General features: G+C 41.2%; 9 protein-coding genes, 1 long non-coding RNA gene and 1 pseudogene across 20 annotated transcripts; 4 read left to right on the plus strand and 7 right to left on the minus strand.

Moving 5' to 3' along the window:
- Positions 1–1,588: 1,588 nt before the first annotated feature.
- Positions 1,589–29,544, minus strand: cep104 (centrosomal protein 104). Of its 3 annotated transcripts, none has more exons than XM_044038778.1 (23): positions 29,351–29,544; positions 28,785–28,911; positions 27,848–27,974; positions 27,563–27,736; positions 27,183–27,321; positions 26,116–26,178; positions 24,608–24,684; positions 23,948–24,116; positions 21,856–22,011; positions 21,515–21,742; positions 20,229–20,444; positions 19,334–19,501; positions 18,516–18,689; positions 16,567–16,743; positions 11,391–11,591; positions 7,328–7,432; positions 7,078–7,165; positions 6,308–6,368; positions 5,990–6,098; positions 5,735–5,873; positions 4,943–5,010; positions 3,155–3,242; positions 1,589–2,055 (listed from the first exon to the last, which is right to left on the minus strand). In XM_044038778.1, exons 3-23 carry the CDS (start codon positions 27,958–27,960, stop codon positions 1,925–1,927), a joined length of 2,844 nt encoding a protein of 947 aa, XP_043894713.1. In that variant the 5' UTR covers positions 27,961–27,974; positions 28,785–28,911; positions 29,351–29,544; the 3' UTR covers positions 1,589–1,924. The 3 variants fall into 3 exon arrangements, with proteins under 3 accessions (XP_043894713.1, XP_043894712.1, XP_043894711.1); XM_044038777.1 differs by having other exon boundaries at positions 28,785–28,916; XM_044038776.1 differs by lacking the exon at positions 28,785–28,911.
- Positions 29,545–29,943: 399 nt separating this feature from the next.
- On the plus strand, positions 29,944–34,330 carry lrrc47 (leucine rich repeat containing 47). Its single transcript, XM_044038789.1, has 7 exons — positions 29,944–30,569; positions 31,133–31,591; positions 31,670–31,786; positions 31,917–32,032; positions 32,412–32,514; positions 32,634–32,723; positions 33,656–34,330. The coding sequence occupies exons 1-7, from the start codon at positions 30,000–30,002 to the stop codon at positions 33,875–33,877; spliced, it is 1,677 nt and encodes a 558-aa protein (XP_043894724.1). The 5' UTR covers positions 29,944–29,999; the 3' UTR covers positions 33,878–34,330.
- A 720-nt stretch (positions 34,331–35,050) lies between these two features.
- On the minus strand, positions 35,051–51,646 carry LOC122776842 (rhamnose-binding lectin-like). The gene is made up of 17 exons (XM_044037588.1): positions 51,466–51,646; positions 50,630–50,662; positions 50,474–50,533; positions 49,955–50,090; positions 49,445–49,554; positions 49,315–49,359; positions 49,054–49,186; positions 46,709–46,812; positions 44,851–44,904; positions 43,973–44,005; positions 43,659–43,718; positions 36,876–37,011; positions 36,425–36,534; positions 36,295–36,339; positions 36,033–36,165; positions 35,182–35,285; positions 35,051–35,108 (listed from the first exon to the last, which is right to left on the minus strand). The coding sequence occupies exons 1-17, from the start codon at positions 51,494–51,496 to the stop codon at positions 35,098–35,100; spliced, it is 1,338 nt and encodes a 445-aa protein (XP_043893523.1). The 5' UTR covers positions 51,497–51,646; the 3' UTR covers positions 35,051–35,097.
- Positions 51,647–53,671: 2,025 nt separating this feature from the next.
- On the minus strand, positions 53,672–58,415 carry LOC122776843 (serine/threonine-protein kinase pim-2-like). The gene is made up of 9 exons (XM_044037590.1): positions 58,394–58,415; positions 57,647–57,868; positions 55,947–56,162; positions 55,461–55,555; positions 55,330–55,377; positions 55,013–55,231; positions 54,451–54,634; positions 54,177–54,347; positions 53,672–53,833 (listed from the first exon to the last, which is right to left on the minus strand). The coding sequence occupies exons 1-9, from the start codon at positions 58,413–58,415 to the stop codon at positions 53,742–53,744; spliced, it is 1,269 nt and encodes a 422-aa protein (XP_043893525.1). The 3' UTR covers positions 53,672–53,741.
- Positions 58,416–58,680: 265 nt separating this feature from the next.
- Positions 58,681–63,782, minus strand: casp9 (caspase 9, apoptosis-related cysteine peptidase). The gene is made up of 10 exons (XM_044038982.1): positions 63,326–63,782; positions 62,407–62,611; positions 62,223–62,306; positions 61,662–61,723; positions 61,390–61,566; positions 61,219–61,308; positions 60,940–61,087; positions 60,667–60,855; positions 59,482–59,591; positions 58,681–59,399 (listed from the first exon to the last, which is right to left on the minus strand). Exons 1-10 carry the CDS (start codon positions 63,455–63,457, stop codon positions 59,295–59,297), a joined length of 1,302 nt encoding a protein of 433 aa, XP_043894917.1. The 5' UTR covers positions 63,458–63,782; the 3' UTR covers positions 58,681–59,294.
- Positions 63,783–63,858: 76 nt separating this feature from the next.
- dnajc16 (DnaJ (Hsp40) homolog, subfamily C, member 16) lies at positions 63,859–71,081 on the plus strand. Of its 2 annotated transcripts, none has more exons than XM_044038980.1 (15): positions 63,859–64,120; positions 65,030–65,211; positions 65,289–65,355; positions 65,461–65,785; positions 65,885–66,069; positions 66,158–66,262; positions 66,380–66,538; positions 66,648–66,778; positions 66,938–67,121; positions 68,312–68,491; positions 68,570–68,646; positions 69,019–69,099; positions 69,177–69,263; positions 69,353–69,523; positions 69,608–71,081. In XM_044038980.1, the coding sequence occupies exons 1-15, from the start codon at positions 64,118–64,120 to the stop codon at positions 70,053–70,055; spliced, it is 2,385 nt and encodes a 794-aa protein (XP_043894915.1). In that variant the 5' UTR covers positions 63,859–64,117; the 3' UTR covers positions 70,056–71,081. The 2 variants fall into 2 exon arrangements, with proteins under 2 accessions (XP_043894915.1, XP_043894916.1); XM_044038981.1 differs by having other exon boundaries at positions 63,859–64,006.
- A 1,993-nt stretch (positions 71,082–73,074) lies between these two features.
- On the minus strand, positions 73,075–76,935 carry LOC122777637. The gene is made up of 2 exons (XR_006361351.1): positions 76,876–76,935; positions 73,075–73,798 (listed from the first exon to the last, which is right to left on the minus strand). It is a non-coding gene; the product is annotated as an uncharacterized LOC122777637 (long non-coding RNA).
- On the plus strand, positions 76,681–147,147 carry soga1 (suppressor of glucose, autophagy associated 1). Of its 4 annotated transcripts, none has more exons than XM_044038976.1 (24): positions 76,681–78,286; positions 83,143–83,244; positions 83,501–83,623; positions 93,501–93,650; positions 123,431–123,493; positions 127,778–127,945; positions 128,095–128,248; positions 128,969–129,539; positions 129,927–130,233; positions 131,187–131,420; positions 133,400–133,537; positions 135,078–135,200; positions 135,814–136,044; positions 136,294–136,410; positions 136,495–136,662; positions 140,108–140,272; positions 140,539–140,655; positions 142,306–142,373; positions 142,516–142,657; positions 143,568–144,161; positions 144,287–144,554; positions 144,666–144,905; positions 145,771–146,225; positions 146,780–147,147. In XM_044038976.1, exons 1-24 carry the CDS (start codon positions 77,303–77,305, stop codon positions 146,927–146,929), a joined length of 5,832 nt encoding a protein of 1,943 aa, XP_043894911.1. In that variant the 5' UTR covers positions 76,681–77,302; the 3' UTR covers positions 146,930–147,147. The 4 variants fall into 4 exon arrangements, with proteins under 4 accessions (XP_043894911.1, XP_043894913.1, XP_043894912.1 ...); XM_044038978.1 differs by having other exon boundaries at positions 145,771–146,210; XM_044038977.1 differs by having other exon boundaries at positions 133,403–133,537.
- Positions 147,148–153,852: 6,705 nt separating this feature from the next.
- Positions 153,853–166,009, plus strand: zgc:171775 (STKc_p38 domain-containing protein). 2 transcript variants are annotated; one of them, XM_044039355.1, is made up of 12 exons: positions 153,855–154,260; positions 156,159–156,288; positions 157,698–157,756; positions 158,096–158,207; positions 159,044–159,073; positions 159,706–159,753; positions 159,881–159,995; positions 160,959–161,030; positions 161,196–161,275; positions 161,380–161,458; positions 165,092–165,265; positions 165,458–166,009. In XM_044039355.1, exons 1-12 carry the CDS (start codon positions 154,127–154,129, stop codon positions 165,517–165,519), a joined length of 1,095 nt encoding a protein of 364 aa, XP_043895290.1. In that variant the 5' UTR covers positions 153,855–154,126; the 3' UTR covers positions 165,520–166,009. The 2 variants fall into 2 exon arrangements, with proteins under 2 accessions (XP_043895291.1, XP_043895290.1); XM_044039356.1 differs by lacking the exons at positions 160,959–161,030; positions 161,196–161,275; positions 161,380–161,458 and having other exon boundaries at positions 153,853–154,260.
- Positions 166,010–168,313: 2,304 nt separating this feature from the next.
- On the minus strand, positions 168,314–172,881 carry LOC122777685 (annotated as a pseudogene). The gene is made up of 9 exons (XR_006361356.1): positions 172,280–172,881; positions 170,714–170,922; positions 170,544–170,604; positions 170,340–170,435; positions 170,013–170,177; positions 169,789–169,914; positions 169,442–169,662; positions 169,290–169,348; positions 168,314–169,151 (listed from the first exon to the last, which is right to left on the minus strand). The product of XR_006361356.1 is annotated as a keratin, type II cytoskeletal cochleal-like (transcript).
- A 17,588-nt stretch (positions 172,882–190,469) lies between these two features.
- On the minus strand, positions 190,470–271,962 carry bsna (bassoon presynaptic cytomatrix protein a). 3 transcript variants are annotated; one of them, XR_006361321.1, is made up of 16 exons: positions 271,471–271,962; positions 250,627–251,674; positions 250,115–250,530; positions 220,745–221,191; positions 212,550–217,889; positions 211,141–211,308; positions 210,268–210,524; positions 208,043–208,979; positions 203,289–204,948; positions 201,149–201,646; positions 199,077–199,411; positions 197,828–197,921; positions 196,606–196,737; positions 195,793–195,848; positions 194,974–195,122; positions 190,470–191,414 (listed from the first exon to the last, which is right to left on the minus strand). XR_006361321.1 is itself a non-coding variant. In XM_044038594.1 (15 exons), the coding sequence occupies exons 1-14, from the start codon at positions 271,954–271,956 to the stop codon at positions 195,808–195,810; spliced, it is 12,699 nt and encodes a 4,232-aa protein (XP_043894529.1). In that variant the 5' UTR covers positions 271,957–271,962; the 3' UTR covers positions 190,470–191,414; positions 195,793–195,807. The 3 variants fall into 3 exon arrangements, 1 of the variants encoding a protein (XP_043894529.1); XR_006361320.1 differs by having other exon boundaries at positions 201,149–201,709; XM_044038594.1 differs by lacking the exon at positions 194,974–195,122 and having other exon boundaries at positions 202,449–204,948.
- Positions 271,963–275,459: the final 3,497 nt, after the last annotated feature.

Genomic DNA, 275,459 nt, shown 5'->3' on the forward strand with positions numbered 1-275,459 from the left:
TCATCTTATTTCTGAGACATGGGTTTGACAACAGGTAACTAAACACTCTGGCATCAGCTTAATGATGCTTTATTTTGCAGAATAAAGCAGAAAGCCGAAAACACTATTAGCAATAAACATATGCACTGTTGTTACAGAGCTCAGCCAATAAGCACATTAAAGCCAATGGGGGTGATCTGGAAAATCCAATATTCTCTTCTCTGTATTGGCTACAGTGAAATAGTTTTAATATTAGTTTTTATTGAAGTTTTTAATAAAATGTAATAGTTTTTTATTGAAAAGTCAGGGACGGCCTCAAAATGGTTTTAAAGATGTTTCTGTTGGTTCAGAGATTCTCATAAGACATCAGGTCATAACAAGAGGGGGAAAAAAGTACATTCATTCACAACCTGGTTTTTATTTACATATACTTACATATTTACACTGGACCACATTCACTTTGTGTCCCTCACTGCACCATAACATTTAAAGACATTCAGAGGAAGAATACATGAAGTCTAATCTCTGCTTTAATTCAGCAGCAAAACATCATCCCTTTGGCAAACTGCTGCTTTATTCTTGAATAAACTGAATAGAGAGAAAAAAGAAAAGACAACGTGTGGAAGTGACAGCAGGTCAATGACCAAACAGCGTCTGCTAGAATTTCACAGAGGGAAGAAAGTCTTCTGCTTGTAACCAGAGCTCAGCCTCATTCCTCCTCTTCTCTCGTTTCCACTTCAACAAGGAGAGGAGTGTTTGCACTTATCAGTCTTGAGTCATTATTGTCTTCACCATCAAGACTCTGTGATTGATTAGCAAGTCACTCAAGCATTGGTTGGTTCGACGCTGGTTGTCTATGGGAAGCTCTTACACCTACAACCTTGACAAAGATGCAACATGGTGATGATGAGTGTGACGTCCCGGACTGCACGGCAAAAGTTGTCGGTACGTCACGAGTGCTTGGGCCCAGCACCGATACTACTCTTGCTGTCACGAGTCATATCGGCAGTTCTTGGTGAGTTTGCCGATATCTGTGCTAATACTTTCTAAAGCCAATATCTGTGGATATCTAATCTCAGCTTGAGTTCTGAGTATATATTTGGCATTTGACGGACAGCAAAAAACAAAAACATCAAGATCACACCGTGCCACAGGAAACACACTCAGATATCCTGCTGGGAGTTAAATGTCAAGTCAGTTTGTTTAGCAGACACTGACAAGTTGGGGTTTTAAAAAAAAAAAAAGACAGCGCTGAGACCAACCGTGTCTTCTCTTCATCGACCGCTATGGTACAGTCAGTCAGTCATCATCTAACCGCTTTATCCTCCACCAGAGGGTCGCGGGGGGTGCTGTGCCAATCTCAGCTACATTGGGCGATAGGCGGGGTACACCCTGGACAGTTCGCCAGTCCATCGCAGGGCCACACACACAGCTAGAGACAAACAACCATTCACTCTCACACTCACTCCTACGGTCAATTTAGAGTGTCCAATTCACCTAATCCTCACATTGCATGTTTCTGGACTGTGGGTGGAAGCCGGAGAACCCGGAGAGAACCCACGCACACACGGGGAGAACATGCAAACTCCATGCAGAAAGGCCCTTGTTCCAACCGGGGCTCGAACCCGTGTCTTCTCGCTGCAAGGCGAGAGTGCTAACCACCGTCACCGTGTGACCCGCTATGGTACATTTAATTCAATTTGAAAAAAGGACAGTGTAAACACGTATATAAATACGTCACTATGACACTGATAAGAATAATGTGTATTCCTCTTTCTGGGATGTGGAACATAATATAGCATATTGATGGCTTTGAACAAAAAAATTAAAAATCCTATTGCATATGTCAGTGAATATGTTATAATCTAATGTGTTTGCAAAAAGTGCCTATATGCAGGAACACGGGGAGGAGGGAGAAGGGAGTTTGGTGGAGTTACTTCAGGGATCACCTCTTCCCTGGAATATGTCCTCTGTTCACAGGTGCCAGTGCTGGGATTCGACTGCCTCTGCCTGTAGATCTGCCTCTCAGTCCAACTGGCCAGCCCCGCTGCAGCTTAGCTGCACCAACAGCCCTGCCTGGACACACGGGAACACACACGCACACACACACTAGTGAGGAAATTCACTAGTGAGGACAATTCTGTTTTGTGACATACAAACTGAGGTAAGCACTGCAGCCTACACTTGCCTATTACATTACATTACATTACATGTCATTTAGCAGACGCTTTTATCCAAAGCGACTTACAAAAGTGCATTTAAACATTTGGGTACAAATAAGAGCTAGAAGTAAGTAAGAGCTTCAAGTAGAACAAACTATGAAGTGCTAGTCATAAGTGCAATATATATATATATTTTTTTTTTATTTTTTTTTTGTCGTCTTAGTCGAGGTAGAGTCGGAACAAATGTGTTTTTAGTCGGCGTCGGAAGATGTGGAGGCTTTCAGCTGTCCGGATGTCGATGGGGAGATCGTTCCACCATTTGGGAGCGAGGACAGTGAACAGTCTCGCCTATGATGCGACTATAAACAGTTTCATATCAGTCGTATCAGTAGATTGTTTACAGTTGGTTGTATTTTTATAGCATATTCTTTGTTCTTTTCTCGTACAACAAACAACGTAGCAGAGCTGTGTCTTTTTCACTGGGCTCAAGATTGGATTAGATTGCGACGTGGCGAGTTTTAAATGTGTGAATGTGAAGAGTCGGAACTTCGAGCTGGAAAATCATTCTGGTGAGGTCACTGTATTGACAACAATCATTTTCAGCAACCATACATGACAAATGAATGTTTATGTAATAAAACATACATTCAGTGTCAGTGTAAAGAAGAATAAACATTGTACTGGAAGAACTCATCATGCCATGCTGAAACACATGGGATTTTAAAGACAGATTCTACCAGGAACAACGAAAAAAATGTAAAACACCAAGACACTGTTGACTGTAACGTGTTTCAGTTTGGAACGTCCTAATAACAACTACTATCATCACTGTCAAGCCTGCACCTTTTATCAGTTTTATCACTATTATCACATGCCTCCTTCTGCGCTCTGAGAAACCATAGTGGAAAATCAGCAACGTAAAATAACACCAACAAGCACGGGCACTTTCTACAGTGCTCACACATCTAGCATTGGGGAGGTAGGTGTCAGCAGAGAGGGTATGAATGCTTTACCTTGTGCAGGCTGAGTTCTCTGGGACACCACAGTTCTGCGTGAGTTTTGTTTACAGCCGTCCCTGCCCATGAGGTGAGCCTTCCAGGCCTGGAACAGGGACAAAGTAGCTCAGTGAGTTCATTCCTCTCGCCGTTTCCCTCTCCACTGAGACAGCCACGGGTGACTGTAGGCCCAGTCAATGCCCACGCGACTGCCCTCCCTCCCACTAACACTGCACTCTTTCATTGGGTCCACGCTCAGAGCACTGTGTGACTCTCTGCTCGTTTCTTCTCCACTGGATTTTTAAGGATGTGTGCGGCGACAGGACTGCATGTTGTGAATTTGAGTCCGAAAAAGAACACAGAGGGACGACATCCAACACATTGCACAGCATATAAGTCGACTGGTGAAAATCTATGACTGAAAGGTTCAGCCTGAACGATCAATAATGGGATGTGAAAGATCTGCCGCAACAGTGAAACCAGTTTAAAGCATGTCCAGCATGTAAGAACTAGTCACAACTATTTTTTAAGTGATTATACACATATACAAACCTGCTTACAGCTAGTATATTCAATCTCTGCCATTAAAACCCCAACTAAATATTACACAATGGACCATAAAGTTGTGCCTATGTACTTCTCATATGTGATTAGTGATAAGGAAATCAGTAAAAACTGTTGTAAAACAATGTTGTAAATGATCTGTCGGTCTGTCTATGATTTAACATTAAAATGGGAATGGGCGATGTTTTTGTTGCTACTTGTGACTCAACGCTTTCTAATATGGCAGACATCTGACCACAGCTTAGTCACAGGTGATGTCACAGGTGTTCGTGTATCAAATGGCAGAAGGAAAGCACCTGCTGTGACATCACTGCTTGGCCATTCGATGTTTTAGTAAATACCACTTCTATATTTTAGTACTTTAGCACGCACACACACAGAGAAAGAAAGTCCACGTTCATTTTTTAATTCTCTGTCAGACAAAAAGACTCAAAGAGGATTAGTAATGAATGAACAGACTGGGGTGAGCTGAAATGTGAGCACTGGTATGCAACATAAGAATTCAGCTTTTCTTCCCATTACATTGTTACGTTGTACATAAACATGTAACATTAGAATATGATTAAATTCACTGAAACTTCTTATTCTGATGTGTTGTGTTTTTTATGTTGATTAATAACACGACTGATTAGAGCAGATGGACAGATTAAAATCTGCCACTACAGCTGGAAGTAAAGGAAAAACCCAAGAATGGCTTATTTTAGTCCAGTGCTTATCATTTGTATTAAAAGAAGTGTTTTACACTGAATGTCCATTTTCTACACACATGATTAAGGGATAACATGACTATGTTTGACTTATTTATAGCTAAACGGATAGTTGTTGTTGTTGTTGTTGTTGCTCCTTACACTAATAGGAATGTGAAGAATGCAATGGCATTGGCCATCTTGAGACGAATGAAACAGCTCATTAAGAACAAAGGCTTCTTCTCCTTTCCTTCTTTGAAGTCTGTAAGAGAGAGCAACAATGGCGGTGTTTTACCTCAACACCTGTTTGCTCCTCAAGTCTAACATTAGGGGCTTTTCAGCTCCTGCGTTGATATAAAAGAGCGAAACAGAAAACAGAAAACGGACAGTGGGTGAAGCTTCGCTTTGTCTTTGGGGTTAAATTAAGCGAGGCAATTAACACAATATTACTCCAGATTTGTTCTCTCTGTTTGCATACAACCACAGCTTCATGTGGAAACACAGGCATGAGGGTGACAAAACTGGAAAGTCTGGACATTCTATATTGTCATCTTACCTCTTCTCCAGGAGCGAAGTTGTTGTGACACAAAGGACAGTGGTTGGAGCCACTACTGGAGTTGGAAGCTGAAACAGAAACAGGACACCTTTAAGCTGCTTAATATATACCATGCAGGGGAAAAAACAAACAAAACACTCTACACAAGTGAAGGAGAGTATCATTTAATATAGCTGCTTCTAGGTATATAATGAAGAACTATCTCAACTTACAATTCAAGTTTAAGGTAATGCCATAGGTTCACTAGTGTTTATTATTGGTGTAAACATTACATAAGGCCAGTGACAGAGATATGGTGTGAAAGAAGCATTATCTGGATTTGTATTATGAGACGAGTGAAAACAGCTCGATGAAGCGGAAGAGTTTCTCCCTCTGGTGAGTTGGTCCAATGAGAGCAAAGTGCAAAAAGACCCAAAACAAAAGAAACCGAAGTCAGCATCGAGACAGTAAATAGTGGTAACAGCAGCCGACCAACAAGAGAACAGAAAAATACTGTGGACAAGGTTCCATAAACTGGTGGAGATTATTTTCTTTTCTGTTCATATTTTCCATATTTTATAAAAGGTTTTAGTTGCTGCCACATTTGTACAATTGTACGTATACAGTACACTTTTCAAAGACGAAGTTTTCAAATAAACACCATTAAAATTGTTTTTAACAAATTGTGCAGTTATGTTGTGAATCGAATCTTCTTGCTGTGAGGCAACACTGCTAACCACAAAGCTGCCGTGCCGCCGGAATTTCTGTTTGCTTCAAACACTTCAGAAATGCACCACAAAGAGAGAAACTCACGACTGCAGGAAGGACCCTGAACATGTCGAGCCAGACCCTCTGTGGCCACGGCCTCCGAACAGTGTGGACACGCGCTGAACTTTGAACTGCTTTCACAGTCGCCCAGTAGGTGCTCTGTGAGGCTGGCTATCTCGACGATCTGCGAACACAGAAGAACGACAGAGCTGTACATGATATCCACATGCTCTTTCATTGAGGGTGGTGGTGGTCAAAGCTAGCCAAATGCACTTTACTCCTTAAGAGGATTCCGTCTACCTGTCTACATTCACCGCAGTGTCGCAGCATGGGGCAGTGCTTCCAGTAATGAAGGTCCAGTCCGTCTTCTGTGAACGACTCGTCCTTTTTACCACAGAATATACACAAGCTGAAACATACGATTATAAATGCCGTGAGATCATTTCCTGTCAATAAATAGTCCTGGAGTCACAATGAAAGACGCGAATATGATACAGTTAATGAAAGTTTAATAAACACATGAGCTGGGAAATTAGCAGACACACAAATAAAACACACACACAAGTAAGTCAAGGCTATTTTAGTAACGCGTCATATCACATCTTTTGAGTTACTCACTTGTCCTGATAGCTGACAGACTGCTGGACAGCTACTGTGTTCTGGGGAAGTTGACTGACAGCTGGAAATGACAGAAATGGAAATTAGTCACCAGCATGTAAATAACCAACCAAACAATTGACATTACAGTTCAGTAACAACATATTAATAGTATTGCAATAATGTCTTCATAGGGAGGTCATTTTAGGGTACCACTGTCTTATTTCTAATGTCATTTCCACTTTGGTATCAAAAAACAATATTACAGTATTGCCATGTTATTTTCAAAGTTATATATATATGTACATATATAATTGTGTGTGTGTGTGTGTACCCCGCCTTTTGTGGAATTTTGTCTCGAGTGACCCACAAACCCTGGAGGAACGGTAGACAATGGACAGTTGAACAGAATCACATAAACATGTTTGTGAACCTAAAATAGTGAAACCCTATTATAAAGTTGAAATGCATCCTTATGCCCCTTGGAGTGCAGAGGGTGTTTGTCTGCTTGTGAATCCGACACTGAGTTTCGGACGAGTGGAAAATCCCCACTGCTAAGAGGTGTTTCAGTGAGTCTCTCGGTCACTCACACCATGCTTGCAGCAGTGGCGAGACAAAGGTAAAGATGCTCCCGCTCTGGCATTTATAAAAAGGGGAGGAGTCTGGGACAACAAGCCTCACACTGGTTGAACAACAAGGTGATGCAAGTGGTTTGCATTCTATATGATGTTTTACTGTGCTAAAGAATATAATGATTCTGCCTACTTGTTCCTATTTACACATGTACATACTTGCTTTGGCAGCTCTTTGGGACTGTGTCCCATCTTTAGGGGCATCCTTCTTGGCCATTTGTCCTTTGGTGCATTCGCTGTCTCTCTCCTTCACAGACAAACAGAGACTTATAAAAACAAAGTGTCATACAGGGAATCTGACTTCAGACCTTCAGTCATTTTGATTAAAAGTGAACTCATGTCACTAAAATGAATTAGTAATCTGTTTCTAGACGTGATGTAATCGCAGTGTGATGACAACTGCACCTACTGTGATCTCTTTCAAGGCAGCCAGCTGCTCCTGAAGAGAGTGGATCTCCTCCTTCTCCTTTTGGCCCTGGTGCTGCTGACCACCTCCCTTCTTCAAAGTCTGTGTCTGTGTGAGAACAAACAGGATGTTAGCCGCTTGTAATGAATTTAACTTTTTTTCCCCTCAAACTATCATGCTGCAGTGATGTGATGTGGTTGTGTTGGCTGCAACATTCACAGATGAGGGCTGACTATTACGCACTGGGAAATGAAGGTCTCTAATAACTCCAGGAAATTAAGCTCCGTAAGTGCATGAGTCAAAAACATTTTTAAAAAAAAACAACAAAAAAAACCAGTAACATAATATTTGAAAAACGGGCTGTTGCGTTGTTATTACACATGCTCAACTTGACCATATTTTGCCTTTGTTTCCAGTGCACATTCACAAAATAAGTCAAGTCAACGCACTTTTAACACAGTGCTGTTTATGATCATAACAACATGGCAGCAGAAACTAGGATTACCATATTGCACCACTTGCTATACACAACATACTGTAAGTAAACACACACAAATGGAGAGGAAAAAGTCGGGATTTAAAGAAGATTTTAAACTCTCATGAGTCCGGGCACATCTGATGTGCTAGGGCAGTCTATTTCAAAGCCGAGGGGCTGCAACCACAAACGCTCAGTCACCTCTGGTCTTCAGTTTGGTTTTAGGGACTTCCAGCAACAGCTGGTTGGACCGTGTACATGTGCAGCAGTTCAGCAAGATACTGAGGTGCTGGGTAGCCAGTGGAGCGAGGCCAGTATTTGAGTGATATGATCATGTCCACACGTACAGGTGAGGAGATGTGCTGCAGGCTTAATCATTGATCAGTTCCAAAACGGAGTTACAGTAAAGTGCCGTGAAGGTAGAAAACATGGATTACTCTTTTCAAATATTTTGGAGGGAGGTAGCCTTTGATTTTTCAGCTGATTTGTTTGTCATATTCATAAGCACAGTCAAAGGTCATGGCGAGATTTTTGACAGATGAATAGATGTTAAGGGGAAATTGGCCGAGAAGACCAGTGGGACAGTTAGGGGGCGTTTGTCCAAAAACAATTATCTCAGCCTTGTCAAGAAGTTCCTGTTTATCCAGGAGTTGACATCTTTTAAGAAGTCTAGCAAAGGCTGAATGGAATCCTTACTATTTAGCTTTAATGACAGGTAAATCTGTGCATCATCAGCTAAGCAGTGGAAGGTGGTGTTATGCTTCTTAAAATGGCAGGATATATATAAAATAAGAACAGGACAGGGCCCAAAATGGACAGTAGAGTTGGTTATGGTATGATGGTTTTGAAGGAAACGCAACACTAACCAGGTGTTCACCACCCACAGGCACATGACATGGATCTGGCAGAGGTCATCTGTTTAAGATAACCCGTGTGGTCGAGCACCCGGTCGGAACAAGGGCTGCATGGAATTTGCATGTTCTCCCTGTGAGTGTGTGGGTGTTCTCTGGTTTCCTCCCACAGTCCAAAAACATGCAGATTTGGGGAATAGGTAAATTGGACACTTTAAATTAACCGTAGTTGACCGTCAGTGTGGATGATTGTTTGTCTCTATGTGGCCCTGTGATGGACTGGTGACCTATCCATGGTGTACCCCACCTTTCACCTTTCTGGAGGATAAAGCGGTAGAAGATGGATGGAAGACTGTGCTGGTTTTGGCAAATGAGGCAGAGGAGATGATTATCCGTCTGTGCAACATAAAACCCCTCCTCCTCTTCCTTGTTACTGTCAGTTATAATAAAGACATGATGTCACATACTCTCATCTGAACTCTTTTCAGCAAGAGAATCATCCCATCTGCTATATCTGACAGTGTCTCCGTCCATCGACCAGATGCTCCTCTCAGACTACAGTCTGTTTGAATAAAAATAAGTTGATGTACAGTAATAACCATCTGCCGCTCTTCTACTAGCTTCTGTTACAATTCCCGCTCTTTTCTAAATTTTACATTTCTGTATTTATGTGTTTCCACTTTGTAAATTTGATGCTTTGTTTGTAGTCTGTTGAACTTGTTTCTGCACATGTGACACCTACTGCACGTCTGTCTGTCCTGGGAGAGGGATCGCTCCTCTGTGGTCTCTTCCTGAAGTTTATCCCGTTTTTTTTTTTCTGGTTGATTATATACCAGGGGGACCTGGTGCGACGGCAAGCAGGAAAGAAGTCACGTAAAAGAGGCAGGAGGGGCGGCATTCAGTACTGACTCTGACGGCGGCGTGATAAGTTACCCCTGCCTTCAATGATCTTCAGTAACGCTCGATCTTTGAGGAATAAGTTGGATGAGCTTCGTTTGCACACACAGGTCTGCCACGAGTCCTGGTTTCAGGAGGACTTCCCGGACCCCGGGAAGTCAGGTGCAGGGGTTCTCGAATGTCCGTATGCACAGGGGCGGTAACTCTGTGTGTGTTTTCATGAGGACTCTCGGTGTAAAAACAATGTAGTGAAAGACAAGGTGTGTACACCTGATCTCAAACTCAAATGTTTATGGTTAAAATCGTTTTATTTACGGAGGAAGTATGGGCACACATTGGGAGGGACCGCGCCTAAGCTGCTTCAAGAATCGCAGACTGTGTCCATCAGCAACTACAACACAAACCAGACACACCGATATTTGTACTTGGTGACTTCAACAACTGTTTGTAAGAGCGACAGTGCATATACTGCTAAAATTAGACTTCCTCTCTCAAACTCTGACCACAACACCACTGACTTTATCCCCACATACAAGTGCGCACGAAAAAAAGTAAACCCATCTCAAAGACTGTCAGTATTTGGCAGGACATGTACAAGGAGGAGTTGAGTAGTTGTTTCCTAGCAACAGAATTGGACATCTTTTATCAAGACAACGACATCAACAGCATCGGAGATTTTATTGCGGATTACATTAAGTTTTGCGTGGATACTGTTATCCATGCAAAACTTCTAAACTTTGGATACCATCCAAACAAAAAAGCATGGGAACAACAGAGTCAATGGGTTAAAGATGTTTTTTCAACTAAGGTCACAAAGAGAATGTGGGACTGTGTCAAAGCCATGACCAACTTGAATACTGCAAAGAGGGGAATGATTGAATGTAACAAACTGGAGAGAGCAAATGACCTTCTCTCTTTCTACTCACGTTTTGATAGGCCTTCTGAGGGGGAGCAGGGGTGTTTCAGTCACTGTAACATGTGACCCAAGTCCAGATAGTATACTAATAGATCCTGTCATGGTTACAAGGGTGTTCAGGGCCTTGCAGATTAGGAAAGCCGATGGGGCCAAATGGGATCTCCCCACTCCCTCTACACACATTTGCCCATGAACTTGCACCAGCCTGGTGTCCCTTATTTCAGCTTTCAGTAAACACACACACAGTATAACTTCCCTATAAAGAAAAGTAACGATAATTCCTGTTCCAAAGAAGGCAACATCAGTAGTTATGAAGTCACGCGAACGTGTTATGATAGGGATCCTACGTAAACGGGTTCAACATCTCCTTGACCCCTACCAATTTGCCTATAGTGACAGAAGCACTGATGACACCCTAAGCACAATATAACACCTCATTTTGAAGCACTTAGAAAACTCGAAGGCATATACCATATTACTCTTTATGGATTTTAGTTCAGCATTTAATACTATATTGCCACAAACTCTATTAGTTTCTTACAGTCAGAACACAACAAATTAAGGTTAATTCCATACTCTCTGACATGCTAACTACACCTCAAGGCTGTGTAAGCTCCCCTCTCCTTTTTACACTCTACACAAATGAGTGTAGGAGTCACTATGCAAACAACTATATCATGATATAGGGCTGTAGGCTGTTGGGCTGTGTGCAATATAAGGTGAACACTTGTGACTAAGTGATGCAGATTTGTGGACCGTGTGGAGTATTTTATATGATATGGATTTGGCGGGGTTCTCTCTGTAGCAAACTGTACCAAAACTCTTCCTTGCCCAAAATGAATTTCTCCACTCTGGAGACAATAAAGGCTTATCTTATCTTCTATAAAAGATACATTTGCAGGAGAGGTGGAAAAAAACCCTTCTTGCCTGAGTCTCTACCAGCTTTCCGTCAATCTTGGCAAAGCCATCAAAGAGGGTTTTGTAGAGGAAGTTCTTCCGTGTGGCCGAGTCGTTAGGCGGAAGGTAGCTGAGAGCAGCACTCCCGTGCTGCTTGTACATGGACAAGATAATGCGCACCGCCGGCTCTCGGACCTCTGCTGCACTGTGCTCCAGCGCTGCTGTACAGAACTGAAAGGGGAAAACATGTTTTCTATTAATGCGTGAATATATGCCAGGATTTTCAGACTGACTCCAGTCTAACTTTATGGTCAGAGACACCAAAAAAGGGAACACACATTTCACCAAATACTCAACCATGTCACTGGCTACTAGTCCATTTTTGATTACATTTTAAAATCTTGATGATTTCTTTTAAGGCTCGTAAGAGGCGAGCACCAGAATACTGAATTCCTGACCCCAACAAGCCCAACTGCAACCTGAGACCCCCCAATAGGTCGTTACTTGCCCTTCCTAGGTCAAACTTTAAAAAGGACCTGTTGAAAGAGATGAGGGAAGCAAATACAATGTCTTCTTTGAAGTCACCATTTTAGGCAATTTTATTGAACTAAGAATAATAACTAGGAGGGGATAAAGGCTTCTCTGTAGTGTCTCCTAAGCTGTGGAACAGCCGACATCTTCATGTGAGAGCTGCCCAGACCCTCGATATTTCTCCTCGCTACAGTTCAACTCCAGTTGGTGCATGCATTTCTGTATCATTTGCAGTTTGCATTTGTCGTTCAGTCCACTGAGGTTGTAGTCAAATGTGCTATAGAAATGTATTGATTTTACAGTTTGTGTTCATAGATTTTTTTTTCTTTCATCTTTTGTTTTGACTTTTTTTTTGGTCGTTGCTACTATTATACATACTATTGTGCTAATTTTATTCTCCGTTAAACCCACAGTATGTCATTTCTGCCGCTACGGGTCTCTCAATCAAAACAATAACAAAAGACCTGGTTTGATGATGCAGCATGGGATCATGGGAATTGTTGTTTTGTAGTCTCGTTTGGTGGATAAAGCTTAGGACGTAATTTAAAAGGCGACCGCAATCAAACGATCCATTACCTTGTATAGAAATATGCATTTCTGTGGATTTAGAGCGCGTTGGAATCGTTTTGCCTAATGAAAGCACACTACTTAACAAAACATATAACAGTAGTCATTTTTAGATGTTTGAATGTAGAAATGTTGTTACATATTATATCTTTAAATGTTACATATAACAACAGCACATTGGAGAAACATGGCAGTTCTGGAGAACAACCTTCAGTGCATGGTTTTTGACAAACAAGCTAATATATTTAAGTTTAGTAAAGCACAATTTAGTAGTTAAAGTTATTTATGCAGTTTAATTTCACATGCCCTACACTGTTGAGGAGGTCCTTACATTGAAGTGCATATCATGACTTAAAAAGAGCTCATTACCCAACCCTGAAAAGAGTCACAATACAATGGCAATCAGCCGGTAGAGAACATTTATATTCAGAGGTAAACTGTGGACAAAGTCCACCCATCTCTGGTTTAACAGTCCCTGAGAAAGCTTTCTATTATTCTCTGTTCTTTGTCAAACAATTCTCATTGCAATTACAAGAAATTCAATCAGCCCCCTTTTTTTTTACTCTAGCTTCTGCTTCAGAGTGGATCACCCAGGCAACTGAGGAAGAAACAGGAAAAATGTTCAACCCAACACGACAGAGCTGTCAACACGAGCTAAAACAGATTCTCATAATTATTTTAGTTTACATGGTTCTTGTGTGTATTAATAGATTAGCATAGAATAGATTTATAAGATTTAAATGAATTTAAAAATGAATTATCAGGGTCAGCACCAGACCAAAGCCATATTGATAAATGATAATAACCGATAAGCACATTTATGCACAATCTTATCTTATCTTATCTTTGACCATCATGCAACCTTTACAAAAATATATTGTTTTTAAAAAACACAAAATATGCAATATTTCTAATATATTACACAATAATAACATTTCCTTTGGAGGTATAACATAGCCTGGGATATTTCCCAGATTACTAACAATATTGTTTATTTATTTTGTGTTTGTGCAGTGACTTTTACTCCCTCTCACCACCTTAAGTCCCATAAATGTACACAGCAATTAAACATCTGCCGTCTGGGTCTCCACTGGTCATTTAATACGCAACAAATATAAATTTGAGAATAATATGGAATGCCAAATGTTATGGTCTAATGACAAAAAGGGTTTATACTGGGTTTCAATGACAACACATGATGTATGCAAGATGAGGGACGTAACTATTTGTTGTACACAGTGTATTATTGAACTAGGGTTAGACGAACAACTCCAAGGTTCTTAAAATGTTTTGGATCCTTGGTTGTTGTCACTGTGGCTGATAAAGGCTGAGTGATATGTGAAGCGGGTGAAACTAACAAATAATAAAAGTTAAAGCAATGACCCTCAGTGAGCACTTGCTATGCTATTACTGGTCGGGGAGCAGAATCCATGGAGTTCACCAAAAATTGGAGTCATTTGTTTTTGTTTCTTCTCCATGTTGACATTACTGAATCACATCATTTCTGCAGAATTTCTATAGTTACTGTTTAGTGTTATGGGGCCCAGGTGCCAGGAAAACATATCCCACACCATTACACCACCACCACCACCACCAGCTTGCCCTGCTGCTGACGCAATGAAGGTAGGGTCCATAAACATATGCAGTTTGAGAATCAGACCAGACTAGATTTCTCTCATCTTCAGCTGTCCAGATCTGTGAGTCTGTGTCCACTGCAGCCTCAGGCTTCTGTTCTTTGCTGCCGTAGCTGATGTGGTTGTCTGAGTTACCATAGCCCTCCTAGATAAAAACCACTCTGGCCATTTTCCACTGATTTCATCAACAAAATGTTGCAACTGCTGCATGCTCTCTTGCGTGCAGCAGCTGTGTGGAAGTGCTATTTGCTCTGCAGCTAACAGAGACTGCGGTGTGTGTGAGTGACCGACACACAATAGACACACATCCATACCTGCAGCACTCTGCACAGAGGCACAATGTTAGTCTGAACATCCACAATTATCATTTAAGCTTTCTATAACTCTATTCTGACAAGTTAAAGACTCTGAATCAAATTGCTTGTGTCAATCATGTGCGATGGATTTATGTAAGTGTATTTTAAATTATAAATATCTGCACTCCAGTTGGAACACGACTATTGTTAATAGAAGAAAGAAAATAATATCACAATATATATGTTGCTATTGAATTATTGCCTCGTCTTTAATTGGGGTTTTTGATCAATAGCGTTAGGAAAGCTGCACAGCATCGGCACAAGAGAGCGCATCTTCAGCTGCATCATTACATGGGACCTTGGGCAAGAAGCCTGTTGGAGATTTACATATGAACAGGTGTGTCAAGCTGTCTTTTTTCCAGTGTTTGTGTAAGTTTGACAGTTGATATTTTACAAGACAATGTCAGCTGAATTGAAATAATGTGACCTCTGCAGTCCTGCAGTACAGTCAGGCCCCACACACACACACTCTTCTATCACATTACATAACTGAGTTCACATTTTGCCATATTTTGATATTTGATGAGCATAAACTGCAGCTGTATGCTTTCTGTGTATTGCACTGCTGCCACACGACTGGCTGACTGGATAAATGCATGAATGCACATGTGTAAAGTTGTTGCCAAGAATGTTTACTATATTTCTGGTGAAAACCATGTGTCGTCCGTGTTTCCCATCAAACTGTTTTTAAATGTGTAATTCAGGGCAGGAGAGGAGGGAAGCTATGTGTAGCAGAGTGCAGCCGTCCTGTCACATCTCAATCTCGATGCTGTGTTTCCCAAGCAAACATGGGTAGGCCGTCACCACAAAAGGAGGCGGCCTCTGAGCAAGCAAGCACAAACAGGACACCCAGGGCCACCTGTGTGACTGTGGCTTCAGAGGTTAGAGAAAACCCAGAGGACAAACCTAACAATTCCCATGGATAAGAGCCATGCAGAGTGAAGAGGAGGGCTGAGTGGAGGGGGATGGGTGGAGGAGAGGGAAGGACGGGGGCTGTGTGTTGTCCTGCCCAGCATGGTCAACAGTTGGATAGTTTACACGTAAATATTAGCTCACTGTTGGGAACCCGAGCAGAACGGGGGACATTAAGTGGATGCAAATGGTGACAGCATTGACTCAGCTGACTCAAAGCTTACTGACTGCCCGTTTGGGTGAGCTGAACACTCACAGTATGTCAGCGAGAGATTGCTCCCCTTACAGGTTGTCACGTCATGACTACTAGGCTGAATGTAATGGAAAATCAAATAAATGGATGCCGACTTCCAAACTGAAATAAAATTGGCTTAATGTAGTACGTGTCCTGTGTGGTACATGTGCGATCATGTTGTAGATGGTATCTTAAAGTGGTTATTTCCTGATGGATAAAGTGGAAAGTTGACACACTGCCAAAACCAGTTGTTGCTTTCATGAGGAAATGTTTGACAACCAGTTAAATTTTGTGATATCAATACACAGCTAGAAAATTCTCTTAAGTGGTCAGTATATGTCAAATGACAAATTTAGTCAATGAATCACGTGAAACTTCAACTCGAGTTTCATATCTCAATTATCTCTAATTATCTTAAAGGTGCAGTGTGAAGAATTTACCAATAACAATAACTGGTTGCATGTTGCAGCTGAATAGCGGTCCAAAATGGTGGCCTCTATAGTGCTGACCTGCCTGATATAAATATAAAAGGCTCATTCTGGGGTAATGTAAAACAACTATTCATACAATCAGGTGATTGGTGATCAGTGATAAAAAAAAATGAAGTTAAATTATTTTATGTAATGTTACACACTGGACCTTTAAGTTAAAAAACAACTCAGAGAGCACAGACCTCAAACACAGGCCGCTCAGTTTCCCACAGTGTAAATACACTCCCCATCTTGGAAATTTTTTAAAAAAAATCTGAATCTGTGTCTGTATAATAGAATTATTTTTATTTTATTTTTTTAAAAAAGGCTGCTCTTGACTTTTGTAGAGAGAGTGTAAACTTAGTTTCTGGAGGAAAATTCTGATAATTCATTTGAATACCTAAGGTAACTGAGACTATGGGCAAACACTATTAAATTAAACTAGCACTGCCAACATCACCAAAAATGGATAGAAGTATTCAGCCACTTTAGGCCATTTACCATCATGACATTGTCCAGGGTGAAGCCAGAGTTGTGAGCACCCAGTTCAGCGAGCAGCATCTCGAGCAGCTCAGCCCGACTTTGAGCCAGACGGGAGGGGAAGTTGGATTTGAAGGGCTTCGCTAGCTCACCAGGGATTAGTTGCAGGGCCCGTACCTCCTTCAAAACAGCAATTTCCTAAAAGGGTGACATGACAGAGAGGACACTGACTTAAAAATCTACACTGATAAAAATCATGCAGCATCGCTACAGAGCTACACCTTTAAATGAAACACTTGTGCTGAGAGGCACTGACAAACCATATCTATGTGATAATACACGCAGTGATTTGTCAGTCAACACAAGCATCTGGCAGAGAAACAAGTCATGACAGAGAACACAAGTGTGCAATTACAGTGTCAAAGACGAGAGCTCATGGAGGAACTTCTCTCAGTTGCTTGCTATGTTAGGGTCTTCAGGTGAGTGGAATATATGACAGAGAAATGTCACACACACACCACTCCCACCCGTTACAGCATTCGACTCATTTTATCATGAGCACTGCACGTCAGAATCAGTGTACAGAATGATGCTTTTGCGCTTTATCAGATAAAGAGGGGAAAAAAAGACAAAGACAAAAAGACAAACATTGGCTTCTGAACAGAATCAGTGAATCGCAGTGCAAACCTTGCATATGCAAAACTAGGCCATACTGTAAAGACGAGTTTTGCATCAGTCTGGACCACCCCCAAACACACATCACTATATCCACCCTCCCAGTAAGACAGACAAACTAACAACATGGAGCTTGTTTAATATAAAGCCAGGGGCACATTATGACAACACCTTGTGACTCATCATGTATGTGAAGCGGCAGCTCAGCACATTGCAGCATGCAGGCACTGAGGTTTGCACTATATAATCCATTTTATGTTGGAAAGAACAACGTAACCAAAATCACACAACTGGAACTGGAGCTAATCACAGCTGACATAGAATGAGAGGTTGGTTTCCATCCTGAACAGCAGTCACAGTGATCACAGATCAATTCATCTTTGAGTCCAAGTGAACATTTGTTCCAGATTTAATTTTCCATCAGGTCATGTCTGTGATATGTCCATGAGAATGGACAGATTGTCACTGGGGTCTTGCAGACAAGACATTTTTTTATCTCATTTTGAATAATAGTTAAAGCGTGGGATTATCCAATTCATACAAATAGATTGACATAAGCAAAGCATTTGTTCTACAAATACTTACATTATTTAACCTTTATGAGAGTACATCCAAAGTCATGTCAAATATCATGTACAGTGCATACATACCTAATTTAAAATTTCCATATTTACAGATAAGTTTGACACAGAAGTAAGCCTTTCTGCAAACATCAGCTCATCTGTGTAGGTCTTTAAGCACACTGGAAAATGGTAAACTGTACTGTAATCATAACTTTCAATTGGAAAAGCATGTTATAATGTAAATGCAGCACTTTTTTTTATCATACACTATTTACACCCAGCCAGCAGCTATTTGGGATTATGTGTCTTGCCCAGGGACACATCAGCATGTTCATGAGTGCAGTCAGAGATGAACCCTAGACCTTAGTAGCCACTAGTGGGATAGTATTGATCACCCCCTAGTGGCTGGCTGCAGTACAGGTTATAAACCATTCTGTGGTAATCTAAAAGTCAAACTATTAAATTGTTTTCAAAGAGGATTTCTGATAGTTTATGTGGACATTTTAATGTAGATGTCCATACAAGTGTGCATTTTACTGATTAATTAAGTTTTTATTAGTTATTTAATGCTATAAGGAAATGGTGAAACATCAGCACTTGTAATCGGTCGGACCCTGATACCAGAGCTCCACTGAAAGATCACTTGTTTGCAGACCCTGACTCTAAATGATGTTGGTAGCTCAAGAGAAGTGACGAATACCTCAAAGATTATGACCAAAGGTGTTACAATACCTTTATGAAGGCAGTGGCCGTAACTCGGAGGCGGCTGGCTGAGTCTCCAGTTCTGGCCAGCAAGTTGGGCCATGTTTGCTCAAAGCAGTGGATCACCTCGGACCGACCCAAGCCCAGAACTGGGATCAGCTGGCCCAGCATTAGCCTTAGCAGCTTCAAGGCTGTCTGGAAAACCTGAGGAGAGCATCAATGAAAAATTATCTCAAACCTTATAACCTGCTTATTTCAGGTAAATTTAAAAACCAGGGCATTTTTTTGTGAAGATTAGACATACAGTACATGTATAGCAAACACCATGGACTATATTTAGGCTGTAACTACATGCTCTGCAGTTTGGAGCACAGAGTTGCCAGAGAACAGTGCATTTAACATGACTGAGGCACTTTTGTGAAGCAGCAAATTAAGCAGCTCACATCTTAATGGAGCTTTCTGTTTATCAGTGTGGCTAAGAAAATAAGTTAATAAATTATTGCCGCACTGCTCATTTTACACAGGCTGTAGATAACCTCCAGAGATGTTACAAGGCCATCCTTGTCAAAACTGTTTGTTTAAGGAAGCCAGCTCTGGGAGAGAACTGGGTCCTGCACATGGTACAGGGGGGACATTGTAAAGTCTTTGCATGTGTGATTGTGCGCACTTATGTTTTCACAACATGAACGTTAGTTGCTGTTTGTAATAGGAATCCAGAGAACATGACTCATAGAAAATGTTGACACTGACAAACTAAATATCCAGTTCTCTTTCATGGGACTGTTTTTCTGTTCTGTTGACTTGACCATTCACAGCTTTCACAGTTTTCGTGTAAGGAAAAGTCTCACCGATGATACTTTATCCGAGAGGGCCTTCTTCACCAAGAAGACAGCAGATCTCATCATGTTTCTCAGTTCTTCCTTGGGGGTGGTGGGGGATACATCCGAAAGCTTCTTGTACACAGCCAGAAGTGCATCCTCTCTGTAGGACCAGGTTTTAGAATATACCCCTGCCACCTGGAACAAGATAAAGTACTGTGCATCACACATATCTCACCCACCGGCCATTTTATTAGCTTCATCTAATGGGGAACAAATGTGATTTAAGTGACTTTGAACATTACATTGTTTTTGATGCCGGAGAGATTGGTCTGAGTACCACTGAAACTGCTGACCTCCTGGAATTTTCATGCATAGCCATCTCTAGAGTTTATAATGAAGAAAATATCCAGTTTGCTGGGCATTGGCAATGCCTCATTGGTTCCATAGGTCAGGTGAAAATGGCCTGATTGGTTTGAGATTATTCACAGACTTAGTTCAAAATAACCACAGGTTGCAACCAGTTTATGCAGAGAACCATCTCTGAACACAATGAAGACCACACCAGATGACACTCCTGTCAAGAATCAGATGATATTTTTTAAACTTAAATTACAACATTTATCATAGTATGGGCAGCTCATCGGGGGGCCAACCCAAAGAGAAAAAGACCCCTCAGCTCTACAGAGAATTTTATCCTTTGTTAGTTGATTGCTTTGGTTTTACAGGCCACAAATTCCACTCTCAGGGACCCAGTTTCCAGTAGCTGCAGACAACTGATAAAAAAAAAACAGCTCTAGGTACGGCAAGGTTGTAGTTGCACAAAATTAACACATTTACGAACCACAAATAGAAAATGAAGAGAAGAATTAAATCACCTTTATGAAAGAAAATCTCAGTTGGACGAGCTAGCCATTTCTCTTACCAGGCTTTCTCCATAGACATCTATCGGAAGTGCAGCCTCTCTCTGGGCTTTCTCTGTCAGTTGTTCTGGCTCTCCGTTAATCTCAGTATTGGGTAGGCTTCTCATGGTGTAAAGTTGTGGGGCATGCTGCTTTGGTGGGCTCTGAAGAGCCTCCGCCTGATTGTCTTTCCTCTGAAGGGCGGGAAGTGGCCTCTCGTCATAAGGCCCAATGGTTAACTGTTGTAACAAAACACACCATTGGTCATTAACACATGGAATACAATATTCATACTTCCCAGCTTCACTGGACTTCCTGCCAGTGTGTCCCTGGGCAAGACTCTTCACACTGAGTTGTTCCTGATGTGTCAGCTGTGTGTGACTGGAAATGATCAATGTGTGACAGAAAAAGTGCTGCACATAGATTGGTGAACAGCAAAACTGTCATGTAGAGCAGCTTTGAGAAAAGTGCTGTACAGAGAGATGCTAGTATTAGCAGGCTACACACCTGATGCATCCCACCACCTCCCATCATCCCTGTCATCAACGATACACCCTCAAAACACTGGAAGTTGTTGTCTCTGTTTCAATTTAGGAAACCTTACCCTCCATCCTCCCTATGTCACCTAATGGATATGTTTATATGTTTAGTGAGTGGGGTATTTATCCACCGACTAACAGCCCTCACTTCTAAGCAGAGAGAGGGCAGCACTTTGTGGAGTTTGGGCTCCTGATTGCATCAAGTGTTGTGGGATACTAGAAACCCAAGCTTTTGAATAATGCATCACCTTTACCCCTGGTATTTTCACATACTCTCACCACCAGTGAATAGTCCGATCATGCAACATCATGATTAAAATGAATGTTGAATCCCCTCTATGCAAACACAAGCTCCATCCATTCAACACCATGTCCCGTGCCACTGGGATCCCACTGGCACCCTGTTACATTGCAGAAAGCTCAAAGCTCTGCCTTCAAGCCAGGTTGGCAGCCACTGGAGTCAGCCAACTGTTGCACACTTTTAATTAAATGGTGAAACCTGACCCTGTAGTAGAGCCGGAGTCAGTAGGTGGGGAGTAAAGCATAAAAGGCCCCGCCGGTAACAGTCCTCTTGTAGGCTCCATGCTTCAGCAATACAGAGGCTTACGGCTGGACGTGTGTTCCCTGAAGTGCTGTAGTGGGTCAGGTTATAATCCATTTTCACTAGTGTCTGGGACAAGTATTACTCTTTTTAGACATGCCTCACACAGTGTTTAAATGTGGTGATGTGTTTGGTGCATCGTCAGCACTGTAGATAAAGTTACACGTACATCTATCTTGGGTAGAGCAGCAGGGGTGCAGGGGTTTTCAGGTTGGCTGTTCGGTTTGGCCACAATAGTTTCAGTGGCTGACTGTTGATTCGGAGGTGCGTTTGTTTTTTTCCCCTTTCTGAATGAGTCTGTGGACACAGGGGGCTCGGTGGGGGCTGAACAGTGACCTGGAGAAGGCAGGAGTGGGGGAGGATCCTGCAGTGGGGATGGATCTGTTTCCCTTGTGACCTAGAGACATAGCAGTAAAGAAGAAGAAAAAAACCTAATTATTACAGCTGTATTTGACAGTATAGTATATGTATTTCCCCTCAAGAGTTTCTAATGTATAGCTGGTAACTGACCGTTGTCATGTCCAACAGGTTGTGGACCTCCAGCTGCTTATACACACTCCTCCTGTAGTTCTCCATCAGCTCTTTCTTCTTCTTGGCCAGATCATAGTCCTCTTTTTCTATGGCACATCGCTTCTCCACATCATATCGTGCCAAACGCTCCCCCACCTGGAAGAGTCCAGGACAAGAAGAGGTCAATCAAGTAAACACATGTTTGGACAGGTAAACATGGGGGGAGAACTGATGTTTGCCCATGGCCTCAGGAACTCTTGGAATAATGTCAGTTTGTTTCTACACAGTTGAAAAGTCTACATATACAGCAAATGGTCTGTATTTATAAAGTGATTTTCTTGTGTTGATGACCAATCAAAGCTTAAGGTTAAGTGTCTTGCCCAAGGACACAATGGCATGTAGACTCGTGTAGCTGGGAATCAAACTCACAACCTTCGAGTTGAATGATGACTTGCTTTAACAGTGAGTTATCGTCCGTACCGTATGTAGCACAAACAAAAAAAAAGGCTGTAAACAAACCCTTAGTTAAATAGAGAAAGCAAACATCAACAGTTAAATCAGCTAAACACAATGTCAACAAAAATACAACAACCCAGGTTGATACATGTTCAAAATAACCAGATTTGACTTACAAACCACAAGGGAGCTGTTTCCTGGTAATAACTTAAACATGACATGGTCATTTGTGTCCCACACAGTAATTTGTCTCTGGAGTAAAATAACAGCAAGTGTGCCACATGATGAATCATTGAGATTTACAGAGAGGAAATTTGACAACAGCTTCCAGTAAGTCAAACTCGTAATTCCTTTGTGAGGAAATTCCATCGAGCTGAATTAAGTTGCTAACCAGGTGCCAGGCAACACAGTCTCAGTTGAAATGCCTTGTGATTCCTCTTGTTTGGACAAAACATTTGGTGAAATTATTTAAAATTGGACAGTGTAAATGAAGAGAGGCACAGCAGGACCAATACTCTCCGCCGTCTGTCCTGTCTCCTCTCTGCCATGTGTTAACAGATATCATGTAACACCATAAACCATCTCCTGACATCCTGATGGGTGCAATAACAAGGGATTTTCAGCATGACCACCTTGGCAACTGCTTTGTCCACGACGCTAATACAACATGCTAACAAGGTGTTGATGTATGTGTGTCATCTAGTTACAAAAAGGCCTCTGGTTAGTTTGGGAGATACACTACTCAAGGACCATCAGCTGTCGAGCTTATTAAGAATTCATGTTCACCATGGTAACCCTGTACACAAAGAAAGTCAGCAACAGGTATATGAACAATGTTTAACAAGTACTGTTAAAAAAGGAAAAGGAGGAATATAGGAGGAATATAACAATCCAGATTTCCAAGTGAAAAATTATTAGATGATGATGAATGGATCTGAACTATTCATAATCATTTACAAAAACAGTTCTCACAGTTTTTGTAGCCACAGTTTATTATCCACAGTCTACATGTGGACTTAAACCTGTGGACTTAAAACCTGCTTGTTCTAAATTTCACTTAAAGGCATCGTATATGGTTTGAAAAAACTAAGCTAACAAATAGTGCATGTAAAAGTGAAGTCATTTTTGCTACCAATATGCTATTTACCGACTTATAATAACGTATTAGTGGGTAAAAAAAATGGCTTCCAGAGTAGAGAATGATGTTGGATGGAAAGATCCCTATTTCTTAGAAAAATCCACTGTGTGAGTCTAAAAACAAAAAACAGTTTGTGTGTCTCTGCCTTTGTGTTAACATAGGTTACCACTTGTTTGTACTAAAACGTTCTCTAAACTCATCCCATTAATGTTACGAAGCAGCTGCTGTAGTTAAATACTTAATCTCATCTTTACAAACCTGTTGCACAGACGTCAAACTTTGTGAAAGACTCTAACTTATCATGACAACAACAAAAAACGTAATCACATCTCTAAAGTGCACTGGTGAACGCAGTATTTCAAAGACTTTCTCAGACTAATTCACAAAGACACTAAAATACTCTCACCACAGCAAGAACACACCCTTGTGTTTGTGGGGTATTTTGCTTAGCCATGTGAGTAAATATATAGTGACAGTGTCACCCAGTAGCTACGGTACCTTTTGCAGGTCAGCGATGGCCTGCTTCAGATTCTTGGCCAGCTCGTATTTCTCTTGCTGGACCATTTCCTGCTTCTTTTGATCCATGAGGCGAATGATGTGAGCAACTTCAGGGTCCTGGTACATTTCAAAGGCCAGATCATCAAAGGGGGAGAAGGACTCACATTTGCTAGGCACAAGACAGAGACACACAGAGACAACAAAGCGTTAGATAAACCTCAAAATTGACACATATCTTTCAAATCAATAACACTCCTGATCAATGGGTAGTGGCGTAATGGTTATTCCAAATCATATTTGATCTTGTTATACATTTAACTTCTTTTACACTATTTGTTACCGGTTGTAAGTGTTGTTAAATGTTGTTGGTTTTTTTTTAAATGATTGTGTACAGCACTTTGAATCGGTCTTTTGGTATGAAAAGTAGATTGCCTTGACTTGACCCCCCCTGAAGGGAGATACTAGGGTGGATATTCCTTGGGGGGTTGATATATTAAAGAAAAATTATTTTGAAATGTGTTTTCCTCTTTGCCACCACCTGCATTGCCTTCAAATTTGAGTGACCTTGGATGCCTCACTTGGCTTCAAGACTAAATGGCTTTGTTTAACAATGTTATTGTCACAAGACAAAGAAACCAGGGTTCAATGGCCTGGCCTCACCCCATGAAGGTTGTGTCCAAGGCTGTGTCCAGCTGAGTACTATTGAGGTAGTGTTCGATCAGCTGCTCTCTGCTTGGCTGGGGGTAAACAGATGGACAAGTTACTCACATGTGCACATATACTACAGCTTGTCTGTGCCACGATAGACCTGGCTGTTGTCTAATCTGATTTATTTTAAGGTGACCCTCAAACTCACCTCTTACCTTTACCTGACCCTAGCTATACGACTGTTTTTGTGAAAATAAGGCAGAATAATTAAATGACTAAAATCATTTATGGACCTCACAATAACAGAAAGTAAGGCAAGTTCTGTCACCCTTTAGCTGATGTCACAGATTAAATTCAGTATTGTTGCAGTGGCCATAAGCCCTGCTAACACATTTTCTCACTAGTGTCTATGTTTATGACTAAAACGTTTCTGCTTTCAATCAACCATCATACATGTTTAATGCAGGAGAGGTGATGGAAGACACCAAGACAGACAACTCTGTGTGACGGCATGGTTAGATTTCTCAAGACAAGAGGATGTAGTCATAGAACATGTGCCATTTGTCATAATATGAGTAAACTGACCCATTACGGCAGAAAATAATAATGCCCCCCGCCCCCTCTACTTTGGCTCAGGAGGCAGAGCTGGTCATCCACGTAATAAAGTATTTACTCTGTATCCTCATTGCAGTGTCCCTCCCCTGAACTAACACGGAGACGGCTATAGGAGTCGTATATCTGCTGCGAGGGTGAAAGTGTAAGGCAAATAGAAGAGAACAAGATCTCGCCGAACCTCCAGGCAAGATCCTTGATGGTGGTGCTCAGAGTCAGATTAATGGGGCAACAATGCACAGCCTGTTCACAAGAATCTGAGTGTGTGTCTCTGTCTTCCCGTATCTCTGTCTTTGTTTCTGTGTGAGTGTTTTAAGGTGTGCTCTCTCTCTCTCTCGCTCTCTCTCGCTCTCTCTCAGGAGCTGTCCATCTGCACGCCTATCTCATTACACTGGCTAACTAAAGGCCTCCTGTGTGATTACATACTGCACTCCCTTTGCATCTCATTAGTACATTCCTGACACATGTACACACACACAAACATACTATTTATAAAAACAAAGCATGTATGCATAGACTGTAAATACACAGTATACACACACAGTGCTGTTATGCAATGCATCCTCTTTATGGTATTATCTGCCCTACAGGTATATGGAGTATAGGAGTCAACAGCACAATTATATGGTCTCATCAAACAAATAATTCATGGACTGACATTATTTTTTTACTGCATTTATATGATTTCACTCTTATGCTGCTTGCTCTGGTTTTTACAAAAATATAAGAGGAGTAATACTTATTTTAGTGGCTGTGGGTGTGAAAGGATGATGAAAACCTCTATGAAGCGCTTCTGAATGACCTATGATGACAGCGCAATGTTTCACAACACAACACCGCCACCTACTGCTGCTAAGCAGTGTTGCGTTCAGTTGTGCGCCAGCCAGGTGAAGAGAGAGCTCACTTACAATTGTGTTAAAAGCATTGCCATCCAAAGAATCTCCCAGAACATTAATGGCAACCAAAGCAACCTGAAATCATAAACAAAGTTTGGTGAGGTGGCTGTGAAAAAAAAAATTAAAAATTAACAACGAAAGTCAATTAAAAATCAATGATCGAGATGAATGCCTGTGATCGATGGCTGAAATGGGAGGTTCATAGTGACTGCAATGACAATGGTTCTTCTTTTTTTCTACATATCAACAACTCTTATGAAAATATCAAAACCATCAAAGAACTAGCGCCACTATGTTAAAACCTGACATAACTTATTCCTTTGTGTCCTGTAGACCTCCATTATCAGTATGACTTCATTACAATAAACATGCAACCCAGTTTTAGAAGCAACATTCAACAGTGCATTTGGTAGCTGCTTCAGCAAAATGATTAAGCCTGGTTTAAAAATTGATATATAAATATTAATTTAAAAAATAAATAAATAAATAAATCTTCAACATATCAAACAGACATCAGTGGTGAGAGATAGACTAGTATACACTGTTGGTTTAGGTCTTTTCATCGGAGTTGTTGACACTGAATCAGAAAAAAACACACAGGTCAATTAAAAAAAAACATTAAAAACAAAACCTTAGGAAATCAGTTTACAACAATATAAAATGGAGAAAACTAAATCAATCACTGTATCTTAAAAACTGCATCCTCAAAATATCTGGTGTTTTTATGCCATAAAAAATGTTTTATTTATTAAAAACTGTACTGTTTTATTATTAGCTAATTGGCTTATCATTTATCATCAACACTAGAAACACTAGAAAAGTCAAATTAGAGTTGCGATTTTGATTATTGGCCAAATGTTGGGATACTGTCAGGAAACGGATCATATCTAATAATGCAGTCATTCTATACACAATGCTGTTACACGTGAAGACTACCAACAGAACATACAGTATACTGTAATCCTCCTCAAATAACCATGTAATGGTTTATTTTCTATCATACTCAATCTTCTATATGAGACATAAGTTAGTGGCAGTGGATGTTGGTGTGAGTGCACTGCTACCATTTACCAAAATACCTGATTGTGATGATTGTAACCATTGATGTGGTTCTTATGAAATGTTATTCTCAGGTATGTTCCGATGGCATCAACATGGACAGACTTCAGTTCCCGAGCTTTGAAACCCGTCTTCTCATTGTCAGACAGAGACACATACCTGTGGTGAGAATACAGAGTCAATTTCCAGTGAAACTCCTCTGTTGTAGCATGACAGGGCTTGAATGTATTTCTATACAGCACAGCACAGCAACAGTCTAAGTCCACAGAAGATGACATGGGACACTTAATCACTCAAATTATGACCTTAGTTTGTGTTTGTCTACCCCAATCCCCTACACTATTTATTATTAACCTTGCAAACTTATCTAAACTGAGCCGAGCTCAGTTGGAAGACGCACCCAAGTCTGCGAAGCTGCCCTGGAAACCCTGGAGAGCTGGTTTCAGGGATGGTGTCTCCAATGTGGAACTCCACCTTAGATGGGATCAGGTACTGATGGGCCAGCAGCTGCAGCTTCCTCACCCGACTTCTCTCCACCAGCTGGAGAGTGATGTGTTGAGGGTAAGAGCACAGCCTGCAACATATCACATTCACCTAATGCTGAGTTTCACTTTTTCTTTTACTTGTGTTAGTGTAATCTAATAAAATTAACATTCATTGAGAGTCAAGCACTGTGTTTAAGTACCTGCTGGATCTCCACCCATTGGCTGTGGGTGCATGGACCATGAGCTCTTTGGCAACAAATTTGTCCTCATGACTTGAAGAGTTGGCCACAATGAATCCTATCTTTCTGGGCATCCCTCTGATGAACACTGAGAGAACACAAAAAAGAAACCAAAATGTACCCACATCTCTAACTCTTTGTTCATCCTTGTGCATTAAGACAGGGTCAAGACTAGGGTTGGGAATCGTGGGGCACCTTACAATACAATATACGATACATGGTCCACAATGCCAATAATATCACGATTCTGTGATCATCAATATATTGCAAGATAATAATATAGCAATACACCATGATATCTGTCTAACTGAAGAAAACAAAATATTCTGTGAAAAGTTAAAAGTGCAGGATTTCTCTATTATTGCCTAAAGTCTATGTAATAAACATGGATTGGGCATCTCTTAATGTAACTTTCTGCACCATTATCCCAATGTAAACTGCCTCTTCTGGCCTCATCGGAGTAATTTTCCCTTCATTCATTTGAGCAGCGCCATCGGAAAAAGATATGAAGTAGCAACACCCGGCGAGTGAAACAGGCAGGGACTGTTAACATTAGAACGCCTAAGATATTCATCAGGATGAGGAAGGAATGTGATTTAAGTGACTTTGAATGTGGCATAGTTGTCATTGCCAAATAGGCTGGTCTGATTATCTCAGAATCTGCTGATCTACTGGGATTTTCACTCATAACCATCTCCATGGTGGGAAAAAGGGAAAATATCAAGTGAGCGACTGGCTCAAAGACAAGGGTAAGACTGGACATAGACATAGACAACAGTAACTCAAAATAACATCTCCTCACAACCAAAGTATGTAGAAGATCATCTTTGAACACATAACCTGTTGAACCTTGATGCAACAGAAAACAACACTGGGTGCCACTCTGTGCCCTGTGTACCTAATTAAGTGGCTGGTGGTCAGTACTGGCAGATTAGTTAATAATCTCCTTCTTCTTTCCCTTCAGCCACAGTGGATCATCTGCCTCCATCTTGCCCTGTCCCTTGTGTCCTCTTCTGTTACACCAACTGTCCTAATCACAGGATTAGCTGTTAATAATAATAACCACAACGATAATCATAATAATAAATCATCATTTATTGTCCTAGATGTGTATATATTTTTTTACTATATACAAAAATAATGTAAATTACACACTAGATTTACATTTTTAAAAAGTAACTTCAGTATGGTGGTAAGGTAGTACTCGAAGTTTGTCAGTAGCTGTACATTTGACGAGAGGTTTAAATGCACAGAAGACAGAGATTTTTGAGTCGTCAATGAATATTAACTTGTGTTGATAGTCTGTAGATAAGACACCCCCTGTGAAAGCACAGAGACGTGAGCCTTTAGGGCGGACATGGGCATTAGCTAACAGTTACATAGCTACTCTTACGCTTTATTCTGGTGGTTAGACTGGCCAAAATCTGACAAATGCCTTAATATCTCTCATTTGCCATGTCCTACCTTTTGTTGGTAAACAGTTGAAACTAAAACCAAGTTTCCTTTTGAGTATTTCATTGCTATCTTAACACCAACACCACGGTAAAGCTGACAGCTGGCCTCTCTGTCTCATCTCCATAACCACCGCGGACAACAACCCTGACGAGCATGCGCAGAGGCAGGATTTTCCCCATCAACCGTGAGGGATTGTGGGTGGTGTAGTTGTCTCAGCGGTTTTCGACACTAGATGATTGTAATAATAATAATAATAATGACTTAGATGTTTTTCTTTATGCGGCGATACGTCTCTGATTAAAAATGTTTCTGCGTATACCACTATGAACATATCCATAAACATCCAATAAACAATTACAATACGTTTTCAGAACTTATTCCGGGTCTGTATCAAACAAGTCATATGTTTTCAAAATAAAAGCACGTGGTAGTATCTTCAAAAACAGTTTATTGTTTCATATTCCTATGGTTCCTGTTTTTGTCATCAAATCAAAAAGCGGCTAATATGAAGAATATAAAACATATTGTGGTTTGTTTGTGAGACTATAATCACAATAATAATCATCAGAATAAGAATTTATTTTGAAAACATAAAACAGAAGTCGTATACTCAAATGTTCCTTCTAGCTTGACGGAAAGTAGAATCGCCGGAGTCAGCATGGATGACATGGAGAAATGGCCAGAAATAGAGAAAGTCGCAAAGGAGAAGAGACGTGAGCTGGTCTTACAGGGTCCTGGTGTGGACACGCGGATAAACTCTCACGGAGGACTCACCTCGTCCATCTATTCCCTCACACTGCTGAATTATCTGGAGGTTAGCCAGTGTCCGAGTCTGACTCAGATCCACGAGGACATTCAACGCTTGACGAACCTCCAGAGCCTCATCCTCTGTAGGAACAAACTCTCCTCCTTCCCGAGTGTCATCGGGAAGCTGAAGTCCCTGAAGGTCCTGGACCTGTCGGTGAACAACCTCACGGTTTTGCCGGAGGGCATCGAACACCTGGGAGAGCTGAACACTTTGAACGTGAGCTGCAACAGCCTGGATGTGCTTCCGGAGGGGCTGAGCCAGTGCACCAAGCTCTCCACCATCAACATCTCCAAGAACAACATCAGCGCTTTCCCCGCGAGCTTCTACTCCGAGCGGCTGGATCTCCTCAGCAGCCTGGAGGCCTCCGACAACTGCATCCAAGAGCTGAGCGAAGATGTCCACAAGCTAGCTGCTCTGAAGGTGGGGGACAGGAAACATGCCTTTTACCTTTTAATTCATTTATAGATCTGTCCGTCCATCTGTGTGCTCCCTCATGAGAAAATAATACAGCTCCCCTTCTTCATATATTTCCGTGTTCTGCTTTTACGACGGATTTTAAGGTAATTAAAGGTACAGTGTCGTGTCGTGTGTTCAAAATCATACGGGTAGGATGATCTGATGATGAAAACTACCTCATCAGAATATGGTTCCATATAGACTTATGCAGGTAGGATGATCTGATAGTCAAACTAACCCCATACGGATGGCTTGCTTGATCCCAAAAGAAAATGTCAGATTTAAAAGAAGATAGACAGAGAAAATAGATTTACACCCTTTAATAGGGGGTTACAGATTTTACAGAACTTCAGGGACAAGAAAGGTAAACAGAGGCTTGAATGTGTGTACTCTGTTGTTACAGATGTGATTTTCACATATCAGAAATTCATCCAAAATGAAAGACATCTGGCAATGGACATGTTAAGTAGAGTACATTAAAAATGACTTGAATTTTGACTCTTACACTCTTTCTGCCTGACGCCCAGATGCTGGATCTCTCTAACAACAAGCTGAGGGAGATCCCCTCGGGTCTGAGCAACTGCCCCAAGCTTAAGGAGATCAACTTCAAAGGAAACAAGCTGAGCGACAAACGGCTGGAAAAAATGGTCAATGGTTGCCAGACCAAGTCCATCCTGGAGTATCTCAGAGGAAAAGGGAGACAGGGAGAGGACGGGGGCGACGCGGACGGTGGACGCAACGCTGACAAAAAGAAGAGGCAGCAACAGAGGAAGAAGAAGAATGAGAAGACGGCAGATGAAGCAGAAGAGGTGGAAGAAGTGAATAAGATGGTGGTGAGGATTCTCCACATTTCAGACGCCTCCACAGCACTCACTGTCAAAGTCACTCCAGAGGTTAAGGATGTTCGGCCCTACTTGGTGTGCTGCGTGGTCCGGGGCATGCACCTAAAGCCTGGGAATTCTCTCAAACGCTTCCTCATGGCTCAGGTAAGATGGAAACCTTCACCTGGGGTCAGACATCACAACGTAACTGTGTGTAAACACCCCTGTTGTTGTTTTTTTCAGACCAAGCTTCACGATGATTTGTGCGGTAAAAGGACCACGGCGACCATTGCAGTTCACGATGTGCAGCTTCTCAAGGCTCCACTCGTTTATGACGTCAAGCCACCTACACAGCTGAAGGTACGCTGACATGGAATGATTGCTTTGTTGTTCTCAGCAATTTATTTAGGTGTGAGGCTAGCTAGACCTTTTGATGTGCGTGCGAGTGTTTTGATTCACACACTTCATGAATACACTCACTTTCTGTTAGATTGTTCCACTCGGTCGGAAGGAGATGACAGCGGTGGAGCTGGTGAGACACCTTCACCTTGAGGCTGAGGAACTGAGGAGACAGAAGAAAAGGCAGAACGTTACTGGCCTCCACAAGTCAGTACAAGCTACTCTTCATACAGCATGAGTTTGCCTTTTTGAGGTTAAAATCAAGTCAAGGGAGGATTTTGTGTGGTGATTTATTTTTTTTAAAGGGGGGGAGACTCTTATCAAACTGGATTGTGAAGTTTTAAACTGTTATTTGATTGCACTTTCCTTACTTGGTTCCACTGTTCCACAGTCACTCTGTGTCAGAATTATGAAGCAACTGTTTGATTTTCGGTGAAGCTTGAATGCAGAAATCAGTGTGTGTACATTTTCCACGTAAATACAAGTGAGGAGGACAAACGTTAACCGTTACATATACTAAATGAAACCAAGCAAAGAGTTATCACAGTGAGCTTTAGTTTAGTTTATTTTTTAATTTTTTTTACAGATACCTGCAGCTTTTGCAAGGAAAAACTCTTTACCCCTGCCTTGTTGATGCTGAGGGACATGTGATCTCCTTTCCACCCATTACCAACAGTGAGAAAACCAAGGTGTGTGACTATATGTCGAATTACAGGGGCAAGCTCTGAAGTTGTGCGTAACATTTAAACAATTTCTTTGTCTTTTTCAGTGATGAATAATAATCAGCTGATTTAATTGTTTTGTACAGATTAAGAAGACGACCAAAGAGTTGTTTCTGGAGGTGACGAGTGCAGCCAGCCTGCAGACCTGTAAAGATGTTATGGACGCTCTGATTGTAGTAAGCTCCTCTTTTTTTTTTCTAGCTGTAAAGATTAATTTCAGTTCATGACAAGTTATATTGCATTTTCAGGAAGATTTTGAGCAAAATGACTGACCTTAAAGTGTTAAAGCCCTGCTGAATGTAAAGCAAAACAAATGGCACTTTTCCACTACTCAGTTCCAGCATGACTCGACTCGGCACAGCTCAACCTACCTGGTACCTGGTACTTTTTTAGTACCTGGTCTGACAAGCGAGCCGAGCCGATACTAAAACGTGAATGATGAAAACAATGATGAACGGTAGATCCGTTCAAAACAGTCGAGTCGTGCTGGAACTGTTTAGCGGAAAAGCGCCTGAGTGTGGACGTGTGTGAAAGAGGATGTGATGCAGATGACTCTCTGTAGAAAAGAACATCACCGATTCACTGTTTGTCCAAGGAAAACTACCCAGCTGCCCATTAGGAATGCAACTGTTCACTTTCACAATTTCCAATTAGTTAAAAGTGTCCAATATAACCATAAAGGCTCCGCTACAATGATTGTTTCTGGTCTCTTGAAACTGAGATTTTAGCACAGTGTTTTTCTATGAACATTAGCAGCACAGTGAGGAAAATTTTATTTTATTTTTAAAGTTACTGCAGGTAAAGAATAGTCGTGGCAAGTAGAGGTCAACTGATATGGAATTTCTTTTGTGTGGCTAATGCTGATTTTTAGAAATCAGGGCAGCCAATGGCAGACAATTTTTTGTATGTGTTTAGCCATTGTTCTTTTTAACCTCAGCTGATGAAATATAGCTGCTTAATGAAACCTCTGGAGTTTTTCATCTGTGAGAGATATATGAATGAAATGCATGTGAAAGACAAAGAATTCATATGTTGAAGTATAGTGGTGAAATAAAGAAGAACCAAACCACATACAAGCATTTAGAGGCCGTTTCCTGTTTCATCACAGAAAATGGCAGAGTTGAACAAATTCACGGCGGAGCATCAGGAGGAGGCGGGGTCAGATGGAGAAGGGAATGGGCCAACAGAGCCGGTAACCAGCAGCGACACCTCCAGTGAACTGATCGTCGAGCAGGTCCGAACCGTTGACCAAGACGGGAACCTGAAAGTCGTCTACCCGTCAAAGACCGACCTCTCCACAGACGCCAGCAACGTGACCGTCGTTTGGTAGTCGAGCTGTAGACGACCGCGCGACGGTTACACTTACTCACACAAGTGTTTGCCAGATTTATTTATGGGGACGAAAATATCACCACACAGTTCACAGTAATTGTCGAGTAAACGTGTGCATCAAAGTTTGGGACTGTTTTTACTGCCATTTCTCTAACACCTCATACTACATTAAAAAAATAAGCCGGCCATTTCCAAGTGATAACCCGTGTGTTTGATGATTAATTAAAAGGTGTTAATGTCTTAAAAAATCGATTTAAACAATTTAACACTTGAGATGAAACATACTGCACACTGCATTGTCTACTGATGAATTTAAACATTGTATGGATGAATTAAGCTTATGCAATAATGTCACCACCTTAAATTATGTTCACGGCAAAACGGTCCAAATATTTTTGTATCACTTGCACACTAAAGACAATACGTTGGTATAAATAAATCTTGGTTCTTGTCTGGTCTGTGGACTGTAGTTTGCTGATGCACTTGTGTGGAGGAGTCCTGTGTTACAGTCTCACCATGAGGTGTCACTTGTGAATCACTATAACACTTGAATTTCTGGTGGATAGAATTTCTTCCATGGAGGTTTTGCGTTTGTTTTTTGATTAGGAATGAAGAAATTACATTGATCTGCAACAAACTTTGTAGTTGGACAATGGGAAGAAGCACCCATTTACATCACTTTAATATCAGAAAATGGATATTCTGTTAAGGATCTTAGCTGCTCATTAAAACCCATGTGTTCTAGTATATGCCTGTGGCATTTTCTTTCTGTCCCTGCAATGTCCCTGTCAGGTAGATCTTGAGTGACTGTTATAACTGTTATAAAAGAGTGGCTCTGCAATGGACCCATTAGAATCATGTTTCTTTGTGAGATGAGGCGTTTTTGTCATTTAATCAGGAAATAATGAATGTTCTGCACCTGGTCACCAACAATCCAAACAACCTTTAACTGCCTAAAAACAGGATTTTTAGCTCATTCAGGCCCATAATATATGTTGTATATGCTATTTAACGCCTGTGGGTTGGGGCTAGGGGTTATAACCCTAGAGTAATGCATCCGACAGACTGACAGGCCAAATGACCATCATGAGTTTCTAATATACAGTTTGTTATATATCTTATATAAGTATTCTGATATAATCGCTCACCAATGGACAAAATCACAAACAGACATATTTTGTTCACTGTATGTTTGTTTGTTGTGACAAGACTTCAGAATCACATACGATCTGCAAAAGAAAAGAAAATATTCTATATCCTCTCTTTTTTCTGTTGAATTACATATGAGACACAGGTACTTACAATCACACACGTAAGCCACCTCCAGGTACTTGTAGGTGCCGCCACAGGGATCTGTAAACACCGAGTTTGATGCTTCGACAGTACAGCTGTTTTTCCCGTCACATCTGTAAATGCAGAGTAACCGGAGTGTAAATGTAAGAGAAAAAAGTGGTATTCAGGCCTTCTTTAAATGAGCAACTCACATTCCTAAAAGCACAAGCCTACCAAACTCAGATCAAAGACAGCTGTAACTTTGTAGACAAATTATAGGTGCCAGGCTCATTCTATCTTTGTTGAACCAAACCTAACGGACAGAGGACCGATATCTCAACTATGCAGTCCTTCCCAAGGTCGACTCTGTATCAGCAGAGGAAGGCGGTAGACATCTTGACCTGACATCTCTCCCCTCTCCCCCTTTTCTCATAAACCTTAGAAATACCAGAACTCTGGGATTCACAGGCAGAATGACAGAGGACGCCTGACTGTTAGCATCTCCTTGTTCATGTTTGGCATCGTCTCAGTTCTCCTCAGATCAGAGCTGTTTCCAATAAATCTTTTCAACGTAACTTATCACTCACTCCAGAAACGCCATCCTTGGTCGTCTCCCCTGAAAATCAAATCTCCACAACAGTAAACGGGTTTGTAATGGAGGCGATGTTCATACATGCTATGAATGCCTTCCCTTCTGCAATGTGATGCCGTGGAAAGTCACCACAATCACCTTGAATTAAGTCCAAAGATGAACTTCATTGATTTCAGTGCAGTGCAGACGTGCAGTTCAAGACCAAAACTTTGAAGTCATCTTATCTACCCCCCCGCCAACAAGTCTTCGTTCATCACACTGTATTATTATATTATATAATGTGTGTTACCTCGTAGCAACAATGTTAGTGGGGTTGGAGCAGTCAACGTTTAAAATTTTAGATTCAGGTCGTTTGTAAGAGCAGGTTGTCTGGTCACGACGTCCATAGTCAGCTCCATACACAGTTATTACTTGTCCTTTATCTGACAAAAAGGGGAACAAAGGAAATAAAATTAAGAAAAAAAAACAGTTCATTTTATAAAGGTCAGTTATGTTGAAAATATAACTGCTTTTGATGAAATGAACCCAACATGAAGGCACCACTGTCTTACCACAGTACAAATGTGCTGAAGAGCCCTCACATGCGACAACATGATCTGTCAAAGTAACGGGAATCCCGTTAGACAACACCATCACAACACATTTGTATCTACAGTTCTTGATGGCAGGAGTGTGACTGACTTGCTGGGAAGCAGGTGTATTTGGTCTGCAGATACTTGAAGATTCCATCGCAGGGATCAGAGGTACGGATAAAATCCGTGTTTATCTCGCACACCTTCTTGCCGTTACACCTTTGAGAACGACACCAGGCAAAATCACATGAAATAAAGAAATCATACATGTTACAAACACTAAAATCAAACGTCACCCTTTTTTTTTATTTTAAATGACTGATAGTTATTTTGTAGTGGAGTGATGCTTTTTTTATGTGTGTGAGTGAGAGAGTGGATGGTTGTTTGTCTCAAAGGATGGAAATCTATACTGAAAAACTTAACTGACACCAGACAAGGGAATATTGTATACTATTTAATCATGAGCTAGGGGAACACAGGTGAAACCAATGAAGGGCAGGGTTAGCAATCTCAATGGAGGGAAAAATCACACAAAGGCATAACATAAACATAATGTATACCTGGTCTTGAGGGCATCTACTGTGCCCTCTTGAGCGCATGCTGTGTTGGCAAGCTGTTGTGGAGGAATCTCCTCACTGCAGGTCACCTCATCTGCACGTCCGTACAGTGCTGTCTGCACTGCGATCACCCCGACGTCTGTTATCACACCAGAGGAGACAATAAGGACCAGGATCTCATAAAGAAGTGTTTTCATTTAGATCATCAATTGAAGTTCATTGCAATCCCACTCAACGGGTACATAAAAAAAATGATGTGATCTCTACAGCTGTATGTTGTATGTAGTTGTTGATTATTATTCTGTCTCTGGTCTTCGTCAAGAGAAATGATGTTACATTAGTTATGTGCTGCATGACTGTGGCGACCCCTGGTGTCACCAAGTGTCTGGTGTTTGTTTTGTGCCTGGGGTTTCATTGGTGTCAACTGGGAACACCTGGGTCGGTGCTCCCAGGCCTATATAATCAAGGCCCTGTGGCCCATTCGGCCCTTCCCTCTGCTGCTTCTGGTTGGTATGGTTTGAGTTGTCCTGAGTTGTTGGGTTTGGTGTAATTTGTTGTTTTTTCCTTTGCAGGCACGCTGCCAGTGTGACGAGATCAGCAGCATGGCCTTATGTATATTGTTTTGTACACTTTACAACATACACACACCTTTCCCCTCATGCACACCTTACACTACTGATTATACTGATATTCATACTCTATATTATTAGTATTTCATTGGCCTTTACATAATTTGATTTCTGTTCAATAAATTACTCTTTGTTATTCCTTCAAGGGGTGTATTTCTCATATTTGTCAGGTCTCAAGAGTCGGAGCGTGACAAATTGGGGGCTCGTCCATTAGTTTGTTTGGTTAAACCTCATTCAGGTTGCTGATTTGGTGTTTAGTTTACAAGCTGTTCTAGTTTATTTTTGGGAGATACACCTTGTGTTTTAGTAGTTATTGTGGAAGTGTTTTTGGCTTAAGGTCAGACTTCAGGGTGCTGAACAGAAGGTACGTGTTACTGACTGGATTTGGTGTGTGAGTTTTCCCCGTTAGGCTGTATGGCGTTTCCCCTTTGGGACTCGTCAGTTTTTTGTTTTTTTTCTGTAGTGTTGTGGGCAAACGGGGTTGAGAGCAGTTGTCTCGGGAGCACAGCTTTGGTCCCGGAGAGGTTGCCTATTACGGGCAGCCTTATCCGCGCTAAGGTATTCAGTGTCATAAGTACCCGCCGCGGTCCCCACATGAAGACTAGGGTTGAGTTTAGCAAGCTTGGGTTAGGCAGTTAGGGGGAAATACTTCATGGGTAACTTTTACCTCACACTTATTTAATTGGTTAACACGTTGCATTCTGTTGAGTACCTGTAAACCGCTATGGCTTCAGTTGAAGAGTTTGTGAAGGCACCTACGGAGGAGTTTGTGAAAAGCTGTAAGAAGGAGCAGTTAATTCAGATCGCTGACCACTATGGTTTTAGTATTGATAGTAAAAAAAAAAAGGGGGAGATTTTAGCTGCGGTGTTGTCTTCATTGTATGAAGAAGGGGTTTTGGTTAAAGGAGAGTTGGGCCTAGACTTTGTAGGATCAGCACTGGGGCCAATTGGTATATCTGCGACTGGGTTGACATTCGAGCAGCAGAAAGAGTTGTTGAAGATACGGTTACAAGCAGACATGGAGAAGCAACTTGAGTTGGAGAAAATTCGGCAACACACTGAGAGATTGAAACTGGAACTAGAACACTCTAAATTAACGATGATCAGGGATGGAAAGATTTCCCTAGCTGAGTCGGGTATGGGGGACCAGTTTTCCACCACTTCATCTTGTGGTATTGATATTGGGGCTAATTTGCGGTTGTTACCGAAGTTTAATGAGCGTAACCCCGATACTTTCTTCATTTTATTTGAACGGGTAGCAGATGCTAAAGAATGGCCAGATTCAGATAGGGTACTGATGCTGCAGTGTGTTCTTACAGGAAGGGCTCAAGATGCATATTCGGCGTTATGTGATTCTGACAATTTGGACTATGCTATGGTAAAATCGGCTGTCTTAAAAGCGTATGAGTTGGTTCCCGAGGCATATCGCCAAAAGTTTCGTAGTTGGGTCAAGGGGGATACGCAAACAAATGTAGAGTTTGTCCGTGATTTGCTGTCTCATTTTAACCGGTGGTGTTCTTCTGCAGGAGTGGATTCGTTTGACAGGCTTTGTGAGTTGGTTGTCTTGGAACAATTTAAAAATGCAATCCCTCAACGTGTTGCAACATATATTAATGAGCAGAAGCCCACCACTGCGCTTAAAGCGGCTGAGTTGGCTGACGATTTTGTGTTGACACATAAAGGTAGTTATGCGCGCTCTGGAGTTGAATGGAAAAGTGGAGATAACGGTGGTAATTCTCGCGCTGGTAACAAGTTTCCGAAATCTGGTCCATCACGTACTGGTACGTCCTCCTATACAGGAACTGATGATGCCAGGGTTTGTAATTACTGCCAGGGTGTGGGTCATTGGAAAGGACAGTGTCCGTTGTTGAAGTCGCGGGGTTACTTTGAACAGCACTCCTCCTTGCATGCTCCAACTATGTTGTGCTCTACTATTTCAGACCAGAGGCCTGTAAGTGTAGGGTCAAGCAGCTCCAGTGGTTCTGGTTTTGAGCCATTTATTATCGATGCGCGTGTGTCCTTGGTGGGTGGTGAAGAGCGTGTGCCCATTAAAGTGTTGCGTGACACAGGTGCTAAACACTCATTTATTGTTGAATCTGCACTACCCTTTTCACCGGTCACTGAAACGGGGGATTTTGTTCTAATGCATGGTATGGAGTTAGGCTTGATTCCCGTGCCACGCCATAATATGGTGTTGGAGTGTGACCTGGTAAAGGGCGTTGTGCCAGTCGGGGTGCGCCCTGCATTGCCAATAGATGAGGTTGTTATGATTTTGGGTAACGACTTGGCTGGTAGCACGGTGTGGGCTGACGTGCCGCCGCCTCCAGTGGTTATTTCTAAGCCAATTGTGGCTAAGAAACAAGATAATGGTGGGAGTGATCCAGAGGTTTTTCCAGTCTGTGCCGTGACACGTGCCCAGAAAAGCAAAGTTAAAGTGTTAGACCCGACTGTTTCAGGGTGTTCTGACGGTATGTGTCCTGCAGAGCCTGTAGTCTCTTTGCCTGTTCTTCCTTCGGTTTCAAGGGATGAATGGGTTAGAAGCCAAAGGGCTGATTCTTCCTTGTCTTCTTTGTGGAATGAGGTCTTGTCAATGGGAAAAGTAAGAGACGTTGCTCATGGTTACTTCCTTAAGGAAAACTTGCTGGTGAGAAAGTGGGTGCCTTGTGATGGAGAGTTTGTTGGTGAAGCGATTTACCAAGTTGTTGTGCCAAGCAATTTACGCGAGGTGGTGTTGGAAACAGCACATGATGGTTGTGGACACTTAGGTGTACGAAAAACTTATGACCGTGTCCTACGCTATTTCTTTTGGCCTCGATTGAAGCGTGACGTCTCTAAATATGTTAAGACGTGCCATACATGTCAGCTCACTGGGAAGCCTAGTCAGGTGATTAGGCCTGCTCCTCTTTCTCCGATCCCAGTTGTTTGTCAGCCATTTGAACATTTGATAATAGACTGTGTGGGGCCCTTACCCCCATCCAAATCTGGCTGTGTATATTTGTTGACAGTTATGTGCCAAACGACGAGATATCCCGCTGCATATCCTCTGCGTTCTATCTCCGTTAAATCCGTTGTCAAGGTTTTGACCCAGTTCATTTCAGTTTTTGGCATTCCACGAGTCATTCAAAGTGATCAAGGTTCTAATTTCACATCACATTTGTTCAAGGAAATCCTGAAGCAGTTGCGTGTGAAGCATAACCGGGCTTCGGCGTATCATGCGCAGAGCCAGGGGGCACTTGAACGATTCCATCAGACATTAAAATCAATGTTGCGTTCTTATTGTATGGAGATGGGGAGAGACTGGGAGGAGGGACTACCCTGGCTTATGTTATCTGCAAGGGAAGTGGTGCAGGAAAGCACAGGGTTTAGCACAAATGACTTAGTTTTTGGACATATGGTGCGTGGTCCTTTAGCTATCCTCCAAGATGACTTGACTGACAGAGAACCGCCCAAGAATCTGGTGGACTATGTAAATGGTTTTCGACATCGACTGTTCACGGCGGTGGAAATGGCACGGAAAAACTTGGGGGGAACACAGGCTAATATGAAAAAACTGTATGACCGCAGGTCGGAGAGCCGTCAGTTTAGTCCTGGTGACCAAGTTTTAGCGCTTATGCCGCTTGTAGTCTCGCCGTTTCAAGCTAAATTCACAGGCCCATACACTGTCGAAAAGCACATATCAGAACATAACTATCTGATTGCCACTCCAAACCGGAGGAAGAAGTCTCAGTTGTGCCATGTCAATTTGCTTAAACCATACTATGATCGTGGAACTTGTGATGTTGATTCTATGGCCCAGAGAGAAAATGTTAGTCCTGTACTCATGGTTGATTCTGTGTCCTCAGGTCCTAGCATTCCCGACATGAGACTGATCGATGAGCTAGATGTTAATGTACCTGATGATCCAGTCGTATGTGGTAGGCTTAAAAACTCAGAGACTTTGCGCAATTTGCATAGTTTACTGGTCCATTTACCTGAGTTGCATAGAGTTGAGCTAATGGGACTGATTGAAGAATTTCCAATGTTGTTTAGTGACACGCCCTCACGCACAAATCTTATTGAGCATGATATTGACGTTGGTGACTGTCCTCCAGTCAAACAACGGTTCTACCGTTGTGCGTCGGGCAAATGTAAGATATTGGAGTCGGAGGTAAAATATATGTTGGATAACCAAATTGCAGTGCCGTCATCCTCCAGTTGGGCGTCGCCGAGTTTGCTGGTGGGAAAATCGGATGGGTCGCCTAGATTTTGTAATGACTATCGGAAAGTCAATAAAATCACTAAGGCTGATTCCTATCCTTTACCTCGAATGGAGGATTGTATTGACCAGGTTGGTTCGGCCACATTTGTTAGTAAATTTGATTTGTTAAAAGGATACTGGCAAGTTCCTCTGACAGCGCGTGCTCGTGAAATTTCTGCATTTGTAACACCTTTCGGACTGTACGAATATACAGTAATGAGTTTTGGCCTGCGTAATGCGCCCGCAACATTTCAACGCCTTATGAATATGGTTGTATCCGGTCTTGAGGGGTGTGCTGTTTATCTTGATGATGTTGTTATTTTTAGTAACACCTGGAATGATCACATTCAACGTATTGGTGCTCTGTTTGGTCGCCTGGCTGAGGCACACTTGACAATAAATCTTGCGAAGTGTGAGTTCGCTAAAGCGACGGTGACATACTTAGGTCGGGTGGTTGGCCAGGGACAGGTTTGTCCAATAGGGGCTAAAGTTGATGCCGTCATGCAGTACCCCGCGCCCACTACCAAGAAGGAGTTGATGCGATTCCTGGGTCTTGTAGGTTATTATCGAGCGTTCTGTAAGAATTTCTCAACAGTTGTTGCACCTTTGACAAATTTGTTAAAGGGCAAGGCTAAATTTGTGTGGTCTTCTCTATGTCAGATTGCATTTGACAATGTGAAGACTCTTCTCTGTGCTGCTCCCGTGTTGGCTGCTCCACGCTTGGATGAATCATTCAAGCTGGAAGTTGATGCCAGTCTGGTTGGAGCAGGTGCCGTGTTGTTGCAGGAGAGGGAAGGGGTTGATAGACCCGTCAGTTACTTCTCTAAAAAGTTTAATTCGTATCAGCTTAATTATTCCACAATAGAGAAGGAAGCGCTGGCTCTTATCTGGGCCCTTCAACATTTCGAAGTCTATGTCGGTTCTGGAAATGGATCATTGGTAGTGTATACGGACCATAACCCTTTGACCTTTCTTGGTTCGATACAGTGTCCAAATCGTAGGTTAATGCGATGGATGCTATTTCTTCAGTCTTACACCTTAGATGTTAGACACATTAAGGGGAGAGATAATATAGTAGCAGATGCTCTATCTCGTGCTCCTGTGGTATAAGATGTTTTTTTTTTGTTATGCTCCATCTTGAACTGTTTTTCAGGTACCTGGTTGCAGAGGTGGGTCCTAGGATCAGAGGAGTGGGTATTGCAAAACGTAAGGTGGATATATTTTTTTTTTTGTGATCCTTTGGGACCCTGTCTTAAGGGGGGGGGTGTGGCGACCCCTGGTGTCACCAAGTGTCTGGTGTTTGTTTTGTGCCTGGGGTTTCATTGGTGTCAACTGGGAACACCTGGGTCGGTGCTCCCAGGCCTATATAATCAAGGCCCTGTGGCCCATTCGGCCCTTCCCTCTGCTGCTTCTGGTTGGTATGGTTTGAGTTGTCCTGAGTTGTTGGGTTTGGTGTAATTTGTTGTTTTTTCCTTTGCAGGCACGCTGCCAGTGTGACGAGATCAGCAGCATGGCCTTATGTATATTGTTTTGTACACTTTACAACATACACACACCTTTCCCCTCATGCACACCTTACACTACTGATTATACTGATATTCATACTCTATATTATTAGTATTTCATTGGCCTTTACATAATTTGATTTCTGTTCAATAAATTACTCTTTGTTATTCCTTCAAGGGGTGTATTTCTCATATTTGTCAGGTCTCAAGAGTCGGAGCGTGACAATGACTGTTATGGATTTTAATCACTCCACTGTCTTTGTTTCTGTGAGTCAAAACATTAGTGTATGAAAGAATCTGCAGACTTCAGGCAAATCATGGGCTGAAGTAGGAAAATGCCAAAATAGTAATTGTAAAATATAAACACTAATACTGACTTAATGAGGACACAATGATTGCGCAAGTTCAGTCATACCACAGCTGAGGCGCTGGACATTGTCGTCGTTGTCACAGGTGGTAACCATCTCCATGGAAACTATTGGAAATAAGATATGAAAATGAAGAATGCATACATCCAGTTTCTACAAATATAGCTTTTTTTTCTAATGATCCAGTGGCATTTTCTTTCTGTCGCTACAGTTTACAGTCAGCCAGGTCTTGAGTGAGCTTTTAAAAGTTTCAACACAGCCATTATAAAAGAGCAATGGACCCATTAGAATCATTTTTCTTTGTGAGATGGTGTTTCTGTATCTGGAGTTACAACAAATGCAAACAGCCTCAGATGTTTACCTGCTGTCCAGAGCACACATGATGTTGCCAGCACTGGAAAAGAAACAAGAATCATTAAAACGCCACCATTTAAATCGCACATATTTAAATGATAACATTAACAATAACTTTTCTTTGAGTGTCTCAGTAGCAGATATTACTCCTGTAAATGACATGCAGCTGAAACGAAAGTGGTGGAATTGCTGCTGGTTTCTGTACAAGATTTAACTAAACTGAAGCATTGGTTCACAAGTTCAATGTTATAATAGTTTTAGGGGATTTTTTGAAAAAATAAGCACATTTTCACGACAATTTCAGTTAGTTTTATTTAAATATATATACACACATACATATACACACACACACATATATATATATATATATATATATATAATAAATATATTTCAGTTAAATTTATTTCAATTTCAAATTTGCAATATTTCATTAGTTTTCTTTAACTATAATAACCTTGGTTAAGTTTAAAGCATCTAAAATAATAAGTCAAAGCATTACAAATCGATTAAGGGTCAAGGTCCAGGGTCGTGACACACATAAGATACAATTAAAATGTTAACAACTGCATTCTCCAATGTGATGATGAGAGTTTTAAAATATAAATTCCAACACCTGTATTACATGGACCTCCATTACATGGAGTTTACAGTTAGGCAGGTCTAGAGTGAGCTTTTAAAAGTTCCAACACTCTGTTCCACAGTCGTGGGCCGTTATAGAAGAGTGACACCTCACTGTGGATCTTTGTTCTCAATTTTGGAATCATGAAAGAAGACCTGAGTGTTCTCTAGAGCCGATTGTTTAAAAGCAAATCAGACAGAGAAAGACCAAGACCATTAAGGGCTTTTAAAAAGTGTCAGAAGTTGCTTTTCTAGCTGTGTACTCACGCAGAGCGGTGCTGAGTCTGATGTGCAGCATGGTTTCAGAAGATCCTGTCTTAGCTTACTGCTGGGTGCTGACGGAGGTTGGGGCTGTCACCCCTCTATTTATTGTGCTTGTTCAGGGACTGCCTCAAACCTAATCATGTGCCTCTGTGAACTTTACGTGTTCAAGGCGTTTTCTGGCATCTAGAAGGAAGAAGTGCCTCGTCTTTTTTAAATTTGCTTAGCTCAGGATGATCAGGTTTAATTTTTTTGCCCCTCAACGTCCTGACAGCCACAATGTAGTGAAGCCAGTCAGGGGGTTTTGAGGACACAAGATATTTGGATCAATTTATTTTCCACTACATATGTAAAAAAGGCCTGCATTCATGATCCAGCTCTCAAACTCTCCCATGATCTTATCATCATCATCATCATCATCATTATCATTATCTCACCCCACTGAAGAGTGAGTTTCTCCTCCTGCTGATGTATCCGAGTTCCCTGCAGCTGGAGAGCACTTCGAATGGGGGTCAGAGTCTGAGTCCATGTTTGGCCAGTTCTTACTATCAGGCTGAACAAACACTGGATGTGGACTTAAAAGCCCGACTCGACAACAGTCTCAGTTTGAACAGAGAAATACCTTTTACTGGTCTTGAACAAAACAGGTTTCCTAAAAAGCAGAAAGCAACAGAAGATACAAAAATACAAAACAGTCAAAAGGCTACTCGAAAAAACATCCAAAATACGGGCAAGGGCGCTTGCTGGTCGGCAGACAAGACGTACTGGCAACAGACACAGGAAACTAAATACACAGGTGGAGGGATGATGATAAGCAGGTGAAACACATCAGGGCGGGGAAGGTAATCACAGAGGAGGGAAACTTTACAGGAAGAAGACTTTAAAACGAGAGGCAACGGTATATATACTGTAAATGTATATATATTTATCAGTCATCAGTCATCATCTAACGCTTTATCCTCCATCAGAGCGTCGCGGGGGGTGCTGTGCCAATCTCAGCTACATCGGGCGATAGGCAGGGTACACTCTAGACAGTTCGCCTGTCCATCGCAGGGCCACACACAACTAGAGACAAACAACCTTTCACTTATTTTATTTTATTTTGAAATATTTATTTTATTTTATTTTGAAATATTTACCAAAGCCTTTACCACATACTTTAAAGCCTGTCAGGTTGATGAGTGTTTAATCCTTTTCTGAAAATGGGCGAGCATAATTACGGTACATTTGTTATAATGTAGGACTATTGGAAGAGTGCAATGAAGCCATTGCAATGAAGCCACATGGACACATGTCCATGTACAGCAATGAAAAGGAAGAATGCATATACACAATTTCTATAAACATAGCTTTTTTTTAATGATCCATTGGCATTTTCTTTCTGTCTCTAGAGTTTACCGTCAGGCAGGTCTTGTGTGAGCTTTTTAAAGTTTCACCACAGCCGTTATAAAAGAGTGTCTCTGCGATGGACCCATTAGAATCCTGTTTCTTTGTGAGATGAGGCGTTTCTGTCATTTAATCAGGAAATAATGTATGAATATTCTGCACCTGGTCACCAACAATCCAAACAGTCTAAGAATGGAGCTGTCAGTGGTAAGTCATGCATCTGACAGACTGCACATGAATGACCGTCATGAGTTTCCAATCTATGTTATATGTGTTCTGATATAATGTCTCACCAACGGACAAAATCACAAACAGACATATTTCGTTCACCGTGTTTATTGTCACAAGACTTCAGAATGTTGACACTAGAATGACACAGGATCTGCAAGAGAAAAAAACAAAAATGATTCTGTCTTCTCTTCTCCACACAATTCTTTTTTTTTCTCTGTTGAATTACATATGAGACACAGGTACTTACATTCACACACGTAAGCCACCTCCAGGTACTTGTAGGTGCCGCCACAGGGATCAGTAAACACCGAGTTTGATGCTTCGACAGTACAGCTGTTTTTCCCATTACATCTGTAAATGCAGAGTAAGAGTGTAAATGTAAGAGAAAAACATGTTCTTTGTGTAGTGTTTACAGTATATATGTTTGTACGTTACCTCTGAACTAAGTGCAGTAAATGTGGCTACTGGCCTTGACTAGACTCAATGCGTCTCTTTGCTATATAGAACAAACACAACAGTGGCGACGAGGATAAAAAGGAATATGATAAAGCGTTGAACTACTTAACACAATCGGACATTCTGTAACGTTTGGGAGGATTTTACACACGGACAATTTGGAAGAGAATATAATTCGAAGCCCCTGGCGTGAGGAAGGCTGGATGCATTCGATAGCTCCACGGAGGATTGGAACACTTATATTGAACGAATTGAACCATTTTTTGCTGCTAACGGAGTAGAGGATGACAAATTTGTTCCTGTTCTGCTGAGTGCTATGGGTGGAAAGAATATGAAGTATGACGACATTGTGGAGGTAATGCAGTCACATCTATCGCCAAAACCGCTTGTAATAGTGGAACACTTTGAGGCACTGAGCGAGGCACTACAAGATCGATTAGTCTGTGGTCTTAGACATGAAGGAATCCAGAGGAGGCTCTTAACGGAGGCAGTGGAACTGCAAGATGGAGTGAAAACCAAAAGTGTTAATCAACTGACCATGAGAACAACACACAGGCAGTCGGAACAGGAGAAATGCGACAGGTGTGGTGGCTATCATTTATCATCTCAGTCTAGGTTCAGGAATGAAGAGTGTAGGAAATGTGGAAAAACTGGACACATGGCTGCGGAAGCTAAAGCTTGATTAGCACGCCATAAAGAGCCTGCATGTTTTGTCCAAAGCGTCAGATTCAACTGAGGCCAAGCTGAATCAGATCCTGGATGAAGCGGTGATGGTGTTCAAGGATGGAATCGGCAAACTTAAGTACATCAAGGGAAAAATTACACTCAAAGAAGGTGTTCAACTGAACTGTCTCGAAGCCGATGGAATACTTTCCAAAGTCAACTGGAGTCCCTGGGCTACCCCAGTGGTCCCAGTCATGAAAAGAAATAGCACAGTTGAGCTTTGTGGCGACTTTAAAGTCTCTGTTAACCCAGTACTTCTGATTGAGCAATATCCGCTGCCGAGAATTGAAGATATTTTTGCTAAATTGTCTGGCGGGCAACGTTTTTCAAAGGTGGATTTAGCAGAAGCATACCTCCAGATGGAAATGGAAGAAGACTCAAAGATGTTTTTGACCATCAATACCATCAAGGGTTTGTACCAATACAATAGGCTTGTGTTCGGCAACAAGCCAAGGACCAGGTGTTACAAGGGGTACCAGGCACACAATGCTACCTCGATGACATCATAGTGACGGGAGACACTGATATCGCTCACCTCGAGAACTTGAGACAGGTCCTGAAGAGACTTGAAGAATATCGCCTCCGAGTGAGGAGGGACAAATGTGAGTTCAAAGGAGTTCTAATAGGCTCAAAGTTTTTTCATTGCCTTCAGCAGTATTAGAATAGTGTTAAATACAATGGTTTACGATTACAATCTAAACATGATGTCAAATACAATATTTTTCTCTTCCAGATACCTGTGACTAAATGTTTGTGCCATTTTAGATCCAGTATGATGTGTAAATAGTACATTTAGGTACGATATTGTTGAAATTGCACTTATATTTCTCAAGAAATATCATGTTTTGTAAAAATATCCTTCATTAAATGTAAAACAAAGGAGAAAAAAAGCAAGCAGTTGTTGTTGTTCATAGGTTATTATGCTATTATTTTACTATTTTTACTGGTCCGGCCCACTTGAGATAAAATTGTGCTGTATGTGGCCCATGAACAAAAATGAGTTTGACACCCCTGGTTTAACACATAACATATAATCTGATGAATCAAATAAATATCTCTTCAACTACAAACAAAAATCACACGTTGTCCCCTTCAGTGGACATGTGAAGAACTCCATGAAAAATACACGTTTAAAAAAAGTTCAGATCTTTTTCTGAACCAAAGGTTATAAGTGTTATTAGCTGCTTAGATTTAGGTGGTCAAACATGACAGACTGAATCTGCATTGGTCAGCAGAGGCATACAACCACACAGTGTGTACATTTTTGGACATAATGTGAGTGTGGAATTCATTTCTTATATGATAAAAAAAAAAAAAACTTTGAAGTCATCTTATCGACCCCCCACCAACAACAAAGTCGCTTCAAGTCTTCGTTCATCACACTGTATTATTATATTATATAATGTGTGTTACCTCGTAGCAACAATGTTAGTGGGGTTGGAGCAGTCGACGTTTAAAATTTGAGCTTCCGGTCGTTTGTAAGAGCAGGTTGTCTGGTCACGACGTCCATAGTCAGCTCCATACACAGTTATTACTTGTCCTTCATCTGACAAAAAGGGGAACAAAGGAAATAAAATTAAGAAAAAAAACAGTTCATTTAATAAAGGTCAGTTATGTTGAAAATATAACTGCTTTTGATGAAATGAACCCAACATGAAGGCACCACTGTCTTACCACAGTACAAATGTGCTGAAGAGCCCTCACATGCGACAACATGATCTGTCAAAGTAAAGGGAATCCCGTTAGACAACACCATCACAACACATTTTCATCTACAGTTCTTGATGGCAGGAGTGTGACTGACTTGCTGGGAAGCAGGTGTATTTGGTCTGCAGATACTTGAAGATTCCATAGCAGGGATCAGAGGTACGGACAAAATCCGTGTTTATCTCGCACACCTTCTTGCCGTTACACCTTTGAGAATGACAGCAGGCAAAATCACATGAAATAAAGAAATCAAATATGTTACAAAAACTAAAATCAAACGTCACGTTTTTTCTTTTCGTTTTTTTTTAAATGACTGATAATGTCACTGTGTGCGAGTTGTTTTTTTTTCTTCTGACCAACACAAGTGGGGTGATGTGTTTTTGTGTGTGTGAGTGGGAGAGTGGATGGTTGTTTGTCTATATGTTGAAGATGTGACCCCACCTTTCGCCCTATGACAGCTGCAATTACCTCCATCAGCACCATGACCCTCATGTGGAGGATAGAATAATAAACAATGGATGAATGGATTGTTGTGTGTCGCTGGTTGTAGGGATGAGACACACGTGAGTAATTAGGTTGTTTAAACATGTATAAACATAATGTATACCTCGTCTTGAGGGCATCTACTGTGCCTGCTTGAGCGCATTCTGTGTTGGCAAGCTGTTGTGGAGGTTTGCCCGCACTGCAGGTCACCTTATCCTCACGGCCATACAGTGCTTTTTGCACTGCGATCACCCCAAGGTCTGTTATCACACCAGAGAAGAAAATAAGCACCAGGATCTCATAAAGAAGTGTTTTCATAAAGATCATCAATTGACATTCATTGCAATCAAACTCAACGGATACATAAAAAAAATGATGTGATCTTTAAAGCTGTATGTTGTATGTAGTTGTTTATTATTATTCTGTCTCTGGTCTTTGTCGAGAGAAACAATTCAACATTAGTTATGTACTGCATGACTGATTTTAATCACTCCACTGTCTGTGTTTCTGTCAGAGTCAAAACATTAGTGTATGAAAGAATCTGCAGACTTCAGGCAAATCATGGGCTGGGCCAAAATAGTAATTTTAAAATATAAACACTAATACTAACTAAGACACAATGATTGTGCAAGTTCAGTCATACCACAGCTGAGGCGCTGAACATTGTCGCCGTTGTCACAGGTGGTAACCATCTCCATGGAAACTATTAAAATAAGATATGAAAGAACAAAATGATGTGTATCCAAGGTACAAACTGCCTCTGGAGTTACAACAAATGCAAACAGCCTCAGATGTTTACCTGCTGTCCAGAGCGCACATGATGTTGCCAGCACTGGAAAAGAAACAAGAATCATTAAAACGCCACCATTTAAATCGCACATATTTAAATGATAACATTAACAATAACTTTTCTTTGAGTGTCTCAGTAGCAGATATTACTCCTGTAAATGACATGCAGCTGAAACGAAGGTGGTGGAATTGCTGCTGGTTTCTGTACAAGATTTAACTAAACTGAAGCACTGGCTTAAGTTCAATGTTATAATAGTTTGGGATTTTTTGAAAAAAATAAGCAAATTTTCACAACAATTTTAGTTAGTTTTATAAACACAATTATTTTAAAGTTTTTATTTCAATTTTTATTTTATTTCAACTATAATATAATAAGTCAAAGCATTACAAATCGATTAAGGGTCAAGGTCCAGGGTCGTGACACACATGAGATACAATTAAAACGTTAAAAACCTCATTTTCTAATGTGATGATGAGAGTTTTAAAATATAAATTCCAACACCTGTATTACATGGACCTCTGTGTTCATCATATACACATTCACAAAGCACAGTAATGAATTACTCTTCCTGCCCTAGCATTTTTTAAATGATTGTCTCTACAGTTTACAGTTAGGCAGGTCTAGAGTGAGCTTTTAAAAGTTTCAACTCTCTGTTCCACAGTCGTGGGCCGTTATAGAAGAGTGACACCTCACTGTGGATCTTTGTTCTCAATTTTGGAATCATGAAAGAAGACCTGAGGGTTCTCTAGAGCCGATTGTTTAAAAGCAAATCAGACAGAGAAAGACCAAGACCATTAAGGGCTTATAAAAAGTGTCAGAAGTTGCTTTTCTAGCTGTGTACTCACGCAGAGCGGTGCTGAGTCTGATGTGCAGCATGGTTTCAGAAGATCCTGTCTTAGCTTACTGCTGGGTGCTGATGGAGGTCAGGGCTGTCACCCCTCTATTTATTGTGCTTGTGCCGGAACTGCCTCAAACCTAATCGTGTGAACTATATGTGTTCAAGGCGTTTTCCAGCATAACTTCTTCCTAGAAGGAAGAAGTACCTTTTAAAAAAAAAACAAAAAAAAAAACGTTTGCTTATCTCTGGATTTGAACAGTGTCAATCTTCATTTTTTGCCCCTCAACTTCCTGGTAGATCAATATCAATCACTGACAGCCACAATGCAGTTAAGTCAGATAAGGAACTTCGTGTCAAGCTTTTTCTTTAGACACACTTTATTCTACAAATGAAAGGAAACAAATAAGAGGAGAAATGTAATATATGCAATGTCTTTTATTTTATTTATTTATCCACAGGGATGTAGAAACACAAAGTAGGCCTTGATGATTCTTACTTTGTGACAAGGGGAAAAGATCTGAGTAATGTTCCTGGAACACTCTGAGCATCTATTGTCCTTATTTATTGCGCCTCGACTTCCTTGTAGATGAATATCAATCATTGACAGCCACAATGCAGTGAATCCTGTCAGACTGTCTAATGACTCTGTGGGTTGAACAGAGCACCTTAAAAATGGTTCTTAAAATTTTTTATGTAAATATCTCAATGGTTAATACGTTTAACAGTAATACAATGTATTTTTTTTACAAAAGAAAAACACAAAAGATACAGGTTTGACTTTCATAAATATTTTGGGATATTTAAGATTATTTAACAGTAGTTTAATGTAATTTTAACAGGAAAAAAATTACTGTTTCAGCAGATATATATATTTACGGTATTTCACTGTTACAAAAACTGAATTAAACTCTTTTTACGTTTGCGGTCTTTTTCTGTCATGGTTTGACAGTTTTTCATCGTAAAATCTATGGACATATTTTACAGTGTAGATTACATTACATGTCATTTAGCAGACAATTTTATCCAAAGCAACTTACAATGGAATTGAGTACAATCAGCCAGGAGTGGAGTCGACTTGCGACCATGATGTCTTTCGCAACACAGGGCACCAGTCTTAACCACCGAGCCACTCCACCCCTAGATGAACATCAATCATTGACAGCCACAATGCAGTGAATCCTGTCAGACTGTAAGAGGCACGGAGTAGGCCCTAAATGCAACACAATCTAACATACCGGAATAATGTGCTTCATAGTCTGATTACTCCTGCATGTATACACTTAGTTGGACTGGAGTTGGACTTGGCGTTCTGCACATGCACCAACATTTAGGAGACGACATATAAACTTCAGTACTGTTGCCGGAAAAGGACAAACAACACGATGGCGTGGACGAGCACGAAAGCTACGGAGAAGACACACTTTTGGACTGATGTGCAGCAGGTACCAAACATACAGAACCACAGAACGATCCATGTCACCATACGCTGTTTGTTTTTCTGGGATGTAAAGGTCAACAGGAAAGTGATTCAATACACACTAGCCTGTAGAGATACAGTGCCAGAATAAATGGATTTTCTCCTCTGCATGTATACTCTGACTCTGCAAGTTGTCTGATTGCCAGTCTTAGTCTGACTACAGCCTTAGCTCCATTAAACTGTGCATATCAACGCTCTGAGTGTGTGAATTATACTGTATGTGAGAAAGAGGATGATGATGAGAGATCAAATTATCTTCTGTACATCTGACTTTGCTCAGCCACAATACACCACTGTATTGTAACTGTGATAATGGTGTTACCATCAGGTGGTACTTGTTATAAAAGATTTGCGAACCACTGGTCGAGATTACTGGTTTAAGAGAAAGAAAGCAATACTTTTCTGCTGGTGTTGGCAATGACTGTGTTTAATTCTTCAATTATATGAGGATACTGGAAATGGGGTTTGTATTCAATTTCATGTTTTTTTAATTTCAACAACAAAAACAAGGTTTTCAAATGATATTAATAACTTTTTAAACAATAAAAAGTGGTCTTCTTTGCCCTGAGAAGCCTTGTACAATTTTTTGCTTCTTTTTTAAAAAATAATAAATATTTATTTTATTTTATTTTATTTTATTTTATTTTATTTTATTTTATTTTATTTTATTTTTCAGTTTCAGTCCTTCAGGCCCATTTTTCATTTTAAATGCTGGCAAGCACAGCATGTGTGTGTGTGTGTGTGTGTGTGTGTGTGTGTGTGTGTGTGTGTGTATTTTCATGATGTGAAGGTGTGCGTGTCCAGAATCATGAGAGCCAGGGATGTTGCAGCATTTGCTTTAGAGTGGCTCGATCGCCAGGCTCCAAAGCTAAACACGCTTTAAAAAAATCCAGGCAATCTGTGAAAAGAGACGGCAAAAGACAAAGAGACTGTAAGGCTGGGGTCTGCATTGAATGTAACATAGCTTTGGTCCACAAGTTGGTTAAAAATCTGTATGTGTGAAAACTACACTTTTACTTCAGTAATCCACTCACCTAACAAATGACCAAATCATGGAAAATGAGAGCAATTAACTAATTTATAGAAGGTTGGAGGACTAATTCCCACAAATATGACACTATGGTAGCTCCATGTCGAAGAAATGGTAAAACATAACTAATAATGATAATGACCCTTTCATGATTAAAACACATTAATTGATCCAAATCAGAAAAATAAAATATACACCAACATGGTCTTACCAGTGGACAGGTCACTTCTGATTTTACATTTGGTGGTCACGAAACTAAAGGTGTTGAACCACACTCCATGCAGCACTTCATACAACACAGCACCCAACTGCCAGACAGTGGTGGGTCCAGCCTGGTATATCCCATATTTCATAAACTCTGGAGGAATATACAAAGGGGTTCCTATGTGAGACAGTAGGAGGCAGAAAAAGAGGGTGAGGAGCAGGTTAAGATTTTGATAATACACATCACAACCAGGGATAAACCGGCCAGACACACATCTCACCTCTGAACCTACGGTAATTGTAATGTCTTTTCCTCAAAATGGAGCCACATCCAAAGTCGATGACTCGCATTCGGAAGATACCAGGTGTGGACTGGACAAGGATGTTCGAAGTTTTTATGTCCCGGTGGAAGATTTTTACTGCCTCCATCTTTACAGCTGCTTCCACCAGCTGTTTTGTGACTTTCTGAAACACAGGAAGAGACACTTTAGACATTTAGAGATCTTTCCTTGGAGCATGTTATAAAATTTTGAAGCCGTCATGATATTGTAGATGGTTTCTATGTCACTATGGTTTCTTGAACATGAAACTGCTAAAACGTGTTTATTTTTTTAGTTGTGATAAAAAATACACATAAAATCAAGACCTTTTCAAAAAGTGGCCCCAGTCTAACCCCCCCGTTTTTAAACATTCCACACGTATTATCATATTAAATAAATGTAGATCTCTTTAGATTTATAGTGTTATATATCTAATATATGTATATATATATATATATAGAGAGAGAGAGAGAGAGAGAGCTTAGGGCCCCATAAAGGCTTAGGCCGGCCCTGGCTTTAGTACCTTTGCAATTTTCTCGTTCACTGGACCACAACTTTGCAAGTAGCTGTTCAGGGTCACAGAGGGTTGTGGCCTCTCCATGACCAGGATGACCCTGTCTTTCAGATCGTACCAGTCTAACAGTGACACGGCTGCTGATTTACCCACAGACTCTGGTTCACCTGCTGCTTTGTGCAAGAGGATCACCTCCAGGGGGATCATGCATTTTATCCCATTTAACATCTAACAAAAGGGAAAAACAAATGTTTTAATCATCGGCAACAAAGTACCACCAACAAAAACAGTGTCAGTTGTTGATAGTGAGAGATCAGGACACTCACCATTGATCCCCTCCTCACACAGGATGAGCGGATGTGTTTGATCGCCACCTACAGACCAGAATAACTTAGTACAGGGGATGATGACCACGTGTGTATGTGTGATGGATGAGCATGGACACGTTCATACTTACATGTAATTTGTCAGATGTTCTTATACCATCATAAACTGAACCAAAGCCTCCTTGTCCGATCTTACCCAGTTGCTGGTATTTGTCATGGAAGTGATCTAGACGAGTCAAACACATGGACACGTTTTATTATCATGATTGAGCTCTAGATGTAGCTCTAATGTAATATTAAACACAAACAATATATAACACAACCTGTAAAAAGGTGTATTAACACATCATGCTGCTCTATTTTAACACAGTGATTTTAAGTAGGATTTTATTTTCCCCGTTTTATGCCAAGTTTTACATGCAATGACAATAAAACTGTCTGTGACCACAATAAGAGTCCACTGAAAGTTTTACAACCTGATTCTACACTGATCCAGATTTGACACTCCCACCCTAAAAATAGCTTCACTTGTATATAGTTGCCACGCTGTAGCAGTTTGTGGGGACTGTGTTATTTAATAAGTTGATAAATGTGACAGTGAAAGTTGCACATGAGACCTCTGCAGGTGTGGCCCAAGAGGCAGCTGTTGTTCTGTGTGACATCATCACTCTTCTTCTTTTTCCTGGGTGTCTCTCTTTCAGCGGAAGCTTTTCTTTTTGTGGCCTTCACCACTGGCACCTCAGAAGGTCTGCTGTCATCTCTCTGCAGTTTTCTGAACGACTCCAAGTTCCTGGTGTCCTGCTTTTTCTCTTGTATGAAGCTCCATGTCAACCCTACAATCAGACAAGACGTTAGTATTAAACTGCAACGTCCACGGTCAATGCGAGTATTCGCTTGTGACCCATTGCTGACCTTCATTCATTGTACATTCATTGGCCACGTTTTATGACAGCTGTTCAACTGCTTGTTAACACAACTATGTATTCAGACCAAAACATGGCAGCAATGCAATGCATTTAGACACATAGACATGTACAGACACAATGAGCTCCTGAAGCCCAAACCAAGCATCAGAATTGGGCAGAGATATATAGTAACAAAGCAGATCTACTTCACTACTGTACATAAGTACTAAAATGCTGTATCTGTACTTTACTGGAGTACCTTTTCTCTCCTACTTCCACTTGTACACTACATATTTTCGATGAGAATTACGAAATTGTTACGAATCATTCCAAACCCACGTTATCACTGCCAGAGCTGTAGATGGCTCTGTCACCAGGTTTGATGAAGCTGGCTCATCATTGAGCCAATCAAGCAATCAAGCTGTCTATAAGAAGAAGACAGCGCGTGCTTCCGTTCCGCCTTCCACTCTGCTGCCTGCCCGCATGGAGAACACTTCAGTTGCCTGTTAGTTTGTTTTCAACATGAAACAGAAACGCCACGTTTAACACCTTCAACTTCCTCGAGTGATCGTGGTGTGGAGGAAGGAGACCACCCCTGGCCCTACTTAGAGTCTTTGTTTTCATTTGTGGGCGTAAAAGACCATTCATATCAAACGAAAGCCTACTCTCATGAAAGATTGTGAAATAATAGCCTTCAAAAATTCGCCTTCAAATTTGAGGAAACATATGAAGGTAAGTTACAAATATAATACACAAATGGCACGCCAACTTGAGCTAACAGTAAGCGCTAGCTAAGTAGCTAGCTAGCCACGGTTTCTGACATGCTGCAACACAATACTTCTACTTTTACTTTCAATACTAGTACATTTTAAAATAAACTACTTGCAATACTTAGGCTAAGTACAGAACATTTTAATACTTTAGCACTTCCAATTAAGTGCTTAAAGAACACTTCAACTTCTACTGAGGTACTTGTACTTTTACTCAAGTTTTGGTCTCAAGTACTTTATACATCTCTACAATTGGGGAGAATGGTGAATTAAGTGACCCTAGTATAAGTATTGGTGCCAGTCAGGTTTAATTTATACACAAAATCGTCCAGATGGTTCACAGTGATGGCTGCACACACAAGTCAGATCCTGAAGGAGAAGAAGAAGCAGACACAGACGGTGGTTATTAGGTGTCCTCTATGTGTAATAAAGAGGCCAGTGGGTGTATATTGTATATTATGTCAAATAAAAACAGGTTGTAAATAGTAGTGTATCTTCATGGGCTGCTGTGGGACTGACAGTGAGTAACTGCATCTGGCCATGAAGGGCTAGAGGCAGATCTCTGAAGGTCACCTGACAACCACAAGGTGAAGACAGGACACTTCACTGCTGCTGATATTGTTATCATGCAAATTAGCTCACCTGTGCAGGTGTTGCCGAAGACGCAGCTTCTTCGATCATCCGGTTTGGAGGCTGTGGGGCTTTTGCAGCTCTGGGGAACAAAAGTGCTGTAAACCTTCTTCTTTCTTGTGGGTGGTTTCCTCTTCACTACTAGCTCCTCAGCAGGTTTGCTGTCCTCTCTCAGCCTTTTATTGGGTGACTCCAAGGCCGTCCTCTCCTTGGATGCCGAGATCAAATTTAATCCTATGATTAGATATGATGTTAATTTTGGTATTCTTATTTTTTTTCCAATTGGCTGAACAACACCCATGGTCAACATTAGAGAAAGTATGGTTACTATTTAACAACTCACACCTAAACTAGAGATAATAAAAACAAAATTGAATCACTATTTATTACTAGATGTCTTATTTCTCCTGGAAGGTGACACATTCCACTGTGTTACGAACAAAATGACAAATATAACAGATAGATTTTAGGTATCATAATTAAATCAATTAAAATACAATGAAAAATATCAAAAATATACACAGTATAATTGACAGCATTCAGTGATAAAACAGGACAGTGTGGTTCAGTTAAAAGCTCTACAGATGTATGTATTCATGTGAAAAACCTCCTGTGAGACCAGCTTTTTAAGACTGAGTTGTTTTTGGAAATTAATAAACAAAAACTCCCCTATTTCCAAGTTCAGTGTGGATCTTTGGAACATTTAATAAAAATAAGTCCTGTGAACACAACATTTAGGAATAACATAGGGACACTCACCTGAATTGAGCTCTGAAAACATTATGTTGTTAAGGTCGAATTACTGCCTCCATGAACCCTTACCTTAACCTTAACGCACTGCAAATAACCTCAGCAAACTTTGTCTACCTACCTACTGTCTGCCAATCACCTACTGAGTGTAGATTCCAGTTTCCTGTAATGTGTCCTTTGATGACAAATAGAGACAGCAAAGATATATCCTTTTAAGTTTATGACTGCCTAACTGGCATGTCACACTCACATACAGCAGTTACACACCAATAACAACAATAATGGTCATATAGTAGTAAGTAGTAGTAAGGCAATTTTTATTGTTTCTCTGAATTCATCCTTATACATCATTATTATAGAGTAAGAAAAAAAAGCCAACTGTACTGGCTGTACTGTAACTTTTCTTTGATAAAAGCTCATTTGTTTTAATTTGTACCGTGGAATCAGAAACATCACAGTAATAATACAATAGTACTATAATGTGTTGCAGGGTTTATCAGAGGAATGTCAGTGTTCACAATTCAAATGACTGAATCCCACTTGAGTTGCTGTGCTTGCTGTCTGTATAAATTATAATACTCATACAGTAGATGACGGATGGTGTTGAATGTCAGCTAACTGTTGCATTGTGTGTGTGTTGGATTATGAACCCATCAGCTGTAGAAAAACAGTGTTTAATTAATCAAAGAATGTGGAAGATTTCCGGGATCATTATTAGACTGTCGTTTTCGCAGATCACACACAACACATTTTGTCGATTGTCTGTCAGCATATGGCATCGACATTAAAAAAGAAATAACATTTACAATTTCCAAGTTTTCACTGTAAATGTGGGATTTGTCTAAAAATTTAATTTAGAAAAAAGATGAAGGTCAAAACAAGAAGCGAGGCATGTTGAATTTAGCCAGTGCTATACTTGGGTTTGAAAGTGGAGAAGTTTGCGGAGAAAGTTAAAGGAACCAGGCATTTGCTTGTAGAGCCCCTTCGCAGAGTTTTGGGAAACTTCATGATTAACCTGGGAAATAAAGACACAGGTAATAATCAGAAGGAAGATTAATAAAGCTGCACTTTAATTTGGAGGCATGAGAGAAGCTCACCATCATCAACATGGTAACCAGGTCATCAGTAGCAGCGTTTTCCTCAAGAATACGGTCTAGTGTCTCAACGTACCAGGATCCTGACTGGGTGTCTCTCCAAGAAACATAACCTGTACATATCAAACGGTTAGAGAAACATTAGGACAAACTGTACATACATAGCAAATCAAGTCCTAACTATAACACTGCACCTGTCTGACTGGTCATAATCCAACATGTGCGTGCTTGTCAAACAATTCATTTTTTTGCTTAAATGCTGTTAATCAAACAATTGCACTCTTGTACTTTGCAATTCACAGCAGTTCTTAAGTCCATATTAACAATGTAACAATGACTCTTACCAAAGTATCTTTGGTTAATTCTAAATCAAATGAATGCAACTGAACTGAATGCGAACGGACTTGACTTACTTTGATTATTTCATTCAACAGAATGAGATGAGACAACGTCTGCTCAGTTAGCATCAAAACCCAAAAGATGCTGCCTCCATAGAGCTGACCTACCTCCAGATTTAAATATCAAGCTCATTCCGGGTCTAATGAAAAAGAATATTTCGTACAAGGAGGTGATCGTACACCTATAAAAAGGTCAGTATGATTATTTTATCTTCAATTTCTTGAGTTCCAGGTTAGTTGCTGATTTGAAGTGATGATTTAGGTGACGAGTAATCACGTCACAATGTGAGGTCTCCATTGTGATGACACCTCACACATGCTATAAAATACGTAATTATGTTTCACAGTCTGTGGATCTCCTCTGCTCTCTGCCTCAACTTTCTGCAGCATCAACATATACAAAGTAAAATAGGTCTGCCGGTATATAAAATGATACAGGCAGAGTGACTCAGCGTCTCTCAGCAGCTGCACCTTCATTCATTTATTCATTTCATTTCCCGATTAAGTGATTGAGCCGTGATCTTGTATTCCAGTTTTTTTTAGTTGCATATGGTACACAATGATCATCAGCTGTTTTTAAAGGTGTGACTCCTCTTCCCCTCCCTCATTCCCTCTATCTCTCTCTCTCTCACAGCAACAGACATGCTCTGTCTGTGTATGAACAACATGGTGTGCGAGATGCCACACATGACTAATATAATTAAGAACAAAAACATGTTATGCTTGGCTTTGAAGTAATCGTGATTTAAGCCGACACCCCTAACATCATCACATTCAGACACAAACACACCAGGAAAAGTGGAGTAGGACACCAAAATGTCACTTGGGGTGGGGAGAGTGGTTCTGGCATCTGGCTCATCAGACATGCTCAGGGAGTCACTGCTGGATGACATCGGGATGGCATCTGTCTGGTCATCTATTCCACCGATGGATCGCTCAAATTCATCTGGGGACACCTCAACGCCTGTATCTCTTTCATCTCAAATATAAAAAGCATTTACCCTGTGAGACCACGTAATAGTACATGTAATGTATATATAGCAGCAGTGGCAGTCTTAGGTACCTCCTCCACATGCCTGGATGAAGAACAGTTTGGGTTTTCCCTGTAATGACGGGCAATGCTGACCGTTGAGGTAGTTTGTGATATGCTGAACTGGGACAAACTGTCCATCTACACCATACACAGCACCAGGGAAGCGGCTGTGGCTCACCTGTAAGCATATGCACACAGCACTTCCTACATGTCATCTTGATCTGAACGTGATCAAAAAAAGTTGTAGTGGGATACAGCTGGTGTAATCAGTATTGATTGGTTTGGTGAAAAATATGGGACATGTCTTACCTCAGTTCCATGGGATAGCATGATAACCACACAGCAGTCATACTGTGAGTGGTCTCTCTTAGACAGAGCCGATAGGTCGTGTTTGATTTGCTGAAATGTGGAGAGTGCAGTTAGCCACACAAACATGACCTCAAGGTTTCACACGTGCTTACGGACACGAAAACGTCTCACTCTTTGTTTTAGGTTCGTCTTCACTTCCACAATGAAGTTGAGTGACTTGAATCTGCTCTCCAGCTTGTCACAGTCAATGTTGGAGCCCTTGCGATTGCTGAGCTCGCTCTGAGAGTCAAACTCCACATTGTTAATGATGAGGCAGTGACCACATGGGCTGGCATCCATTTTATAGCTCTGTCATGGAGGTAAACAAAAAGAATGCAGGGGATTAACAGTCTAACTTGTCTTTCTGTTGTACAGAGCATAAGAAACAAATAAAATGTGTTTACCTGAATACTGCCCCGCCGTATTCTGCCTTGTGGCCTTGATATTAGAGACTCCCCTTCAGGTGCTGTGACAGCATTGATAGGTGTAAAACACGCAGAAAACTTGTTACCAATATGATGACTGAAGGTACAGTAGGCAGTTTATTGGTAATATTTATCAATAATTAAGTAATTTCCTCTCAGTTTAATGTTAATCAAGTGACCTGAGAGAGAACAACATCGGCACTTACTCACAAAAAGCTAAAGCTTGCTCCTCACAGAAAGCTTTTGACAGGACGATATTGACCAGTGACAGGGTAGTTAAGAGAGAGTGGGCATTCTTAGTGGCAGCTCCACTTTTTGGATCATAGTCTAGGTCATGTTAAAAAGAGGATGTAGTCTTCTAAGTCCATTCTGAGGCCAACAAGAAAATGAGAGTAATCCGATGAGAGGAGCCCAGGTCAGAGAGCAGCAATCCCCAAAAAAATTGCATTTTTATAACCTGCAAATGATACTATATCAACTATTTTCCCAGTGACCCTGCCAACTGTACCACACAACTTACCACATAACCACATAACTTACATGGAGTGATAGTGGAACTGGGTTTTTGTATTGGATAAACAGGGACCCTGTCTTTTCTTTGCCTATCTACATCCATCGGGGAAGCTGTTAAAGGAAACAAAGAGCACACGTATGAGCAACCAAGAAGAGCTATTGCAAGCATTTCCACACCAACACATTTACTGAAGCAATATCATACACTTACAAATGGGGAGAGGCTGAACAACAGGGCGAGTAACCTGAGTGGGTGTTGCAGGTTTTAGATGAACTGTTGCACTCTGCAGGAGCTCTGCCAGATTTTGCTGACCTGTCTCCTGAAGACACTCCAGAAATAATGGAAAGGCTCGACTCCCGCGGGTCTCTAAGTCCCGTACCAACTGTCTGGCCTGGTCACGTCTGGTCCCAGCGGACTGAAAGGAGGACACTTTATTATGTCACGGGCAGCAAATACGCAAATTATTTGGCTGCATAATTCAAGGTCCAGTGTATAAGAATTAAAAACATCTAATTTTAACAGGGAACACAGAGGTTGTAAACACTCTTTCACAACTCTCTCCACTCTCCTAGTCTCTCTGCAGTTTCTTCCATCTTCTTTGTTGGATCATGGGGGTTTATGTGGGTAAAGCTATCCTTCATTTGCCAAATAAGACACAATCCCTAATCTTAGGTGCCTTATGTACATATATAAGGCTTATACTTGGGCTTTAAAAACTAAAGATTGTATCACTAGTTTGCATGTTCTCCCCGTGTGTGGGTTTTCACAGGGTTCTCCGGCTTCCTCCCACAGTCCAAAGACATGCAGATTTGGGGATCAGGCAAACTGGACACTCTAAATTCACTGTAGGTGTGAGTGTGAGAGTGAATGGTTGTTTGTCTCTATGTGGCCCTGTGACGGACTGGCGATCTGTCCAGGGTGTGACCCCGCCTATCGCCCTATGTCAGCTGAGATTGGCACAGCGCCCCCTATGACTCTCATGTGGAGGATAAAGCGGTAGAAGACGGATGGATGGACTAACTACAATCACAATATCACTCTTAAAATCACAATGGGGATTTTTCCTACCATATCGTGCACCTATAACCCATCACCACACAGATCTGACCACATACTGTAGCTGTACTACCTTAATCTCATCGATCATGTCGTGGGTGAAAACCCTCTTTTCAATCAGGCCATCGTAGAGGTCTTTGGGGTTCATGTCTGTGACCAGATAGATCCTGTTCCGCTGAAGAATCTGCTTGTGTTTTTCTTCCATTCTCCACCTGTGACACTAACGTGACGAAGGAGCTTCAACATAAATAAAACATATATAAATCACGAGGCTGTTTCAGCGTCGAAATAAATGCTCCAACTCGTTTGTATGAGGAGAAAATTATAGTTAGACAGTGTAAAAATGTTTAAAGGTTTGTCGCGTTCGATTACACTCGCCACTTCCTTGTTTACATCACCGCAGCCTGTGATTGGTCCACTGAGAAATAAAAAGGTGCGTTTGATTTTAAACGCCTCAGCTCTCTGCTGAGCGGCTAAGGCACATCGATGCATTCACTGTGAAAACCGCGGCGCGACGAACACAAAAGCGAAAACAAACCAAACAAACTCATATGAAAATGACACCGCCCTCCCCCTCCGCTGCTCCGCCGCAGCAGGTTGTCCGCTTGTCCTGAAACAACCGTGGGATGCCGCTGATCCTGAACACACCCGGTGCGTCTTGTCGGCTTCGTTGAATCATCACACGCCGCGAAGGAGCATCCAAACGTGCGCCAAAGATGCGGCGTAGTAGCGGCTGACGCTGCGTCTGCTGCAGGTGACAGAGGATGATCGAGCTGCTGTTGCGCTGTGACAACTTACGCTATTAACGTTTATCTCAAGATGGAGGCGTTTTAATGTCACAGCCCAGTAACATGTCAATACTATAATGGTACGGAAACGTATCACCTAGCCTGTCTAGCTTCTGATTAGCATGCCATCATTTTAATACTAGCAAGCAGGGCGGCTGTAAAGGGGGGCGGTTAGGACAATTTCCTGGGCCTCAAACCGAATGGGGCCCCCTGAGATTGTTATTATGGTGATCAAACGGAATATATGATAAATGTTTTATTATAATATATATTATAATTACACTTGAATCAAGGCATGTTGTTTATGCAATATTTTTTTTTTTGCCAAACTGTAAGGATAGTATTTGCACCCCTCTGCACTCATTACATGGTTCAGTCATAGTATGCTAGTGTTCAAGTGGTGTGAGGTGTTTATACAGCGATTAACGTGAATTATTCATTTGGTGTCATATTAGCTTCAAAAAACATATATGTGATAAGATAAGATAAACCGCAAAAGTGAGAAAAATGGCTGTCAGCTGGTTACCCTGTCATGTGGAAAGACTACACTTTGGTGCCTTATTTACTGTATACCAAGCTAACCACTAGCATAGCTTTGACCATGTGTATTAATGATGGTAATAATAACAATAATAATAATAATAATAATAATAGTAATAATTATAAAAATGGAAGTAGCCCTCTGATTTGAAAAATGAAGCCCTGGAAGCAGAATGGAAGTAGCACTTACCCAACCAGGCATGATTCTGTAGGTTACAAAAAGAACTCAATTAGAATGAAAAGTCTATGGAAAACATTATACAATAGCTGCCTGGTTGCAGGTGACATCTGTAAATTAACAATAACATTTGCAGCAGCACCCCTGCTAGCCTTATCTTTGTAGTTGTCACAATGGTATTTGCATCTATGTGATACTAACATCAGATTGATTGAAAGGCAGTTGACATGGATTTGTGATGGTGATTACAGCTCCTTATTGTATGTTTAAGGTAACTGTAATGTCAGGGTCAAAGATGTCTCTGCTGCTGGCTGTGGTGTTGGTACTCTCAGTGCTGCCAGGAGTAACAACCCAGGCCGGGCCTGAGATGGACCCTTACAAAATCCTCGGAGTCACCAGGAGTGCGAGCCAGGCGGAGATAAAGAAGGTCTACAAGCGTCTCGCAAAAGAATGGTAATCATTTTCTCATCATGGTGACTTATTGATAACCAGTTTCAAGTTTTTAACTTAATGAGCATCCTACTCCCAAGGCATCCTGACAAAAACAAAAATCCAGGCGCTGAGGACATGTTCATCAAGATCACCAAGTCTTATGAGGTTAGTTCCAATCACAGTTAATTAAGTGTATATCAGCTGTGATGAAAGCCATTAATTGACAGTATGCAGCACTGGATGATGATATTTGCTGTACCCAACATATAGATTCTGTCCAGTGAAGAGAAACGGGCCAATTATGACCGTTATGGGCAGACTGATGACACTCAGCCATACGGCAGCAGTCGATATGGTCCTCGCCATGACAGCTTTTACTTTGACGAGTCCTTCTTCAACTTTCCCTTCAATAGCAAGAACCACAGAGACTTTGCTGACAGCAAATACACACTGCACTTTAACCAGTATGTCAACAATGTGGTGCCTGACAGCTACAAGAGACCATACCTAATAAAGATCACCTCTGACTGGTGCTTCAGCTGCATCCACATCGAGCCCGTCTGGAAAGAAGTGGTGCAAGAGATGGAGTCTCTAGGTCTGGACACATCCTCCAAACAATGCTTACATTCTCTGCTCTCTGACAAATTTCAGGGTGAGTTGACAAGGTTGATGTGTGCTTGCTTGTTTTTCACAGGCGTTGGAGTTGGTGTGGTGGATGTTGGGTATGAGAGACGGTTAGCCAATCACCTTGGTGCTCATCGCACGCCATCAATTCTTGGAGTCATCAATGGCAAAGTGACGTTTTTCCATTACGCTGTTGCAAAGGAGCATCTGCGGCAGTTTGTAGAAGACCTTCTTCCTCAGAGACTTGTGGAGCGGGTAAATATCTGCCAGTTGTTTGTGATAAGACTGTACTTATATTATATATATTTTGAAATATGAGTGAATATTATTTTTTGAATTGCAGGTCACTGACCAGAATGAGCTGCAGTTCTTGAACAGCTGGCACGAGCACAACAAGCCACATGTGCTTCTGTTTGACCAAGTGCCCGTAGTTCCTCTTCTATACAAAGTAGGCTCTTGTCTTCCAGTTTTCTCCACCTGTGAAACATACCTCATGTGCCACTGACTTAGTAAATTCATTACAAAGCAAACACGATTAGCATTAGCTTTCTCTGCATCTCCACAGCTGACGGCTTTTGCTTATAAGGACTACTTGCAGTTTGGCTATGTGGACCAGGGCCTTTCAGAGACTGCCAATCTGCAGAAACAGTTCAACATCAACACTTACGCTCCAACCATGCTGGTCATTAAAGAGAATACTGACAAGCCTGCTGACATTATACAGGTAAACATGCAGGAAAATGGAAGTTGGGCAGATAAAGTAGTTCCCCTTTATTTTGATTTGTTCCTTCACTGCTTCACATGTTTTTGTGTGGGTGTTTTATTCTTTGCAGGCGAAGGGAATGAAAAAGCAAATAATAGATGAGTTCATGTCAAACAACAAATTCCTTCTTGCACCACGGCTCGTCAGTCAGAGGCTCTTTGATGAGCTCTGTCCTGTCAAACAGTTCCACAGACGCAGGAAGTAAGCAGCAAGAAGCTGTCATTTTCTCTTTTTTAACATTTGTCCACACCTGGTAATTGGAGAAGTATGAAAGCAATTAAAACCAGTAACTTACATTGTCACATTTTAGATATTCTTGTATTTACCGACATACGACAATGTCTATCCTCGCCTCACCAGATTCTGTGTCCTGCTGATCACACATGATGAAGAGTCCTTTTCTTTTGGGAACCAGGCATTCCTCTTGTTTGCTTCCACCAATGCCAAGGAAGTGGTGAGATTTGCCTATGTGTACCAGCAGCTGCAACAACCACTGTGTGAAATCCTCATGCAGAGCAAGGACAGTGCACAGTCACTACCACAGGTACAGCCACACAATGTCCAACAATACAACTTTTTAGCGCACATTACTGTTGCTTGTCTTTAATATCACACCAGACTGGCCATTCTTCTCTGACCTCTGTTGTTAACTGCTGCTCACTATTCATCTTCTCTTTCTTGGACCTTTGTCTGTAAACCCTAAAGATGATTGTGCATGAAAATCTCAGGGGTTCAGTCGTTTCTGAAATACTCAGAGCAGCCTATCTTCAGCAGATCTGCATGAATAAATGTTGCTGCCATGTGATTGGCTGATTCAATATCTGCATTAACGAGCAGCTGAACATGAAGGTCATACCAGGGGGTGAATCACAGGATACAGGGTTCACAATAGAGTATGATTCTGGGAAGTAAATCATATAGCGACACATCACGATATCTGTCTGACTGAAGAAAACAAAACGTCAGTGAAAGGTCGAAAGTGCAGGATTTCTCTTGTTTGTTAACAACATGGAGATCAAAGGTCATAAAGTCTATGTATTGAACGTGGATGGAGCATCTCATAACGTAGCTTTCTCATCTATTACCCCGCTGTAAAGTCCCTCTTCTTCAGCCAGGTAACTTCTGCACAAGTTTTCCTAATTTTTCCTCATTCATTTGGGCAGCGCCACCGTAAGGAGACATGAAATAGTGACGCCTGGTGAGTGAAACAGAGACTGTTTACTTTAGAGCGCCTTCATTTTTGGATTAAAATATCGATATTTGCCATAGTGTATTGATTATCGTATTGCACGAGGAAGGACGACGATACAGCCCACAGTTCAAATGTCAAGTCGTACATGTGTAGGCACCAGAGGACACGTTTCCATGATTACCAACCTTGCTGTCTCCTTTGACCCCAAAAAGTGCATGCCACCAACTGGACAGGAAACTTTTGTGCTACAGGCCATTCACCCACTCACATGTATTCACACAGCAAATTAATGTACAGTGCTTTTTTTGTTTCCCATATGTATCTTATCCATTCACACACTGCCAGCACAGCTGTCTGGAGTGTCTTGCCCAGGGACACATAAAGACTGTCTGTTGAAAGACAGCCCTCTGTACCACTGAGCCACAGCCCTCATACAGTTTTCATGGAGACATGTTGGCAGACCTCTGGGCACATGCGCACCTGATGAATATGACCTGGTCCTAATGCATCTTAAAGTGTGTCCGCTGTGTGTCTGTGTGCAGGTGGTGATTCTGGAGAGGCGTAACGCTGCTGGGAAGGCCTTGTTTAAGCCTGTGACCACGTGGAACGGCAGTGAAGAAGACAAGCAGTGTCTTGTGGAAGAGCTGGAGCGACTTCAGAAGGACCCGTCCATCCTCGTCCATGATGCTATGCTGCCTGAGCTCAACAATGAGTTTGCTTCTGTATGTTCTCTCACATCCATTGCTGAACATCAACCACAACCAGCACTGTTACTAAATATAAATACTGTCACTCTCTAGATGTTTGTAATCCGATGGATCTATACGTCGTATGATTACCTCTCTGAGGTCATCGATGATATTCTGCATAATAACTGGTAGGTAAAATCTTTTAGCCTTCAAACTGATTTTCTCTTTCCATGTATACCAGGTTTAAAATGCTCTTACCTTAAAGACACAGATCCTGATTTTAGTCAGAAGGAACCGTGGCTGTGTATGCACAAGCAGACACACTCTCTGCAGACACAGAATGTGAAAGTTCAGAGGGGCTCTTACCTCATAAGCTGAGGGGATCCAGCCTGATTGGATAGGTCACTGACCAAACAATCTGGATCAGTGATAGTGTATCATAATACAGAACTATTTAACACATATTTCATTGTGTGCACTTTTGAATTTTCAAGCAAGTTTTACAGTAGCTTTTAATGGAAGAACTCACTGCCATGTGTTTCATCTGGGTTGACTTGCAGGCGTGAGATGATGCCCCTTCTGTCCCTCATCTTCTCTGCCTTGTTTATCTTGTTTGGAACTGTGGTCATCCAGGCCTTCAGGTTGGTTGTACTGTATTTTTACTTTGTTAAGCCTAAACTTGCCCTTCAAGAGAAACCCTTTTTTGTGTGTGTTTCAGTGACTCAAGTGAAGATAAGCAGACCAAACCAAAGACAAAAGATGGAACACAAGCTGAAAATGGGTCACCTGGGATTGGCGCTTCAAGGCAGGGATACATTAGATATTTTCTCACTTTGTCCAGTGCAGGATTTGCTGTTGTGTATTCAAGCTCATTATTTTTATTGTTAACTTTAGTCGGCCTCCGAAGAAGAATTTTGTGGAGGTGACCGAGCTGACAGACATCACTTATGTGAGCAACCTTGTGAAGCTGAGGCCAGGACACATGAATATAGTCCTGGTGCTCACTGATGCCTCCAAGAACATCCTGCTGAGCAAGTTTGCCAAAGAGGTCTACTCCTTCACAGGGTAAACACTCTGTCCTTGGGCAAATTATTGTAATTGTTTTAAAACTATAGATTCCTAATCTCATCTCATTCTACTCTCTCCAAGGAGCCTGACGCTGCATTTCTCCTTCCTGAATATTGACAAGCACAGTGAGTGGATAAACACACTGATGGAGTATGCCCATGATGCAATGCAGACTGATACAGATGAGGACGACGGTGGAAACCACAAGGTGGACTACACTGGCTATGTGCTGGCACTCAATGGCCACAAAAAGTACATTTGTCTATTTAAGCCCATCTACACTGGGGAAGACCATGACAACAAGTCATCTGAGGATGAGGGGGGCACGTCCGGGGGGAGACCCAGGTCCAGTTCCCGTGATGACCACCTTCCACGCAAATCCAACAGATCTCGTAGCATATCTACTCTGCAGATCCACCACAAACTGGACCGCCTGGGTTTGTGGATGGAAAGGCTCATGGAGGGCACTTTGCCTCGCTTCTACATCCCTGCCTGGCCTGGACTGGACAAAATCACCCCCTGTAAATAGGGGAAGTGGAGTTCAGAAGGACTTAATGTTTGTCTACTGTCATAAAGAAACGGTTTCCCTTTGTGTTCTGCATAGGTTAAGCTAGTGCTGCTGTTTTCTTTCACTTCAGATATTTATTGTTAAATATGTCTTTTAAAGTTGGGTAAACATTACAAACCTGGCTTGTGGATAACGTGGATAGCATGCTGTTTTCAACTGTTATTTTATTCATGCTGCCATTACAGCTTTGTGAACAGAAAACAAAACCACTGTGGCCACATGTTATTTCACTTTCATCTAGGCTGGACCAAACTGTGAATAGAGATGCATGTCTCTAACATTAAATATTGTTGCCTATTATGTCCAATTCCTTTTCGACTGCTGATTTGCTTGTGCAATATATAACAACCTGCTGTAATGTTCATCGCCTTTTAAACGGAACCACAGGGGTTTCTCCATGTTCTGATCATATGATTGCAGAGGAATTAAAGATGTGTGTTTTTGATATAGAAACGGTCAAAATGTTCTCTAAAAACAAGAATTATTCAGCAGTCTCTTTTTACAACCTCAGAACGCCAGTAGCTGTATGTAGCAAACTTAGCAAACAGGCTCTGTTTCATGTTCTGAATGTTTTCCAAATGGTCAAGACTGACATGACACTTTATCAACAACAACAACAACAACAAAAAACAAGAGGGCGAGGTCTAACTCGGTGTGTGCTTGCTTGGTTTGCTAATTTGTTCTGTTCCCATTAAGTGTAAAAATGTCATTTCGTTGTATGTGTGTATAGATATTTTGCGTACTCACGTTATCTGTACTATGTTTACAGTAAAGAGTGTGTGACTTAAAAGTTTACATATTTATAATGGCTTTTTCCCCCCATAGTTTTCACTGAGGTTTGTTTTTGTCACTGTAAAAAAAAAACAAGTCTATGTCACCATCAAGATGTTTCAGTTGGTCTTCAACTGTGTATTTATCCTCTTGGTTAGTTGGTTGTAATAAATGATGTTTTATGTTTGTTAATTAAAATATAAGATGATTATGTAAGTTTGTCATCCTCAGTCAGCAGACGATCATTGTTGTTGTCATTAAGGAGAAGATACGTTAACCAGTCCACACCTGCTGAGAAGATACTAGAAACTCTAGGTTTCATGAAGAGAAGACCTTCAATCGGGATTGGAGAGTGGGTGTTGTCAAGAAAAGGTACCTAAATTTGACTTTTTATAACCTAAAACGGTGGACTTCAGGAGAAAACAGCGCCATAGGTTCCTAGGAATCACCTTCTCGCAGCATCTAAGATGATCCTCACATGTTGTTGACACTGTCCAGAAGAAGACCCTCCGGCAGAGCCTGTACTTCCTGCGGCAACTCCAGTTCAACCTGCCACAGGAGCTGTCATCTTCTACACTGCTATTGTTCAGTCTGTCCTGTGCACTTCCATCACTGTGTGGTTTGGCTCAGCCACAAAGCAGGACAGGGCCATCAGGTCTGCAGAGAAGATCATCAGTGCTGACCTTCCCTCCATCCAGGACCTGTGCAGGTCCAGGGTCAGGAAACATCTCTGTACACCCCTCGCATGGGGGTGGAGTGGCTCAGTGGTTAAGACCGTCTGTGGTTAAGACCCTGTGTGCAAAGACTTCATGGTCGCAAGTTCAACTCCACCCCTGGGAGATTGTACTCAATTCCCTTGTAAGTCGCTTTGGATAAAAAGCGTCTGCTAAATGACATGTAAAGTAATGTAATAATGTAATGCATCCTGGATAAAAACTGGTTAGACTTATCCTGAGCGTTGTTTGCAAAAACCAGCTGCCACAGTTTCTTCCCTAAGGGTGGCTCTGTCATCCCATTCACTCCATTACACATGCACATCAAGCTCAGTTGTGTACAATTCCTTCTTATTATCTTGATATATTACTAATATTTTTATAATTTACTACACTTAAACTGCTTCTGTTTTATATATCCATTGTGTGAACAAAGAGAGCAAAGCGGAACCGAGTCAAATTCCTTTATAACAAAGCTATAATAAAACATTTTTTCATGTAAAAACCTGTGTTTCAATGGTTGAATATGGTTGAATCTGGTTGAGCTGTTTCAGTTTCTGGCTTTTTTTTCCTCTCGGGTGACACTTGTATGTATTTTCTGATTTCTGTCCCCTTAGGAAAACTACCATAAGCCTCTTTCATGGCGGCCATCTTGACAGCTCAAGTTAGTAAAGTCTAAATAGTCAAATGAATCATGGCTGAGTTCCATTTAGCTGGCTCAGTTCACACTACTTGAACGGTTGAGGTTATGTTTCTAACTGCAGGCTCCACTTTTCTGCACTAGATGGAGGCAAAATATAGAAATACACACACACACACACACAAACTGCACTATGTGTTGCATCAGGTGACATCCAGCAGCAGGAGGGAGAATCTTATTATTTTTATTTCACAAAGATTCATTTTGAGACAGACAACACTGACGTAAAACCCCTAATAATGATGACAACATTTGATTAAAATGACATGTTTTTTGACAATAAAAATATTCCTGTACAATATTTTCTGTAAATAATTCAGGAAATGTCTTCATACACACAAAACCCCCCTAAATGGCCAAGCACATACAGTATGTGGTTCCGTAACGCTGCCACAGAAATGCTTAAAGAAAACTGGAGTGAGCATAAACAGCGATCAATCATCACCAAATTTCTCATGGACACGCTCCAAAAATCGAAACACCAATCCCTATAGTATGGATGCTGTATGCGTTAAGCTTTTTCCCTCTCCACTGGCTCTCATTATAGAGAACGTAGCTTAAAGGAATACTTCACGGATTTGCATTTAGCTTTGTATCACTAAAATAGGGGTAGTAACCTCAGTTTCCCCTGATTTGAGAAATATCTTCATTCTTTTCTTTGTTCCGTGCCCAACGGTGACACCGGTGGGCACGTGATTCCCTCAAGTGGTGGATAAAGCAGTAGAAAATGGATGGATGGATGGAAAAAGATGAACCACTTCTTTAAAAACTGGCAGTCAAAAAATACCAAAAAAAAAACATTTTTAATGTTATTTAATGTTTGACAATTAAATACAACTATATAACATCTAATTTCAGGCAGCAGCATCAACAGTGATGAGATATGGAGCACGGTGTCAGGCTCCTTGTGTCAGCAGACAGATGTAGAAGTGGCACTGCTGATGCAGCTCGCCTTCATACCAACACACACACACACACACACACACCAGCTCTCCAATTATTAGGCTGAGGATAACTGGCAAGGACAGCATGTTTCTATGACGGTATTCAGACTGGAAATGATGCGGTCTATTATTCAGACCGGTCTGCAATGAAAGGCACCTCAGTGTGTTTTTTTCCACAGATAATTGCCAAAATATGCTCATTGTTAACAAGCACTTGCTGGTTGGTCCTGACTGTGTTTCCTCTGAGCAACAAGCGCTTCATGTCCACAATAACTGTCACATTATGACTGAATCTAACAGTGACTGCATCAAAGGAGCAAGTACCAGGCACAGAATTAACTTCATAATCATAACTTTGTTTGTGTGATTAATACAAAAATCAAATCAATCTTTATTTTATATTTATACTGTGAAGGGGAACATGGCGATACAGTGGCTAGCATTGTTGCCTCACAGCAAGGAGGTCAGCGGTTCAGATCCCAGGTCGACAGAGGGCCGAGTTTGTACGTTCTGCTGTGTGCATGTGGGTTCTTTGCGGGTTCTCCTCTGGTGTTACCAGAAGCTTGGGTCTTCTTGCTGCAAAGGGAAAAATACTACTATCATGTTTAGTTTGATCCAAACTATTTCAGAATATAGTGTTCAAATAAGAAATGACTGGTGAATGTTAGCATATACTCGACCCTCTGTGTTAAATGTGGCCCCTTTATGCCTCCTGTCAAAAGAAAATTCTACATCTGCCAGTAGTTGTATAGTCACTCCCCGCCGTGTTACGGTATCATGGATTGTTTGCTGTCAGATTTAGAAAAAGGGCCATAATATATGAAACTGCTGTGCTTTACCAACACAGGGCAGGTCTTTCATCATTCAGAGAGGAGGAGGTGATCGTTTGTTTCCTTATTATATCACTTCTTGGTTGTTGACGGTTATTGCTCACTGACGTTGCTGTTAGTGTGGACGGCTGCTGAGTCGTCGTATATAATGATTATTTTTTTTTATCATGCTTTCAGATCTGTGCTGTCAGTGCAGTTCTGTCACCATGCATGCAGCCAACCCTGACTAGAAATAGAGCCTATATATGTATAGATTGTATATATTATGTGTATACAGTATATATGCATGTATATATACAGATATATATATATATCTATCTATCTATATATATAGATAGACATATAGATAGATATATATAGATCATATCCTTTGAGACTCATTGATAGATTAAATATATTATAATAGGTTAAATTATCAAAGTGAATAATAACGATCATGGTTACATCTAATCTGTGTCTTACATGAAACACACTGCAAGGACTTTGTGGCAGACGTTCAAAATTGTTGACATGAGCGGAGGAGATGTACAGTGAGATGTCATTCTGTGGTGATCATTGGTCATGAATGATTTAAATATTTTAAATGCACGGCCGCTCCTACACATATGCGCCGTTTTATGAATGCAGGAGGATTTGAAGAAATACCGCTTTGTGAGATTTAGTGGAAGAAAATGAAAAAAAAGCTGAATTCATGCAGCTTGAAACAAACAGTTAAAGCTGGCAATGATATGAGTGCTTGGACAAAAAGAGTATAATGGCATCACAATATCAGCATTGTACAGATTCATCGATGACAAAGTCTAATCTAACTGCTCTAATTCTGTTTTTGCTCATCTCGGGTTTCAGGTCATAAATCATTCACAGCGTGCGGTTCCACAGAATGAATCGACTTCTTGCACTGGATTGGATCTGTGATGATGAGACATTTTGATGATGGTCACAGTTTCACAAACAGCCACACAGCAGACACTAAAGGTCAGGATCAGTGAAGACAAACGCCACTGCATTAACACTGAGATACAGAACATTGTGTGACATTTCAATTTCGTTTGCAAAAGCACAATAGCTTATGTATTCTAATGTGCTTTTATGGGTGTTTTTGTGTACTATATAGTGTTTACTATGTAGTCATTTGTGCAATAATTGTAGCACTATGAGATTTGTTAATCAAATGTAAAGTGCGATTATTATTACTGACATTTATGATTATACACCTGCAACACTAGTGAATTTCCAGCAGCCACAGCTGCACATTTTGTCCACTGCGGTTTATAAACCACTTGTTTTCCTGCACCAAAGTCCATAGAGAAAATCAGTGATTTTAAGCTTGCTGGCACACAGGAGCAGTTGGTCTACTGCGACCTCGCCTATAGTAAGTTTGTGTCATTTATGTAAATCTGAACAAAGGATTTCAAATGCCTAAGTCTCAAAAACAACACACTTGAACTTACTGATGGAGGCAGCAGTGAGTCATGATATAAAAAACAACAACATTATTTTCTCTATGGACTTTGGTGTGGCGAGTGAGTGGTTGTGAAAGTAAATGAAATTAAAATACTCTTGTTTAATTGTGTTAAATAACACATCCATGGCGTGATCCTCTACTTCTGTCTGTTAACTGCACAAAGTGTGTTTATAATAATATAACAGTTATGGTTCCACTGAGATGAACAAATGAACTTGTTATGTTGTGTTTTCTCCTCTTTCTAATTGATATCTGATCACTGTGTCCCTCTGAGTGAGAGGGAGACACAGCTGAAACATGAGACCGACTGCACGGTCATCTTCATGAATTTGAATTAATCATGCTTTTGTCTGCACACATACATACATTAAGAGCAAAGTGTGTTGCATTTGTTTGTTCATGCAATGGTACCACAAGTACCAACTATTTTATTTAATTTGTGTGCAAAATACTGCATGCAACTTCACATACAGGAATAAATAAAGTTGTATTTATTGAATTGAATTCCGTGTACTATGCAGAAAGAGAACGCCAACAAATGTCTTAAACCTCTAGCAAAGCTCCTCTAATGATTTTGTTTGCACTTATGCTGCGACCGAAGGCTACAAAAGCCATAAATATCCATCTATCCACACAGATAAGCATAAATAATAAATGTGGCTAGTGTACAGATAACAGCAGATGGTTGCATGAGCACTATCAGTAAATAGAGTAATGGGAGAAGCTGTGTGATGTGCTTTCTGCAGAGGCATTTTCAAGAAGTCTGGGGGCCAAGGGTGTGGGGATGGGCTGTGGGGGCCACATGACACCAAAGCAACGCCCCACCCCATTAAAGTGACAGCCTAATATCTGACATAGAGCATTTAATTCACACGGTCTCCACGGTTGATGACTTGAAAATTATGTTGACTGTCATTTGCATCGACTATATCGGAAGATCTGAGAAAAATATAACTTGCATAATACTAACGAGGTGTACATTTCTGTCCAGGTGGATGATCATGTACCTGAAGCTATGGTTTTTAATGGTTATACTGCAATTTAAAGTGCAATCACAAAATATAACAACGTTTTATATATATATATATATATATATATATATATATATATATATATATATATATATATATATGTATATGTATATATAAATATATAAACATTCAAGGCGGCTTTTCTTCATCAATAATGTTTCCTGCTCAGTGTGTTTTTCTGTTATCCTGCAGTGGTGGCGACAGAGAGCTACAGGAATGACTCTCTGTAGCTGCATCCCGTTATCTGGGCGGAGACAGACACAGAGAGACAGACAGACAGACAGAGAGAGGTTGATCAAATCCACCACACTATCTCTCTGTTCTCACCCACAACTGCCATGACCAGGAGCCGGCCGCTGTGACGGAGCCTGAAAGGAGAAGAAGACACATGAGAACAAAGCGGAATCATTTGCAGTGGACACGAGTGTTTTCTCAGGCGTGTTTTGGACCCTGCTCCCTCCTTCCTGGTCCTGGGTGAGGGTTAGACCCGGCTTGGTCGTGTGTTTGGACCCTGCTCCTTCTTTCCTCGTCCTGGCTGAGGGCTGGACCCGGGTTAGCTGTGTGTTTTGACTGTGCCTCCTCCTTCCTGGTCCTGGGTGAGGGTTAGACCCGGGTTAGTTGCGGCAGTCTTGGTCGAGCGGAGGACGGTCACCTCCTTTTGTGTCGCTCTGCACTTGTTTATTCAACTTGTGCCTCATTCCCTTCTCAGGAGGTTTCGTTTCTGTTTTTTCTTGTTTCGTTTTAAACGGAATGAATGACAAAAACAAAGGAGGTTGATGTCCATAACTCCCCGGGTAACCTCGTCTTCGCCTCGCCCAAGGAAAGGAGACTCCATCTCCGGCAGAAGATGGACAGCGGAGGCGGGACTGAGGGCTCGGACAGCGGGCAGACGCTGCACGCGGTGCCCGGCTCTCACGCCGCGGAGCTCTCTGCGGTTATCCCCGCACAGCCTCCGGGTGGTAAGAAGAAGATGATAAACCGGGCTCCCTCACCGGCCAGACCGAAGGATGTTCCCGGGTGGTCCCTCACGAAGATTCGCGGAGGGATTGGGACGCCGACTCTGAGCGTCAAACCTGGAGGCATCCACCTGGGAAGCCGCATTTCTCGGCGCAGCCCGGTGGGAAGTCTCTCTGGGAGGGACGGGAAAGCAGAGAAGAGTGGTGGCGGTAAACCACCAGGTAAATCCTCCTCCTCCCACGCCGCAATGTCCAAATCCTCGTCGACTAAATCAGCCAAAAGCAGCGGAGGACGAAGAAAGGTGTCGGACGCCAGTATTGGATCTGATGATTTATCCAAGGACTCGGGCTGCGCCGCGGGGAAACTCTCCCCCACAGATAGCAGCTCCGAGCTGTCGGACTGCGCCTCAGAGGAAAACAAGCTCTCCACGGATGCAGTGAGCAGCGACGCCGAGTCGAGGAGCAGCCGGGGCGGCGGGCCGGACGGAGACAAGCCTCTCAGGAATGGCGTGTTGTCGGACAGAGCCGGCCAACAACAAAGCGTGAAGGCCGGCTGCTCCTCCGAGGACAGAGACGACAAGGACCGCCTGTCGCTCGGTGTGGAGACGGGGGAAGGGAGCATATCCCCCGGCGAGGAGCGCTCCGTCACGTCGTTCGACAGCAGGGTTCCAGCGAGCACATCACTGGCCTTCTCAGACCTCACAGAGGAGTTCATGGACGGGATGCATGAGGAGTTCGTGAGGGAGATCGAAGAGCTGAGATCTGAGAACGATTACCTCAAAGTAAGTCCCTGTCTCTCTGAGCTGAAAGGTTCTGCAGGATTAGCAACACCTACTGTAAAAAAGTTTTTCACCAAGGGAACGTTTTCATTCACTGACACATTATTTAAACGGTAATTGTACGAGTTGCCTTGTTTTCCAAACAGGGTGTGGAGGATATTTTACAGCAAACCACGACTTTGCATGAATCAACAACGTGTGAAACACATGTGACATAATATAATAAAATATAAAATAAAGGGATAGATCTTTTTTTTGTATGATGTATTTCCAACACTGACTGAACTAGCTTGAATCTGCTACTCTGGCTCACAACATGGCTGCCAATGGGAACCTACTAAACAACAGATTTAAGTCACTTATCAAAAGACTCACCTATTATAATCCACACCTGCTTTAATGCCCTTTTCCAACTGGAAACCAAAGTTTGACCACGGCTCACTCCCTGCACTAAAGTCAGTAGTTGTAAATCTTTGTTAATACCCTGCTGCCCTCCATGTGTTATTTTGTGACCTTGGTGTTTGATACCTGTTGTTCAGATTTATGTTATTGAAACACATTTACCAAATGAAACAGCAGTAGACCAGCAGCTCCCTGCACCTAAAATCTCTTGTTTTATTATTAGGATTTGGTGCTGGATAGTGAGTGGTATAAAAACGTCCGCCTCCAGGTCTAAAAGGCTGATTTAACAGTGACATAAAGCAGTGAACATATTCTTAGCTCTGTATTACTAGAATAGGGGTAGTATTTTTAATCTCAGTTTCCCCTGAGTCGAGAAATATCTTCATTCTTTTTTTTGTTACATGCCCACCAGTGACACTTAGTCTGAGGCTTGAAACTGCAATGCTAATTCCACAATTTTTAGACCCACTCGTTGGGGCACAGGACCTCATTCCCAGAATGTAAACAGTGTCTGCCATCTTTGCTAACAGTTACGCTAACAGGACCAGGTGTCACTGGTGGGCACGTAACAAAGAAAAGAATGAAGATATTTCTCAAGTCAGAGGAAACTGAGGTTGGGAAGCACAATTCTTCAGAAATACTACCCCTGTTCTAGTAATACAAAGCTAAATAAATATCGGTGAAGTGTTCCTGTAAGTGAGAGGCTAAGTCTGTTTTTCCATGACATTATCAGTGAGAACAAGTGTGTGAGTACCAGGCCGGTGTGCTCAGTGAATGTGTGTCAGTACCTCATACAACTACACTCGACTGTCCCTTTAATAATATGTAGTGTTATGCACAGACAGCAGCTCTCCATTGTTGTTGTTTGTGTTATTTTCCTCCAGCTCACATGACGATGGAGAGGGGCGGTGCTATTTTATTCAGCATCTCGAGGGCTTGTCAGTGCAAAGTGCCTCATTCTGCCTCGTTGCTAATTTACCTAAGTGTTTGACTGACATTGTTGAACAGGCCATTTTCCTCAGTGCCCCGTGTTTCTATTGCTTCGCGGCCTTTTCAATGCTTACAAGAGTAAAATACTTAAGCGTCTCGTCTATTTCTTTGACATATATATATCAGTAACAAAAACAACAACTCTACGACCCCCGCTGCGTCATAACTAGTGCCTGCAATCTCTGTGGGATTGTATGTCATCAGGTTTCAATACTATAGGTGTCTCAGTGTTCTCAGGTCTGCAGGCAGTGTCATGTAATATATAAGGGTCCACCAGTGAAGCAGACCCATTCTGCCTTGAGAGCGATTGATTAGCTGTGGGATCAATTACATTAGCATGTACCTAAGCACTAACTGGCAGTGACCAGACAAGCCAATAATTGTCAGAGATTGATTAGGGGAGGAGATTGATTGATTAACAGTACTAAAAGAAAGGACCACCCAATTTCTTCCCAGGGATTCTGCAACAGTGTTGAGAGACTTGTTTAACTGTGTCTTTTATCTTTACTCTGCAGATTATAGTCACACAGTTGATGTGTTTTTTATTGATCGCTGTGCTGATATGACAAGTGTCAACAACACCCACTGTCCTGCTGTTCATGTGAAAACAAACAGTAGACGTGATTTTAACACGGTAGTTAAGTCTTTACATGAGCAGTGTTTATCTAATGCTCTTTTATAGTTTGCATAAACGAGTCAGATAACTGTTTTATATTTGAGCTGAAATCAATCAACTGATGAATTCATCAACTACAAAGAACAGTCAGTTTTGATGTCCAGTCATTGGAATGCTTGTTAAACAGTACAAGACTGTTTTTTTTTTTTTTAATCTACAGAAATTTCACCACGGCTGGGAATATTTGTTGATTATTCAAATAAGTCAGTGTAGTGGCAAGTAATATGATAATCAATCTACTAATTTTTCATGATTTGAACATGTTAGACCTCTAAATGTAGGAAGCATCTTAACAGTCTCATTTAAGACATAGAGTGATTTCACCTCAGGCTGTAGTTAGTACTGTAAAGACCAAACTATTGAACTATTGAATCAGTAAAATCAAGCTGATATTTGTTTCTCTTTGCTCAAAAGTGAATTGTTTGGATGAAAACAATGTAATCACTACTATAAACTTGTTTTGTCTTGTTTGGTCCAGTACTGATATTGAATATACAGTAGCACACCTTTCAGCAGAGCAGCAGAACTTATGAAACCACCCACAGCCTGATGGGAGGCCCTGCAGTGCACTGGGCCTGCTTGTGTCTGTTGTTGCAGCTGTGAGGAACACCTGGTTAGTGATCAGGAGATCAAAACAACACGCTGCTGCTGCAACCGTGTTAAATTGTAACTTGTAAAAACAAAAATTGTAACTTGTAAAAACAAAGTAAAAAGACCTTCAGCAACAACAACACACTGCTGCTGCTGCTGCTGCTGAAGTGTCGCTCTCTCAGTTTCTTCCTCACAAGTCTTTGAGTCCAAATCTCAGTGTAATCCCCTCAGCCTGTCCTTATTTCACTATATATACATGGGAAATAATAGTAGTAGTCTGGTACACAGAAGAACAAGTTTGAGAAGTTATTCCACTATACAGTTGCAGTGCGGCTCGACTTTGCTGTTTTTTGGTACCTGCTCTGATGAAGTTCCAAGCGAGCTGAGCCGGTACTAAAATGTGACGTCACTGGAAAAGTCCGACACGGGAATCAAACTGAACAATGATGAACTGTAGATCAGTTAAGAAAGACTTAAAAATCCCCAAAACACGTGTCAATCTCTGACATGAGTTTGAAGTTGAAGTTATAGGTTGTTAACAATCATGATGTTTTAACTTTTATACCTGCAGTCCCTTTCTACTTCAGGTGACGTGCATGAAGTTCAGTAATGAAATGACCAATCAAGAATACTTGTAGCACATAAAAACAGGATCTGGATCTGACACAAACTCCCAAAGATAAGACTCTGTCTGGGCTTAATTTGCCAGGAATGACTGTCCTGTGACGACTATTGAAGATAACTGTTGAGCATCTGTGCAGCTTGTACTGATGAATGTAACTGCCAGCTCAATGCTTTACCCCAGTGTTCCGTTGGATTTACACAGCACAGTTAAAAGCGACCGACAATGAAATCATCACCACAGAATGTCTTCTGTGGGCCAGTAAATAAACACGTGTGGAAAGTTTGCGTTTTGTTGTTACCTCTGAATCAGTAACACCATGTTTCTTAGTAAGACTGGGCAATATGGTCAATATGCAATATGTCTATACTGAAGATTATTAGATATTGCTTTCATAGCCCCAAAAATGTGATGTCAAATATTCTCCCTCTCCGCTGAGCACGGTTACCACAGCAGATCATTTCTGACCTGAACTCTGACATGTGGTGGATTCCCTGCCCTGACTGCCTGGTGCTTGCTCACATGATACAAACCATCATGAAATTCAGTCACCAGGGCCGGTCTGCCTTTGGCACTGACATGTGTTAGTGTGTGAGGGGTAAAGAAGAAAATTAGCAAGTGTGTGAGGGGAACAGACCTGACCTGACCTCAGTCTGTGCACACCACTACACCCACTAACCCGCCGTCATCACTTTAACACGTGCAGAGGTTTGTGGCTGCTTCAGTGGGCTGCTGCAGAAGGTGACCCACATTTCCCACCGTAGTAAATCCTGACAGCACTCATGCAAAATACTACAGATACTCCTTCTCCCTCATGCACACACACAACAAATTAACACAAAACTCTGTGAGTTTGGCCAACGCGCACACTGTTGTTGTAGCCTGTCTCTTACTGTCCCGTAAAGCCCAGCGACCCTGTATTCTTCATGCAGCGTAACGTTAATTTTACTGCTGATACGCTCTCTTTTTCAATTAGGATTCACACAGTTGATGCAATCCCTGAAATGAACAACTTATCTAAGTCTAACACAGCCGAAGATAACGACTCCTCTTGCAAGTAATCATGTGGACTGGCTTACCTTTAGTATCGGAATGTCTTTTAATGCTTGCCTCTGAAAAGGACTGCATCTCCCTGTGGGGACGGTCCGTTTCCTCTCCGGTAATCTAATCTATTCTATTAGTCCAACCTTTGACCTTCATTGTACTTCCCCTGAGAAAAAGGGTGAATCAATACAGCGTCATATTATCTCCCTGAATAAACTGTTAGGCGGTTGGTTACAACATGTAGCTTTACATCTCTTAATATTAAATAGCAGTTAATTTTAGGAGCACACTCATCGTTATAATGCTTATCCTGATAATGCGCTTATGATGGTGAGCGAGCGGGGATTTTAATGGAAAATTGTTTCGATGATGATGGTGATACTGAAAGGGATAGTAACTTTCATTAAACATTAAGGAATTCCCTTGACGATCCTGCATGAACTCTGTGCACCAAATATGCACAATTTGCTCCTCTTTATTTTCTGTATCATGAAAAAGTCTTCTTTAACACTCTTCTCTCTCCACCGTGTCTAGGATGAGATGGAAGAGTTGCGGTCTGAGATGCTGGAGATGAGGGACATGTACATGGAAGATGACGTCTACCAGCTGCAGGAGCTACGGCAACAGCTAGAGCAGGTGTGTGTGTGTGTGAGATTGACTGGTTTAAACATATAAAAGAGGAATAAACTGTGGGTAATCGATAATCTTCCAAAGACCATTTAAAGAAACTGTTCTGTCTTCAGTTGAGCTGCTGAGAGTAGCTGCTGTCTCACGTGTTTGAGTACTGCATGTGTTCAGTTGTGTTTTAATGGCGGCTGATCGAGTAAGACAAAGTAACAGAGGAAGTTACTTGGACGTAATATGGTAGATGACTGGTGCCTTTGATTTTCAGGCAAATAAGACCTGCCGCATCCTGCAGTACCGGCTCAGGAAGGCAGAGCGGCGCTCTCTCCGCGTGGCCCAAACGGGGCAGGTGGACGGTGAACTGATACGGACGCTGGAGCAAGACGTCAAAGTAAGTGTCTTTGCTCTCCGTCAAACAATGTAGGTGCGGATGCTCTTAAGGTGTGTGACAGCTGGATATTTGTATAATACGCCATATTTATCTGCTTCTTATTAAATCAAATGTTATACGTGGTCGATCATGGATTTTACGTCCCTTGGCATCCATCGACTTCTGTACCGGTCGAAGTCGCCTGAGTTTAGTTTCTCTCCTGGTGAGCCGAGGTGCGATTACATTTTTTTAGCAGGATAGCTCACCAGTGGAAATAAGCTTAATAATAAAAATAAATCCAATGTGTTGGTGGTGACGAGCAGACTCGAAAAGATATAGTCGACCTTAAAGGAAATGAAACGCTGGCTGGCCACGCTCTCTTGAGTTTATACAAGGATGTTTGTTTATACATTTCGTCATGACCCAGTTTCTTCATCATGTTGAAGTCATGAGACCGTGGAGAGGTCAGGCGTCCTCTGTTTACGGAATTCCCCGGTTTAAAATATGTAGTGTGGACTAATTGTCATGGTGACTTTGAGAGACTGAGCGCCACATTAGTTGTGTCATTTGAACTCATGCTATTTCAGCCGCTCTAGAAACATACACAGAAGTTACGTATATATATACATATATAAATATATATATATATATGTGTATATATATGTGTGTGTATGTATATATGTATGTATATATATATATGTGTATATATGTGTATATATATGTATGTATATATGTATATATGTATATATATATATATATATATGTGTGTGTGTATATATATATATGTCTATATATACATACATATATATCTATATAGATTTATATGTATATATATGTATATATATGTATATATATATATATATATATATATATATATATATATATATATATATATATATATACATATATATATATATATATATATGTGTATGTATATACACACAGTTTACGGATACAGCAAATGGACTTAAACAAACCCTAACCTTACCCGAACACAACTAAATCCCTTAAAGCCAAACCCAGTTCTAACCCTAGCCCTAAAACCAAGCGTCTTTCCTGTCCCCTCAGGAATCCCCATTTATAAACCCATGCACTGTATTCAGGGTAAAGCCTCTGTGTATCTGTTTCTTTTTGTGGTTTTGTCACACTGACCCTGGATTGTGGATCCACTCTGTCAAATTCACTACGATCTTCCAACATTTTCCATGTGATGGTCGACACAATGAGGCCTTTATACCGAGTGGGAGTGTGTGTGAGAGGGAGACCGTGATGTCACTCTCTGAGGGCTCTCTGCCTGCTGTTGCTGCCTGTCTCTTGACCGCTGTCTCACCATCTGGTTGTTTTGGAAGGAAGGGGAGGAAGGAAGGATGGAAGGATGGAAGAAGGGGGGAAACATCAACGGCTGAGACGGATAGGGGGGAAAAAAAACGAGGGTGTGGTCACTGTTTGAAAATTCAAAAAAAGCCAATCAGAGCAGGAGGATGAGGGGAAAAAAACTAATTCTGAAGAATCTGGGAAGAATTAGCTGGATTTAATGGAGTAGATTTGAATGGAGGTCTGATTTGAATTTAAATATTAAACGGTCGGCCAGGGACGAGGAGTGGAAGAGTTAAGTCAAGGATGACACAGGAGGTGGAAATATTCAGCCTGCGTTTGCTGCATTAGCAAAGACAAACTGAAAGAAATAAACCCGAGCCTCCCTCTCTCCCACAACACATGGCTCATTGTGTCTGCTCTTCGACAGGGTCAAGTAACTCAAGTTACTGACTCTGTGTGTGTGTGTGTGTGTGTGTGTGTGTGTGTGTGTGTGTGTGTGTGTGTGTTTGGGCATTAAACTCATGCAAAGCCTCTCTCTCTCTGTTTATTTTGGTAGATCCATCATTTAGTTTAATAAAAAACCAACACCCACTCTTGACTATGACTCATCAGCCCTAGTGGAAAATCGGCACAATAGCTGTTAAACACGACGGAAACACCTCAGCAATGTAGGATGTGCTCTTGGGCTCCCCCCACAGTTGGTAAACGGGATTGTTGGTTCCAAGTAGAACGTTGTAGTTCTTTTTGTGGAACGGAACCGAAACCGGAGGTTACATTGTGCCTTCTCCAGGCAATGCAGACCTGCTCAGGCTTCGACAGACGTGACATTCAGCCTGTTTTCAGAATTATGGTGTCTGAAAATTCTACATTGTGTGTGTGAGGTTTAGTGAGATGAATCTAGAACAGGGGAATCTGTATCATACAGTACATGAAGGGTAAAATCTGAATATTTAGAAGGCTGAAATGATTATTTTCAGCTCGTGTCAATTGTTATATGTAATCTAACTACAGAAAAAACAAAGCTTTTCAAAAGGAACAGATTTATTTAAATGCAGTTACGCTTTATCTCCCCTAAATGATTGTTTCACTGCTGCCTAAAGCCACAGACTGCCAGACTTTACAGTAAATTAGCTCCTTCTGCAGTGTGCACAAAGAAGGAACTGTTTCATGTGACAGTGAGATGAATCGCCACTAGTTTGCAAAGAATCATCTTGAAGGAAATGTGAATGTGCTTTTTTTTGGCTCTTAACAAAGTTCATCAGGGATTTTACTTGACTGTTGGAAGGTGACGCGTCGCTGTTGGGACGCGGTCAGTGAGGGTTACCCTGTACTGTCCAACTTGACTTCGACTTGCTGCTCTTCTTTCAACTGAGCAGCTTTTCTAAAGTCGCTGGCTTAACTGGAGTTGATGCTTTAAGGCTCTGATTGAATGACTCACTCGCATGCAAATGCACACACATTTGAAGATGTGAACACGTGTGTGTGAGTGTGAATCCCTTCTGTGTTTCTGTGTCCTCTGCTGCTCCTTCAGAAAAGACAAAATCTGCAATGAAAATGAGTGTGAAACGGAGTCTTTGTGAAAATAAATTAGAGTGACATAAAAATCCCCCTCTTTTAAATCACATGCTCTTTTTTTGTTTGTTCTGTGTGTGTGCGCGCGCGTGTGTGAGTGATTTCACAGGGTGTATATCCATCAGAATCTCCATGAGAATTTATGACATCATTTCCTGTCCCACTCACACGCTGCTCTCATTCCCACAGGCTACAGACATCTGGACACACACACACACACACACACACACCATAAACTGTGTGACACGTCTGAACTTTTTAACTATTTAGAACAAGTATGATCACTTTGGATAAATGTCAGTACTTTTATTGTCTTGTGAGTTTACCTAAAGAAAAGTGACATTTATTTCCATTTACACCTTGCAAAATCCAGCCATTTCAATAAAAGTAGTTGCCAATGAAACTCCTAACATTTGTTGTTGTATTTCAATAACTTTCTATGCTTTTTTCCCTACACAAGCCAAGCGTTTCTTATTTTGATGACATGGTCTAATTTTCAGTGTCTGTGTTAGAAAACCTTGGCATAGAAAAACAAAACTCTCTTTGTGCCAAGTGAGACGGTACCTAAAATTCTTTATCACTGTAAAACAATGCTTTTACATAAACATGCTGTTTGTGTCAGTTGAAAATATTTTAATATAGACGGTGTTTAGCTTATTGTCGCACAGAATGGAAAACAGTGTGGCCGCTGTGTGTCTACACTCTGGTCGCTCGTTGCCCAAATAAGGAGCGAACACCAATTCAAAACTTCACAGTGTTATGTATAATATTTATACTACGTATGTGGACTCTGTAGACATCACAGTAGCCGTAAATGTAGAGTTCATCCCCGGGGTCTGTCATAGTGCCACTCCCACAACTGTCGGATCCCTCTCTGAGATAATACTTTCTAACAATAACCTTAAGAAGTGCACGTAACCCCGGGTCATTTGATTAGAACAGCATCCCGTGTAATCATCTGTTCAGGGCCACTTTCCAGCCTCGTCTCCACATGCTCTCTGTGAATGTATGGGACAGATAGAGACGGATAGATAAAATGTTATCTCTCTTCCACCTCTGTCTCTCTGATATCTCCATCCCCCACTCTTGCACCAAGTATTGTGCACACTGCTGTTGGAAGTGTGCAGGTATCACACAACTTACCCCCCCCTTGAATTTAGTCACTGTTTGTCAGTGTTTGAGTGTGTGTGCAGTGACGATGATGCATTTCCTCTATACTGCTACGTTACACTACTACATCTGCTGCATATATTGATGATTTCTGTCATTTATAGTGACTATTTAGTCAATTTTCAAAGAAGAAAATGCACATTTATCGGTGTTTCCATCAGCTGCTGTGAAGGGAGAATTGGGATTTCTCTGAGCTCAGCAATAGTCTGCGTCACCACTGATGGATTGGTGCAGTTTGATGACATAAACAAAGACCAAGCCTTTCACTTTTGCTGCTTGGGTTTTCTGGTTGTTCAGCTTCTTAAATGTGCATATTTTCTTTTGTTGAAGTCATTAAGACTGAATCATTTAGTTTTGTGGACAAAAAAAAGACATTTAAGAAAATCATAATTTCCAGGTTTGGTAAACACTGATCAATATTTTTCAACATTTTCTGACATTTTCTGGACTAAGCAAGTGCTCGATGAATCGAGAAAGTAATCGACGGATTCATCGATGATGGAAATAATTGTTAGTTGCAGCCCTATTTTAAATTCTAAGCAGCACCACCGACGCCGTGCACACTGTTCTTTTCAAGAAATTTAAAACATGAGTAAAACTAAGCCTGTCTGTTTGACAGTCATTGACTCACTGAAGTCGTAAATCACTCAAAAATGCACAACATTGACTGTTATTCACGATTATCCTAACATTTTAAACAATCAGTTTAAAAAATAATTGAGAGACTTGCGTTGCTGTCAAGTCATGCTGCAAAAGTAAATACTACTGTCGTCACAGAAAGTACTGTACACAAGTGAATCGATGGATGAACAGATGTGAAAATAGTATTGTAAGTGAGATCGCACACAACTGTCAAAAACAACGTCATTTATCATGTTCCATCACTCTGTCACTTACCTTCCTCACTCCCCTCTTCCCGCCCTCAATCCAAAGATAGATGGATCACAGCCTGTCCTGGAACAGCTGTCACGCCAGTGTCTCTCTCCCTCTCTCTCTCTCTTACACACACACATAATGGCTTTATATAGAGACATGTAGCAGATTACTGTTGTGATGTAATGTCAGCAGGAACATCCATCCATCCATCCATCCATTTTCCACCACTTTATCCTCCACATGAGGGCCGCGGGGGTGCTGTGCCAATCTCAGCTGACATAGGGCGACAGGCGGGTCACACCCTGGACAGTTCACCAGTCCCAATGTGGAGCATATATGTCCAACAAGGTTAAAACCAAGCTCAAATCCAGAGTAAATCATTTGTGTGATACAATGGTTTTATCTGTTGTGTTTGGCACATGATTTACTTTGCATTTTGTTGGTGGAGCACGTCCTGAAGGGCTATAAACACGGCTTATCTTACACTTTATTTAACCTGCTGCCTGTATTTTACTCTGCCACTGAAGACTGCGCACTCAAACCAAGTATAACAACATTTGATTGAACCCGACACCCGAATTAGATGCTGCTAACACCTTCACTGAACTGAAACATTCACCTATGTTTGCATCAAATAAATGAGAGCGCTACTGTCGTCAGAAACGACCGGTTCTTTATCCCGTTTTTTGTTTTTAAGTGTGTGTGTGTGTCAGCAGCAGATAAGTGACAAAAACTGCCTAGAAAGACTTGTGAGTTCTCACGCACACACACACGCGCGCTTTCCATAACGGTCATCTCGCTAATGACTTCTTTCCCTTATCAGAGATCTCACTTGTAGTCAGTTGGGGTTAGTGTTAGTGCTTGTGTTTGTGTATGTATGTATGTATGTATGTATGTGTGTGTGTGTGTGTGTGTGTGTGTGTGTGTGTGTGTGTGCGCTCTGTTAAAGTGCCAGCAGACTGGATAAAAGGAAGAACAAGAGTCTGTTTGTTGAATGCAGTCAAATACACACACACACACACACACAGTGTAAATAAAAAAGAGGCTTTTGATGACTAACTGCCACTTGTTGAACGATATTCTTGTTTGTCCTGTGGCCTGCGTGCGTGCGTGTGCGTGTGTGTGTGTATGCGTGCGTGTGCGTGTGCGTGTGCGTGCGAGAGCTTAAGAGAGAGGAGTATGTATATACAGTCTATATGTATATATGTATATACACACTGTATAAAGTCATTGGTATACTTTCACATATAAGGCAATACTCAGACTACTGCCAACCTACATTTTTAATTTGATTTCACTGAGAAGTGCTGATCCGCACTCTTTCCGTTCACAAGATCATTTGTTGCTTTCTCTTCCACGTGTCCGCCCTGAACTAGGTAAAAGGGCCTTTGTTCATTCTGCACCTTTTGCATGGAATATGTTGCAGAAAGCCTGGAAACTAACTGAGTTACTTTAATTTCATTGAACGCTTTCAAATCTTAAGAGTTCTTGGGCTGACTCCACAGCATGCACTTGTTTTTCACCGTGCGCTTGTAAATTTAATCTGGAATCTTTTTTTATATGTTTTCCCTTTGTGTTTTTAACTGTGGGCATTTGAGAGAAAGAGAGGGAGAGAAACTCTTCCGCTCTTTAAGATAAACACACACACACACATTTACAAACGCCAACATTTACACCCTCCCAGCGCGACTGCACTCAGGCTGAATCCTAATTACACGCTATCGCTCTGTTGCTAAGGTAAGACACACTGTGAACGGCTTCATTGGTGTCAAATTCCTGCACGTTTGCCTTGAACATAGAGAAGCAAAACAGCATTTATTAGGAGTCAAAGGCTGGAGAGCAGGGCGTTATAGAAGTGAGGAGAGAGGGGGATGGAGAGAGAGAGAGAGAGAGATGAAGGGGGGGAGGAAGATGGAGGAGGAGGAGGAGGAGATACAGAAGCCCACAAACCACCAGGAGTCCTTCTTACTTTTACTTACACGTTTGTGAAAGGAGCTGCAGGGAATCATAAATCACATATATCAGCTATAGCTAATTTTGAACACTTTACATTACAAGCCAATGGCAACATGGTAATTGTTATTACCAAGCTATGTTATTACTTTAGAAAAATCATCTCACTATTACCTTGTTATTGCAAACTGAAAATTGCATGACAAATAAGATGGGTTTTAACCAAATATCAATACCCCAATACAAGAACTATTACTATAAGGGTTACCCTAAATTGTTTTAACTGCCAAAGTCGGTCCCTGCAGAACAGGTTTGGCTAACACTGGTCTATATTATGGGGTTTCTGGCAGAGGGTTTGTGACTGGGGAAAAAAGGAAAAAGTCTCTAACAGTTAAGCACAAGGGGAACTGTTAGGAACTAAAACAAGAGAGAATCTGACAGAGGGAAAACACATACGTGCACACACACACACACACACACACACACCAACATATTAAAACATGAATTGGAGCGTGGTGGAGCTTAGGGAATGACTGAATAGAATGGGAGTGGGCAGTACAGAGGGGCATTGTGGGACTCAGCTGCACAGTGGCAGTGTTTTACTTACACACACACACACACACACACACACACACACACACACACACACACACACACACACACATTTTGATGATGCGCTGTGAGACACATATTGTACAAATGTGAATGAAACCAGACAAAGACACACACATATATATATAAAAGCCCTCACATATTATTATGAGTTCTATAAGTGTTGTTTATGTTGAGTCCACTCGAGCTGCACTTACAGTAGATAGATATTATTGGGACAGATTTTCACATCATTAAGAAACTCCCTTTGGTGGTTCAGACGTGAGACGCGGCTTTGTTCAAAGGACTGCTTTGAATTGACGCACTGAACAACTCGTTTCCATGTAGTCAAATGAAAACATTGTTACGAGAGGACAGTCCATGTGTCTTCATCTTGTTTAGTCGAATGATTTGTGCATGATACATTAACGAAGCCCCCCACGCTAGTTGTTAGTAGACTCTTAAATCATCAGACACTAAACATCGGACATTATTCTGTTAGATTGAATCAGTGAAGGTTAATGAGGCGTGAGCTCCTTTATGAGCTGATTTGAGTGATTCAACACAACCGCTTCTCTCCAACGTAGGATACCTCTTTTTTAGAATCATATTCACGTACATATTGCAGCTGTTCAGAATAAAAACCTAGATTTCGAGTTGACATTTTGATCAAAATGGATTTGTTAAAACAATTGTGACCAGTAAATCACATTGTTGCTCAGTGTGAACGGGCTTTAGTCACATTAGTCACATGGAATCACGCTAACGTTAACACTCATACTATACATCAGTCAATTAGAGCTGAAACCCTGTGTGGATTAATTATTTTTTTTATACCTGGTTTAAGGTTTTGTTGCTTCTTTGTTTTTACATCATTATAAACTGTTTGTTTTTGTATCATAAACTGAATATTGAACTTAATTGTTGAATATTGAACTGAATTGGGCTGGGTAAAAAAAAGAAAGAAGACTGTGCCCTCTGCTGGACAACTTTCTTCAAACTGTCTGATGAGATTCAAGGCTGTGCATAAAAAGTACATTGACGTTACAGGGATTAATCAGTAATTTGATTCTAATCGACTACGAAATGAATTGTCAACTAATACTTTTTAATAAAAAATATATATGTATCATTTTTCAGCTTTCAGTTTCCTTTGCTCCATTTAATAAAGAAATCATTCATCATTCAATTCATTTTGGTTTGTGAACAAAACAAGACGTTTGACAACCAAGCAGACTTGGTATGGAAAGTGAAATGTCTTTAAATGAATCAATATCAAATCTAATTCAATTGGGTTTGACTTTAGTTTGACTATTTGACATGAGAAACTTTTAATGAATGAATGCCATGGGGGTGACTTTTGAGGTGGCTAATGGGCCTTTTTTTTTAATGAGATTACATTATATTATATTATCATTGCCTTGGCTTTATTACACAAAGAACCCACTGAGGGTGTCACAGGCAGAGAATTCCTGCTGACAGACGACACTTCACAGAGTCTCGGCTGAAATAACTGCTCCTGTGCTCTGACACAATTCTCACAATGATACGAAACACGAGACTCATCATTTATCTGCACAACGATGAGCCACGTTAAAAGTAATCTCCTGTGCAAAATCCCATGATGACAGACTATTGTTGGTGGATTTAAGATCTGTTTACTGCTGGAGTTACTCATATCTCCACTTCATGCTGAGTCATGAACTTGGAATATGAACATTACATTTGTTTGTCGGCCTGTTTTATTTGTTGTATTGCTATATTTAGTGTAGATTCCGTGGTCATGTAAACAAAGACACAATGAAAAGTCGCTCTCTGCGTCTGTTGGAGTCAGCTATTTCAAAACCAGACAACGTTGGTGTCAGTGTGCACAAAACAGTTTCCATGTTAGTTCAGTTTTGTAAAGACTATGCTTTTGAAATCAAAACATTTACTAACAGTACTTTCTCTCTTAGGAGATGATATTTGCAGCTAAATCACCCTGAATGTTTACAGTGTCATAATTCACTGCTGCTTGCTGTTATTCAAAAGATATAATGTGAAACATTCCGCAGTAAAATATATAAATGTTCACTGGATCGAATATCAGAGAGATACAAATGTAAAATTTAATACAATCCAAACATCCTGCACATCACATGCTTTTGCTCATGCTTGTAAAATGTCTTGAAATGACAGTTTCAAAGTATAAAGTATAAATCCGTAGAAATCCAAGTTTCTATTCAAGGTCATTTCCATCACCTTTTAATGACCTCACCCGCTTTACCTGTCACTGTTATAACTTCAAACAACAGTTCCCACAATCCCACGGGGCTTCCCGACGTCTTCAAACTGTGAAACATGTTTTTTTTTTTGTGGACGGTGTGTTGCGGGACACATGAGACACATCTGAACTCGTCTTCCTCCATTGCTTCCTCAGGTGGCGAAGGACGTGTCCATCCGCCTCCACAGTCAGCTGGACAGTGGGGAGAAGAAGAGGAGTCGTCTGGAGAAGGAGAACGAGGAGCTGAGGGTCCGACTGCAGGACCTGGAAGTCGCCAAGCAAGTCCTGCAGCAGGAGATAGACAAGGTAGGATCGATTTCTTCAAATCAACTGTGTTTGTCGTCTTATCTGCTGCGAGGCTGTGTGGTAAACCTTTGTTGAAGTAGATTACTAGTATTCGGTAGTGTACTAGTACTGTGTTCTTGAGTTTGGACCTAAGTGAGAATTTCGGTGAAACACTGAGGTCCACACAGATTTAGCTTGGCGTCCTTTTGGTCCCTTTGATGAAAACTGTGTTCATCGTGCTCACTTTGCCCGGGAGCCTCAGGAGACCTCGTCTCTGTTCTCATCTTGTGCTGACTTCGTCTCTGCCACTCCGCAGCCTCTCCAGGGACACTTTAGTTCCAGGAAGTGTAGCCAGCAAAACACTGCAATGTGCAATGAGTGACTTAAATATTGGTGATGGTGCCAGCTGAAGTCAAGAGAAACAAAACACAGTTGGTGTAGCAATTGATGTAGCACCCTTCACTCTGACCTCAAAGCTCAGACACACACACACACACACACTGTTCTGCTCAGTGTCTCTTTTCCCTAATGTCTCATGGTCTGATGGCCTTGGCCCAGGCCAGGGTCCATGTTATGGGGCAGGCTTGGATGGACGTCTGGGTATCTGGCAGGGGATCTGGGTCGGTCTGTTCTGGTCTGGCTGGACTGATTTTCCCTGTGATGCAATACAAGTTTACTGTTTATGGACACGGACTGTACTGTGGTAGATAAGCAGGAGATTTACTTAAGTTAAGTGGATGAGAGAAGAGGTGAAAGAAAATCGCTGAGTTGCCTTGTCTTGTCCATCTGTGTGTGTGTGTGTGTGTGTGTTTTATGCTGCTGTGTAGGTCTTGTACCTGACTGTCTGGGTGAATTTGCTGTCCAGTCGGTCATTTCAAACATAACCTGTGGGTATTGGGTGAAAGACCAGGTCTTACAGATACAGCACCAGTGGATAAATCACTTCTGTCTGTAAATGTTTTGGGTTCTATCTCATGGTCCTGGTCCTGGTCCTGAGAGGTAAAATATGGATCTTCTTTCATTTCTAGCATGATCATCGAGACAGTCACAGCCGGGCAAATGGCTGTCAAAATGCATTGTTGCAGCAGTGCACATCTAATCTGCTGAATTTAGGCTCAATTTTGTTTGCTATTAGCAGAGTTTTAACGTTTTTTTTATTTTCAAAAAGTAGTCCAGCCTGCCTTTTTTCTTTGGGTTTTGGAAGAGGATGATTTTGTATTTGTTGTACTGATGAGTCAGCATCAACCCTCGCCCACGAATCACTCCAGCATCTCAAAATAAGAAAAAGTCCACATGTACTGCAGCGAAAATTGTTTTAAATGTTAGTAACTCAATATGAGTTCATGTGTTTAGCCTGTTTATTGACCTGGTGACTTCTACACTTTGGCTTTGTCTGTCTGCTGACGGTTTCATAAGCTGTGTTGAGTTACGCTAAGAGAGGGGAATTCTTCACATAGCTGATATGATACAGGGTGTGTGTGTGTGTGTGTGTGTGTCCATCCACATGGGAATGTATCACCTTTTATCAGTATGAACAGCACTTGAGTTCATTTATGACTGAGAGACGAATGAAAAGAATGTGGAAAAACAGGGACCGGTCCTTTTTTCAAAGAGAGATCGTGTCCATTTTTTTATGCACGTTACAATTAAAAGTGAGTTCAGAGCAGATCAGCAGACTGGACACAAAGACATTTAATCACATAGACAATGGACTCTGTGGTGATCCAAATGTGTGGAGCAAATGTTTGTGAATTATTGATTGTGTAGTAGTGGCTGCAGCCTCCAGTCTGCACTGGTATTGACGTTCTTTGAAAAGCAGAGCTTTCCAGTGAACTGGCGCAAACCTCCACTGATGCAGGCTTTCAGTATTTTACTGGGAACCAGTCTGTAGTTTACATATTCAGTAAGAATATTCAGGAGGTAAACACAATTGCAAAGTATTGCATAAAGCAGTTATATTGCAGAGACTGTGTGAATTGCCATAAACATAGATTATTGTTTGTTTTAGTTTAGTTTGGCTGCAAATGTAATGGTAGATGATTGCTTATGTTTTGTTTGTATTTAAGAATTTTCCTGCGATATGACAGCCAAGCACAACTGACTCTACCCCACCGAAAACTGAATGAGTTGGACAATTGCATTTAGAAACATTGCAGTTGGATTTAAATAATGTGACAGAACTCAAAACAACAAAGAACAGATACTGCACACTGTCTCCCCGATACACGCAGTCGTTGTGGAATCAATTTATTAAATGGTGTGTCTCCCTCTGCTATGCTGGGGGCAAAACACGCCTCATAAGCTTGTTATTATTTGGTGGTTTCAGGTGTAGATGGCGCCGGTTTTCTTACCGTGGGTTAGGGTTAGCCATGCAACGTTTTTTAAGCTAATGGATCAGAAAATGGACCCCTTCAACGGTCCAAAACAGATGAATTTCGACGCGTTTTGTCGTTGTTGTCTTGCTCCTCTGTTTACGGGCCTCTTGGGTTATTTATGGGGCGGGAACTGTGGTGCTCGTGCAAAGCATTCAGGTCAGCTTGAGCTCAGTAATTAGTTGTTTTTTTTTTAATGTCATGTAAATGGCTGTTTGCAGTGAACCTGCAGCAGAAAGTTTCTTATTCACGGAAAGTCATACGAATACTTTGTGTACTCGTAACTTCATGTTGAATGTGTGTAATCAGTTTCATCTGTGAAGTCGTATTCTTGGGTTCTGTTAACTATAATATTCACACCCTGTGTCTCGGTGTCTATTTTTAGCACACGTGCCTCTATTGTTTACCACGCTGTGTGCAAAGACGCATTCCTGTTCAATTAAAATGTCTGCTAAAGTTTGGCTATAGGCTCCTTTGAGACCCACCTCGCTCTCCTCCACTCTCCCTTGTTCCCTCCGTCTTTTTCTTCCTCTTTATTATCACCTTCCACTCTGTCTCCCTCCCTCTCTTCTCCACTCTCAGAGACACACACAGGAATGCTGATGTGGGGATTTTGTTTTTATCCGTCAGTTTCTACCTCCTCCCTCTCCTGCGCCGTCCTCTCTTGCCTCCCCCACACCAACACTTTTACTCCCTCTCTCACTCATACCTCTCCATTTTTGTCCAATGTCCACCCTCTTCCTCCTCCTCTTCACATCTCTTTCTCTTCTCCTTCACAACAACCTTCCCTTTCTGCACTCCTCCTGTTTGACCTCTGAAGGAGGCAAGGTGGGGTTTGATGAAGGCAGGAACGGATTAGAGGAGCATAACTATGTAGGTTAGGACGTATATGTAGGAGGGAAGGAGAGACGGTGTCTGGAGGTTTATGAGAAACAGAGTGGAGGATGGATAGTGTGTGTTGTGTCATCTGAAGGTGAGGACAAGGATAACACATTGATTACAGTGGTAGAGGAAGGATGAATAGTGAGACGGATGATAGGAATGTGATTTCATGAGCTTTGTGGACATGCACTGGTTTTTTAATGACCTATTACATGTTTTTTAAAAACAAAAAAAATATATATATATATATATATATACATATATACATACATACATACATACATATATAAGTGTACTGTATCACAGACACACAATTAAGACTGCCCCTCAAAACATGTTGTTTTATTCATGTAGATCAACAGAGAGAATCAAATGTGGAATAAAGCAGGTGTTATTACTCCAAGTTCACTGGTTCGGTAGGTGAGTTGTGTTTTTGGGCAAATGGATTTTTCCCTTTTCTCATGTAAACACTCTTAATCACCATCGAGGCGGAAACAGGGTTTAAAATGTTTGTTCTTTAGGCTCGAATTCCCTTCAGATGGAGGACTTCTCCAACTGAACAGACTCGCAGTGATCTTGCATCCCCTGACCTAGATACTGTGACCTGATTTTGCTGGACAAATGTTTCTGGTTGTTTTCAAGGACAGAACTGCCGTTCGACGTGTTTGTGGACTCAACTTTGTGAGGACAGTTAGCAGCTGGTAATAGACAATGACTTAACTTAAGATACATTTCGGGATCATCTTTCTGTATTGTTTTTATTTCATAGTGTTTCGTTAACTTAAATATATATATCTTTTGTTCCTCAGACCATCAAAAGACAATGCAGCTTCTTTCAGATGCTCAAACTGTGGTGAGGGAAAGATCTATTGTTTACCGCTGCTGTGCAAGCAGCTCGAGGGCGGGTGGGTCTTTGTTCGTCGGCTGCAGCAGAAGTTGACCAGATACAGCTTTTATTTCCGTGGTGAACACACTGCCTCCAGGTGACCAAGCACAAAGGCAGAACAAAGAGATGGAGAGGTTAAAAGAAGGAGGTGGAGCGATGTGAAATGGCATGGTTAGTAGAACTGGAATAGTTCCACTAAGAAAGAGAAGGTAAAAACACAGGTCTGAAACAAAGGAGAACAAAGGGGTGGGGTGGGGTGGGGAGGGGGGCATTATGCAATGTAGGAATAAGAGAGGGAGAAAAAGAGAGACAGTGAAGTGGGGGACTGTTACATGTGGAGTGTCCTGAGCAGTGGGAGGCTGAGCAGAGAAGGAAAAAAAGCGACTGAGCGACTGCAGGATGATGAAGGGCAATATACAGCACATTAGTCACTGATTCTTACTCTTACTCTCTTTGTCCTTTTCTTTTGTCGCCTTCTCCTCTTTTTCAGTCTCTTACCTCTTCTCTCACAGGTAAATACTTCCTGCCTCTCTCTCTCTCTCTCTCTCTCTCCTCTCTGCATGTTTCTCTTGAAGGTCATTCAGAAACCCTTATTTAGATGTGCTTGACTGTGAACATGGTTATTTAGAGATGGTGCATCGAGGATGAGAAGGTCACTCTGTCTACTTGGGCACATGTTACATATAAAACTGACTCCACCTCTTTTACTCTTCTTCACAGCAGCTTCCTGTGCAGTTGTGCACATGGCAACAGTAGATGTTTGACATCAGAGCGATTTAGGATGGTGCTGTTAGGAAAGTAGACTACTTCTCTTTCTCCCAGCTGGAATGAGGAGTATGTGCAGTACTGCATGAACCACTTCAATAAATTAGTGTCATGTCTGACATTTACCGTACTCATTTATTAGTGCATGTACAGTCCGAAATAACTCGTCATTCATGGCCTCTTGCGTACGAAAATGAGCAGGTTTATCTGGGATTAATGTCATTTTCACTGCCAGTGGTTTTTCTGCCGTTGTGGTGTTTTTCACTGTGGCATCACATGTGTGTGAATTGTGACACAGTTGTCACAAAAGAACTACTGGTACAACACTACAGTGCTGAGTGACAATGTAATAAAATGTAATATTGGTTACTAACTAAAATGATTGAGCGCTGTCACAAATTGTAAGACATAAGGTTTGCCAAACCTGTTTAAGCCTGGATTTAAGTATGATTTTTGACCAGTGAGAATGTTTTTTAAGGTATACATGAAGCTTTATTTGCTGTCCACTATTTTATTTGTGTCAGAAGTCAAGTTTGTGTCCTTATTTCAATCACAGGCTCCACTTCAAAAACAACAACAACTAAACTAGTGAAATTGAAAGAATCTAAAATGACTATAGAAATAGCAAATGGAACAATAACAATGGAGTAAACAAGTGAGTTGTTAAGGCTTCTCTGTCGTCTTATGTCTTTCCATTTTACTGCCAACGGAAACTGTTCCCTGTTATTTCTGACTTTCAGGAAGTGCGGCCCATTGTTTGGACTGAGTTGAGGGATGTGAGACAGGGAGTAGCTGGAGACTGTGTAGTGCACTTTGTGTTTTGTGTGTGTTTTTGTTTGTGTGTGTGTTAAAGACAGGTCGTTGGCCTGTGGTGTGTTTGTGCCCATGGCTGCACAGGCCTTTAAATTTTTACTCCTGCATGCATGTGTGTTACAGTTTTTATTATGCAAACATGACAGTATGACATCCCACAGAGAGAGTAAGAGAGCGATATAGACTTAGGGTTAATGGAAAGCCAGTGAAGCAGTAAAGAAAGGGTGACGCTTCATATTTAAACTTTTAAACCTGCAGCTGTTTTGGCTTAGGTTTTACTCCTTTTATTTACAAGCTCATGGCTGTTGAAGAACAGGTTTCACACTGTTAACTGAATATTTTGAATGTCGGTTCATATTGAAAACCAGTACAGTTATTCTTCGTAGGATATGAATTTTTCGTATACTGCAAGACGGGTGTATGAAAAACTGAATGTTCTTGTTCTCGGTGGGACCCTTTTCACTGCTGCACCGCGCAAGCAAAGACCTGAGCGGAAAAAAAAAGTGTGGTCGTAACTTAGCAGAAAACACATGTTAGAGCACCAACAATTTATCTAGTTATTAATGATGCACGATATCAGATATCTTTTGCGATGTCCGTTATATGGCTTCAGCTACTATTTCTTTCATTAATCATTATTGGCAAATTCATTTCAAGCCAATATCTGCCGATACCGATATTGTACCGATAACATAGTAGTTACACACAATTGATACACTTCTGCAAGCGCCAGTCCAGGCAGCCCAGCGCTCCAAATATGGCTAATGTATGCTATCGTCATGATTACTTCTCGGAATGGAATGGAAAGCGCGACGCTGCTGGGGATGGTTTCCATGGGCTTGACGGTTGCTGTGCAGTGATTGACATCCTTAAGATGTGGAAACTTAAGATGTGAGTATTTTGGCCATCCCGATTCTGTCCCAGAATACTTTTGATCCTGCATCATTACAAGTAAACACAGTCAAAATACTATTACGCTGATTGAAAATTAGCGGAATGGTCCTCAATTGTGTGTGTCGGCCACAAGTCATAGCGTAACGGGCCGATACGCGACCATGCACTAGCTAGAAGTCTGACCATGACATACATTTTTTCTCATACTGCCCAACACTAGAAGATTGTTATATATGCAGCAAATAAAAATACTGTTCAAATCCTCACATTTGAGAAGCTGAAACCACAAAACGTACATTTCTGCTTGAAAAATAACTAAACAATCAACATATATTAGTATAACTTACTAACTTACCATCCTTTCTGTCTAGAGCCTCCCTTTCATGTCCTTTAAATTTTCATGAGCGTCTCTTTTCGGATTGATGCACATGGCAGTGCTTCAGTTTGATCCTATTTAAGTCTCGGGACACCCTGGTTATGTGGTTTGATGGTAATGATTCATATTCGGATTTCAAAACTTTACAGCAGAATTTAAAACGTAACCTGAAACACAGAGATATTGGAGCATCGCTGGGGAGCAAGATGTGTTGTGCAAAATCGGGTTAGTGGCCTCAGTTCTGCCGACTGCTCCTCCACTGACAAAGAGAGGAGTTATTCCAGCAGAACTTCTCCTCACCTAAATGATTTCTGTGATTTAGGTGAGTCAAACAGTGGAGTGTCAGTCCTCCAGTGGCCACTCCGCTGCCTGTTGTTCTTCTATATGTGACTGTTCCGTGGCGCGCAGGACAGGTCATGGCGCTCGTGTTATTTCCCCATGGTCCTCCGGAGGCTGACAGGACACAATGAAATCCGTAAGTGTTCTGCTGGGACGCGCGCGTTGTTAAATGGGTCAGCGCATCAAAGCAGCACAGGTTTAAACTTAACTCTATCTGGGTCGCGATGATTGATTAGAGGGAAGATGGTCTTAGAAGAACAGAGAGGGAAGTCAGCCACGTAACACTCCACACCAGAGATGAGGCGGTGCGTGTATCAGAGCAGACAGCCGGATGAAGGAACGTTATTTATGTTTTGTGGTTTGAGAGGAAGGAGGAGCAGGAGCAGGGACATTTGGTGGAAAAGAGAGAGAGGGACAGAAAATAACAGTCGTCCTGCAAAAAAGAGAGACAAAAACTAGTTACTGTTATTCTGTAACTGCTGAGAAGAAAGAGATAATAAAAGAATGATCATGTAGAGAGAGGCTAAACCTGGTTAATGTGGTGGTGGTGATGAAATACGAGAGAGAACAAGAAGGAAACAAGTAAGCACCAAGAAGGAATGCATGAAAAGTGACGGATGAGAAAAAGAGGAATGGAAAAATAAATAGACAACAGAAGAGGAAGTAGCGTTAGAATGAGAATGACAAATAAGGCCCTGGTTTAAACAGAAAGAGGCGAAAGATTGGTGTTATGAGAACATAAAGTAAGCAGAGGAGGGGAAAGTTATAGAGAAAATAGAAATACAGGGGAAACGCAATTAAAAGATTGAAGAAGATGGAGGAAGAAGAAGAGGGGGCGAAAGAACACAGGGAATTTTGTTAGAAGCATTTCTGAGTTGAAGGAAGCTTTGGGGTCTCACACACACACACACACACACACACACACACACACACAGACTATGTGACAAGGAGATCAGAACATAATTGCATGGTTTTTCAACCTGACATCATTTTCTGTTTCACTTTGAGTCATTTGTGGAGATGTGACACATACTTCCCCAAACAGACGATGATAACCTGTAATAATAATAATAACATTTAATAATATATTAGAATAATTTGTCAAATAGGAAATGACACCTTGTGAATTGGAGTTAAACGGATTCAGGAAACAGTAGTGGTACCCGTCTCTTCATTGCAGCTTCTGTCATAATCTCACGTACACCGCTGACTCTGAATCTTTTTAGCTCAGTGGAAGAGCCAGAGCAAACACTGTCGCCTCTTCAACACGAGGATGCTTTTACACACAGATGATCAGTATCGCACCTGCATGTTTACTCGCTTTTCCAGCGCTCAAACACCTTTTAGGGACCAGGAAGGGGGAGCGGGCGTAATTTCATGCCTCAGTAGAGGTAACACGAGTCTGTCAGAGATGGCCCCACATCCTGAGGGGTAGAGAGGTGTTGGAGCCACTGATGGAGAGAGAGCGGGAGGTGACTGGGGAGCAATCACACTGTGAAAACCCAAGAGGGAAGGGCAAGAAGTGAGGGTTGAGGGCAGACAGAAGGAGGGATGGGTAAATGGAGAGGATGAACGCATAGACACCATAGTTTATGAAACCCTGAAGAACAACACACCAGTCAGTGTATTTCATGTTTACATGTGGCTCTATTCAGACATTCAGCCTAAGATTAGGTCTTCACATTGCTCCTCAAGCAACACGTAGAGTGTTGTGATTGGCTGAGTGCCATGAAAGGCTGATTTAAAATGGCTGATAAATACTCACCTCTCCCTGAGTGCTTATGCATTAACACCAAATTTCTCTTCACAGTTCCTGCGTTTAATGGAACCCTTGCTTTTCTTAAATGTCACATTTTCTGGCTTTGTAGGTCGACCACTTGTTTATAATTTGGTTAAACTGAGTAAGTGGAGTATTTTGTTGATGTGAAGATCATTTTTTTACAGAAGACTTTCTTACTTCGCTGATATAACCGTTGATCCGCTGAACACTTAAGTTCCCTGGCTTGCTTTTTAAGTGGTGACTTTGAAATCATCCCTTAATCTAAGTCTCAATGAACGGCCAGTCACTGTGTGTTTGAAGAGGAAGAGGAAGAAGTCCACACAGGACTGAGGAAGATGGAAGAAAAAATAAAATAAAATAAACCAGCAGGTGCAACAACACCTTTGGAAGCTGTTAGTGGGAGAAAACACAGAGGGAGTGGGTTGTGTCCGTCACAGGTGTAAAAGGTTTATCGCTGTTCACAGCTGAGAGGAGATCAGATGATGTCACCTGTGGGGTCTGCTGAAGAAGCTCATACTCCGGTCTCTGCTGGGCGATCACACGCACGCGTACGCTCCCCCTTTTATAGTAATGCACAAAGTGTATTGATCTATAAATATCTATAGCGCCACCTTTGTTATTTATTTTTCTTGCATGATGTGCTTTACTCTGCTAGTCCAAGGAAAGTGCTTAAAAACAAGATATTTGTCTGAAGTCGATTTGGCCAGCGCCATGTTGAGGTTTTGCAAGCAGAAGTTCAAAGTCAATCACACGGGTGCGATATTATCTTCTATTTTCCTCTAAATATAAACCTAGTTTACAGAATTGACATCCAGTGCTCTTCAAGTAGACCGGAAACGAGTGATCAAGACCATTAATTCCCCTGGAAAATGTTTACTGACATTGTGAATCAAGTGAGAATTAGAAGCTTGTTTTCCCGTAGAGTTCTGGAGTCGCCCCCTGGTGGCTTTTCATTGTATTTGTACCTTCTGGTTAACTGGAAGACTATGTATTTACAGTTTATGGCTTTTTTGTCCAGGAAGGGATGGTACGGATTGGTTATTTTGATCAGCCTGTGATGCAGTGCACTCCTCAGCTCGTGACTTAAACATAAATAGTCCGTCAGTGATGTCAGCGTTAATCTGCTCATCAGTCCATTTCTCTGCGGGTGTGAAAGCCACTCCTCTGTGCGAGAACCGTTCCTGCACCGCTGTGACGGGAGAACAGTCCTGCCTGTGTTTTTTTTGCACGTGATCCTCGTCACAGTTGACACTAAAAAAAAAAGAAGTTAGAATTGCAATCTGCTCATCATCAGACCGTGCAGCAGCAGCACCAGCAGCAGCAGCAGCAGCAGCAGCAACTTCTTCACTCCATCAGAGAGAGCGAGGCAGCAGAGCTCGCTCGGGGCAAAATCCATAAAGGCATTTAAAATGTTCACACAGACAGTCTGAGTGTGCCTTTTGAATTGAACGGTTTCACACTTCACGCTAAGTAAAAGGCCATACTTTACAAAGGGTAAATCTAATGAATCTAATCATTTTTAATCAGCTCTTTTAAGAAGTTATGGTACAAACATTGTTAGTTTTATCATGTCAGATTTCTTCAGTGTTGCCAAACATTATCTTCTGAGCGGACCCAACGCTTCCAGACTAAAATGCTTATTATTTTTTATTCCTTCATTACAGCACTGCAGCCAAACTAGTCTCTGTGTGATGTAAGAAGACAGAAGGCAGATACTGCATTGATTTACGATGCAGAGACCTTTACGATGTGTGGTTGATATGGATGAAGTTCATTCGTTTACTGGCAGCACTGACTAAACTACAGGTGTATGCTGTGAAACGGTGCACACGAGGAGTGCACACTGCACAGAATCAGTGTTTCCTCTCTGTCCTTCTAACATCACTGTGTTATATCTCTGAACGGCACAACAGGAAAATAAACAATGCGAGGGTAAGGCCATTAAACCTTTGGTTAATGCACATTTTCAGCGTACAAACACATTCTACTTTTAACCACTGCACTATTTGTATTTATTATACGTTCATTAAATAATAATACTACATTATGTTTAAGTGAAAATCACCTCTCTTATAGTTGTATTTACATCCGTATCTCATGTAACGACACAGGAAACGTTATGGATCATGGAAAACACACTTATATTTTCATCTTCTCCAAATAGTTAATAGTTAATAATAATAAAGAATTAGGAGCAGGACGCCACACTGGCTTTTCGCTCAGTGAGTGTTTATTAAGCAGAGGATGAGAGGTTTACGTGCGGACGGCGGCTGATGAACGCAAGCTCTTCTGTGAGCCGACGTCGCTCGGCCATGAAACCACAGAGAGGGGATTAACAGCAGGTCCTTTAAGAAAACACACAAGTGTTTGTGTTTCTCTTTTCTCTGCCAAACATCCCTCATATCCCCTCTGCCTGTTTTCCACCACTCCTCTCCTCTCCTTCTCCCCCCCTTTTCTCTTCCGCGAGGCTGTGTGACATCATCACCGTGCTGCCGGCTCTTGTTGTGATGTGGAAGTGGGGACGTGGAAAATGAGCTGGCACCTCCCTGCTGATGCTCCCGCAGTTACTGTCGCTACATTGCCTGTGTTGTGTGTTGCTATGGTAACCCTGCTACTGTGATGTTCCACAGCAGCTGTGAGTCTGGAGGAGAAACACAGTGAAACTCTTATCTGTGTAAAATAGAAGATATTTTATAATATAATTAATGGTCTTTGTTTGTTTGTGACAACCAGGGCTTTGCAGCCAGGCTCCTATATAAAAGGAAATGTAATTTACACATTTTATTGAGTAAGACCTGCAACTAGCAATTTAGGCCATTAACTCCTCCCCTGGTGGCTATTCAGTATATTCCTACTTCCTGGTTTGCCTCAATTAGTAGACCGGAAAACTACATCCAGTTTTTATATATGGTCTATGGCTTGCACCAAGATAGAGTGTTTGTTCTGTTTCTTGGCTTTTAATGGTTTTGAAATATTTGACAACTGGCTTCTTTTGAATGAACAAAGTTATTTTTTTTACTTCTATGTTGTCCAAAGTAGTAGAGTGTGAGATGGTTTCAGTGGATGTATTGATGTGCCTGTTATTACTTAACTGCCCTCATGAATCCACAGTCCCCACTTTTAGATAAGGACACTGTGGTGCTGGCCTGAGTGCTGGTGTCTCAGGCCTTTTGTCAAGGGAAGTGTTACATGATGGCAGAAATGATCTCATAACATGCCTGTTCATAGATTTTCATGTAAGCCTGTGTTGCATAATTCCCACACTTTCAAAGTGCAGGGCTCATTAAAGGACGGATCAGTGCACTGATTGTTTGGTGCACTCTTTCTTTTGCTGTTCATTTCATCCCTCTTTGTCCTTTCTTCTTTGTCCGTCTCCTGCGCCTCAGATATCATGATGAGGACATCCCGCAGCTCCTTGTCTGGCCACAGTAACTCACTTTTACTTCTCTATGTTTGGAGTCTGCGAACTGTTTGTTTATATGAGTGGAGAGATGATGCAAACTGCAGCAAGAAAGCAGTTTTTATGGCCAGTAAACCCAAAAATCAGTGTGTGCATGTGTAGGATCAGTGGGTCTATTTGTGTCAGATTAAAAACAACGTCGGGTAAATCTCACGACCGACCAATCAGACGGAGGGAAATTTCATCTTCGTCTTTCTTTTTTTCCCAAACTCAACACCTCAATGTGCAATTCACTCAACCCCAAGTAAAAGCCACTGCCAGAACCGTAACTGACGATAAAATAAATCTCATTTATGAAATGGAACATGAAGAAATCTTGGCCGACAGCCATGTGTAACGAGGTCACTGTGTCACAGAAGCAGCCGCTTGATGAAACGTATGCTACTCACTCCAACTCACATTTATTTATTTATATTTATTATCTTAAAATGATGTCATTTTTCCCTATTTTAAGAAATAGGGATTATTTATATATATATGTATATATACAGTGTATATATATATACATATATACATAAATATACATACATATATGTGTATATATCTATATATAGATATATATATATAGATATATATCTATATATAAATACAAACACACACACGTACTGTATATATAACTCTGTTCTGAAATGTGTGTCTCTTTCTTGTGGATTATGTAAGTGTCCATCAAATGGACATGAACAAAAGAGCATTGACTCCCGGTCCTCCTCTCTCTGATCACTGTTACGTAAAGGATGCTGAGTGGTTGTGACAGTTTTGTTTTCCTTTCGATCAGGAGGACGCGACGACATCTATATGTGGATTGCCTCGACTGAATTCTTCGTTAAACATATTTGGCCATTATTAAGATAATTTATGACCAATTTTACATGAAGTGCACTTTAAATATTGTATAGTACTGTTGCTGTAAGTGATGCACCGTTGACTGTATAGAACACACGGTGTATTATATTTACTAGTGCAGTGCCTGTGTAGACAATTTTGTGTGCGTTTTTAGTAATTGTTGTTTAAAGTGTTTGAGTGCTTATTGTTACTATTACACAGCAAAAGTTCAGGGCCATTTTTATTTGTGTATAGTAGAAAGCAAAGACTTATACTGACATGAACTACATGGTTGCATAGCAAATTATTTATCTACAGTAGAGCGGCGAAAGCCAATGTGTGCTCCTTTTAGCGATATATTTAACGATATCTTTTTCATTATTTATCCAAACTTGGCAGTGCACTTACTCGTGTCCGCAGCAAGACACCTGTCAAGTTTGCAATTTATAGATAGATTATTATTATTACTTTTGCTTCTTTAACACTGACATTTCCGTCCGAGCAGATTAAGGAAGAGCAGCAGTGGCTTGTCATTCATAAATGCTCTTTGTTTCATGACACATTTTTCCTGTCACTCATCTCCTCACTCACTCTGGATGAAATGGAGGTTTTCTTACGGAAAATAATGAACTATTTCTGTCACGTTGTAAACACGGAATTAGCATTTCACTGGGAGAGTAATTGGAAAATAAATGATGGAGAATTGTACTATTTCACAATTATATAATTATATATAAAATTTACCAGTAATTTAACCTTCACTCCCACATTGTTGCTGTGTCGATACGAGTTTAGTCACTGATTACGTTTCGTCCACTCCCATTCAATTCCCCCGCTATTGAATTCACTTGGCATTATATTGCCAATATTAAAGCAATTTTCTTATTTTACATTTTTTACAAAGTGAATATCTGTCAGCGGTGGAGATGACGATGCATATGTAGCACGGCAGTGACGCGGTTCTGGTTTGGTTAATGGGTCAGAATGGAGCTGTGGGTGTCTGTAACCTGACTGAGCAGAGAAGAGAGGCTGTAATGTAATCACACTCTGACTGACTCGCTGGAATAGATAGAAAGAGAGGGATTATTATGTGATGTCCCCGTGTGATAGTGGTGGTGATACTCTTGGTGGAACTGACTAGACTGTCAATGGTCCATGTGTCAGGAGGAGAGGACAGGTGAGGAGAGGAGAGGACAAGACGAGAGTAGTTGTTTTTATTTGATCTATTTTAATCCTTGAACTTGTTTTAAAATATTTGTTTTGTTCTCCGTCTTGCCTGCATTGATATTCTTCATATTTTGGCTCTTAAGATGAATCTTGTGTGAATGTGACTTTGTGGTCATCATTTGAAGAACTTTACGTGCTGTTGCAGAATTATTATTTATTTTTCTTACATCTGGAGTGAACTCACCAGAGTGCATGAAGCAGGATGAAGATGTAGAGAGAAAATAAACGGAGACACGAAGAGGTGTGTGAGGTGGACATGCTCAGTGGACTGCATGACTCTGGTAATCCTACAGTAAGGGAGATTTATCTCTGTCCTTCAGTACATTAGCAGAGGACACCAGTGGACCATTACAGAGAACACAGGAGACCTGTGGGCCATGCTGACTGTATCTGAGAGAAGACTCTATTAACAGGTCTAATTCAGACCAAGTGAACGGGTCTAAGGTCGTTTTCACACCTAATAGTCAGCTAGACTCGGTTCAGTTGGGGGTTGTAACATTCAGCCAGTCGGAGTTTGCTGTCACACTTTCTCCCTTTAGTGAAACGAAGCAAACCTTTTGAATAACGTATCTCCCTCCTCGCCTGAGGCGGCGCTGCATCTAGAATTACTGAAGGAGAAGACGAGACAAACAGTGAACAAGAAAACTCGCTCATCTGTTGGTTAATGCATGACAACTTCTGTTTCCTCCACATAATAGCAAAACGCTGTTTTTATTTATTTTCATGTGAAACTAAGCAAATTTTTTTAGAGTTTGTTTCTTTGGTGCCTCCCCAAACAATGGGTGAATGCACCCCTTAAAGTATGTTGTGGAGATACACATTTGTGATGGTATCAGACCTGTCACATCCTAACGTGGGATGTGTCCCACAAACGTTGATTGGCACATGGCTTCAATGAATGTATACAGCAGTGATACTTTTTAATAATTGTGTTCTTGTCATGGTCACTTATCCTCAAAAGTTTACTATTTTGTCATAGATTTACAACATCAGTAAATATTTTACCCGACAAGTGATTGGTGTATGTCTTCTATAACAAACCATGATGCCAATTTTTGTAAGTTGTGTTCCCACTGAGAAGATAATAGGGGATAAGCAGTGTGACTGACAGCTGGTATTGTCCAATGGTAGCTGGTTGCAGGTGAAGCCTCTGAAACATGAGCCGAATAGCGATTCTGGAGGCTTCAGAATGGGGGTTCAGATTTTTCTGGCCACATTAAACTCCCCCATTATCCTGAAATAATCATTAAAAATGTAGGTACATAAGTTTTAAAGTGATCTAGTGTTTGCTTACTTCTTCAACAGCACTAGCTGCTAAGCAAATGCAGCAGCTGGTGCTGACCAGATAAATGATGAAATGGAAAATGAGCTCATTCAAACAGAGCGTCTATGCAGTGGGTTTAAAACATAGTGTTTAAACATGAGCCAATATATAACACCATCTGCTTCTTTTAAGAGCAAAATAAAGGGTTTTAGATAAATAAAAGTTTCTGTCACAGTTCTTTTTTGAAGAGAGTTTTCCTGCCAGAGAAATTGCCTGCAGTAACCTTTATTGTAAAAAAAAGAATGGTTTGAAGTTGTCCTTTTATATAAAGGTCAGTTTACTGAGGATTCAGCCTCAGCAACTACAGAAGGGAACAGTGTCTCCTGCTCACTGGGACTCGGCTGCTGTTAACTACTGTAATGTTGTTAGGGTGCACCATTAGGGCAGATAATGGAGGGAATTATAACATTACTGCAGTGCAACAAGGCCAAACCGTCGCAGGTTAAATGGCCGATGGCCGCAGCGTCATTAACCTGCTCGTGTTCTGAGTCTGCTGCAGAAAAGCAGCCGCGTGTATCTGCAAAACACTAAAACAAACTAACTAACAAATCACCAGTCTATTGTCTCACACAGACATTATTATGAACCTCCTGATGGTCCACTACTGGAAAAATAGCCTCTGGTCGCTCCTTTAAATGGGCTTTCATGTAATTAGTACACACCCGGTCTCCCATGGTGACGAGACAAGACTGTACATAAACCATATGTATATAATTGAAAGGAGAAAACACACACAATCTCATCGTCACCGTTAACCACTGCCTCGATGGGATTTTCAGCCACTTGTCATAGGGTAGCACTGGTCGTGCAGGGAGGCTGCTGCTTGTTAAATGAATAACGGCATTTGGGAAAGATCGAAATCGAACAGAATAAATACAGCAGGAAGTTGTGTTCAGCTGCATGAAGGCCAGCTACAGCTAAAGTATTGAATCAATACCCAGGCCTGGACAGAAGTATTATCAGGGGAGAAAAGAAACTCTTCTTGTCAAGTAAGTTATTGGTCGTGTGGTTTGTTGTTCAATCCCCAAATCTGCCTTTCAAACATATTTATATTTCCACAATTGTACTGGCCAGAATAGAAAGTCAGCATGACAGTTGGCCACGTGTGGACCAGCTGGAGACAGGATTTACCAGCATTTGGTGGTAATTTCCCTCCCTGAGTCTCCCTGAGTCTTTGTGTACATGAAGCCGTTTGGTGATTCCCCTCCCCAGTTCTCAGCGGTCTGCCATGTGTGTGTCTGTGTCTCCCTGTGTTTGTGTTCTTCTGTCAAACTGAGTCAAAAAAAAAAATCTGATTTGATCAGAGCAGTGGAGCAGAACAAAGTGGTCTGTCTGTGTGTGTGTTTTCTCGTCTGTGTCTCTGCCAGAGGCTTCAACAGACTAATTCATTGCAGCAGAGACAGAGAGAGACTCTGGTCTTTAAATATAATAAGTGAATAGATAGTTCTGATTATCACTGCTGCAACGTTTTGTTGATGTTTTTTTTTGAAATTGGACATGGTGCTGGTCAAATTGCAAACAAGAGTTTACTTTGTGACTGGAAGACAGCGTCCACTTTTTAGACGTGGTGATGTGTGATACATGGAGCGATCGGAAGACGGAGTGAGTCCATAAGACACAGGAGAGAGTTGATCGAACCATGTAGTCTGTGTTTATTATTTTAACTGCGATGCATAAAGTCCAGTTCCCAGACACTCTTAACCTCTTCATCTGCAGGAACAGAAATCCCGGTTTAAGGCTTTGTCGATCGTTTTGTTGTCATAAATGAATCTCTCGTTTGCACCCTGTCCTCTCGCCTCCTCCCCACTCCTCCTTCCCTCATCCATCACGCCTCCTCTCTCATTCTCCTCCCCTTGTTATTTATGCAGCTCTAAACTTCGTTCTGCATTGCAGACGGTAGCAGCATCCCAATAAAACCCTAACGGCACCACATGATCTCCTTGTTCATCAGAGTGGTTTATCTATGATTAGGGACATTGTCTGTTCTCAGCCGCCTACGCCGTAATAACTTCAGCCGCGGCGGGCAGCAGGTCGATAAACTAGCCTCTTAAAAAGCACATTAAGCTCGTCCCTTAACTCTAAGCTAATGTACGAGCACATGGCATGGCATTCATCTGTGTGGTCGTGTGGCTACATTAGCATGCGTGTCAGTCAATGTGGCCACAATGACGAGGGCACAGCAGCCTGTTAACAGGCTGGAACAGGTCAGTGAGACTGTGCCATGTGGACGACATTTGTTTTGTTTACTCTTTACTTACTTTGTATACTTTTATTGTTAGGCAACTGTATTAAATTTTCACGTGTCTTTTTTTCTACAGCATCTCCATGAATTAGAATTAGAGCTGTTCAGATTAGAATTATTTTCAGATTCGATTAATGTGTTTTCTCAGTTCATCGAGTACTTGTTTGGTCTGTAAAATGTCAATTTACAATTTAAAAGAAAAATGCTAATTGGTGTTTTCCAAACCTGGAAATTAGACAAAAGTCTTCAAATGTTGTTTTGTCCATGATTGATTATCAAAATAGTTAATAATTGTTGCAGCTCTAAATAGAAAATATTTTATTCTTTATGACTATGAAGTTAGTGATAATTATGCAGTCAATGCAAAGCAAAACATGATCAATATTCATGTTACAGAGTCACCGTCTCCTCCTTCTTCTGTGGTGTTTTTCAGCAGTTGACATCTGTACTGTATTTAACCTTGACCTTAACCTGCACACAGACACAGAGGAGCAGTTTTTCCCCATCGTTTGACTTTTTACTGAGGACATGACAAGGTCACGACACGTTTCAAAGACTTAATGACTGTGTCACATCCTGTTTGACTTCCTGTCACAGAGGCTGATGGCCCTGATTACAGCACTCTGACAACCATGGGAACAAAGATGGAGAGAATAAACATTTAAAGGTTATTATTATTTTAACACAAAGTCTCATTGTGAATATTAAAATAATACTTTAAAGGTGGTGGACATGCCTCTTTTGCAGCCTTTACGTCACATTTAAGTTTAACAGATCACTTTTTCCAACATGTGATTTAGTGATTTAGGCCAGTAAATAGTGTTCACTCTCTTCTTTTCATGTTGGATTGGATTTAAGACAGTTTGCACTCACAGTGACCCCCTGCTGGTCCACGTGGTAATTACTTCAGATGGCCTGCTGCACTTCTAAGCTGTATTCTGAACTTGTACAGGTTTTTAAAGTCGTCGCCCCCCGTGTCAGATAAAAAGTGGCAGCCCTACTTAGTACTAAGCTAAGCTAACTGGTGCTCTTTGTTTATAACTATTCTATTATCTCAACATGACTTACAGTATGTTGAGCCGCTGCCTGTGAATATGATCTTTATGTGTGTGTTTGAACTGTCAGACACACCTAAAGGTCACCAGAGCCCTGACATGTCAATCAGAGGCAGCTATTGTTCCCCTGTCACTGAGATCAAAACCTGCTCCTTTTTATTTAAAGCACAAAGAGCACTTCACCCACTTTAACACAAGACAGACCTTTTATCTGGTTTTCTCCTCCTGCGCCACTGGGTCTAATGTACAAAGTACAGTATAGACGTTTTTAGCATGGAATTCTATGCTGCCATGATTATATGCCACGTTTTAACATTCGATTAAAATGATTAATGTTATTACACTGAAAAAAATGCAGTTGTCATTTATTCACCACACACACACATGCATCAACATAATTGATGCAGTTCACAATGTCAATTACTGGAAAACGCACAAACATGCTGACAAAGTGTGATGCTACACCACTGCTGTAGTTACCATTCCAGGTGTGGAAGCACACATGTGAAGAAGCCACAGGTCATATGGGGGTCATATGGAGGTAATATGAAGGTCATATGTCACACGTGTGGGTGCCCAGAGAGGCCACGCACATGTCACACATGCAGTGAAGCAATGCAGGGACGTCACATGCATGGAAAATGTCTCTTGTTGGCCCCGTGAATTTCATTTGACTCATTTTCAGTCTTTCAGTCAACTCAACATAGTGGCATAAATTATTTCATGAGTTTATTATTTATTCAGCGCTTCCTGTTTTGCCACTTCAGCTCTGATTATCTGACAAATTCAAATCTCTGCATGTACGGACATTGATGTGAGGTTTCAGCTCAACGGAAGACACTTCCTGTCTCAACAATGAGTAAACGAGGTCGAGTGCAGGAGGACATTATATTTATAGGATGTGAACAGGGTGGTGGAAGACACCCTCTGTCACACACACACACACGCTCCATCTGGTGTGTGTGTGTGTGTGTGTACACTCACATATGGCTTCTCTCTGTGTGACTCTGTTGTCAGTGGCTGAAGCTCAGGTGTCTGCAAGTGAGAGAAAAAGGAAGTTTAACTCTTATTTACTCAGATGAGATGCCATATAAACAGATTTAATTTAAAAGGTCACCGTCACTGTGACAAGGTAATATCACACTACAACACATAACACATCCAAAGGGGAGATCATTTCCACATTTTACTGCATCTTGGTTGACAGAAGCAAAACAACCACAAGGTGTTTATTGTGGTGGTTTTTGTCCAGGCAATTTTCATTCCATGTTTCTCACTTTCAGGGAAAACAGTCTTTCTTTGTGCTCGTGCGATTATCTAGAGAAATTATAATATGGAACACACACACACACAGGAGTTGAAGCGAGCTTTTCTTGTGTTTACACTATATATTAAAATAATAAATCATGTCTCTGACAGATTATTACTCTTTTACATTAGGATACAATATATTGTTTTCTGTGTTTTGCCCGTCTTTCTTTTTTGTTCCTCACAGTGAACACTGGAAGATTGTTTGTTATTTTCCGTTGGTTTTAATCCCGAACTTTCCTTTTTGGGGATGTGTTTTGTTGCTTTTTATAATCTGGATATTTACAAATGACAATGGAGTGTCAAATTAGCTGTGCATGGTGATTACTCTGATACGTTGAGTCAGAAGTGGTTTGTTAATGATTTCATTCTCGTTCACACTGAGCTTTCAGAGTGAAACTTGGAGAAGAGCTGCGGTCATAAGTCTTCATCAGTTTGAAGATGTGTTAAGAGTCCTCTTTGATCTTTCTTCTCACTTTACCCCCTCCTCTTTATCTCCCACTCTTATCATTCACCGTTTCCTCAGTTCCTACTCCTCCTTCTCCCACCTTTTTTATTTCTCCTCCCTCCCTTCCTTCCTCCTCTCCCTCTTCCTGTCCTTTCATTAATGTATTGCCAACAAGGGTGCCTTGGCGACAGGCTGCACAAGCCGTCGCCACGGCAACACATTATAATCTGTTGAGGCGTTTTGACGGGAGTTGGGGCGGGAGCTGCTTTTTGCAGTGGTGCAGGTCACACAAATGCTCCTCCCCCTTCTCACCCCAACTCCCTCATCATCATCATCTCCCTGAATTATTTGATTATTTTATAAATGGAACTCAGCCGTTATTTATGTGATTATGTACACCTGTGATTTTCTACTATGACCTGTCAAAATGGCTGCCGTGCAGAGAGCCCATTGTGTGTGTGTGTTTGTAGTTGCATCACACTACAGTGCAGTATATGATATTGAGTCTACAAACTGTGCTTGTTGTTCGTATGTGGTCCTTTTGACCTTAGAAAGTGGCCAGAATAACGAACCCGTTTCTGCTGAGTTTTAGTCTGTTTGCAGAAGAGCGAGAGGGATTTTCTGACTATTTGTCTTACAAATCCTGATGTTTTCGTTGATGATCAAAATTGCTAAATAAATGAATGAAAAATTATGTAATAATCATAATAATGATATATAATCTCAGCATCACTTGATAATGAAGATCATCATTATGATAATTGACATGATACGAAGACTTGCACAAACAATATTAGCACAATTAGATTATCACCTTTTAAATGGAGTTCAATAGGACCCTGGAGGGCCGGCAGGTTTTTGGCATAGAGGTCTTGTCATGTGCCACACAGACACACACGCAAACACACACACGCAAACACACACACGCAAACACACACACGCATACACACACACACACACATATACTTGCCTGCACAAACAAAAAATCACCCACTGTGCACACGTGAATCATTCAGATCAATGCACAGCAGTCAGGTTGCACTTGAGGGGGTGTTCATTTATGCAAGGTCACCTACTAACACACTGCCTTAATAAGCAGAGTGTCTGAGACACACACACACACACACACACACACACACACACACACACACACACACACACACAAGCTTTTCTCTAATGGAAATGGCTGGAAGTGAACAGTGGTTCTGCTAACAAAGAATTGCAAATCTCATCTCTTCTCCTCCTCTCCTCTCCTCTCCTCTCCATTGTTGTCTTGATAATTTATTGGAGAAAGGGAAAACATGGAGACGGAGAACACATGACATGGAGGGGATGTGTGGTATCTCATATTCACCGGCTGTCAGTGATGCTGTGGTAATGCGATGCTAATGGTATGGTAATTGTCCACTCACTCTCTTAGCTTTAGCTGCACACACACACACACACACACACACACACACACACACACGCGGATGTGATCTGAATTACTGTTGTGTTGCATCATGTCACTGTTCCTTTGCACAACTGAAAACAAAGAAAAAAAGATAACAGTGAAGGTGGAAACCTCGGGTTTTAATTGTTAATATCTAATGGTTACACACAGTGTTGATGATTTATTGGATTCAAAAGTGAAACCAACAGTCATTGGCAGGCAAAATGTATAACATGCAGAAAATGTCTCAGAGTATTAATATAATAATAATTATCCCACACTAGAAAGACTGTACAAGAGACGATTGATCTAATGTGAACCTAATTGATTCAGATGAGATGGATTTTCCTCGTGAATCAGTCTGAGCATCAGCGTGGGCAATGGTTTCCTCTGCTTGTATGATTCTGTCTCATTCTGCTAAGGTCATCTTATCTCTCTGACAACCAGAGGCAACAGAGAGAAACAGAGTCATACTCTCCACGTCTGTGTCCAAACAGCATTTCTATAGCTGCTCTAATAAAGAACATTTGTGTGCATATTACAGGACGCACCTAAACGCTTCCTCAACTCTTGATTGGTTAGGTTGAGGTTAGGGACAAGTCTTTGTCCTTATAAGTCAGTGAGCGTCTTTAAAATAATAGCTGCAATACACTGTGATTGTGTGTGTGTGTGTGTGTGTGTAAGAAAGAGAACTTTGTGTTGCATTTGACTATAAGGTGACGTCAGCTCAATTCTAAATACACAAGTGGAAATGCTTCAACATTCCACGTGTTCCCTGGGTTTTTTTTCCTCAATCCATTTTCTGAATAAGGCAGTGTTGTTGTTGTGACCTCATGCAGTGAAATGGACCTTTGGAGAACATGTAAACTCCACACAGACACGGGGAGAACATGTAAACTTGTTCTAACTTTGGAGAACTTGTGGAGAACATGTAAACTCCACACAGACACGGGAGACATGAACTTAAACTCCACACAGACACGGGAGAACATGTAAACTAGACACGGGGAGAACATGTAAACTCACACAGACAGGAGAACATGTCCACACAGACACATGTAACTCCACACAGACACAAGGAGAACATGTCACAGACACAAGGAGAACAAACTCCACACAGACACGGGGAGAACATGTAAACTCCACACAGACACGAGGAGAACATGTAAACTCCACACAGTAACATCGCAGCAGACCTTGGCAGTGAAGTGTCCGTTTTATTTCTAAACTCTGCACTGGTGCTGTTGTTTACAATGTTTTCACAGACTGTGCGTGTTAAGGAATGAGACTGAGTGTGTGGCAGTGGGCTGAGCACACAGAGAAAGTATGTGTGTGTATGTGTGTGTGGAAATGCTGCTGTTGTTGCTTTGTCTTATCCGCTCTGCTCTGGTGTTGCTCCCCTGAATCCGAGCTGCTTCCCTCTGCCTGCAGATAAGACTTAATGCTGCATTTACATTCAGGAATTCAGTCCAAGTTGTTGCTGACTGGGACTCAGGATAAATATGATATTAGATTCGGCTCATCGCGTTACAGGCATCCATGTTTATGTTAATATGGTGATAATTGGACAGCGTTGACCTGCTAAACAGCAGGACTTGAAGAGAAAGCACCATTTAGTGTTCATGAATTTGCTTATTGTAAATAAAAGAGGAAAAACATTCATTGGATTCACTGTTTTCCTGTCCTCATTAAAATGAAATTAAATGTTTGTTAAAGCTTACAGACTCTGCTGCTCTGATGTGTTGTTTTGTTTTGTCAGAGCTGTAGTGTTGTTTAATTATCTCCTTCAGTCGGTGTCATCGTCACTCGCTCTCCCCTTCTCCTTCCCTGTGCTCTCTCTCTCTCTCTCTCACACACACACACACACACACACTGATTATGCAACCATTTGTGCACTGTGTTGTGTTAGACTGAGACTCCAGTTTATGTCTCGGTGATGAAATTAGAGTGTCCTGTTTGTTCAGGCAGAGACTTGCCCTTTGCTGGAAATGCAGTGAGTGAGTGTGTGTGTGTATGTGTGGGTTGCTGCATTAACTGCAAATAAATTGATTTGTCCACACACAGTCACACACACTTTCCATCAGCATTCTCGTTCTAATATCTGCCCAATCAGAACATTTTGTGACATTTGTGGAATTTTATCTGTGGAACAAAAAAAAATAAAACACTAAGACATGCATGTCCAGGAAACATTTGATTTGTCACGGTAAAAAGGTCATGGGTGTTTTCCAAACTAATGGTTGAGTTCACCTGTCGGAAGAGTGGAGAAACTAAATAGTTTTAAATGTCAGGGGGAAATGTCCCCTGGCTTAGCGAGTGTCTGTGTCTGTTAGGAAACAAGATGTTAGTGTGGTTTAGTGTTTCAGACATCTGCTTAGAAATTCCCAGCAAAAAATGATTCTTTTCTTTTGAGTTAGAGGATTGATACCACATTCAGTTAAAAACCACACATCAACCTCATTAACATTGTATTAAAATTTTTATCTTATTAATGGAGCAGCCAAACATTGGTGTTAGATGGAGACATATACCTTAACATACAGTTGCAATAGCCAATGTAAATGTCCAAACAATCACATTGTATTATTTGCCTGTACAACATGGAAGAAGGCCTATTCTGGCCGCAATCTGCAAGCTCACCACAAGGTGGCCCAAAATCTGCCACATTTGTTATTAGGATGTATTGATGTTTGTGTCGGTTAGGTTACTGCTGCCACTTCATGTGAAGCAGTGTATACATATTTTATTATAGATCCATGTGCGTATTGACAGTCAGTTACTCTGTGTGCGTCTGTATAGGGATAACGAGCGGTAACCATGGTAACACATGTGCACGGGGGACAGTGTAAGACAAAGTCAATGCAGCTCATATCAACAGCTTCCGGCGTTGGTCGAATTTGGACAGAGAAAATGTATCCGGCGTGCTCTGTTTTTATAGAACCACTGTGGGTTCAGCTGTTTGACACGAGTCGACTCGACTTCACTTGAGCTGATGATTTTGTTTTTGTTACCTGAGTGATTATTGTTGTTTCCTTGGATTACGCTCTGTCTCGTATTTTTAACACACTGCTTCATGCAATAACGTAAAGCTAAATATTTAGGTTAGGTGTTGTACTCCATCTGTAATATATATAATCCATACATACAGCCGCCCTCTCTGCTCTGCTCCTTCTCTCAGTATTTAATGCCCATAGTTGCTTCAGGTGAGTCTGTCCATGAGTGCTGCTTCCTCCCTTTGTCAGTGTCTCCCATTGTCAGAGACCAATCTCATCTATTGTCCGTTCACTTGTGTGACAGGGCGTCACTTAAACTCACAACTACTGTATGTGGAAACCAGATCACTAGATGTGTAGATAAAACCAAAACAAAAAAACACAATACTTTGTGTCTTGCTTTCACTCGATAGCCATCACTTCTCCATCCAGCTTGTTTTAGATTTGCATCTTTTCTCTTTATGACACACTGTAATGTTGGCATTATGACAAGTTTCAACATTGTAGTAACTTCTCATTTGCTCAGTGTTTACAGTCTTACAAAGGTCGTATGTCATTGCCACATTTTATCAGAAGGGGGGAGAGTTCTTGCTGCTGTGCCTCCTCTTCCATGATGCAGGAATGACAATATCTCTCACTCTCTGTCACTCTTGGTTTTTCCCCCTCTCTGTTATCACTGTTGTTAAGTGTCTTCCTCTCTTTTTCTCACAGTCACCGACCATCGCTCCCTATTTCTCTTTCACTCTCGATCAGTTTCTGTCCGTCCGTCTGTCATCAGGACAGCAAAAGAGAGCTTGTTGTGCAAATCCATCTGCTGCCCCTCTCTCTCTCTCTCGCTCTCTTTTTTAGACATCTTGTGGCTTATTTATCTTCTTTTTTTTGCATCAGCATTTCTTTTGTATAAAATCCACAGTGTTGTTATTGTCAAATGTGGTGAGAAGTGTGGAGATGCAGCCTGAGGCTGTTGAATATGTTCAGGTCAGATAACATGGAATTCAACCTGCTATCTGCAGTGAAACCAAAGACCTCAGAAACACGAGTTCCAGGCCCGTGTGTGAGTGTGTGCTTGTATATGTTACCTTGTGAGGACATTTTCTGAGATATAAACACTGACCTTGTCAGGACCAGCAGTCCGAGTGGAGACCTAAACCTGGTCCTAGTGAGGCAGAAGCTCTTTTTTTTAGGAATAAGATTTGAATTGTGGTTAGTAAAGGGTTAGGGTTAGGCATTAACTGGTAAAGGTTAAGGGTTAGGGATGATGCTTTGTTTTAGGCTGTGGGTGAGGACCTTAAAAGGGTAGCTGCGTGAACCTGCGTGTGTTGCCTTTGTATAATTCATACAAGTAAGAGTGGCACTTGAGTTGTGCGACAGAAGAAATGAAGTGGCTTCCTTTTAAACCGACCCGCATGGATCAACAGGAGCTGATCCTCGCGCTTTGTGTTCATGTCTTTATTAGTGTCAGCTGCTGTTTATCATATTTCATATTTATTCACCAGTTTGACTTTTAGCCGCGCAACTCAAGATGGTTCGGAACTATTTTTTTTTCATGTTCGACACTGATATCATAACCTTAAAGGGGATATATTATACCCTATTTCCCCAATTAAAATAGTTCCCTGGTGTCCTAATGAACATGTCAGTCACATGCTTTGGTCAACATACCATAAGGATGAAGCGTCATAGCAGTTCAATAACCCTGCTAAATCCACCCCTTTCAGAACGCTCGGTTTTGTGCATGGTCCCTTTATATGCAAATGAGACACAGGCAAACACACACCTGCTTCTTCCAGGGGGTTTCGGATTTGTCCTCTTTACACCGCTCACCCGCTCAGCTCCTGTTCCATTCCTGCATAAGCTGCTGCTGCATAAATTGGCAGCTCGCCGCTGGCGATCAGCGGTACTGTCCCTAAGTCTTTTTAACTGATTTTCACAGACAGTGCCGTCACAGGAAGAGACCTCCGACCCATGGATACTTAGGGACAGCACCACTGATCACCACCGCTGATCGCCAGCGGTGAGCTGCATAAGCTGCTGCTGTATGTGACTGTATCAGACTGAGTCTGTGCTCCAGTCATGGAGGATGTACTGAACAAATATTTTTAATTAGGACGTGTCAGAATGGTCAGTTATGAGCTCTATGTGACCTTTTCTTAACAATGTGTGTGTTTGTACGTCGGTGAAATACGTTCGCTGACTAAATACAGCGACCGCTGGCCGCAGTCTGATGTGAAGTGGTACGAACACAGAATTATCTTCACACTTTTCTTTGTTACGTGCCCACCAGTGATACTTGGTCCTGTTAGCAAAGATGGCGGACACTGTTTACGTTCTGGGAATGAGGTCCCGTCCCCCTACGAGTGGGTCTAAAAAGTGCGGAATTAGCGTTGCAGTTTCAAGCCTCGGACCAAGTGTGACTGGTGCGCACGTAACAAAGAAAAGAATGGGACGGATATGGATACCGATTATCTTGTTGACTCATCATATTTCAGCTCTTTCTTCAATGAATTACTACTATAATAGTTTAGGCTGTGATTTTCCTGCCCATGAATCTCGTAACTTGTGGCAACCCGAAGACATTTCAGTTCAGGCAAGTTTGGCGTTAAACAAGCCTTTTGTGCTTTAGGCTGGACAGGTTTGTGATGAGCTGTTTTTTTTTTTTTACTTTAATGTGTAAATGTCATAATTATGGCAAGTCAGTGCAGAACTCTCTACAAACCCATAATTACTATCTCTAATAGTCTTCATCCAGCACACCTCTTGTGTTTCTTTTTGAAATGCAGATCATATTTCACTCATGCTGGTGATGAGTGTTGGTGAGATATGCATCGTCATGAGCTCCCTCTCTGTTTCCATCGGAAACTCAACACTGCTCAGCTTAAAAGCCTCATCTGATAGTCCTGGAATCTCTTCGACCTCCCAATCTGAAATGGTTCCGCTACCGGTCAGGCTTATTGATCAGTGGGTTTACATCCAATAATACTGTGGACCGGTTGACCCCTGATGAATAGGAGACTGGGAGGAGGCGACAAAGAGGAGCAAAGGGACGGACAAGAGGAAAATATAAGGAAATAGCCCAAAGAGTGATGAAGGGATGAAGACATGGAGAGGCATCGTTTAGAAAAGTCCTTTTTATTTTTAACAAATTATTCACTTTATATATTTTAGGAGGCCAATAATAAACATAACCCATGTGTTATTTGTTTATAGTCCGTCCCCCTTTTTCTTTCTTTTGTTGTTGGCAGTCCTTTGCAGAGAGGGAGGGAGAGAGAGAGAGAGAGAGAGAGAGAGAGAGAGAGAGTAGCTTGTTTCTATGGAAACGGTCTGAGCTAGATAAGCTTGCACTGCAGTGTGTGTGTGTGTGTGTGTGTGTGTGTGTCTGGGGTCGGTCTTGGCTCTAAAGAGAAGGAATGATAGTGATTTATGAGAGTATGATGTATTGAGCAGATACTTGGATGTGCACAGGATCGTGTGTGTGTTTGTGTTTGTGTTTGTGTGTGTGTGTGTGTGTGTGAGACGAATTATTTACATACTGAACCCGCTTTTTGCTCCTGTTATTAGATCATGCTGTATGTCTCTGATCTATGTCTGGAGGCTTCTCTTGATCTCACAGCTGTAATTTCACACTCTTATCCGTGTCGATGTGGTAATTAAAATCATGGGATTGATCGGCATCACCATAGCAATGACATGAGAGAGACGGGGAGGAACTCTGCTGTACAATATCCAATAATTGTGTGTGAAAACCAGTTATTTATTCTAGCAATTACTTGCAGTCATGCTGAAGCCTTTAAACTCAGGATTAAACTGTCTTTTAAAATATTTGAAACCATTCGTCACAGTTGTATTTTTGTCCAAAAATATAAACAAATGGGAAAAATTGTCAATTTTCTCTCTGCTTGCAAACTAGATATAAAATAAATATCTCTTTTACTCAAAGGTGAACAATATGAACATGTGTTTCTCAAGTGCTGAGAACTGTCAACGTTTCTCTGCAATTGTGTGATAATAAATAAAATTAAAGATAAAATCCTTCAATACAAAGTAAAACAGGATTGAATGTACAACAAATGTTCAAAAAAATCCACATTGGTAACTGACTGTGATCCATGTCAACTGGTGTATGAAGGAGAAATCGTTAGTCAACTGAAAATTATTATGGCAAAAGCTCTTTTGGAAGACATTTTTTAGCTGTTAATTTTTCTAAATTATGTATTTTAAGAGTTTTTTTTGCATTAAAAGATGATGAAAGAGGGTGAGAATGGAGGTGACTGGTATTGTTTAGTTTCAGATTAAACTCATTCATCATTTGATTGAAAACAGACCACTGTCAACGTGGTGTCAGTGTTGGTTACTAATGAGACTCTGTGTTCGTCTTTGTTGCAGAACTCCCAGAAGAAAAGAGGAGCACGACCAAACAACAAACCTGACAAAAAGCCCGGTCCACAGGTAAGACACACAAACAGAAACACACACACGTCTGTGCAGCATTCCAAGCAGGTTCCAAGCGAGCTGAGCCAATACTAAAATGTGACGTCAACAGATGGCCAGTGATTGGTCAGAGAGTGTCGCCACTGGAAGAGTCATGAGCGCGATGTCCAACACAAGAATCAAAGCCAACAATGCCGAACTGTAGATTGGTTAAAATGACTTCCTGAAATCCTGAAAACATGCATTAATCTCCAACATTTAGCAAAGGTCGAATGTCAATATTTTCTTGTCTCGTAATGAAGTTCTTGTGCTTGGGCAATCTAGCCAACGATATGGGCTGTCGGGTGAGGACACAGGAGGCAGGATTGTCCGTTTACACGTTTATTTGACATGAACAAAGATGCACAGATGAACAGATGCACAGGCACCCCCTCGTAGTGCTTTACTGAGCCTTTAAAATGGGAAGAAATAAAGGACATTAGAATTGTCCCAACTATTCCTCTCTAATCAACACAATTGATACATTTCACAAATGCTAAATAAGGAACATAGTCTATGCTCAACCAAGTCAATAGGTTACAACTGTCAAACCTTAACATATAGCATAAATAATCAAGTGTAGCAATAAAACATCTTTATGGAAATACAAAAACAGCACTCACCAGTGACCATAGATGCCTGAAACCTGAGGAATCAACACAGACTGTAGCCGTCTGACTTTCACTTGCTTCTTCAAAACGACCACTTTACAAGCCATTACAAGAGTTTGTGTGTTTGGGTAACGCATAAAACCACGTCACTGCAGTTTCACACGGACCCAGCCAATAGTGAGGAGGTACTATAGTAATGAAAAGCTACGTGCCTGATACCTAACTGTGCAGCTCATGCCGAGCCGAGTAGTGCTAGAACTGTACGGTGGAAAAGCGCCATAAATGCCTAACCTTTGACCTAACGTAAACCCAATTCTAACCCCATCACCAAGTCCCCCATCAAAAAGCTCTTTTAAGGGGTGACAGAACGTGAGGACCAGGCATAATGTCCTCACTTTCCCAAAATGTCCTCACTCCCTTAGGTTTTTAAGTTTTTGGTCCTCACATAGAGACCCATACAAGAACACACACACACACACACACACACACACACACACACACACACACATACATACATACAAGTTTGCACAGCTATTCTTGTTAGGACACTGCACTGACTTCCATTTATTTGGTCAGCCGAAGCCTAGGACCTGGTTTTGCTCTTAATTGACACTACAGATCCTGTCAGTGTGTATGCCAGAAGACGTCTCTAAGACACACAGCAGAGAGGACAACATAACATCTGTGTCAGATGTTGGTGTTATTTGCTGCTGGTTTTGTGTGTCATCCTGCACAGAGCTGCAGTGCTTGCATCCTCCCCCTTTCAACTGGATCTGCTCCAGAGTTGAATGTGGTCTTCCCACGTTCACACCCCGCGTTTGTATTTCATTACACATTGTTTATCTTTACAGGGACAATGTGCTATTATAAATAATTGCACCCGTGTCATATTTTGAGCTAATTTGCATCTGACGCTCCTGGGCATCAGTTCAGCCGACAGACCGTAACCTATTCCACTTGGTGGAGGTAACAATGAGTCAGACTGAATGAGTGAAATACAGTATGTTGAATGAAAGGAAGAGGGGTCAGTTATCTGTTATTGCCATTTTAAACCAGTTTCTTTGGATCCTCATACATTTAGTGAAACCGGCAGATCCACTCAACTGTGACTCATCAAAAAATGGGAAATGTAGATAATTAATAACAGCAGATCTTCAGTGCCGGAGGCAACTGTCACCTGTCACTGCAGCTGTTGCTGTTTTTCTCTTCTGAGCTGCTCACTCTATTCCATATTTAACACGATACAGCAATATTTATCTCATTACGGTATAAAAATTAATCACTACTTCAGGCTGTCCCCATTATAAAGCCTCACAATCGCCTACAGACGTAAAATTAAAAGCAATTATTCAACCTGTTCAGGGGCATGTAAAGATATTTTTGTCAATATTTTCACCAAGAGGAAGATATAAAACAGCTCATTTATGACCAGCACTTTATGGCATTGTACACGTTAAGGTTTACAACTGTATCTGCTGAGAGAGGATTTTTGCTTTTGATGCAGTTTGAGGTCACACAGTTTAAACTGTGCTTTCACAATATGATATGAACTGGATGAATGTGTGAGTGTGTAAAAACACCAAAACATAATATAGATTCCGATGATTACACAGATGAAATGAAAACATTGTTGACATGTCAGTCAACACTGGAGCTTCTGCAGTGTGACGCCCTCGTTTGAGAGCATCAGTGTCAACAGATCCTCATTAAATCAACCTTGATTTTCACATTTTCTGCTTAAGTTAGTACAGCACAGACGTGTTCAGGTTGTCTGGTGCCTCCAGATATCTTGCATATTTGATCACTGAAGCGTGTTTCTGCCACACAGCTCTTGATTGGTGCTGTTTGTGCCTCTCTTTGTTAATTATGACCCATTTCCTGTGGGGATCACACTCTGTCCAAACATGCCACATGCAGCAGATGAATCAGCAGCTCCTGTGTTTGTTCATCACTTCCTCAATCTGGATTCTAATGAAACCTGTTTTCTATGCCTTCCTACTTCCAAAAAAAGTTCTTCCTTAACCTAAGACTGGGCAATAATTAAATTACAGTATGTATTGCAAAGTAATGTCCTTCAGTATCAAATAAAACAAAGATTCAATATTTATCTACATGTTGATGCATTGTCCAAACACACTTTGAGGCACATCATAGCTGTTAACCTCTATTGTTATTGCTTTTGCCTAAAATATGTCAAGTGTTTATTCATTTCTGTCCATAAAGAAGTTGAAAACCACAATTGCATGTGTTTTTCAACTGTCACCAAGGAGCAGACCTGCAACGATTATTCAATTAATCAATTACCAAATGAATCATCCAATATTGGGAGTGTTTGTTCAATAATTATTTTCCCTTAAAAAAGAACTGAGAGAACTGCAGGAGGTAGTTCCTCCTCTCTATCCTCTCCATGCCACTGCTATAGTGCTAAGCTCTCTCTTCTAACCACGTACCATAAATGGTTATAAAATCGTTTGGCCTGTCTTCCCTTAATGTGGTTGGAAACGGTCCACGAGCAGTAAAAACAAATACAGAGCTGCTTCTGAGCGATGGGAGCACGGGGTCACCTCAGGTCAGCCAGGAGTTTGGTGCACGTCTGCACAAGCATCAGTGGTCCACTATTAAATAAATCAAAAATATAAATGATTACACTGAAATAACCTCAACCTGTCATCCTTAATGCTTTTTACATTTACGGCTGCATCTGTGGCACGTGAAAGCACCACGGCCTGACAAACACAGCCTTCGTTCATTATCATATACAGTGTTTGTTATTCAGGTTGTTTTGGACAACGCGTTAGGTGCCTACACTGCACATCCTACACACTCACTGTGCTACATTGTCATTAGTCTGGCGTCACAGCCACCAGCTTAAGAGAAGGATATCATCAGGATGTTTCGCTGCTGAAGGGTCATCTCAGGCAAACCACAAATGACTGATTTCTTCTTTTACACAAGTCTGTTGTGAGAGTCTCACATGGAATATACGGAGCAGGACTATGACCTCATTGTTCTCAGGTGACTTACTCTATTGTAATGAGCCGTGGATCATGTTTAACTGACCAGATGTTGAGTCTTTAATCTTCAGCTCCATTGTTTGACCTTTGCTGTGTCCATATTTTGACAAAATGTATATTTATAAATGAATTCATTTATTTTCTATGTTCTTTACCACACACATAGTTATTTCTTAGTAACTTAAAGGTGCAGTGTGTACAATTTTGATGCACATATTTACATCTGGCAGAAATGTAAATCGAAAACATTCTGATGGGTGTTTGAGTGTACAATTACCTCAATTGCATATGAATGGTTTCATTGTCACAGAATGAGCCCCTTTTTATTTACATCGCAAGCTTATTTGTCTGTTACTGTTTTATTTCATCTGTTCCATATGTTTTTATCCTATAATATCAGATGTAAATTCATAGATAAATTTTTGTGGAAGTTTGAAAATCAGTCAGAAGGGCTAGTTCACATTTGGTGACGGCTAACCCTAACCCGGTAAAATAAATCGTATCTTGAAATAGCCACTGATTTACGGTCTCAGTAGTAGTTACAGCCTGTCATTGCCAGCCTATATCTGTGGCACAGCTGTTTTTGTACCAGTGTTCACCTCAGTGATCTCTTCATATGTTCTGTCCCGTCACTGCAGGAGGACAGTTCAGACCTCAAGTGTCAGCTCCACTTTGCCAAAGAGGAATCGGCCCTGATGTGCAAGAAGCTGACCAAACTGGTGAAGGACAGCGAGGCCATGAAGGAGGAGCTGGCCAAGTACAGGTCGCTGTACGGAGACGTTGATGCCTCGCTCACCGTGGAGGAGGTAGATGAGGAGAATAGCGTGACCTTGCATGCTTGCATTGTTATTGGCTTACTGACAGTGATGTGCTTTATTCTTAAGGTCCCAAAGGATGTTTTGATACCCAGTTGATTTAGCTCATGTCCCATCTTATTTAACGCCTGTGTCCACAGGTTGCTGACTCCCCACACACCCGCGAGGCAGAGGTTCGAGTCCATCTGAAGCTGGTGGAGGAGGAGGCCAACCTGCTGAGTCGACGTATTGTAGAGCTGGAGGTGGAGAACCGGGGGCTGCGAGCAGAGATGGAAGACATGAAGGGACCACAAGGTAGTTTTTAAACCTGTTTCATAGGTCAAATATTGAGAGTATATATGTACGTTGTTATCCAAATGTGTTCTCTCTGAGTAAACTTTTTTTTTTTTTTAATGTATTCATAATAGTAGCCATCTCCAAATGGCAAAAGGTTTTACTTTACTGTTAACCAAAGGTTTCTTCTTCTCTCTCATTAACCAATGAGAGTGAGTTGAAACACAGTTTCTGTGAGATCCCAAATCCCTGGAATCTTCTCCCTGAAATCGATTGATTAACAACAAGCATGGGGTCCTGGTCTGGATTGTCTGGTCTGTGCTTTCTCAGGATTAAAACATTGAAAACATTTCAAATCACATTTGAAAATCCTCTGGTGTAGGTCAGGCTCAATTGAACTCGGTGTTGGTTAGATAAGTTTTCTCAGTATTACAACTGTTAATTCGTCTTGGGTTGTTTTTGCGTCGCTAACGTTTTAATCCTTTTTTTGAAATGTAGTTTATCTTGTTCAAATCATCATATTGTCTGATAATTATGAAGCTACAACCAGCTTATTTTGGCTATGTTTATTGTCAGTTGACACCCCTATTTTGTCCAAGCTGTGGGTCTTTGTATAATACTACAGCACCAGAGTCAACACCTCTGTGACATTATGACATAAACAAGGACGGTTGTGTTGGACTATATTGTGTGTACCCAATAAACCATTATAGTGCAATCATCATTTTTTTCTTGTTTTAGATGGACCTCAAGATCTCACTGGGGTTGGTGCTAGTCTCGGCGTCGGCCTCGGTCTCACAGGAGGAGCCATGGTTCTTGGAGGAGGGGCTTCATCTGAAAACGTCATGGAGCTCCAGAGACACCTGCAGTTCGTTGAGGAGGAGGCGGAGCTACTGAGGAGGTCACTGATCGAGATGGAGGAGCAGAACAAGCTCCTGATGAACGAGATCAACCGCTATAAATCTGACCTCCCCCCGCTGATGTCCACGCTGTCGTCCAATTCGCTAACGTCGCTGGCGGACGGGCTGCTCAATGACAGCCCTGTCCACACTATACAGGAAGGGGCGGTACTTATCAGCACAGACCCCCCTGCCCAGGAGGAGGAGCTTAGCCTGGCGAGGCTTCAGATTGGAGAACTGAACGGAAAAGTGAAGAAGCTGCAGTACGAGAACCGAGTCCTTCTGTCCAACCTGCAGCGCTGTGACCTGGCCTCCTACCACGCTCCTTCCTCCTCATCCTCATCGTCCTCATTACGTCTAGCTCTGGAGACGGACGCAGAGGCTGGAGACTCAGCCGAGTGCCTCCCCACCAGGTGGGCTTTATACATGTATATACTCTACGTTAATACACTTTTAGTTTCACCTGCTTACCATGAAAGTTTTGGCAAAATTTCATCGCTATCCATCACATTTTTTAAAAGACATTTAATCTAGACGTCTGTGTGTTAGCCTGACGTCTAGATTAAATGTCTTTTAAAAAGCCCAATTTAAATAATGAATGACCGTATCAGCAGATTGATAGATAATATTTGTCAAAGGTAATCTCACCGCTTTCTCCAGAAACATACATACTCAGCAGTTGGAGTTCGTCCATATTAATCTGTGAAACTTCAGTCCATAGTTTTAGCCTTTTAATTTAAGTTTTTAAAAACTAAAACGAACAATAAGTCGTTAAGGTGCTCTCTGTGTTTTCCCCTCAGCCCGCCCCACCGCAGAGAGCCTGTAGGGGGCGAGAATGACGCCCTTGAGATCAAGGAACGGAAAAAGAACATCGAGGACAATGCTGACGCAGCAGCCCCACTTCCTGGTTGCCTAGGGCAAAAGGACCATGATGCTTTGCTGGCCATGAGGGACCAGGCTCGCCTGGTTTCCACAGCGATACAGCTCCTGACCTCCCCCGAGTCAAACTGCCTCTCCTCCTCCTCCTCTCCATCCATCTATCACAAGGTCTGCAGTAACGAAGCAGCAGAGGCGTGTGACCTGGAGAAACCTCAGCCTCACAGCCAGGTACATGTCCTCTGTTTGCTGCACTGTTCCTCCATGGAACTCTACTGTCAGATGAAGATGACCGTTTCATTAGACCCCCTTTTAAACCTTTTTCATGAAGCCCACTTAAATAAAACCATTAACAATGGAAGAAAAACTGGTTTCTTTTTGGCTATTTGTCAGACTTGGTCATCGTTCATTTAGAAGAGTCTGAATGATGATCACTTTAAGGTGCAGAGGTGTTTCCGTTGTATCAACTTTGATATAAATAGTTCATAAATCTTTTTTTAAGATTCGAAATCAATAAGTTCATAGTTTCCTTTCTTCATTTTCTCTTCACAAAGTATTGTCTCCTTAATTTGGTTTTCTGTGTCCATTATAATTATGAGCTCAAGTGTAAAGCACTTAAACGTGGTAGAGTACAAGTTGACTTTCTGTGCGTGGTGCACCGCAGTAGACTGTTTTTCTGTATATTTTCTGATGACGCGCAATGCCGGTTGCCAAAAACTGTCCATTGAATGAGTCAATCCATGTGTATCGGGAGAGCGCATCTAGAAATGCTTAAGAAAGGGGAAAGGAAAAAACAATCCAGCCCTTTAACCCTCTTATGACCGTCATGATTATCAGGCTGTCTGGATTTATTTTGATTTCATGGCTGTAGAATTATAACTTCCACTTTTCAATATCTGAAAAACAACACTGAAAACAAAACCTTTGTGGTCAATGAGATTACAGAGAGTCTTAAAGAAGATAGAGCTAATAGCCTCTTTATTTTTATACATCTATTTATACAACAATAGATGTTTCTTTTTCTTTTCAAAGAGAGCAAACCGCAGCTTCCGTGCCACGTTTTCTTGCTCTGATTGTTAATTTCACATGCACCGTATGATAAATCTGCTCACGTTTTCCCCCTCAGTCAGCCAATAATGACCAGCCGTTTGCTGACAAATATTTGTTCTGTCTTTCTCCTTCAGATCTCTGAGCTGTCTGACCTGGCAGACCGACCTCTGGTTGGTGCTCTGACCAGCAGGCTTCAGGCACTCAACAGCCAGCTGCAGGCCTTTGTAGAGCGGGTAGACTGTGTGGGTAAACCCCCAGCAGGTGGGAGGGACCCTCAGGTGGAAGGAGCCTCTCCTCCAGCCTCACCCTGCGCCTCACTCATCTGCTCTGGAGATGACCAGGATGGACTTAATACTGCAGAGGAGAAGGTAAATGACAAGACAACACACTCTTCCTCTTCACTCCTTGTCACACCTTCTCTTTCATTTACCATCAGGCTTTTTTTTTTTATTTTGTTGTGTTTGTTTCTATAGTTTCTTTTGCCGCTTTGTAGAATGATGAGTGGTCTAGGACCTCACTCCTGATCACATTTTAACGTGCTGCATTAGCCTCTTCTTAAAGTGAAGGGTGGTTTTACACAGCATGCTCAAATCTGACGCACAAGCCATCATCTAATTCAGTCTGGCCTAATAGACGAGATATAATTTTAACCTGTAAAATAGTAACAAACGTGAGCGTACATGGTTGATCCTGCCTTTGTCGTCAGATTTGAGCCTGTGTGAACCTCTCCACAGTCCATTCATGTCCTTTGCATGCTCTTGGATTCCCTCCTGACCTGGTATTTAGACCTCAAATGGAGCCTGTTTGTTACCTGTAGATAGTGAGGTTGTGAAGCACCATGTATTTTTTTTTATTTTTTTTTTATGTATTTTCACCAAACCACTTCAACACACAGTATGAGTTTAACTGCACTGTGGAAGAGCGGTAAATCTTTTCTTTTAAAAATCACTTAATTTTTAATTCATGGATTTACTGTAGTCTCATTTATAATTCAGTGCCCGTTATTAAATTGGCTAGTAAATAATAAACAACAACAACAACTACTTCTTGTCTGTCACAAGGTTTTTGTTTAAGAACTTATTGTAGCGAAAAAAACAATGTTAAATGTATTAAATGTACCTTAAATTACAAAACTAGGAGTCAGAAACTGGGATTATGACCTGAAGGAGTATTTTCTTGAGTTGCAAAAGCTGCACATGAGGCAACAAGTCTGAGCTAAATACAGTTACACAACAAACTCTGCTGGGAAATCTTTGGGTTGTGGTTAATTTACTGAGAACATCTGCTGTATTTTTAAGTATATAATTGGCCACATAACATTCATTATGAGATTGAGAAAGTTTTAAAGGCACATCAACAGGGACTGAATTAATCCAACTGGCTTCATTTTCTACAGCACTGCAGATTATACATTTTGAAGCACTTGAGGACAATCATCACTTCTTATCAAATTTATTAGCTTATGTGAAATTAAAATGTTATGTTAAAAAATATGTTTTCAAATGAGAACTAGTGAGACTATTTTTTTTTTTATTGAATCGTGATTTGTTTGTTTTCTATTCTGATCGTATGGAGGAAGCTGTGATGCTATGTAGTCTTGACTGAGGAAACTGCACTGTTTAGACTCCATTAGAGGCCAATTCTGAGTCCCAACACCCCACCGATCTCTCCTTCCCTTCTCTCCTTTCCTTCATCCCCTACCCCGCTTCCCTCTGCACGGGCACCATAACCGTCGGTTTCTGCACTTCACTACCATCTGCTCTTTTCCCTCTATTTAAACCTCCTTTCTTCCACCCTTCACACACCATCTCCCTCACTGCTTGTCTGCTGTCTTCTTATTCCCTTTCCCTTCCTCCTTTGCTTCTCTCCTCTCCCTGGACATTTCCTCTTAACCACCTTACTCCCCTCTCTTGACTTCCTGTTCATCTCCTTCATCTCCCTCTCTCTCCGATTCCCCCCCACCCCTCATCTCTCCTTCTTTGTCCCTGTCTTCCCATCTGTCTCTCTCTTCCACTCCTCCTCAGCCCTTCATTCTACCCTCCATCCTCCTCTTCTTTCTTTTCTCCACTCTCTCCTTCTCCTCTCTGACCAAGCTCTTCTTCCTCTACATCCTTTTCTTTGTCTTGTGAGCTCCATCGATTTTTATTTTCCTGAATGTTGTCACATGTATCTACACCATCTCGGTTGTATTGTTTTCTTATTGTTGTCTTTATTTCTGTCATTTCCTCCTTCTCTTTCTTTTTTTTGTTCCACAACCTCTCCCTTGTCTCTCCCTCTCTCTTCGATGATTTTTTTTTGTTCTTTTTGTTTCATTTTTCTTCATTTACTTGCCCATGCGTGCGTGTAGCAGCCTGATTATAGGGACCAATCAGAGCCAGAGGGGAACAGTCAAACTGAAGAGAACAGCCAATCAGAGAGTAGCGATGTGCAAAAGCAGGAAAACAGCCAGATGGAGAAGCAAGAGGAGACGACCCATGATGCACTGGTAAGACACTCTTTCAGGGCTCAAACTGACATGTGACTGTGTGTGTGTGTGTGTGTGTGTGTGTGTGTGTGTTGGGAACCGCTGGTCTATATGTCTTTGAGTGTCCTCATTAGAAGTTAATAACATTTAGTTTAACAAAAATACTCACTCTCGGTCAAATTACTAGCATTTTTAAGTGTTCGATATATATCAGCCTTCTTCATCAGTCAACATCATAAATTAAAGGTCCAATGTGTACAAATTTGGTACATCAAATGATGTTTCTTTTCTGAAACAGTGTTTTTTTGTTGTTCTTGTTTGTTGTGAAAATTGTGAAATGCACACTAGATTGTTAGCTGACTTGCATATTCACCCTGCTAAATGTTACACACTGGATCTTTAAGTTGAGATCATCAGACATGTCTATCTGTTCATCTGTGAATGAAGACCTACATTTTAACATTTAGTTTAAGGTTAAAATACAGTATAATACAAGCATATACTCTTATTATGCCTGTGGAAATATACGTTCTCTTTCCACTCTTATCATCTTAGCATCGTAGGACTGTCAGACAAAAACGGTGGCTTCATCGTCAGCTGTGGGTCTGATAGGAAGAAGAGACCTTTGTTTGGTTGACCTTTTTACTGGTGTCTCCATGGTAACCAGGGGTTTGTGTGCCTGCACCTTTGTGCGCGAACAAAGATGAACAAGAGAAGATTAAAACTGAATGAGAGACAAGGAGAATAAGAAGGTTTGAGATATTATTGATCCAGAAAATCTGGGAAATGTGTTTCCATGCTGAGAATGAGGAGCGTCCACATGCATGTCCACTTTCGTATCGATCTAAGGTATAATTATGAAGCAAGAGCAGGGATTCAGTGAGCCTCGCATCAAGAATGTAAGCGGGGGAAACTCTGATCAAAGCTCAAAAATACAGCTTGCTTTATGATGAATAACATGCTTTTACTGTTTCTCTCCAGCAACTTTCTGGAATCACTCTGAAATTCGCTGCGCCCTGCACCTGGACACCGATATTTAACACTTTATAGACCACAGCTGTATTGCAAGTTCATCAAAGTGAGCTGTTATAGTAGATCATATATGATGTCATGCTTATAGTGTGGTCTTGTTTTGGAGGGTGGTGGAGGGCAGGGGCTGCTGAGCCCAGTGGAGAGTGAAAGAGGACATTAGTGGTTCAGTGGTGGGTCGATGGATCGCACTCACTCAGCAGCCAAATGAGGCATGAGAGGGAGGAGGTGTGGATGTACAGTAGCGAGGTGTGATCTGAAAAGGGGTTTGAGCACAAAACTGACATGTTATTTGCTTCATGCACATGATTGTTTGTATTTTATTTTATTTGAACTCTCTCCTCCCTTGCTATTTCTCATCCCATTATTGCTTTCATACTTTTTCTCATTCATTTTCACTCTCTGCTTGGCTCTGTTCTCTACCTTTCGCCTTGTCCTCTCACTTTCTTCCATTCTCTACCTCCCTTCTCTGCCGCTCCTTACACACACACACACACACACATATCTTCATGTTCCTCATTTTCTTCTCCAGACCTCCCAGTCTAGTGATCTCGATGTCCAGTTTGCTGAAGCTCAAGAGGCTCAAGTAGCTCAGGAGGAGCTGGAGAAGGAGAGACTGACTCGGAAAGAAACCACCATCATCAAACTTACTCAGGTCAGTTTGCAGAGTCGAGTTAACTCAGAGGCAACTTAACCAACAAAAAAGAAAGAAAGAAAGAAAAACAAACAAACAAACAAAAAATATTCCTTGCCATTTTGGCAGGACAGGAAGTTTGGCACCCGAACAAAAGGGGCCTTAAATGACCATTCAAATGATAATAAACAAAAAATTATACAAATGTATAGTGCTAAATATGACCAAATATATTGCTATATAATTACTAAATGATTCCAATGGGCTGCATATAATAATAGACATCATTTCTATATGACTCTAACACACACCCTGATAAACCTCACTCACACACAAGCTCAAACTTACGCAGAAACATTGCTTTTTTGCAGATGTGCAGACACTGAAACACCAGGTGTTTGGCAGCTAACAGAAATACTGTCTTGTGTATCTTGTACAAAGATTTGCCTTGCTGTGGTTTATTTATTTCACCTCTGCGTTGGTGAGCAGATGTTTTAAAAATGAAGATGATGAAATGGGTGATAAAACATGGGTCTTTTAGTGCTCACCCTCTGGTTTGATTTGCTTGTATAAGAGTTAAACATACATTCAGCTTGCTGGTTGTTTGGTCTCAAATGTTTTCTCCCACTCTCAGCTTCAGGAGGAGCACCAGAAGGCTCTGCTCCGGCGTGACTTCCAGCTGCAGAGTTTGGGTCTGCAGGCTCGGCTGCAGCAGAAGTTATGGAACCAGGAGAGGACTTTACTGGTCCAGGAGTCTCAGCACCTTAAACAGGCCCTGCTACTGCTCAGCCTCAAACTACGCTGCTTCCTCAAACAGTGGAGACTAGGCTGCAAGAAAGACACAGAATGGAAAGACGTCTTGGAGGTATGAACGGATGAAAAGGACAAAGTCTTCAGGATTTACACAGAAACACAGCTCCTTCCTGAACTAAATTTGTATTTATTGGACAGTTCATCTCCACTTTGGTTTCTTGTTCAAGTAACAATTGCCAAATTGTCATTCAGCCATTATGGGAAAATCTAGTACAAAAGCAGTAAAAGTGACAATTAAAAAGTAAATCATATGAAGAGGAAATTCAACATTTCCTGCTCCTGCTGTTGATTTGTTCCGCAGATAAACAGCCTGAAGGATCTCTACTTGCTATTGGAGGAGGAGAACATGGCAAGCCCCGCCCACCAGACTGACAAGAAGTCTTCTGCTGACGTGCATTCACTCAGCCCAACTATCAAGGTAAGCCGAGTGACACACACACATGCACACACAAACACAAACACACACACTTACAGTACATGCATTTCCTGTTGTTTCCTGTAGTCGAGTGCCGTGAGCAGTACTTTGGCAGACCTGAGGGTGGCGCTGCAGGATCTGAGTGGTGAGCTGCGTCAGGAGAGACAAGGCTCACAGGAACTCACCCAGCAGTTTGCGAAGGCCAAGGCATCATGGGAAGTGGAGAGGACAGAACTACAGAGCCTCATCACACAGGTGAGGAGGAGGAAAAATCGGTGCATCGTGTTCTGTGCGATTAATCGATAACTAGTCCATTACTAAAAGAGATTTGTCGGTTTGAGTGTTTTTGTCTGTTTGCATTTGAGAACATCGGCATACTTCTCGGTCTGTCAAGTGGTTCCTTTGTACATCTAAGCCTTTTATTCTCTGTCTGTCTCTGTTATCAACAGTGGTGATGGGTTATAGTTTTAATGCTTTCTCCTCTGCTCCTCCCTCATTGTGTCTCCGTCTCTCTCATAACAGCAGCAGAGTGCTAATGGCCTCTGAGACAGAACACAGCCTGTGTTACTGCCTGGTAATTAAGATATAAAAGAGGGAGAGAGTGAGAGAGAACGGAGGAAAACAAAGACGGCGAGTGAAATTGAGGAATTAAAAATGCTTCTTTTTTTCTTTTCATGTCTCTGAGCATATTTTAGTCATCCATCTAGCTTTTGTATGCAAAACCTAACATTTTAAACTCACATGTTTGGAATAATCTTTGTCTAACATTAAAGTCATCCAAATAAGCTCTTTTTAATTTCACTCTTTCAGAATCCTTTGTCTGTGAACTCATTGCATGTGTGTCAGTTATTATGACCTAGTCATTCATACGACCCTTAAACCTCACCCCCAGCTCGCTCAAATACAGTTAAGGACAATGCATCCACAATACCAGAAAATGTTGGGCAATTTGACCAAAGCACCAGTGATCACATCTGGACTAAATACTGTATGTAAAATGCAATGATAACCTGAAACGGCTACAACAACAACACACACTGACGGCTTCACTGATCATGGACAGTGTCACTGGTGGGCACGTAACAAAGAAAAGAATGAAGATATTTCTCAACTCAGGGGAAACTGAGGTTGGGAAGCACAATATAAAAAAACTAGTAATACAAAGTAATTCAAATTTTCCTTTAAGGATAAGGATAAGGGTTTGTTTGTTTTGTCCAAATCAATGGAGGTCAATGCTGTGTCCTGAAAAGAATAGCTGGGCAAACCTGTGTGTGTGTGTGTGTGTTTGTTATCTTGGCCTAGATGCCACAGCTGGAATCAATCTCTCCTCTGCCAACAACGCACACTGTTAGGTATGCTATCACATTCACTCACCAGCCGACGGCATCGGTGCCAAGGCATCCTGGCAGAATGCAGCGATGCCTTCAGCTGTTGCTCGGTTGAGCAGGTCACCTCCATTTCAAAGTCTGTCAAAGAGCTTGACGTGAAATTATCTTCGCCACTCAGCCGGATAAATAAACACAGTCAAATGATTTCCAGAGCTACGAAAAGCACGCAGGACAAATAACACTGACTCGTCCTCCTCCCCCTTTAATCAGTCAGCCGTGATAACTGCAAGAACATATTATAAACACCTGCCGCCTCTGTGATGACACAGAATGAGCAGCTGAAGTTCTGAGAGCTTGTTCATCACATCTGTTTATTCTGCAGTTCTGGTGAAGGGAGGGTGACGATGACATCAGTGTAATGTGTAACTCAATATTCAAAGATTTTCCGATCTGGAATGTTATTGTTTTTTATTTGAATGAGCCTTTAGTATTTATATCAGGAGCTGGGTCAGCTCTATGGAAGCCACCACTTTGGATGTTTTACAAAAGCCCAAACTAAACCGCACTATAGGCGCTTTTTCATTATACCGTTCTATCAATAATGACCTCAACTTGACTCTACTTTTTTTTTGGTTTTCCATTCGCGATCGTACCTGGGTTTTTTTAGTACCTGGTCTGATGAGGATCCAAGTGAGTTGAGAGTTGAGTCGATACCAAAATGTGACATTGACAGGCTGCCGTCCACTGATTGGTCAGAGAGTGTTGTCAATGGAAGAGTCATGAGCGTGACGTCCAGGGCTAGAATCAAAGCCAACAATGACTGAACTGTAGATCAGTTGAAAAGATCCCGAAAAACATGAGTTAATCTCCAACATTTAGCAAAGAAAATGTCTAAAATGTCAGTATTTAACAGAGAAGCCTGGTGTATTTAGCCGGAAGCAGGCGACCGTGAGCCGAATCACAACCCGTTCAGTGGTAATGATTCAGTTACACCGAAAACAACTGCTTTACAAGTCACTAATTTGTTGGCTGTAGAGTCGAGTTGTGCCAGAACTGCAATATGGAAAAGCTCCATATGATCCTAGATGCTAAATGAAGGCTATGCTCGTTTCTCTAGCAGACAGGGAAGAGAAGGGTGAGGGATATTCAGTTGCAACATGCAACGCACCAATAAATACTGTAACTGTACTATAACGTAAAGGTTTTGTGTAAGCAGAACCTGAAGTCTCTTTGAAGGATCATTCTTAAATGAAGAATATATGTTTGCAAATTTAAATGTAAAAACATTAAACCTGTTCAATGGTGAGTAGCGAGTGGTGAACGTAATCCGCTGATAAACAGCAGCGATCCAGTAAAATCATCCCCCTCTTAACACCTCAGCAGCAAACCTCGTTAAAATGTGGGGCCCATTAAGCCGCGTTCATCATTAACAGGATACACTCTGTTGCCATAGGATACGGGAGCTGGGGCTAAGTGTGCGTCTGTTGCGCTGTGATTGGCTCCCGGACAGTTCCATTAGTGCCTTATACGGTGCCACAGAGCCAGACTGAGAGAGAGAGGCAGTAAGAAGATTGATGGGTCTGGTTTGTGTGCATGTGTGCGTGTGTGCGTGCGTGTGTGCGTGGGTGGGTGTGTGTCAACATAAGTGTGTGCTTGTTTGTCAAACTGATAGGCCCGTAGTGTCGGCTGTGTGAACTACGAGGCTCAGACGGAGGAAAAGGGAAAGCTGAGCTGCTCATAAAAATTTAAAGCAATCCCACCTAGAGGCTTTGCGACAGCAGGCCAGATTTATTGAGGGTGAGGAAAGGGGTGAATGAGCTAGAAATAGAGGGTGAGAAATCTATAGGGAAGGGAGAGACAGCGAGGGGTGCACAATTCTCAGGGCACCACAAGCTTGTTGTTTTTTGATTCATTTTGGTTGGAATGAAGAAACTGTACTGGCGACATGTCCAGGGTGTACCCCGCCTATCGCCCTATGTCAGCTGTCAATGAGTTCTCTCCACCTCACTCTTGTTTTATCAATGCTATATTAACCGTACAATTTCATTATTTCTCAATCACTTCACAGGAACACGCCCAGAAAATACAGGTAACATGTATACAGTTTTAAAATAAAACGCATTTTACGAAAAATATTTGTGCCGAACCCATGAGTTTAAAGGAATACTTCACTGATTTGCATGTAGCTATGTACTACTAGAATAGGGGTAGTATTTTTGAAAAATTGTGCTTCCCATGAGTTTCCCCTGAGTTGAAAAATATCTTTATTTTCCCACCAGCGACACTATAAAACGAAGGTTTTACGAACACGGCGTGTGGTGATTTTGTATTTAACTACCACCCCGTGACCTCTCTGCTCTCTCCCTTTCCAGCTTGAGACCAAAGCAGGTAAATCTGCTGCAGCAGCAGCAGCAGCCCTGTCCACCACGGATGCAATGGATCCTCCAGACCTGAAGGTAGCGCTGAAGAGGGAGCGTGAAGAACATCAGCACTTGCTGGCGGAGTCTTATGGCGCTGTGATGGATCTAACTAAACAGGTTAATACTGTGAATGCATGCGTTGGTTTGTATATTTCATCTGTGGTCTAATTTCTGGCCCGTGAGAAATTCACCTGGTCGTTCCAAATCAATCAATTTTATGTCTCAAAGTGGGGATCTTTTTATAGTAGGTTCATATTTTACCTTAAGAATTAAAGTTTACTTGTAAGTCATTGTGAATTCTTCCCCTCTTCCTCTTTTTTCTCCCCGTTTCTGGTGTTCCCTTGTTGCGCCTCCCTGCTGTGACTGATGGATGGACCAATCAGCTTCAGATCGGAGAGAGGAACTGGGGCAGAGAGAAGCTGGAGCTGCTGGAGCGCTTCAGTCAGGAGAGAGCTCAGTGGGAGCAGAGGCTGAGAGAGGCCACCGCGCAGCAGGGGAAGGTATGATGGCGGGGGCCGTCGGTGTGTGAGTGCGAGCGTTCCCGTGTGTGTGCATGTAAAATGTCATACGTGAGCTCATAAGCAGCGAGTGATAAATGAGTGTGTATGTCTGAGACAAGCAGGTATATCAAGTCAGACGTGATGTGTTTCCTACTAGGCTTGTACCAGTAGATACATTTGATTATTTTTCTTTTCAGGTTTAAGTTGAATTGCAATATGGCTGAGGTCCAGACCATGAAAACATTAAAAGCCCTTATTTGCAATCTATCATTGTTCCTCTTCACCTGGATCCTGTATAATAAATCAATCATTTAAATATTGTTTCAAAAGTCCTTGACAGCACATGGAAATAGTTGTGATATTATTAGTCTGAACTATTGTAAGTACTTAATTGTCACTGCAGGTTCCTACACAGTGAAATTCTGTCACAATCACCACCAACTTAAAAGCATTTTAAAATACTAAAGTTAAGTAATGAGGTTAAATTACTAGGCCAGTAAATAATCATTAATAAAGTGCAACACAGTTAAGGAGGGATGGTCCCGTTCAGCAGCTCAGAAGTGCATTCACAGCCCTGGGGGAAAAAGCTGTTCCTCAGGTGATTCATCTGAGCTTTTACGGCCCTCAGCCTGCCTGAAGGAAAGAGGCCGTGTCCACAGTGTGCAGACTCCTCTGATTTTCCCTGATATTCTCCGCTCTCCTCAGACGACTGGAGTAGACACAACATCATTTTGGCTGTGGAGTCAAAACTTCACTGTCCTCAAGGTGAACGTGACCAGCTGCTGTTTTGTCAGGTTCCAGTTTTTGGGTTTTTTTCAAGAGACTTTTGATGATGGAGAAGGTAAAGGCACACAGCTGTCACTGCTGCCTCTCTGGTTGTTTCCCCTCTGTGGTCGAGCTGTTTGAGTTCTGAGCTCATCGTCCGTCAGAGCTGCTGATTATACTGTACACTGCTGTGTGTCACCACTGGGCTGCTGCAACATGGCGGGGAGGGATGTAGTGGGATTGCATCAGCAATTACGGTGCTCATTATGGGTTTGTTTCCATAAACACACACAAATACATGAAAATGTCAGCGCTCCTGCAGCATCTCTCCACTGTGTCTGCTTCCTTTGAGGTTTTCAGTCCGTCGTCATTCTTTCTTCCCATTTTAACTTTCTCATCATTCCTCACTCTCTTTAAATTGTATGTCCAAATGAGTCCAAAGGTTTGACACTACATTTCGAAAACATCTGCTCCAATAATTAATATATTTTTTTAATAATCAATGTTGTAATAGTATAATTTATAATAGTACTGGTGTAGTTTTTTTTCCCCTTCTTCCAACTTCTTTCCTCTGAGGGGAAATGACTTCGTAGTTTGAGATCACTCCCTCAAGTATGAAACACGCTGACTCAGCGCGTGTGTAGGTGTGTGTGTGTGTGTGTGCGTCCTCTTCCTCCTGTCAAAAGAAACTCCAGAGGAAGAGGATTGCACAGAAAATAAATATGTCCACAGTCAGAATCTGGCAGGTTGTGTGACGTGTTGTGAAAATGCAGGATACGACTCAAGCTGCAGTATTTGTGTCGCTGAAGCAGGTCATTTAAATGCTAATAGGCTGGAAAAGTAGATTAAGTGATTGCATTTTTTTTTTTTTTTCTGTTCCCACAGTCGAAGTCATCAAGTCACGTTGAGCTCTCTGCAGACATGGTAGTCGCTAATGGCGCAGGTTCACCCAGGTAACGATTAAATAGGCCTTATCTTATTGTCAAAATGAAATGTGGTGTGTGGAAAATTTGATTAGCTTTCGAGCATCGATTCAGAGCGTGACAGTAGTACTTCTGTTGCCTCATCAACTCGTTGTGGTTTTTTCATGTGAAGGACAAAGTCCACGTCAGAGCTGGACGGCCCAGAGGTCAATGGAGCAGCGAACGAGGAGCAGAAAATCAAATATACTGTTCCGCCTCTGCTGATTCAGGCAGAGCTCCTCACTGGGAAGAACTGGACCTACCTGACCAATGAGGTAAATAACTGTTGTATATGTGTCTGTGAAGGTTCTCAGTCATCCAGGTCCTCTTCAAGTCATCTTCAGGAGTTATAGGCAACTAGACTTGCTTGACATAAGTTGACCCCTCATCCAAGAGGCTTCTTCTGTTCCGACTAACTGGAAGAAAAATAAACCAAGTATTCCTCTGAAGGCCGGATTCCTGTCTAGAGATTCTTTATGTGAAACAACTCCCTGACCTCACTTTAAGGTTTTAGTTTCACTTGAGTCACAGTGTGAATGAGGGTTGTGAGGGTCTCTCCAGGTTCATGTAAATGTGAATCATCATGGTGAGTGTCCTAGGTGGATAGCTGGGTCCTGTCCAGATGAGCTGGCTCTTCTGTGCTGTGTGATGCATGTATGCAGGGGTTATTTGGTTTCCCCAGTGATCAGGACAATCCTCAGTGCTCTGCATTTGTGCTTTGGGTGAACAAGTTCTTCAATTGTCTCAAAGTGTTGTAGTGTACAAGGATGTGGTGTTTGATGACAATCTTCCTCAGAAACTCCAGCAATAGAGTAATATGGTATAAGCTGTTTTTTTGTCTTCTTTGTTTGAGGTTTTGATGAAGGCCCAGAGGCCTCAGATTTTAAGTGCTTCCCTGATGCGTTTTGTTCCTTTTCACCTTTCCCTCCTTTCTTGTAAGTGTGTTGGTTGCCCAGTGATGCAATGTTCTGATGATGCTAGGTTTGTACTCCAGTAAGTGGTAAAATTCAAACTGTTTAATTCATTTACTGGATGAAAAGATACATTTTGCTGGCGTTAATATTTAATATCTGTAATTTTTTATACTATTGCAAAACTATTGAGGCAAATGTGGTATTTACTTCATGCTAAAGAAGATACAGTTGTCGTAAAATACGTAATAATTCTGTCTTTTTCATGTCTTAGGCTCCTGATGTTGGGGACACCTGTAAAACCTGGGATGGCCCCAGTGGTTCCTGCAGCAGCCTAGTGGGATCAGAGCTGGATCTGGAGTCTGTCCAGAGGAGCTACACCGCTCCAGACCGCACCGGCATCCGTATCTACTACAGCCCTCCCGCTGTGCGTCGCATAGAGCAGCGGAGAAAGAGCCAGGACTCACAGCAGATGCAGAATGGGAGTTCCTCTGTGGGATGGAATAGCTGGGACGCAACTGTGCCTGCAGTGGAAACACTCGAGCTCCAGCAACAACCCACGTCTTCCTCCTTTTCATCCTCATATGAGCAGTGGCTGAGCTCACTGTCCAAGCAGCACAGGGAGCTGCTGGAGAGCAGGAGTGGCTGCATCGCTGGTTCCATCCCCAGTGTCATCAACAACAGTGTGGGCGGCTCTGCCAATAGCATCGTTGATGGGATGACATCGTCCTCTGCTTTCCATGGCTTGGAGATCGGAGAGATCTCGGCCAACTTGAGTGACGACATGAAGGAGATGACCAACTGTGTCCGCCAGGCCATACGCTCTTCATCCCTGGAGAGGAAATCCAGCAAAGAACCTGGAAATCAGGTGCGAATTTAAAATGATATGATCACAGCTAATGATTTTCATGTTAAAACGATGACAAAAATAGGTTTTGTTATCTCTCCACTGAATCAACAAACCTTCTCTGTCACATCCTTTTCTCCCCACAGATGGTTGGCATGTCTACCAGGTCCACGCAGACCGCTGCTCAGTGCGTCAGCATTGGGCTTCAAACTGACAACCTTTCAAGCAGCAGGGGGGCAGGGTTACACTCCAAAGCCTGGTCTCCTCGCCCATCGTCTGCAGCCACCTCCTCGTTGGTGTCCGCCCGAACCCGGCAGATATCAACATCGCTGGATAAAGTTCACAGCCGCATCGAGCGGCCGTGCTGTTCACCCAAGTATGGATCACCAAAACTACAGCGCAGAGTGTCTTCTGGTAATTAGATTTTTTTAAACCAGTTCCAAGTGTAATATGTCTATTGATTTGCTTCACAAATTGTCACTTAATGTTCTTTCTAAGGGTGAGATATAATACCTCTGTTTTTAGGCTCCACATCGCGACTGGATGCGTCTTCCTCCTCCTCCAGGGACCGCAGCCTTTGGAGCCTCCAGCAGAGACCGTTGAGTGCAGGCGGAGGCGGCGGCGGCGGCGGAGGCTCGGCCTGGGCTCGGTCCACCACCACCAGGGACAGCCCCGTCCTCAGCGGCCTCACTGACGGGCTCTCCAGCCTCTTCAGCGTGGTGGAACACACAGGCAGCACAGAGTCGCTCTGGAGGAGCGACGGAGGTGAGATACTGATCAAATGGCTGCATTGTCTGGTTTCAGGTGTGTTTCGTGTGTTTGTGTTTCAAGTAAATGTTGCTCATGTTTTCCTCTGATAGAGAAAAATGGAATCCTGTCTCACAGGAAGAATTGAATAGAAGAGGAAGCTCATTATCAATTCATCTGTCAACTATTTCTCTGAATAATCTGGTATTATTTGAAAAATGAAATGATTAATGTTCGGTCTTGTTTGTACATACATGAGTGAATTGGGGATGGGCATAAATATTTAAATAGTTATTTAAATAAATGATTATTTAAATATTTGATTATTTATTTCATTATAAAAACTTGAAAACTAGTTAATATTAGGATTTGTTAAAAAAAGATTCCAACTTGAGAATGTTTTATGCATTAATAATAAAAAAATTGATACACAGTGGCAGCAGAAAGCAGCATTTTTAGTATTTGTGAGGTTCCTTGAATGTATCTTCATGCTGTGGACCCTACATAACTTTAGTTAGCACTCACACGCTGGAGTTTGTTTTCTTGGCGTAGAGAATTTTCCCACTGACAATTTCTGATGTAGAAATGTAATAAAATGCAAGTCTGTGCTTTTTCCTCCTTCATTAAAATGCAGTGACGTTAGTTTGAGGAAAACACACACTGTTGGAATTAAAAGAGTCATTAGGTGTGAACGCTAACTTGAAACTTACTTCACGGTCAAGTACCATGTTGTTGTTTTTATATACTGTGTTGAATGGCTTGTTTCTAATGAACTTTCATGTCATGTCACAGTGCAATCACGCCACCTGAAAGACCATAGTTCTATCAATGTAGTGTTGTTCTGTTCATAATATGCCCATCTTTGACCCCTGTTTACCATTAGGAGCCAGCCAGACTGCCAGTCCAGCACGGCAGCCTCCTGCTGCAGGAAAACCCTCTGGAGCAGCAGTGTGTGGATCCGAAACCAGCTCTCAGCGTTACGGAGGCCTGGTCCAGGAGTTCTTCAGAAATGTCTGCAGCAGCCGTGGTCAGGGAGGAGTCGCCCTGTCTGCGGAGAGAGTGCAGAGAGACTCCCTGGGCAGCCTCAGAAGTCTGACTGTCTTGGGGAGTATTGGTAGCGTGGATGAGCCCAAACCAGAGTGTGTGTCAGCTGGAGCTGGAGGACATGGAGTGTTGGCCGGGTTGGGCGGAGGCAATGACAGTGTGACCAGGATTGTTAATAAGAGATTTATGAGGCAAACAGCCGGAGAAGAAATGGTCAACATCATGGGAGGAGGGAAGGAAACCATGAACATTGTTGTGTCTGCAGGATCAGGGACCGAAGTAAGATCTTTAGAGGTATAAATGAAACTTTAAAAGGACCATACCACTGTTTTTGTTTGTATATAAGTATATAAACCAACAGGATTCTGTCACATTACCTGTCACAGTAAAACTAGGCTGGATTACAGAATTCAAAGCTGAGGACTAGAGTGAAGAATTGAAAAGGTCTTTAAGTTGAGACAGATGCACAATTGAGTTCAAACGACACACACTTAGCTACAGGTACAATGTGATTATAATAGTACCTATTACAGATGTGTTGCCAGGCAACATGGATTCCTGCATGTTCCCATTATTCAAAATGTACAAATGTAGGCTAAACTTGTTCAAAGACACAGGAAAAACAATAATTTGTTCTCCCACTCACATTTTTTTGTGTGTTTTGAGATGGACATTTAAAAAAAAATCTTTTATTAGTTCACTTACGATCGACCTATGATAGTTTGTCACATCTGTCTTCAAACCCCTGAATACTGGATACTTTGTATGTTGTGGTCAATAGAAACTAATTCTCACCTGCATGTCAAGGTAATTAAGATGCCCCCCCCTTTTTTTTAATCTTTTCCCAGGATGCACCCTGTGACTGCGCTGCCCAGTCGCCGTGCTTGGCCCGACCACCAAGAGCGGGAGCTCGTCATTTACTCGGGCAGTGCAAGCACCGCCCACAAGAGTCTCCTCCAGCCACAGCTGAGGAGAAGAAGGACGTCTGCAGCGAGTGACACGCACACACGCATTTATATACATATAGATATTTATGTCTATATATGTATAACAATACACAAGCACCGAACACCACTGCCATGAAAACACTTTCAGACCTTCTTATGTCACCAAATGTAAGTACAGACCCACGAGCTGCCACACAGGCCCACTGCCAGATATGACACACACTGCTAGCACACTGCACAGAAAGCCACTGCCACACAAACACACACTGACACACACACAACGTATGCTACATATGTATAAAAATATATATATGTATATATATATATATATATATATATATATATATATAAATACACATACAGATATATATATATACCCACCCAAAACTGACAGTATGGCAGAAAAACACGGACGCTCATAAACGGACCCACTTGACTTAACAAAACTTTGGTTTTAACAAAAAAATCTCGGCTGTCGAGTGAAGACGGTGTAACCAGTTGACCCATCATGTCAGAAATGGACCTCGCCACGTTAGACCCACAGCTGAAAGAATACAATCCCACGACGTTTACTCTGTGAGCGATGACGCCACAGAGGAGACATTTGGCACAGCTTGAGAAACCATTTTTAATGTCTTGTTAGCAGCTCTGCAGCCATTAAAGTGAGATGTAATCAGATGATTTCTCTCTGAACCCGGTCATATACTGCACACCTGCAGTGCTGGGAACTCTACTAGTACAATGAATACCCGGCGATCGTGATGACACATCTAGATTCCCGGTCCACTCTAGCTTTCTCTTTGTCCTGTCATTTTACAAAAAAAGAAATTACTCCGGCTCTGATGACCAGACTTGGACTCAATTGATGGATGTTTGGACTTCACAGAGTCATCTCAGACTGGACCTCTTACCGTCGTATGAGACTTGTAGCAAACCTAAACAACAGCAAATCCCGCCAGGATCATTTGGATATAAAACTCCAACAACAAACACAGGGACACTGTGGCATCAGAGCATCATGTTTTAAACCTTGTACATGTAAGAAAACCTGGTCTATCCTCCAGAGTCTGTGTGTGCAGCAGGCGAAAAGTGCCTGTCTGTTTCGTATTATGAGCTATTTCTTCACTGAGCTTGGGTTCATCCACAAACCAGGCTGTGGATCTGATTAAGATCCGACGGGGGGACCATTTCATATTGATTGCAAAGTTAACCTCAAAGCCCATCTGCAGATTTTGCTTGGCATTGAACAGAGATGCACTGTTAACAACTTTTTCACACTGTATCATAACATCTGGAATCGAACTGACATAGTCAAGAAATGTGACCCCGGACTGATAATCACCAGGGTTTATCACTGCATCTCTTAAATCGATGCCTTTTATTTGACTACATTTCAACAAAAGTTGAAAGGAACTCAGTGTGTCCAAACATGTCGATGAAAACACTGAGTCAATGCATTCCTTTTATTGTGAAAACTTTTTTTTATGTATTGTTTGTGTGCACATTAAGGCTTCACTTCTCAGCTCTCTGGTGCACCAATATGACGTTACTAGGTAGAGTAAATACACAACTTTCATGTCATTATTTCTCTCCCCTCGTGTAGAACTGCCCTTGTAATTAAAGTGCTACTTTGAAAATTGTAGTGCGATAACAAAATCCTGGCAAAGAAGCAGCTAAGAGGCTGTTTACTGAGTACCGAAGGTTTTTTTTTTTTGGTTTTTTTTACTCACTCTAAGAACTTGTTTCATTCAGTGTTTAATTTACTAATCTGATGTTTACAACCTTGACTCAAACAGAGTTGTTTTACTAAATTAAATACATGAATCTTCAGTGACCACACATTTATAATTGTCAACATAATGGATTTTGAATGATGTGTTTTTCATCTATGGTTTTGTTCGCCATGTGATTGTCTTTGTAAACAATCTTAACAAGATACAAAGTGCCTGTCAGACCAAAACTGGACTCCATAAGAAAAACACACCAACAAACCCAGCAGGCCTTTTTTTCTTTTCTTTTCTTTTGTCTTTACATAATTGCACATAATTATGACCAGGCTGTTTCACAGCTACAGTTCAGTACTGTACCACAGCGGAGGAAGGACAAAATGGTTTATAGGAATAGGGCAAGTCATTGTTTTTATACCACGGGTTATTGTATTTCTGAAAAAAGTAAATTATTTTTGTTTATTTTTAGTTTTTTATATGGATGTTTTTAATGATTATTAGCCTTTCCTTCTATTCAGTTATTATGGTGCTACTTAGGAGTAAGTTTGCTGTGGACTTTGCTGCCTTTAACAAGGCATCAACCAATCAGTCCATTCATCTATTTAAATGTCTCGTGCACAGTTTTGTGTATGACCAGCAAATGAGTGTATCTCTCTGTCTGTACACACACACACGTTTTAGTGACTCAGCAGTTTAAAAATAGGGCATTACTGTAACGGTGCATGTGTTTAGATAATACACTGAGGAAAACCCACAGTCTAAATGCTGCTGTCTCTCTCTCTCCGCTCCAGCCCTCACTGCTGGTACAAAACCAACTGTATGAAACCAGTGTCTGCTTCAGAGGCTCCAAAAATAGACTGCTTGATTTCTGACCACAGTTCTACTGCGGTTAGTTTCAAATCTGATCGGTTTGAGACCACAGGAATAACACAGTGTAACCTCATTAAAGTGTCCCAAAAAAAAAAATAAGCACAGGTAGTGAGACTGACCACACATCCATTCCCCTCTTTTTAATTGTGTTACTTAATTTGAAACCACATCTGAATTTCATACCATTATGTTATGTATATAATAAAAATGTCGGTTTCAGTGATAAAGTGACAATGTTTAATCTCATTTTTGAGCTTGAACTGCTTAAACAAGGTAGCTGGTTCCATTACCTGCGGCAGCTACACTTACATCTTCTCTTTGTGGAGCAATGTAAGGATGCTTTTAATGAAATATTGACTGTAATCAGTGTTTTGAGAATTATGAGAGCCCATTGAAGTTGCTCTGAAAAGTTTGGTTAGGGCTGCAACTAAAAGTTATTTTCATTATTGACTCATCTGTTGTATTTATATTATTTTTTTCTCAACTAATTTTTAAGGTTGGCTATAAAAATTGAAGAGAAAATAACGAGAAGTGTGTTTTTTTTTTAAAGATGAAGTCATCAAATATTTTCGTTTAGTCCAAAAACCAAAACCAGAAAACAGCTCTTGTTTTTAATCAAATCATTAGGTGTCAATTCATTCAATAATTGAGTAATCAGTCAATTGTTGCAGCCTTCGCTTCAGCTGTCATCTGCACAATGACAACGTGCAGCGTTGCACATGCAACTACACATTTCCTACTTTTGACAAATACTAGCTGTTGATTGTTGCCCGTCAGCTGGACGTCTCTGCTGCCGACATCGTTGCCAAAAAAATCTGTGTAAGCAGCAAAAAGATCGCGACCATCCCGAGGTCCCTGCAGAAGTCCTGTCTGCCGTGACCACAGTGCAGTAATGATTCAGTCGTCCCACAGTCTCTCAGCCACGACACACTCCGGTGAATAATCTGAAACCAACCACAAAGGAACCTTTACTACACCCTAACATTAGCTTTGGCACCACTTCTGCTTTTTGGATACTCTGCAAAACCAGTCACCATAATTCTATATAGGATATTTAAATGTTTAAAACGGGAGGACAAAATATTAAATCTTTGCAATTCCTTCAAAACAAAAGCACAATTATGAAATGAATAGACTTTTGCTGAGGTTTTGGCATTGTGTACGAATGAATAAATACTTTGATAATCCACAGTTTTCATACAAGGAAAAAAAAAAGCATTGACACAAAACTGGTATTTTATATATAGTGACTTAATGCAAATCTAAAAATGCCCACCTCATTGACGTAGATGAAAGTTAAACAGATTCTGTTCTACCTCGTATATATTTATTAATATACTCTGAGATGTGTCATTGAAGGACACAGAACCTACAGAACCTGCATGTATGTTTGATGTAGCTACGACCGGTCGTCTGAAAACAGTCCTGTTGTCATTTAGTCTTGCTGTCAAGGTCATTTTAGTGCCTTTACTCTACTGCATGACAATGGCAACTTCCAGATTATACTTACCCATAAAACTGTCTCCGCTTGTTGTCTTGCAGTAGGTGCAGACTTGATTTGTGTTTACATAAAAGATCTGCAGTTTATCCACTGGACACATTATGACGGACCGTATGTTGCTGCTGTGATGTGTCACACTGGCATTTTTGTGTCAAGAGTGCAGTTTGCCTTAGAGACTTCCGCGTGAGCAGGCTTACTAAAGGGTGGCAATTGTGAGTCGAGCATCAACTCATGTTTGGATAATATGGGACATATAAATCGATAGAGGATCCCAGGAAGTGTCCAGGTTGTGGATACAACTGCCGCTGTTCTGCGGCATTGAGTGAGGATTAAAGGTCCAGTGTGTAACTTTTAGGAACGTTTATTGGCAGTGTTTTTTAGAAGTGTGTAATCACTTAAAGAATAAAAGTCATTTGGTTTCCGTAGCCTTAGAGTAGGTCTTTAATACATCCTTGAAGTAAGGGCCTTGCTTTAAAGAGTGTTTCTACGTAGCACGAATGGACAAACACGCCAGAGTATACACACTGGACCTTTAAATAATACGACCTATCTGTGCGACAATATTTGATTTATTATTACCTCAGATATACTGGTATTTGTGTCAACCCGGATACATTTTTCTATCCAGACATAAAATGGCAAACTCTTCTCAGACTCTGATGTCATTGGTCGCCGTCGTCAGGTGCCACACTTGCTCCTCCCCCTCAGGTTCTAAGTACTAGTCATTGCAGCTAATAACTGTTTTACAGGTCACCATGGGTCTCGATGTTCCCCATGTGTCTTTTTGAGAAATATTTTTTTTCCATACCATCCATATTCATCATGTACATTAATTCTTAGCTGTTGATAATGTCAGCTTTGCTAGAGCCTGTATATGTGCTTTATATAACATACTAAGAGATACTTAAATAAATAAGTAAAGCGTGAGTCTTGAATAAAAGGAGAGTGCAATGAAAGCTAAGCAAAGTGAGTACACAGAGTGGACGTTTTACGCTTTGTATTGAAACTGGAAAAGAAAGGAAAGGTGTGTGCTCTCTCTGTCCTTTTATTTCTTTGAGAACAGCTGATCTGACACCGGGTCGCTGTGTGAAGTATGTAGCTCTCTCCCCTTATAGACCAACAACACTTGAGCATTTCCTCTGTACATAACTGTCGGTGCATTTTGATGCTGATGGACAAAAAAAAAAAAGGCAGCACATAGAAAAAGAAGTTGAACGAGAACCTTCGGTCCAAGCAGATTTTTAAAGGGGAAAGGAGATTTTTTGTTTTTGCAACAAATGTAGCTTGCAAAACACAATACTGAAATGCCTCCTGTTTGTCTTAGAAAAAATAAATGTTTGTTGGAATTTCACGAATTTTTCCTTCTCCTTTGCATTTGTTTTTCCTATTTCTTGGGTTAAAGGTTATTGCCTAAGACTTTCATGGTACCCAGTTGGCTGCTCTTTATACACAGTCATTACCTCTAAATCAGAGGTGACAAACTGGCGGCCCATGGGCCACATGTGGCCCCCCAATTGATTACATGCGGCCCCACTTAATATCAGGCCAATGAAAACATGGCCCACGATCTCAATTTCTTTTAAACACAGTGTGTAGCTGAGACACAGCTGTCAGTGAGGCGATAGAATATAGACAGAATATAATATAATATATGTTTGTTATCAATGTTTTTATAACAATAATAGACATTATTACATGTATTTATTTCTGTGATTATTATTGTTGACTACATAGACTGTTGTTTTCAAACTGCACAGATGAACTTCAGCCAGCAGAGGGCAGTCACATGTCAATAAAGCAGACTTAGTAGAGAGGAGTCTGATTTCACAGCGAGATGTAGTTATTCAGATACAATGTCCTCAAAGTCTGTCAAAATTGAAGGCAGAGTTTCTCCTTCTTGTCCATTATATATGTTAGATAATATTAAGTGAGGGATTTTATTTCATTACGATGCTTGAGAAGTTATGCTAACTATGCCTCCAGAGATGCCTAAAACACTACCAAGACTTGAGAGAAACTGTTTTCAATTTATAATCCATAATTCGTTATTGTACAGTAACACACACGCCCACCAATTTGTTCTCAGACAATATTTTCTAACATATATAATGGCTGAGAAGGAGAAACTCTGCCTTCAATGTAGAGGGACTTTGAGGACATTATATCTGAATCACTACACCTGGCTGTGAAATCAGACTCCTCTCTACTTTACTAAGTCTGCTTTATTGACATGTGACTGCCCTCTGCTGGCTGAAGTTCATCTGTGTTTGAAAACAACAGTCTATGTAGTCAACAATAATAATCACATAAATAAATACATGTAATAAAGACAAGTAAAGGGACTTAATTAAAAGTCCAAATAGAACATTTGAAAAAAAAAGTGATTATTAAGTTTCATACGTAAGGTACTTTAATTATACACTTAGTATAGTAAATAGTGTAAAATCTTCTGCAACTCAATATTTAACAAATAACAACTTAACTTATTTTTGCAAACATTTGTTTATGACAGCTGATTGATCAAGTGAGACATTGTTTTGTTTGAGACCATTTGTCACTTGTTTTCCCATATTCCCGATATTCTCTCCTTTGCAGTACTGTACATCTACTGAAACTGTCCAAACCAAGCTGTCATATTTCCGGTTTTCAAAATAAAGTTCTATCGAAAGCAAACACGACACACAGTCAGTTCAGTTCAGTTATTCGTCAAAACACTCACATTATCAGTTATTCAATATTAAATGATTATGTCAAGTAAAAATTAGTAACATTTGTATTATTTCTTATATACTGTATATTTGTTTTGATTTGTGTACATTGTTCTTTTCAGTACGTTGTGTTCGCTTTCGGCAGGACTTTATTTTGAAAACCGGAAATATGACTGATTGGTCTGGACCCTTTGGGTAGTATTTACGTAAAGTAGAGAATATGGGCGCACTTCACTTTTAGGCAATAATATCATTTCAGCAGGGAAAAACAAGTGACTGTTGCTGGCTGAGTTAAGGATCGCAGGCTGTGAAGAAACAAGTGCGTTTCCTGACGCTGCTGCTGTTACCTTTGCTACCACATCTCCCTCCAGTCAGGTTGAAACTCCAAACGCTTTAATAAAAAAACGGTTTGCGATTCAATTGGAAATCGGTAGAAATCGCCATGGAGTGTCCTGTGAAGGCTTCCCCTGTCAGACCCGGGTATCATAGATCGGAGATCCAGAAAATGACGTGGGACGTCCCGGAGAGGTACATGACGCTTCGGTCCATCGGCTCCGGAGCTTACGGGAGTGTTTGGTGAGGAACGTTGTGACACTCTATCGATTTTTATTATGGAGCTTTTCATTCAAAGTGCGTCATATTTCTATCATCAGTGTTATTGCTTATTATCTGTTTTATCAGTCATCATCTTTCTTTTCAAATTGTTTACTTTCCTTCAGCAGAATATATATATATGTATATATATATTCAACATATATATGTATACACGTATACATATATATTTAATATATACAGTATATATTATATGTATATATGTATACGTGTGTGTGTGTATATATATATATATATATATATATATATATATATATATATGTTATATAAATATACATATTTATTAACACTGATTAACAATGTGAAATACATGTGGCAGTTTGTTATTATTGTATGGACCAAAGGTGCATGCTGTTGCTGTCAACATTCAGGTGCCTTGCAGTGTGAATGGTTTTTTTCATAGATTGTGTGTAGATTTTAAGGCAGCATTCCACTCCCTGGACTCCTGACATCTGCTAACAGAGACACCTTTGTCTGCCTAAGGCAAACCAACAAGTCAACGCAGGTCTTGCAATTCTACAAGAATCTTTCCCTCTGCCAACACAGAATGACCCCTCCAGGAATCCCAGATAACCTCTACATAGCGTTACATAATAATGTGTAGAGCTCCATGGCTTGAGCGAGAACATATGGAGTGAATGGTACAGAGAAACAAAGCAAATGCAGAAGCAATTTAATCTGATGAAGAATTGCAGTGGTTTATGTACAGCATAGTTAGGCACCATACAACAAAATGAGAACAAACAAATAGAATTATAAAACTGGATTTAATGAGTAATGACGGAAGGATATTGGCTCACTGTTGCTGATTTACTTTATCTGCCTATATTTTACATTGAATTATGTTACACAAAATGTATTTTGTCTTTCAAAATGAAAAATTGCAGATTGTTCCATTTTAACTTTAACATTTTAAATGGACCCTTTCTCTGATGAAATTTTGTGAATTTTTATATTAAATGTATGTTGGTCCTGAAGTGCAAATCACCAACACAAATAGTTAATGTTGTTGTGTTTCAGTTAATGTTGTGTTTTCCTATTCGTGTTGGTGATTTGCACTTCAGGGCCAGTTATGAGTTAAATACAGTATAGGCATGCATATAAAAAAAAGGCATTCTACAATTGCAACATTATCCTGCATAAGTGATGACAGGATAAAACTGCTGATGCTGTCCCACTATTTACTGGTGGGGCATTTTTGAACCCAAAAGCACAACACAGGTGCCGCCAAAATCAGTAAGTTTGTCATCTTACTAGGATATTGTCCAAATATACAGGCAAACAAATCCAGAAAGGGGCAAGCAAAAATCAAAGTATGCAATATTAAAACCCAGGAGAACTGTGACATACATAATGTGTAAATTGCACTTGCATGTAAATGTCCAAATTAAAACAGGCATGTCCTCAGTATGTTCTCTGTTGTTCTGTAGGTGTTTGCACACTTGGTCATTTCCTAGCTTTTTTCTTTTTAGACAGAATGACAGCAATGCTGGTACAGCCTGCCGAATTGGCTGTCAGGCCATTGGCAGAGCTGAGTTAAGTTGTAACACAATGTAGATGTTTCTCTTTTCTCAAGTCGAGCGAACACCATTCATTTGTCATTTTCATGTTTCAGAACACTGCCAATCACAGTGATGTCACCAAAACACTCTTACAGCAGAAGCTGTGAGACCTTCTACCATTTGCCACTCATTTCTTGGGTGACCATGGCTTTACAGTCTGGTCTGGTTACCAAAACCAACCCATAATCAACCGTGTGTAAATAAAGCATGTTATATTTAAGTTGTTAGAATATGCCCCGCTCACCTTCGTGCACTTACAGAGAATCAACAACAATGTGTTGTGTTATTTCCCCCACTCAGCTCTGCCACTGACCAGAAGACCAAGGAGAAGGTGGCAATCAAGAAGCTTTATCGGCCTTTCCAGTCAGTCATCCATGCCAAGCGTGCCTACAGGGAGCTCAGGCTGCTTCGCCACATCCAGCATGAAAATGTGAGTACATGGCACGAGGTGGTGGGCATTGTTGGTATACAGAGTGGCAAAACTAGAAGGTGCTAGGAGATTACGTATCTTTGCCACTATTACATCCCTTTCCAAACAAATGAAATAAAGATGCACACACAATAATCAGCTCACAATGAAGCCAGGTATTTTTGCAAAACTTGCTTTAATGTATGTTTAAAATGCACAAAAAATTCCCTGGCATTTTTTTGCCTACGAAACAGCTTTGGCTTAGCAATGATGCCGACAGTGTAACATTAGCTAGTTAATGTTATCACATTGGGCTGAACCAAAGTTAACTTTACAATACTACAATATTTGATGCTATTTTAACACACACACACACACACAGACACACCATCCCTCAGTGTCCCTGTCATTTGCTAACATTACTCCTTACCACCATGTCGTCAAATCCACTCTCCTGCATCTTATCCTCACTCTGTCCCTCCTTGTCCCTGTCATGGTCTCCCTGTCTCGATCTTCTTCACTTTCCTCCCTGTCATGTTCTTGCTCTTTTCTATGGTCAGCCTCCTCTTCTCCTTCCTCCTGATGTTCCTGATGTTCAGGGTCTTCTTCCTCTCTCCACAGTCTCTTTTCACATATCCTACTAGTACACAAACAATAATATCGGTGGGCACCGTATCTTAATTGTCTCTAAAGTGCCAGACCCAGTGGCGATGTATGGTTTCACATTGTATGAGTTGTACATTTGTGTTGTTTGGCATTGGCAATTGAATGATTTAAGCTGTTGATAGTGGAAAAGCTGTTGTTTCCCATATCCAAACCTCTGGATTACTGTGTTGAAAGCTAAGCATTGGGTATTTTCTACTAAGTCATCAATATGAGTGATTCCCATTGTTGCCATATGGTTGATAAAGCTTTTTCCCCTCTCCGAACTGCTTTTCCGAAATGTAGTGACTGTGACCTTTCTGAAAAACCCTTCATTTCAATAAAGGATGCTCACTCATTGAAGTAATGAAGTCTGAGTCTTGAAGTAGAAATGTGTGATAGATACACAATTAGTGACTGTTTTACCCAAGCCTACATGTGTGAAGGTGCATTTGATCGTCCATTCTTTAAAATGGTTGCAGTGTCTTTAAGAACAATTTTCTTCTTGAGAAACAGTATAATGGCAAGGGTTGTACACTTAAAGACAAAGACTGTGATACATTGACCTGGCATTTACATCTCTCCTGAGTGATCTATTTACATGTAGTGGTCACTGGATAAGACATGTGTTCTAAGACTCTCTGCATGTGATTGGATCACTCAGGACAGATATGGATACAATGTAGACCTGGTGTAACCCTGGAACCCCTGTGCAGTGTTATTAACTTTGATTAAGATTAAAATATTATATTATGTGTTGAAATCTGCACTGTGTTTTTCCCTCTAAGGTGATCTGCCTCCTTGACGTCTTCACACCGGATTCCACTCTGGAAAATTTCCAAACCTTGTGAGTTGAACAGTTAGGAACAACATTCTTGTTCTGTGTGCGTGTGTGTGCATGTACAAACATCTCAAGCAAGGATGCAGGCAAGCAAGCAAGCAAGCTGATTCACGTTCGTCCGCGTATGTTTTCACCATATAAACATGCAAACTGACTTCCTATTTGTGTCCCTCACTTTTCCCATTCCTTTATATATATACATATCTGTATATGTATATACAGATATGTATATATATATATATATACATATCTGTATATATGTATATATATGTGTATATATATATATATACACACATGTATTATTTTGCATTGGTGTTCTCTCACTCCTTTTCTCTTTCTCTTTAGTTATTTAGTAATGCCATTTGTAGCCCAGGACCTGGGCCACATTATGAAGAGGAAGAGATTAAGTGATCGCATTATCACGTACCTTTTCTACCAGCTTCTAAAAGGACTCAAGGTTAGTGTTTATGTATTTATTTACTTCATAATTGCATAACAGTGTTATAAACATGGCGTCCAGAGATACATTTATTGCATACAGCTAGATGTTGACCTGGGGATAGTATTCCTTTTTCAAAAATGTGTTCAAGCTAAAAAAGATGTTAAGTAATTACAGAGTGTGACCAACTTTGTCGCGTATGCACCCAAAGATGTGACTTAATGTTTTTCCTTGGTTGCACTGGCGCACCTAACATTACCGACAAAACACAAAAGTTGAGACAAATTTACATTTTTGAAAACACATTTACAAAACACGAAACACTGTTGCAAATCCCAAAACAAATGAACAAAAGCCACAATTCTTACAGAAAGGGAATGTGCTTTTTTGAAAACAAATTTACAGGATGCTGTTCCGCTATAAACAAAAGAGACTGAACCAGTTACCAGCTGAACAGACAGTTTTTCCTTGATACACAATCAGCCAATCTTATATAGCACCACTTCCTTTCGACATGGCTTTCAAAATAAGTGGTCGCTGACTTTGTCTTTTTACTGTCCTTAAGTACATGATGATGTTGTCCCTAAATAGTCACTCATTATTCAAGACTGGTCAATAGCATACAAGACAAAGCAAGAGGCAGAGATCAAGATGGCTGTTGTTGTCTTTGAGTTTAGCGTTAAACCTCTTTGATCCGGGAATGTTTACTCATATTTGGATGTGTTCAGAAAGTGCTGTGAAAGTACAACATGCCATTTACAACACACGGCTCTGTCTGCTCTCTTATTATATCATATTATATTGTATAAAGTTCAATAAGTCCATGTTCTGTAATCAAATTCTCTCTTTTCCAGTACATCCATTCTGCAGGAATCATTCATCGGGTTGGTATTTGAACGTTGTTACGATACACCTAGTGGCCATTGTGTCAAAGTCAGTGAATTGGTTTGAATCAGCATTGTGGAAAATACATTAATTGCTGAGATTGGTCTGGAAAAGTCTAATGACTTCCTGAAGTCACTGCACACTGCAAATCCACACAAAACCTTTGGGTAAAACCACTCCTTGATGTTTAATCATTCCGTTTTCATACAGACCACAAAGTTGACCAATACAGCACACAACAAATTGACAGTGTGATTAGTATTCGACAAACATAAAAAAAACAACAAAGGGGGTAGGTTGTTGTTTTTTTTGAACAGAACCTTTTTGGAATTAGCTCATATTGTTTTGCACAGAGTTAAGAAGAGGAAGCGAAACAGGCAATTTCTGGATCAGGTGCCAACACAGACCAATTCATATCAGAGAACCACTTGAAAAATAAGCCAGGCTAAATGAGTGTTGCATGTAGCTTTGTTTAAGTGCTATCAGCCCTTGTATCAAATGCTCATAAAGAGTACAGTGAGTGTCATTGTTATGTGTTATTGCCTAAACAATTTCAAGGTTTATAAAGATGCATAATATTAGGTTGGCTAAATGCTCATAAGTGTTGAGTTTTCTTTTTCTTTTCCTTTAGGATTTGAAGCCTGGTAACCTTGCAGTGAGTGAGAACTGTGAATTAAAGGTGAACAGCCACACTATTGGCCACATACAGCTTTACATATTAAAACCCCATTTGCAGTTACATTGCACTTTTATACAATAAATGTTCCCAGACATTTGTTTTAGCTTCTCACTGCAACCCTTCTCAGATCCTGGATTTTGGCTTGGCAAGACATACAGAGAGTGAAATGACTGGTTATGTGGTGACACGTTGGTACAGAGCACCAGAGATCATTTTCAACTGGATGCACTACAGTCAAACAGGTGACTATACAATCTTCCATACCTTAACTCTTAGCGGGGGTAGGCAGAATTGCATTGTTGAGTCCAGTTCATTGAATATGTTTTGTCATGGAAGCTCTCTGTTATGTACCCTCCCGCTTAAAATAAGCACGGACAGATACACGCGCTTCATCGTGACAGGGGATCGCTCTCATTCTGCAAATGAACAACTAGAACAAGGAAACGTGATCATTATCTACAACTGAAATGTTGAAAAGTGTTTTTAGTTACAGTGTATATGTACAAACGAAAATGGTCTATATCACCGGGCAAATAACACACAACAATCAGCTATTTGTCTACAGGCTTGGGTCACAAAATCCACACGGGACTGTGTCAGAAAAAGGCTCTGCTCTCGTGTATGTTTCTGCAACGCTGTCAATCAAAAACTGGTTCCGCCTTTCAGACAGTTCCTCCAATCATCATGCAGAAGCCCAAGCGTCTGTGCCTGCCCACTGCCCCATTGACCCTCAAAGAAGCTGAGCTTACATGGAAGTGACATTGTTGCCACATTTGTCCAATCACCGTCGGAAAAAAAAAAAGATAGCCGATTCTGTACAAACTAATGACACCAAGATCGTAATCACGTTCTAGCACACGTTTAGTATTGTATGTAATGTAAATACAGAGCTTGCCTTGCTGTCTTAGAGCCATCACCACTGGAGTGGAGGTAGACTTGGGTTTTCATCTGTTTCAACAGCAAACACAAACACACCTAGCAGACAACTGGCTATCTTCTGATGTGTTTATCAACATATAGACAGCGAATGTTGTGGTGCATTCTATATGTATTATTCAGATCACTTCATTTAAAAATAATAATAATAATAATCTTGCCTACCCCAGCTTTACTACAGTCATATCATTTGAAGTGTTCTTGAGTATTACACTGTACTATTACAAACTATAAAATGTTGTTGCACTCTCTGTTACCCTCCCTATTAGTGGACGTCTGGTCCGCTGCCTGCATCCTGGCCGAGATGATTACAGGTCAGGTACTGTTCCCAGGACATGACAGTATCCTCACACATGTCGATACTCCGTGGTTGGTAGTTTGAAAACAGTGCCAAAAGGGGTACAGCTATCGTGATATCTGTGAAAGTCATTCACAGAATTTTAGATTTGCACACATTTAATCTGATATGTTGTGTATCCAGAGGCTTCCTTAACCAGCCTGTTTAGGTATTGATCAGCTGAAAAAGATCCTCCGCCTGACAGGAACACCAGACTCCTCCCTGGTTCAAAAGATGCAGAGTAAAGATGTAAGTTATGCCAAATCTTCACATGAGTACTTGCACTGTATCCGTTTTTTCTTTGTTGTACGTTTTAGGATGAACTCTTTTTTGTTGTTGTTGTTTTTTCCAAGGCACAGTCATATATGGAAGGTCTCCCTGCACAAAAGAAGAAGAATTTTAAAGAAGTGTTTCCGTCGATGGATGCAAATGGTGAATTTAACATTCAATTAACCAATTCCTTTCCCATTATTCCCTTCCTCGTGTGTCAGTTCAAAAATGTAAATACCTGCACTGAGTGCATTTCAAAATACTTTAATAATATGTGGACTATTAAATATCAGGTCAATCTCCTCAAAGTCACTCTCAACAATTTAACAATTTAATTGCAGATAATGGTTACAGGAGGGGGATTATGTAAGTGTAAATGAATCCACTCCCCCTACCCATATAAATACACATATTCCACGAGGCACAGGGTGAGGAGGAGGTGTACCAGCAATGCATAACTCCGGTTTATTCATGAAATCCAAACTAAAACTTATCTATGAGTAGTTTGAAAGTCTTAATCTTATCTTTCGCATCCAAACTGGAACAACACCCTGTCCTGCTAACTGCTGTCTACCGTCCATCTGATCCTCACTCTGAATTTTTAGTTCTGACTGTCTGTCTGAATTAGTTCTTGGTACAGATAGTCTTTATGATCTGTGATTTAAATATCCATGTAGATATTATGTCTGCTTTTATGTCCGTAGTGAACACAATGGGTGTTATTTAATGTGGTAAATAAACCCACTCACAGTTTTGGTCACACTCTTGATCTTGTGTTGTCCTATGGCCTAAACGTTGAGAATGTATTGCTTTGCTGCAGCAACCCAATTATGTGAGTATCTGCACAGCAATGATATGTTTGATTGAGAAAACATCATAGCACAGAAGAAAGCACTATTGAAAGACAATGGCCTTGTATCTATACTGGTACTATTAGTTCTGAGCGCTGCACTCGTCACTCTTGACCATAACATTTTATTACAGAGGCTGGAGCATGTTATTGGGATCAAAGGTACTGCATTAAACTGGTTTTAATCTTACTTATCAGAGAGATCTCAGTTTTCTTTACCCACTGGAGTTAAACGTGGACTTACACGTGGTTTGATTCTTGGACCAGTTCTTTTCACCTCATACATGCTTCCTCTAGGTAGTATTATTATTATATTTAATAAAATAAAAAAACACAACCTCAATTTTCATTTTTATGCAGATGACGTGCCGTTGTACACATCCATGAAGTCATATAACAGCAATCAAGTTATAAAACTCCAGGAATGTCTCACAGACATGACGTGACCTGGATGACACATAACCTTTTACTTTCGTAATGCTCACAACACTGAAGTTATGGTCCTTGGCCCTAAACACCTTAGGGAAGCTCTACCTGAACATTTATGGAGCTTTTCCACTACACAGTCCCGGGACGCCTGGCCTCTAACTAGCTAGTGACTTGTAAAGCAGTTGTTTTCAGTGTACTGAATCATTAATTAAAAATATTTGTTCACAGAATCGTTAAGTACTTCCTGCGTGACTGAACACAGACTCCGTCTGGCACAGTCACTGAACTGAAAAACAGCGAAAAGGGTTGTGATGTGGCTCAGTTTTCAGGATTTTTTACTGATCCACAGTTCGGCATTGTTCGGTTTGATTCCAGTGTCGGATGACGTGCTCATGACTCTTCTGGTGACGACTCACTGACCCATCAGTGGACGGCAGTCTGATGACGTGACCTTTTGTTTTGGCTCAGCTTGCTTGGAACCTCGCAAGAGCGGGTACTAAAAAAAAATAACAGGTACTATCGCTAATGGAAAAGCAAAAGAAAAACTTGTGCCGAGTTGAGCCGTGCTGGGACTGTGTAGTGGAAAAGTGTCATCAAGTCACCCTGGACGGCATAACCATGACCATCAGTCTACTCAAAGGAATATAGATTGTCTTTCATGAGCATGGCCTACATGGTAAAGCAAAAGCCTAACTCCATGTGAGAGGCAGGAATTCAAACAAAGGCAGTCCTTGTTCTAACACAAAGAATTAGAACTAGGACTGTTCTAAGAACTCCTGCTCCGGGCGCCCCCTGCACTTCACACCTATGTCCTAGGTGTGATGTACTGACAAAGCAGAATCCTCCCATCTCATTGGCCGCCCCTGCTGGATATCATTCCTCTCTGGCTGAAGGTAGAAATATGACTGTTCAACCTCAGCTCTTCCTCTCCGTGCCTGGCAGTGGTCGCTGTTGGAGCTGTCTCCAAGCTCCTCACCTAGCTCCCAATAGGTATCGGAGTTTCCGCAACTCACCTGTCTCCTCCCTTAATCTCCAAGATCCTTTCATCTGACTCCCGTGGGAATTGGAGTTGCCACAAAACCACCTCTCCTCACCTGACTGTGACCGCTGCAGCTTTTCTGTACTTAGGTATCGGAGTTGGAGTAACACACCTCTCCTCTCTCTGTACGACTGCGGTTGTCGAAGCTACACCTACGCTCTCGTCATCCAGCACCATACTGAAGACACCCTATCCCTGAAAAGATTGTTCGATTTCACCCTCGCTGGTCCAGCCATGCACCCCTTTGGAGCCGCACCTGGAGGCCTCTGCAGCCACAAGCTTCCCTCCTTCAGAATAAAGTCGACTCTTGAGCTGTTTTCCTCCGTGACACTGCTGAGGATCAGCAGCTTTTGTCCTGTTGAACAGCCCGTCAACACATAGTCCATCTTAAGGCATAGTGTCTGGGCAGTTAGAGTACTGTGTTCTGTTCCCGAGTGTTAAACGTGTCGGGACTGCGCATCCACACGTTCGTATAACTCAAGTGTTGCATCTGTGTTAATTGTTTGTTGTTTGATCGCCTGCATGTCTATTGTTGTTTGCTGAGCTGACTGCCCTGCTGCTGTGTGTGGCTGCTTCACATCAGCCTGTGTGGTTTAACCCGCCATCGGCTCACACCGTACATGATCCATTCACACTACTTTGAACTTCCATCCTTACACACTCACCATTCATAAATTCCTCTCTCTCTCTCTCTCTCTCACTCATTCATCTCTCTCTCTCCCACGCCATCTTGTGTCAAACACATGGACAACGGCCTTGCTGCTGTGCATGTGTTTTGGCCTGAAATCTGCAGCATTTTAGCGCCATCTTGTGTGGAGGCGTGGGCCCACAGTCACATTTTTGTTCTGGAAATGGGAGTGTGGTTGCCCAGTTTCTTTCCTTTCATCCCTTCCTTTTTCATCTTTCTTTACTTCCCACGCTCTCTCTCTCTCTCACACACACACACACACACACACACACACACAGGGTCACCGGTGTTTTATGTTGTACATAGCTTATGTTATTATGAATTGTAGTGAGTGACATGTATACTGTGACAAACAGTCACAAGGTGGTGCCCTGATTATGTAAAAGTAATATTTAATATTTTTTACTAGATTTTTTAATAAATAAATATTGATTACTCATTACTTATAACCTTAATATTATTCTCATGAACCCTTCATCCACGGCTTGTCCTTTTCTGGGGGTCACATGAGGAGCTGATTTTTGAGACATTCCTTGAGCTACTGTCACACGACTTCATGACTATGTACAACTTTGTTATCTGCATTCGGTTGTGTTTTTGATAATATTACTTAGAGTAAGCATGTACGAGGTGAAAAGAATCGGTCCGAGAACTGTGGAATTTCATGTTTAACCCCAGTGGGTAAAGAAAATGTGTCCTTAACCTGAACAAAAGATCCCAGATTTAAATCAGTTAAAAATGTGTTCCTTTGATCTGAATGTTGTCCATATTCTATCTTGACACTTCCAGCTGTAGATTTATTGGAGGGGATGTTGCTGCTGGACCCAGAGATGAGGCCTACAGCTAAACAGGGACTGTCTCACCCCTTCCTGGCTGAGTACCACGACCCAGAGAGTGAGGCAGACTCAGAGCCTTATGATGACTCCTTCGAGAGCCTGGAACTCGCTGTTGGCGAGTGGAAGAGTGAGTATTCCAGAAGGCTAAAGGTGACAGGACAGTGAAGTTTTGTCATTTGCATTACACGTAAAAGCTAAACCAGGACAGTGAATAAACAATATTTTGAAATCTGAAGTAATACAGTATTCTAGAAATGATCCACACTTGGTCAAAAATATGAAATATTTACTCCACACTCTGTTTTCTTTATCCAATCAGGTCTTATCCACATGGAGATCATGACCTTTGACCCTGATGACCCCAGTAAAACAGCCATGTAGGATGCTGTGATGTACTAGCCCTTCCCGCTTTGGTTAAAATACCTACACATGCTGCACGTGTCCTCTACAGCAACTATTGATTGACAGACATTTTTTTGTGCATATTGCCAGCCTGGTCTCCCACTAAATACTGTTATTTTTACTTTTACGCAAACCATCAGAAATGTTCTTGCACATTTCGTACAGAAAATACGACTGCATTGTTTATGGAGATGGTAGTGACACTGAGGAAAACCTAGCCTTAACACGTGTTACTCAGTATGACTAAACCTAATCATATTCATAACCAGGAAATGGATATCTATACCCTTATTGCCTTATTTCAGTGCCCAAAAAAAGTTTCCAAGGGAAGTCTGTAGACAGAAAAAACACTACCTCAGGGTGTGTGTAGACTTAAATCAGTAATATGATTTTGATTCAGAAACATGAGCTCACAATTGTCTGTGGTTTGCAGAAATATACAGCAACAACAACATGTGACCCTGGTTTTGGTGCTACAGTAAAATAAAATAAAAATAAAAAATTTTTCAAGGTATTTGCATTTTTATCCCCCCACTATTTTAATTCCACACCTCTATATGTTGCATGTTTTTATTTGAATGACTCTGTGGCTCATCAGTCACCTAGATTGAGGTGTTTCAGAAAGAAAGAACTGCACTCTTATCCTAAAGGCTTCTTTGGTTCTAACAAAACGATACCTGCATTTTTAAAGTGACAGGATCAAAAACATTGAGCAGAACAAGGATCTGTTAGGTTTAAAGGGAGTAGGAGAGTCACACATATTTCATTCTCACTCACACTCAACCCACAGAATGTGGAGTTAGGTGTCTTGCTACTAGCGGAGCCAGGATTTGGACCAACATGTTCCAGTTGAAAGATGACTTGCTCTACCACTGATCTACAGTAACCTCTTATGTGTCTTTGTATCCACTCACAACCATCTCTTAAACCTGTGGCAGGTTGCAGATGCATGTGAGCATAGTGCAGTCAGTAAGGAGTAACCTCCATTTCTTGCCTTCTCAACCTTCGCCCGTAAACAAAGAACAAACAGCATAAAACAACGTAGAGCAACAGCTTTTTAAGTTGCTTACATGTGTCGTGTATTTTCTAACCCATTAACTAGGGCCAGGGCCGTCAGTTTGGGGCCTATCTAGTGTTTCTATCTAGAATTGGAGTATACATTTACAACAGGACAGTGAACGCAACACACAGGCTGTTGAAGCTATGAAGGTGGATGCTGACATTTTCCTCCACAACAGTTAGGCTAAATCACCAGGAGGGACTGCTGTTGTACTGATTATCAGCATGGCTGTGATACCTGATACCACATCACAGCGGTACAACAGCACAATATATAATATTACTAGTTTTATGGCTCCACCAACAAAAGTAGTTCCACGGCTGGACTGACTTGACTGTTGCCTAGCAGCCAAAATAATCAGCATATCCTGTAACCAGAGGGGGAAAGTGTCTGACAGTTCACCGCTCTATAATTTCCCGGGTGAGGCTGCATCAGTTTGGTGTAGCACATTCAGGATTTAGTTTAATTTAAAAAAAAAAAAGCGTTTATTTCATTACTAAATCACTACGAAAGACTTAGAAATTACTAGCTAGTTGTTAACTAGTAGTTCACTCATTTTTAGTTGTTGCACCAGACCAGCTGCAGCAATCGTGTAGCTAGTAAATTCACAGTAATGCGCAAGTGGTTAGTAGTCACATAAAATGTGGCGACAAAAAGCGAGCTACCCAATCAGCACGCAAAGCTTGATTTAGATGTGTGGTGTCCGTCCCCCACCACACTCTCCTTGGACCACATAGCTAACTACAAACTGGAAGAGATGGAGGCGGAACCCCATTCAGCTTTGCAAGTGTGATTTACTATTAAAGGGGAATTCCAGTATTTTTCGACCTAGGTCCAGTGTTTAAAAATGTGGGTGTGTACGTGAACACTGTTCACAAAACGTTTCCTGATTGGCGCAGTAGATCGTCTCAGGCGGCAGCTGGCAACCACTCTGAGTTGTATCCATAAAAAGTGTTTTTGCCAATCGATGGCTTGGGTTGTTATTGTAAGCAAGGGCGTAGCTTGGTTACAAGACTGGTGGGGACACTGCGTGCCTCTGTGTTTTCAGAAGAGCACGCCACCTGCACTTTCCCTCGCTCTACTGGACCAATAATTAAACTTTTTGTTAGTACTATTGTTGGGGAAACCAACGTGATTGGTGATGAATTTTGAATATTAAGAATTAATTAATTAATTAATTAATTAATTAATTAAAACCGCACCTACCGCCCTATGTTAGCTGAGATTGGCACAGCACCCCCGCGACCCTCCTGTGGAGGATAAAGCGGTTGAAGATGGATGGATGGATGGAATAATTAATTAATTCATTATGGCATAATAATAAAATAAAATAACAATTTCCCATCATCTTTTCACAGATATCTAGGAGTGTGGATGCGCATGACATGCTCATTATTTTCCCCGCCCTTCTAATGAGAGTGTTCAGTTGTGATCTAAGCTTCACAGACAAATTCCAAACCATAGTATTATCCTGTACCAAATGATGGGTTTTATGACTGGACTCTGAGCTTCCTTAACTAAATGAAACCCCTGATTCAGTGCTGTGTCTGTAACTAAGTCCACAGTTAACAGTAAAAGTCACCATACAGCCAGTATTTACAGTAACTTTTCCCATTCACACAGATTCAGTCACACATTCACACAGTGCTTTGTGTGCAAAAAAAAAAGTTATGCTACCCCAAACGTCAATAAGAACAAACAGATCTGCTGAAATGCCAAAGATGAACACAGATTTATTCCAGATATTTTGATGGTACAATTTCACAATAAATCTGGTTATCACAGTCAGCCTAAACTTTACTTGTATTCAGAGTGAAAGTGAAATTAAAGGCGTAAACACCATTTCTATGAGAGCATCCCAAAACTCAAATATTAAAGTGTTATATGTGGTTGCTTTTGTTGAAAGAATATGACAGATGTGTGACAACAGAGGAGTCTCAAGAGAATAGTATATGGTGGCATGCACTGAAAGCTTTGTGAGTCCAAGACAGAGCACATCATCCACATATGTTACTGTGCACATCTCTGTACTGCAGTTGTCATTTTGTGTGGAATGACTCTTGCCTAATGAAAAACAAAGGTTTTGTCATGACACTACAAACATCCTCCTTGTCTACACAAGAGTACATCCAGCAAACCAAAAGTCAACCTGGCTGACTGATGACAGAAAGAAGAGAACTGACTCACAACTAAGGGTGCTCAGTGTCTGCAGGTAAAGCGGTGGAGAGCTTTGTGGAAATGGTTTTAAGCATACATGGGGAAGCGAGCAAAATGAGGAGAGAGGACAGTGGCTGGTTTTAATGGCGCTGAATGGAGGTCCTGGAGCTGATCATGCTGCTGCTGCTACCACCACCGCCATAGCCGCCGCCATAGCTGCCGCCGCCGCCGCCGCCGCCATATCCGCCGCCTCCAAAGCAGCCGCCGCCGCCGCCGCCATATCCGCCGCCTCCCATGCCGCCGCCAAAGCCGCCACCAAAGCCGCCGCCGCCGCCGCCTCCTCCCATGCCGCCTCCAAAGCAGCCGCTGCCGCCGCCGCCTCCTCCACTGCCACCTGGTGATGAGGATAAGGAATTTTCATGACACATATAATCCACACTATTCATTGCTTACTGATTCACATCTCCATGAAGACTAGAGAACTGACTTGATTTAGATGTGACCTAATCCTTAGAGACATGTTGATACATACCATAACTGGTGGTTGAGGACTGTATGTGGATGGTTGCCTCTCCGCCACCACTGGCAATTCTGCAGAGAGGTACATACAATAAATGACCAATCTGAGCTATTAATGTTGCTGCCTCACAAGGTGTCCTGAGTCCACAGTATCTGAGCCTTTACCTGGATTCTTCTCCTTCCAGAAGTTTCCTGTAGGTGGCAATCTCGATGTCCAGAGCCAACTTGACATTCATGAGCTCCTGGTATTCACGGACCTGGCGGGCCATGTCTTGTTTGGCTCTCTGCAGGGCTTCTTCCAGCTCTCTCATGCGAGCCTTGGCATCCTTCACAGCCAGCTCTCCACGCTCTTCAGCCTCAGCAATCTGAGCCTCCAGGTTTATACGCTGAGAGATTGGACATTGGTGAGATGTGATATTCCACACTTTATCTGATTTTCAACATGCATTTTTGAAACCAGGGTTGTTTTTAACTTTTTGGGATGCTAAGAAGTCTGCAAGTGGAGTGAATACCTGTGCTTTGACTGCCTCAATTTCATTCTGGAGGCGGCTAATCATACGGTTGAGTTCAGCAATCTCGCCCTTTGTCTGGCGAAGGCTATCTCCAGACTGATTTGCTGTGGACTGCATCTCTGTGACCTGAAGTAAGAAGAAGAAGACAAAAGGTAAATTACTACAGCTTTCAAATATGTGGTTTCATGCTGAACATACTGAGATTCATTTTGCCCTCTACACACCCTTTGTTTATACCACGACTCTGTTTCTGAACGGTTGCGATTGGCAATGTCTTCATATTGACTCTTGACTTCTGCCACAATCGCATCCATGTCCAGGTTGCGGCTGTTATCCATCTCCACAATGACAGATGTGTCCTTGATCTGGCCTTGAAGCTCACGCAGCTCCTGAACAAAGGATGTAAGGGTGTTTTTTTGTTTTTGTTTTTTACAACAATAATTAAAGATAGAGGTAAAAAAACATCTGTTTCTATGGGTTATCTATGTCCGCTAAAGGGAAAAAAACCTAAATAAACCTAACAGTGCCGAGCCATGGTTCATTTTACTTACAGCCTCATAGACACTTCTGAGGAAGTTAATCTCATCTTGAAGGGAATCGACTTTGGCTTCCAGCTCGACTTTGTTCATGTAGGCACCATCTACATCCTATGTTATTGGGGAAGAGGAAAGTGGTGTGCATTGGTGATGGGTCAGTAGTAGTATGAATTTAGGCTGTTTTCCTCAACGTGCTGTTGTGCTGTAGACTCCTCTCACCTTCTTGAGGAGGACAAATTCATTCTCCACACTAGCACGCTTGTTGATTTCATCTTCATATCTGACAAAAAAAAGGGATGAAATAAATCAGCTGATGTAAACGTTCAATCAACTTCAGTCAGTCTGCTCAAAGATGAGACATTCCTAGTTTCTCTCGGTTATGAACTCACTTGTTCTTGAAGTCTTCGACCAGTCCTTGCATGTTTTTCAGCTCTCCCTCTAACTTCACCTTCTCATTGCCAAGTCCATCCAGCTGTCTGCGCAGGTTGGCGATGTAGGCCTCAAACATGGCGTCAATGTTGGAGCGGCTGGTGGTCTGGTCCTGCAGCAGACTCCATTTGGTCTCCAGCATTTTGTTCTGCTGCTCCAGGAAACGAACCTGGCAGGTAGAATTATTTAGATCAAAGTTTAGTTCCACTGAGAGTTGGGGAAAATATTGCATTTGAATACAGCTGCAAAAACCATATTAACCAAACTACAATAAAGTTAAATGATTACTCATATGAGCATTATGAGCATAAGAGAAAGTGGCCTGTAAATTCAGCAGTTTCAGTTGTTCCTTTATTCTTCTTCCCTAATCACATTCTTGTCTTCTTGTTCATCTCATAAGATGCCGCCTCAGAGTGGATTATATTCAATGTCTCCGTTTTTTTCTCCGTGGGACAACAAAGTTCTTTGTCTTCTTTTGTTTAACTTGACTCACATGAGACATAGAACCACACCTGTGTGAGTCAAACTTGTGCCAGTACTGGCAATTGCAATGTTAAAATAGCTCTGTCTGCACAGTGTAGCATAACTGTATTAGTTCTCTTGTTGGAGAAGGTAATGGCACATTTGAAGTTGAACAAGCTAAGACATACCACTGGAAATTGTATTCTGCAAAATATGGCAAGTATTACAACACTGTATATACTATGAGAAGTGTGACAAAGATGTGAGAATGGTTAGAGATGATTAGAATTCAGCAAAATTGCCTTTATTCATTTTTTCCCTTTGGTCAACTAATCATGTGTTTTGTGACTTTCTGGCCTTTTCCCATAAGGTGGGCGGGGTGGGTGTTAGGTGTTGTTCTTGATGTTGTTATGTTGCTCCCACAATTAAAACAATGACTGAAATCCTGAGAACCATGCTTCAACCATGCCACGCCTCAGCCGAACCCCTCCCGTTAAAGCCTTAGCAACTACAGTATAACTGAGTGAACTCTGTCCTCAGCAACTAATGCCACTTGCCTGCAGCTATGAACCGTCACATCAGTGTGTACAACATTTCATTTTCAAGAATTTTACTCCAATGAAGTATCAAACCACTTGTGTGAGGACAGATGAGGGTGTGGTGTGTACACACAAATGCAAATGACAAATATTTTTGCAAAGACTGGAAACATTAGTTTTAAATCTGGCTGGAAGTCTGAGTATAATGCAGCACTGTTGAAAGCTTGCTGCCAAGGAAATAGGTGATAACCTGATTACTTCTACATGTCAAACTGAGTGCCACCAGTCAGTCCAGGTTTGAATCGGTAGCTTTGTAATATTCAATACTTCACATATGGCATGATGCAGCTATTCAAATTTGCTTATTTTTTCCCTTCCCAGATGAGCATATTTCGAATGAATGGAGCATGTATAATTTGGTCAATTATAATTTAGCGTCATCGTAGACCTTATTCATTTGAAAATGGTGTGGGACATAAAACTGACATCAACTTTCTAGGTAAGCAATAGAAAAAAGGCACTCACCTTGTCAATGAAGCTCGCAAAGCGGTTGTTCAGAGTCTTGATCTGTTCTTTCTCCTGGGTTCGGACAGTCTGAATGTTGGGGTCAATCTCAAGGTTCAGGGGGGCCAGTAGGCTCTGGTTGACTGTGACTGCTGTGATTGGAACACATCCGCCCCCAAAACCTCCAGCGCCACCACCACCACCAAAACCTCCAGCGCCACCGCCACCAAAACCTCCCGCCACCATAACCTCCACTCATACCAAAACCTCCAGCTCCACCACCACTACTATAACCTCCAGATCCAAAACCACTGCCAAAGCTACTGCCGCTGCCGCCGCCGCCGCCGCCGCCGCCACCACTTATGGAAAAACTATACATACTTCCCCTAGACACTGGACCCCCTGAAGCACGTGCCGTGCCATATGAGCCACTAGAATAGGATCTTGAGGAAAATGATTGCCCTCCTTTACGGCTACCAGACAAACGAGTACTTCCAGTACGGAAGGTGGAACTTGCCATGATTTAAGTAAAGGGGGAGCAGAGGAAGAGAGAGGGGGAGATTAGTCAGAGCAGTGGAGCACACTAAGAGGTGAGTCAAGTCCCTCTAAGCACCTTCCTCCTGTCTGTGATGGATATTTATCTGCCTCTAACTGCAGGGGTGGTCCCAGTGAGCTCCACCCCCTCAACCCTCCACCAATTACCTGAATCCTGAAAAGAGCACTTGCAGGTAGATTGGGATGGAGCAGCCCAGCCTGTCAGACAGGTAAAGGTGCCACCCCTGTAAGGTGATCAGGGCTCGACCCACCCAAGTACTCACTGAAGAAGGCATCAGAGCCTGGGGTGAAGGAGGAAGAGAGACATGATGAGAAAATCTTTTTGTATTTTTACATCATTAGCTGAAAGCTTTCCTTGATATATTTTCATGGTTGGAGTATTCAATGTTTAGGGTGGGGACCTATAGTCAATTATCCACAGTTTTGTTTTTGAAAATGAAAATATAATAGATACAAAATAAGAATACCAAAGCTCAAATAGACAACTTTTAGTCTAAGGATTTGGATTGCACAGTATATGATGGAAAAACACCATCTGGTTTTATATTTGCTGCCTATAACCCTTATTCCACTGCAAATGCAGTTTTTAAGAAAATGATAACTTAATTTTTCATAATTTTCTTGCTTTGAATAGCAGCTAATAATTCTTACTACTTCATTCTGGTCAGCCATGTTATTACGATACACATTAGCACATTCTATGTAACAAGGAAACTTAAATTGACAGTGACAGCGTACATTCAAGAAATTATTATGCCAATTCTATACCATTGTTTTTTAATCTAATTTTGTTATGGCTGGGACTATGTGCACTTACCTCACTAAAGTCAAGGCATTGTAATTGTATAGATTAATATTCATGCTTCAAAGAATAAATCAATTAAGAAACTATAAAAATATTTAGGAGGATCTCATTAAACATATCAGACAACAGACAATGCATCCCCCCCATCTGGTACAGACAGACAAGCCTTTTTTTCTTCTCCGTATCCAACGCAGCCTTGATCATTTCTCTACGTGCAGCTTTAACCCCCAAGTAATGGTCTTTATGGTGAGGATCGAGTATAGTACAGTCACAGTGCACTTTTAGTGTATAACGTCTGCGTTAGTGAATAACATCTGCCACAGATGCATCAGACAAGCCAATCTCTTTAGTTCGCTGGGGCGAGACGATCTCCAAAAAGACCTACTGGTGTGAAGTGCATTGTCGCAGGGAGTTCAGAATCTGCGCTGTTTGCAGCCAAGTTTTGATTTTGTGCAAAGAGGCTTTCCAGCATTAGGTGCTGTTCCAGGTACTCGCATCATGTTGGAACCGTTTTGTTGTCTAATCTTGGACAGACTCTAAGTGGGAATAGACAGGCGTGTCACAACATCCTGTTTCCATCTCTAAAATTATTTACAAAAAATATACACATATACATACACATACATACATGTATATATAGTAAGGCAAGGTAACATAGACCCAGCTAAAAAAGGAAAAGTATGGGAAGACAAACTCAGCGAGCTTTGCTAACGTATGCTAAGAGCACACCACACAAATCCTTTGATTAATGTGTTCAGGCATGCAGCTTGTGGGTGCTTGAGGAAATGCCATCTTCTGTAATAATCACATTTGAACACTTTGCTGTGGTCTCCAAGGTTCAGGGAGCATCTTATTTTCATTTTTTGTATGTAGTTGCACTGGGAGGGTTCTTCCTGCACATTTTTGAATACAGTCTTATTTACTTTAAAAATGTATAACACTGGGGTCATAATTTGATAAATAAGCTTGCAGCTAAATTCACATCAGGAGCTCTGATTTCTTGCTCGGACAGAATTGGAGCTGTTAATACTTGTTGAAAGCCTTCTTAACCACTCAGATAAAGGTGTTGGCTTCCTCGTCTCATTTGTAACATATAAGCAGTAGGGCACAAATAAGTCACACCCCAAAAGAAAATACCTGCGCTTCACTTTCATTTTCTGCTTTTTTTTTTTCTGCTTTTTTGTCTCACAGAGCCCGTTTTCAGTTGAAAGATATACCTCTGTCCATGTTTGTTAAACAAGAGGCTTGATATCAGAGCGTTTACATAAATATTCTGTACAAACAGAATAACTGCAAAGTTTAGCTGCCATGCTCCCCAAGCATACATTTATGTGTGCAGCGAATGTTGATGAATTTTACAAATGTCATTTTTTACACTTACATTTTCAAGCGTTCATGTTGGGCAAGATGGTCACTAACACATTTTTCATTTTCATCACTTTAATCATCTAATGGCTTAATGGCTATTCTTTTTACCTTGACACCTTGAAGTGTACCATTAGACACCTCTGCATGTTACATGAAACATTTGTGTGCACAAAATAAAACACTACATTTGGTATAGTCGTGCAATTACCTGTATAAAAATACTAATGCTCACCACAGGTATTCAATAGAAAATATCAATGACAAACCAATGACACGCACAGAAACTATATGAGAAACACATCAAAAAGAGGCTTGATCTGTCACCTTTTAAGAAAAAGTTATTAAATTACTTTCTTAAATTCAGAGGCAACCTTTAATCTGGGCCATGACTGTATTTGATCTCACATGTTATGACTGGTGACAATATTTCTAGTCAGAACTTGTAGTGGAATGTACACTAGCTCAGTTTTGCTGTGAGAACCAGCCTTGCGATGAGAGTTTACTCTACTGAAACTTGGCAAGTGCAACTACAAAAAAGAGCAATTAAATAAGCATGGGTTGATTCACACAAGCAATGAATCTTTTTGATATGTTGGTGCCAAAATCGATGGCAGGTCACAATCGCAATTATGGGCAACAATATAAAGGTTTTTTAATTGTATGGTTTTGGCCAAGGCAATAACATCTTAATTAGCCATGCACTCTAAGCCACACAAATTTGCTTGCTTAACGAGTTAGCGTAGCAGCAATGGCTTCTCCTCTCCTTCTCCTGCGCTCTCTCGTGTTGAAACACAACCAGAGGAAAGCAAGAGAAAATTACTGTTTGATTATGTTTCATGCCGTTTCTGTGTGCATGTTTACGGACTTTACAGAACCCCGGAAACCTCTGTTGCACCTAGTAAGAAGGCTGGAAAAAGGAGGTTGAAAATGGCAGAGAGTAAGGAGGACAGGTGGCAGGAACGAGAGGAGGAGGACATCAAACCTAATCCTCTCAGATTCTTGCCAGCCAGGATCCCTGACCCTACATTTGACACCATCACAGCATGGCCAGCTTTTCTTCTCTGGAGTCTGTGGTCAGAACATTTTTTGAAAATACAAATGCTAACCCTGTAAAACAAAAGCTTGCTGGGATGAAATTCAAGTGGGAAGTGCTCACAGTGAAGGACTTTTTCATATTTTTGCTATTGTCATTTTCACTGGCCATGTGACAGTCCACCACAGGTCAGATAATTGGAGGCAGGAATGGCCGTACAACTTTTCCTTCCCAGGTAAAAGATGTCAGGGACCGCTTTGTGGCCATTTTGTGGTCACTTCTTCTGAGTGACCCAAAAGAAGATCAAGATAATGAAAAGAAAAACATTCCGGAATACGACAGACTTTTCATGACGAGATGGTGGACCCCTGCAGAGCCAATTTCCATCCCTATCAGAATCTCTCCATCGACAAGCAGATGGTCGCCAGCAAAACCTGCATCAGCATAAAACAATACATCAAAAACAAGCCTATTCTTGGTAGCGGCTACACTCTGTAGAGCGACAATTTCTACACAAGCCCCACTCTTCACTGATTTGTCCCAAAAGAACATTGGCTGTTGTGGCACTATCAGGAAAAACCGTATTGGTTTCCCATAGACCCAGACCTACGATCTGCCCAAAAAGGCTGAGCTGGGGTGCATTTGTTGGATCAGGAATGACAAAAAAATGGCCTACAGTGGACATGAGGAGAAATGTGAAGCAGGCTGGCGCATGGGAATTCAAATCCATACCTGATCCAGACTGCATCACAGACTACAAACACAAGGGTGGTGTGGTCTGATGCACTGGTGGGATTTTACAGCGTCCACCAGAAGACAATGAAGTGGTACAAGAGGTTTTTTTTTCTTCCACTTCCTGGACATCGTTGTAGACAGTTTCCTAGCTGTTCAAATTCAGGCAGGACCCCACTCAGAGAAAAGCCAATGCATGGCAAAATCATAATCAAGAGTACAAACATGCTACATAAATACTGACTGTTTACCATATGAATTGTGTTTTGAGTTGTGTTTGTGTATTTAACTGGTACCATCAGAGCACGTACTGCATCAAAAGCTAAATATAGTATCCAAAGTCACTTGCACTTGCAAAATTGCAGTGTAAAAAGCTCCAAACAGATAAATGGAGTATGAGGAATACCACATAACAAAATGAATGCACACAATGTAAAATTCTTTCGACCTGTCTATCTCTGGTTTTACTGTAGCTATAACCCTTGTATACATACATATATATAAAAACATGTTTATTTTGTTGACATGAAGTCTACAAAGCTCCTGGTAGTAAAAATTCTATGACATTGTATCCAGTGCAGTTGCACACAGATCTTCTTCCACACACGTATACTACAAAATACACTAACAGGGAGTGTTAGTGGACTGAGTCCATCATGCCAGAGGGTAATATTACATCTACAAGAGATTATTATGATGGTTGCCACACCTTCAAAGATTCAGTATGAGGTTAGCACGAGTGCAATATTCTCTCTGTGTGATGAACCCCTCTAGGTCAACTGTATTTAATTTAGCCGGTACTATCAGTGCGCTAAGGTAGCACTTTGAATATTAATGGACTGCATTATACCAGTGATTAAATCCAAAAGATTTTCCCCTTCTAGAGAGATTTAAAAAAATTTAAATAAATAAATCACTACAGATGACTCTTTTTTAAGTAAATTATAAGGTGTGTCTCTATTAATAATGAATATACTGTATTCATTTCTTCTATGAATGTGGCATAAGAAGGATCTTTCAGCACAGTGAGTGTACCAGGTGCTACGCCTTTCTTTAATTCCAAATATTCTGCAGCCACACCTAGCGCTACAATAGCCAAAGGGTAAAATATATCAGAGACAAAGCTGTACTTGAAGGAAGCATTCTTTTCTACTTTCACAGACTGGTGTTCAATGATATCCGTGTGTGTGTGTGAGAGAGAGAGTGAGTGAGTGAAGAACCTAATTTGCTGGTTAGTTGTGAAATTGTAATTGCGTGTAGGTTTAGGTTAGGCATTAAATGGTAATGGAAAAAGTTAGGGGTGATGCTTTGTCTCTGCTGTCCAGATTGGAAATGCATGTGGTAAATAGCTGCACAAACCTGTGAGAGCGTGCATGTTTTTGTGGGTGGGTGTGTTTGCGTTTATGCTCATCAAAGCAGAGTGTAAATAAGATCTAGGAGGGACAGACCACACCTTAGCAACAATAGCTGCGTAGCTGCATCCTGAATGTATGAAGGTAGACAAATAAGCACTTCATCCAACAACGGCTTGAACTTTGATGGAACAAATTGACTGCGTGCATGTCATTCATCACAGTTTCCATTAGAAATACTGATATCACTGACATCATTCCACACAGACACATTGACAGCAACACAGCAACACATTATCCATCTGTGATCAAAGCCATGAGCACTTCATGTCTGCAGCAGCACACAACCAAGACAAGGTCAGCGTAATCAATACTTTATTTTTTTCTACCATTTGAGCTTGACCAACAGATGTGATGTGACGAGAATTTATCTTAGTGCGCTATGGTCTATTCTAAAAGTAATACTTTTAAAAACATATTACTTATTACTTACTTTATGAATTACTTCATAATGTAATATATTACTGTGATGCATTACCCCCCAACCACTGTCCAAAATCTGTCAGCATGCACACAATCCACACAAGATGGTCACATCCATTGATTCAACACATCACTAATATAACTGATTACATGAGTGGGGTTAAAAATACAATGAATTCTGTATACATTAAGAAAACAATGCTTTTTTATTATGAGGTAATTTCCTTCTTTAGGGCTTCATGGTGTAGCTCACAAAAATGATATTTGAAAACCATGGAAATCTATTCATTACTAGTAGTAGTAGTAGTAGTAGTAGATAACTTTATAGTCCCTGTGGGGTTGTTGGGTTTCAGGTGGTACACTCAAATTTCATGAAGTGACACCATCATTGTAAGCTACCATGATTTTGTTTATACAGCTTTTCTTGCATGAACGATGTGAATGCCAAATTAACTGTGACACTGTGTGTTTTGTATTTGCCGATGGGAAATGCGACAACAGATGGGGCCTTTCAATCTTTAAACTCACTGGGAACAGTTCTATATCGCTATAACAGTGCTATAGGCAATAGGTATCAAATGCATCTAAGTTTATCTTTCTGGACCTTAGAGCCAAACAGGCTACACGCCATTCTTCAGGCCCTGCAAGCAAGTAGTGTTCAGTGCTGTTGTACTGGACACACTGGGTCATTGTTTGAAGACTTCTCGTAAATAAATTGAATTTACGCATTTAAATGCATTTTCTACGGTGGCTAACAGGGGCAAACGTACTGCAACGACCCAAAACACATGCAGGAGGAGAAACGAGCTGCATATTCACAAATGCTGCAGATTTTCGGACTTACCGGTGTTTTAGGACTTTGCTGGCGTTTTGGGACTTACTGGTGTTTTGGGAATCCGCAGTGTTTGTGAATATGCAGCTTGTTTCTCCTCCTGCATGTGTTTTGGGTCGTTGCAATGCGTTTGCCCCTGTCGACCACTGTAATTTTCAGATCTTATCACAAAAAAAGATGGTGTAGGACACATGTGGCCACATTCTTTTGCATACATGAATGACTCTTAAACTGTCCAAAGCCTGGCCCTAAAGTATTTATTTAGTTCTCTGGGATCATTTGTTCATTTATTTGGGGCCACTGTCACACTTTAAGTTTTAATCCTGTTTCATGTTATGACAGGGACACTCTACATTGACCGTAGGTGTGAGTGTGAGAGAGGCCTCGCCTGTGAGTGTGAGTGAGACCTCGCCTATCGCCCTGTGTCAGCTGAGATTGGCACAGTGCCCCTCGTGACTCTCATGTGGAGGATAAAGCGGTAGAAGGTGGATGGATGTTACAGCAGTGTGAGTCACAAAACTCTTCACACAAAAACACATGGACAACAGACACACTGTACAGTCAAACTCTAAGCACCTCTGGTGTATATGTTCTGTATCGTGACTCATACTACGACTGTATGTCCTGCATTAGTTAAGTGAAAGACAAACACTACACATGAATATTAATAATTTAAGTGAATTTTATTCTTATATTCACTTTGACTGTACTGTGCATGTATGCCATGTACGCCAGAGAGGAATTAAGTCTGAGAGCAGGAGACAACTTGCCTCATTTCAGGTATTATGTAATGCATGTTTTATCACTGGCAGCTGCTGCATAATCAAACTGCATGCTTAGGGAGCAATCGGCCCTGGGGCCATGATTCACCGATAAAAGTGGAGCAGCTTTTACTGTGAAGGTCCACCACATACAGTGATACCTGGCACATATCAGTTAAGATTGCTATGTTTCAGGACATGTGCATAGCAAGATAGCTGTTACACCCAAGTTAGGTTTCATCCATGTTTTATTGATTTAATTCCAAGCTGTCAGAATGTCACACCCTGAAATACCTGAAGGCAACTGATGTTTCATGTACTCTCTGCAGTACTTTAAAAGAGCTAGCAAGCAAGCGCTAAGTCTCTTTATAGTCTGGATTAATGCTTTTCATTGAGGCAAACAAAGGACAACTAAAACTGAAAGTCGGCATTAGTAGCTTTTCATTAACAGTTGAGTTGAGGCTGATTAAAACCAATCAGGAAGTGGCTGATGGTGACGGTATCATCGTTTTGAAAGACTAAAATGTAGCTTTTGTGCACAAAAATGTGCAGCGGTAGTTTCCACACAACATTTTCTTTTGCCTGCATTGTGGGACATGACAATGGTCGACAATGGTAACCCTACTAAGTAATGATGTCTGTCAGTCATCAGCAAAATAGAAGATGTTAAGAAGAAAATTATTTACCTGAGGTAAAACATTCAAAATGCACAGCATAAGTCTTTTCTTAAGAAATTGCTGTTTTTCCTTGCTTCCCCAATGGCATTAATGTTGTCAGTGAGCGTGAGTGTCTGTGCTCCAGGCTGGTTCTCGGCACAGCCGACTATGCTGCTTTGATCAGTCACACAATCAAGGTGCGTTATAATTTCATACCCACTTATTATAATACATTACAATAGGTGATAATAACAGGTCAAAACTCATCATTTAACATGATTATGGGGCCTCTTTGGGAAGACTCATAGATTTTGTATCCAGACACGGTTGACTCAGTTACAGTTGATTAATGCTGAACAATGATAGACTTAGACTTTTAGATCCTGTGGAAAGCACTCAAACATACACAGTTTAAATCCCTCATTTCTATTAAACTGTGATCTCAGCCTTTTTGCCTTGGCACATTGTGTAGTGCTTGAGTGATTTATATGCCTCCTCCATTTTGCTCTCAATTAAGGCTTGGTTACCCCAGGCAAATAATGAGCCAGTTTTGTCAGCAAAGAACGCCAAATGCCCCAGGGTAAAACCGCACCCCCAATTTTATCTGAAATGTACAGTGGATTTTTACATTCTCTCCCATTCACTCCCTCACACATTCAGCAGGATTTACCTGCAGGTAGAGAAGAATTAGCCACAAAGCCTGGAGCCAGTTGACCAGTTATGCACTGCTGATAGTGAATATTAAGTTTATATAAAATGACACACAAGTTTATATAAAATTGTGTGTTATAAATAAATAATTGGAGAACTTTTCTTCAATGCAGTATATTTATTTTACACACTTTAATGCCATTCGGACACTAAATAAAAGTCAGTATGACTAGTACAAATGACTTGCACCAAACGATTGTGTAGCCTATATTGTCCCAAAAATGACTCCAGAACACACAGAGACAGTTCTCACTCAGGCACTTATGGACTAAAAGCATCCCATTGCATCACGTTCTGTTAAATGCAGTGGACTCATGCAACAATTTAAAATGAAAAACAATTGAAAAAGCAGAAATAGTGATGCAGAGAGACTTTTCCTCATTTTGAGTTAAATCCTGTATAGCCTTTGTCACCTTGGTGCACTTTAGGAGTTTCTGCATCTCACACCTCTGCACACACCTCAAAACAAGCACCAACATTGCACACTCAGACTACTTTCATAAAGTATGTTTCCTATCTGCTAAAGAAAAAGGACACTTGACTCACAATATTATGAGTAGCTGAAGACAGGTTTATACAATCGATTACTAGCAACTGACCAGCAAATTTCAGTTTCTTGTGGCATTTGTACCACTCCCTACAACATTAATGCAAGCTCTAACAAGACCTAAATCAAACTGTAATCCTCTCTAAGATTCTCCTTTTTTTTCATTGGGAGTCAAATTTTAAAAGTTATGCTGCTGCCTTGCCTGAACCTGTTTTCTGTTGGCATAGGTGAAAACAAGCCTAAGCTACAGGCACCAGTGTAAAAAGAGCACACACTGTAATACCTGATGGATGAGCCTAATTGAAAAAAAAGTACTGAGAAGGATATCACTCTGACAATATTACTTGAGTTCACTAAAAAGAATTCCACTGTCACTGTTCAATTTCTTTTTTTTGTGCCCATATAATATTGAAGCATGTCCTGGTAGAGAGGGGGAAAAGAGGAAGAAAGGAATGTTATAAAATAATACACCACATGAAGAATTCCAGCTTCAAGAATTCCGGCATCCAAAATGTGACAAAAAGTCATTGTTTAGTATGTCGTCCAAAATCACCCAAAAGGTAATAGTTCAGTATGTTGTCCAAAATGTGACAAAAAAGTCATACTATAGTATGTTGTCGAAAATTTGACAAAAGAGTCATACTAAAGTATGTCATCCAAATTTTTACAAAAAAGTCATACTATAGTATGTCTTCCAAAATTTGACAAAAACGTTATAGGTTAGTATGTAATCCAAATTTTGAAAAAAAAGTCATTATATAGCATGTAGTCAAAATGATGACAAAAAAGTCATACTATAGCATGTCGTACAAATTTTGACCAAAAAGTTATACTATAGCATGTCTTCCAAAATCTGACAAAAAAGTCATACTATAGTATGTCATCCAAAATATGACAAAAAAGGCAAACTATAATATGTCGTCCAAATTTTGACATAAAAGTCATACTATAGTATGTCATCCAAATTTTGACAAAAAAGTCATACTGTAGTATATCACCCAAAATTTGACAAAAAAGTCATACTATAGTATGTTGTCCAAAATTTTGACAAAAAAGTCATACTATAGTATGTTGTCCAAAATTTTGACAAAAAAGTCATACTATAGTATGTCGTCCAAATTTTGACAAGAAAGTCATACTATAGCATGTCGTCCAAACTTTGACAAAAAAGTCATACTATAGTATGTCTTCCAAAATTTGACAAAAACGTCATAGGTTAGTCAGTCAGTCATCATCTAACCGCTTTATCCTCCACCAGAGGGTCGCGGGGGGTGCTGTGCCAATCTCAGCTTCATCGGGCGATAGGCGGGGTACACACGGGGAGAACATGCAAACTCCATGCAGAAAGGCCCTTGTTCCAACCGGGGCTCGAACCCGGGTCTTCTCGCTGCAAGGCGAGAGTGCTAAACACTACACCACTGTGTGGCCCGTCATAGGTTAGTATGTAATCCAAATTTTGATAAAAAAAGTCATTATATAGTATGTAGTCAAAATGATGACAAAAAAGTCTTACTATAGCATGTCGTCCAAATTTTGACAAAAAAGGCAAACTATAGTATGTCGTCCAAATTTTGACAAAAACGTCATACTATAGTATGTCATCCAAAATTTGACAAAAAATCATACTACAGTGTGTTGTCCAAATTTTGACAAAAAAGTCATACTATAGTATGTCATCCAAAATTTGACAAAAAAAACAATACTATAGTATGTTGTCCAAAATTTTGACATAAAAGTCATACTATAGTATGTCGTCCAAATTTTGACAAAAAAGTCATACTATAGCATGTCGTCCAAAATTTGACAAAAAGTCATACTAAAGTATGTTGTCCAAATTTTGACAAAAAAGTCATACTATAGTATGTTGTCCAAAATTTGACAAGATCCATACAATAGTATGTCATCCAAATTTTGACAAAAAAGTCATACTATAGTATGTCTTCCAAAATTTGACAGAAAAGTCATACTACAGTATGTCTTCCAAATTTTGACAAAAAAGTCATAGGTTAGTATGTAGTCTAAATTTTGACAAAAACGTCATAGCTATGTGAGTCATACACTTTGACAAAAAAGTCATACTATAGCATGTCGTCCAAACTTTGACAAAAAAGTCATACTATACTATGTTGTCCAAATTTTGACAAAAAAGTCATACTATAGTATGTCATCCAAATTTTTACAAAAAAGTCATACTATAGTTTGTCTTCCAAAATTTGACAGAAAAGTCATACTATAGTATGTCTTCCAAATTTTGACAAAAAAGTCATACTTACAGTATGTCGTCCAAATTTTGACAAAAAGTCATGCTATAGTATGTTGTCAAAAATTTGACAAAAAAGTCATAGGTTAGTATGTTGTCCAAAATTTTGACAAAAAGTCATACTATAGTATGTCGTCCAAAATTTGACAAAAAGTCATACTATAGTATGTTGTCCAAAATTTTGACAAAAACGTCATAGGTTAGCATGTAGTCCAAAATTTGACAAAAAAAGTCATACTATAGTATGTTGTCCAAAATTTTGACAAAAACGTCATAGGTTAGCATGTAGTCCAAATTTTGACAAAAAAGTCATACGATAGTATGTCGTCCAAAATTTGACAAAAAAGTCAAACTATAGTATGTTGTCCAAAATTTGACAAAAGAGTCATACTATAGTATGCCTCCCAAAATCTGACAAAAAAAGTCATACTATAGTATGTCGTCCAAATTTTGACAAAAAAGTCATACTATAGTATGTGGTCCAAAAATTGACAAAAAAGTCATACTATAGTATGTTGTCGTAAATTTTGACAAAAAGTCATACTATAGTATGTCGCCTAAATTTTGACAAAAAAGTCATACTATAGTATTTTGTCCACAATTTGACAAAAATGTCATAGGTTAGTATGTAGTCCAAATTTTGACAAAAAAGTCATACGATAGTATGTCGTCCAAAATTTCCAAAATTTGACAAAAAAAGTCATAGTATAGTATGTCGTCCAAAATCACTCAAAAAAAGTCATAAATCACCTGAAAAAGAGCTTTAGAGACAAACAACCATTCATCACATTCACTCTCACACCTTCAGAAGTCTATCAATAGTAGATTACCCATGACTTCACAGACCTCAGCCTGATTGACTTGGTCAGTTGGTCAATTTAGAGTTGATTAAAAACAGATTAAAAACATCAGCAACAACAAAAATAACCAAAGTTACGCAATACAGCTTTAAGGGATTTTCAAGCCAGTCTTTTCAACCGGGTTTCCCTCTCCATTCATTCACGTCCATACAGCTTCTTGCTTTGTTATCACAGCCTCAAAAGTGTGTACCAAACACAGTAGCGGTCCAACAAATGATGTTGAGATATTTCACACATGCCGTGTTGGCAGCAGAGGTTAAAAAAAAAAAAGAAAAGAAGAAGAATTGTTTACACAACAGCCTGATTTTTCGTATTTCTCATTTATTTATATTTCCTGATTGAAATGTATTGTAAGGTCATTATTTGTCATTCATCACATTACATGGCATGATGCACCAGTTCTACTACACCCATTTACAGGAGGAATACACGGAAACATACACAAGGTTTTACAATGGGGGAAACAGGGAGTTTAGCTCATTGCACTTACAACAGTGAATGGAACACTTTGAAGTCATTTTTAGACTCTCAAGCTTTTTCTGTGTTATATTTTCACCCTCTCTTCATCATTCAGTGGGTTTATTATTATTTTTTTTTTCTCTCACACATCTCCATTAACCAGGTCTTTCTCTCTCCATCCTCTTGAATACATTTGTCCACCCAAAAAAAAACATCCCTCAAAATTACATGGAAGCCAGAATATTTTTTCCCTTTTTTGTTTTTGCTATCATCTCATTTTACAAACACAACATGTATAGAAACTCTACACAGACCAATGTTTTTTTTGTTCTTTTTTTTTCTATTTAAATATCCAAATACAATTTTTTTTTTCTTTCTTTTTTCTTAAATGAGTTTGAAACAGTCCCGCACGAGCCAGCCACACAACTACACAATGAGATCTTTGTTATTTTTTAATGGTTCAAATCAACAACTGCGCTCTGGTTTTGTTTACGCTGTGCCGCGCGCGTGTGTGCAAAGGCCTTTCTCACGTGCCCCCGTGTGTGTGTGTGTTAGTATGTCTGAGATTTATACATGTTGTACAGAACATGTCCTCCATGGCATTTACATGCTGTTTTCAAAGCAGACTCTGGTTGGCTTTTGTTTGGTATTTACACTGGGGAGAAAAACTAAAAAAAGATTAAAAAAGGATGTGTTTGGAGGGAGGGGGGGTTGGTGTTCAGGTCATGCACTTGTAATTTTACACTCATGATTCGTTACGGGTGAAAGATGAATAAACGCTCCCTAGTGGTTTGACAATGGAATGATGGGTTTTTGCACATCTCAACTGTATTCCAGTTTAAAACTCGTTCTCTGGCCTCTGACTATACGACGACTGGACTGTCGGCGCGACCAACAGCAAGAGCAGCGGTGGCGACAACTACTGCGCTGCACGCTATGCTACCTTTTGGTTAAGAACACACACGCACACGTGCGCACAGTCTGGGTTTCCCAAATGCGTTCAAAGCTGCTTTCAAATGCAGTCAAAATTCATTTTTTCTTTAGTTTTACTCTTGTGGCACTAAAAGGTTTGTCCTTTGACAGTCGTCCTCACGTGTATGACAAAGAAAATGTACACCTACTCGCCACAGAGAAACACCGGGAACAAAAGCATCCTTATTGCTGAGACTCCAGGCGCTGGATTCAAAGACAAGCCAAGCATTCTAGGATTTGAATTATTTGAGAGGCCTCCTCTGTTGTTCTATTGCCAAGTAATCAACAAAAGAGTTCAAAAAACTAAACTGGGAAGGAGGCTATTGTGATTTAGAACGCAACACTTAGAGCGTTGTGCGTCAAACACCTCTGAGAAACCAGGACTGTGGCTTTGTGATTTTTGCCCACTGGTGATTGCTGTGGTCTGACCTGAAGTCTACTGTGTTCCCGGGAACAGACAGACAGACGGACACCTTTGCACAGCATAGACGGAGACCACGACTGGCTAGAGGGCAGTAACAGGATGGCTTTCGTCAGTAACTAGTATTGTAGAGTAAAAGCCCTTGCTACTATGCATATTTAAGTCACCTTCAGTGGCTGCATTTACACTGGAGCAAAAAAAAAAGGTGGTGGTGCCATTCAAACATTAGCCGTCCCTTTATTTAAGGAAGGATTGGCGGGGAAAGCGTGGACGCAGCTCTTATTTCTCCACTGCGATGCTTCATTTAGTCGGTGTGTGCTTTCCTGAGGAAACGTGATTGAAGAACAACTTTTTTATATTTTTGTAAACTTCCTAAAACATTTGATGTGTCATCAAGGATGTCGGTATTGAAACAAGTTTCCTAAAGCTGAAATCAACCAAAAAAGAGATTGTTTTCTGGTTCGGATCGTCTCATTTTGGCTGTGCATATTCCAGCGATGATAGAACATCTGTACAAACATAAATCCTCAGTCCGTGTCTATGGAACGTAAAATCTCTCTTCTTTCTTCAGCCGTATCTTTCTATCCACCCCCTTCTCTCTCTCAATATGATAAAAATAAATTCTCACACGCATAAAATGATCTGATAAATCTTTCACAAAATATATATATATATCTGCACAGGCGCAGTGATTTGTTGAGCTGTGCTAAAATAAAACCTTTTGAGTATCGGGGGAGTTATGGGATGTTTTCATACTGCAAAGAACATTTTTAAAATGTGAATTTCCATAAATAATTTATTTTTATATATCTATCTATCTATCTATATATATATGTTCCCTTATCATAGCATGCTGCTACCAAACTGTGGTGTTTTATGAGGTACACATATTTTTGCACAGTGTATTTCGATGACATCTCGTGTCGTGGCAGTGCACCTTGAGACACTTGCATTCATTTACTTTTTTTTTCGCAAAGCACAACAACCACCTATAGCTTATAGATTTTGGCCCACGGTCATAGAAAGAAAAGGAAAGAAAGAGCGAGGGGAAGCTTTTCATGATCACCCCTGAGCAGACACCAGTCATAAAAGGGAACATATTCAATCTATTTTATTATCTAAATATGTCATCTATTCATATATAGCTATATATTGCTCTATAAACAACTGTTGTCTATATCCATGTGATTAAAACTCTGACAAGCTTCTGTTTTGGACGTGAGGGATATTTCACTGCTGCTGCTTTTGGGGAAAAGGCTAATTCTCATTTTGTAATATGAAGAATTGACTTTTGTTTTTTTTGGTTCGGTGGAAAACGAAGCGATCAAACTTTGTCAGCCCATAATTCCAAAACCGTCCTGAATACACATTTAGTAAAGGGGAAAGGGGGACCCTGAACATGCCAGGAGAACACAATACATAAACCTCTCTTATTATTATTATTATCATCATTATTATTATTGTTATTATTATAATATCCTAACTTACAGGTGACTTATACACAGACAAATTCACAGAATCTTCTTACTTGGATCTATGAGTAATGTCAAAAACAAAACACTCTTGACATTTTGAACAATGTGATAAATAATTATTTGCGTGACTCTTCTTTTTTTTTTTTTTTAAATAAAAAAACAATTCTCCCTCTTTCGTCATCATGCGTCTGTTTTCCCAAATATGATAGATTGCATAGAACGACTGGAGATGAGAGGTCGCCTCTTCTGCCCACCATATTTGTTGATTGAACTTGTGTTTTTTTGTTTGTTTCGTTGTTTTTTTTTTCCTCTTTTCCACGTGAGGTGATGGTCATTAAATACACGCATACAGACCTCCACACACATACATACAAACATCAGGAACAGGAACAATATAGAGGTGACTTTGAGGTTTTTCTGCGCCGGGTGGCATGCGAAGGTTTCCCAGCGAGCGTTCACACACAGACAATATACAGCAGAAGTTGGTTGGTTCGTTGGTTTTGCTTGAAGGCCTTGCGACGTTTTTGGCCCCCGACAGAGTATTTTTTTTTTTTGGAGTACTGAACCGCAGATCCCACAATGCACTGCAGGAGCGACAGCAGGGAGAACACTGACCTGAGAATTTTCCAAGACAACTGACAGTCTGAGAGAGGGGGTTCAGGGGGTCGGGTTTGCAGGTTCTGGACGCCACCACAGATAGAAAATGAAGAGTTTAAAAAAAGGTGAACGACTTTGTGACACAACCAAGTGTGTTATTTTTGGTTCCTCAGTCACACGAGTGCTGATATATACATTTATATATATATATATTTTTTCTTGTTGTTGTTGACACCATTAGTGAGTGTGCTTTCTCGTGCTCTGTGCACATTCTGACAGACTGAACACACACACACACACACATGCTGATACACTCTGATGTGCAGGGAGCTTGATGAAGCCTTTTGCAGACTCCTAATACATAAACGTCCATCTCGGAGGGTCAGAAGAATCACATCCAAAACCCGAAACCCCCTTCCAGTGACGACGCGGGGTCCAGTTTCCCGTCGACTGGTCTGCGTCTCAGTGCCTCTCTGCTGCCCTGCAGTGCTTTCACATTAGGCTCGGCCGGTCGACGACGTCAGTGTTTCACTGTTGGTCGGAGGAGAAGATCTGGTCGGAGTCGAACCCGTGGTGTCTCGGCGAGCTCCTGCTCTCCGGCGTGCTCGCTCAGCGGTGGTACAATGTGGTTGTACGTTTGAGATGGTCGCGCTAAAGTGAAACTCGTGGTAGCTCAGTGGTCAGTTGGACAAACAGGCAACACGTTTCTGTTTCCACACAAGATTGTGCTCTTAACGTTCTCTCCCACTATTGCTTTTATAATTATTGATCCTAAATAAGAGTCGGGGGGGGGGTGGGGGCCTTGATAAAAAATAAACATAACATAAATTAAAAAAAAAACGTGAAAAAAAGAAGTGAAAAAGTATAAATGAATGTCACTATGGCCAGTGTTCCAGCTCCAAAAAAAAAAAAAAAAAAGAGCACGATGAAAATGTGTTTTACATGATGTTGTTAAAAAAAATACAAATAAAATGAAACCTTCACAAATGATTAAGGCGATTCTGGTAACCTGCGACATAAACAAGAGGCAACGAAACAAGAATAACGAGAATACGATAAATGGTAACGACTGGCGACAGCCGCGATGTGGGTGGAGCGTTTGGAGGAACCCCGCCTACACCAGCACTGCAGGTAAATGTTGTTTCAATGGCTTGTAATGGCTGAAAAACAACCCAACCACATATACTTTGATACCAGTCAAATGAACAAATATAATAACAAACAAAATAAATAAATAAATAAATAAACTAGAACGTCTCTCACTCCTGTGGCCATGTTCCTGTGTTGCTTCAGTAATCTCTCTTCTTCTTTGTCGTTATTTGCGTCATCGAGCTTGGATTTTTTATTTTTTTTTTTTCCCAGTGTCTTTATGGCCTTGGTTAAGTCATGATGAACAGTGTAAGGTCTTGGATATAAAGTTTCATGCATTCCAAATTCCTACTTTTTGTTGTTGTTTTTTTTTAAATCCACAATACACTTTTTTTTCTGTTTTCTTTTTAAAGACATGGCAAAGTTGAGGATCGTCGGGTGGGGGATTAGAAAGAAAGAAAGGAAGAAGACTCGGCATTCAAGAAACACAGGGAGGTGAGGAAGAGGGGGAGCAACAGGTTCAGTTCCCATCTGGAATGTAAATAGAAACCGTGGAAAGAAAATGCTCGCCGACGCACTCCGTCTGTGTCGGCGACATCGCTGTCGTCCTATTCATTCAAAAATGACACTTCCCTCTTGTCAGGTGATGTAACAGGAGGTCTTCAGTACCAGAAAAACCTGCAGGACTTTAAGAGAAAAAATAAAATCCATTCCCACTTTTTTTGTTAACTTTGAGACGAGATAGAAAAGAGGAGAGGAGCTGGTTGATTGCAGTTATTCCATCTATGAGCACAGGACTGTCACACAAAGATTCTGACGCACTCAGACGCCACCTTGCCTGTGGTTAAGTTACCATTCTCCAGTTGTAGAATAAGATCATCCCTCTGTTTTCCCTTCATCGTGGTTTTAGAGCTAAATCCTCTTGGACGTTGGTACATGGACTCCGATGGTGACATCTGTGTCGGTCTCTGGTGACGTAAGTGTCCCCTGTCTTTGCTTCTGTGGGGAAAGAGCAGCGCAGAGAAACCTCTGCTTCTCTTCTTTGTTCACTGAAGGTGCGGGGATGGATTTCACTCCTACACGATGTGGATCCAGAGGCTCTGCAGCTGTTTGATTTGAAGTCTTTGCCTGAGAATGCTGGATGAATGGAAACAGTCCTGCTGAAGGTGGATGTTGACCTGGAATGATCTGTAAAATAAACACAATAAAGAAAGAAAACGCTATTATCAAATCGCTACGGCTGCGATTTCATCGTTCAGTTATTTGCCAATTAAAATGCAACGCATACATGTTGGAACAATTCATATCTTTCAATTCTCACATAGCGGTTCATTTTTTTCATATACTTGTTTTAAATCTATAACACGGTAACTGTTGAACTGAAGCTCGACTTTTTAGATTATGCAGCATTCACATCACAATCAAGAAGTATTATGCGGACTGTTCGCCCACATGATGTTGGCAATGATTCACGATCATTATCTCAAAAATAACGATGTTCTCAAAGGTTTTAATGATGTCTTCATTACAGAGAACAAAGAAACCAAGAAATATTGGCATTTAAGAAGATTAAATAATCATAGAGACTGTTTTATATTTAAATGTTTAAGCATTCATGGATGACCATGGATAGAATTTCTTTATGACTTGTGCTCACAAAGTTCTCTGTGTATAAAAGAGTCGACAATAAAGACTTTTACAAACTCTCCACTAACAAAGGGCTGTATAGTTTCCTTGTGTCATGAATTACAAAAACACATACATGAAGGTGACGGTAGCATTGAGCTGAGACGGTGTAAAAATAAAGCTGGCCACTAGGTGGTGCTTAAGCTGAAGAAATGCACCATGGACCTAGTGAATAATTAGATTCAGGCTCTCAGGTCACACAGTAGCAATTATTGTGCACAAGTCACAAAATTTGTGTGTTTTTCTTTTCTTTTTGTTCATAAAAAAGAGCCAAGTGAACTTTGACCTGTGACGTTATTTCCAAATTTTTTAACATTTATGTAGTTGGGGAAAATGAAAAACAGTTTTCATCAGATTGCACAGGATGCTGTGTGTTCTCAGGGTTAATGATGTGACTGAGTTGAGTTGAACTCTGTTTTTACCAATAACATTCATTTGGGTTTCACTCCAGGTTTAAGAGCCTCTTCACACTTTGTTATTTTAAAACTGCATACAGTACATGTGATTCATGTATCATCTGGATGTGTGACTAAGAAATAGTTATACCATATGGTTGCTATAGCACTGATAAAACAACATATCTACTATATTGGTGGACTAAGACAGAACTGTGTGTAAATCAGGGTTTAAAATAATAATAAAAAAATTCAATCTCCTCCGTAATTAATAATATGGATGATAATACTTGCATTGGTCTGTTTTTACCAATTTGTCTTGCAACATTTGTGAAGATAAATGAGTAAACTGTATTTATTGTCAGCAGTCACCGCTCACAGAAAACGCAGTGGAAGCTTTTTACTTGAACAACAGCAAGCATTTTGTTGTCAAATTTATCAAACAGAGCTGCCGGAGATTCTTAATTCATTTTTGTTTTTTGGTGTTTTTTTGTTTTGTTTTTTTAAATCAAATCAATGTCACTTGATTTATGCTCATCCACTAAGCGCATCTCTGGATAATGCATCTGGTTGAAGCGTTGCATTTATTAATTACAGGAAAATAATTCTACCCTCTGATCCTCCTACATCCGCCTGCATATACAGTACAAAATAAACAGTGGGGGCAGAAGTCGAGGTGAAAAGAAGAAAACCGAAATTCCTGTCACCTGTGGGTTTTTTTTTCATGTATTTGACCTTTGACCTGTGACCTTGTCCTCCTCCTGCGTGACACCACAGTGTATAGAAACATAATATCAACACTACCACCACCCAAAGCCACAGCTGCCCTAAATGAACCGCATTTGTAATTATCAAAATCATTTTGTTATGTTTTATTTTTTCATGGTTAATACACCAGTATGTAGAAGCTCTTTAACCAAAATGATATTTTTAATGCTGAAATACAACAGAAGTATTAGTTTGATGTTAGGCTTTATTAACCCACCAACCCACATTTTGGCCGCTTTCCTCCATTTCTATGTTTAAACGTACATAAGAATGTACAATAAAGAGTTTCTTATATCCTTTTTTTTCTCTAAAGATGAATTTTATAAACACACCTGCGCATGAAGTACTCAAAATGTTTAAAATCGGATTGAATTTGTGAAATGTGGAAATACGTCACAGTTCAAAGTTCTAAACTAAAGAAAAAACTGTCTATTTTGTGACTTCTGCACGAGTATTGCTCCTTTATATCACTACTAAAAATGTGACATAAAATAAATCATAACTTTGACTCAACAACACATAAGAAGACGAAAACAGCGACTCCTGAATATGTGACCTATAAACCTTTGTGTGTCCGCAAACTGTCGGGTGAGTGTCAGGTGTGTGTGTGAGAAAGAGAGCGAGGCAGAAAGTGCAAGACATTTGTAGAGGAGGGATGAAGGTAGGAGCTGCAGATACAGAGCAAAAAAAAGAATAATTGGGTAGACTGTTACAGTTACAGAAGGCGTGAACGAGACAGCTTTAGAGAGAGGAGTGAGGATTGACAGGAAGTGAGAGAGCAAGACCTCAGCAGCAGTCAGTGAGCACAGGTCGGCACAGAAGACACACAAACGGTTCAAAAACGCCAGCTCGTCGTGCAAATAATGCAACACTGTGCACACGAGGGGTATTTGGTGATATATCCTTGTCCATCTTCGTGCAATGGGATAATTGGAGGGCAAGCATCAATATAAAAGACAGAGGAAGCGACATTATGCTGTGAATAAGAAGACAAATCCTGCACTTCAATAACAAATATCGTGATGTATCACTATGTGACTGTCATGCGATAAACTGACAATCACAGAACCCTTGTATCGGGATTATTATTGGTGTCGTGGACCGTGTATCGTATTGTGAGGTTCCGTGGGATTCTCAGCCCTAGTGCACACTCTGAAATACAACTGCACCACGCGCGTACGTCTGCACTGGCGAAAAACACAAAGAAGCCGGTGTAAGATTTTCCTTGTGTTGCTGCTTCTATTTTTACTGCCTCACCACCACGCGCCACACACACACACACATCTGCACCTTTTCTCAGAGCCATGAAATGAACTGACATCAGTGTCAGGAAATATGATAATTATGTGTGGCTCATTTGCATTTCCTTTATTCACCGAAGATTTAACGGCAAAGCAATTACTCTCAGCATATTTCATACTGTATGTTCAGACACTATAAACAAATACAGCGGATACAGTGGATGTGTTTTTTAATCACAGAACACTCAATAAAGTTATTCAGTTTTAGCAGATTTAACGAGTTTATGTGGGTCACTATAACACGCCATGTGTAAGACTATGCTGTGCTCATGAATATGGCATGAATTAGTCTTGTGATTATAAAAATGATGAAACAGTTATGAATACCATGCATGTATTTTATGTACTTCAACTTACACAGTAATATAGAATATACTGCCCAGCCTCCGTCATAATAGTAGTGTAGTAATTGCCAGTTCAGATTTCATTTATATTAATGTCTAAAACTGGATTGTAATTGCAGCTGAACAAAAGGAGCTGGATCTCAACCACACTCAATTGTCTGGACTGATCAGCCGATTGAATTGGGAGCAGCGGAGCCTAAATTGTTTAAATGATCTAGTAAAAATCAGTTGTTTGCAAGATTGAAAAACTCACCAGTGTGCTCAGCTCTCCTCTCTGCTCCCCCAACTCCCCTCTCTCTCTCTCCTTCCTCTCTCTTTCAGTAAAACAAAGGGCAGAGGAAACTTCACAGGTTTTTCTGGTACGAGGCCTCGTGACTTTATCGCTTCAATATTTATATCATCCTGCAAATGCACACACACACACACACACACACAGATTTCACATTAGAGAGATCAGCAGTTTTGTTTGGTGCCGTTTGTTGTGGTTTAGTTTCTTCTCTGGTGTGACTGTGTTTGTTTAGTGAGCGCGTGTTTTGTTGGTTTGGTGCTGTTTCGCGTGTGGTGTGTAACACACATAACAGCCAGAGGAAATGAAGGGGGGGGAAGGAAGGGGACACACTTGGACACAGACACATTGTTCTAGGAACACAATACTGCCTGTTCCAATGTGAACAACTGAGCTGCCCACTCTGCTCTGCTGACAGCACGATTGTCAACGTCCTGGTCGACTTTGATCTTGCAGCATCTCAAAGGTTTATTTTTATACCTCATGTGTGAGATACAAGTTCACCGACGTGAAGGCGAAATGTTTCCATTTGCTTCTAATACATGAAACACTGAAGAAGAAGAATACTGCTGCTGTGACGCAGGTGGCTGCTTTAGTCTTTGCTTGTGTGTCTTCTCCGTTGTACAGTCACGCTGTGGGCCAAATTCAGCCTTTTGTCCATGTGATTGAGGCAAAATGAAGTTTTCTTTGGGAATAATGAACTCACAAAACAAACTGCTCCACTGAAATAAATGGGTGTTTGTGTGTCTGGGCCCTTATCTTTCCTCTGATAATTAGAAAACCTACCTTAATCTTAGCACCTTAGAAGAAAGAGGTGAACTTCTTGCCAAAACCGGTGATAGCTGCGGAAAATTGGACAGGAAAAGGACGTGTTAACGTGCGGTGTGAAGTGAGAAACTTGACAGAAAGATGTGTTGGCATTCAGGAAAGATTGTTATTACACTTTGGAATTCATTTAATACTTGATTTGGAAACATTTTATTTTGTCAATAAGTCTACGTTTAAATAAAATCATAATTAACATATAGACACTTATAAGCTCTATCAATAATCCACTTATAAGACGTCATAAGATGCTAATTCATTTATAATACTAAAAGTACAATAGTATAATTGTTTGTAATGTTCATAATGTTACACAGATACTTCTTGTAAATCTTTGCCTCAGCTTTGTGTATGTAGTTTTCATTTTAGCGGATATTTTTTTTGTCTCTTTGTTTTCATTATGTTGTACTCATTTGCATATTATGTACATTCAAAGCAAGTAATTATAGGCAAAAGCAGTTGCACACATGGCTTGAGTGCTTTATTACTAAAGACCTAAAGAAGAAAGTCTGGAGGTTCTGAAGTACAGTATGTTGAAAACCTTTAATGTGCATACAGTATTTTCCAAATTCAGTCATTTGTCGTTGTTAAATTCACCGTCCAACAAGAAATATCTCTTAAAACAGATGTTTGGAGGTTGATATGTACAGGAAGTCATGAAATAAGGAAAATATTACAGTACAGTAACAAATATAAGTATACTTGATTATATATAAATGTGTATATATATATATATATGTATACAGTATATATATATCTCCCAGTTTGTTATACCTTCTCCCAGTTTGCCGGCCTGCTCAGCAGCTCCTCCCGGCAGGATCTTGGAAAACACGTTGTCTCCCTCCATGCCCGGCTGACCTGCTGCTGCACTGCCAATGCCTCCTGGTCTCGGTGCGGCCTTGGAGCCTGGAGACAAACAGTCAGTGGAAGACGAAAACAAAGACAAAAAGATCCAAAGGAAATATGGAATCAGTATATCAGTATCAGTAGAACGTAAACAGTGTCCGCCAACTTTGCTAACAGTTACGCTATCGGTGAAGTATTCCTTTAAGTTTATAATTGTTATCATTTTTTTCTTTACTTATGATAACTTTCTTAGTCCAGTGTGTAACATTTTGTTTAAATTATTTTCATTTGGCAGAAATGTTGCAATGAGTGTAAAATCACCTGCTTGTATGAATTGTAATTTTTTTTTTTATTATTATTTATGTCAAAAACTCAAACAAATGGTATTTTAAATATGTTTTATACACCCAAAATCTTTTTGTTTTTCTTTATTTAAAATTGTTAATACACTATTTTAACATGCAGTAAACTGTAAATAACAGCCAGATATTGAACGTTATTCTGGCAAAATAACATTTTCTGGTCCTTTTATTGTTCAAATGAGCAAATAAAAGTCCAGACAGACATTTTGAGGCTTAGGTGTTAAAGGGTTAAAGTCCTCCAGTAGCAATAGTTGCCCTATTTAAGTTTTCCTCCAGCCCCATGACGCTACAGATTCAGCCACTTCAGCCTGTTACTCTTGTATTGTCTTGTTCTGACCAGGAAAATTATGGATTTATCGTAACTGACTTACTAAGTTAAAGTCCTCAAAGGCAAATTTATTCCCAGAAAGACTGAGCATGAATAAGTGCCTGTAGGACAGGATGTCTTTTAACCCAACATGCCAAAAAGAAGTGTTGGAAATGTCAGAAAAAAGTAAAGCACATATATATCGATTGGCCGTTTAATTACCAAGGAGGCGTCCGTCTATAAGCATCTACTCCTTTTACCTACCCGGCAAATTAACTAAACCACTAAATACCATATTGACTAGTGTGACTTGGCATATTCAGGCTGATCAAGTGTCATGGCGTGAAACCTGTGTTTTCCAATGTGGGATTATCTGAAGATAAATCTCAGATTAGATGAGACAGCACACAGCAGTTACATAATATGGACACAGTGGTTTGCAGCTGGCAAAACATGGGGATGTGTGTGTGCGTGTGTGTACCTATGCCTGTGAGTGGGGGCTGAGCTGCTTTTGAAGCCATGACAGGTGCTGCCTTTGCTCCAATTGCTGTCACAGGGGGCGTGTCGATCTTGGCCTGCAGAAAAAGATGGAGGAGAAAAAAAAGGGAGAGAATGTGAAGAAAAACACAAACGCCTCAGTGTTTACCCTCGTTTACAGTACAGCATTTGAAATCAAAACAGAGGAAGCTGGTGAATCATGAAAATGATTCACAGAGACGTTACTTTTGGTACGAGGACGACTGAGAGAGAGAGAGACGCTCGCCTCCAGTGTTGTGACAGTTTACTGACCAATAAAAATGATAAATAGACCTTGTCAACACACTCAAATCTGTGGGAAAAAAGAATATCAGTTACCTATTTCTCCTTTCACAGAGAGCAGTGCCTTCTCTAGGAAAATCATATGTGGTTATGGCTAAAATATCTAAGATGGGGAATGAATTTCTGATTACTGCAGCAGATAGCATATTGACACAGCTGCCCTCAGTAAACAGGGATTCACACACTTGATATGAGGATTATCACATAATATCATACAATAACATTTCAGACACTGTAGCCAAACAGCTAAACATGGCACATGATACATTTACTGCGCTACCAGAGAACAGCCTCAGGGAAGATGTACAGCAGATCTTTCCTGGAAACCATCACAATTAGTTATTAACGCGTGTGAACGCAGGAAATATGGCCCATTTCTCTGTATTTATTACTACCAGTGTCATCTGTTTTCTCTTTTATGAAATAAACCTGATGTGACAGATTCAGGACTCTTACCACTTTGTCATATATAATTCTAGATTTGTTTGCCACAGACTCCAGTTTAGCCGCAGCAAAGCAGACGTGAAGCCTTATCATGCAGAGTGCAGCATTTTGCCATTCAGAGCCACTTAATCAATGCTTTTAATTACACAATGGACCGAAACATGAGGGTGCAAGTGAAAGAGTTTGCAGACTGAATAATTGCCCATGCCAGAATTTACATATACTCTTTATGGCTTCCTGTCACAATGAAGCTTTCAGAATAATTTCAGGAGAACTTGATATCGCACCGTATGAATTATTTCAATTTGCTCTCAGTGCCGCAATATGGAAATCATGAAAGCCTTTCAGCAGTGGAAGTGAATGTCATGAATAACTTTGAAATACTTCCGTAACGGTTCACGATACCTAACGTTTTTTCATTATTTCAGCGCCTGATCACAACTCACTCTCATTTCAGATTTACTCACCATGGTGACTGGTGTGGTTCCCACCGGACCCGTCTGCCTGGTTTGCCCCATAGGTCCACCTGCTGGTCCCATCTGCCCTGGCTTAGGCTGGCCTTGCCCCATGCCCATGCCCATGCCTTGACCCTGGGTTGGGGTCTGCTGCTGAGGGCCAGATGTTGCTAAGGCGCCAGGCTGACCTGTCCTTGCAGCTGATGTCTGAGCTTGTTGTTGGAGCTGGGCCCTCTGTCCTGGTCCCCCATCTGTTTGGGAACCAGGACCCCCCTGTCGTCCTGATCCTGTGGGCCCACCAGCTGGGCCCTGAGCTCGTGAAGAGCTGCTACCAGATCTGGAGGAGCCTGAATGGAGGACAGCGTCATTAACAGATATTTTGGGAAAGGTTTGCACTTATTTTTCATAACTTAAACAAGAATTAGAGATGGTACAAGGAAGGCCGCAAGACTGAGCAACCACATCACACACATACTATGAGAGAAAACAGATAATTTGCAGTGCCCTAAATCATACCTGACTATCACCACAAGTCTGAACCTATTAGGATTGAAAAAATATAGCAGGGGCCAAAGACACTGTCTAAGCTGAAAGCCAGTCATCTAATACATTTTAAATTATGAATTAAAGAAACTAAGAGAGAAGTCAAATTTAAAATAAAATATATGTTAAGATTATTAGTGAACAAATACTAAGCCTGTTTTCTACGTCCATCTTTTGGATGGACACGACTGTTTTTTTTTCTTTTTCATGAGCAATGATCATACCAGACATTTAATGCGTTTGCTACCAAAAACACAACCATGGAGATCCTCTGAAAAGTTGCACTTACTGCCGTTAATTTAAAAGCTGTTGATCCCTGAGGAGACAGTTGATTTTCAAAGAACATCAAACTCCATCCGCACAAGGGATATTAAATATTTCTGCCTCAGGCTTTCATAAGAAATTAACAGGAACGATCTCAACTACAATGCCTGAGATGCCTAATGTCTGTGGCGTACATGAACACAATCGACTATATGCATGGAGCGTCACATACAACTACTGCAAAAATATAAGCCAGCCCCTTTTACTACCAGTCAGTTGTCTTTAAGGGGAAACTTTCCAATATAGATTGAAATCATCTATATTGTCTTATCGTATTTGTATGCTATTATTTGGCCTTACAGCAAAAAGCGCCCCAGTCCGATCCTTTCTGTGTGGAGTTTGCATGTTGTCCCTGTGTGTGCGTGCGTTTTCTACAGTTTCCTCCCAGTTGAAAAACATGCAAAGGTTAATTGCCCTGTAGCTGTGACTGAATGATTGCTCGTCTGTATATGTTGGCCCTGCGATGGACTAGCAACCTGTCTAGAGTGTAGCCCGCCTTTCGCCCTATGTCAGCTGAGATCGGTGCCAGTAGCCCCATAACCCTCATGTGGAGGATAAAGCGATAGACAATGGATGTCTGTAGTATTACAGTAAATTTTAGCCCACTGATTTACTAAAAAGTTTTGAAATAAAGTTTCAAATGTTTGCAAATAAGTGAATTATTTTACATTAAGACATTTTGGCTTATCTCATCATTCTGGATGGGTTCCAAACGATCTACACTGAGAAGAATTTGAATGAGGTCGAATTTTTTTAATCCTAAAATGAAAAGAGCAGGTCATTTTGCCAAAATGACGTAACAACTAGCAAAAAAACACCCATACCCTTTTACTTTGCATTATTGAAACAATGTCAAAGCCCTTAGTAAGTCACCTTCCAAGTAGACAGCCAAGTTTGAATCCTGTCATGTGAACGGTAGGACAGTTATGCAATCGACAGACAGACAGATCAGATGGAACAGACGGATGGAAGTGTAATATACTGTACATCATACCTTTGTTGTCTTTGAAGAGATGCAAAATCAATTAAAAACTGTATTGATTTAATGTTCAGGTAACAAGTAGTTGGATAACATGTGTTCTGTAGTGTCAAAGACTTTGAGATTTACAAAAAAAATATTAATTAATAATCATTATAATAATATTATAATAAAAATAATAACTTTGATTTACACTGAGATGTAAACCTGATGTTGGGTGAAAGGATGTCCTGTGTACCTGCTGGTTGGCCCTGCATGTCAAGTGGCTGCTGGGATTTGCTGCGTGAGGATCTGTGTGGATCTCCCTGCCTGGAGGAGCGCTGGCCATGATGGTGTCCGGATGGATCCCGTGAGTAGTCAGAAGCGTGGTAGCCCCCTGACCTCGATTCTCCACGCCTTCCCGAGGAAGAAGATCTTCCTGATGGGTCGTGTCTCAACGATGGGTCTTTGGGGTGTGCCTTGGATGACCTTGAGGACCGTTCGTCTGAATGACGTGACGAGGTTGAGTGACGACTAGTGCTACCATGGTGCCTGTGGTCACGGGACGAAGAGTGTCGCCCTCCATGGCCATACTCATCCTGGGGCCACAGGTCTTCCTCGGGAGGCTCATCATAGTCATGGTAGGTATGTTTGACAGCGTGCCGGGTTCTCCCAGTTGAGTGGCTCCCGCCGTAGTGTCGAGAACTGGAGCGTGGCTTCTCAAACCAGTCTGTTTCTTCCTGGCCCAGGTGGTAGGCTTTGGAAACCGAGAGCAGATCACAGTCAATCTCCATGTCGTTTGGAGACAGCGGCATGCAGGCTGAGAGAAGAAAGGAGACAGGAAGAAGACCAAACGCATGCAAAAGAAAGGAAGAGGAAGGAGAAGACAGAAAATAAAATAAAAGGTTTTACATCCATGCAATATATACACGCCATAATGCCTTGACACATTAAAGACTGTGTAAAGAGGACAAAACAAACACTGCTAAACTGGCCATTGTGGCAGATGTTTTGGTGCTCAAATTATTTTCAGCTTCCAAACAACTGCCCTGCAAAAGAGCAGTCTCTCTTTGAAATTATTGATGCCATGAGTATGATTATTGCAGTGAGGCAATAAAAAGTAAAGCTTATGTAGAATTGTTTGTGAGGGACAGTTTTGCAGTGTAAACAATAAATAAATGAAAACATATATAATACCAAAGACATAATTATATATAAAACCCTGTAAAGACAACACAATGCATCTGTGTCGTGCAAAGAAGACCTTTCAAGTGAATCAGTGCAGCGAACGAAGAAAACGACCACGTCGAAGAACCATGCGAGTACTGGACAGACAGACGATTGGACGAACAGGCGGAAGTACGGACAGGCAGGCAGACAGACAGACAGCAGTCCACTGATAAGAGAGCTCCAAGTGACTTAGGAAGAAGAAAACATCAGCATGCAACAGCTATCACTGTCTTTCTTTTTCTTTGCTAAGCCTAGCCTCTGGGTGGGTGGGGGACGTTTAGATAAACGGAGGGGGCAGTAGTAGGAGGGCGTTCATCTCCCAGAATTACCTTCACTGTCTGACACAGCACAATAATAATCGTCTATAATGTATGTATCATCCGATTTGTAGACATGTGTCCTGGGAAGGTCCCGTATGTGGTCTTGTACATCTGGCAGCGAGTGGCTGGAACCATACTGGCCGTCATAGCAAGGATATTTACTGCTGCGACTGTCATATGGGTTGGGACCTAAGCTTGATGATCGACCAGAACCCATGAACCTCCCCAGTGGACTGAGGGGACTCTCCTCTTCAGAGTACTGTCGGGTTGGGTGGCGCCCCTGGCTATAGCTGGATCGGTAGGAGCGATCATCCCTTTCATAGGATCGGCTGCGATAACCAGAGTAGTCCCTGGCTGAGATCTTGTCCATGCCATAGCCAGTGGAACGGGAGCGGCCAGTGGAGGTGTAGTAAATTCGATCATCGTCGTCCACCATCGAACCACAGTATCGACTGCCATGAGTAGTGCCACTGCCACCATCAAAAGCACTCCTCTTGAAGCCATAATCCTCAATCAGCTGGCGCCCTCGAATGTGGGAAGAGGAGTATGTCCCACCTGTTCCGGAGGCATAGGAGGCCAGGTCTGCCTCAACATCCCGAGCCTCCTCAATGGGAGAAAACTTGGAGATTTTTTGCTCCATACTCCCCAGTTTTCTGTGCTTGCTGCGCTTGGAGGACATGACAGCAGGAGCCATAAGGCTTCTGGAGGATGGCGAAGGTTTCTGTACCCCGGAGCGAATGCTGCCATGTTTGTAGTCATAGTCATAGTAATAGGAGGATCCCCCACCCATGCTAGAGCTCACGCTGCTGCTGCTGCCCCCTAGAGGTCCGTGCCTGTAGCTGCTCTTACCCCTGCCATGGTGGTCGTACAGCTCTTCCTGCATCGCTGCTTCCTCCTCGGGTGCCCTGCCATACGAGGAGCCGCCACTTCCCCCACGCGTTGTGCTGCCAATGGTGCCGCTGTGGCTATGGATGTCACCTGGATATCGCCCACTGCTGCCATGATGCATCATGTCCACTGTCGTCGTGCCCAGCCCATCTTTTGCCGTCAGCTCGCTTACATCGTCGATCATCATGTAGTTCCTTGGGATGTTTTGCTCTAAGCCAGGAGCCCCGTACATCCCCTCTGCTGTGCTGTAAGTTGAGGGACTGTCTACAGAATGCCCATAAGCATTGGAAACTGTAGAAGTGTACTGTCCATACGAACTGGCTGTGGTGGTAGTGTAGCCATAAGTATTAGCAGTGGTTGTAGTATACTGGCCATATGAACTAGCTGCAGTTGAAGTATATTGTCCATAAGTGCTGGGTGGCACAGTGGCATACCCACCATAGCTGCTGGAGACTGGTGCTGAGCCATAGGGGCCATAGGAGCTGGCCATGGTTGTTGTTCCAGTGTACTGACCATATGCAGGAGCTGCACTGGAATAAGTAGCATCCTGGGCTGTGGTTGTGACCACAACTGTGGGATTGCTGATTGTCTCATAGTTGGTGGGCATTTTGTGTTCCAGATCGGCTAGTGAGGTCTGCCTCGGTCTTCCAGGATGGACAGTCAGGATATCGGCTTGGGGCTGCACAGGGTATGGGGCGGTCTGGCTAGGGTAGGACACAGCACTGGGATATGGTGAGCTGTGGGTGGGGTATGGAGGTTGACCTGGTGGTGCAGGCCCAAAACCTGTCTGCCCTGGCTGAGGCTGAGGTGCAGCTGGTAGCCCCATGTCTGTCTGGGGGTATGGGGGCTGAGGTTGGGGGTAGGTGTGGGAAGGATATGAGGTTTGAGATTGGTAAGCAGGTCCTGGAGGGGGGATGTGGCTTTGGAGGGGTGTAGGCTGTGGCAATGCCTGGGACTGAGACACTGTTGGATAGGGAGGCTGGTTGAATGTTGCAGACTGGTATGGCACACTTGACTGTTGAGCGGGTGCTGCAGGTTGGCTCTGGGGGTACTGACAAGAGAGGAAAGATGAGGTTGGTGGGTACTGGGCTGCTGTGTTCAGTTCACCAGTGAACTGGCTGAGGGGGGCAGTACTTGGCCTTGTTGTCAGTAGCCCATTGGTCTCATGTGATGCAGCAGCTGCTGCTAAACGCAGATTATTCAACTCGCTATCAGACATATAGTCCCTCGCATCCCCCATACACCTCAGGTAGGCAATATCCCTCCTCTCCCTTTCCTTGACCAATGTCTCTTTCCTTTGGTGGATTCCCAACTCTAAGTATCTCAGTTTTGCATCAATCTCCTTCTCTTCCTCCTCCAGTTCAGCCTGCTGCTTTCTCAGCTTGGTCGACTCTTGCTCCACAGCCTTGAGCTCATGAGTGAGGTCTTTGAGGAGGCTGGCTTTAGCTGCCAGGCCAGACCGAGAGCTGGGCTTGAGGCTGGGCACGGAGGGCAGATAGACCTGTTGAAGGGCAGGTGTCATCATGGGCAGATGAGCTGATGCAGTAGTCTCCTCTGGAGGAGGGCTGGGCAGAGTTCGCTTGACCTTTCGGAGCAGTGAGCTCTGTTGAAGGGCTGCCAGCTGGAGACAGAGACAGGGAGGGAGCGATGGGAGCACAAATGAAGTATGGAACGAAATGGGTTGGAGAACAAAGGAGTGTAGAGAGTGATTAATGTGATTACAGTGAGCAAGTTGAATAAAAAGAAATGTGAGATGGAAAAAAGTCAGGGTAAGAAAAGTTGTGGAGAAAATAAGATATGTTTTTGGAAACAGGGATTATAGGATGGCCCAATACAAAATAGGAACATGATGAAGGAAGAAATTATAATTAAGAGATTTAGGACAAAAAAAGAATGAATATCATTGTGAGGGGAGCGGTAGGATGAAGTGAGCAGAGTAAAGGGGGATGATGTGAACATGTAAGATGAAATAAAAATGAGTAAAAAATGGTAGAGAAAAGGAAATATTGTTGAGGGAGGTTAATTCAAATGAAGTGGGGTTGAGATGAACAGAACAGGGAGGGGAGAAGAGAGGAAAACTCAAAGAGAAAAAAAGGTCAAGGAACATAAAAACAAGAAGAGGACGCAACGGTAGGATATATACAGAAGACAAAGGAGACACAAATAGACACAGAGACAAGGACAACAGGAAACAAAGGTGGATTTGTGTTAGAAGACACAAATACAAACTTATTAACATGGCAACTGTTCTACAAATCAATCTAACAAATTAATTATATTTCTTTTAATAAAAACAATTGAAAGATAGCTGTCAGCCCCATACTGTGAAGGAGTCAGAATATTTATATTTTACTCAAATGCATACAGACATTACATTTTTATTATTTTCTGGTGCAGCTATATATGGAAATGAACCTACAAGCAATGTGTTTGTGTAATTTTGTTCAGTTGAATTTGTTTTCTTGGCCTTGAATTGTGGACTGCTTTGACTGCTTTTGCCTCTAGCTTGCTCTGAAATGAATGTCTGAGTTAATCTTTTCTTTTTTCATATGTCACAGCATTTGGAATTTGAAAATAGATCATGCTGTGTTGTTCATCATGTCGGCCTGTGTGTGTGGAGGCGGTGACGTATTTAAAAAAAAAATCCCCTCAGGAACTTATTAATCATATAATCCAAGCATGTGGGCAGTGAAAATATACCCCTGACACTTCACAGCATTGGAGGAGAGAATATTTTATAGTATGAAAAATCACACAGCTACGATGACTCAATATTGATGAGGGGAAGTTAGACCATGACACTTATTAATCGAGGGGCTTTAATCCAATACATCAGCAATTCATCTTGCAAGCACTAGTGCAGTATTGGAAAAATCTAGTTAATTACAGAAGCATCACTTTGACAGATTTGACCACAGAACAAACAAACAAGAGTTGCAGTCAGGGCTGGAAGTAAGGCTAGCTTAAAACACGATATATATTCCACAGTCAAAATACATACATAATTGGTAATTACGTTAATTGGAAACTCTAAATAGGGCTGCTGGCGACCTGTCCAGGGTGTACCCCACAGTTCATAGTCAGCTGGGACTGGCTTCAGCCAAGTTGCAACCAGTAGTAAAGTCACCCATCAGAATCAGAACTCCTGTTCTGAAGCCTCGGGTTTCACAATTGGGTTAGCGATTTAAAAGGGGAAGTTCACAGAGGTCATCTGCAACCCGCTTTGTTGCTGTTCCCCCCTAAAGCACAATGTTGGTGTATTATGTTGGTTACACAGTGATTTCAGTCAAGTTAAAGTATTTTAATAACTAGATGATTGTAAAAAGTAAAATGAAATAGCTGCTTTGTGTGGTGCAGCTGTGCACTACATCAGCAGAGATCAGTAGAGAATTTCTCTCAAGGATAATGAGTTCCTTATTAATTCAGTCTTAGAAATTAATCATTTTACTCAAGAACATTCTCACATGAGAGCAGTTTACCACCTGCCATTGCTCCCTGTAATAGATTTAATGCATACAACTGTAATTTTGTAGATGTATTGCTCCTGCTTTATAAGTAAACACGCCATACCGATACTGAAGTACAGTTTTTTTCTATGCCATAATCTATCAAAGTAATTCATCGATGTCCTTATCATGGATGAACAAAGGTATACATTTAGCAGATGATCACCAATGAATATTAGGGTGCATCATCATCATTATCAACGTACAAAAAGTAAAATGAACAAGCAGAAACATTTTCAGTCTACCTTGTTAAGAGTTAGTTGTAAGTGGGCAAGTTGTTGAACACGTTTCTTGGACAAAATATGTAGAATAAAAGTAAAGTTGATACTGCATATTGGTTTGCTATTTGGCATTTGTAGTAAATTTGGAATGGGTGAAACCTAATAGACTGCTTGCCCTAAACGATATAGAAAACAAAAGAATCATAAAATATGAAAACTCCATAACAATCAGTCATCATAACATTCACATAAAACATTCATGCACTCACAAAATAAAAACTGTAGATTTAAAGGCATTGTCCTGTAGAGGTCTTTCAATATTTATGCCTTGTTATGCAAGTTTTGACTCGACTGAACAACATAAAAGTCAAACTATTGTCTATGTCTAAAGCAAGTGCAGTCCAAGGGCTCCCCATCCAATCAATAACCAAATATGTTTTATTCTATATTTCTACTTCTAGATTTGTTTCTCAAATGTATCTGATGTTGAACCTTGAACATGAACTTCCTCTGTGGACTCTGTGGAGCAAAGCAGTGGAGTTCACCACATCAGCTGTAAGTGAATTATATTTGTTTTTGACTGAGCACATGCACTTAAGAAATGTCCATCTCCTCCTTTAAGGGAGGTCAAAGGTGTTGCAGTTAAATGTCAGTACATTTTATTCTCTTGAGAAACACTTGAAGTAACAGTGAAATACTCCGCCACTGCCTCAAGACAGGAATGTGTTTGACGCCATCTCATTTTCAGACCAACACTCACTCACTCACACACAGTGGATATGCTTTTGGATGGTTTGTGTTTGTTAACAACAAACAGCTAATGCAACACATGCAAATGGCCTATTTTTAGCAAAAATATTAGCATAGTATGAAGCTTAGTAGAAGCATACGTAAAAGCTTCACAGTAGCTCCGTGTTCATTCTGATTGTTTCTTATTATTATTTTATTTTAATGTGTAAAAATAACAGCATGAGTTAAGTGACTTTACCTGGCTCTGAAGGGCTTGTTGTTGATACAGGGTCAGCCTGGCTTTGGTGTGTTCATCTGTAGTTGGGCTAAGGGACTTAGGATCTGACATGGATCTTTGGGTGCTCTTGATGGGTCGGGGCATAGATGGGTGTCGCTGGGGGGACTCAGCTGTGTAGGACTTCTGCTGTGGTGTGACATGGGCCTTGTTCAGCCGCTCACTAGACAGGGAAGTCTCCAGCAGGCGGTGAGGGGACACCGGGGAGACAGGAGAATAGAGGACTTGCGGAGATTTTGGATTTGTCTGCTGCTGCCGGATGATGCTGGAGATGGACTCGTTGTGGAGGTGGTTGTGAGGCTGGTAGTTAATGTCAAGTGGGTCAGGGCGACGTCGCTCAAACTTGGCTGCATTTGCTGCAATGTGCTGCTGCTGGCGCTGCTGGGTCAGAAGGTCTGATGTACCGGATTGTTGTGTTCCACTACTCGTGGAGGAAGAATAAGGACTGACTGTAGTTGGTACACTAAGTTGTGGAGCTACAACACCTTGTGACTGGGCTTCTGGGTCAGTTTGGCATGCAAGAGACTGCCCTTTTTGGGTTCTCTCAGGACCAGAGATGTAGTGTACAATCTCCACTTTATTTGGATCTGGTACTGTCACATGGATTGCTGGGGAGACTCTCCCTAGGTGCTCTACTTCTGTCTGGCAAGACATTTCCCTGATGGTCTGTACAGCAATGCTGGTAGATACCATCTTGGACATGTCTGTTTTTGTGTCAGGAGCTGTACTGGTTGTAGCAGTAGTGCTGTTGCTGGCGGCATTGGACTCAGAGTGCCTAGAGAAACGTGAGCGTCTTCGGCGGACCGGGTGTTCTGTCTCAGTTTTCTCGTCATCGTCATCTGTCTGGACTGAGCAGTCAACACTGCGACCTCTCCTCCGGGTGCGATGACGCATCATATACCTGATGATTAAGAGAAGATAAAAAGAAAGGATTGAAGTAATGCTTTGTTAGTCGTTATTTTTTCATAGTAATGTTTTAAAAGAACATGTTTTGTATTCAAAGTATGCATATACTGTATATGTTTTCTTTCCTGAGCTGTAGGTCTGAGCAAGTTGGAGGTGGAGTCTGGATCCTGCTCCCTGCTGACACACCTGCATCTCATCAAGCTAATTAACGAAGCTGCTCTTAAGGATGTCTCTGCTAGATTTTCTACGTCTCCAGCATGGTAATCAGGTTACTCGTTGTCAGTGCCTAGCTTGTGCTGCTACTTGTATTTACCAGTCTTACCTTGTTTCTCCTAGTTAATTCCTCGAGTTCTGGAAGTGACGGCTAGTCCTGTGCTACTGACCTGCCAACCTCCTTTGAACCTGTTCCTGCATATGACATCCTGTGGATTGCTCCTCTGCCTGCTCACCCTCGTACAGCTCAAGCAACCTCCAAGTACAACCAGTGGCTCCCCTCAAAGTCCTGTCAAGTATCTACGACAGTAAGATTTAACTTCCTGACATACATACCCTTGTATGAATTTATCTATGGACAATCCTCAACCTGGAAATAACATATCTCCTTTCTCCCAGAGGCTCTCACCTCACTCCTGGACAATCCCTCACATCCACTGACCCCTCGCATACCAGCAACTGTTCAAATAAACCTTTTTATCTAAAACTCAGTCTTGGTGATGTTCTGCTTTTTTTTCCACTTAAACTTGGCTCCATGAGCCGCGATGCATTCATTGTATCAACTAACACATAAAATAAAATTCAGTCACAATCGGTGACACTCTCCATATCTGTCAGTGTGAATACTGAATTTCCTGCATAACTGTGTGAAATATGACATGTTTCTAGGTGAAATTATATTCAGTTATTACGACCAGCCAAATTGTTGTACATACATACACACTTTCGGCGCAAACATGGCTCAGTGGTAGAGTTAGTCATCCTCCAACTTTAAGGTCAGGGTTCATTCTACAGCTCTGCATGTCAACATGATGATTGCTAATGGTGGCTGTACCAGTAGTGTGTGAATGACTATGACAGAAGTGTAATATAAAAAAAAAATGTGCAAATGTGCTGTATGAATGTGTGTGTGTTTGAGTGGGTGTGAATGAGTGAATGTAGTGTAAACAGCTTTGAGTTGTCATCTAGACCACAAAGGTGCCATACAAATACAAACCATTCACAGCTATCTAAAAACAGATGTGCTACCTATTGACCCTTTCACCCCACACATTCACACACATCTTTACCTCTCCTCCCCATCTTCGTCATCTGTCTGCACACAGCTGTCCACAATCCTGCGGGGGGAGCTGTAGAAGATCACACCATCACCATCCAAGATGTCCCTGCTCAGCCTGGTCATAGAGCTGTGCTTCCTGATGTTACTCCTGGTCTCCATGTGCTCTTCCTGGCTCCTCAGACACATCTCTGATGAGGAGTTGGGAAGGGAACGGGAGCCCATCTGAGAGTCAACGTAGGGGTGCAGGGGCTGTCCGTTTACATCCAGCTTAAAAAAAAGAAAGAAACTTGTTTCAAGATTGATAGGTGCTTAAAGTTTGCCCACTCACAGATCATTGATTCAGTTGAGAGTGAATGAGGTTTGTGAGTGCATCAACGTATCAACCCTAATGGTACATGAATAGATACGCATACAGTACATGCAAAGTAAATGAAATAAATGACTAAATGACATGTAATGTAATGTAAAATAAATACACCAAGCATGATGAGAGGAAAACACTGCATACAATTTGTTAAAAGTTAAATTTATTATTAGTATTATTATTTTTATCATCATTGTTGTTATTACTATTATTAGTATTATTATTATTAATACTACTACTACTAATAATAATAGTGGCTTAATGAACAGAGATATTTTTGCTGATATTATGTGCTGAAAAGTATTTCTTCCTTTTTTTTAAATGACAATGCTAGGATAGGTAGAATTGTGTCAAGGCAAGGGGACAGCCATGTGTGAGTATACAGATGTAAAAAAACATTTCGTATTAAGAGCTTCTTGAAGCATGCTTCTGTATTTGTACACTCTCTCCTGACATGTAAAAGCTTCAGGATCAATGCCAAAGGCTATCACATATGTCATACAATGTTACTCCCTTTACCTGGACGCTCTGAGCTGCAGCTGTTTTCTGTCTCTTTTGCTCTTCAAGCTGTTGCTGGAGCTGCTGTTGTAAAGACTGGATCTGGTCTAGCTGGGACTTCTGCTGGGCCAGCTGCTCCCTCTGGATAACAAGTTGTTTCTCACGTTCTTGCTGCTGTTGCTGCAAAACCTAAATAGAGTTGGTGGAAAGGAATCGGGAAAAGTGCACATGAACAAAAGTAGAGAGTGGACAAACGAGACATGAGAGAAGAGAGGATTGAGAGGAGAAAATAATGGAAATAACGACAAGATGTGTAAAAATAAAAGGAATTGAGAGAGAAAGAAAATAAAGACAAACAAGAACAAGGATGTTGACTTTTGGACATCTGGTTTTATACTTTTATAGTCACATTTCACCAATGCAAATTAAATTGCAAGACTTAAAATTGGATTTGGCATGAGGTTATTCTAAAGCTGATGGATTAGTTTTGATAATGGTTCCAAGTTAGTGGAAGTTTTATACAGCGCAAACCACAAGAATGGAAGTGAAACATAAAGTGCAGCGTGTGCTGGTCATTGTGTTTTTCAGTCGCATGATGCTCATAATTACATATTTAATGCATTTTCTCTGTTGCTTAAATGGCAGGCTGGAGCAAATAAGGAGTCAGCGGTTTGGCCTGGTAGGCTATGAGATGCATATTGAGCATTCCATCTCTAGTTCATTCTTATTAAGAAAGGCTACCACACCTGTTTAACAGAGTTAACTTGAAAGATTTTCAACTGCTTGTTCTATCAAAAAAGAGGAAAATTGCCATGTTAGCTCTCATGTTAGTTATTATAACATCTCCACAAGTGTATAAGGAGGTGAGCAATACATGAAATTCAAATGTTTCCTTAACATAATGTATATTCCTAGGTGTTTACAACATTATGTAAATTATTTTACCTCTACAAATAAGTCAGCAAATGGAATATGAAACCACTTTATAAAAAAACTTGAACATCGTGGGTTTATATCGTCATAAGGTATATGGGAAAGGCATGCTCATGCACACGTCACAAGCATCAAGTACACAACATAACATGCAGATTATAGAATTATATATATTTCTAAATCAGGCTGGATGCAAACGGGACGAAAAAGTCATCAATCCCTACATACCAGTAGTAGTTTCACTAATTGCAGAATTTTAACATGTTCCTCTAAACAGATATCTAATAAATTGATAATAAAAGTGTTACAGTACTTTCTTGAAAAGTCACCCAATAGCTTAGCATACTGATAAGAGTAAAATTAAAGACAGGGACATTACCACAGTAACAGAAAAACAATAAACACAATATATATCCAATGCAAAATAAAACAACTACAAATCATCAAACAATACATCAACAATCAAACTCTTTTTGGCTTCTTGTTTCTCCCTCTACCTGTTCCTTGATGGTCTGCAGCTCCTGGAGCTCCTTGTGTACCAGCATCTGCTCCTTTTCCCTGTGCAGCTTTAGCTCTATCCTTTCCCGCTCCAGCTCCTCATGCAGGCGCATTTGTCGAAGTTTCTCCAATTCCACACGCTCTCTCTCCATCTGCAGAAGCTGCTCTTGCTGCCGATGCAGCCTCTCTGCCTCAGATTCACCCTCCTTGTGTATGGCGCCTGGTGGAGGAAACGGAGGAAGGCCCCCTGGAACAGGCAGGCCACTGGGAGGGCCAGAGGGGCCGACAGCGTGTGATGTCCCTGAGGGTGGATAGGCATGGGCTGCTGGAGGAGGCTGTTGTGACTGCTGAGCATTTGTCACTTGTTGTTGTTGATTGTTCAGGTGTGCCTGAGACAGGTTTATTGGTTGCTGCTGTGGCTCTGTTGGTATGACAAGTGTTCCTCCAACTGAGGTGACTTCACCTGATGAGGAAGACACTGTGGCACCTTTACCAAGGTAAACTGGTTCGTCTTGGACTGCAGAGCTAGCTATTGTCATGGAAACAGACACAGGAGCACTTCCTGTTGCTGAAGTTGTTGCAGCACCACCAGTAGTGGCAGTGGCTGATGTTGTTTGAAGAATACCTGGTGATGGGTAACGGACAGGGGGTTGTCCAGCTAAGGACATTCTAGGGTTCAAAGGTAGCCTGGTTAGACTGGAGAGGGGCACAGGTGTCATATTGGCAGAAGGGTATTGCCTATAGACCCCTCTTAGTAGTGGGTGTAGAACAGATGCTGGCTGGGTTGTGATGGGAAGTGTGGAAGCAATTGGGGTCTGAATGGTGGAGTAAATCATTCCATCAGAAGACCTAATAGCAGCAGGGTACATGGCTCTGAGACTGGCCTGTCTGGCATTGATGAGGTTGGTTAGTGCTTGACTGTGAGAGATTGGCTTCCCATCTAGTCCAAAGAGGAGGTTTTGTCTTATGCCAAGACCTGCTGCAAGTCTGGAGGACCCAGGCCCAGTTCCTCTGCCTAATGTGCTATATTGCATCAAGTCTGGGTTACTGCCAAACCGATCCATGGAATTGAGTGCTGCACACATACGACTGATCTCCCTGGCAGTTGTAGCACTGTACTGAGCTAAGTTAGCTTCTTGGAAGCCAGCAATGTCACGGGCTGAGTAGCCATAGTCTGAACTGATGTTTGACAAAGAATTATATCTTCTTATAGGCAGTGTTTGGGTTGGAATGTCTCCTCCATGACGCAGATCTGTATAGGAGCCATACTGCATCCCTATATACCCTCCGTAACCCTGCTTCATCGCAGTTAAATCCACAGCAAGTTCTCCTGATACTTGGAATTGTGGCTCTAGTTTAGAATGGTACGACTGTAGCCCTGCTTCAGCTAGGTTTGTATCAGACATTGAAGGCTGGAGCTTACCAGGGAAAGGTAATGTGTAGGCCTTCTGCCCATCCATTGGATACTCATGGTACCTTGCAGGTTGCGTTTCTTGGTCTGACTCATAGGTAAGGGGTGGTGCAGAAGGAGGCCTTATGCCCTCTTTCTCAGAGCCACCAACACAGCTTCCACCAAATGGAATTCTGTAGACAACATCACAGCAAGCTGGTTGGTTGTCAGATTTAATTTGGCCACCTAGTTGATCCAGAGCATCCTGTCCTTCTTCGACCTTTACTAACTGAGTTACCACCCTGGCCTGCTCTTGTCCTCCATCCATCTGTACGATCATGCTATGTGGTGATTTACCACCTACCATTAAACCAGGAGGACTGGGCTGCCCTTTTAGCTCAATGGGGCCAGTTCCATACAACTCAGGGTTAATGGCTGGTAATACAGCACTGACAACAGCTGGGGTGGTGCCTGTCTGGCTGACTAGCAAGTCCTTTTTATGTAAAGGTGGCACCTGGCCAGCAATGTTGAACCTGACCAAAGGAGGTGGTTGTTGCTGCTGATGGTGCTGCTGTAACTGCTGTTCAAGAAGCTCTTGTTGTTTTTGCAGTTTCTCTTGTTGTTTCTGCAGCTCCCTCTGCTGCACACTGAGGTCTTCCAGTTTGGCATCAATTTTTGGTATTGACGGGTCAATTGGTGGTGAAATTTGTGGTATGTTCTGTGAAAGACAAACAGCTGAACCCATGCCTTGGCCGAGATCAACCCAGGCTTGATGAGGATCACCATAGACTGTGGGTTGTTTAGGCTGGGTCATGAACATTGAAGCAGCCACAGTGACACTCACAGTGGTTGGTGTCATAGTCTCTTGGCTGTTCAAGTTCATGATCAGTGGCTGTACAATTGTTGAATGTCTGCTACCCTCTGATCCGCCATGGTATTTCCTGCTTTCAGTGGCCAATGAGGTGAGATCCATTCCTTGGTCAGTCATGATTATAGGGGCCGGTTTGGTGGCTGTTCTAAGGTCCACAACACTTCCACCTTGGATCATATGACCTTGTTCTACTCGTGACGTGCCAGGAACTGTGGATATTCGACAGAGGGAGATGTTATCCATTGACACAGACCCTCTGGTATAAGTACTGGCTGTGGTGACCATACTTGTTCCCACATTTACCTTCTCAATTCTTTGTGTGTGGTAGAAGCTACGTGTAGGAGAATGTTGGAAAGGTGGTGTATCTGGAGGACTACCACATGGGGAGTAGGTCTCAAAAGTCGATTGTCGGCTAAATCGAGTTGGTGAGGAGAGAGGAGAAGTAGCAGTGTTGACTGTCATTGGTCTAGCTGGGCTTGGAGGTGGGGAATATGGGGCATCCTGGGAAGACTGCTGTCTATACAACCGGGGGGAAACAGATCGATGTGATGTTTGTGTTCCCTGAGCCATCACTGGAGATGAAGGCCCAGAGCCAGATGACTCCAATCGCATGGCTGAACTGAATGTCTGTGTAGAGAATTCTGCTGTAGCCCTTCTTGAAGGTGATCGGGTGGGACTCTGCAGTGGAGGTGGGGATGGAGAAAGAGGAGGACTGGTGCTCCTGTAATAAGTTGTATATTTGGGAGAACGTGGTTCAATAATTCTCTCAGTAGAGGATGTTGAGCTGTCTCGCACTTGGACACCCCTGGTCTCCCCCACCCTGCGCGTGATCACTTCTCTTTGACTGTAGGCTTGAGTAATCTCTGCGATCTTGCTGCATACACTAGAAACAGTTGTTGAGGATGTGGCGGGACTGCCTGTGTGTCGGCCATATATTGCAGACTGAGTAGACGTGATAGTGTGGCTTGAACTAGTCTGTGAAATAGTTACTGCATCTCTGGCATAAACTCCGTAAGCTGCAATAGTTGTGGCAGCCACAGTGGGTGTAATACCATTCTTTCCTGCTTGGCTTTTCAGCCTATCTTTGTGACCATCCTTTCCAGAGAAATGTTGTGTTACACGTACATCAGGGATCCGCCCTCCAGTCTCAGCAAAGGAGACAGGAGCTGAGATCTGGGTGGGGCTGGTGCCTGGGGTCAAAAGAGCATTGCTTTGTTCCAGCAGCTTAGCAAAGGCTGAGCCTGTATCGAGGAGCTGCTTGTCTGGGTATGAGCTCTCTATCTCAATATCTACTTGTTCATCACTGGCCTGCTGCATCTTAGTGATGTTTTGAGATGTTTGTCGGATCTCCTCATAAATATCTGTTTCTGTCTCTGCTGCCTCGTTGTCATATCCTGTTTGATCTTGTTCATATTCATACTCGTCATCATAAGCTTGTCCATTAATGTCCTCCTCGTAATAGTGCCTTCCATGTTGTTGCTGCTGTTGCTGCTGTTGTTTTTGTTGTTTTTGAAGCTGCTCCGCCTTTCTCATCATTTCCTCATAAACTTCTTCAGCACTCTTGAGAGGTTTGGAAGTTGATGATGGTGCTGTGGTAGTAGTCGTAATAGATGACTTCTCTATTGGTGAGTAGAGAGACATAAAGGTAGGCAGATTATACTCACTGCCTGACTTGTAAAGTTTAGACTCATATCCTTCAGCCTCTGAGTCCAGACTCTGAGGGGAATATTCAGAGGCAGAAGATCGATGAAGCTCTTCCATTTCTGCAGCTTGTCTCAGCTCCTCTGTTGGAGAAGCATCTTCAATGGGTGAAAGATTGCTTGGTGGAGTCTTGGACCTTTCTCTGCGCCTCTGAGCCCTCAGCTCTTCCTTATCCCTCTTGGTCTTCCGTGCTGTACTCCTTATTCTCTGTTGTTCCACCTCTCTCATTTTCTCCTGCTCTCTCAGAAGCTCTTCTTCCTCTCTCAGTTCATCTTCTTCTGAAGAGTCTTCAATGGTGGGAAGGAGAGGGCCATGGGAGCGATGGCGTGCTTTTCTTTGCTGCTTGGCCTCTTCTAGTCTTTGTCTCCTGCTTGGGCTACTATCACTATCCTCCTCCATTGATGAAATGGAAGTAGGAGACTGACCAGAACCATATGATGATGAAGTGGGTGGCAGAGTGGAGGAGTAGTCACCTCGAGAGCGCTCCTCAGGAGATCCTGTCAGACTCTCCATCTCTAGCTCTGGTTCCCGATCAAGGCTCAGATCATTTTCACTGCTCAGCTCCATGTCTCGGCTATAGCTATTAGTGTTATTGAGTTCGATAGTTTTGAAGCGCCTCAGGCCCCCTTGTGATGCTGTCAAATCTTCCTCACCCTCCTCTACTGAACCTTTATAAACATCAGTGGTGCTCTTGGTTTCCTCTTCAAAACTGCTGGAGTGGTGCTGAAGGCGTCTCTTCTCCTTTCCTGAGTCAGAGATGATGTGCTTGTGGTGGCTTTTCTTGGGTTTGTGGTAGCCATATCCTTCATCTTCCTCATCCTCCTCTTCCTCCATCTCTTCCTCCTCTTCATTTTCTTCATCGGCACTCATCTCCATTATTTGTCTCCTCATGAATTCCTCATCTGTCATTTCTGTGGGCTCAGCCTCTTTGTCCTTCTTTTTCTTGTCCTTCTTGTCATCCTTTCCTTCCTTCCGTTTACCTTCCCAGTCTCCTCCATCTTCTTCTTCTTCCATTATGTCCTCTAATTCCTCATCAGAGTCGTACGCGTCTGGAGGGATTGACAGGGAGCGTGGACGCTGCTTCCCTCTATCATCTAAATCTCTGTCTCGGTGCTTTCTTCCTCTCCTATCTGCCTTGTCTTCAGAGAGACTCTTCTCCAGCAGTGGCCTCATGGAACTTTCTAGCTTGGTAATTTCAGAGGGACTTGGAGGGGAGCCCCGTCCACTGATTCCCCGCTCGCTTAGCTTCATCTCCTCCTCTTGGATTAGACCTGTAATTTCGCTGTGGGAGCTGGAGATGCCATCAGAGGAGTAGCCAGTGTCACTGAGGCTCTGGGGGCTGCGTGACAAGTCATGGGTACTGTTGCTTTTAGTATCCTAAAAGAGAAGAGACAAAGAAGGAAAGATACATCAGATTTGGAAAAGCTTTAGTTTTTTCCATTAAAGTCAATTCATGCAGTATTCACACAATTTAGGCCCACATAAGTTCAAAACTTGATTTTTGAAAATGTAAAATCAATATGTTTATAAAATGGAAAGTAAAATAATATAAATACATCTGTGCTATCGCCATATAAGACCATTTTTTGTTTAAATAGTCCCAGGTTAAATTCTTTAAGGAGTTGTTTAACTAAACAAAATGACTAAATTCATGGTTTACACAATGAATATAGAATTAAAAGAAATTATAAACTGCATTATACATCAGACTGACTGACAGCTGTCTCCCCTTTGAACATAAATAAAGGGCAATGTTATGACTAAGCTGTTAGTTAAAGATAAATAATAAGGCAACGTTAAAAGTCGATCGCGTATTATTTCTGAGCCATTGATGGAGGAGGTTAGTCCAAATTATTTCCCTTTTAGAAACAATGATCTTAAAATAAGAGTATGGAATTAAAATGACTGGAATTACAGTGGATGTGACACAAAAACCTTTCAAAACTCATTCATCAATGGCTCTGTCTGGGATGTCAGTTAATAACATTTTAAATCATAGACTCAAATGGACTAACCTGGTAAGGGAAAGGGGGTGGAAGAAAGAATACAAGGTTTTTAGAAAGCAACTAACAATAACTTTCACAATCAATGAATCTGTCAATCATTTTCTGGATTCATCGATTAGTTGTTTGATCCGTAAAATGCCAGAACATTTTGAAAATGTTGATCAGTGTTTCCCAAACCTTGAAATTATGACGTTCTTAAATGTCTTGTTTTGTCCACAAACCAACATTATTCAGTCATTTCAGTTTTGTGGAGCAAAGAAACCAGAAAATATTCACATTTCAATTACTGAAACAAACAAACAGACTAATTGGATATCAAAATAGTTGGTGATTCATATAGTAATTGATTAATAATCAGTTAATCATTGCAGCTCTATTTTCGATACTGGAAAGCCATTTTTCCGCTCGTCACAGGACGTCAGAGAAAACTTAACTTTGAGTTGTCAGCAATTCAAATTCAGAGCAGCTCCCCAATTGAGTCAGGTCTGCATTGCATTTACAAAAGGCCCGCAGCAGTATTAGCTCAGCTGAGGGCCTTGGTGGTTTAGCATATTCATGGCATGCCGATCATATTTCAGCAGGAGCTACAGCTGCCTCTGTCTGCAACTGTTTCACACATATCCCCTCAATGTTCGAGTCTAACTCTCTTTGTCCCCAAGGTAAGCCATGAATACCTCTCTGCCCCTCCAGCCACACAGTCTTAGCATTCTGTGAGAAGGGAATCAACAACATGCTTTCCAAATAGCCAGAGCCATCCAACACTGAAGCAGAAAGTTATCAGTTGAGCTCGTAATTCAAAATAACCAAGACATTATCTCATGCCACTCTTCTCCATGCCAGTCAGTGTTGTGTACTTTTCTTTTCTTTGTTTCCTTTTTTGCACACAGGTTGAGTTTGAGTTCAACTTTGTCAAGTAACCAAACCGTGAGCTGTGATCATCAAACTATTAAGAAACATGGTACGATTCATAAAATACTGGGTTCATTCTCATGTAGATACATAGTTTGTAAAAGAAAAGGCAAAATGATCAATAGAGGACATGCATAAATGTTCATTTAAGTTAATTTTAAGATTTTGTGTGTAAATTGTGGTTAAGATGAAACACAACGCATTAAAATCCTTCTGTAAATTGTTACCATATCACACTTTACTGTAATCATGAATTTGCTTCGATTCAAAAAGCAAATTAAATGTATAAAATAAAGTTAAAGCTAATCATAATGAAAAAGCAGAATGTCTTGTGATCTGTAAAGAGAACACATATTTCCCAGGTATCAGTTTAACCCTCAAATCAAATACAAAGTGAATAGTCTCTGTGCATTTTAAGTCAAAAAACAGTTGAGTCCATGATTTCAAATACCCAAAGTATTTCGTCCTCTCCTGACACTGAATGTCTGACATTTCATTTCATTTTTCAGTTTCACTTGTGCTCATCAATGGCTCCGTAGGCAACAAGCATGGGAAGCCCACTTTTTCAACAGAGCTGTTTCGCCTTTCAGCTAAATTCATGGAAAACAGCGTCATAAATACGTAAATGAGTGGGAATGAGATCATGCAACGGTGCAAGTTTCTGTAGGCTGACTTGCATAAACATATTTCTTTGATCAGCATGAAAAAAATGGCAGATGTTTCACTCTACTGGGGTCACAATCATTGACCCTGATATGAATACACATCACAGTACACGATGACTGTTTTATTATTATACATTATTATATTATTTTAGTTGAAAGCTGATTATTAAATATTACACACCAGTTATGGAGCTCTAACTGCATACTGTACTTGATTCGTTTTGGCCAAATTGTGATAAAGTGATCAGGGTATGGACATAGAATGACTCAAGAGTCTGAGTCTGAACCGAACCGTGGATTCGGAGACGCCTCCTCTGTTTGCCTGCTGTAATTTGCCTGCTTTCTCTGTAATGAAGAGGAATCACCTGCTCCAAGCTCATTAAACTGATGGGAAAAAAAATATGTATATGAAGCAGGGCCAAGCTTATAACAGCCAAACATACTCACATAACCAAGACACATAAGCTGCAGTAAAAGCTTGAATAATTACACAACAATAGCATGTTTTTGGTCCATGTATGTTACACTATGGTAGCATCTCAAATCCTTTCATTGGTGCAAAAATGATGTGTATTCATGTTGTATTATTTTACTAGTATATACATTTTTGCCATAGTTTAACATACATACAGTGGACTAAAATCTTACTTACATCATAGTGCCGGGACTTCTTAATTTCCTTGATTGGGGTAATTGGCTCTTTCTTCTGCAAGGGTTTGCTCTCTTTGGGAGGCTGGGTCTCAGACTCGGTCTTTAGCTTTGTCTCTGAGGACTTTGGTTTCTGGGAGTCCATGGTTGTTATAGTTGCTGTAGCTGGAGTCACGGTCTTGGTGTCAGTCGGTTGTTTGGCAGCAGCGGGTGCAAACGGTCCACTACTGCCTGTTCCAGCCTGTGGTTTCTGGGCCTGGCTCGGCTTGGACCCCTGCTGATTGGTGGGTTTGTGGAGAGGGCTTTGCTGGCTCGTCGGCACCTGGTGACGAGGTGAGCCCATTGGCTGGTGCTTTGGAGAGGGATGAGGAACGGGTAGAGGAGGTTCCTCAAGGGGTCCTCCAGACATCAGCCGCTGGGTCTGGCAGTTCAGACATAACCACTCCTTTTTCTGAAACAGAAAGAGAATAAAAACAAGATAAGACATCAACAATGAGCAATGATTTTAGGCGAAGAAAACAAAGCTTTAAGATGAAATATTGTGGGGTTTACAAAAAAGAAGTAAGAAGTCAACATGAATGCTGTTACTGCTACCATTGCTGTATGTGTCTAAGTGTTAGACACATACAGAGCATTTTGGCTGTTTTTTTCCATGACTGTTCAAACGTACATTGTATACAGAGGCTATAAGAATGTGCAATATTGAGTTTCTTATATCCTTTTTTTTTTCAGCACAACCTAGGCAATCTGATGAAACTTTCCCTTCATTTTCACCAACTATATAAACACACCTGATCAAAAAGTACTCTTTAATCTTTAAAGTCGGATTGAATTTGTGAAATTTGTGAATACGTCACAGTTCAACGTTCACTCGGCTCATTTTTATGAACAAAAAGAAAAGAAAAACTTACTACTTTGTAACTTCTGCACAATTATTGCTACTTTATATCACGACAAAAAATGCATCATAACTTTGACTCAACAACACATAGGAAAATGAGTGAGGATGGTTAAGGTTAGGTGGCTGGGGAATGCATATCATGATATGCATTCCCCAGCCACCTAACCTTAACCATCACAACCAAATGCCTAACCCTTAACCTAGACCTAATTCTAACCCTAAACCCTAAAAAAAAAACACTTTAAAGTTGTGGGGCCCAGACAAATGTCCCGAAAAAGAGAAGTGTGCATGTTTTTGGACATACAAACACACGTGGCATACACTGGGCTCAAACACACACTTGTAAAAGGCCTTGTCCCCGCTGTACCCTGCACTCTCCACTCAAAATATACTGCACAGGAGGGTCCAGTACAAGAGGCTGTTGCTGGTGGTTTCTTGGGAGTTGGGAAGGGGGAGTGTCCACGTTCATGTTACGATCAGGTTTTCCTCGAGGCCTTGTCGTGACAGTGACGTTTTGAGTTTGTGTTAGTGATCACCTGGTCATTTGAATCTAATATCTCTTTTAGCTCTTGTCATTGGTCTGTGCCAACTCCTGAGGGTAAAATAAGGCTCTTGGGCTTTCTCGGCTTCTATATTTAGAAGCCGAAGAGCCTTATTTTTCCCTGCATATCCAGCAGATAGTCATTACTACGCCTGTCTGCTGTTTGAAGCTGAACAGGTAATGCACAGTGAGGGTTGACGTGGAAGGAGCAGCCAGAACTGTTAAGTTGTGGGCCAGCCACTAAAGTCTGAGATTAAACTCACTGTAAAGCTCTGTACAGCTGCAAGAACATTTGGAGAATGATTCTCTGAATGACGAATCAGGATTCATGCAATGATATTAGATGGTTGGATTTCCTTCAATACTACATGATGTTAAATGTTGTGTCTCCTCACCACCACTTTACACGCACAACAGTTTATTATTCACCTGTCTCTCCCTACCTGTGCAGGACAGTAGTTATTGTTGTTTAGAGCTGGAGAGCAGCTGCATTACTCATCTAATGAATAATTGACAGATGCAACCCCTTCCTCCTCGACACTTATCTTCCATCTCTGCTCTTTTCCACCCACTCACTGAATCCTCTCTGTCTCTAACAGTCCTCATTTGGTCTCTTCTGTCTCTCCTCTCTTTATCTTGCTCCGGCGTCTCTCTCTCTCTGTCTGAATCCCCTCTGAGTGTTTATCTGTGGTGAGGTGTTGTACAAAAGACTCCATCTCCCTCCATCACAGTGACTAATGTTGTTTTAGGTTGTGTAGTGCATGGGTGAGTATTTAAATTTAAGATCCAATTAATGGACCCTTTTCATGAAAGAAGGAATAGGAACAAAAACAACAAAAATAATAATTATATTATAGTATATAAAATAGTATTATTGTCAGACATTTGAATGGCAGTTGCATTATTGTGTCTTTCATTGCCACCAGAGGTCTGTACTTGAAAGCCTTGAACATATAGGGACATTTTTAAAGAGTTCTTTCCTGTTGAAACCCAAATGTGGAGCAAAAGAAGTTCAACAGAAACAATGAATGAGTCAGGCTGCAAACAGGACCCTCCCTAAGGGATACAATAAGTCAGTGTCTGAGTTAGTATATTCCTCCGCTGCTTTTGCTTCGACTCTTAACACCAGCACATCTTTATCCTCCCAATATAACTGTAGCATCCATATACAGAAGACCCTTTTCAGTTGAACAAATGGCTTCAGAGCAGATTTCATTGAGACGCTGTGTTTCCTGAGCATGAAAAAGGAAGCTGTGATGGATAGAAATAAGTAACACCTGAGAAAAACTGATTTAAATGAGTATGAAAATAGCACATCATTCCTTCACTGTTGATCAAATAACACATTTATACACCAACTCTGCTCTAGAAAAATACCAGGAAATCTCATTTTTAATCTATTTCATACATCAGATCAGAAATTGCCTTTGCAGCAAAAAGACCCAGGTTTGTGATTTGCGAGTTCACATGTTCCCCCCCGTGTGTGCGTGTGTTTTCACCGGGTTTTCCAGTTTCCTCCCACAGTCAAAAAACATGCAGATTTGGGGGATTAGGCAAATTGGACACTCTGAATTGACTGTAGGTGTGAGTGTGAGAGTGTCTTGTTTGTCTCTAGGTGGCCCTATGTGATGGACTGGTGACCTGTCCAGCATGTACAGGTCACATACAAGAATGAAGGACAAAGCAAGAATGAATGAATTAGCTACTGTATCTCAACTGAATATGATGCAAACTCTTACAATGAACCTCCAAAGTGCTGACCCTGAGACTGTCATTAAATCATTCTTAGACGTAAAGTGAACTGATTTTTTTCTGGGTAAGTATATTCAGTCCAACACAAAGGATCGTGTGTGTGTCCCTGCAAAGTACGCATTGCTCCACCACTTAACCTACATAGCACCAACAATCTGCGCCTTTCTCCTCCTGTCAATAATGCTCATTAAAATGCTCCATCAGTCCTAATTCTCTCTGCAGTTCTCTTTTATTTCTGCTCATTTCATTCTAACGCACGTTATGCATCCAAACTCAATCCTCTCTCCATCTCTTGCTCGCTAAATGTCACTCCTTTTGAAATTTGCTGAGTGTTGTGGAATTGTATTTTTACTCTCATTTCTCTTACTCGTGTTGTGCACTTTTGCTGTCCGTCTTTCTTTTCGGTGTTCCATAAAGAGAAAAGCAATAGATCTGTTTTCCATTTATATCGGTCTAATACACGCGACGTCTCTTCCATCGCTCAAAGTGATTCATGACAGAAGTGTGGAAATAACTCACCACTGTGCTCAACCCCTGTATAACTCCTCAGCCATGAAGAGGCCTCACTTACTTGTCACAAAAGAAAGCTGCATTGTCTGTAGGGGAATTATGGTATTGACTTCTTTCCCTTCCCCCCTTTGATGTTCTGCTATTGCCACCGCTACTAGTACTACGCTTCTTTAAAGAAAACAAACATGAACTACAGCTGCTGTCTACTGTTACAGATGACCAGAAACATGAATATCCAACTGACAGGGATATGAATCATGCCAGTGTCGCATTATGTTGTTTTCAAAGAACCTCCCAGGCGACACAAATGGCTGCACCAAAGTTCACAGTAATCCGTCGTGTACGTATGTATGTGATATGTTATGGAAAATGCAGAAAGTTATTCTTGTCTGGATCACAATGAAGACATCACTTCACCCTTCTCTCACATCGCAGTGGTAGCGCAGTGGTTCTCAAACTTTTTATACCAAGAAAATATTGAGCTGTCGAAGTAACAGCATTATCACACGCGTTAAAACACAGTGGCGAAAACAGCTGCAGACTTTTCACGGGAGGCTGATTTATTCCCAATAAGATCATTTGCTCTCTCATCCTCCTCCTCTTCCTCACATATAGTTCACACACTGGTATAGTGAAATAAGATTAAGATTGAGCGAGAGATAAGGTGACTGTAAATTGTTAATATTTCATTTATTGTTATTATTTTGTGATTAGTTTCCTTTTCTTTTAACTTCTGTCTCTCTCCATTTGGAATACAGTAGAAAAAGTGTCTCTGGGCTTCTCCAGATCTGTCAGTCTCAGTTCACTTCAAGTGTGAGTCTCCTCACACATGAGCTCCTGCAGTTCATCTCTCTATTGTCTCTTCACCACATGATAGCGAAACATCTTCCCCTTCCTCATAGCTCTCTTCTCTCTCGCTCCCTTGTCCGTCTCCCTTTCTCTCCCTCCAACAGTGTGGAAGGGCTATTTTTACCCAGAGTGCCATTGTTCTGCTTGAACGCACCCTTCTCAGGCACTGGCTGCTGCTTCAGGCTGCACTCTACTGCAGTGCACACATGCTCTCATACTTACACCAGCACTCTCTCCCTCTCTCTCTCTCTCTCTCACACACACACACACACACGTACATAGACACATGGTTCACGTCAATGCAAAATGGAGCAGGCCTGTGCAGCTGAAGGCTAACCAGAACGACAAGCAGAAGAAAGAGGAGGTGCAAGAGGGCAGAGAGAAACGGCACAATGACACCCCGTGATAACAGAACAGTGGAAGAACCAGGGATTCAGATTTGAGTAATGACAACACTTAAAGATCTAGTGTGTAAGAATGTAAGAATGTATGACAACTACTGGTGAGGCTTCAGATCAGGGAGCTATGCTGCCGTTCACAAACCAGCAAGGATTTGTACAATTTCTCCACATTTTCACTCACTCAGTTGTTTCCTTGTTTTTCTACATTGGTTGACACATCAGCGTTATGTGGGCAAAGCCATTTTTGTGTGTGTAGTAAGCTGCTTGAAAATGCAAAATGGAGATCTGTTAACGCAGCTGCATAAACACTACGGCTCAAGATGGTGTCCTCTGTAAGAAAATGCCCTTAACCCTTAGAACACAGAGCATTTTGACTGATTTTTTCCATTACTATAGTTAAACATACACTACTGTATATACAGAGGCTATAAGAATGTGCAATATAGAGTGTCTAATATCCTTTTTTCAGCACAACCTGGCAATACGACAAAAAAAACTATATGAACACACCTGAGTAAAAAGTACTAAAAATGTTTAAAATCAGATTGAATTTCTGAAATTTGGAAAAATGTCACGGTTCAAAGTTCACTTGGCTCGTTTTTATGAACAAGAGTCATAACTTTGACTCAACAACACATAAGAAGACGAAAGGAAACACATTTTTTAAAGCCTTAATATGGGACCTATAAACCCCCCATATTACTATAATATACAATATAACTACAAAAAAATCTATTTTTAGTCTAAAGCAATTACATATATAATTGTAGTAGTATATTCAATTTCTGTCAATACACCCATCTAAATGTGACACGACACAAAGAATACATATAAAAAGCCCTCTGTCATCAATCATAATACAGTATTTATAATCTGACTTCCTCCCACAGTCCCAAAACAGCCAGGTTGACATATATATTTCTGGATTGCCTGTGGGTGTTCGTGTGAGCGTGATGTCAGGTCTATGATGGTTGGCGATCTCTCCACTGTGTTTGCCATGTCAGACGAGAATGTATCCAGCTCACCTCCAAACTGTCAAGGGATGGCCTGAATTGCCCAATTGTAATAATAATAAAAAGGTTGATCATGATTTTAATTAGCAGATATTGTTGAATGAAATAACACGTGTAACAATTGTAGTATACTGTAGTTGTTGCATGGCTTAAACCATGGCTTAAACCTGTCTTTATGAACCTTTCTTTGGCTCAAAGTGTGGCAACAAACTTAGTCATGCACAGACAGAATTACACACAGAGCTTATTTAACGTTTGTTCAGGTTGATGGGTGACCTCATTTTTCCAACATTAGCCACTGCCGTCAAATAAATATAATATTCTCACTTAATCTCATCGACATCCATCAAAACCAACAAGAAGTCTAATGCCACCCAAATCAATGTGGTGGTGCTCACAATATTAGACAATTACTGAAATGCTTCCCTTTGAAAAACTGAACATTCACCGTGATTATAGTATGGATTTTATAGAGAAAAGCACTTATTAATATCCCCAACTCACCCCTTAACCCATTAGCTCTCTAATAACAGGCCTCAAAATTCAGGAACCACGTCCCTCAGCAAAAGACACAAATGACGCATCATCACTATTATCATCATCATCGTCGTCGTCCTCCTCGCAATAAATCCTCATAATATAATACCTTACTGTAGCAATACACAGGCTAAAATATTGGTGAGCTAATACGGGTGCAGATGGGAGTTATAACTGATGCTTGGTTGGACCTATCGGTTCACTTGAATTGTAGCTGCAGTATCTGCTGAGCTGTGCACTTTACACAGCAGGCGGTAAAAGCACAAGAGGACACACACATGAATGTGCGCTGTATTGTGTGTCTCTCTGCCACATGGACACACAAATAAAAACACTCTACTATACTTTTTGTCATTACACTTTTTTTTCTTTCTTGTGGTTGTACATGTTCTTATTTGAATAATTCATAATCCATCCTCCCTTGTTGGAAGCTTTCTGGTTTCTTGACTTTCTGAGTCTTGAACCAAATTGACACAGTCAGTTTTGAGGCCGGTTTCACCACACGCTGCAGAGTTTGCATCATGTGTCTTATTGTATGTAAGGCGTTTCACTTTTATGGGACAATAAAGGCCGGTGGACCGCCCACATCAACACTTCCCGTTCTTTTCAGAACTTACTCTTGTTCTATGGCTCCACCTACCATCGATACTTTCTTTTTCTCTAAATATTTCTTTCTTTCCTTCCTCCTCTCTCTGTATCATATCCGTGGCCTGTGGTTTCCACCATTTACACTACAGTTTTGCTATTCACTCACACATTCATACAGTGCACTTATGTGCAGCACGTTTTTTCTGTCATTTCCACCAACATTCAACTTTCCAGTTGATAGACTCATATTCCCACAGTCGTATGTACGTTAAAAGAAGTGAGCCAAAGGTCAGGAACCACAACACACACACACAAACAGATTTACAGTGGAGGATTTCGTCCAACTCAACACTCCTTTCCCACTTTTAGACGGAAGAAAGCTGGGGATCGAGGGAACAGGAGGAGAGGGAAGGGAATGAATGAGAAATAACAGCAGGAGAGGAAATATTGGACAGAAGTTTAGAGGAGAGTGACACAAGCAGGAAAGTGGGGGAGAGGATAAAGTGAGACTTAATGCTTGAGGAGAGAGAGAGAGAGAGAGAGAGAGAGAGAGAGAGAGGAGGGCATGAATTAAAGGTGCAGGAGGAGAAAACATAGGAGGGGAAGAAAATAGAGGAATAAATTAGAGAAGGGGGAGGTATAGAGGAGTCAGGGAGATGCTGGGGGAGGAGAGTTGGGAGGGGATAAATTATAGGGACAGAAAACCAGTGAAGGAGAGAATGGGCAAGAGATAAATTGGAAGCAGAGAGGAAGAATGGATGGGGAGAGAAATAAATGGTAGAAAAGGGAGTAATTGGAAATACGTACTAGAGAAAGAAGACAGTACGTATAGAAGAAGAAGAGAGGAAATGAAAAGCAGAAAAGGAAGAGACTCTTCTCATTTTACACTCAGATAGGTTTCTCTTTAAATAAGTAACCTTGTTGTGAGAGACAGAGGAGTGGCCCTGAGGCTGGATATGTGTGTATCGTTATTGTGTACACATCCTGTTTTACACCTCCTTCACTACCTACATATTTCCCGTCTCCATCCGACCAACTAGCCCTTTTTCAACCGGACTGATATAAAACTCAAATGAAGTTTATCGTCCCACGTCCTTCCTCTGCTAATACCACATGTGGGAGGAACTCATTAGCATATGTTGTCATTTCCTTGCTGCCAAGATGATGAATCCTGACGCTGGCTAAAACGCTCACTAATATAACCGAATTGAAACTTAAAACAAAGAGGAACCTATGGTCTATTTATAGGACAAAGACCTTTCCTGTATGTTCCCCACCTCAATCCCCCAAAATGTTAAAGGTCCACTATATAACATTTAGCAGGCTATATTGGCAGAAATATTGAATATACTTCCTGTGAGTATGATTGTACAAGTGTTTAATTGCTTTAAAAATAAAGTTTGGTTGGTTTTTGTTGCTCATCGGTGTCCAGATCATTTGAGTTTGACACCCCTGGATTCAACGGAAGAACACACTAACTACACAAAGAAAAAAAGTCTGATATGCTAAGGCCACCGTAGTTCTCTGGCACAGTAAGGAACATGGAGGAGTCCTATGCTTGTGTGCAGCCTGCATACTCACTGTCAGATGTCACTAATTCTTCTGTAGAAAGTCATCAGTGCGTTTTTTCATGTCAGCTGAGATTGGCAGGTGACATTTTTACACAAAGTGGCTTCTGACAGTCTAGGTGTTTTTTTTGGATGTACGTATGAGGAAAATGTGTAGATAGGCTTTTGGTTCATTCAGAATTGACTGATTGCACTTTAATTAGTGACTGTTTACCCTTCAGGTTAATGAGTCGTTTTTGATGCCAAAGGGAAAACAAAAGCAATTGCCATTTGGCCAAAGGCTTGACTGTCAGGAACCACTTGCTTCCACTGGAGCTGCGATTTCACACTGAAAGACTTTGTTTGTTTGCAGAATGATGAACAAGCTAGAAGCACAGTACAACTTACTGAAACATTTAGTAAAAGTAAAATTTGCCCAAACAAACCTGGGGGCTGAGAGGTGGAAGCATTTAGGAATGAAATAAAGAAAACAAAGAAAAGGTGTAGCCATGGAGTGTGACTCACAAAGCTTTAAAAAGACCTAACCCCCACCCCGAACACAATATTGGTGCAAGTGTGTGCATCCCTGCAATAGATGCTAAACACACTGTATCACTGTACAACCATTTTTCCCCCTATTTAATAGATAATCTAATAATCACTGGGAATCATCACCAAATATGCAGCATTGTAGTTTTTTTTTTAATCCATTACTAGCTTATTGTTTTGGTAATTCACAACTATCAGCAGCAGTCAGCTGTTTTCAGTGAGGCAGTGCTGTTGATTCCATTGTGTGTTTTCTGTCCCTGGCTGGTACATTAAACAGCTGAAGAGACAATGAAAATTAAAAATGAAAAGACATGAACAAAGTTCTACCACAGAAATAAGCTTCATCTGGAGATACTGGTTACTATACCCGCTGTAAAGAGACTTCATTTATTTTCAGCCTCTTTGAGGAGTCAAATTTAACACATTTCAACCTCATCTTCAGTGGTGGGGGCCAAACCCACGCACACACGGGGAGAGCAGGCATGAACTCATGCAGAAAGACCCTTGTGCCCATGATATGGCATATCAGAGTTAATACTAGCAATGAATATATTGGGACAATGCTAAAGCTGATTGGCAACAAAGTCCTTTTTTATTGATATATGTCTCTGATTTCAGCCTTGTGTCGGAGAGAAGTGGAGAGGGAGGTGAACAAGAAGTAATCAGAGAGTAAGCTGAGACGCAGGCAACATGTCAGAGTGAAAGAGAGAAGCAAGGGGAGAAGATAAGGATATTAGTGAATTAGGAGGAGAGATGAGAGGAGGATGAGGGAAGAGAGGAAATAAGAGGAGAGGAAGAGGAAGAGACCAGCGCATTCCAAAAATGTACAGTGAATGAGTTCTGCCTCATGAAACTGGCAGTTCCGGCTGTGAAATGCTTTGCACTAGGATTTCTTTCTGTCTCTCACACTCTCTCTCTCTGTCTCTCTCACTCTCTATGGGTGTGTGTGTGTGTGTATTGTTGTGAGTGTGAGTTCCTATTCAGTGTTTGTGTCTTCGCATGAATATTCATCTGTCGTCTGTGTGTATGCTGTGTGTATGCCCCAGTGTCTGAATGGAATGATGTGTGCTCAGTCAGTCTTTCCTGCTTGTGTGTGTTTGTAAAGAGCATCATTGCCTCCCCAGAACAGACCTGACGCCATGTTGACATTTAGACAAAAACAAAAGCTCGGTCTTCTGAAAGAGCAACTGTGAGAGTAAAGCTCGCACAGAAGTGACAGGGTCAGGCATGACTGCTCCTACTGCTGCCGCTGCTGAGTACAAAAGAAAAAGACAAAAAAGCTGTGATGTACACTCTCTGAAATCACATAGAAACATATTACTGGGCTAAAATACAAAGTTGGGGATTGGGAATTTTGATTCACCAACTTATCTCAATGATGAATTGAAACGTGATTGTGCCTCTCCCGATCAGTCGTTGGTTATTGCTTATTCCAGAGAGTGACAGCAGCTCGGCTTTACCGTTAAAACGACATAAATGCTTAATTTACTTTGTAAATGGCATCTGTGACAGCTCATTTTCAAAACCCTCCACCTGGAAAAGTGGGTGTTTCAGATGCAGTTTCACCTTGGAATTCAGCAATAAAGGCTTCCTGTTCCACATTGGTTTTGGTGTGACTTCTTCCCTCACAATTTTCCACAATTTTAGGACTATTCCAATATCCATGCATTGCTATAATTGATGTATATTTCCTGATCTATTATTGGCTTATATAACTCAGAACCACCTTTTACTGGAGTAGCAAAGTGATTGGGCATTCAGCCAAAAACATAATATGCAGACAATATGGAAAAGTTATTATTAATAAGGATTAATAAAAATGTACAAATGCTAATACACACACAAACACAGGCACAGTGTCTAAAGGTCGGTGACATCTGTCCTAATGTTTGGCATTTTGCTTTAAAAGTGACTGAACTTTCACTCTATGTCACACACTTTCAATTCAGGGGCTGTGTAGATGAGAAAAGATCAGTAAAGTGTCCCTTCGCCTGGGTGTCAGCCAATTTGGCACAAGCCACAAGTTGTTATAAAAAGCCTTTTTATACTTGTTTGAAGAAGTGATGCTGCGTAGCTTGATATGTCCCTCTCTTCTAGAAATGTACATTAACGCTGCAGCGAAGCAGATCAAGACTATTTATCTGCACACCCATGCTTTGCAGGGTACAGACAAGCCCACATGTGTCACCCTCCTTATTCCACAGTCAATTAAATTCATACACATCAATTCCTAACAGCTTATGTAAAGAAGATTATATATTATTATTTTCTCTATCTAATCCTTCATAAGAAAACCATGCAATTTTGGAACGGGGAAAATAGAACGGGCCAAGGATCGACCCCTGTGGAACACCAACAACACAGTCTAAGCATGAAGACCTAATGCCAACACACACTGTTTCCTGTGTAAATATCCTCTGCCCGACTACAATATTTACATTTAGGCAGATGCATATTTCCAAAGCGACTCACAAGTGCTCAAAATGTTATGATTGTAAGAATAATAATACTAATAATAATAACACATTTAATTTAAAAGCGCCTTTCAGGTCACTCAAGGACACTCAAGGACTACAAACAGAATGAATTAAATAAAATCACACAATTAGCTAAACCAAAAAACACATAAAATCAACACAATAAAATAGGGCAGGGAGGTTAGAGGGAGTAGGCGGTCTGGAACAGGTGAGTTTTGAGTCTTGATTTGAAAAAGGGGAGAGAGTCACAGTTACGGAGGTCAGGTGGTAGGGTGTTCCAGAGCTGGGGAACAGAGTGGCTGAAGGCTCGGCCCCCCATAGTGCTGAGGCGGGCAGGGGGCACAGAGAGGTGGATGGAGGAGGAGGATCTGAGGGAACGAGTAGGGGTGATGATGTGCAGGAGGTCAGACAGGTAGGGAGGGGCAAGGTTGTGGATGGCCATGTATGTGTACAGGAGGAGTTTGTAATTGATGTGGTGTTTTACAGGGAGCCAGTGGAGGTGCTGGAGGACGGGGGTGATGTGGGGGTCTTTGTGATGATACGGGCGGCTGAGTTTTGAACCAGTTGGATTTTATGGAGAGACTTTGTAGGGAGGCCAAAGAGGAGAGAATTGCAGAAGTCAAGACGGGAGGTGACGAGGCTGTGAGCAAGGACGGTGGTGGAGTGGGGGGTGAGGGAGGGACGGAGTCTGTTGATGTTGTGGAGATGAAAATAAGCAGTGCGGGTAGTGATGTTGATGTGTGAGTGAAAGGAGAGTGTGCTGTCGAGGATGACACCCAGACTCTTTACCTGAGGGGAGGGGGAAACTGAGGAGCTGTCAATGGTGAGAGAGAAGCTGTTAGCTTTAGAAAGGGTGGATTTAGTGCCGAGGAGGAGGATTTCAGTTTTATTGCAGTTTAATTTAAGAAAGTTTGAGGTGAACCAGGTTTTTAATTCCGAGAGACAAGAGGTGAGGGCCCCTCCCTCACCTCTTGTCTCTCGGAATTAAAAACCTGGTAGGGTGGAATTTGGTTTGCAAGAAAGGTAACGCTTTCATGTCATCTGTGAAGCAGTGGAACTGGATATTGAATTTACGCAGGATGTGGCCGAGGGGGAGGAGATAGATGATGAAGAGAAGGGGCCCCAGGACAGATCCCTAGGGCACACCTGAAGTGACTGGGGAGGGTTTCAAAGTGAAAGATTTGAGCTGTACAAACTGAGTGCGGCCTGTTAGGTAAGAGTGAAAACAGCTGAGGGGAGTGTGGGAGAGGCCAATGGAGGACAGTCTACTGAGGAGGATGGAGTGTGAGATGGTGTCGAAGACAGCACTCAGATCAAGGAGGATGAGGATGGAGACAGAACCAGAGTCAGCTGCAATGAGGAGGATGTTGGTAATTTTGTTTAAGGCTGTCTCTGTGATGTGACAGGGGGAGGAAACCAGACTGGAAAGGCTCATAGAGTGAGTGGAGGGATAGATGAGAGTGAAGTTGGGTGGCGACAGTTTTTTCTAGGATTTTGGAAATGAAAGGTAAGTTAGAAATGGGGCGGAGGTTATCGTAATTGTTGGGGTCTGAACCGGGTTTCTTTAATATGGGGGTGACAGCGGCAGTTTTGAAAAGTGAAGGGACTACTCCAGATGAAAGTGAGGAGTGGATAATAGCGGCTATGAGGGGGAGCAGTGTAAATAGAAAAACAGTCATTAAGAACTATAATGCAATCAGAGGTATTCATTAGAGTTACAGCAACAATGAGAGACTGTCAGGAAAGTAAATAAAAAATAAAATCTCATAATATTTCTCTTAGCGCCTGTTTGTGTTATAATCTGAGGTCGCTTCAGTTCGTCAGGTTTGGGTTCAGGGAGCATGAGACATCGTTTTCACACTTTTTTGATTGAGGTGCACCACAGAGTCCAGATCTTAACAGCACAGAGAATCTCTGGAATATGGTGGAGGAGACTTAACAACATCTGTCCAACTCCATCTGCAAGATCTTGCAGTAATGAAAAATGGATGCAATGGTGGATTGAAATAAATCCATAAGCCTATTGAAGTGACAAGTGCTTGTTGTAGTCCAGGCAGTACAGATAGTATTAATGTAGAAAATGTGATAAATGTATCAAATATACTATGCTATGCTACTATATAAAGCTGAAACAATTTGATTAATCGATTATTAATCGATTACAAAATTAATCAACTATTTTGATAATCGATGAATCGGTTTGAAGCTTTTTTCATGATGAAAGCAAGATTTCTCGATGAATTGTGAAAATAATCGACAGATTAATCGATTATGAAAATAACCATTAGTTGCAGCTCTACTACTATAGTATTATATATTATACTAAGACAGTAATTGTGAACATGAGAGGGAATGAATGGGTTCTCCGGCTTCCTCCCACAGTGCAAAAACATGCAATAAAGTGGTAAAAAAAAATGGATGGATGGATATTGCTGATTGTAATTAAGTCCACCTTTATGGGATTTTTGAGAGGAATATAAGAAAAGAAAATCTGTACACGATAAATAAATATGATACTGTTTTCTGTATTTGTTTGTATGTGCGTGCCCGGTGGTTGGAGAAGCTGCAGTACCTGCTGGGACTACACGATGATTACATGTCATCTCTGAGCAGTGATGACAGGACGCCTGTCTACTGCTCAGATTGGCATCGATAAGGTGTCAGTGTCGATGCTCTTCCCCCCTCAGCAAAACAGAGAGGCCTGTTGTCCTCCTAGTGCAGGGGGTTGGACACTCTTTAAATGTAAACTGCCAATATTACAACTTTGGTGACATTGAGACAAAAAGATTAATTAGGCAAACTGAACACACACCTATTAACCTCATCCACTTAGATTATCAAAATAATAATAATGATGTTATCGACAAAACTCGTCAGGTAGTGCAAAGGTGGGTTTCCGTTGCATTTAGCCTATTTGTGTTTGGCTTTGATCTGAGGTACTGAATGGAGGGGACGCGGCTGTTCTCAGATCAATAACAAATAACCATTAATCCACACATGACCCCTGACAGGACAATCAATACAGAGAAGATGGTAATGGAAACTGGGGAGAATGGAGGACGGCAGCAACCATCTGAAATTACACACTGAGGACAATCAAACATGGAGGCTGACTTTGACTTTTCTTTGTTTCCTGAACCTACCGACAAATATACGATGTTAACATCGTGTGACAAGGTTTTGACATTACACTCGTGCGACTCGTTCACTTCAATGACGCATATCACAGTTTCTTTCCTTTATTTAGCCCTTTATCAGTTTTATTTGAACATGTTTACCTACGACATTGTTCTACTGAAGTCACGTTAAGCACAAATACTGAAAGTCAATAAACTAACTGCTTATCTTCAAAAAGTTATTTGCACATTCACTCTGGGTCATATTAATGTAGCTCTTATTTTATGTATGCATGTTAAAATAGTGTATTAACAATTTAAAATGAAGTAAAACAAAAACACACTGTAAGTGTACTTGGACACCAGATTTTGCATGTTAAATTTGAAATAAGAACAGTATAAAACATATTTAAAATAACGCTTGGTTGAGTCTTTGTCTCAATGTCCAAAACAGGCCAAAAAAATGAAAAGTATTTGCAGGTGTTTTTCCAACTTGTGACAAAGATGCTGATCCGCCGGCTTCTTGCAACAGGATGAGTGAAATTACCGTAATAACCACACATTGACTTTGACGCACAACTTCTCAGATTGCGGAAACCGCTGGAATTTGTCCGATAGCACGTAACTACGGTGATGCAAAGTCCGCTTGTGCAAATGCATTGTCTGCGATACGTTCTGTGTTAAAGCCTTCTTGTGAAAATGACACGACACCCCTTTGTTTTTCATGCGGAACATAATAATTAACAAAAGGTATCACAGCGAGGAGGGTATCAATGGGAAGGACAGAGTAAGGGATAGAAGTGGGTGGATGAAATTAGATAAGTGGGCTAAGATGCGACTATTTAGGTGACGTCCTCATGTTTTCACAGTGACCATTCACAGTGGCAGTACACACACACATCGCTGGGTAAACTGAAGGTGTCAACTCAACATCAGCTCTTACTGTATGTAATAATCATGTGAAGTGATGTCAACTGAGTCACAAACACCGCCTATACAATGTGTGCAGGATGTATTTCAAACTGTGCATCAGTGACACCAGATAGAGACAGAGAAGTGCATGCACTGGGTTAGTAATCATTCAGCCGCACTCAGCTGACCACAAGGCTTTTTCCGACAGAGAATAACAAACGGAGAAGATCTTGGACAGTATCAGCTGGCAGATTCCAAGTCCTCGTGTTTTTTTCTGTTTTTGAGAATTGACTTATTTTTTAATTGAATTCATTATTCCTAAAGTCAGAACGGAAAACCGTGACGAGGCATCATTTTTGATACGGCCCACGTTTGTGCAACAGCCTCCATGGACAGGGGAGCTCACTTTTTTAAATCAGGCTTTTATTGAATTTTGTTGTTATTTTTTTATGTCCATCTCATTTATATTCTGCTTATTTACATTATCATCTCCTGGACTGTTTCCATTTTAGTGCGCGCACACACACACACACTCACACTCACACACACACACACACGCACATGCACACACACTGTAGGGCAAGACTCTATATTGATAAGTACCCAAGAGTGCTGTTTGGTCAGTTACAGGGCAGAATATACTGTGATTGGTCCATGAGAAGCTTTGACTGTAATTTGATTCACAAAATTTCTCTCAGGGTTTTTTTTTCCTAATGGTTGTCAGCCTGTGTGCACAGCAGTGTTTGTGTGAGCATGTGTGTACGTGTGTGTTAGCGAGGGTGGTAGGATCGATTTACTCTCCTTCCTCCAGGGGGTTGCAGAGATGGTACGAGTGCTCTTCTCTTTGCCTCATTTTCTCTTTGCATGAAAACTCTATCGTTCTGCTTTTATTTCCTCCTACCACAAGTCTTACCCATCATTTCACAGCATTGTTGCAAATAACTATGTTATTCGCTGATTCGCTATCACTGATAAACGTGTAAAAACACACAATAAAACCACTCATACTTATTGTTACTTTTTCCCCCTTTTTCCCCATTGCACACTGTAAGACAAAACTGCCCTCGGCTACTGACAATATTAACATAATAAAATGGAGGAAAGTGCAGTATGTATTTGTGGACATGGTAATTCCAGCTGTGGACATGGAGAGTCTTGGAGTTGACATGATACATATACATCACTGCAGCAGGCGTTGGACACTTGTAAAGGAGCTCCTGCTGCTGCCTTTTTCTTTTTAATTTATCTCAGTTTTCTACACCGTGATTATAATCACGACCCATTCTCAATTTGGTTTTTTTTCTAAAAGGAGAAACTGACAAAAACAGCCTGAGGCCACATTCCACTTAATGATATTTGATTGTGAGTTACAAAATTAAAAAAGGCTGTGACTGTGATTGTGTGGGCAGCTTACTGACACAAAGTCTTAGTGATAAATTAAAATACATGTGGGAAAAAAAAAAAAAAACCCATGTTAATGTTTTTTTGGGAAACATCCACGTCGTCTTTTGACTTATTAAAGGCAAATTGTACACTGGATGTAAGCCTGACACATCTAAATGTCACTCTTTTTCTTTTAAAGCATAATTGCATTTCCTATGAGATAAGGGCAGATCCTTTCAGTGCAATAATTAAATCTTCAAATTATAAAAGGCCACCAATTATTTTGTCTCCTCCTCTAAACGTGTGCTACTGTGGCTCTTTTTTTCTACTTCTCTACCAGTTATTTTTCCTTAAGAAATCATTAAAAAAATAAAAAGTAGACATCATGGTGTGACCCCTGATACAGACCAAGGCTGTTTTAAACCATAATCTCACATAACAAGTGTTAACCAGTGTGGAAAATGTTATTATACATTAGTTTAAATTGCTCTAACACGCCAAATCAAAGTATCCTAAGAGATGTGATCCACCAGTAACAAATATTCCTCCTGACAACAGCTGAGATCAGCACCATGGACAGAGGAAACGGCCAGGTGTAATAACCACAAATGACCAGCAGGGGGGGACTGATTGCTCCTGCTGATGTAAGAGCTGTGCTACTGATTCACTGGAGTCTGGAATAATGGAACATACTATGCAGAGTAATGTGGTGCAGTTCTGTCAGAGTGAGGGAGAGTGGGTGGGTGGTGGGGGGTTTTCATGTTAGTATTTTACAATCACAATAGAAGTGATTCAGAGAAATGAGAGGAGAGAGAGAGAGAGAGAGCAGCGGTAGAATACAAACCACTGAGCTGCTAGTTTCAGCTGGATTTTTCTAGTTACACACACACACACACACACACACACACACACACACACACACACACACACAGTTGTGCCTCTGTGTGACTTCAGGGAACATTATATTGACTTACATCAATTTCCTCTAACATTGACTACAACCAACCTGAGCAGAATTTAAATTCAAAACTTAATGTCTTCATCTTACAATGTAACACAACCTGCCTTATGCCGACTTGCTTTTGAAACCACATGGACAAACAATCTCCATTATGCCAGAATGTGACAGATGTTGGTCCAGACAACACAAGTAAACCCTTGTCCTAAAACCAAATTCAACTGTGCAATTGCTGTAAGATATTAACATAAAAAACGCTTTCTTTTACGCTTTCTCTGCCCCCGTCCATATCTTGGTACAGTCCAGTCCTAACCATTTTTGCTGGTTCCCATCTCGTCCTCCTTGAGCCATCCATCTCTTTCTCTCTCTTTTCCCTCTCAATGTGTTTTTTGCTCGTTCCCTCGTGGCATTTGTCTGGACCGTTATTTGTCACCATGAATGCAATAACTGTGCAGCCATGTGTGCCTGTGCATGTTAGGATGTATAATTTGCATGTGTGCTCTCTCTCTCTGTTTTTTTTTTTGTGAGCGAGCTATTATTGTTCATCTTTGTACAAACAAGATGGAGGGTGTGTGTTTGTGTGCGTGTGGGTGTGCATGCATGTTTAAGTGCTCATTGGTTGCTCCGAGCCATGAGAGACTGCATGTATACATAGAGACACACACACACACACACACACAGTCACCATTAGTCATTATGTCCCCTGCTGAGCTGAGCAGATGAACAACATGCTAGTGACAGAGCTAATTCCACAGCCCACGCCTGAATTTACACGGGCACAGGGTTCATCTGAGCATGTGTGAGTGTGTTTTCCTCAGTGAAATATGTTGCTGTGAGATCCAAACAGGGCTCTAATATCTGCTTATAAGTCACTCTCTACTCTACCATCCTCTCACGTTTTGTGCTGATATGTTATTAAAGAAGACCTTTAATTACCTTTTTTTGATGACTACACACAACTCATTCTTGATGAGCACCGCACCGTCATTAATTGCAAACCAAAAGCCATATTGTTTGATTAAGAGAGACATATATATATATATATATATATATGTATATATATACATATATATATACATATATCAGTGAATCTGAAGTTGTTACAGCTCCAATCGCCACGTTCTCTAAAAAAAAGTTCCCAAACTGTCAAGTGTTGACATGCTTTAACCTTCAGAACACAGAGCATTTGACCTATAAACACAGTTGTGTATTATTCCCACGGCGATTTACCATGCGTGCACCTATGGCACAGATCCGTGCCGTGGGTTAATAATTAGCCCCAAACCTGTTTAATATTTTGCTTCATTAATGAGTATTTTCTTGGTGCTCTGTTGACTTGTGTTTCCAGAGGGATGGAAACACTTGAGTTGCTATAATCATGCATGTTGATGTTTGTTTATCTTTTGAAAACCCATTCATTATCACACATACATGGTAAGTGCAACAGCTTCAGAAATGATGAATTGTCAGTGCAGAAGTGAATGTGCCCAGAAAAGTGACTAAATTGAGTGTTTTGGTTGCATCTTGTTTTAGACGATGTCGGCCAGTTTCTCACTTAGCATTTATTAACGCCTTCACTGATCTTTCGCTGACAAATGTTGTGTAAGGATACATAGCCACACGTCCACAAATTTTGATAGAGCGAGAGAGAAAAGCGGCAGAGGGAGGAAAAGAGGAGAGGGATGACAACAAGTCTGAGTGAGCAGAGGAGCACGGCCGCAAGAAAGGAGTGAGAGATGAAGGCAGGAGATAATGGAGCAGAAACACATCAGGCTTTAGTATCTGAGGCAGGACAACCAGCAGAGGAACAAATAAACACCCCTACAAACACTGAGAGAATGGTACAGCCCACTTGGGAATCATCTATTCAGTGAGTGGCACAGTCAAACTAGACGAAAACACAGTAAACGGATCGAGCCGGGTGCATGGCTCTGTTTTAAAAGAACAGATTATTGTTCATTTTGTCATTTTGGCTGACCACAAGGGTTTAAGGTGAACAGTGCCGAGTGGAATATTTGAATTGTACATGATCCAGTAGTTAAACCATATAACACCACACACCACAGATTTGATAGCCTGTTTATGTATGTTTCAGTTTTGAGCATGTGTGCATGGGTGCATGCATGTACTGTCCGTGACATCTTGGTAGCTGTCAGCAAAGGGCAGCCACATATGCAGGACCATGATTTGACAGCTGATTGGCAGATGGACCCCAACATTTGTCATGGCAACCACAAGGGACATTGTCAGGCTGTCAGCTCGTACTCTCACACTGGCAAGCACGGGTCCCATTTGGGCTGCACGGTTCTCTTCAAAACCGTTAGTGAGCTTCTACAAGCTTTCCTTCTGTTGATTCAGAAAGTCGTAACAACACTCCAACTCTGTTGCTGACTATGGTTGTGTGTGTGTGTTGTCGTATTATAAATGTGTCCATACCGTCACAAAAACAAACACGTTCATACCGTTTGTCTTGGATAGGAAAAATGTGTATATGAAAATGTTTGTGGGTGCAGAGAAACCTTAAGTACTTAAGTCCATGTTTCCACACAATACACTTCGAGTCGAAATCTTCTTTCAGAGGCTCTGTAGCTAATCACAGTTATTGGTAATCAAACAACAGCTTCTCCATTAAGAGTTCAAAGTAGAAAACTTGAGCAATACAATCCCAGCGCGGGATGTTATGAGTTTCCAACTGTCTGCCAGCATTTCCTTTCCTCAAACCATTACAGAAACATTACTCGAGATCCATTTCAGAGACACATTTCTCACAGCAAACCTGCCGTCTGGTTCTCCTACAACCTCTAGGGATACAAGGTCCATGTCACTTTAAAATACCTCCACTGCAGCAAACCATAGTGACCCAAAAGATCAAGCCTCTACTTGACACAGTGCTCAAAGAGAAGCAGCTAATGCAGTTCTTCATTTTATCATTGTCCTCGGGCACCGTCTCGCTAAAAGAGTGCTTGTGTTGTTCTCTATCACTGGCAATTGGCAAAGCTGTTCCAGAGATTCAGAAACTTAACTCTAATTTGGTTCTTCTTTACTGCTATTTCATTTCACCACCTGCACGGTGATTCTCAAACAGCAAACAGATGAGCTCGAAAGAAGATCCAGACTTATAGGCCGCAGATTCTTCCCCCACAGTACAGTCCACCATTTTGTTGTTGCTGTATCAGTGGTAATGTTGTGCAGGTGTGATGTTGCCTTGCCTTCTCTGCCACTGTGGCTCGGGTTGTACGGACCTTTTGTTGCAGGGCTGATGTTTGCTGATGCAGACCATTACCAGTGTTTCATCCATCCATCCATTAACTCCCCTACATAGAAAAGGTATCAGCCTAAGATAAGGCTAACATACAGAGACAAACTCACGCTCACATTCACACGTACAGTCAATTTAGGGAGTCCATTCGATATAAAGCCTCTAAACTGTGGAAGAGACATTTTATTTGTTAATAAAAATGGACAAAGGTCTTATGCTCTCAGTCAGTCAGGAAGTAAGAGAAGTGAACATTGAATAGCCTCCAGGTGGCCGTTTGAATGAAAGTCTACGGGAAAATGAGTTGACGTATAACGTCAGCAGACGTTCATGTTTACCTCAATTTTTCAAAAATCTCCATCACAGCCCTACAACAATCAAGTAAAAAGTGACTCCAAGCAGCTTCGGCTTCTCATTCTTTCAGTCTGTTATGTTGGGGGATTCCCATTTTCTCTCTATTGTCCAAATGCCCTTGGGGCCTTTACCTCAGAATCACACATTCCAGTTTTGTGGGAGTCTCTTTTTTCTGTGAGGGGTGCTGTTCATCCGTGTGCAGCTGGGGAACAGCTCTCATCACTGACCCATTTAAACACAGTGTGGTTGCGAGAGAGTGGTGAAAGTAGGACAGAAAAAAATAAAAAGTTTGAGGCGCTGCGTGGGAAAAACGCACAGGCAAACACATGTGTAACACACCTTTGTGTCTTACCTCCCTCGAGATCTGCTGTGTTCTGCCCTTTAGGTTTGTTTCTCTCTGTCTTCATCTCTGCACATTATGGCCTTATATCAAACCCTGACCTTCAGAGACCATTAGAGCGTTTGCTCTTAAAAATATGTACGGAAATGTAGGGTTTTTTTTTTGTTTTTTTAAAGACGTGATGGCTGTAACTGAACTACAGCACATCAGTGACAAACCTGATATACACTGAAGGGATTCAAAGTTGCAGCAATAATAGTTGATTTAAATATGCCAAAACAAAAGGACAAAATACTAACTAGCATCTTAGTAATCTTGAATGAATAATATATGTGTATATATATATATATATATATACATACACATATATATGTGTATGTGTATATATATGTATATATTTTTATATATATATATATATACACACACATATATATATGCACATATAGTATATACATATACTGTATATGTACATATATGTATACATATATAAGACTACAAATACCTGGTCACACATTCTAAATTATTTTAAGATACAGACACTATTCTGTTCTTTCACTTTCTCTCACACTCTGATCAAGGACTCCTGTGTTCATTGGGGGACAAAACCATAGATAAAAGTGAGCTCATGTCCTCTCTATTGGTCTGTGCGACTTGTGACTGTGTGATTTATGTTTACACAAACTGCGAGAGACAATCGGTCTGTAGTGACAGCGAGAGACGGCTGTGTAAGAGGCAGGTGACAGAAGCACAGAAGGATGGTGGCAAATACAAGAGGAAGGACAGAGGACGTTTAAAGCAAGATGAGACAAGAGGATGAAGGAGGAGAGGAAGTACAGACGGATTGTGCGTTGGAGACAGACCAAAGAAGGAAGGATGGAGAAGAGGAAATGGAAACATGAAATGTTTTTTAACCCCTTCATCACTCGTGCGTGAAAATTGACAAAGACAAAACAAGTACCTTTCCACTAATGTACATCATAGCTGAAGTTGATCAAAACCCGCATCCATGGCAGAGTCATTTGACCGGAGAGTGAATTCCAATTAAACACATTCCCACTGGTGAAAACCTGCTTAAACCCAGGTTTAAATGAGGTTTTTGACCAGTGATAATTGGGTAGAGGGAGAGACTGGACAAGACTGATGACAGGGTTGGAGGTGGAGTGATTGAAAGGAGGAGGAGTTCACTGAGAGAGAACCAATGCAAGGTTAGCTGAGGTGGAAAACATCACTTAACTCCATCATAAATAAAGACTGGAGAGAGTGTGTGTGTGTGTGTTTGAAAGAGAGAGGAGATTCATGGGGGTGCATTAATGAAGCAACTGCAGATGACCTGAAATACCTTATACTGCAAGGGTACACTACAACTGAGGATGAGAAATACTTTAACATTAGTAAAGATAAAATAGTTTCTCTTTCAGTCAGTGCGTTTACATGCATGTTAAAAATCCGATATTAGTTGGACTTAGATCAGAATTTGGTTTTCTTAATGTCACAAGTGGTCACACAAACCAATGGTTATGTTTCTCATGTGTTTCTTGTTAGACTGGGGAAAAAGGAAGCTTGCTAGCTTCTAAAAGGACTATTCATACTGCATGAATTTACCCAGAAGTCAGTGGAGTTAGCTGCGATGAAGCATCAAAAGATGAAATGTGATGCAGTGTAGAAAGTTAAAGGATAACGAATTGCAGAATGAACCTATGGTCAATTTAGAGTCACCAAGTTACCTAATCCCACGATTATTAATCGATAACTAAATTAATCGATAACTATTATGATAGTCGATTAATCGGATTGAAGCGTTTTTCATGATTAAAACAAGATTTCCGATGAAGCTCCTTAAATGTGAGTAATTTCCTAATTTCTTTGCTCATTTAATCATAATCCTCAGTTAATCATTTTGGTTTGTGGACAAAACAAGACATTTGAGAACGTCGCCATTTCCAGGTTTGACGAACACCAATCAACATTTTTTCCAGTTTTCTGATATGTTATGGACCAAACGATTAATCGAGAAAATAATCGGCAGATTAATCGATTATGAAAATCATCGTTAGTTGCAGCTCTAACTCAAAGCAGAACAGTTATCAGAAAGTAAAACCAGGTAAAAAAAAAAGCAGCAAGCAAGAAGGAGGAGAAGTGAGGATAGCGAGTTGTTGTATTATTAATTGTAAAAGTACAGAAGTGAACTATGCTTCCATTAGTGGATCTGTCGTTCCTCTTGCTGCTCTCATCCTCTATTTTGGTTCCGACTTCTTTCTGAATGGATAAGCATGACTCACCCAGTCCTTAACCTCCTCCTCTCTCCTTCTCATGTCACCTTGTTTCTGGTCCTAAATCTCACATCTCAGTCTTTCTTTTTTTGCTGTTCTTTTCAGTTTGGTATTTACTGGTAGAAATGGAGCAAAGTGAGAGTGTTGGGTTCTTAGAGACCCTTTATATTTATTTATTTTAATTTTTTTATCTTTATTCTATACGATTCATGGTGTGCGTGCATGTACATGCGTGTGAGCAGGTGTGCATGTGTGTGGAGTTGTATGTAATTAGCATCTAACAGTGAGCAGAGTAATGTGATAGTGTGACCATAATGTATATAATCTGGTTTGCATGTGTGTGTGTGTGAGTGTGTGTGTTTGCATAAGTATAGAGAACAAATGCAGGGTTGTACGTGTGTAGTGCTGGTTCCTATTCTTGTGCGTGTGTACTGTAAATCCAAATCAGACCAGTTGCAGATGTTCCTTTGTGGCATTTGTTGGTCTAGAGTTTACTAAATGTCACACACTTGATGGAACATTATGCAGCTTCTGTGTTCTGTTAAATTCTTCTTCTGGCTGTTGCTTCGCTTCATTACCTTGTGCCTCTGTGGGTGTCTCCCTGCACATCAATTTACAAACTGTTATTCTCAGATTTCTGTCTCCAAGCGAGATAAATGAGTGGTGGAGATAGCGGGGAGAAATTAGAAGTGGGAATAAGGTAAAGGGACAGAAGAGGAGGAGACAATCCTGAAACTGTTACATGAAACAAACAAAACACTTCTCCATTAGCCCTAATGGCACCCACAGTGCTGACACCAACCTTTATGGCAACCAATCAGCTCTGTGGAAACCCTTCACACATGTGCGCACACATAATTAACGTCATACGGAGAAACTCATTAAATTACCGGTGTTAACCATTTGGCCACTGTGGCATTTGCCTGAGGCAGAGTGGTCAGCGAGACTGTGTGAGCCTGAGTGAGAAGCCACACTAATAAAACGGTTGCTATGGCAGCAAACAATTAATCTTCTGTGAATATTAATAACATCACAATAAAATTAACTGGCAGTGAAGTCAATTCTGAGGGTCGCTCTAGATTGTACGGCAGACTTATTCTGATCACGCACATCAAATACCTGCACCTACAGAGATTAAAGGCCACAGTCCTAAATCAGTGCCCTTAAGGTGTAGACACACACACACACACACACACACACACACACACAGGTGGACTGGATGTGTGTAATAATTGTTGAGACAGCAGTGAAGGCATCTGTGAAAGCCTAACTGACAGACTGGACACAGAAATGGCCTCATTCACTCATTCACTGGCAACTGCTTATTGGGTGAGTCGCATATGTGTGTGTGGGTATTTGTGTGTGTCATGGTGTGTCATCAGTCCGACCTTCATGTGGTGGTTGTTTTCACCATCAGCCACTCACGTATGTTGAACCCCGAGCTGAGAATATACTGTAGATAGAGACAGTAATACTGCAAAGAACTGACCGCCAAGAGAAAAGTGCTATAGGAAGACCACGCTGACTAAAACCAGGAAGAAAGCAGGTTAACGGCAAAAGAGAAAAGGAATGAAGGAATTAAGTAGAGAAGCAGAAAGGAGGTAAGTCAGGGTGAACTGTATGAGTTTGCTCCGAGAGACTCTGCCTCCTCCTTACATATTTTATCTCTCTGGCTATTTATATACTCACATATATATATATATATATATATATGAAATCTGGAGAAAAAACGTTGTTGAATTGTTAATAATTAAAGCAAGCCCTTCCCTCCATTTATCTTGTCCATTTTTAAATGTGCAGCACATCAGCACTGCAAGAGAGTGACCAACAAAAAAAGAAGAAATAAGAAGACAGTGGTCGGCTTTAGCATGACACACGAGCCTGGGTCACATTTACATCCACATTTAAACATATTAAACAGCATTTTCTTATCTTAACATCTAAATAACCTAATTTGAATGAATGGGCTTCGGCATTTACACCTGTTATAAGTGTTCTAATAAATACTATTATGGTTAAGCCTGCAATATACTTCATGAAACATAGATATTTACAATATTTACGGGGTTTCTATTCGTCGAAACACCTGCTTCTGTGATCTCATCTCTTCCTTGTCGTCACCCCCACACACTTTGCTCAAATTCCCCTCCTTCTTTCTCTACTGTTCCACTTCCCATCTTTGCGTGTGTGTTCAGCTTGTCTTCCCTCTGGACTGGAGGCTGCGCATGATTCAGTTCAGTTCATGTCTGGATTCTCCCCAGTCTCTAGCTGACTCTCCCTCCATCTGTTCCCACTACACCCTTGCTCCTTAGTAAATGCATCTTCTTCTTTTTTTCTAAATGTCTCATCATCCACCTTATTTTTCTCTTATTTGTCTCCATTTTAAACACTTCTCCTGTCTGGTGTCATTATAGGATTGTGGTCGATAGTACAGTAGGTGACGTCTATCCTCCCTCGCTTCGCTCCTACTTCATCTTCTCATTCTGTTTCATCCACTTCTTCTGGTGAACTGCAGGACTGTACTTCACTTCGTATACATACACACACACACACACACAACATGTTGTATTTTGAGCTGAATGTGTATGCTAGCGTTAGTGGTCAATTTCTCACGGTCTAAATAATGTTCTTTCTTTCTCCTGTTCATGTGTAGTATTCATCACTGTCCTGTGCACAGTAGTAGTAGTAGCTATATTTAACGCCGTGCATTATCTCCAGGTCTTTACTGTACTGTGTCATCAACAATGCATTACAGTACAGTACTATGAACAACTGCAATCCCCAGAGACCCTGAAGGCATCGTGTTTTCTCAAAGGAAACACGTGTTGAGACTCACTCTCAGTTTGCCTTCCTGACTGACTGGTTTATTTGCCTCTTTTGGTTTTCTGTAATCAGTTTCTTCCTTCCATTCTTCTTCATCATTCTCCTCATGCTTTATTACTGCTCCAACTTTTCCTCCCTTCCTTCCTTTCTCCCTTCCTTTTTAATTTCCTTAATGACTCCTTTCTTTCCTCATGCAGTCCTTTAGTACTCTGCATGCACGCACTGCATATCTTTCTATACCTTGACATCCTTGCATTCCTTGGTTCCTTGGTCTAGGAAAAGGTGAACATTTCAGATAAATTCCACGCTAATAATTCATTATTGTACACTTTGTGCATTGACAAATAAATAGGATGTGACGCAACAAAATAATGGACTTTAACTAGTATTTGAAAAACAAATTTAGGTGAATCAAAAGCCAAAAATCTGACAAAGGACAGAAGTTTACCTTTGATTAAAAGCCACACCTGCTTTCATTCCTTACATGCTTCCCCTCCCACTCTGTCTTATTTGTTTTGCCTTTAATCTTTTGTCCTAATTCTCTTTTGAACCAATTATCAATGTAGAGATTAGGATAGCACTCGTGTGACTGGCACTGGATTATCAGGGGTCATCTGTTTTATTTTAAAAGGAAAACAGAGACTTTGGAAATGTTAATTAACGGCCTACTTTAATGCATTTTATTGCAGTAATCACATTTAGCTTCTCCTATGCCATTCTCACACCAGGTTTGTTGGAGCTGTTGCTTAGTCAGGAAGTACAATAAATAAATGAAGTGTAATTCTGATACTTAATTTTACAGAATCACTCGGCCTGTATCAGTTTAGACTTTGCATTATGTTGACAGTGCAGCGCGGTGTGTTCACCTGCCCAACACTAATAAACTGTCTTTATGAAACATGTTCTCCTACAAAGTGAAGCTGTTTTATTAACATTTCTACAGTCAACATTGTGTAGCCTCAGGTGTATTAAACTTCCTTTGATTTTAAAAATGAAGTCAAGTTCTTAAAGTAACTTTCTTTGACTTCATTTGATTCCCAATTAAGATAAGAGTTGCTTACACTGTTAATATGGACTTAAAACCAGTTGTAACAAATTGATAACATTTTAAAAGTGAATAACTATGTAATTCGTGTGACTAACTGCGATGAAGTAAATCATTTATTTGTTATTCATATTTTAAGAACCGCTGCTGCCTTGCCATGATGGAGGTCATCTCCTAGACCATTTACAAACATGATATTAATTGCACAGAATTACATTATCAACATGTGGCCATGGCTGAAAAATATACCAGAATTTACCTTTGAATTTCTAAAAATGCCTTTATAGATACCACCCATCGCTTAGAAGCTACAGCTGTTGCAAGGCCATTGTGCATTTACCAAAATCAAGTGGAAAAAAACAAACCTGCATGTTGTTACCGAGTATTTCTTCAATATATTAGCACTAATTAGCAATAGCAGAATACTAATCTCTTCTTTGGAAATTGTCCCGTGACAGGCTCTTTGGAATTAATGGTTCAAAGTGACGGCAAAGAGGCAATGATATTGCATTACTTACGCTAAAATTAAATGAGACAGCATACTGTATTTTTTTGTTGTGAAGTTTAAGTCAAACCAAGAAAAGAATGAATTTTGATTAAAATATTAATAACGTTGGAAATGATTGGTATGAGACCCAGCTCAGTTCACTTCCAAGGTGCATGCATCACTTCATCTATACTGCACTGTCCCCACAGACCTGCAGAACATGGGAAGTTGAGGATTGAAGAGAGTAAGAGAGGAGGCCAGAGAAAGTATTGAGAACTTAATAAATAGAAAAATAATAAATAAAAATGTAAATGGATGGAGAGAGATGGAGATATTTAGGAAGACAGAGAGGTAGTTAGATGGAAATCAATAGCGCAAAACCAAAAGGGCTTCGAGCACAGAAATAGAGAGGAGTGTATAAAAGAAGGAAAAACAAATTCAGACAGTCTAAAGTCTGAAATAACATATCGGCTTTGAAACGCCGACGATGATAAATGAGTTAGAATGGACAAAAGAGAGGATTTCTCAGAGGGAAGACAAAGATGACAGGTCCTGGCCTAACTGCATCCACGCAATAAAGAAGTTCAACAGTGGAATGAACAGTATTTTTTCTGTTTGGGTTGAAGGGTATCGATTGTCTGGAAGGAGATGACTCAGAATGTGTCTGTTCTTAACTACAACAAGCAGTTATTGTACAGTATGTCTTAAACACATGCATATGTGTACACTGCTTTGCATGTATTGTATATGTAACAGTGCTCTTACCTCGACCAGATGTGGCGTGGGGTTGAAGCCACACAGGTTACACACTTGGCTTTGACACTGCGTACAGGTGTTGTAGTTGGGTGGGTCAGGGCTGTTGATGTTCAGCTCCGTTTTGCAAAGCGGGCAGTTCACTTTAGGCTTCACAGGTTCTGGAGCGGGTACAGGGGCTGCCACAGGCTCCTGCCTCTGTGTCACTTTCTGCAGATGAGCAGGTGTTTGCTGCTGTTGTTGTCCGTGTGGTTGAGGATGTCCTTGCTGCCCTTTTTGATGATGGACAGGTAATTGCTGTTGCGTCATACCTTGTTGATGGGGAATGTTCTGATGTTGCTGCTTCTGAGTTGGAGCATGAAGCCCGCCCATTTGGGGACCTCCCATTTGTGTGGGAGCATGAGGGCCTCCCATTTGAGTTGGACCATGTGGGCCTCCCATTTGAGCCATGAGGACCTCCCATTTGAGTTGGACCATGAGGGCCTCCCATTTGAGCATGAGGGCCTCCCATTGAGTTGGACCATGAGGGCCTCCCATTTGAGTTGGAGCATGAGAGCCTCCCATTTGTGTGGGAGCATGAGGGCCTCCCATTTGTGTGGGAGCATGAGGGCCTCCCATTTGAGTTGGAGCATGAGGGCCACCCATGCCAAATGGTTTGGGTGCAGCAGTTCCTTGTTGTGGCTGCTGCCTGATGTCAGTAGTTGCATTGCTGAACACCACCTTCCCTCGTGCAGGGCTTGGCTGGGTGGAGGCGGTGGGCAGAGGGTCAACACTGATTAGTGTACTAGCCTGATTGAGCAGCGATGCTCCGAAGCCAAAGAGTTTGGTCAGGCCATCCTGGGCAGGAGGTGGCCCTTGACTCTGAGGTCTGTGGGCTGGCGAGGAGCCGGCACTTCTGGTATGGTCATGGTGCCGAGCCATTGGCTGGTGCATTGGGGAACCCCGACCCAAATCGGGCTGAGAGGGCGCTTTGGCCAGACCAGGAAGAGGAACAGCCCCAGGGTGGGGAATCCGTGGACCTCCAGGCTGACTGGGGCCTCCTCTGGGACCAGATCCTGTTGCTCCAGGACCCCTGTGGGGTAGTGGGTCAGACCTCATGCCCTGCTGAGAGGGCCCTATCTGTGTCTGGGGGCCGCCAGGGCCTGGGTGTCTCTGTAAGCCTGGGGAGGCCTGAGGCTGAGTCTGCAGTCCCGGCTGGGATGATGGGTAGGTCTGAGACTGAGATTGGGGATACTGCTGGGACTGAGAGTATGGCTGGGCCTGGGAATAGGCCTGTGTCTGGCTGTAGGGCTGAGACGAAGGCTGCCGCTGCTGCTGCTGCTGCTGCTGCTGCTGTTGCTGCTGCTGCTGCTGCTGACGGTGCGTGGACTGACTCTGTACTAGAGGTTTTGGCTGTGCTGCTGCTGCTGCTGCCGACTGCGTTGGCTGAAGTGTGGGCTGCTGCGGCTGGACGATGGGTTTGGCCTGGTGGGAGGGAGAGTGAATCTGCTGTTGGCTCTTAGAGCGAGGCGTGGTCATATCAATGCCAAGAGCTCTTTGCATCTGACAGTTCAGACACAACCACTCCTGGACCTGCAGACAGAGAACAGACAGGTTTGATGTTATTATATCTGAATAAAATATTTTAAACCCAACACTTAGAAACTGTTCCAGTTTATTACATGGAAATTTCCCTCTATATTTCTCTACATCTTAGCAATATTTGCAAACTCCATTGGAATTCAAATCCGGTTCTACACTTACACACTTCATACCAAATATAATACAGTGCTTTGCAGAGCACCTGATGGAAGTTTGTTGATTAATGTCAGAAAAGTGTAAACAATGACAGATGAGCATAACACAGAGGAAAATCAGAGGCAGACAATGAAAGTAAGCAAAAGATGAAATGAAAAAAACACAATTAATCTCTGTAAAGAGCTAAGTATTAATATTGTCCATCTATCTTGCCCATAGGCCATTGAGTTTCTCTTTCAAAGCTGATTGCTATTGATTACTTTAAGTGTCACTGATGACTCAGACAGTTTAGTCCAGTAACTCTAATCATAAAAACCACAAGAACTTTCTCTTCATTTATCTAACTTCAACGCTGGACATTATGCATGAAAGTAAATGCATTTGGATGGTTAAACATCAAGTATGGTCACATTTTCTTGCTGTGAGAAACAGAAGTACAGAGAAATAGTTGTAATCAACCAGAAATAGAGAGATAGATAGAGAGAGAGAGAAGTAAATCAACCACAAATTGACTGCAGCACTGAGTGATTGCTGAGCTGAAACCACAACCTGAGTGAAAAGCATTACATCTCTCACAGACACTCATACATTACGCAGCGCACAGGTATACACTCAGAAATCAAGTGCAAGCACAATCAAGACACACAAAAAACACATAGGATACATAGTCGAACGAAATGAAGCGACAGCAGCCTTCGCCATCTACAAATAAACATGAAACATCACCCCTCCTCCTATTCCTCTTCTCCTGTCTTCCTCGTTCCTTCTCTTCTCCTTCTTATTCTTCTTCTTCTCCAGATGAGAGCTGATACTCCCTCGTGTGCGGACCTTGGCTTGGCTCTCTAATTTCTCCCGACTGCTTGAAACACACAGCTCCTCTCCAAGCTGTGTCAGCCTGCTCTCATCCTGTCTGTCCTTCCGAAGCTTTGCATGCACCACTGCAACCCAGCTGCCATTAACAGTGCTATTTTAGCTCCCCTGAAGCCAGAGCAAAGATAGTAAATCTCTGCACGTTTCAAGGGTTCCTCCCATCTCCTCCTTACCCACAATGCAATGCACAGCAGTACTGTATCACCCCGTCTGCTATCAACTAATCACCCCCCCCCCCGTTATGAGACAAGTTTACTCCTTGAACTGAGGGGAGAGATGAGGAAAGCAAATATCAGTCACATACCCTAAGTTAGCTTTTCCTCCCACAGAGCTTTTTCTGTCTGGCATTTTCTAGCTTGACAGCATCACTGATCCCATGTTGTTAACTCAGAGGCTAAACCTACCGCTGCGCCCTAACATATTCATTTCCTCCTTAACATATTCCCTTTGTAGCTCTCTCTCTGCTTCTGCTACTTTTTTTCCCCACACCATTTATACACTAATTTCTCTGTTCGTTCTCTAATCAGGTTGAAAATGTAGGTCTTGTTCCCTGAATGGCTGAAGTGGAAAGATATTGAAAGTATAATTTTGCTGTCCAGGCTCCTCCCATGTTGGGCAGCCATAATTACAGCTGATGAGGATGGCAAGAGGGAGATGGGGAGCGGCGTAGGGAGAAAGAAGCCAGCATCAGGAGAGAAGCGTATACAAATGAGGGATAAAGTGAAAGATGGAGGGATGGTAAATAGCGGAGAGAAAATGGAGAGGGAGCAAAGCACGGTGGTGAAGGAGTCAGCAGTTTGTTTTTTTTAAATCCAGGCAGCTCCTCTGCTCTCATCATGTCAAGCTTAATCAACAACACAGCAAACACAGAATAGCCACATCTGTTTCACTGTGGTTAAAACCAATGGATCCTTTCATGTGATGTTGCTCCCACGTGAGGAAGGTATGGTGGGGATGAAGAGTCATGGATTTACCCCTGTACAAACAAAACCTTCTGCATAGTTGTTGTTTTTATGGGTAAAGTGACCTCTAAATGCAGACACATATAACAGGACAGAGTAGATGAACAAATCTACAACAGGTTTGCACATGGAGGTCAGCAGGGACACAATGTCTCTGTCTTCCATCATAAATTACCAGCCTGCTGCCGAAGACAAGACACAGACAAGAAAAAAAAATCAAACATTGTCAGCGTAGTAGCCATCGCTTGACCCTCCAAAAACCGCCTCGCAGCCAAATCAAGAGTGTTGATATTAATGCTCTGACACAGATTGATAAGCCTGTCATAGGACATCTGCAATAGGTGTCTCTGTGTGTGGACACTCAGTCAATTTAATACAAATATAAATAGATGTCTGTTTTGAGAGGAGGAAAATAAGCCATGAGCAAACGTTTGACTCTCCACACTTCAACAGGACGAAGGGTAATGATAAATATTCCTGCCTGTTTTTGTGTTTTCAAACTTCTCAGTTAACACACACTTAAATGGAAATGGACACATAAATGTACTTATATGATGAATGGAATTACTATAATAGTATCCATGAAAAAATAGTAAAGCACTAAATGTGTTTCTTTTGTTTGCATTAGCATTTTTGACAACTTGTGAAACCATGCTAACATCTTTCTGAACAATTAATAAATCAATGAATAAATCAATGAATAACAGTGAAATTTTACGTTTTACGATTTAACTTTTTACAAAATGCCTTCCACACACTCGTTGCATTAGCCTGACTTAAACCAAACATTAAAATACACGTCAATCCAAACGTATTAAGGCATTAAATCAAATTGCTCAAAACTCAACATTCTCAACTGTTCTGTAGCGAGTGGACAATACGGTTTTAAAATCATAACATTATATTCCATATTCATGATATTTCAAAACAATTCAAAATAAAAGTGCTTGTCTTGATGTGGAACGATGTATACTTCCCAGTAAAAACACATTTATGATAAAAAAGACTTGACGTGAATGTAATGTTAATAATGTGGTAATTACAACCGTATGTCATTATTATGATTACAAAAAGCATCGCTAGCAAATACAGTATATTTAGTATTATCATCATCGCTGGCAGCTGTGCCTCAGCCACACTCCTGTTTTCATCATGACATGATATTAAGTGGTGGGCTGCATGCGATTGATTTGGGGCCACATGTGGCCCGCGGGCCGCCAGTTTGACACCTCCGCACACCAGCAAGAACATCATTCAATAAAATGATTCCCCACTAGTGCTTGTGGGGACAGTAATTCAATCGAATGGCGTAGTATGATCCAAAACACATTGACCCAGTAGCAACTGGATTAATATGAAGCACAGCACACTTGGTCTGTCCTAAATCGTACTTACACATAAACAGATTTTTCAAAGTGGGTCCACAGATAAACAAAGTGGAGAGTGACACAAATAAATGAATTACACTGTGTGCCAGCTACAATATCTTTATATCCGTCATAATTTATGATAATTAGTCAACTTCATTGGGCTTCACTTATTGAGTAGCTATAAGCGAGTGGAAGTTCCACAGAGCAGAGTTCACTTCCACGCGGATCAAATATGTCATCAATTTGCCACCATTTTGTCATGATAGAAGCTCTATTCTGCGACTGCCTGCCACACACCGGGTGTGACATTGACACGCGTGCACACACACACACACAGACACACAAAACCACACTCACATTGTGACCAGCTGCTGAAGTATTCACATAACACATCTCCAAACACGGAGCAGGTGTTAATGCTGTTTCATGGAGAAACCTCGAGGTGCGATTCACGACACCAGCAGACATTTCACCTCTTCCTTTCACTCAAAAATAAAACGACAAACTTCAAACTACTTTCCACTCTCGCTCTTAGTTTTCGTTTCAGTTTTGACAATAACTCCATATTCGGAAATGGTTTCTGGCAACATTCGTCTTTGCCATGACGTTGCACAGTCACGTATAACCGAGAAATTGAAATTGTGCAACCAGGCATAACCAGTCGTGTGCCGCTGGCAGCTCCACTGGAGCGTTTGGATGATTAATGCTTTATCCAGGGGCACCTCAGCAGATTCATTTAATGACACCTCAAACGCGAAGACAATCCTAGTGTGGTTTCTCCTTTCAATTGACCATGGCGCAAAGAGGCTCGAGTCTCATAAAATTAGTGCAGCAAATTGATCTCTGTGGTGTTCTTAAAGCTGCAGGCAAGGTTTTTGTACATTTATTATAATATACTGCTTTTACTGTACACTCAAGATTTGTCTCAGTTATGCCCAAGAACAAATACAGGCTTAAATTCCTTTTTTTTTTTACCTTACTTTGTCGACAGTGTTCTGCTATATTATACAAATGACAGAAATCCTCACTCACTCACTCACTCACTCACTCCCTCCCTCGTTCCACATTGAATTCTAATTGGAAAATCATCAATGGCTTTTAACTTAAAACAACATAGGCATGATGTTTTTCCTTCTGCAGTCTGCCAGATTGTCCCTTTCCCTAAACCGTTGACAATAATTATTCTATCCCATCACAACAAAGACAAATTTTTTACAAGTATCAGTTCTCATGCAATTACAACATGCCCTCTTTGTTAAAGTATATCAAATTATCCACACTGCTAATAGCGAGTGATCCAATTGGAATTGTGTGTCAGAAACATAACCCACCTCTCTGCACGGGTAGATACCATGGTTATGTTTGTGAAACACTGATGCAGGACCAAAGTTCCTGAAGTTGTGTGTTTTGTGTTAGAAGTGACGCAAAAGACAATTTAAAATTCGATTTGAACAGCCACGGCATTCAGGCTGAGAGGTGTGTGCCTGGTTTTGCTGTCCAGACTTTCAAACCCAATTTGGTTAAAACCTGGATCGGCAAAAAAAATTAAAAGCCTGAACAAGGCCTATAAGTGAAGCTGATTTCTTTCATAAAACTGTGGGGTGAAACTATATTATATTTTTACTGCACAATTACGCACACTCTCGAGAAACAGTGGTAGGTCTTTCATGTAACATGAAAGTGAGCTGGAATCAACCTGCCATGAGCTGTAATTGGCTCAGAGTGGCTGAAAATGTCACATGTGATGTGATGTCGTGTAAGAGAACGCCTGTCGTCAGCATTAAGAAGCTTTTTGTGGTTTGGTCTGGTCTGGTCTGGTCTGGTCTGAGCGGCTCACATCAGCCGTCATGAAAAGAGGCTGCACGCACATTCACATACACACATGTACACTCCATACACGTATATAAACACACAAATAATGACATGTGGTGCAGTACACGGCCTCTCATAGGGACATGCACACCGCTTTTAATAGAGCTGTCCATCAACGCAGCGTGCAGCACTTGAAGAGGGAGAGAAGGAAGGAGGGAGGGAGGGAGAAATGCAGCTCAAGGGTGGAGGTAACATGAATGTAGTGGGATAGAGATTACCAGAGCAAGACAAGAGAGGACAGGAACTTTTGAGGCTGAGTCGTGTTCAATTCACAGGCATTTTTTTTGTTTCAAAGTGCTTCTGTATCCAGTACATGATGGAAAGATGAAAAAGAGCAGCTTTAAAAAATGAATGTAAAATAAGCAATTATGCAAATGAATGTAATCTATATCAAAGCGCGATGTAATAAGCCACAATAAGTCTTTTAATGTTTTACTCTTGTTTTACTGTGCTGGAACTGTCGCACATCTCGCTTTGTCACACACACCACCACCACCACCGCCTTAAATACTTGAAACATGTATAATATAATAACAATGTAAGAATGTGGTCAAATGTTTGACAATGCAATTTTTGTGAGAGAGGATTGATTCGTAAGATCATAGGTGCTGTAATAAATGGTTGACCAGAGCCTGACATTGTGTTCACACTGGTTCACACTTTTTGGCCTAAACATTCATCGAGGAGACTCTCCGTCCTTCTGATGCTGTTTGCATACAAACATGGTCACGATTGCTAGGAGCAGTTCACAGATCAATCAGTGTCAAATGGAAATGTATGCACGTATTGCACTATGTGCAAAGACTCAAAACAAGAAGACTGTAGTGACAGATCATTATCTGTGCTGTGTATGTGAAGGGCGAAGTATATGGGATGTAACATTAGCTGTGTTCATTGCATGTGCTGCATTTATCATTTACTTTTAGTCACTGAGTGGAGGCTCTTATGCAGAGTGACTGCAGTGAGTGAGTGAGTGAGTGAACGGTTTGTCTGGCGGCTCACACTCATAGCAGCAGACTAATGTACTGATCAATATTCCACACAGAGAGAGGGCGTTCCAGGAAATATTCCCATGATGAAGCGCTGAGACTCTACAGCTAATTATGAACACACACACATGCAGATTCACACAGGAATTCTTCTTAGGGCACTACATTCACTTCCATTAATTTGGAGAGCCGAAACAAAGTGTCTTCATAACCTTAATCACCTAATGCTTAACCTTGACCTTGACCTTAATTGAGCCACACCTGAATCTAATCTTAGCTAAACTCAAGCATTTCTTTTAAAATTAGGAACCAGGTTGTTATTTGAAGTCTCATCTAATAAGGGTTGCACGATATTATCTGCACGATTTTCGATATCAGCAGATAACGACTTGAAAATGGATATATATATACATACATATATCCATTTTCAAGTCATATATATATATATATATATATATATTTGTTGCCCATATATATATATATATCCTGCCTACTACTGTACCTCTATTGTGCTGAATTCGGCCTCAGCATGTTGCAGTTGTTTCAGCCATGTTACAACATTTATGAGCGCCTCCTGTTTTACTGTTGCACAGTGCACGCATGACATCAGCACACAAGTATAGTGCCTCACATGTCACAAGCACAGTTGACCGCAAAGGTTTGTTCGTGATGTATTTTGCACAAAACTGATGCAGAGCCTTTGCCATAGCCTGTGTGGCCTAAAGGAAGCTCAAGGAGTGTCCATGGAAAAAGAGTGAACTCCAGCTTTGTTCAATTGCAGCTCTTAGTAAAGGTCAAGCCTTCCCTTGCTTTTTAAAGTTTGTGATCGGGTCATTCACGCGTTCATCTCCACCAGACTGGGTGTTAGCATCTCTGCACTGGCTCCCACTCTCTTTACTTACCTCAGTGACCTTTCACATGCATATTCACTGTCACAATCACTGAGGTCTGCAACAATAAAACATTAAACTTGCTCCCACGCTGACAGTTATTAAATCTGGACTTATTCTGCTTGGCGTCCCCTGACCATGTATACGAGTTGGCAGTTTTATATTTGTATTGATCTTTTACTGTGTGTTTTATTGGTTTTATATTCTGTTTTTATTGCTTTTTTGTTGTTGTTTTTTTAAATTTACATCGTTTCATATCCTGTTTATTGTATGTTGTTTCGCGATGTACGGCACTTTGGTGAACTCTGAAATAAATTTGGACTGGACTGGATTGCAGAGCTCTGTGAGGAGAGGCCCACAGAGTCAGAGTTCACAAAAACTCCTGCACTAATACGTCTGAAAAACAAAAAACACAAACCTCCAAATGTAACATCTGAAGAAAAAGAAGAGGCTCTTCACTCATTGAAGACCGTATAGCTCTGCAGCTGACAGTTAATTCTCTGCTCGTCCTGACGAATGGACTGCTCACAAGCACACACACACAGACACAAACACACACACACACACACACAGACACACAAAATGGCCTATATCTCAGCTTGATTACATCAGCAAGCCAAGAGGAGAAAATCATAAAACACACTCACCTCTCACTTAAATCTACACACACACACACACACACACACACACACACACACACACACACACACACACACACACACACACACACACACACACACACACACACACACCGACTGTGTCATTCATCCTTTCATCTGTTGCCTCCCCTCGCTGAAAAACTCGGCCTGGTCGATTGTATTGACCACTATCAGGCTATAATGCAAGTTGTTTAATTAAAATCTGCCTCAGCACTCTGAGTCTCATCCAGCATGATCACAGCCTGTGTGAACTCTGCGTGACAAAAGCACAAAACCTGTGCATATGTGGGTGGATGATGGATAAATGGACGGACAGACAGACAGACAGTGTACGCACACATATATGCACACTTGTGATTAAAGATCTGGGCTGTGCTGTTAGATCAATAGCAGATTTGAGTCAGACTTTAAAAAAAAACAACAACAACAATACCACTGGGTATTGTAATGGATGGATGCAGGAAAGGAAGACCTCATACAACACTTGGAAGACAGACACACAAATGGGAAGAGTGAACTGAGGAAGATGTTGAATAAGAAAAGAATGGAGGCAGGTTAGAATTAAATGGGGGGGGCGCAGTAATTGAGAACTGAAGGTGTCAAAAGAAACAAGAGGACTGAGATAAACAAGAAAGAAGCTGCATGGATGCATTTTTTTATGAGATGATAAACAAAAAAGTCATGTTTCACTTCAGTGTTTCTTTTGGTCCATTCCTATGCCACGAAACAAGTAGTCCGCTTTTTTCAGTTGTGCGGTTATAGTCGGATTAATGTTTTAATGGTCATGGCAGTTCTTTATAGCACTGCAGTATGGCCTCAGTCACAGTATCACATGATTTCCCAACAAACTCTGAATGTCTAAATGACGTGTGTACATTTTGTACATACATATGAAATAATGTATAATAAGGGAAAACGCATAGTGCCTGTATGTAAAGGTGCAGTAGAGAGGACATGTACCCTCTGAAATAACATGTGAAAATCCTTTTTGAACTGAAAAACATGCAGCAGAGAGCGTGAGAGAAACCCACAGAAGACTTAAGTGAATCTCAACGTGGCAACTGTTTATTCAAGCTAAAGGCTGTGCAACTAAATTCACTTGTTCTTGTGTGGAGGGATGCACACCTGGTACATTTTTTGACTGAGGTTTGCTTTTCGGTCTAACAAGGTTTTGAGAATCAGTGCAGGGGATAGTGCGATGTCCTTCATGATAGATTTAGATGAAAAGTCTTTCGTTTTTGATGGAAAAATTCTCATCTCCTCTCATCGCCTGCAAATAAAATGTTTCATTCTGAGTGGCTGCTTCCTCCTCCAAATGTCTCCAGTCTGTGTTGCATGTTTCTCTGAACAGGATCTGGACAACAGACATGAGTAAACGTGCTTGAGTTTACTGCACGCATGTGTCCCCAAAGACACATTTCAACAGTTTTAAGTGATTTAACATTTTCATATCTTCTTTGATTAGATTCATTAAATGACTTGAAAAAACCCCTGAGGCAGACATGATATCGATGACACTGTCTGTCGTCTTCAAGAGACAGAGAGACTGATAAGTCTGTCCACAGTGCAGACCAGTTTGTGGAGGTATGAGGTGTGAATGAGTTGTACCGCCTCCACTTCAAACAGCCTTATCGTGCAGGGACAGCACCCAGCCAGCTTTCTCGAAAACATCCTGCGGCCAGTCTCTTCATCCGCCACTGCTGTCCACCCCCCTCGCCCCCACCTGTCTTTTTTTTTTCCCCCCCACATATTCCTCCCCATCGGCGTCGTCGGCTTGTGTTTCGGTCTGTTTCAGAGAAACGACGATCAGAGAAATGTGCGGACATGCACTGATGCACAGATATGTGTGCGTGTAGAGGCCAGTGACAGCTGCAGGCTGTGTCCTTAAACAACTTCTTTCCGTTGAGACTCGCTGTTAATAAGTGGAAGTGACAAGGCTGTCCTCCCAGGAAGAACAGCAACATCACTCGTTCCAGGTAACTGGCCCAAAGTGACATTTGTTTAGGTTCAAGTGACAAAGACCTTTACATGCTGTAAATAAATTATGACCTGTTGTTTTGCATGTTATTTTGCCCACAGTCAACATTTCTTTCTTAGACATGACCACAAAAGGTCCCTAAGGTTAAGTAAAAGGAAGGGAAGGGAAGGAAGTTTGCTGAAGTTTGTCCTTTTTACCGAACTATTACAAAGAATGGTACACAGACAGTAAAATACATTGGATGTCATCTACGACACCTAAATAAATAACACTCAATACACAATACCACACCATTTCATCACTGGTGACGTTAAAAAGCAAAGGGTAACTTCCAACTTTGCAAAATGTGATGCTAAAATGCTGTCGTCTAATTTACTCGCGGCATCTAAAAAAAGGTCGAATTCAAATATCAAATTTGAATCCGTCCAGGTAAAGTTAAACGCTCGCATCTGTCTCATCTCAACGTTTGTTTTTCTTCACTCAGTCACAGTTAGAGCAGGTTCAGTCTGCTTGTCTATCTGTCAGTACCTGTGAGAGGCAGCAAAACACATTAATCATTTCAAGCAAATCATTATGAATTCTTGCACTTGCACCCCTCTGCTCGCTACTGCACTAATGACACGCCTGTGTGTGTCTGTGTGTGTGTGCACGTAGATGTGCAGAGTATGTGTTCGTCCAGGTGTGTGCTATTTGCCTCGCTCACTGTCTGTCTGTCTGCTGGCTGTAGTCTCTTCTCTCATGTTTTATGCATATGATGGAGAGAGAGAATCCTCATCCCTCCAGTTCTCTCCCCTTCCTCTCCCTCTCCTCCCCCATCCCAACCTACTTAGCTGGAATAGTCCTGTAACTTCACCATACACGGGGAAAGATAACTCCCATTCCTCCCCCATTTTTTGGTGCATACCTTTGACAACACAAGTGAAAAGGTGGGCAGATAAGGAAAGAGAGAAAGGGCAGAAAGATAAGAGGTGAGGAAAAAGAGGGAGGGATGGGGGTGATAAGAAGACACAGGGCCATATATTAACGGCAAGGTGAGTGTGGAGGGAACTGCAAGAGGTACAACACTATATGAGAGCAGAAAGAAACTCCCTCATCCACGCCAGTGTCTGTGTCTGAACAGAACAGCATGTGCTTATAAAGACTGAAACACTCACGTGTGTAAAATATCCTGTTTTCAGGGCTTTGTCGGTGCTAATTTGGATTCAACCAAGTCAATGATAAAGAATAATAGACATTTTTATATCCACCATGGGAAGATTTCTTCTGTTCTAAACACAGAATGTGATGAAAGTCCCATTCAGACCTAGTATTAACATCCATCCACAACGATCTGATCGTACCTGATGGTGGAATCACACGGGGGATTAAAATGCATGCTGTATCCACATGAGATAGGATCTGGCTTACTCACACTGTGTATTCAAATAAAATGATGTTTCTGAAAGGGGGTCATTGTATCTCTGGTTTTGTTTTCTGGTTCTAGTTCTATTTCAGTGGGCCATTTGGCAGCCATTCTTTTAAAATCACCTCACTGTGCTACGAGTGTTAGCGTCAATTCAACAGGCTGCAGCAGGAAACGGATCAAGTCGCGAGTTGAGCGCTTGCTTCTGTTATCAAAAAATCTTCCCAGCCTGTGATCTGACAGTGGGTTTTCATTATTACTAATTATGAAGCTGAGTGAAACAGAAAAGAGAACGACAGCAGCCTCAGCATGAGGCATAAGTGACACAATAACACTGTAGATAGTATTGATGCGATTTCAGCGCATTACATCTAATCATTTGGCACTATTACAGACAGCCGTACATCTGTAAACACCAAAGCTTCAGTTCAGATAACTAAGAATTAAGTGCAACGAAATGACTGATTTTCTGAAATGTTGATAGGATTCAATCGATTGTTTTGTCGGAAATGACGACACGGTTATTTGTCCCTTATGTTGATGAGTTGTAGAGATCAGCTGTCTGCTGAGCATATGCTACCACTGCTTTAAATTTAATCTGGGAGTAGAATTTTGATGAAGCGCATCTGGTCGAGTATTGTTCTGCACTTGATGTTATGGCAGGAGCATAAATACTAAAACCATTGTGTGGTATTGTACGTATAACCTTCTATTGTTTATGTGGAAATCTATTGTAATTCTGTGCGATAATTAGCAGCATAAGCCACTTTGGTAAATATTTTCTGTACAGTATTCAGTTTCTCTACACATCTAAATACATAGTGTTGATGTAAATTGCATACCTCATTTCATTTTATTTTATTTTATTTTATTTTATTTATTTTAATATTTGTTTCTTTAGGTAATCTATGCCATTCTGTTCTGTTCTGTCCTTTGTAACATGTATGCTACTGCACAAGTGAATTTCCCCATTGTGGGATCAATAAAGTACAATCTAATCTAATGTAATCTAATCTAACACAATTGTATGATTAAAAGAACACAAATGTGTTACTGTGTGTTAAGGTAGTCCTGGGAGCAGGAGAAAACACTTGGCCAGCTACGAGTGCTCGCCGTGAGGACAAAAACAAAAGTGGTTACTCAACTTTAAGTTTCTGAAAATAAAGTTTTGCTAATGATTCTGTCATAACTTTGGTTATGGTCTGGTTTGGTGTGGTTATTTCCTTTTTAGGGGGTTGGAACAGACAGTGAAATCTGTGGCCTGAATGGCCTCCTCCCATACGTTTCTGTGTTTGTGTGTCCAGTGCACGTCTCCTGGTGACGCTGATAATGCTGTTGCCATCACAGCAGCTCTAATACGCCCACAGAGATTCTTATATGGCAACATACAAGTGTCACCTGGTATCTAAGGCATAAACACACTACAGTGACCTTTTCTGGGGCTGATTTTCTTTCTATGAATCATAGAAATAATATTCAATGGCAATAGTTGTCTGTCAAAGTTTAAAAAAACAAACAATTAAAAAAACACTATTAAGGACAAGGACTGAGAAAAGTAGAGGGCGTATTGGAAGGAAGACTACAGAAAGAAAAACTGGAAGATAAATCAGACGACAGCAAACGAAAGAAAGAGCTCAGAGGAAAGCTGAGGAGAAAGACTGCTTCTGTGTGACTAATTGGAGAGAGGAGGGTTGTAACAGAGACGGGGTTAGAGATGTTATTCCCATTGGGAGCACTCTTAGTCAGAAAGAGTCTAGTAAGAAAAAAGAAAAGGAGCACTACTATTGTGAAAAGAATATTTCAATTCAGAAAGCGTCTCTAGCAAACATCTATGACAGACACTGATATGTGAACATAAACTAAATGAAAATATTTTCATTTATGTTATCGTTTACTGTGTTGTGTGTGTGTGTGTGATTTCACAACTGAGCACCGTCGTGACATTTCCTCGACAGAAAGCAGCAGACGAGCTGCTGATTTTAAATAAACCACTTTTATCTACCCACATAAGCTAACTTCCATGCAGCTGTGACATGCATTGACTAATCCCCAGGGGAAATCTGGTTAGATGTAAATAAATGTCCATATTGTATGTAGTACGTGCACTCTTTCATGTGCTGATACTATATGAGGGCATTAATGTGCCTACATAGGGGAATTTACATAAATAAATGCGCACATTTCTCTTCTCAAGCACATTGGTCCATAAATGTGTGGGGGCATCCATATGTAAATGTGTGTGTGTGTGTGTGTATGTGTGTGTGTGTGTCTCCACTGAGCTGCCGATGCAACCGGAGGCTTTCAAACAGGATTTCCACCGCTTGGTGCAGGTTTATGCCAATGCTGGAGCTTTTGATTTGCCGCTCACTCAAGGACAGCCAAGCATAACAGACTGCATCCTCATACCACAGAGGAGGAGAGACTGGAGAGACGGAGGGAGGAGAGAGGAGGGCAAAGTAGGAAGAAAGAATTATTAAGCTACAATGAATGGGGCGGGGTTACTGAGTAATGGACTGAAGAAAGAAAGAGCCACTAGCTCTTGGGAATCTGGAAAATAGGGGGGGTAAGGATATTTGCAGTGGTACAATTCAGTTGTGCTGAAAGTTTGAGTTTGAGAAGTGATTACTTTCAGCACTTTATGAAACTTAATTGCATGTCAGGATTCACGCAGTCACTTTAAATTCTCACTGGCAGCTTGTTAATGAGTAGACTAATAAAAAAACATTCCCAGTTTGATCAGCATTATGGTTTTACTCGAGGCAGTGTTTCTGCGACTCATTTCGTAATACTGTTATTGATGTAGTTAAGCTCTCCGACAGCTGTATTGCAGTGTTACTGTGCAACTAGTACTGTCCTTCAACTGTAATACAGCTGGCACGGTTTCGGCTCGGCGAGCCATTCAAAAGCGATCGTATTAAGATTTCCACAGGAGTAGTTAAACCGAAAGGTTAAAATGGTTCCATCCTTATTCGTTGTCTTTATTCTATGAGTTGCAGGAACTCAAATGGCTTGATGGGAATTCCTGTCGCCTGCACAATTACCTTTATACCTGCTACTCAGTTCAGAACATTACATTTAATGAGAGTATATTGGCACATTCTTAATAAAATGCATACAAATGAAACGTGAAATCCCCGCTTGCTGTATTTGAAGACGATGTAGAATCTGTGTACAGAACACATCTTCCCTTGTTCCTCGCATCAGTGCAGTTCAAAGTCTTTTAAATAATAATAGGTTTGTTGTGAAACATTACAGAGAGATTTGGGCGGCAGTTGTTACTCAAACTACAGAGGAAAAGCGGGAGACAATGAAGCACTGATGAGCTCACAACAGGCACTCTATTTATTTCAGTTCTAGGTATCGTCTCGGAATTATAATCATTACGCTCCCGTCTGCGCTGATGAAAATACATCTCCTCATTTAGGCCCACGTAGTCACGTCAGTCATTCCAGAGAAAACATCAGCACTGGCGCAATCCTCTGGAACACAACTGCCATTAAGGTGATAAATATATATCAAGTCTTGTGCAAGAAATGTAAGCGATAATTACGAGTGTCATATCTGTAACTTGTTATCAGTGGCATTATTATTGTTGTCATCATCAGCACTGCTGTAAGGAAAGGGGGCGGCCCACTTCACACATGCAAGTGTTCATCACAAAGTGAGTTTGTTCTATACGTCCAGATAATGACTAGTAATTACTAGTTAAGAAAACTAGTAATAACTTCAGGAAGAGTGATTAACGCTGATGTCTGTGTGTGTGTGTCTTTTCTTTTCATTTATAATAACCTAATCTATAGGCTGTCTGTGGACAGTGTCATAAGAGCGATGGCATAACCATAAGAGTAGATAATGTTGAGAAGCAGCACGGGATTATGTGAGCCGATGCATTGTTGTCTTGTTTCTTCATTACGGGAAGAGAACACACGAGAAGAGAATATTTCCACGGCGCTTTGCCCCAAACGACATTTAAAGGATGACGTCATTAAAATGTGAAAAAATGAAAGGATCTGTTACCTTGAAGAGAAACTGAATAGTATTTGGAAATGTTATGGCTAACATATATAGATCATTTGGTGCCATACTACTCAATATTGTATCTTTAATTCTTGATCATTAATTGACCAGTAAAATGAATGGTTAAAAAGTATAGCATGTTGTTTACGTGATGCTAGACGATCACATGACGTCTATATTTACGTATAGATATTATGTATAATGTTTTGTTTTTAATAATACAAACTCAACATTATTTCACTGTCAGAGCTGCAGCTTACATCCTCACATGTCTGTGAGAGTCTGTGAGTGGATATGTTCTTTTTTCTGTTGCTCCAGCTGTGAGTTAAATTCACCGTGATAAAGTCGTAAAACAGCTCTTATGAGAAATGGGCTGGAAGGATCGCCGGATCAGACACGACCTGTGGTGATAACATGTACTGACGTCCTTTACCGTGTCCATGTGAATCTGTCTATATCCATGTACCTTGTTCTTGTTGTTTTTCCTCAGTCCCTGTCAGTGTCATGGCTTTTTCCAATCAAATTGATTTCAAATAACTGACATAAACCATGGCAACATATTCTCAGTGCTCCTGTTTAGCATCATAATGTGCACAATTTGAACCAGACAGAGTAACGCTTAATATATGATATTGTATAGTATGAATGGAATTATATATCCCACTTTTTATCTTTCTAAATTGTTGCTGCTTTTGACTTTTATCAGGTTTACTTGTAAGTAAACAAAAACAAGACCAACGCTGTTATTCGTGCTGTTTCCAAACAGTCAGACATGAATGATTTGTTCTGATGAAGCTCAAAAATGTTCAGTAATTTATGAGTTGCACATAAATAGCTATTAATCTGCAGAAAATTGAACAAACTGTTCATGCATCTGTCTGTTACACATAAACACATGCACACGCGCGCACATAAAAACAATGTGTGACAGGCAGATGTGAAGATTGGAGAGACGGGAACAGAGAAGCGCAATTTGCAGATTTTGCTGGAAACTAATTAATCCAACTAACACACACACACACACACACACACACACACACGCATTTCCATTAGCAGCACTATGTGCACGCTGAGTCTAAAATTAGTGCACAGTCTGTTCAACAACAAAGAGGCTACAGGGAGGAAGACGTGCTGCCAAAGGGCTTAGATAGAAAATGGCTGAGAGGGAGAAGATCAAGTTAGTGTGAACGACAGTTGCCACAGGAAATGGGAAACCTTTTCAAGTCGCACTTGTTTACACGCTATGATTAAGTGACTTGATTTGAACTGCTACCCATGCAGCAAAGATCACATCTATGGCTGCACAAAACAATAGAAATGTTTTTAAAATACCAACATCATGTATGTATACGCCTGATGTTTACTTTATGTAAACACTTCACATTGTGCTGCATATCCAAGTAACTGCTCCAATATCAACCTCAACACTGGCCTCATGAACGCTTCTACATTTGGACAGTAAAGCACTGCCTGAAACACAAGAACAGATGAGTTTGATGCTAAAGGGTGTTTTCCAACATTTTCATAGCTTTTTATCATACAAGTGGATAAAGAAGAAGAGAATACAGGACCAGCGATTTCTCTTGCAACAACTCTTGCAGCTAGCAGCTGCCCACTCAGGGCACTTTGGATAAAAGCCTCCATTAAATTGCTTAAATTCCATTTCACTATGGCCTGTAGAGTCATGTTTATCAACATCCACACATCAAGGTTCACACGAAAACACACTGTGTGAAGAATAAAATTAAACTTAAAAATAATGAGGTAGGCTGTGATATCTTTTTTGTACAGCCACGAACTGCTGATACGCAGTATTTTCCTTCTCTAAGACTGAAAGCGGCTAAAGTTCCATCCATCATTCATCATGGAACACACAGAAAGCTGTGTTACCTAAAACCCACATTTGCTGAGTAAAAATCTCTCTGATTCTTGAACCCCCTCAAACACTGATTACATAATTCTCCTTCGATCGAGTCAACACAATTTAAACATGACGTATATGTGCGACTCATTCAACAGCTTTGAAACATTGAAAATGAAACATCTCTGGCCTGTTAATATGAAATAATCTCTTCAGCTGTGCGGGTTCAGCCTGCTAAACGTGATGTGATGCAAATGGAATGGAAGCATAGTTTGTGGGATATGAAGCCTGGCACTGCTTATTAGATTATCAGGACACACAGCGCATTGATTAACTGTGATAATAAAGGATAATGTTCAGTTTAAGTATTAATCCATAGCAGCAGACACAACAAGGCGGGAGCGCTGCCATGCAGCTGAGGGACTTTTCTACAGGTTTTTAAATGACAAAAGTTTGGCATTTAAAGTTAAATAATGCAGTAAATATGAATTGATATTTATATATTTGAGTTTTTTTAAATCTAAAATGGGGGGGTGGTGTCTCTTCTCATTTTATTTATTTTTAAAGGTCCAAGCGTACATATTATGCATCAAATTTTACAATCTAAATAAAAAATATTCCCACGATTCCGTATTTTTTTTTTTTTACCACCGCAAACTCTGTGAGGTAAATAAACATAATGTCACACACTAATGTCAAGAAACGTTGAACTAACCGCAATAGAAACCTGTACAAAATGCAGTAAATCAGACGCACTTCAAACTTAAAGATAGGTTAATGTTTTGGAAAAAATAATAAATTCTAGGTTTTTTTTTTGGTTTTTTTTAAGATGATGATTGAACTTTATGCTGATGTGTTGCATTGCATAATATGTTTTCCATTTTTCCTGTGGGCTTTTGCCCTTAATTAACATAATCATTTATTGCACAAGGTTCTGGCATAAACTACAGTAAGACAAGAGGCTGTGTGTGTGTGTGTGTTCATTTGTCACATGTACAGTCCATATCATATAAGTCAGAGGCTTATCAAATCATCCCCTATATTTTTTTAACCTGCAGTAATCACTTTGCCAAAGTCTTATGTTTTCACAGATGTAAAATTCAAGTAGCATATATTGTTTGTTAAATAACGGTTATAAATAAATACATGAAAATGTAGGTGTCTTCTATTGCATAGAATGAAGCTGTAGCATAAGCTCAGTCAGGAAGAATAAAATGCTGCATGCTTCCCTCATAGTCTCATTCACATACGACCGGCTTACATAACGTCCTCCTGCATGTGCATTGTCACTCCCCAGCTATCACTTCCCGGGGTGTTAAGACAACAACACAACCACTCTTGTTTGGGTGCTGCTGCATCATCTATTTTCTCACACTCTGGAGCAAATCCCAGCTGACATAGGGTGAAAGGCAGGGTACACCTTGGACAGGTCACTGGTCCACCGCGCGACCAACGTACAGAGAAGAACAACCATTCATGCACACCTATGGTCGCTTTAGAGCATCTATCAATCTATCCATCCATAACCCGGGGCTTCTTGCTGCAAAGGCAAGAGTGCTAACCACTACACCAACCGTGTGGCCCGCTTAAGTGTGTCCAATTTACCTCATTCCTTAACCTTAAGTCTTCTGCCTAACCTCAAACATAACCTGGTAATGTCTAAACAGAACCCGGCCACATTTCAAATCTTAGCCTTAAACTTAAAGTTTAAGTTCCACAGAAATGAGGTTCAGCCTCATTAGTACCAAGTTTTGGTCCTTAAGGGAAAAACTGATCTGGACAAGGTCAGTGTTTCAGGTATATAAACAAACACACACACACACACACACACAGGCAAGTGTTGTGTGTCTTGTCTCTGGACATTAATTGAGATTCTGTCAGGGACTCTGGAAGGAATTACTGCCACTTGCTGTGCCTTTACACTTGCTGTCCATCACACACAGACAAAGACCTCCACTACACATACACACACATACACACGCACAGTTTTATGTGCTGTCTTGCTATCCTCCTTTTGCTCATTCATTTATTTTCAATTATTTCAATCATTCAGTCTTTAAATTAAATTATCAGGACATACACATAATTAAAGCTTGTCATTATCTTTTTATTTTCACCATGCGCTTTCATTCTACCTCTCTCACTCTCTCTCTGTCTTCATAGATCTCTCTTTCCTCAATCCATCTATCTCACGTCTGTCGCTCCCCTGACTCATTCACTTTATTCACTCACTATAATTGAATCTCATTCAAGTCAAAAGTGCGTTACTGGCACGCAAAAATAAAACAAAAAGCATCACGCCAAAGCAAAACATCTCCCTCTAGCCTTTCTCTTGCCTGACAATAGGCCAGAAAAATCTTCTTTTCTGTTACAGTAGGACCTGTTTTCAAAATCCAACTTTCATTGTTCACTTTTTCTTGCTGTGATTTATTTAACACTTGTTTGTGCTCACTGGATTAAAATATTATTCATACACAAATGTCTCTTAATATAAATCCCCATTACATTTTTATTTAGTCATCAATGTATTAAGGTTACAGTGTAATAAGTATTATTAGATTACTGATTTCCCTTAAAGTATGTGGTAAGAACACTATGACGTCATTCCTATTGTTACAGACAATTACTGTAGAAAAGTGAAGACATAGAGAGTTAAGAGTTTAAACGTCCAGTGTGTAACATTTAGGAGGGTTTATTGGTAGAAATCGTACACCTTAAAATGTTCCATACATTCACATGAGCACAGTCAAAGCTGACCTACCTCAGTGAGGTGTGGGTTGGGGTTGAATCCACACTGGTTACAGACAGTGGCCTTACACTGGGTGCAGGTGTTGTAGTTGGGTACAGCCGGTGGGTTGGACAGCTCTGTGGTGGTGCACACTGGACACAGTTTGCTGCTTGGCATGGGAGCAATCTGGGGCACCGAGTAAGGTGAGGTGGGCGTCATGCTGCGGTCAGGAGAAGCCGATGGAGATCTGCCTGTCCTGGAGCCACTGAAGTCGACTTGGAGGTTTCTACGAGATGCATGCTGGCCAGGACTTTCATGGCCTCCCATACTGGACCCAGTACGGCCGTGACCCGTACCGAGACCAGAGCCCTGGCTGGACTGCATATGTCGGGGAGGAGTCGGAGTCTCATGAGTTGCCAGGCGGTAAGGCTCGCCAGCTCTGGACCCTATTCCTCCACCTGTACCCATACCTGCTCCTATTCCTCCTCCTCCCATTCCCCCCATTCCTCCACTTCCCATTCCGGCCATTCCTCCACCTCCCATTCCTCCACTTCCCATTCCAGCCATTCCTCCACTTCCCATTCCGCCCATTCCTCCACCTCCCATTCCTCCACTTCCCATTCTGCCCATTCCTCCTCCACCCATTCCCCACCTCCCATTCCTCCTCCTATTCCACCCATTCCTCCGCCTCCCATTCCCCCTACTCTTCCTCCTCCCATTCCTCCTCCTCCTATTCCTCCCATTCCTCCTCCTCCATGTCCTCCTTGTTGCATGGCAGGCTTGGGGCTACCCATTTGGCCCCTAAAAGAAAGGGAGAAAGCACAAAGGAGAAAAAAAAGAAAAAGCATTATCATCTATCAAATGGGCAAATAACATTTATTTCCCCCACACACACATACCTTAACCATAACCAAGAATTGAGTTAGGCTAACCTAAACCCAATTCTAACCCTAACCCTAAAACCAGATCTGAACCCAAAAAAGCAGTAAGGACCATCCAAAATGTCTTCACTTTGCCCAAATGTCCTCATTCCGTATGGTTTATACGGTTTTTGCCACAAATACAAGAACCCACACACACACAAAGTCTTCACCTTGTGGCGCTCACAGCTCTAACAAGATAGTTAAAAATGAAATGATTCCTGGGTAAGATACGGCAGGTTTTCTTAGTCATGCCAATTAATGGTCAACATCACAACACCAGATGCTGTTTAGGCTCACATTAATAATTGTGCCTTGCAACATAATCTCCTCCAAAGAAAAACAAATGCTTTTAAATGATGCCCATTGATCTTATATGGCTCATCAACTGGATACTGAATTTTCTATCTGGGACATGTTTCAGCATCCATGTCAAGTTCATATATCCATGAAGTGAAGATGAAATTGCGTGGCTGCAAATGTCATCTTGGAGAAAACAAGACTCGTGAGCTTCAGCTAGACAAAACACAAACTACATAGTTGTGATTCTGTGATATGTTGCCCATCTGTTGTGAATGGCTCTTTTGGCATTTTGGAAAAGTGAGGGTATCGATAACATGAAAAGCCTTTTTATAGATGGAACATATATATATATATTTCCTACATTTGAACAACGGAGAAATAAACTTATCCCATTCCTTCCAGAGGAGTCACCTATGAAATCTGTCCTCTCCTTGAGAGGTGCAGTTGCCTTGATTTATAAGTGCATTGCTAATTTACAGAACCTATCCCTGGAGACTCTGAGATCCATGTGGGAGACAGACCGGAGCGGGGGTGGGGGTGGTTGGGGTATTTCACCAGAACAGTGGGGAGCAGCGCTGCAGGGGGTGCACTCTGCCTCATTATGTTAGTAAAAGTAGTAGAGTAATTCAATTTAAGGTGTTACATCACCTTCACTTCTCAAAAGCCAAACTCTTTGGCACTGTCCTTGCTTGTCCACTTACTGGAATACCATCTTCACGACTCTGGCAGACGTCTTCCAATTGCTATCTTTGGGGTGGCAGGGGTCAACAATAAGAATCTAGTCGGAGTCGGTACTAAACGTCGAATAACAAAATCTGTCACTCTGTTGGCCAAAAGGAAGTCTCCCCACTACCCGAGCTGGACTCCATGGATGCAGGATGTGTTGCACCATCTCAGCCTTGAGACACTTTTCACACCTAATACTGTAGTCCGCTAGACTCGCTACGATTGGGGACTACTCGGTTCAAACCGGGGTTGCAACATTCAACAGGTCCAAGTTTGCTTTCACACTGCACTTCAGTGAAACAAACCGAACCTTTTGAACCTTGAACCTTGTATCCCCCTCCTCGCCTGAGATGGCGCTGCATCAACAATTACTGAAGGAGAAGACGAGACAAACAATGAACAAGAAAAAAAAAAACTCGCTCATCTCCACATCAGAGCAAAACATGGAGCTGCATCAAATCCTATCGTTTTATGTGAGCATACGACACATATACACTGCACCAATGTGCTCAGCCATTTCTCCCAGCTATCGTTCTACACACGCATATGTTTTACCCACAAGGCCCTGCGTTGTAGTCTGCTTCCTGCATTTGGTTCACTTGAAGCGAACCGAGACCTATGTTTTTGGTGCGGATCAGAGTTCGGTTGCACATTCACGCCTATCCAAATAAACCAGGACTTTCCGAGCTAATAGACTACATCATAGACTACATCGAAGATAAGCTAATTACCTCAGTTCATCTCATTTCAATGTATACGCAATATTTGCTGCAACCATTATTTATCTTAAGTTCCTTGACAGAGTCTCACATAAAGACAAGTATCAATACACATATTGGTATCAAACTGACAAAATACAAAATACAAGGACTTTTATCTATTTTTAAGTATACACTTGATATGTAACTTCTGTAACTGCCCACCAATAAAAATGTGTTTAAAAAAAAAAGGGCAAAGCAAAACTTGCCTACTCTGGGAAGCCTAACACTGTTGTTTCTACTGCTGCACAATGACAATAAAGTTTCTTGATTGTGAAAAACGTGAATCTCCAAAAAAAAAATCAGTCAGTCCATCACAATGCATACCATAACATAATCCATCCTTGTCCTTCAAGCTTCTTCAACAAAAACACATCAGTGAAATTCGATTAACGACTTAATTGCTGAAAGCTTTTTTTTTTTTAATTATTCATATTCATATACTGCTGGTGGGGCAAAGTAAGTGTAATGAGAAGAGTTGTTTATTGCCGACTGATCGTATAATGGAAAAAAAATATCTATCTGTCACTGTATTCTAACACATTCAATTACCTGCACCGGCAGAGACGGAAAAGCAAAAACAATAATAAATGAACCAGAAAAAATAATTACTGTTTCATTCACCGTTTGCTGCTGAAAGCTGTGATAGGAGCTGTGAACATCCAGCAGCATCAACAAATTAAATTGGAACATAATAGTCAGTGGAAAGACACACATTCACAGACACACATACCTCTGGCAGTAAATACCACACTCCTGAGAGGAGGTTAAAAAGTACAGACCAATGCCTTAGGACACTATCATTCAATTATTGTGACATTAACCCTTAGTGCTCATGTGGCACTAAAATGAAGAAAAACATCTTTTTCATCAGATTGCCTTTTGACCGACAACATGAATATGTGAACATGGTTGTGCCTGTTTTGGGGAGCAAGGTTTCTCATTTAATTCTAACCATTCTCTTTGGTGACAATGACTGAATGAAACTAGCCTTGGTGCATTGGATTTTCTGTTCTTGGACAGTCAGGTCATGAAAGTCGCTCACTCTTCTTCGGCCTCCGACTATTCTTTCTTTCCATTTAATTTATCTTTTTTTTTTTCAGTATTTTTTCCAAAAAAACATTTTTTTTTTAGTCCTCCTTTCTGTTAAGTCTCTCCTCTCTTCATTGCCTCTCTGCCTACTGCCATTATTTTTCAGCTGGCACTGACCATGGCCTCGCTCCCCTGATGGTTTTCTTTTCCTTTGTTCAATCGCTCCTTTTTTATTTCCACTCTCTGAAGGCAAGTGAACCTTAAACGATCCTTTGTGTCTTTC

Source organism: Solea senegalensis, linkage group LG11, assembly GCF_019176455.1.
Source record: "Solea senegalensis isolate Sse05_10M linkage group LG11, IFAPA_SoseM_1, whole genome shotgun sequence".
In the NCBI taxonomy this organism is placed as follows: Eukaryota; Metazoa; Chordata; class Actinopteri; order Pleuronectiformes; family Soleidae; genus Solea; species Solea senegalensis.

Excerpts from the sequence above, each read along its gene's own strand:
- lrrc47 (XM_044038789.1), top strand. The coding sequence starts at position 30,000 with ATGGATGACATGGAGAAATGGCCAGAAATAGAGAAAGTCGCAAAGGAG. Across the intron at positions 30,570-31,132 it reads ACAAGCTAGCTGCTCTGAAG|ATGCTGGATCTCTCTAACAA; the intron begins GTGGGGGACAGG and ends CCTGACGCCCAG. Across the intron at positions 32,033-32,411 it reads AACGTTACTGGCCTCCACAA|ATACCTGCAGCTTTTGCAAG; the intron begins GTCAGTACAAGC and ends TTTTTTTTACAG.
- dnajc16 (XM_044038980.1), top strand. Across the intron at positions 66,070-66,157 it reads CTCAGAGACTTGTGGAGCGG|GTCACTGACCAGAATGAGCT; the intron begins GTAAATATCTGC and ends TTTGAATTGCAG. Across the intron at positions 66,539-66,647 it reads AGCCTGCTGACATTATACAG|GCGAAGGGAATGAAAAAGCA; the intron begins GTAAACATGCAG and ends TATTCTTTGCAG.
- zgc:171775 (XM_044039355.1), top strand. The coding sequence starts at position 154,127 with ATGGAGTGTCCTGTGAAGGCTTCCCCTGTCAGACCCGGGTATCATAGA. Across the intron at positions 156,289-157,697 it reads GCCACATCCAGCATGAAAAT|GTGATCTGCCTCCTTGACGT; the intron begins GTGAGTACATGG and ends TTTCCCTCTAAG. Across the intron at positions 158,208-159,043 it reads AGCTTCTAAAAGGACTCAAG|TACATCCATTCTGCAGGAAT; the intron begins GTTAGTGTTTAT and ends TCTCTTTTCCAG.
- LOC122776843 (XM_044037590.1), bottom strand. The coding sequence starts at position 58,415 with ATGTTTTCAGAGCTCAATTCAG. Across the intron at positions 57,869-58,393 it reads GTTTTCAGAGCTCAATTCAG|GATTAAATTTGATCTCGGCA; the intron begins GTGAGTGTCCCT and ends ATCTAATCATAG. Across the intron at positions 55,232-55,329 it reads GTGTGAGGAGGGGATCAATG|ATGTTAAATGGGATAAAATG; the intron begins GTGAGTGTCCTG and ends CCCTTTTGTTAG.
- cep104 (XM_044038776.1), bottom strand. The coding sequence starts at position 27,960 with ATGCCCAGAAAGATAGGATTCATTGTGGCCAACTCTTCAAGTCATGAG. Across the intron at positions 26,179-27,182 it reads GTTACAATCATCACAATCAG|GTTGCTTTGGTTGCCATTAA; the intron begins GTATTTTGGTAA and ends TTATGATTTCAG. Across the intron at positions 24,685-26,115 it reads GCAATGCTTTTAACACAATT|CCAAGCAGAGAGCAGCTGAT; the intron begins GTAAGTGAGCTC and ends GTTTACCCCCAG.
- soga1 (XM_044038976.1), top strand. The coding sequence starts at position 77,303 with ATGACAAAAACAAAGGAGGTTGATGTCCATAACTCCCCGGGTAACCTC. Across the intron at positions 123,494-127,777 it reads ACAAAAAGCCCGGTCCACAG|GAGGACAGTTCAGACCTCAA; the intron begins GTAAGACACACA and ends CCGTCACTGCAG. Across the intron at positions 140,656-142,305 it reads CCACCGCGCAGCAGGGGAAG|TCGAAGTCATCAAGTCACGT; the intron begins GTATGATGGCGG and ends CTGTTCCCACAG.
- LOC122776842 (XM_044037588.1), bottom strand. The coding sequence starts at position 51,496 with ATGCTGCACATCAGACTCAGCACCGCTCTGC. Across the intron at positions 46,813-49,053 it reads ACTAACATTGTTGCTACGAG|ATGTAATGGGAAAAACAGCT; the intron begins GTAACACACATT and ends CTGCATTTACAG. Across the intron at positions 44,006-44,850 it reads CAGACTCAGCACCGCTCTGC|TGCTGGCAACATCATGTGTG; the intron begins GTGAGTACACAG and ends TTTCTTTTCCAG.
- bsna (XM_044038594.1), bottom strand. The coding sequence starts at position 271,956 with ATGGGAAGTGGAGGAATGGGGGGAATGGGAGGAGGAGGAATAGGAGCA. Across the intron at positions 217,890-220,744 it reads AGAAGTCCCGGCACTATGAT|GATACTAAAAGCAACAGTAC; the intron begins GTAAGTAAGATT and ends CTTCTCTTTTAG. Across the intron at positions 204,949-208,042 it reads AACAAGCCCTTCAGAGCCAG|CTGGCAGCCCTTCAACAGAG; the intron begins GTAAAGTCACTT and ends CTCTGTCTCCAG.
- casp9 (XM_044038982.1), bottom strand. The coding sequence starts at position 63,457 with ATGGAAGAAAAACACAAGCAGATTCTTCAGCGGAACAGGATCTATCTG. Across the intron at positions 61,567-61,661 it reads TACGGCGGGGCAGTATTCAG|AGCTATAAAATGGATGCCAG; the intron begins GTAAACACATTT and ends CCTCCATGACAG. Across the intron at positions 59,400-59,481 it reads TGGTTACCATGTTGATGATG|GTTAATCATGAAGTTTCCCA; the intron begins GTGAGCTTCTCT and ends TTTATTTCCCAG.